Source organism: Sturnus vulgaris, chromosome 10 (assembly GCF_052056855.1).
Source record: "Sturnus vulgaris isolate bStuVul1 chromosome 10, bStuVul1.hap1, whole genome shotgun sequence".
NCBI lineage: Eukaryota > Metazoa > Chordata > Aves > Passeriformes > Sturnidae > Sturnus > Sturnus vulgaris.
Genome location: NC_142252.1, coordinates 21104997 through 21332258, shown reverse-complemented (window position 1 = coordinate 21332258; position 227262 = coordinate 21104997). Strand labels below are relative to the sequence as shown.

General features: G+C 46.6%; 2 protein-coding genes across 5 annotated transcripts; both read right to left on the bottom strand.

Annotated features, from left to right (window-relative positions):
- Positions 1–1840: 1840 nt before the first annotated feature.
- On the bottom strand, positions 1841–152295 carry TNIK (TRAF2 and NCK interacting kinase). 3 transcript variants are annotated; one of them, XM_014887073.2, is made up of 32 exons: positions 152074–152295; positions 125664–125729; positions 74736–74792; positions 70409–70534; positions 62105–62215; positions 59706–59796; positions 58246–58376; positions 54909–54963; positions 54099–54177; positions 49949–50124; positions 48291–48357; positions 47262–47466; positions 39137–39247; positions 38597–38683; positions 37128–37328; positions 32208–32372; positions 30332–30571; positions 27997–28103; positions 25551–25714; positions 24324–24421; positions 19568–19752; positions 16314–16440; positions 14321–14485; positions 11309–11423; positions 10770–10940; positions 10103–10246; positions 8528–8662; positions 8188–8288; positions 6789–6938; positions 5702–5861; positions 4958–5097; positions 1841–3387 (listed from the first exon to the last, which is right to left on the bottom strand). In XM_014887073.2, exons 1-32 carry the CDS (start codon positions 152128–152130, stop codon positions 3304–3306), a joined length of 4071 nt encoding a protein of 1356 aa, XP_014742559.1. In that variant the 5' UTR covers positions 152131–152295; the 3' UTR covers positions 1841–3303. The 3 variants fall into 3 exon arrangements, with proteins under 3 accessions (XP_014742559.1, XP_088027159.1, XP_088027158.1); XM_088171033.1 differs by lacking the exon at positions 30332–30571; XM_088171032.1 differs by lacking the exon at positions 38597–38683.
- An 18959-nt stretch (positions 152296–171254) lies between these two features.
- PLD1 (phospholipase D1) lies at positions 171255–226861 on the bottom strand. Of its 2 annotated transcripts, XM_014887069.2 has the most exons (27): positions 226736–226861; positions 209504–209689; positions 209041–209168; positions 208598–208743; positions 207672–207780; positions 206187–206252; positions 200488–200546; positions 199891–199983; positions 197320–197472; positions 196481–196630; positions 195600–195683; positions 194278–194359; positions 192148–192258; positions 190740–190946; positions 189664–189880; positions 188636–188749; positions 186514–186642; positions 186099–186217; positions 185812–185925; positions 180208–180318; positions 179443–179531; positions 176908–177021; positions 175757–175806; positions 174866–175000; positions 172916–173069; positions 172182–172296; positions 171255–171629 (listed from the first exon to the last, which is right to left on the bottom strand). In XM_014887069.2, the coding sequence occupies exons 2-27, from the start codon at positions 209655–209657 to the stop codon at positions 171405–171407; spliced, it is 3228 nt and encodes a 1075-aa protein (XP_014742555.2). In that variant the 5' UTR covers positions 209658–209689; positions 226736–226861; the 3' UTR covers positions 171255–171404. The 2 variants fall into 2 exon arrangements, with proteins under 2 accessions (XP_014742555.2, XP_088027160.1); XM_088171034.1 differs by lacking the exon at positions 188636–188749.
- Between the last annotated feature and the right edge of the window lie 401 nt (positions 226862–227262).

Sequence of the window (227262 nt, the reverse complement as noted above, 5' to 3'; positions counted from 1 at the left end):
AGGACACGGATGCTGCAGGGCAGCAGCGGCTGTGACAGGAGTCCTGTGCCAGGAAATGTGTCCTTAATACTGAGACATCTCTGCTGATCTCCTCAGAGCCGTGCCCAGGTGGGTGGCTTAGCCCAGACACAGAGGCAGGGTATGATGTGGAGCTCCACCCCACACCTTTGGGAACACGCAGGTTCAGTCTCTGCTGGCCTACACAATGCTCATGCTGGCCCCAATTACAGAGCATCAAACTGTTGCATAAGCAGGAAAAGACCTTAAGTGGGCTCACATCGAGACAATGAACTGCAGCTCAACTTCAACCATTTTCAGCAGCCAGTTCAGCTCTGGGGTTGGGGCCAGGGTCACCTCGAGCATCCCCATTCTGTCCCAAAATATGTAGTATCAACCCCCAAACCATCTCAAAACAAGAAAAAGGCCATTTGATAATTCTGCAACAGGTTTGAAAAGATTCAATTCCCACAAGTAGCTGCTACAGCCTTACCTCTGAGCATCCTTCACCTGGCAGTGGTACCCAGCATCTCCCCAGGGTGGTGGAGCTAACCAAGGCCCTTGCATGGCCTCCTGCCAGCTCCCAGGGCTTTTCTTCATTTACCATGACATCCCTGAAGTTATACAGTATTTTATAGCAACTCTGTAAATAATTGAATCTGCAACAGGCTCAAGCAACCCCTGCATGCACAGATACTACTGCTATTTCCTCTTGCATCACTGCACAGCTGAAAAAATTTCCTTTCCTGGGCAAAAAGTCCCAGAAGCAGGGTTTTAAAATGAGCTGCTGGTTTTATTTCTTTAAACACTACTAATAAGGAGTTGAGAGCATTAACCAACCATAAGCACATTTTACTTACAGCAGAAGACAAATAAATCAAAACTAGTAACATTTGGAGGGAAAATGTCTTTATAATAATCATGGGTTGATTTTGTAGAAGAGGAGTTTTCAGGTGGTGATGGTCCATCACGACATCCCTTGGCCACTGCTCACTGCTGGCAGCATCACAAGGAGTGTCCCACCTCCCTGCACTCATCCTGTTCCAAAACCACCTTCCCAAGAGTCTGAAGACAAAGAGCATGTGACTGGGAGCCTTGAAAATCCCATTTACCTCCATGTCCTCCAATACCCCAGGTTTTATTTACCCAAACATAAAAGGCATGGCTTAATGGTGAAGTTTTGTGTTTTATTGTGGTTGGCACTAGAAAAGCATTTGCTCTGTGTTATCTCCATACACACATGCCATAGACAAGACTATGGTAATACTGGCTTCTGTGATTTTTGTTTCAAATGATTCTGAGATTAAAAAAAATACATTTATAAACCACCTGAGTCATTTAAACTCAATGATTGCCTGCTATTTCATCACTGTATGCAAAACTCCATAACAAAAATCATCCAAAGCTGTGCATTTGTCACTTGAAGTAGAACAAAAAACACCCCAAAACAGTTATCAGTTTGCAACACAATAAAAGCTCTGGGCTTTATTTGATTTTTATTTTAACCACAATGAAAATACAAAGAGCTGGTGGCAATCAGTGTTTGCGATGGGATTTGAATACCAGTATTGTGATCCTGTGGCCATCACTGCACTCTCCAGGCTGCACCATCCCAACAGGAGGGTGCCTGGTGCTGGAAGAAGGCACCACAAAGCACATCCCACCTGTTTTTTTCCCTGAACTCCACAATCCTGGGAGTCCCACCGCTGGCAATCCCTGCGGTACCAAACCCTGACACTCTGCCCACAGAATGCTTCAGGTGAGGGTGGCCCAGCCCATCCCATCCCCACCACCTTGCATCACCTCTTACCCTTGATAAAGATTCAAGTTTGACCAAGTCCTGTTGATTTAATCATTTTTTAATAAAGCCATCATTACTGAGTACACCAAGATTGCCAGTTAAGCTCTCTATATGTCGCTGGAGGTAACAGCGCTGTGATAGACAGCGGAACAGAAAAAAAAAAATAAAAACAAAACCAAACCAAAAAACAAACCCCAACCAAAACGAGGTAGGTTAAAACCAGCAACACAGACCTTGTTATGCGACACCCCAACACCACAGGCGGCCATGCTTGCAGCTACTGAGAAAGAAAACCCCAGATACGCACCGAAAACGGAAATCAACTGAGCAGAGTTTATAAGGACACGATTCAACCTGAACTAAACACACACACACGGTTCGGCACAGATGTTGTCTTTCACTGTATGTTGGGTAATTCCTAGGGAGTGGAGGGGGTGGAAAACGAGTAGATTCAGACCCTTGGCCGAAGAAACCACACATATATATAATTTTTTAAGCTCTTTACAAGCCCAATCCAGCAACATGGGGGACAGGCAGCTTGTTTCGTGGTCCCCATCCCTGTGCCGGCTGCTCCTGCACGCAGCAGTGCCCGGCTCTGGACTCAGGGGGGAATGAGCACCCACAGCTTCAGCAGCAGGGTCGGGTGCCCACAGCATCCCGGAAGCCTCTGCAGTCACAAATCCCCCTCGGGGGAGAGCACAGGGCTCCTCTGACCGCTCTGCCCTCCTCTCCTCCTCCGATCCCCTGTCCCAGTGCCCGTGGCCAAGCCCCGGGGCAGGCGGGCACCTCCGGAGCAACAAGAAATGGCACCTCTGTCCCTATCAAGACACACCATTATGTGAAGATCCATATAGAAATATGGATTGACAGACTTGACAAAAATGGTAGCTGATTTTTATTAGTCTAAGGCTAGTAGTTTAGCCATTTAAAATCCATTTCCCAAAAGAGGGGAAAAAAACCTATTATTTTTTCTCTTCTTTAAAAATCCGTTAAGCCGTTGCTGCCAAAAGCAACATGTAAATGTTGGTGAAGGCAAAAGATTTCTAAAATTACCCAGCTATATGGTTATGGCCTTCATCACAAAGATAAAAGGTACATTTATTGTGCTGTCTCTCACCAGATTTAATTGGTAACTTTACAACATACTATATATTTGATGCTAGCAGGCAGACAGAATTAAAAACAGACTTTTTGACACTGTTTCTTTCCCCGTTCTTACAAAGTAGGGGACAAAGAAAAAGTAAAACTAAAAAATAAAATAAAATAAAATAAAGGAAAAACTCATAACCCACTATAACACAGCGTAATCAGGAGACCTCGGGGGGTCCAAGCGTGAAAGTCCATCCCTGGCTGCAGTCCCTGCCCCGGGGCTGGCGGCGCCGGGGGAGCGTGGGGAGGGGGTTCCTCAGCGCCCTCCCCACCTGCCTCTACAGTGTTAGTCCACGTGTTTAATGTCCTTTAAATTAGAAATAATGCCATGGTGGTGGGTGCCAAGTGCTCCTCTGTTACCAGTTCATCATGGAGTTTCTGTTGAGGGTCATGAAAAACACTTGGCTGCTTCCTCCGGATCTCACCGATGCAAAAAATACCTGTTTGGAAGGAAAGAACACTTATTAATGCTCAGGGGATGGAGCCTACCCATGCCAGACTGGGATTAAATTGAGCCACTCATTAGTAAATGCAGTAATTAAACCTCCTTCTCCCTCACCACCAACAAGAATTTGGAATGCCTTAAAAATACCAGGTTTATCACATTTTACTGCCACAGCATCATTTATTATGAAGTACTAACAAAAAACTGCTGTCAGTGGTTTGGCTCTTGCTAAACATTCACCATTTGGGTCAATATCTGCCTCAGTCTGAAATGGCTTCTTTTGGAAATGTTAGTCTTGGTATTTCAGCTATTCCTGAAAGTAAAGCCCAGAAAAACGACTTCCCTTCAACATGCCCAAAGTGCAGAAACATATCAGGATTCTGTATGAAGAACAGGGGTTTTGGTGTTTCTGGCAGGATCTACCAGCATTTGATTCCAAGGGGAGTCTTAAAAAATAATTAAGTTATAATTTCCAAATATCGAAGGGAACAATCTGAAGCCTCTGTCCCTAATAAAACCAAAAATTACTCAACCTTACCAGTTAAACAAGTACTCCAGAAAGAGAAACATCTGAGTTTACTATTTCAAACCCATCAGTGATCAGTTGGTCCCAGTATTTTAGAAAGATCAAGGTGGGCTTTTTTCCAGCTTTGTTAGAATTAGATTACACTTAAATTAAACTTAAATTCAACTTCTTGGGCAGCTTCTCATAACGTACTCAACTGCAAAGTTAGGATACATTTTCCTGCAGAGCTTCAGCCTACCTCCATGCCCCAGGAAGGGCAGCACTTGGCTAATGAGCAGCTGTTCACTAAAGTGATCATGGCCTCAAAGCTCATTTATGCACATTTTTAAATCCTGCTCTGGGGACACAGCAACTGGTTTCTTCACTGGTTTTCTGATCGTGTCCACCATGAAAAATCTCCCTGCTGCTTGGTCCTGACTTATCTTAGTGAAACCTTGTGAGAGGAGGGAACACCACCAACAGAAAGATCTTGGCATTCAATCATCTCTTCCATGCAAAAATGCCTTTTCCTCCAGCATTTCTCCTCATTTCTTGCCCCTCTTGCAACACCTGTGGCAGGGATCATCTACATGATGGCCATGCAGCTCTGGTGATGCTCCAGAGCAGTATTTATCACTGCTGTCCACAGAAATGGATGAGGCTCTAAGAGGAAAATAATTTAAGATGCATCAAAATGCATCTAAAGATGCCTCTAAAGATGCATCAAAATGTTTCTTAATCAGAGCTCAAATCAGGGTCACCTTCACACCCTTGCCAATACTCAGCTTTTAGAGTTCAATTGGCAGCCTCAATTTAATGTTCAGATGAAAGAACTGGGAGAAAGTCAAGCCAAGTCAACGCAGATCTCAGCTAGATGTAGAAGAGATCTTGCAGGCTGAGGTCTCCATCCACTGGAGAAAATTAACTGGGAATAGACTTTTGGGCACTGCTTATTAAACAGGACCTTCAGATTAATTATTAACCTCAAGACAAACCAGATATAAGCTCTAAAAGCACCTTCTAGCTCGCAGCACAGATACAAGCTTTGAAGTGGACTTACCTTATCATTTCTTTCACATAGAAACTTTAACCTTTGAGCTCGCTTGTGCATAAATACTCCATCCAAATGTCCTGTCTCCACTGACCGGATCTCAATAGCTTTCTCTCCCCAGCCCATTATTTGATTGGAATGAATGTAGGCTGTCAAAAGGAAGTGTTTGGGAGGTGTTACAACTTGTGTTGAGCTAAATATTATGCAACAGGCAGAAAAGCTTTCATCAGCTGTTACTCAAAGCCTAAGCAGATCAATGGCAGAGCTCTGATGGCCAGGCGTGTGCCTGCAGGGACAGCAGCCTTCTCAGAGCACTTTTCATCCAGAAATTACTGAGAAATTTAAACAGAAGCAGCCTCACTTCTTCCAGTTTCGGAACATGAGGAGCTGGGCAGTGTTTTGCCTCCATGGATTGTGGAGCTCAGTAACAGCAGAGCCAGAGCACCTGAAGGGCTCCCAGCTCCACACCCAGCCCCCCTCCACTCAACACAGTATCCAACCAGTGCAACAGCTGGCATTTTCTCACATTTATATACTCAAAACGTTCAAATCTTAAAGAAATTACTTGCTTTTATTATGGAGGACTAAACTGCAGAAATTTAGCAATTGTATCTCACAGCTGGCTGAGGGAAATCCCCTTTGATAAAAGAGGGAAATCCCCTTCATCCCAAATGACTCCATCTCAGCATTCTTGACTCCTCATCTTAGTTTTGGTTTGTCTTTTCAGCAGGTGAAGAGGAAGGGCTGACCTACCCACGGAAGTAGGCATTTCTCCCCACTGGAGCACCACGTCTTTAGTTATCCGTCCGTAGGTGTTCACATAGACACCTTCATCCTCATAGCACACCAGCATCTCCATCCCATCCGTCTTGGGCAGGATGACAATGGCGTGAGGAGTAATATTGCCCTGAATCTGCAGGTGAAACAGACCCTGAGAGTCAGAATTACACTGAATGGAGAAAGGGGAAGGGGGAAGGGATCAGAGCACTGCAGGGGAAAAAGCCCAAACCAACTAGAGAACAAAGCCCTCCCTCCATTCCCCACACAGGCACTGGCTTTCAGAGATAAGCCTGAAGGGGAATAAACTGTCATGTTTACCCTACCATCAAAGCTGTTTGAGACAGCAAGGATAAATAGGTTCAGCAATTACAGACAGATCACAACATACACACCCCCAAGACTGATGGCTGACACTTGGCTGGAACACAAATAAGTGACTGAGCCAATGAATCCATCACTAGTTCAAATCAAGGTAAATAAACTCAGAATTTTACAGGCAGCCCTTGGGAGGAAATATCCTATTTTTCAGAAATCATCCTCTAGCTCCAAGGGCACCTGCATTGACTTTCCACCCATGTCTGCCCTTCCATAGCTAAGACAACACAAAACTATCCTGAACTGCCCCAATATTTCTCCTTCTGCTCTTGGTAGTTCTCACAGAGGAGACTGCTGCTTGGATCAGATTCAGCAATTGCTGCATTTGTTCAGTGACACTGCTTCTCCTAGACCAGTTTATTGTGGGCCAACAATATAGATGGAGTTTAAATGGCTCAACATGAAAATCCTACAGAGAGCTCCATTACTGCTCCATGCAGTGTACAGGCAGATTCTCCTTTTTGTGGGACATGGCAACCTTCAACTTTACTGCTCCTGCACCAGGACAGAAACAGCCTGTACAGATGAACATGAAGATTGTGAAGCTCTGAGTGCTCTTTAGGTGAGCACAGCACTGGGGAATGTCACACCCATCACTGGTCCCCACTTCTGAGCCCCTGGGAGCCTGTCCAAACCTCCGTGGTGACCTGTGTTCCTCAGGCAGCAGCACTGCCCATCTACTCACGTGAGATGGAATATAGATATCATAGGAGTTCCCAGAATCTACATCAATCACATGGAAACCAGTGTGGGATCCAAAGATAACCTTCAGCCTCTGACCCTCTTCTACAGTGAGATCCACGAGCAACGGCTTGTGCTGGAGATCTGCAAAAGACTTTTATAATCCCTTCCATGAGCATCACAGAAAACCAACAAATTCCCATTACAGCAGCCTGATACGGTTTTGAAATCACATTTGTTTGACTGTGTTTCCTACTAATTATGTGGCTATTTATACTCTTGCCTCTCTGTTCCTCTGTCAGATGTCTCAGAGGGTATTCAGCCATCCCAGCAGATAAGTGCCCACCCTTGCCAAGCCCAGATCTGTCTCACAGGAGCCTGAGGCCAACACAAGGATTTGGTCTCTAAAGGAAGGAGACAGCTCAATTTTACATGAGTGTGTGTTCAGTTTCTCTCAGCAGAGATCCATGACCACCCACCTCCTCTCCTGGCAGGGATCACTGCTCTGGTTTGGGAAGCTGAAATGAGTCAGTTTAGCAAAGACCTACTTTTCCCTGCTCCATCTAACCTGCTGCATCAAGGCTGGGACCAACCCCCAGCTGTATCCAGATCAAGCACCATAGCTCAGCAGAAGAGTGAAACACCTGTGGGAAGCTGGATCCCAGACCATTTTGATGCTGCTGAGCTCTCCATGTCACTGAGCCCATTTTTCTGGCTTTTATTCAGGAAAAGCAAATGTGACCTAATACTGCTTAAGTCCATTTGTGTTGGAAAGATGTAAAATGAGATTACTCAGCATGAACATCTCCACAAGGCATTGCCCCTTGTGACTCTTCTCTGCACAGAGCTTGGGATGAAAAGTGCTCTGAAGGACTAAGCACAAAGTACCCACTGGTAGGTTGGAGAGAAGGAAGGTCTCACTGAGGAAACCAAAGCAGGTGAAAAGGGGGGAAAAAAGAGAGAAAAAGAGTGGGTCACTCTCTCAAACTTCTGTCTTGAAACAGAATCCACATTGCAGAAGAGGAGAGGATCTTGCAAATGAAAATAGAAAATCATGCCAGCTTGTTTTTGTACTGTATGTTAAAAATTAGTCAGAGGGAAAAAAACGCACAAAAACCCCACAAAAAACACCCACCAAAATTCCCAACTCAATTCTACTCATATGCCTTTGATCAGCTTTCTGTAAATTCCTCAAGTAAAGCCTGCTAGCATAAACTAATAATAACACTTCATTGTTGGCCGTAAGCAGAACATATCCAATCTCTTCAGCCAGCAAGGTTCCCATCTCCCATGCCTGCCAGGCATCCTGAGGAGCTCAGCTATATAAGCAAGATACTTTTCCGCTCTGCAGAGTACAGAAATCTCATGTATTTACAATTACAGAGTGTAAAAGACAAACATACCTTAAATGCCATAAACTTGTGATATGGTTTAGGAGCCCAAGCGTAGATCTCTACAGCGTTCTTTAAGGCAATCACCAAGAACTTGATTCTTTCATATTTCACTAAAATAAAAACAAACCAAATTTTAAACACATTCACTCTCTTCCCAACAAATCTCCAGGAACAGCTTCTCAGGCCATCCCTGAGATTTTCATTACATAAGAGTCCACCTAAAGCATAAAGATGAATTCCAAATTTACTTGTGGCTATGGTCTACCCATACTTTTAATATCAAATTGTCAAGTCAGACCTAAGACTAGAGAACAAAACCACATCTCTTCAGACATTTATTTCCACTCACCAACTTTGTAGTGGATGCATCCCTCCAGGTCCCCAACTGTGATCCAACCCTGCTTCTTCTCCACCTCAGGGTCATTGTGTAAAATCCTGTTTCTCAGCCAGGACAGGTAGTACACACGCAGCTTGTTCTTCTTTCCTGTTGGCAAAGGAAATGTCCCTGTCAGAGCAGAGCACGTTTGCATGGATCATCTTGAGGTTTCAGTGTTTATTTTCAATCACAAGATGATAGAATTTAAGTCCATTTCATAATAAAAGTAATAGAAATAGTAATTGAAAATAGTAATTTAGTTGTTATGTTGGGTTTTTCCTTGGGAAGAAATATATGGAAAGCCCAGACCTCTGTCTTGCAGACTGCAGGCAGGCACTAGAACAGCCAGGCTTTTGCTTCCCACAGACTGGAAATACTCCTTTTCCTATAAATCAGTATTCCCAGAGGGACAGTGGAGCTCAGTGGGGCTGTGATCCCAACCCTCTTACAGCCCAAAGCTTATCCAACCACTCAACTACCTGGTTTCTTTCTTTCCCTCTCCTTCATACAACATTAATTCCACCCTGGAGATGAGACAGGAGCTCCTGTGTGACAGGCACTGCTGTTTGCCAGCAAGCTTGGTGCTGGGCTCTGCAGTGCTGAGGGGCTGCCAAATTTCTGCAAGCCTGCCTGCTCTTGGACGGCTGTGACATGGCTGCAAAATCCCTGTGGCTGCAGAGCCCCCATTAGAGGGATAAGGCACAGCTCACACTGAGGCTGGTGAGACAGGACCCAAATGACAGACCCTGTCTGCTCACAGCTTTCCACAAGTGTCCAGGACTCATTCTCAGCATCATCTTGGGGTTTGGTGCTATTCCCATTCCAGCTGTAGTAAACCCCTACAGCTGTATCCCAAAACCACAGGGGAGCTGCAGACCAGGTAAATGATGGAGCAGTGAGTTTGGAGCTCTGGCTGAATGGGGGGAGCAGGAATTTTCAAGCAATTTCCTAATGAGCACTTCTCTTGCTGCCCTCTGTGAGCTTTGTTGGACAGCTACCAGCAGGACAAGGCTCTGCCCTGGCTCTGTCACTGTGTGCTCCTTGGGGCTACTCTGCAGGAGGATGCTGGATGCTCTCCTCAGAGACTGGACTATAGAGGTTTTGCATTTTTTCTGCCAGAAATCACCCCATGAGCCTGATATGAACACTCTGGAGCTCCCAGCTAAACAGAGGGACAGTGAAAAGCCTGTGGCCCTCACAATTCTTGGGACAGCATTGTGGTCTGAATTGGAAATCTGGAATCTGGATCATGGCTCCCTCAGCCAGAGCCAAACAGAGGCAAAAGCAGAGCTCTCTGTCCCCTCAAGCTGTGACCATCTCCCTTACTGGGCCAGCTGCCTGTATCCTGCACCTCCCCTTCCCTGCTGAAGGAGATTGGAAATGAAGTGCAGTCAGCAGGGGAAGGGAGCAAACTCTCTTGAAAGCAGATTTAACTAATTCAATTCCAGAATAAACCACCTCCATCTCCCCAGGGAGCTTCCCTCTGACACCAGTGAGCAGGTTTTGTCTGAGCAGGTGAATGAGGGGGTGAAAGCACGAGAGCAGCACCTGATATTGTCACGAGGACGTTGAGGCCCTCCAGGACATCCATCTGCTGGAACCGCCGCCTGTTGATGAGGTTGTACACCTTGCCCTGCCCACTGCGATCCAGCAGCATCAGCCCGTTCTCCGTGCCCACCAGGAGATTCACACCTGAGAGGAGAGGAGAGGAGAGGAGAGGAGAGGAGAGGAGAGGAGAGGAGAGGAGAGGAGAGGAGAGGAGAGGAGAGGAGAGGAGAGGAGAGGAGAGGAGAGGAGAGGAGAGGAGAGGAGAGGAGAGGAGAGGAGAGGAGAGGAGAGGAGAGGAGAGGAGAGGAGAGGAGAGGAGAGGAGAGGAGAGGAGAGGAGAGGAGAGGAGAGGAGAGGAGAGGAGAGGAGAGGAGAGGAGAGGAGAGGAGAGGAGAGGAGAGGAGAGGAGAGGAGAGGAGAGGAGGAGCCATGGGTGCCAGGAGCCACAGCTGCTCTCAAGGACAACACCCCAAGCTCATCTCTGCTGCCACCAGCAGTGTGACTGACCCAGCTAAGGCTGGGACCTTCCCATGGACAGGAAGGGTCACTCCACAGCACGGGGGGACATGACCCTTGGGGGATGGAGAAGGGGCCAAGCAGAGGCAGGGGCTGGGTGCTGCAGTGACACATTGCCACCCCACACCCAGGGGCTGTGCCCAGGCCTTACCCCAGAGAGCAGCACAGAGGATCTCGGAGTTGAAACGCTTCTTGTACTTGCGGATCTCGGGGGTGTCGCTGTGGGGCCGGATGTTGGTGGGGTTCACGTTCACCACCGAGATCTTGCGTGCCTCGTTCAGCTTGGCCTGCTCCTGCCTGAGCAGCTCGCTGGTGAACAGGGCTGGCAAGGGAACACAAGAGGACAGGGAGGGGATATGGGTTAAATGTTCTGTCATCTCTTTTTTGGGACAGAATGACAATACTTGTTTTATTTCTCGATGGGGGAGTCATCACTGTGTTACAAGACATTTGTTTGCCCAAGCAGACAGGAGGGTGGATGTCTGCTGCTCCCTGTTTCCTTCCACATCCTCCTGGTGGCATTTTGCTGGGAGAGGAGAAGAAGCTGGATGGCACTGGAGAGGGCAAGGATACAGACACCAGCTCTGTTTGGGGTGAGTGAAACGTGAGAGGTTCACTGGGGTTATTCAGGCTCCCTGACCTGCTTTCCACAAGGCCCTCCCATCTCAAACTGGCCACATTGGCTCTTACGATTAGTAGATGACTCTTCATCCTCATCTTCATCTTCATCGGTAGGTGAGGTCTGATACACTCTGGTGTCCACAAAGGGGGTGAAAGAGGCTTTGGTGCTACTTCCCATACCATACTAGAAAATGAACAGCAAAGAGAGAGCTCAGCACACAGAAATAACTAATTTTGTGTATCTGTGTACATCTTAGACTTTCTGATTAGCAGGTAGTGCTTGCCTCTGTGGTGCCCTTTTTGAGACCTCTATGAACATCTGCTCCTCCTCCCCATAACTAATAAGAAACAAACATTAAATTGGATTTCTGAGTTTTGTGAGCAACAGAAAATGGGAGGAGCAGGGCCTGGCTCTGCTCTCTCACAGGCAGAAGCACAGCCATGAGGACAGTCAGCAGAGAAGCTGCAGGGCCAGAGGCAGAAGCCAACACAGATAAAATCCAACAGAAAATCACAGAATCATTTGGACTGGAGCAGACCTTTATCACCAGTCTACCTGTTTACTTGTCTGCATGTCATACACATGCCTTAAACCTTCTCTGGGATGTCAGGCAGGCAAGGGTTTGCTTTTCCCACTTTCCCACTGCAGCTAAGGTTGGCAGGATGGTGCTGGGAGTCCCTGTGAAGCCATGGCCTGGGGCAGCTGGCACAGTTTTAAGTTGTGCCCAGCATTTCATGCGGGTCTGCAGACAGGGGCATTTCTAAGTTAACAAAACTTAACCCGAGGGTATCACAGGAAATGTCAGAGCCAATACTTTGCTGGGGGAACCTGGGAATGAACAAACTGCAGTGTCACACTGCTTTCTTTTTAAAACCATTGCTTTAAGGCAGAAAATAAGGCTAAGACCTCCTTCCAAGCAAAATGAAATCTTTTGCTTTGGAGTCAAAGTGATGTGAATTCCCCCCTTCTTTGAGCAGCTTATCCTTTCTACTCCAGCATTTACCCAGGACACAGTTTAAGGATGAGCTCAGTTTAGAGCTGCAACAGCAGCAAAACCCAGCTCACTCTGCAGCACCACTAGAGCTCACATTTTTCTTCTCTTGGACATTGTCCTTCTTCTGAAATAAATCTTCCTCAGCTTTCACCCGGTTACCAAGCCCAGGCTGCTCCCTGTCCCCACTGCCACTGTCACACAGTGTCACACTGTGTGACAGCTGCCATGGGGACAAGTCCCCCATGCCTGGGGAGAGGTGCCTTGGGGAACACCACCACCCTGGCACATCCCTACTGAAACCAGGCTGGGCCTGTGCCTGTCCTCTAGTGGGCCATAAAAGGATTCAGGGACACAAAAAAACAGGTGTAGGAGCAGCTTCGTGGCTCATGACTTTTCCAAGAATTTTGGGGCTGGCATCTATGGGCAAGCCAGCATCCATGCCAAAATCAGGCTGTGCATCCTGCTTCCCTCCCAGCCCTATTCCCTGACAGCCTGGCTGTTTCCATAGGAACAGGATGAATTTCTAAACAGAACATGGTAACTGAGACCCATGGAAGGAGTTAACAGCCTGCAGCAGGGAAGCCTGCAGGCACAGATACCTCTACTTTGTGCTTGTCTCTTATCCAAGAAATACACAGATTTTTTCCCTGTGCTAGATGTCTTTCCCATAAAACAACAGCAATTTAAGGAAAAGAAGATTTCAGTATTTGCAGGAATTTCCAGCTGAGACCACGGTGCTTTCCAGCAAATGAATTATAAAGAAACGCCTCATCTCAATGCACTGGGCATTTTTCCTTGCTCACATTAGTTATTCTCCTCAGAAGCTGACTTTTTAATAGCTTCCCAGTCTCATATTTAAATATTAAGACTTCATCTTCCCGCAGGTCCTGTTCACCAGCCTATAAACCTGTGTGGTGGCTTACAAAGAGCATCAAGCTGCAGGCTGAGGTCGTGCTTGCATGAGTCACCTGGAAGCCCATGAACAAAATTCCCAAGTTTCCACTCACATCCATTCCCCTCTCAGTCACCTCTAAAAATACAATTTTAGAAATGGAGAAGATCTTTCTGGTTGATATTCTATAAATGAATACATTTAAACCCAATCCCAGGCTGCATTTCAGCAGCCCCAGGATGACTGTGGAAGGTGTTACTTTCAGGATTGACTCTCTCATTGCTGCTTTTAATGCCAATGAGGAAACAGATAAAAACTTGAGGTCAAATCAGGCACCATCTGTTCTTACGTTTTATCAATGCCCAATTCCAAGGAATTTTTATTTTTATACAGCTAGTAAAAGTACACCATAAAGTGAGAACATAAATTCTATGAAAGAACACAGGATGGCAACTTTTGATGTGCAACCCACCAAATGAAATAAAAATAATAAATACAATAGCTTGATTAGCACCAAATGGATTGATTTCTCATGGGAAAAATGAACTGTGTTTGGCTCTCACAGCTAGGGATGGTAAGCTGGACACATCAATTCCCTTGGTTTATTTGTCACATCTCGTACCAAGACTATTTACACTTTATACAATTTTAATATTCAATCATGTGCCTATAAAACATCTACAAGAGAGAAACATTTTACCATGACAGGAAACACATGACTTTAAAAGTGTGCAGGTTTCTTCTACTCTGAAGAACTATCTGGAATTTTGCTGGCTTTGGTTTTTGGTAATCTTTCCAGTCATGATAATTATCAGAGGTTGCACAGATGGAAGCTGGGCCCAGTTGAAGCTAATGGCATCACTGGCTCTCATCACTTCCTTTTATATCCCAGTGTCAAAAAAAAATGGGGCTTTCTCATCAGTTGGCAGCACTTGTATCACACTACCAGAACTCCAGCTGGTGGGCTTGAAAGACCTAATAAATCCTTCTCCCATCAGCCACAGGCCCCCATGGCAGTAACCCGTCTGATTCCCTCATATTTCCACTACACTCACCCACGAGGACCAGAAACGGAGAGTGGGAAGAGCCAAGAAAGCCAGGGAGGAAAGCAGGAGAGCCCCGTCAGGGGGCAGAGATGTTAATACTTGATTTAAAAGCGATGCAAAGGAGAAAGAGGAGCCCCCCACCACCTACTTCAGGCACCGAGTCCATGTCCTGTGCATGCGTGGAGACTCGCCCCAGGGCCTCGGTCGGCGTGCCCGCCGGCGAGTGGCTTTGCTGCACCAGGTCAGGCAGATTGATGTGACCTGCAAAGCCATTGCTGGCTGCGTGGCCAGAACGCTTTTTTTCACCAGAGGTCTGCAGAGACACAAGGCATGAGGAAGAAAGAGAAGGGGGTGGGGAGGGAAGAGAAAAAGAAGAGAAAAAAAAAACCCCAACAAAACGGAGTCGTCGGCAGTCCCCCGGTTCCCAGAGCAAGCGCGGGAGAAGGACCCTCTCTGTTCCATCCCCATGCAATCTGGCAAGCAGCAAACCAACCCCCCCGCCAGGAGAATTAAAGACAGGGTTAATGACAAAGTCAATACAGAGTTATTAGCCACAAAACAGCAAGAGAAGCCTGACAACTGTTGTTTGGGGACGAGGAATGCAGGGCAGATTCTGCGCTTGCCCCATGGGTGCAAACCCCATGGCCAGCTCTCCTCTCACACATCCACTGGTGACAGAATCTGAGCCCTCAGACAGCGTTAGCCTGGACAGCTTTGCACAGCTATGGCAAAGAGCAGCCTGACTGCAAGTGCCAGCACAGCCCTGTCCCATGTTTCTGTGACCCAAACCAGCAGTGAACAGCAGCAGCAGCGGCGGAGGAGTGGCAGAACCACCAGCAGCTCGCCCTGCACACGAAGCTCCTTGGGTTTCCAAAGGGCTCCCCTTCCTTTCCATCCCCTCCCTGTGCAAGGCAGGTACTGGGAAGTTTCTCCCTTCCTCATTTATTTTGCCGTTTTGATGAATCTCACCTACTTGGAGCACATCAGTGAGATTGTTACAGAGATTTACCCATTTACGGAGATTTGTGGAAACTTTCACTGGGCTCACCACGCCCCTGACTAATTCTGATGACATTTATCTCTGGACTGCTCATGACCATCACCTTTGACCACACCTTGCCATCCCTCCGAAGAGTGAGAAGTTCTTTGCCCAAAGCCCACTGAGTGAGCTATCCTCTGATGGCTATGGTGGTGGTGGGGAAAAACAGTTAGCACCCGGCACAAGGCTACAGCTTGGATTTCTTATCATGCTTTCTCCTCCCAGTGGGGTTTTCCAGCTGCTTGTCTTGCCTGCAACTTTTAAACCGTTCTGCATCCCAATTCTCATACGGCCCTGCTGGCACAGCACAGGTTTTACTGTTGTGATGCTGAAAACAAGCTCATTTCAGGAACAGCTGCCTGTTACACAGGGCCTACTTCTCCTCTCCCATCCACGTCCTTGATGTGCTGGTGGGAGAGTGACTCCCCTGCTCCCTAACCACCAGGGCCTCCTGCCCTCTCACCAGGAGTCCATCTGCCCATCTGCCCTTCCACCAGCATCCCCAGAAAGTCCCAGCAACTGGGAAGTCAAGAAACACCGAGGGAGATCTTCCACAGCTACTGAAAGTGCCTCCTCTGCCTCACTCCTGCAGAACCATCCATCAGCACTGCTCCCACCACAGCCCTACTTCTACAGCACTGGAGCTGGGGATGAGGGCTCACATCCATCTGGGATGCCCAGTGCCTCGCACAGCAGGCTCTGAGCAGGACCAGCCTCTGCTAAAAGCCCCCATATGCTCTGCAAACACTGCACAGCTCTAACAAGGTGGCAAAGGCTGGGAATTTCCAAGTGAATTAACAAAGTGCTTTAAGTTGAAGATAATTCCTGCTGCCTGGAGCAATGGTGGGGTTACAGCAGAGCCATTTACAGGAGCCTCCTCCCCGCCGTGTCCTGGCACTGTCATTCACTGCTGTTTGTAGTTCTGAGAAACATTTGCACTTGTCACATTTGCTCCGAGTGTAAATTGCATTAACGAGAGCGCTAACGAGCACAATTTACTCCCTCATTTTGTGTTCCGGACACACAGCACTGTTAGTTTTTGTGCTTACATGGGCAAAACCTCCTGAAGATGCTCCATGGAAGTGTTTGTTTTACAACTTACCTCCCTCACCATTAAAGTCCCTTCCCTTGAAATATTGCTAAACGTATCTGCGTGGGAAGTCTCTAGCCCGTGGCTTGTCACCATTCCCAGGTTGTAGGGCTCGTTGCTTCCAGGGATTCCCGTTGGTCTGGGGACAGAGTGGAAAAGCATTAACGGTGAATATTTCCTTTGTTAAACTACATGAAAAATCCTCTATTATTTCAATAAGGGTAAGGCTCTGTATCTCACAGGAAGTGAAGTTATAAAAATATATTCACTTAGATTTATGGGGAAATTATAGATGATGCCAGAACTACAGGGCCAGGATCAGGTTGATAAACTACAGATACTGAAGAGAGAGACCATTCTCTTTTTTATCCCAAGGTGTCCTCAGAGGAGCACTGATGAACAGGTAACAAGGAGTGGCACTCCTGCTCTACTTCATGTAAATTTTTCTACCTAAAAAAAGCTGCAGAAAACCAACATTTACTCCTTTTAATTCCCATCTCAACCCCAGAAAAGGAAACACCAGAGCATCTGATGGCAAATAAAAAGGGAGGGGATGGGGTCTGGAGAAGGTGTGGGCAGCAGGACAAGTTGTGTCCTGTAGCTTTCTGCTGTTTTCTAGGTGAAAATGTAGCCCTAACCTGTGGTTTCAGTTTCACCTTGAAATTTCCACGTTCCTATTTGAAGAAGGGAGCTAGAATTTATTAAATTTTAGGACTGCCTGAGATTGGATGTCACAGCTGCTGAGCAGCCCTCATTGCTTCACTATTACATTCCTGGCAGCCTGGCTGTTTAAATATAACTCGAACAAATCCACAAGCAAACGGCAAGCACCCCTGGATGATCAGACCTGTTACTTTGCATTTAAAAGCCTCACGGACCAACTGCTTCCATCAGTGTGAGGCAATACAACCTTTAACTCCTGTGAACACCAACAAGCCCCGAGGCTTGTGAGGGAGCCTGGTCAGTGAAAAGCCAAAACAACCCAGATTAATCATGGGGTTACTGGTCCAAGGTGAGAGCTGAGCCCTGGGGACCCCGAGGTGAGACTGGCTGCTTGCCTGCATCAAACCTACGACTGGACACGCATCACAAAGGCACTGCAGACAACAACCCACCTCCAGCACCTTTCATGTCAGGAACTCACACCTCCCTACCATTAGCATTTCACTAAAGGATGACAAAATAGCACAGTTATTCTAGTTTTAAAATAAGAAAACAGGGCCAGAGGAGGTTATGTTAATTTTGAGACTGCATAGCCAGTGAATGAATGGCTGAGGTAGCCCTGAGGTCCCAGATTTCATCAGTGCACAGTTTCCATGTCATCCTGCAAGAATTCCCTGGCCATGGGCAAGAGCTGGCTTGAACAGCTCAAGGAGAGGGAGGTGCAGGGAGTCATCCATCTTCAGAAGGAGAAATGGTGTCTCCAGAGGTGGATGGAATAAACAATCCCTCCTATCCACCGGGACACAAAGCAATGGATAGCTTTATCCTGCAGCAGAAGAGATCTGGATAGAGCTGGAATGAAGAGCAGCCAAGTGCTCAGGGAGGATACCCAGGGAAGTTTAAACATGAGTTACACAAAGATCATTCAGAAGATGCAGCAGAAGATGAGATTATCTCTCGGCTCCACTTTCCAATGACAAACACTGAACACAGGAAAATAAATCTCTAAGAAAAACACCGAAGTACATTGAGTTAAGATCCCTTTTGTGAAATAAGGGTGTAACTCACAGGATCTGCTTTCTTTTTCCCCAGACATGGGGCAGTGCAGCTCTGCCTGCAGACACCCCTGCACCTCCACCCTCTGTCTGTAGGACATGACAGAGACAGGAGATTTTGGGACATGTGACATTGGGCTGGCAGGGGCTGGGGGCATCCAGCTCACTGCTGTGCCTGTCATCCCACACACACGGCTGCAAGGCATACAGTGAGACATTTATCCACTGGGAAGTGCTGTGTTAAACCCAAGGTGTCTGAAGAAGGATGTCAGCACAGATTAACCACTCCTGATTAAACTCCTCTTCCGGAGCAGCTTGAGGCCCCTTCTGGCACGCCTGACTGCCCACCCGACTGCTGCACATTCAGAGCCATCCCTCTGCTCCTTACTTGCTCCAACCAACTCAAGAGCTCTGATTTTAATTCTTCTGCTGGGAGGAAGCTCCAGCCCAGGAGCTTGGCACTCTGAATAACATGGACCCAAGGACACATGGTTTCCCTGCCACTTAGAGGGCTTCTTTGCTGCTCCATGCCCCACCACCATGAATCAGAGAATCAAAGAATTGTTTAGGTTGGAAAAGACCTCTAAATTCCTTGAGTCCAACCATTCACCCAGCACCATCATGTTCACTGCTAAACCATGTTCCTGAAGCCAGGTATGCCTGGATCAACTATAACTCATTTAGCAGGAAAAATGGAAATGAACTGATTAAAATGCCAATAATCCCCTGAAACCTTCCTACAGCTCCTCTGCGAATTCAAAGGGGCAGGATTCAGGTCCTGCTGCCAGGCAGAGACCTCCAGAAATGCCCCTGCAAAGCACTGGGTGGGAAGCCTGAGCAGAGATGCTCTAGGAACTCTCTCTGAATGGCAACAGCTCTCTGTGAGTGTTGAAGCTGTGCTGCTCTGATCTGGAGAGACTCAAAAGCACAGGTGTCCCATAGGACACAACAGTCAGCTGATCTCTTCAGTTCACCATTTTAACCCACCAACACTGACTGAGCCAAGGGCAGAAATCCAAGACAAAGATTCAGGATTATTATAAGCCTGGCTCTACCAGTTGGCACTGGGCAGACAACCAAGTACTGACACTTTAACACGGCTTAATTTGGGGTAACACCAGGCTCAAGAGCAGGCAGAGTTTTAACACATCCATCCCATGGGCAGGACCCATGGTGTGGATAAGGTCAGCTGTGCCCAATTCTGGCCAAAAACCTGCCTGGCTCATCAGCAGGAACAGCTCCATCAGCTTTGAGCCAACATTCACTGAATATGCAGTGGAAATAGCTCAATTTTTCCCATTAATTATCTCTAGTTTGGAACTGGAAAAACACTCATGTGAGTACATCATCCCGCAACCATGACATTGTTCCCAGTGCCAGCCACCAAACAGGGACACTTTGGCCACGTCCTTTATCACAGCTACTGCTCCTCCAGGCCAGCACATGCCAGGGTTTCTCCTCCAGGCCAGGACACGTTGGGGTTTCACCTCCAGAAGGACACACACCGGCGTTTCATGGCTTGCCCCCCCAAAAGAAAGCGTTCCTCACATGAGCCGTGGGATGTCACTGACAGGCACGGTCCCATCATGTGTCTCGTTCTCCCCATCCTCCTCCTCCTCCTCGCTGCTCTCCGACTCCTCGCTGGAGGAGGAATAGTCCGTCACCTTCTTCAGGGGGCGATTGGTTTCCTCGATGCGCAGCTCCCTCAGCTCTTTGGCTAAAGCCGTCAGATCCTACAGGGGATGGGGGCAAGGAAACAAGGAAGCGATGGCTGTTACATTCAGAGCAAAGGGAATGTCACACACATCTCTCCAAAAGCCAATGCTAACAGCACGAGCAACAAGAAATAGCTTTACAGAGTCGTTACAAACATGAGACAAACGTAAGACAATGTTTGTAGCATGTAGCATTTATTAAACAAAACAAAACTGATTTACGCTCACTGAAAAGTCAATAGCCAACCTCTTCTTTTTCTCTTTGGAACGTGTATGTGCATATATATACACACACTTATATGTATATACACGACAAAATTATATTTGTTGGAAAAGGTGAAGTTCAGTCACCATCATAGTAAACTGGAAAACAACATCACTTCAAAGATTGGCTCGGAGAATTTCTCCTGCAGGGTTTTCTCTTCTTTCAAACTTCTCAAAGAGACCCCGTAATGGTATTTATTCTGTAATAAATGCATTTGGGAAGGAAGCAATGACAGCATCTCCCATGGAGTGGTGCAATCCCCACGTCAAGAGCTGCTTCCATGGTGAGTCTCCGCTGTCGGGCGGCTGCCGAGAGGCGGTGAGGAGCACGAGGAGAAGCGCCCAGCTCAGCCAGACTTTGGAGCTCTGAGTCAGCCACATGATCAAAAAATAATAATAATTAAAAAAAAAAAAATCCCTCAGCGGGACCCATTAAGCACTTTATGTGAAATGTGGCAGCCTACAAGCTAAGGGGAAAATAAAACAAAATAAAAAAAAAGACTTGAAACAAGAAAAAAAGATAGGAGCAGTCCGAAAGCCTAGTCATAATTTTTCAGTTTACCATGACTTTGATGAGGTCTCAGACCCGACAGTCATATAAAATAGACACTGCTATTTCAAAACAAGGAACATGGCAGGCACCGTGTAGAAAAGAGACTTTTTGTTATCTTACATGCTTTTATAGCAATGCAGGGGGAAGCAGTAGGGCAGAAAAGCATGAGAGCTCGAATTAGAATGGGTTAGAGAACTCTGTTGCACAAGACATGCACATGACGAACAAAGCATCGCAATTGTCAGTCTTACCATTTCTCCCTATATTAGTGACCGAGGTAGGCATCAGTGCATTCGGTCAGAGATAAAGGATCAGGGAGAAAGAAACTCATTGAAAAAGACTAAATTCCACAACTGTCTTATGGCCATACTCTCATTCACTGCATTTCCAGTTTACCGTTCCAGCAGGGCGACTACGGCAATATTAATTATGGTTGCAAAAGGAGCTCTTAAAATCTATCCTGTCAACACGTGAAGAAAAGGATGGAAAAGCTCTATGGCTGAGATGCAAACCCAGTTTATTTTTTAATGGTGAGGTAGGAATGTTTTGTAAGCAATCTGTGCTTGGGTTGCTGATGACCCACACTTCCCGGTGGGCTCCCACCGGTGACAGCTGCACATTCTGCTCCCAGCTCTGCCCTGCCCGGGCTCTGACACAGAGACTCCCCTGGATATTGGAGAGCTTTGCATCAGACCCATAAGTATAACCATAGCAAAAAAAGGCCTTGCTTTTTAAAAAAACCCAGAATTGTTCAATCCCTGTTTTACAGCAGGTACCTCTGATGGGTTTTATATGGGTTGTTCATCCTGGAGAAGGCTCCAAGGGACACCTCAGAGCATCTTCCAGTACCTAAAGAGGCTCCACTAGAGTTGGACAGGGACTGTGGACAAGGGTATGGGGTGACAGGACAAGGGGGAATGGCTTCAAACTGACAGAGAGTAGGTTTATATTAGATATTTGGAAAAAATTCTTTATTCAGACTGTGGTGAGGCCCTGGCACAGGTGGCCCAGGGAAGCTGTAGCTGCCCTGTCTCTGGAAATATTCATTCCATCCAGCCAGGATGGATGGGGTTTAGAGCAACCTGGGATAGTGGAAGGTGTCTCTGCTTATGGACCGGGTGGGAGCAAGATGTAAGGTCCCTTCCAACCCAAACCATTCTCTGTAGCTCTGTATCCCTCCAAATGGTCTCTGTACCTTTAAAGAAAGGCTCTTTATCATGATTAAAGAGAGACTGTGGTATTTCAAGAGTTCCTTTTCAATGCCAACATGTTTGGGATTGAAATAGAGTCAAATCTGCAGTCACGACAACTAATTATTTTAATTAGTGCTGTAGCAGCTTCTCTGATACAACTGCTTCTTTTCTTAAATAAGAACCAGTGACAATTTCAGCAGCTTAACAATGCTTTCCATTTAGAGTATCAAACATGCTCTTTATTGAGCACTTGCCTTTGAATTGAATTAGAGCTTCTCACTTTAAAAGAGCTTTTAGGACTGTGTAAGAGCCTCTTAAAACTGCAGCTGGACTTCTGCAGTGCAGGACTAGCACTGAACTCCTCCCTGTCACAGCACTGGACTGTAAAAATGACTTATTTTTTGCACCTTCAACTTCTAATGTGCTTCAAGGCACCCTATCAGCCTTTTCTGGCCATCACTAGAAAATAGTCAAGTATTTTAAAAATCAGCTTAATTACTTTTTACTAACTAATTTGCAAGTTATAAGAGCAATAATACTCCCAGACAATATCATCAGATAACTCATATTTCCTAGTTAAAGCTTTGCCTCGGGATGGTTAATTCTTTGATGCTATCGTTTTCTGTAAGTAATGAGCACTTTGTGGGATGAAACATCTTCACCAAGTTGCTCCTGGACCAAAAACAATCTGACAACTACAGAGAAAGTGCTCTGTTCCACACATGTTCCAAGTGTTATTACTGAGGGTGACATAATACATAAGTTAGTGGTGTCAGTGCCCTTTAATTACTTTTAATTACAAAGCCTTCCTTAGATTTAATATTTGCTGGAATCAAGTAAGATTGGTTTCTGAAATCACATTGCTCCTTGAGCTTGAATTTAGCACACACGCTGCCTCTATTTAGACACTGATTTATGTGCTTTTTTCTTAACAAAGCAGCTCATTAAACAAAATGTATTGCTCATATTTTATCCAAGAGAACAAGTTAACTAACCAGCACAGCTTCCTTCTTTCATATCTTCTATTTTTAGATGAAAGAGGCTGCAGAAGAGGCTGCTTTCCACTACAGCCCTGCAGTTACCAGTATCAGCAATGTGCACAGCAATGCACGTGTGAGGCAAGTTAAATGTTAAATCAGGAATGATGGGTCTTTTCCCTTGAATGTTTAAACATCCACCACTGCCAAATGCACATTTAAAATATTATCATAAGTGAAAAAGGTGTACTTCAGAACTCTCATTTTTTAAGAGGATGAATGAGAACCAGCGCTGCCATCAACACCCAAGATGGCTCTGCTGACTCTGGCTTTGCAGTGGATGCTGCTCCATGAGAATGAACAACCCACTGTGGTTTCCACTGCTTGGTTTTTCAAGTGCCTTCTTTTGAATTAGGCTTAGAACACATTTCAACCAGCACTTGGTGGCCCCGCTGAAATCAGCAGGTGGCCAAGGGCTGTGGCTGAGAGCAGAATGTGGTGAGGGGTCCAGCTGCCCCACTTCTTCCACCGAAATGAGAAACGTCCGCTCTCGCTCCTCCTCTTTCCAGTACATTGAACAAGCAGCACCACCTGCTCCCCCACATGAACGCTGGAATGCCTCTGCCCTGGCCTCCATGCAAGTGGTGTGGCCAGCAGGTTTTGGGCTGAGCAGAGCACACCAGCAGTGCTGTCCCCTCCCCGCGGGCGGACTCCCGAACGCCACCAGTTCGCTCTCCCGTCCGACCCGAGATCGCATCGCCACCTTTATCAACGCCAGCACCAAGAAAACCCAGCTTGGAATTAAGCACTAACTAGTCAACCTTGCACAGGCATGACCCACTGAGAAAAGATATCACTAACCTCATCTATAGCTTTCTTATAGCTCTGTGGGTAAAGGAAGAATAATCAGCATCAGAGGAAACAGATCGGGACAGGAAAAAGCCAGAGGAAGGGCAAGCAGGTTAGAAATAAAATTAGAATTGTTAGCTCAACGCTGTGGAGTGTAGAGAAAAAAAACATCATCAACAAAACATTAGTACACATTAAAATAGAGAAGCAGTGGAAATTCATATTTTTAGGCTGACTCTGCAGTTTTAAGATACAAATGTCACCAGCATTAAACCAGGAGGAAACACTTCGGATGAGATTTTGCTCAGAATAATAGTAGGGGAGTGTACAGAGATCACTACCAGGTGGGGTTTTAAGCTGGGAAGGCTGTTGGGGGCTGGTTGGTTGCCCAGCCTTCATGAGCAGAGCATCCCTCGGCGGGTGCTGCGGGGGACATGCAGCACGGAACACAACAATGTGCCATCGGCCACCGCCGCGCCCAAGCTAGCAAAGCCCTTAAGCGTCTGCTTCACCTGGAAACACAGGCTTAAGTGCTTTCCCCTAGGCTTGGGCTCCTGGTAAAAACTCATGCACTCTCTTAAGCATTCAAATCTCCCAGGGGCTCTGGCTGTACTGCTGCTTTCCAGTCTCTCTGCTGGAGCAGCAGCAGTACTAGCCTCGTTTTTGGGGTCCCCACGGTTGTGCCACCGCACCGAAGGGAAACGTGGCCAAGCCAGCTGGCAGCATTCCCATGGGAAGGAATTGAGGACTCACAGCGGGTCGGCTCGGTCGTGTCACGTCCCTGTTGTCCTCCTGCTTGACCTTGGCAGGCTCATGGGATAGCACAGGGGACCCTTCAGGCTTGGCATTCCCTGGGTGAAAGGCAGGTGGAGAGAGTGGGAATTAAAATGCTGCCAAAAGCCACCACTGCATCATGTCAATTGGGGCAGGTGGGAACAGGGGCTTCATCATCACTTTGCTTCTGCTGTCTCGAAAAACCCTCCTGCTCCTTTCTGCTTCTCCACCAACAGAGCAAGAGAAACCATAATCCTGCCCAGCCTCCACCAACAGCCCTCTCACAGAGCTACTGCTCCTTTTCTACTAAAGAAACAAATTTACTTTGCAGAAGAGCAGGGCATGTGATAAATGAAAAGCACTGCAGCATCTGACATTGCTAGGACAATATTTGTCACAGGATTCCTCATTAATAAAAACAAAACCAAACCCAAAATGACAATGGGTTACAAACTCTTTTTATTGACTACCTAGAGGACTGAAGATTTCAACAACAGACACCATCATCTTATGGCCAAGTCATAAAATATTCAACGCATGGAGTCAGCATTTGTCTTAATGCTCTTCAGCCCTGGGGACTGGAAGTGTGGGGCTGTGCCAGAATGCAGATTTGGGGTGTATGGGCTGTGGTAACTCCACTACTCCATTGCCATTAAACAGGAGAATGGAATATCTTTAAGAGGGTTTCTAGGATGAGAGGAAACAATTTGGCTACAAACATAAATATGTCAGCATGGCTGCCTGGTGAAAGCATGTGAGAGAAAGCTTCTTAGAGGTTACATCACTCCTTTGGTCCCATCTTGGGCATAAAGATAAGCCCCCCCAAAAATTATACATCAATTAAAAGTGAAACACACTCCCAAACAAACCATGTCAGAAGAGGTGCAACTGGTGGATGAAGACAAGAAGCACACTGGTTGTTTTTTTTTTTTGTTTACCCTAAAGCATAACCCCCATCTCCTTTTGTACAGGCTACTTGGCAGAGTGATGCTGTGGGCATCCTACATCAGCCTCCAGGGAAATGGGGCTGTTGGCAACTCTTTTTGCAAGGAGGCCAGCAAGTCACAAAGGCACATCAGAAATGATGGATCATTGGATTTTTAAATTTTTTTTAAAAACAAGCGTGAGATCACAGACCTCTTGCCCTTCCTGCCTGTCAGGAAGCCTCACAATGTGCCTGGTGCTGAGGGATGTTTCCAAGCTCACCTCTGACTCTGTTGCGCTCGCTGGAGCCAGCCTGGGAGCCAGGCTGGGATCCACCCTGGGAGCTGGGCTGGGAGCTGGGAGTGCTGGAGCTGGAGGAGCTGCCACTGCTGGTCCTCTGCAAGGGGCTCTCCACGATGGTCTCTGTCCTCCTCAGGTCTGGGTTGCTGCAGGAGGATGAAACAGAGAGGCACCATCAGCCAGAGTCACACCCACCCCCAGGGCTCCAGACCCTTCCCACACTGACAGGGGTGGCTGCAGAGGCCAAGAGAATCCTCCTCAGCTGGAGGAGACAGGGCTGAGGTCACCAATTTTGGGTGCACTATGACCACGACAAAAAAAAAAAAATGCCCAGAGAAGCTTTCTGCTCTTATTTTTACAAAATCTGGCAACCATTAAAAGATTCTTTGCTCTCGATCCCATCTATAGATTTGCAAAGCTGGAGTTACCTAACTAGCCACCAAAATTCTTCATAAAAGCAGGAATTTGTGATGTATTGTTAGACAAAGACTTCAGCAAAGCAAGGATCTCGAGTTTGCAACAAGGCTGCAGATCACTTGTATCACTTAATTCACAGCTCCCAATTTTCATGGCTTCACTTCAAACTTGCATCAGATATCCACTTTTCCTCCTTGATTTCTCTCACCCTTGTGAACACAGATAAATCTAGAATAAAAAGTGCCCTTGATACACAAGGAGTGACTAATATCTTTCTGGGTATCAGATGCCTTTAGGAAATTAATTCTTACTTGGCATTGAAATGACATCAGAGGAGATGTTCATACAGAGTTAGGCAATTTGGTTTTATACAATGTTTCTGGAAGTGATCTTATTCAAAGGCCTCCTTAAAATATATAGTAAATATTCCCTCATTTGTCACAACATGGTGACAAATAAAAGAAGGGATATTTCTGTAATATCTACATTTATGCATGGGGAGAATGAAGAGCCAATAGGAGAAACGGAGAAAAGGGGAAAACATTGCATTACTGTGAGAGAAATGAAGTATGAAATAATTTCAATGAACACTTAAGTTTAATGGATATGTGGTAGCATCCTAATAATTTCCAATTTTCATCAAACTGAAGGCCACCAGCTCACGCTGTATGGCTGATGTCCTTAGCTAAATTAACTAATGAAGTATATTTGAAAACTTTGGCAACTGATGTATTTACCTGCACTGACCAGGACTGGGACAGTGAGGGTGCAGGAAACACTGGGCAACCTTGAACTTGAATCCCAGATTCCCATTATCCTTTTTACTTTCAATACCATCGCTTATAAAGACTACACAGTCCAATATCCCTCTGCATTTTAAACTGTCCTTCAAGCAGCAGCTAATTAAAAGAACAACATTTTCAAGAATTCAGAATGTTTCAGCCTTTGGCAAAGAAGAGCAACAAACCATGATATGCTTTTTCCCTAATTAAAAAAAAAAAAAAAAAAAAAGAACAACAAAAAATACTCTTCCTCCTACTGCTGCCCCTGCCAGCGACTCCGGGCTGCTGCCTGGGAGTTTGCTGAAGCACAGAGGGGGCACTGAGCTGGAACGGGAGGCGTGTGCTCAAAATGGTGACAGCACACACGATCAACATCCCCACGTTCACTTTTTGACCTCATCCTCTGAGGACAAGGCAGGAAGAAGGAACCAAGGAGCTTCCTCACGCAAAGCTAATTGGAACTTGCATTTCTCCTGGGATCTGCCAGGAGGTCTCGTTCTTAGTCAAGCTCTCGCATGACTAAGCTGTGTTTTTTTCCATCCAGCTCTGAGCAGAGCCTGTCAGCTCCCCTGCTCGTTTTAAACATGCCCAGGGATAGCTGTGACACGGCAGAGATGGCACCACCGAGGTGGCACAGCACCTTCCTCAGGGGCTCACTGCTGTGCCACAGAGCTGGATCTGGCTAAGCTAAAGGCCCAGTCCTAGGAAGCTGAAAGGAATTTAATCCTTGATCTACATCTAGAGAAGATCTCAGCAAGTCCTATGAGTGTCTGTCCTGCAGCACATTCCTCAGTCATTATCTGTGAAAAAACTGCCCTGATGCATAAGAAATGTATGGAATGTACCACTGAGACCTCCCCTCTGGCTTAGGGGGATCCACTGATATGGAAGAGGTGAGAACCAGGACTTAATTCCACTAAGGGGAGCACCCAAGCTCCTGTTTGATTCCACAGCAGCAGATGAAGCATCCACCTCCAAACCCTACAATGCCCAGGAATGCATTCAACCAAGAGAGCAAAGCCTCCAGGGATTCCAGTGCTGGCAGCCTTGTCAGTACAAATCACTAATGGATGCAAAAATTCATCCCAGAGACAAGAGAAGCCTTGCAAATGCCGTGGTGTTCAGTCAGCTACAGCAGGGCTGGACCCCAGCCCATGTCTGGGCTCCCAGCCGGGCAGTGCAGCAGGGGCAGCCGGGGTCACTCCTGCCCATCCCCTCCCTGCCCTTACCTTGCCCGAATGGGCTGGGAGCCCAGCCGGGGCCCCAGGGCACTGCCATTGCCTGGGGAGTTCTTCCTTGCCAGGGCAGGGGATATGGAAGTGGTTCGTTGAGGCACCTGGAAAAGAATGGAGACATGTGCAGTCACCCAGTCTGGGCCACTGCTCACCTGAGCCATCACGAGATCACCTTCCAGCACTGCCTTAAGGCTGATTTCCCACTGAGAGAAAGGCAGTATTTAGGGCAATTATAAAATACAAGGCTCTCAGCTTTTAGGAGTGTGAGGCAGCAGCAAGCTGCAGAGGTGCCCTCAAGGATGCTCCTGGCACAGGAGCCCCCAGAGCAGCCTGGCTACCACCAATCAGGGCACTTACTTCTAGAAGAAATGTATGCACATATACACACACAAATATATATAATTTAAATCTAATAAAACCCATAAAAATATTTTTTAAGGTAAAATTCAGACTGAAGTGCATTTCAACAGCCACAACAGAGGTTTTCTACCTAGCTCAGATATGACACATGCCAGCAGACAGAAGGTGTTGACTGGTGGACAAACAAGAGGGTTGACAGGGGGAAGATCCAGACTGACCCACCTAACACTGGGATTAAACACTGTGACCTCCATTGAGCTTCAGATGCTGCTGCCAAAACCTTGCTGCTGGCAGAACAGCTCAGCATGAACACCCAAAGGCAACCACAGCCTACGGGGCAGTGACAGGTATGCCTGGAACTCTGCCCCATCCCGTGGGAGCTCAGGCATCACTGCATGGCCACAGGTGCAGCGGCCTCATCCCCCAGCACCTCAGGTGGTGTGGAGAGAAAAGACAATACTCACCATTCAATACCTTGCACCAGGTAACAGAGAGGCCAAGGGCTTGTCAGGATTAGCAAGAAAAAGGATTAAGCTTGGCTTTTTTAAAGAATAAACACACGATTGCATTAGGAAAGATAAGAAAAGATTTAGAGAGCTGGCGATGCTTTAGACAGCAGTATCACCAGCTGCAGCTTGTCTCAGTACAAAGCAGTCTCCCCTCCAGGTAGGGTACTCTGCAGTCAGGACGTGGGGAGTTTTCCACCTTCCTCTGAAGCATCCAGCCACAAGCACTGGCAGAAACAAGACCCTGGACCACAGAGACAGCCGGTCCTACCTCTCAGGGCAGTCCTTTCCATCAAACCCACCTCGGGCAGTCCAGTGTGAAGTCAGGCTCCTCATGGGTGGTACTGCCAACACAACAGCCCTAAGTGTGATCTGGTGGCGATCCCTTCCAGAGTCCATGTTCCCTCCAAGGCCAAGGGGGAAAATACTGCATAGTGCTGGAGAACAGCCCGTCTCCCAGTAGCCATGGTCTCACCATGCAGGGCATCACCGTGGCTGAGTGTCCTTCTCAAAGGACTAGTGGCAAAAGCCAAAATTAAACTGCAGGGCTTTTTCTTAATTAGGTTAAAACCAGGCAGCCACCCTCCTGCATTATGGAGGAGCCAAGCACACAGACAGTTCCAGGAGCTGTTGGCTTGCTGCTCCCTTCAGCAGAGCACTGATGTCTCCTCTTGCTTGGTGACAGCAGAAATAGGAGCATTATTAACACCCATGACACCACCACAGATCCCTTGCACAGGGAGGCTTACCTGGTAACTGCGACTTTGCTCTTAAAAAGGCAAGTCACCCACTTTGTAAATACATAGAAAAATTGCCTCTTAATCAGGGACAAATACTGCCTCCCTGTCACTAATCAATTTATAATCATTTCTCCTCTGCAAAAATCCTCCAGGCTGAGCACTGATTCACTGTAAGGGGAACTTTAATGGCTAAGTTATAATTCTTCCAAAGTGAAGGTGTATAAACAACACAATCGAAATACTGGTCCAGAAGAATCCTAATTAAAGAGGTACTGCCAGACACTGCCAAAATGTCAATGAATGTATAAAGCTGCTGGAGCCTTTGCAAGTCTTCCATCAAATATTGATCGCAACTCGAGGCACGGTACTGGACTAAAAAGGACCCGTCTTATTGAGTATGACAAATTTTATGTTCCTATAATTCTATTTAAGCAGAAGGTTGTTTTTTATCCAAGGGAAAGAAGAGATTAATTTGTTTTGGCCTCTGTCTGAGCTCGAGAACTTTCTTTGCTGGAGGGCAGTGCTGTTTTGCAGCTGTTTTGCAGCCAAGAGCAGCTCCCAGCATGTCCTGCAAACGCTGTCTGAGGAAATGCAGCCCCTGGGCAGGTCAGCACCCGCTGCAGAGCCTCGGGGTGGGCTCGGTCCTGCCCACTCTGCTTTGCCAGAGGGACTCAGCTCTGGGATTGCCTCTGACGTGCTGAAAGCGAGGAGCGATTGTGTTACCTTTGGTGGAATGTCTTCCTCCTGCCGTAACCAAGAACTTCGGTCAAACTTTTCAATGCGAGGGGGCAGAGGAGGGTTTTCTGAGGTGGGGTCCGAGTTCTGCCTTGGCATCTCAGTGCGGTGAGAGGTCACCGTCAGAGCCTCCTGAAACCCAGCCAGTCCCTTTGCAGGCTGTTCATGCAGTGACTGAGACCCAGACAAGGAGCTTCCTTGGGATTTCACAGTGACCAGATGTGGAATCTAAGCACCAAGTCAAAACAGAACTATCAGTCAAAATGGAGAGTTAAAAAAAAAAAAGGAATTAAAAAAAAATTTAAATTTGATTAAAAAAAAATTTTGATTAGCACTTTGGATGCACTGTAAAGCCCCCTTGGTCTGAGATCAGCACTGCCTTGGTTTCAGGAACTTCTGACTTACATCACTTCAATGCAAGATCTGTTTAAAATCACACTCCCGCACACACCATGCCCGCCCCAGGCTCTGCTGCTGCTGGCCCAAAGTCCAGCTCCTACACCTGGACCTCTGTGGTTGTACTAATGAGGTTTGGCATGGATTTTCCATGTTAAAAATGGAAAAAGCAAAAAGAAGGAAACGATAATAAATAATAATTGATTAAAAAATCATCAGGAATTCTGAGGCATAGATGGCTTAAAAAATATCTTGAGGCATGAGCTTCTATAGGTCTTGGTGGCTCCCATGGATTAGCCCTACAGGTTACAAGTTTAAGGAATACTGACATCTGCTCTGGGAAATCTAAGAAAATCACAAGGTTACAGTTTGTGAAATCAGAGCTTCTTCCCAGGACTCTGTGAAGCTGCACTCCTTTGATACAACAGGGTTGTGACTTTTATTTGAAATTTCTACGTCCATGTCTCTGTATGTGTCCACGTCTCATGGGTACATGTGTATGCCCACACACACTGACACGGGGCTCTGGGCTTCGACTGACTCTTTCATGAGAATTTTATTGCCAAACAAAAGTCTTTGTAGCTGCTGATGGTATAAAAAGCCGAGAAGGTCACTGAAAATTTTTTGGTCAGTCAGAGGGATGATGGTGAAGTGGGGTTTTGCCCACTTTCCCAATGCATACAGAAAAAGTATGCTTCAGGGCTTTCCTGCACATTTTTGTTTAAAGCTGACTTTGTATTGGAGGTGCCACACGTGGCTGGTACTTAGTTGGCACATATTCCACAGAAAGCCCAGCTGAACTTGGAGCAAAGGCTTTGTACTTCCCTCTGAAATCCCTGCTGGAGTCTGTGGGTCTGTGGGAGCAATTCCAGGGGCTGGACCAGAGCCAGCACTGATATTCCTACAGCTTTTGGTGGCAGAGTACTTGCAGACCTCATGGCTGGGAGAAACTTCTAAAATAATGATGCCCCTCCTCTGTGACAGTCATGGTGATCTATGCCCTCTCCAGATGTATTTGTGACTGATGCCAACTCAATGGAAAACCAAAACAAAACCTTGAATCAAAGCAGCAAAGAAAGCAAAACCTCTTTCTGATGATCCTCAGCATCAAAGCATCCCGGGTCTTTTGTACCAGGCACTGTGGTTTTAGTCCTTTGCATAAACCAGATCCAAAGAGGATGAGAGCAACAGCTGCACTGGACCAGAGCAGCAGTTCCTCCTGGTCCTCCAGCTTGTTTCTAGCAGTAACCAGTACGTGATGCTTCAAAGGAAGGTATAAACCAGCGTGATGTTGCTAACACATGGAGGTGACAAGAGGAATACACTCATGCATGTAGATGCTGCTCTTACTCATGAATATGCTTAAGGCTGAGAAATCAGGGAGCCAGATGCTATTTCCCTTCCATCCACTCTTCCTTGTTTCCTTACCAGCACCCCCAGGGTCCTGGCAGCGGGGGGGCACCGTTACCTGCGGGTCCACGGGTCGGAGCAGGGGTGGGGTCCGGGCTGGCTGCACGCCACTGATGCTGAAGGACTCGGACCGAGGAGGCAGGTTGGGGTCAGAAATCCTGTTGGCCACCTTATGGGGCATGGCTGGCGAGCTCTGGCGATTGAGCCGGGAGCGCTCCTCCACCTGCGGGACAGGGGAGAGGGGTCAACGCCCCAAAGAACCCATTTCCAATGGAAATACAAGGCATGCATAAACATACAGAAAGATCTTTTCTCTTTAGGTATGTCATATCTATTGTTTGATCAAGGTGGTGATCAGTCACACAGCTTGGACTTGATGATCTTGGAGGTCTTTCCCAACCGAAGTGGGATTCTGTGATCATGGAATCCAAATTATCCATCAAACTGTGCAATAAATATATTTTAAAGGCATGAAAAGGACTGCTTGAATTTATACTAATATATAATATTATATAATCTGTACATTAATTTATATTATATAGTATTATATAATATTTATATTAATTTCTGAATATTAAATGGAAAAATAAAGAAATTAAAAAGAAAAAATAAAGAAAAGGCCGCACATCAGAGAGATGTTCCTAGAAAATGACTCCTGAGAAATTCTTGTTTCTTCTCAAATGGATCTTTAAGCAAGGGGACCATTTTCCTTCACTATTATAAACACCACAATGAGTAGTTTTGTTTGATCTGAATAAAAGAATAAACATGGCAGCCAGAAAACTGTTTGCTTTGATCTGAATTTATTGAGTCTAGCATCTTGTCATGTATGGGAGGGGAAAAACCTCTTTTACTGAGGGAGAACATCAACCCAAAGCCCACTGCTTTCAGCTACCCTTGATGGGAACAGTGGTTTCAGCTCACCCAGCCGTGCCATCCTGCAGTTAAGCTGTGCATTGGTATTCAGGCAGCATATGCTATGCAGAATTTTTGATACCTCGAGATCTGATGAGTATTTTATTTATGTATCATTAAAGTGTTAAATACCCCTAGCATGTCTCAATGCCACTGTGGATTTTGCCACATTAAAAGGCAATCTTTACAACGGGTTTGCTTGGAAAGAAGCATAGCTCTTTTTAAAGTAAATACTCATGAAACAAAAGAACCATTATATGAATAAAAATTAATCCTTTTCAGAGACTGAGCATGAGACAGAGTAAAATCTAAGTAAGAAATTTTTGTTACTGAAGGACTGCTTCCTTTTTAAGTTCATGAGGGGCCACCTAGGCTACTGCTGTGTCCTAAAAGGTCACCACAACTTCCCCAGGCACTGCCCATCAGCGAGCAGAGGCCGTTCAGAGCTCTGCTCAGCAGAGGAAAGAAACACAGAAAAGGAACACAGGGATGAGAAGGGGAACAGGGTGGCAAGGAGAGCTGCCTCTGAAAAGGGAGCAGCAGCAGGAGTGCTGGGTCACAGGCTGCTCCAGTCCATCTCCTCGTCAGCCAAGCCCTGGCAGTGACAGCGACAGGCGGAGACGGAGCCGCCGCCGAGCGCTCCAGCTGCTCCCCGGCAGAGTGCCAGGCCCTAATGTGCAGCTGATTGTGGAGGATGTCCAAGCTGCTGTGGAGGAGAAGGCAGCAGAGGGATCAAATGGAGATGTCTGGGTACTGGGAAGAAGGTGCTTGATTTCCCACTGCCAGTATGTCCTCACTTGCACCTTGTGGCACCAGCACAGCAAAAGATGCTCTTGGGACTCTCCAGCTGTGCTTGGTGGGGCCCTACTGATTCCACTGTTAAGCAAAAAGGGGGAAAAAGCAGCAAAACGTTCCAGGAGTTCATCATTGGTCAAGTACAGACCACTTCTAATTGAACTCTAGATTCCCCAAAACAGGAAACATCCTTAGCAGTGTCTATGCAGTCCCAGTAGAAGACTGCTAATGTTTTAATCCATCACTTCAAAGTGAGAGCAGGATAAAAGCCAGGGGGGCTGAAGGAGGAGCTGATGTGGGTGCTGACTGCTGCAGAGAACAGAACAGCTTGTGATGCACAGCTGAACCCTGAGCTCTCTCAGGGAAGCTCTGAACAGTGGGAAAGCACCACAGGGGCCAGCCACCATGTGGAAGATGTCTGATTAAACCTGTCCCCTCCTATCTGGACAGTCATGTGTGGTATATTCCTGCCCAAACTCATCCTTCAGCTGACCAAGCTTTCCCTGGCTAGCTGCAACACCATGTTTAGCAATTACTGATCCATAACGGCAAAGTCAGTAACAAAGGGAGCTGCTAATTACAGGACCAGAGCTCAGAGTGCTAATGCCACATCCCTGGCTGGATCACCAGAGCGTCCCAACATGATCTCCAAAAAGGCCCAAACAGTCCATAATTATAAGAGATGTGCCTGGATAAACAGGGCAGGTCTGGGACAGCAGCCAAGCTACATCCCAAGTTAACTTCCAGTGGATAACCCTGGATAACAAGAAGATGAGTAGAAGGGGCAGCAGAAGGGAATGTGCATCCATGCGTCTTGGCAGGACTATCTGCTCAGACTGTTTCGTTCAGCATCAAGAGAAATCCTTGAGTGTGCTCTGGGGAAGCTGTGAGAGATGCAGCACAGGCTGGTTCCTCACCCAGAACTTTGCCATCACCAACAGGCCAGTCCCTTAACCAGGGGACGCAGGGACACAACCACAAGGTGAGTGGCCACAGCCTCACCTCCATGCTTTATCCCATTTCTGCAGGATCTTGGGGTCACTCTGTGAAAACGAGTGAGGTGGAAAAATGTGTGCATAAAGGAGAGGTATGAAAGATGGGCACAGCATGAGGAGGGCTCAGCTGTGACGACTGAGCTCCCAGCAGAGAAGATTTCAGACCAAAAAAGCATAAAAACAAGGGCAGTATGGGATATAATGCAAAATCCTCAGGAAATATCCAAATAAGCTTTACACACCCTCCAGAAACTGTAGGCTGAGCACCAGACTTGTCTTTTCATTGTTCCCACAGGAAAACAAAGTCTCAATATTTCTGTTAAATTAGCATGCATGGGTTGGGTATGGAAATTGCTAAACTATAGCAAGAACCATGGTAGGCTCATTAAGTATCAGCACAAATCTATCTGTGGAGCCAGCAAAGGTGGGCCTTCAATATATGCAGCAAAGTACCTGAATTGTGTTAAAAGTAGGGCTAAACAGAAGATAAAACAGGATGGAGGCAAGAGGAGTCATTCTGGGAGATTCCCAAGGGTGCTTTGCTGAGGCAGTACATCAAACTACTGCTCCCAATAGCAGAAAGATGCCACAGCTTGGAGCATTTAATTAGAAACTAGATAAAGTGACACAGGTAAGGAAAAAATGGTTTGGAGAGCTAATTGGTGGAAGCTGGAGAAGTTCCCCAACAACAGGAAACCTCATCTTCCCTATGATTTTGGCAAAGGGTAAGAGGCCATGTTCTGCTGCTCTTATTAACATCGTGCAGTTTCCAATGTCCTGCTTCCAGCAACAGCATCAAAAAGATGCCAGCCCCATGAAATAGAAGAAATGGGCCTTTGTGTTTGAAAGGGAAAGCTAAATACAGCACTTTTCTCCTTCACCCCAGATAAAAAAATTATTCCTTTTTACACGTCTTTGCTAAAGTTTTGCAGACAGTGCCAGAAGTACTTTAGCAATGTTCTAGAGGGTTTACTTAAAACCAGGCAATGAAAGACATAGTTTATTCCTTTTTCCCTGCCCACTACCTACTCTCAGCACTCCAGCAGATGGACAAGAGCGACCCAGTTCTGCCCAAAGCTGCACAGGCACCACCCAGGTGGAAGTCTCTCCCATCAGAGGCAGCTCAGCACATCTGGAACCTCATCTGCAATCCCACTTAGCAAGCCTCTTCTTTCACTGGAAGGGCTGGAGAATGATGATGTAACTCCATGAAAAACCTATCATATGGTGCACTGCCACCAAAAGAGACTGAAGACTAAACTGGAAGGTAACAAAAGAAAAATCCAAGCGAGTGTGTAAAGAGGTGAAAAGAATTTTAGACACAAATATCTATCTCTGTGATGGTTCAGAAAGGCCAAGAACAGTGATATCACTGGCCTTTTCTTAGCAACAGGTAGCTGAACCCCTTGAGCATTCAACGCTTGCAGGTATTGTGGATGCAGCTGAGGACTATCAAGAGAGAAGACCAGCTACATGCTGGATGCACATCATGTCTGCCAGGACTAAAAGATGCCAAGCAGTGCTCCTCCTTAGCAGGAAGGATAGGGAAGTTATTAAAAGATCTTTCTGCTCAGGAGTAGGGTTACAAAAGTAAACAAAAAAGAACTTCAGAAAAATGAATAGCAAGAGCAGGCACCAGTCTTACTGGAGCCACCCCAAAGAGACGAAGGAGAAAGAGTTTGCACACGATCCTGAATCTGCACTGCAGACAATGCATGTCTTAATTTTTTCAAGACTATTCAGAATAGCAATAATTAATATTCAAGATCTCATAACTATTACAATCCCCTCTTTTTGCCTGAAAGAAAAAATCAGGGAAGAGCAACCCCAAGGGATACAGCCCTGAACGTGAGGGGAAAAGCTGTCCAATCTGACTATGCAGAATTAGGGCTCAGCAAAGAACCTCACAGTCATCCCCCTCTGTATCCACCCCTAACTCCTGCAGACTTGTGGACACGCCAGGAAGGAGAATGAGGAGATGATCTTCAAGGTCCATTCCAGCCCCTTAACATCCTATGCTTGTAAATCCACAAGCCACAAGACAGGCTGAATCCGCCCCAGGAGGGATCCATTCTCCTCCTCACATGCCCTCATGGAAAAACCTCCCCGTTTGTACAAACACACAGACACACTGCACTGAGCTGGGAGTGTTCTCAGCACAGCTGATGGCATCTCCTGGATCCCCACCCCGTGGAGCACAACCTGCTGTATGTATTTCAGACCCAGCCCTGCGGATGCAGACGAGCACCATCATCCTCCCTGCTCTCCCTTACCTCCTTGGCCCATGCTGGCTTCTCACTGGCATTTATCCCTTCTTTGTAATGGTAGAGGGGTTTCTTCTCTGCTGGCCTCTGGTCCTGCCGCTGCTGCTGCTGTTGCTGCTGCAGGGACACCAGGTAGTCCCTCTCCTGCTGGAGCTGCCTCTGCAGCCTCTCCGCCTGCCGCTGCTCCTCCAGCTGCTTGCGCTTGTACTCCTACCCAGGAGAAAACACAGTGACAAGGTGCCCAGCCAGCCTGCAACCTGCAGATTTATCTGTTTGGGTCAACAATGGGGCCTGAGCATCTGAAAGGTTGTTTCCTGGCAGAGCTCAGTGATTTGAAGGACTTTGGGGACTGAGCTGTAAAGCATTCCCAAGAAAAGACAGCAGAGCCAACAAATTCAGAGTTGTGACTCTGCCAGTGAGGCTTTGCAGCCATTGAACAACCCTGTTTGGTAGGAATGGTAGATGTGAGTGCTGCCTTGTCTGCAAGACAACCCTGCAAGACCCACTGAGGGCTGATGTTTGCTTAGGAGTTACCACTGACTTTGCCCAGGTTTTTCTGGAGAGAGAAACAGATGATCTATTCAACAAGATACCAAATATCACCTGGTCAAGATGGTGTCTTGGTCTAGTGGAAGGTGTCCCTGCCCATGGCAGGGAGTTGGAAAGAGATGGTCTTTAAGGTCCCTTCCAACCCAAACTATTTCATGATTTTATGGTCAGACAAAACCCAACTGAAGCCAACTCCTCTGTAGGACCAATTAATTGATTCTGAGAAGAGCCAGACTGCAAAGCCAACTGTGTGATCTTTCTGATTCCCTACAGCTCTGTGAGTTATAAGGAGTAAATAATTTTGAGAAGTCCTTTTAAAAGAAAACGGCTTGTGTGAGGGCTTTTGTTTTTTCTAAATAAAAAAGCAAGACAAAAAAAATAACCCCGTAGATTTAAAGAAAATGCAGTAAGAGTAACAGCTACCAGCAGTAAAAAGGATAATTCACAACCAAATTAAATAAAAAGGAGGACATCTAGAATGCAAACAGCACACAAGGGAATAGACAGTGTTCCTGCGAGGAAATTGAAACAAAAGCCTTCACTCAGAATATGAAGAACAGCATGGCAGGGTGGGTTTGATGGATGCAGGCACACAACAGCTCGAACACACCCCAACATGCTGCAAACAGCCTCCAAAACTTCACAGCAGCCACCAGGGCTGCTGCTCTGAGGAGGGCACACACACGCCAACGCGGCGGAGGGGACACAATGAGAGCCGTGCACCACGAGGGGACCCAGCCCCGAGCAGAACGGGGGATCCAGGCATGCTGCAGCCACGGAGTGGGACGGGAAGCTCCAGGCAGGGTGGTGACAGCAGTGTCCCCCACGTCTGGGCATGTCAGGAGGCACTGGGGGGCACGGGTGACGCGGGCGCATGCGGACGCGACACGGGCACAAAGCGGCAAGCGTGGCCGTGGCCTCCCATTTACCAGAAGTAGCGCTTGCTCCTGCAACAACTGCTGCTGCAGGATCTCTAACTGTCTCTGCTCCTCCTCTAACTGTCGCCTGATGTACTCCTGGAGGCATGGGCAGCAAGGATCAAAGGAAAAAGAGAGAGAAGGTAAAAGAGCCAGTATTTCCAGAGAGGAAGGAGAATGAGGTGGGCACCCATATCCGCCCTGCCCAAGTGATCTGATCCATCACCTGGGCACCCTCCATCCCTGCCCAAAGCGTCCACCACTCTACAAGAATGGAAACCACTGGGAAATGGCAAACGTTACCCAAGAATAACAAAAAATCTGACCCCAAGAACAAGCGGGCGTGGAAAACCTGCATCAAGTGCCTTCACATCTTGCGGGGCCAGCAAGTGGATCCACAGAGAAATAAACAGCAGTGAAAGCGACACACGCAGTGCTAACAATTAAGCAATTTGCTCTCAAGTGGTAAAAAATGAGTGTTTACAAGAAAATCTCTGATTAGAGGCAGAGGAATCCGTGCTGAAGGCAATGGCCCCACTCCCATGCCGTTACCTGCTCGTGCTCTGCGCGCCGCCGCTCCTCCTCCCGCCGCATCTGCTCCTCGTAGTGCCGGCGCTGCTCCCTCTCCTGCTGCTTCCGCAGCTCCTTCTCTCGCCTCTGTTGCTGTGGGGGGCAGGAGGCACAAGTCAGCATCCCCATCCCTCTCCCCGGGAGCTCCAAGTCTTTTTTCTCATAATTTTTGGGGTGCCCCCTTGCTCACAGACACAGAATGCTTCCACCCATCCAAGGAGATGCCTTGCCAGCAGGCTGGTCCATTTGGGTGCTGGAGGGATTCCTTGATCCCACTCCGTCCTCACACACTCTGATGGCTGGCACTAGCTGTGGACAACCCACAGCATCCTCCTAGCCAGAACCAGATCATTTCTTCTCTCACCTGTGGATGAAGCCATGGGAGCAGAGCATGGTCCCCACACTCCAGCATGGCCAACCAGGGGGTTAATCAGGCCTTGGACACCTGGGAGCCACACGAGACCATTGCCTACAGGTAACACATCTCAGCCCCAAACCCACCTATGAGGACGAGGGAGAGAGTCAGGGGACTTACTGCCTACTGAGAGGAAAATGCATCTCTCTTTATGTTTGCTGAGACCAGAAACCAACAAGGAAGACTCAAAATCCAAAGGTTTTTCCTTTTTGAAGAACCGAACGAGCAGGATGGGACTTCCCTTACTATTCTCAGGTCATGCCTGCCCCACTTCTTCCTGAGTGTATCCCTGCCTGCTCCATTCTGTCGCACCTTTGCTGACAGCAATCTGGAGAGTTTTGGGGTGATAACAACCTACAGCCTGCTGTGAGTCATCCTGGGCACACCTGCAGCCCCCACTCGCCTGCTTTTAACCCCGCCTAACTCCTCCAGCTGCCCAAACCATGCTGGCAGCAGGGGCTGGCAGCAAAGTGCTGCAGTGCTGCACAGGCTGCTCGGCAGGGCAGCCCCTCACTGCAGCACCACATGCAGCATCGGCAGAGGGCACTCAAATGCCGGCATTGGCTACTGGAGCTGCCTGCCCTGACTCCATCATCTCCATCATCTCCTGGGTGCAGCCACACGCCAACGGCAAGGCACTCGCTGAAGCAGAAACCTGGTCCTTTTTTCTCCTTTTTTCCTGTCTTTTTTTTCTCTCTGCCACACAGTGGCTGAGCAGACTGCAGTAGGAACGCTGTCACTGGAGAAACTGGCAATGCCATGCATTCACTAAATCCTGGGGAGAGCTGGAGCAAGCAGCTGAAGCTGAGCATTCCAGAGACCAAGATGCCTCCATGTGAAACTGCTGCTCTGCAGGAACCTGCACTGTATAGACGGATTTAAAATCTGTATCTATCTGTAAATACCTATATAGATACTGTATTTCCCTCCATATTCTATATATTTGTGTCTCTGTGGAGATATACATCTAGGGATATCTTTAGGGATAGACATCCATGAAGATAAATCTATCTACAGATATTGTAACAAACATTTAAAGACCCCAACATTTCCACCAGGAACCACTGCCTGTCCTGCTGCTGCCTCCTCACCTACAGGTAATATCCACATGGACGCCAATGATCTCCTTGAGCTGCAGCACAGCTTTAGTGCCACCCATAGCCATATTTATCAGAGCTGCTCCACTCCCCTCAGGGGAGGAAAAACTGCATCCAACCTGAAACGACCTGCCAGCTGCAGACACTGGTGTGTCCCAGGCGAGGCACAGTCACTGGCACTGCCCACGTACTCAGGGGATGCATGTGCTGCTCTGTGTGCACGCCTGTCCTCACTGGCAACAGGGGAATGTGGGCCTGGGTGAAGCTTTTGGAACCCTGCAGAAGGAATTGCACAGGGCTCACCACCAGGACACGGTCACTCTGCAGCACCCTGCTGATATACAGGATTTCTTGGCTTTGCCAGTGCTCCCTGACCTCCCTAGGTGATGGTCACTGCTCCCATGACCTTTGAAGTACAGATCTTCAGACTAATGTGTTGAATAAATGTTACCCTGAGCTTCCAGTCACAGTTGTGTCACACTGGTTTTGGGGTGGGTTTTAATGGCTGGCTTTTTAAGTTAAACCATCACGCTGCTGAATAAAACACATAATGCTTGTGTAGGCTGGGCTTGGCTGGCAGGAGGCAAGGCCCTGAATACCACAGCTATTTCTTAAATAAAAATCACTCAAATGGTCTTCATTGCCAATCTAGCAGGCAAACAAATCCAAATCCTTCCAAAGAAGGACTCAAAGCGATTTTCTCAAGGAGGGAGTAGCACACCATCCTTCCCAGGTACCATATGCCCCAGTGAGCTTGCCTCACTTCTGGCCCTTTTCCTTCAAGGCAGCATCTCACCACTAGCTTTCTAAAAGCCTATTTAACTCCTGGAATGAGAATTGAGGCCCACAGGTACCACTTTTCTTCAAAGCCAGGCCTGATGCTCTTTTGGATTCCTTAAAGGCCCCTGCATCTTGCTGCAGCCAGGCTCTTGGGGCTGAGGCTCTAAGCAGGATCCAACACACACATTTATAGAGGCCAGGAGTGTAGCACTTCCCTCCAGCTCCACAGCACTCTTGTCAGGTCACATTATAAGCATGTCATTTGTCACGGTAGCATTACCAGCACCTTCAGCTGAACAATGCAGACCAGCAGGGCAGGGCTGAATCAGCTGCCTTCCCTGTATGGCAAACATCTGGAGAGGACGTGGCACTGCAGTGGGCAAAGCCTCCAGCAACGCCCCAGTCTCCCCAGCACTAGGATGATGGGGACCATTTTTGAATGAGAGATTTGGATCACGGAGATGCAGCTAAAAACAAGCACATGTAGAAATAGCAAAAACAAAAGAGAAGGAAATATTCAAAGATCTCTCTTTCCTTGCCTCCTTTTCTCCCTGTTTTCTGCCCTCCCTCTCCCACTGCAAGAGCACACTTCCCACATCTCTCCGAGCCTGAAACTACTGTGTGTATTTACACTATCCAGATCCATTATTCATGCAAGGCAAGAGCACCAATTAATTAGGACTGGATTTATATAACTCTGCAGGTAAAGCTATATGTAGCCGCTTGTAAGCCAGAACGGGATCTTATTTGCGCTGCACCAGATATGACAGGTTTTAAATATTGATGAGAGAAGACACACGAAGGCCAAAACCTCTGGTGGTAAGGCCCTTGGAGGCCTGGCATGAAACAAGGACTTCAAAGAGCAAAGCTCACTTTGCTAGAACAGACACAGCCTGGGCTACGAGCAATGAGAGAGCTGCAGCCACCCCTCGAACCCCATGAGCTTGGAGAGGCACTGACACTTGCAAGAAGCAGCTCCTGGAAACCCTGGCTTGCTGCTCTCAAACACCAGCATGAGCCAGGAAAGAAGTGGAAGGGGAATTCCAAGGGACAAATGAAAACAAATATTCTAGGTGGTTGCGTTGTTGTGACAGGCTCATTTATCTGAGCCACCAGGGAAAGAGTGACTATGGCTGGAACATCATCTTTCCTGACACACCAAGCACTGGAGCATGGAGAGGTGTTTCCCACTGTAGAGAAACTGGGTCAGAACTTCCCACCATGGCAAACAGGGATCTGATTTGCTCTGATCCACTGCAGAGCTTTTACTGGGGACCACCATGAAGGGATGCCCTGTGCAGGAAAAATCTCATGCTTCACGAACTATGAGCCCTACATGCTTCCTTACCAAATTAAAATGAGAGAGACATGAGGTTTAGCTCATACCTGTACTACAGGAGCTGCTGTAACACAGCTCTCCTTGGAAATGGGTGCAGGAATCCTTCTGGAAACACTGCAGTGTCCCCATGTACCACACAACTGTGAGGGGGCTGTCATCTTAATGACAAGGCTCTTACAAGCTACAGGACACCTGCATACACAGAGGAAAATAACAAACCACCATTTTGGATAACCTAAATTTACCTACAATTAATTACTGAAAATTTTTTGGCATTGCTTTATAAGAACTTTTAGTCGATGATCTTTTGCTGGTTAACATTTATAGGAGCTTCAGCAATTTTTAATTCCTTGAACATCCAGCTCTGTAAATGCACTAACTGAAACCTCAAATGGAAACAGCAAGATGCTTAGATTTATTTGCCTTGTACATACCCTGTAATGATCTGACCTTCATTTTATACCTAGAAAGAAGAAAATCCACAGTCTGGAAGAAAAATGAGGTTATGTAAAGCCCTCTCTGATTCTATCTGCCCACTGCTGCCAAGGGGTCTGCAGAAAGACTTGTCTTACAGGATCTCTAAGACTCCTGACCCCAGGATGTGTCATTCCCTACAGCTCAGCTGGAGTTTTGGTGGTTAAAGCAGTGCATCAAGGCTCATTTTGTGCCAGCAACAAATGGAAGGCTGATTAGGGAACTATATATATCTAATATATGTATATATAGGGAAAAATTAAAATATATTCAAGCCTATTCACCCTTTTGCATGACACAAACATTTTCTGCAGTGCTGTTGGATCTATTGATATTTAATTCTCTAATCTGAGGGTTAGTTCTGGTGCACATTTTGAATTCATGAGACCAACTTTCTGCACGAGGGAAAACAAAGCTGCAACTCTGCTCCCATGAAAGTACCGGTTTCAAAGCTAGCTTGGGCATTTTTACTTCCACTGCAATTAAAGACAGCTGCAAATCTAAATCTCTTTGGCTGCCTGAAAGAAGATTCAGCCTCAGAAGAGGAAATTGGTCAGCTCTTGAAAAAGGAGCCCCAAGTGTCCAACAGATGCAAGGAGACACGCAAAGGATGGCAGCAAGGTCTTGGGGGCACCAAGAAGTGCATACAGAGACTACCAGAAGACTTCCTCACTTGATTTTTTCTATATGCATTTGATGTTATTGTTAGAGCAGCATCAGGGGATGGTGGATTTCCCCAAAAAAGCCCTAACGTGGGAGGTACTTTGTGAGAGGTTCAGAAATCCCCATTTAGGAAGATCAAGGTGGCAGAAAAAATGAGATTCCTTCATTTTGAGCTCTGCTAGATGAGACATGAGAAAGGATAGGAGTTTTACCCCTGCTAGTATTTAAAGATAGCATTGGAAAACCACCTAACAAACCACCTGAAGGTCTGCACTGACAGAAAAATGGGCCAGTTATCCCACAGAAGCCTTTCTTCAGCTCTTTTGCTGTGCATCTCCAGCACAAATTAAGTCCAGGCATTTCTGAGTTTGGCATCCTTCTACATCAATCCTTTTGGACCTGCACTTGGGCCCAAATGCCAACTCACTCCCTCAGCCTGGACACCTCCATGGCATCTTATGGAGGGAGCTCTTTCTGTAAACACTGTAATATGTTTGGCAGCTTGAACAGGCTGACTTAAGAGACCCAAAAGCCACCAGCTCCAAGGGTTTATTTGTCCCGGCTGCTCTACTGCGTTTTAAAGGTCAAATTTATTTTGAAAACACAGTAATCTGAGTCTTCCACTGGTCTGTCTCTTCCCTCAGAGATCTGCTGGTACCAGTGCTGGCTGCTGGAGGCACACCCCATCTTAGTCAGACCATAAAGTAGCATGGAAGAAATGCTGTTCCCATTAACCAAAATAAATCCCTGGCCAAGAGTCATCAATGCAAGTTAGTGCAAAGGCTAGGGTAGGAAAAAGCAGAGGCCCAACAGCAGCAGCCTGGCTGCTGCTGGAGCCTTTGGGTGCTGCTGGGATGGGTACAAGTGCTGGAGCAGCACTCCACATCCATGGAGCGTGCTGGGAGCCTCAGCACAGCCACACCAAACTCAGCACAGCTGTGACAGCTGCTGTTGGCTACCTCTGTGCACCCATCAGATGTTTCCTGCCCCAAAATATCTGGGAAGGGCAAAGACCAAACCATATCCCTGCAGCAGCAGCAGCAAAACTTTCTTTGCTAAACTCTACATTTACAGATTTTCTGGTTTTGCAGATTCAGGGCACCTTGCAGCTGGCAAAGCCACAGCCAGCCATGCTGGGGAGCATCTGTCCTCACCACTGCCATAACCCATCACGTTTGCAGCAGAAGGTTGCAAACCTCTTTCAAGGACTCCAGCTTTAATCCTCACCATAGCAACTCAGCTGTTTCTTACTCGCCAGGCAAACAGTGTCTAAGACAGAACAGAGCTCATTTTACTCCGTGCCTGGATGCAGGTGAAGCTAAACCTGGCCAGATGGACCCGAGGAAATGGGCACTTGAGAAGATGCTGGGGCTACCACAGCTGCCAGCTGGTGCCAGCATCTGCCTGGATGAGCCAGTGGGACTGATCACATCAAGGGGGCAGAGTGTGCTCTTCAACTACAGCCCCCCTGCCTTTCCCCCACTCCTCTGACATGGCAGGAGCTTGCAAATACCTCTTGGCCATCTTTGCTCCAGCACATCTCCCTTTCAACTGAGGTCCAAAAGCTCTAAGGCAGCTGGGAAGAAGGCAGTGGGTGAAGAGCCCAGCAAGGCTGTTCAAAGCCACTAGAAAAGGCATTGGGTTTAAATCCTGGCTATGATGGCATTAACTTTTAATGACTTGGGGACACAACAGAAGTGAACTGGGAGAGCCCAGGGGACTGAGCACAGCCTGGCCCAGCAAGGCAGCAACTCTGTAGCTCAGGGCAGAGCTCTCCAGCTTAGCAGAGGGATTAGTCCTTCATTCAAAACCTGCCTGGGAAGCAGCAAAGAGAGAACAATTTTCTTCTGTGTGAAGAGAACATATTAATACAGCAGCAAGCATTGTATTCATTACAGGATTGCAGCTAATCTGGTGTCTGCTTTTGTTCTGCTCCTGTACTGCTTGCAGCAAGCAGGCTGGGACAAAGACAGAACCAGGCTTCCTTACAACAGTCCTCACAAACATCCACTGGGCCAGGGGATTTTGAGGTGCATCTATGTGCAAACCTTGTCCTCTCCCAAAGCAGCTTGCTAGCCTCGGGATGGGTGCAGGGTTCTAGCAAAGCCCGACCTACAAAGTATTGAACACTTTGTGCTCTGAACCACGACAGACCTACATATTTATCAGACTGAAAAAATGCTTTGCCTGGGATTTGCTTGTGTTGATTTTTGCCCTGGAGGGGCTCAGAGGACCACCTCGAAGAGAGGCCATACTATCACCATCATCACCATCAGCTGCCTGAAATTCCTTCCTGTCTGTGCCCCTGGCCTGAGGCATTACCCCGTACAGAGAGACTGGTGACCAGACTAACAGACCTTTTGCTTGTGCAAATTAAGGGGGTGGATGCTCTAATGGTCCATTTACCACAAATCCTTTTATCAGATATATTTGTGACCTCTTCAAAAAGCTAATTTAATGACTCTCAATGTATGAACCCTTCAATCAGTCACTTAGACTGAGTTCAGAGCACGGCAATGGGTGTCTTCTTGCAAAATCCTATCAAAAAACCGCAAGAGATGGGGAAAAGCCCCTTTCTTTTTTTGGTGAACTTCTTCAATACAAGAACCAGGAGCTAAAGCAAAAGCCAGCACTTCCACCATAGCACATGGCCAGGCTGAGCAGCTCAGGGACACTCAAAGTCACACGGTCAAATCCTGCAGCTGGATTTTAAATGGGGTGGATAATTTTATGACCGATTGCATTTGTGGCTGGTATGTTAAGACAAGGGTAATGAAATCTTATCCTTTGGGGCACATATGGATCATTGCACAAGTCAGGCAGGCATCTGCCCCTCCCCTGCAAGAGAAATTGTAATTGGCAGGGACTGTAAGGACTGAAGTTGAAATTAGGGATTAAATGGGACACAAATGGCACATGGATCCGGGGACAGGGCAAATGGAGCTTTTCAGCTTCTCAACTGTAACAGTCCACAGGAACAAATAACAATAATGAACTTGACAGATGCTGGATTGCTCACCTCGACTGAACACAGCTGACACCCCAATCATGGGCTAACTCTGCTCAGTAGTTCCAGGGATCCCTTTAGGTTGGATACTCCAAGGGTTTATTTATACGAAACCAGTTCCATTACCTTCACAAAAGTTGGCAACACTTGCTATGGTGAGGAGAGTGGCTGGAGGATGAGCAGAGGGGCTTGACCAGTGTAACAAAATGTTTGGGTTTACTGCCTAGAGAGGTCAGCACGTGACCTTAAACCAGGTTGAGAGCACTCCCTTGGGACCTATCACCAGAAATACTGCTGCTCCACCCAAAACCTGCTCAGCCTTGGCCAGTTACCTCCTCCAGCCTCCTCCTCTGCTCCTTCTGCTCCTCGATGCGCTTCTGCCTCTCGGCCAACAACTGCCGCTTGTGCTCCTCGTTCTCGCGCTGCTGCTGCTCCAGCTGCTGCCGGCGCAGCGCCTCCGAGCGCTCCTTGTTGGCCAGCTGCAGCCGCAGGAAATCCCGCCTCAGCGTCGACTCCCCGGGCAGGTTCAGGATGGAGCTGCACACACAGGAGAACCATCAGAGAAGATCCCCTCCCTGCAGCCTTGAGCCTCCTGTGTGATTTTGCAGCGTGGCCCCTCTCCCCTCCATCCCAACAGCACCTGAACGCTCGACAGAGTTTGGGCAGGGCAGCAGCAGATGGAGGGATGGGGGCTTGCAAGTGCCAGGGCAGGGTGACAGAGCTCATGGCTCACCGGTCATTTAGTCACTGTAAATGGAATGATTTCCTTTACATTAAGTTTCTAACCAAAGCCTCTTGTGCTGCAGTGGCTGGCACACACTATATTTAGCTGTGCACAAAGCACATTTAGAGTGAATCACTGCCAGCTATTAAAATACTACATTATCTCAGTGAAATAATGGAATAACCTGGTAATAATTACAACGGCTCTGAAAAATGTCACCAAAGAAAGTTCCAGCCCCACGGTGCTTGCAGCAGCACCTGGGAGGTTTCATGGTGAAAAATTACACGGAAACAGGGAGTTACACCTGGATGTAAAGAACCACATTTTAGAGTTTTTTAATTTCACCTCACGTTTTTCCACATCTCAATATCCACATTCCCACGACAGCACCATGCCATGCTGCAGATCCCACAGGCAATAGGATTTACTTCCCCAGCTTTTGGTTAAGGTGATCCAGAGCATCAGTTTATACCCACGCACCACCCGGCAACTAGAACTTCCTCTGTTCTGCCAGGGAATAGGACTAAGTGCTCAGACTGCCCTTTTTCCATTTCCAGTTCATATGAGCCCATAATCCAAGCTGATTTTATACAGAGCTAAAGGGATGTAAGGGCACAAATGAAATGCTGATTCTTACCTCGGCTCCCCAGAGTCATTTTCCTCCTCCTCCTCCTCACTTCCACTGTACTCATACTCTGTCTCATCTAGGAACAGAATTGCTCATCAGTGCCCTTTGCTAGGTTCATTTGTTTTTCCAGTGGCTGAAAACCCCAGAGCTCTGAAGGCAGAACAGCCAATTCTCTTTACCTTGCATGACCAAGAATAAGCAGCATTACTGCTCTGCATTTTGTGGTTTTATGGGAGCCACAAGGCCAGGGAAGCATCGGCACAGTGAGCAACAGCCCTGACAACCACAGCCCCTTGATGTAAAAATGGGGGCGTCCTTGAAATAAGAATTTACCCCCATATGCCAGTGAGTGATCCCCTTTTCAGTATGGTTCTGCAACAGAAGTTGCACCACCAGCAACTGGAGCCACAGCCACAGGAAGGTGGGATTTAACCAAGTCTCTGCAGGCACCAGCTCCTCTTTCCCTAAACATATGCTCTTCCTATGCAAATCCATGTAATTTCCAGGCAATGAAGATATCTACATAAAAGCTCACTGCAATGTTGTGTTACAGACTGCAGTTTCTGTTGGGATATCATCTTTATCGGATGAAGGGAATTATAGTCAAAGAAAGGCTCGCATTTATCCAATTACTCTCCATCTCTAGGGTCCAACCTTCATTTGCCAGACTAAACACATTTAATACTTCACTGGGATCCCATTTTATTGTTTTGATTGTAGTGAAATCTATTACAAGGGGCTGGAAGGTACGCATGAAAAATTAATTCCGCTACCAATAAGAAGAGAAATAGCAACGTATTAATTTGCTGGATTCTACAAATGAGCTTTCAAATTAAAATTCAGTTCACAAGCAGCTGAATACTTTAACAAGTTTCTTCTGCTATCTGATCTTTCTTGCAGAGGACTTTGATAGGGCCTGGAGAGTTCACTGAAAACATTCAGTTTAATAGGTTATTCCTAGTCAGTGGAATTGCTTTGGGGCAAGGGTCTTATCTGGATGTTCGTTTGCACAGCTCTGCTCATCGCTGGTGCTGCAGGGATGTCACGTAGATCAACACACTTGGCATGAAATACGTGAGCTGGGGAAAATTCAGCTTAGCAGCTTCACCCTCCCACACGCCAGCACGGATCTATGCAAACGTAAATTTTATACACACACTTTAATGAATCAAAGCTTAGATGTTCCATGTGGAAATTACCACCTGGACTAAAAAAAGGCATCATTTTTCATTAGGGAAAAAAATACATTTAAAAACACTGATTAACTCTAATGACAGTCACCTGTCTGCTTTGCATGAACACCCATTGTTTAGCTACAGGTATTTATTTTAATTTCAATGACTGAGAGGAGTCAAACCAAACAAAATAATCTGTTCCCAAAATCACCCAAAGGTGGTTCAATTCACCTATTGAATTTAACAAGACTGCAAACAAACTCAGCCATCTGAGTGAGGGGAACTGGTACTGAGACCATGGGCAACCCAGTCCTCTCTGTATTCCCTCTTTTACCCACAAGTTTCACCTGCATGGATGTACACTAGAGATCCCCAAGCACGTGGCAGGGGTCATGGGTTGCCCAGACAGGGCTATCTGAGCACATGGCAGAGGCCAAGGATTGCTCAGAGTGCTGCTTCCTCTCCACTAACCCTCCTCTCTTCTCCACTGACCTTTCTCTCCTCTCTTCTTTTTAGTCCTGTCGATGTGGTCCTTGAGCTGGATGCGGACCTGCCTTTCGTTGGGCTGGTCTCGGATGAAGGGATGCTTCATCAGCTGCTCTGTGGTTGGTCTCTGGCTGTGATTCTTCACTAGGCAGCTCTCAATGAAGGACTGAAACTTTTTAGACCTGGTCAAAAACAGGGAAGGAAGGTATAAAAGTAACAGGTAAATATATCGACTCTCATGTTAGAAAGTGAAAAGGACTTGTTGGTATTTGAGAAGATTTTTCTCAGTTGTCGCTCATTATCCCAGAAAGCTGGGAACCATCAGTATGACCAGAGAATCACCAAAGCAAGATGTCACCAATAGCAACCAAGAAAAAGCGAGGGAGTGTTCCTGCTCCCTTCCCTCTGAACCTGTGAAACTGCAGGTAGAAACGAGATACAACACACACAGATATAAACACAATGCCTGAGTGGATGGCTTCTCATCTTTTATAGCCCCCTGGGCAAGTTTCAAGAGATGAATCTTTGTGTGAGTGGGACAAGCCAGGTTAATTTTTGTTTTTATTGAAGTCCCAACATTGCAGGGCTTGGTAGAGCTCAGGCAGCCTTTGGGTGATGCTGCTGCCTGCAGCCCTTCCCTGCTCTCTCAGCAGCATCACAACCCACCAGGTCCAGGGGGCCACCAAGCCCCAGACCCCCTGATCCAAGAGACTGGGACATGTTCTTTTGATAGAGATGGGAACAGAGCCCTGCTCTCCTCACAGCCTCTCTGCTCACAAATTTACATTCAGTCTCAGCTAAAACAGTTTCAGCCAAATCTTTAATAAACAAATTTGTCTTAGTCTCAAGTGCTGCATATCCAAAGTTTTCCTGGAACTAATTTCACCACATTATAAACTCAAGAGAACGGGGATTTACAAGAAAGGAAGATGTTGACAGGCTACTGTAGTCTATGTTGCTTTAGCAAATAAGAAAACGAATATAAATTAATGTCAGAAGCCAACAGATACTACAGAATTGCATTAGAAGTAAAACAATAAGCTTTCAGGGATTTTACTTTTAAGCTGTCAGACTAAAAGTGATTTATCTTTTAAGTGCTAATCCATACAAATTGAGATGCAAAAATAAAATATGCTACTGGATCCAATTAAATCTTCCTTCCAGCTTTGCTAATGAGCAAATCTGCCTTCCCCACCTTGCCTTGAGAAATGTAGTGTTTCAGTATACCCAGAAGGGACAATCAGTGAGATGCTCAAAAAAAATACACTTCTAAAATATGATTCTCCCTTGTTAGTGTGAGGCTGGAGAGACTCCAGTCCTGGATGTGTGTTCCAGAGCATGTGCAAAAACAGTACAGGTGAAGTAGTTGAAAAGTTATCCTCCTGGAAGTGATGGGATGGAGATCCCAGTGCCCTGTGATGCCCTAGGACACCTTTGCTGCCTGAGCAGCTATGGACAGGGATTTCCCGTCCATTTTCCAGCTCAGGCTGCTGCATTTCCCAAAATCGTCCTCTCTCGAACAAGCCAGCCTGTCCAGTGGCACAGTTCAGCCCTCACTGGAGCCGAAGCCCAGGGCTTTCTCCCTGGCTCTGATCCAGGAGGACTCCACCACACATTTCATCCCCTCCCCAGCCCAGGTCAGCCCACCTTCCTGAAACACACATTCCTCCAGCTCCTGGGGTTTGCAAAGCTTAAATCAATGTTTGCAAAGCCTTTGCAGCTGCTTGGATGAAAAGTGGTATCACAGTGCAAATATCACCTCATTAACAAAGAGGTTTCAGGTCTTTTACAACGCAGGGCTAGAGAAGGTTTATGGGAACAAAATCACTAAAGTTCGAGTTCATTTTGACTGCAAACAGGAGAAAAGGAAATAAAGCTTCATTGCTGGCTGGCTTTAATTGGGAAAGAAAATGATATACCAAAGACTTGAATTTCATAGGAACACAGCAATGTTAAAAAAGCTACTTTGAGGATTTAGCAAGTAACAAAATTGTTTTCCTCTGCAATTTTTAATTGAGGCCAGGTTCCCATGCCAGCGTCCTCTCTTGGCTTTCCTGACTTACCCTCAAAAGGGCTGGAGTCTCTTCACTGCTTTTACATGTAAGGAAAAAGATGGTCTGCCTATGTAGTGTACTTTTATTTATGTGTTGCTGTGCACAAAGGCAAGGACAAACTCAAGTCGAACCTTTCTCCATTTTGCTTTGCTCTTGTGGCCTGTGGCTGTGAAAACCAGCCCATTGACTGCCAGGGAGCCACCCTGAAAGCCTGCTCAAACATCTCCACTCTTCCTGGGATGTGCTTGCAGAATTCCAGGACTCATCCTGGCAAGGCCCAAAAAACCTCCAGATGAGAAATGAGCCAAGGCAGCAAATCTGCCCAACGCCACATTGAAAATGCTGTAAAAATTTGCTTTCAGGGAGTTGGTGGAGCTTCATCTGGATCCTTTGGAGCTTTCCACTGCAATGACAGCTTGGAAGATGAAGAGAGATCTGAGCTACCTGAGATACACATGTCCCAACTCTGATGGACACCAGGGATGCCTGCTTGCTCATGGAAGGGTAGCAGAGGCCAGGTGAGCACCAAGCTGCCTCTTGAAGCTGGAGTTTTATTACACTATGGCTTCCCAGGAGACCCTTCATCAAAGCACCCAGGATGCCACCCCTGGCACAGGCAGAGCACAGCCCTGGGCAGACCCCACAGGATGTGCAAACCTAGGATAGCTGCCAGATGTGTGTGGGAAGGTGGTGCCCAGGAACACCCCATCTTGTACCAAGCACATCCTGCAATCCCAAGGCAGGGACTAAAATACAAATTCCATCCCAGCTCCATTTTTACCTTAAGGACATAGGGAAACATCCTGCTCAAAATCTGCTTTCATCAGCTCCCCTCTGCCTGGAGGCTGAGGGAGTCTTTGCTGAATAAACAGCACTTCTGTATGAAAAATAAATTCTCAAGTCTCACAATCCTTTTTGTGCTGTAGGAGTGAGGATAACAAAGGAGCAGACTGGTGATCTGGCAGAAAACAAGCACCTACACTATTTTCTCAGCTGACTAATGGTATCCTCAAAAGGTCATGCAAAGAGAGCAAGAATATCTGACACCCTCTGCAGAGCCAGCTGGGAATGGTCCCTCTCCTCCTGATTTGGTACTGGAGCAGCTGATGATCAGGTTGACAAAACTGAGATGCTTCCTGCCAAAGCCTGGGTGAGTTTTTAGGCTGGTCCTAAAAGCCCAACACCAAGCATCCAAAGCAGAGGACTCCAAGTCCCTCTCGCTCCTCTGTCAGCAATAAAATAGCACCTACTGTTGCCCCAAGTGTCATCAGTACATGCCATGGGCTCTTCTCCTTTTTACTGGTGTGTAATCAATAAGATATTAAGCAAAATTTAGAGGATTAAGGCAAAGCTTCCCTCTGTGAGCTCAGCCCATCTGGGAACAAGGGGCAGTGCTGTCTCTCTAACATGTGGCAGATCTTTCCTGACCAAACAACTGCTGAACCCGGGGCAGGAAAACAGCACAAACCAAAGACAAGTGTTTTTAAGGACTCCACTTCCATCAATACAGAACATACAGTAACAAAACAACATGTGGCTGGGCTTCGGGAATATTTTTCCTGTGGGTTTTTATTGGCATGCCTCACGTTCTTTCCTTTTTTTTTTTTTTTTCTTCCTCCCCCAAAACAGTGATGTATCTTTTCCTGCAAAATTTCAAAATAAAGCTCAAACTAAGTACAAATCTCTGCATTCTTGGGCCTTCAAGATAAACCATCCTCTTTTTTTTTTTGGCCTGGATACATGTTTCCACTTGAGAACGGAACCTGACTGGAATGAAATGGGAGCCAAGCAAAGTGTCATCAGACTTCAGGCTGTACAAACTGCCCTGGAAAAGCCAGCTCTGCACTGTGAAATGGCAGGGCGAGTGTGTTTCTCTCTGTGCATACCAAGGAATGCCTCCATCCCACAATGGATCCTTCAGAACAAATTTCCTCTCCATAGGAGACCAAAACCCAACCCTGTACTCACCAGGTACCACTCAAACCTGCCAACCCCCAAAACTACATAAATATCAACACCATGTCCCCAGCATGTTCAGCTGCAGAAAAAGGTTTGTCCAGAAACATTTTTACAGTCTTTAAAGATTGAGAAGAGAAACTCACCACTTCTTTGATTTCAACCTCGGGGCTGGGTTGCGGGGGATGAGGAAGAGGGCTCTCATGGGATGCATGTCACACAGAGCTGCAATTTGTAAGAACAGGCATTAAATACAGCACAGACATCCAGCTGGGAGATTTGAGTTTCCTCTGAGGCTGCCAGACCCTCATGGTAGGATGACTGCAGTAACAACCCCCCATAGACAACCCCCAGCCTGGGGCTCAGGTGTGGGCTGGTGTCCCCATCCAAGAGCTGTGAGTGTCCCCAGCACCAGCAGGGTCACCCCAGGGGCTGGCTGGGGACATCTCTGCTCCTGCAGCTCCAGGTCATCAGCACCAGCCAGGTGATCAATGGGCTAGAGCACGGGACAGCCATGCCATGTGGCATGATGCTCTGCTTTATTTACTTCCATCTTCCAGCAAGGACAGTCCCAGGATCATGCTGAAAACCGTGGCAGTGTGACTTGTGCAGGTGCACCCAGGTGAACACAGCATGTCACTACCAGTGTCACACCAGCTCTGAGGTGTTTTACCTGCTTCCAATCCTCCACCCCATCTTCATCATCATTTATTTGAGGAAACCATGTCCCAGAGCTCAGTGATGTATCAGGTGTCACACAGGTCTGCCTTTGCTCACTGCCCACCCTGTCCCCTGGGCCACACTGCCCTGGCAGCTTTGTCCCCATGGGTGCTGCAAGCTCCACCTCAGCAAGCCCAGGGAAAACCTCGGGGTGGTGTTTGAGCTCTGGCTGGTGCTCAGCAAACCCCAGCACGTTCCAACCCAAGGATAATGAAGAGAGCCATGACTCTACTCACGGGGAGCACCTTCGGCCATCTCGATGGCTGTTATCCCCAGAGACCACAGGTCACTCTGTGAAAGAAAGCAGAGGGACACTGCCAGTGGAAGGAGAAATGAACACATTTATTTACCCAGTTCCCAAGCCTTGCTCAGCCCTGAGTCTCCTGAAGGATCAGAGAAGAGACCCTATTTGGGAAACTTTGATTTCATACCTGTAACACCCTTCCTTCCAGCTACTCCCTTGCCAACAGGAACACCAAATCCCCAGCTCCTGCCAGAGAGCAGCAGTGAGCTGCCCTCCAGTGCCTCCTCACCACCCCACCATCACTAACGAGGTGTGGCTGCACCCCCAGCCCTGGTTACAAGCCCCAGGGGATGGACTGGCTCTCCTGGCAGTGCAGGAGGCAGAGGCTGTACGTGCCCAGTGAGAGAAAATGAGTACAACCCCTCTGCTGGACTGGGAACATGACCCAGACCAATGCTGGTGCTTTCACCTAAGGCTGGAAGGGATGGACTCTGCCTTCCACTCTTCCTCTTGTACATCCAGCTCTCCCTTGCCCTGCTTTGTGCCATGTCCCTGCAGTCCCACTTCACTTTTCTCCTCTCCAGTTCAAGAACTGCTCTTTCTAAACTGCCTCAAGCCTCTAAACCTACCATTTAGTGAGTAAATCCCAGAAAGGTTATTTTTCCCAGTACAGAGTCCCAAAAGCCCAGCCAGAGCTAGAGAGAGCCTCTAGGAACCACAAGCACTTTTTTCACATACACCCTCCAGGAAAGGCAACTTGGATTTCCAACTTCAATGCACTTCTCTTCATTTTTAGCTCAAGTTCTCCCTCAACAAATGTCGTCCTTGCTATACATCTTTGTACCTGCTTAAAAATTCTCTCTCAAATCTTATTTTCAGGCCTTTCACAGCACAGTCTTATCCATTCTTTGTTTCTGGTCAGCTGGGATTTCTGCTGCATACTTAATTATCACAGTCTTTCCACATGATTCAGCACACATGACCCCTTCCTTCTGGGTTGCCACTGAACTCCTTCCAAATTCCTAATGTGTCTTTCCATATTGAGGTGCCCAGTATTATATGAAGGATGCCAAGTGATCTTAAAGCTGGAGGAATACATAAAGGGATTATCACCTCTCTAAGTCTCCCAGAGAAAGCAGCAACCTCAGCGGGAAGCACACATTTTATAATGATCTGGAGTTCAGGAATTTTTTTGAGTGGTTTTTATTTTTAAGACTGAAAAGCCTTTCAGTCCATCCAGCAAAGGGATGCTGTGCTAATGTATTTGCATTGCCTTGACTTGGGAAGGGAAGCAGCCTCCCTGCTCCCCCTCCTTTTGATTCTAAGCTTATTGACAAGATATCTCTGAAGAAAAAAGGAAGACTGGCTGGGAAAAAAAAAAAACAACCTCAACAGCAGGGGGTTTCTATTTGTTCTTTTTTAAAGTGGTTTATTTGTGTGAGGAGGTATTTACTGCCTCCTTCCATAGATTACACAGGCATCTCTTTCTGGCTAAGAAAACAGTGAGATCAGAGGCTTTTTGTCCAACAGATTAAGCATGTGAGGATTCTTTTCTCACTCTATAAATCTTATTTTTTGTATTCAGTATTTTAAGCCAGTCAGCTAAACCTGAGAGCATCTGATTTGCATCCCTTTTAAAAGAAATAATTATCATTTACATCCTCCCCACCCTACTTCAAAGCAAGAGCATCAGGTGCAAGGCTGTGATCCGGGGTATGGACTAATGTCCAGTGGCTCCCACATCACCAGGAGCTCTGAAAGCACCCTGCATGGAGCATGTCAGCAGCAATCAGCCCCCTGCTCCACAGCCCCAGCCACGGGAAAATGGCCAGAGCCAACTTCAGAGAGGCTCACTGCGAGCATCTGATCCTCGGGGACAATAGAGGGATTCTGGTCCTGGAGCTTGTGCATCAGTCCACAGCATATCAAGTGCCCCAGTTATTCTGGCAAGAGGAAAATCCTCGGGGATTTCAGAGGGTAGAAAGTAGCCTATGAAGAGATCAGTCCTTTTTAAAAAAAAAAAAATAAGAAAAAGCTGTGATTAATGACAGGCAGCTGGAGAAGTGGTGAGAGCAGCCAGTGCAGGGTGCAGCCTTGTCATGAAGCATTGCCCTCAGCAGAGCTGAGGAAATGCCTGTTGTAATTGGTTAATCAAAGAGTAATAAGCAATTGGAGATTAAACTATTTCTACATGTCCCTATCATTAACAATTTCCGTAACCCAGAGTCTGAACTCAGACTGAAGAGCTGCTCTCCGGAAAATCATCAGTTCAAAAAGTTGACTGATGCACTTAAATGGCTGCAACAGCAAAGCATCATTTGGCTTCTTTAAAATCATTCATTTATCAAAAATTTCTCTGAACAATCAGTAATTGCAGCTGAAATTATACCACAATGGTGGGTTGTGGCTCTCTTACACTGGAGTGTTCTACTTTTAGAAAGCAGCTCATACCAGAGGGTCTCAAAGTCCTTTTTAAACATCACCTTGCGAAGTGACCTCTCAGCATGCACATGAACAGAAGAACAGCAAGCTTCACATATGCTTGAACTTCCCCCCCAGAGTTCATGTGTCAATGCCCTGCCCTCCTCTCTGGACACACTCAGTGGACCTTAGGAGGTTTGGAGCCAGAAATTCAAGTTCTGGACACTTCAAAAAAAACAAGGGACAAAAAACCAAGGAATATTTCTATGTGTCCAGAAACTTGTAGTAAAGCAGAAACAGGATAAACTACATTAAGCTCTCCCTGCTTTGAACATCAGACCTCACTATAGTTTGAATGGGCAGGTGGGATTCCTAACCTTCCTGTGGATCTGCTGCATGGCACAGGGCTCTGTGCCACATTATAACTCAGCAGCGACATTGTGCTGCCACCGATCCAAAAATAAACTTCAAACAGGCTGGAGAGACATGTGAAAAGTAGGTCAGCCCCCTAAACGTCTGATTGTGTGGCAGCCTTCACATCTCCCTGTGAATATCAGCCTGCAGGCCAGAGGATGTGATTTCACCCTTTCTGAACCTGACCTGACTCCTCTCCAGAGTAAATAGAGCAAATACAGCTTGTTTGACTGGAGTATTTAAATACACAGCACCAAAAAGCAGGGTAGCAGGTAGGAAGCCTGAGTCTGACACTTTTCTCCACAAGGGGAAAGACTCCTCACAGTAAATTTGGATACGTGAACAGCACAACAAACATTCAGGTTGGACGTGAAACTGGCATCCCAAAATCCCACAGCCAGAAAGCAGGAGGAGCCTGTGCTGCCTGCCACTGTGTTTTCCAGTGCTGCAAGGATATACTGAATTCCTGAGTAGGAAGATGCTCGTTTTGGTACCTTGAAGTCGTAAGTGGCATCGGGATTTTCGTCGCAGGCGATGACCTCGGGGGCCATCCAGTAAGGCGTCCCAATGAAGGTGTTTCTCCTGCCCACCGTCCTGTCCAGCTGGGCACTGACACCAAAATCCACTGGAGCAGAGAGACAATGGGGTTAGGTCAGAGACAAACCTGAGCAACGCTCTGCTGCTCTATGTAAAACGTTGTGTTCACTCAGAAGAACTCTGCACAGCCAGGAAGGGAAGACGTGGCTGAAGATTCCTGTTTGATCTCTGCTGGCATCCACAGAGGTCAGTCAAGGACAAACCTGATCATCTGATGTCCAGGTTTTGTACGAAACCCTGTGCCTTTTCCTCCTTGCCAGGAGGCAATGAAAAGAAATCACAGCTCCTCATACTAATGAGAAACAGGGTTAGCAACATGAATAAGCAGCAGCCTTTGTTCTATGCTTGCTCATTTGAATTAAAGCCTGCCAAATACTGGTGGAAGCCTCATTTTTCTACCTAAATTCTTGCTGCAAATGGCAGAAATGCAAAAGACTTAAGGAACTAAGGGCCAAGGACAAAGGCCCATGGGAAATGTCAAGCAGAGAGCTGCAAAATGAAGCAAAAAATGATGAAATCAAACCAATGAGAGAATACTCTATGGTCCACTAGCTGCACTTTGCACAACACAATGGCTGGAGATTTGCCCTGGAGAATTTCCCCTTGGAGAGGAGTCTTCACCAGCATAAAGCCCAATCAGCTGGTGGTGCCATCTGTTAAGCCAGGGTTTTATTCTGCTGCAGGGGGAGAGAGAAGGCATGGGAAAACCAGACTTGCACCACACGTCACCAATGTAAAGGATCTTCCATCACCAGCATAAATTATTTGTGCAAAGACACCTTTAATAACATCAATACTGGACAAGTGAGGATGTGAGCACATCATCTGCACTCATCTGCTGCCTTCATATGATCTCCACACAAATGCCTGCTCATCTCCAAGGTGACTAACAGAGTGCACACAATTCAGAGTAGTTCTTGAGAATTAAACCCATCAGGTTATCTTGGAAAAGGAGTCTGGATTATGTCATGCTAAACTGAAAATGGATTATCCTCCAGGACAGTACTATGCAGCTGTGGGAGAACAGCCCCTGACAACATCTGGTGATGAACACAGGGCCATTTTCAATCCAGGGCATGAAAAATTGGTGTTGGTTGCTTAACCTGTACCAGAGCTGTGGCAGAGGAAACACCACTGCAAGTGCACCTCTGCAAGCAGAACCTGGCCATCAAGCCCTGGCAGTCTGAGGCACAGCACCTGGTCAACACCCAAGGTCACGTATCAAAGTCAACATAATAAAACCCACAGAGGAGCTCTTGGTACCCATCCTCTTTCTTCAGGTCATGAACAAGGCAGTTTTGCTGCTTCTCCCCAGCCAGCCCACCTGCAGCTTCCAGGAGCTCTAACCCACTCTTACCTAGTTTCACTTCTGCATTTTCTGTCAGCAATACATTCTGTCCCTTGATGTCTCGATGAATTACTTTGTGCTGGTGTAGATGACTCAAGCCCTGGAGAATTCAGAGAAAGGTTAGAGGAACCCAAGTTCAAAGCATGTTATTTTCTGACATTCCTCCTCATCCAATTATGCTCCAGAAATGAAAGGTTCACAGTTGGAGTTAAGCACTTGAGAATGCTTTTGTTTATCACATGCTGCAAACACTGTCCCATGTCCCATGCTGGGAGGACATGCCTGGCATGGAGCCTGTCTATTCTGTGGGGTTTTAAACCAAATCTTTCACATTCCAGCAGGAACCTGTATTAACCCAAATTCTTCCATCACTCCAGACATGATTTCTCCCATGTGCTCCCTTGCCTCAGGGAACCATTTCTGTGGCAGAAATAACAGAATGGGTTTGTCTCCTTTCTCCATTTCCATCATCCAGAAACTGAAGAAAACAATTCTCTTGTTATATAGGTCCAATAAACTGGATTTCAGTACACTGAGAAGCTTGTATTAAAAAAGCTACCATGCAAATACAAATGTTGTAACTTTCACATATCCCTAATAGAGATATAACTCAAGTAAAAAGCCTATCTCAAAGGCTAAAGGTAAACTAGCTTTGCTGTTGTGCTGGTTTATTAGCTCATTAATTTCTTTTTGCAACCCACATTTTTATTTCATTCATTTATTATTTCAGTTTCAAAGTAACATCCACCCAGATTGCCAGCTTAGGAAAAATATGGATTACTTCAAAAACTAATTTTGTATTAGGTTTGTACTTCACATTAAACATTCATATTCGAGGAAGAAAAGGATTTCTGCTCTCGCTTTTGGTAGTTATTAGTCATTTTACGCTCGTTACCTTGGGAAAATTGTGGAACAGATTATATCTGTATAGGAGTCCTTTTTTTAGCCATGTTACACTTGTTATAGGCACCTTTGAGCACTGGAGGCAAAGCGAAAATTCCATGGGATTTTAATAAATCCTTTAATAATGTGGGATTGAGCCTCGTGTTAGAATTCCAACTGTCCATCACTGTCTGAACCAAGCCTGGGCCACGTTCTGCAGTGTGAAGCTGGGAGCCTTTCCTCACCCCAAACCCCACAGAAGTCACCCACCACCACCCCAAGGTGTGGCCAAAATGCAATCGGTGACACCTGATGGTGGCCCTGGGACATGAGTCAGAGGCTGGGTTGTGACTCACTGCCAGGGACTATTTTAAGGAGCAGGCTCATGGAGCTCATACACTTAAAATAAGCCCATGTAACTGTGGCCTCCTGGCACTGAAAGCAGTGTCCATACAAAAGCTGATGAGTTACAGTGCCAGCATCTTCTACATGTCACTCTGGTGTGGACAGTGGCATTCAGGGACAGCACAGAAATGCTTTGTTACCTCTGGACACCCTTGGCAGCCTCAGTGTCAGGCACATCCATTTGGAGAGATCATTTTGCCTCATTTTCTTTCATAGAATCAAAGAATTGTTTAGGTTGGAAAAAACCTTTAAGACCACTGAGTCCAACCATAATCCTGACAACTGGCCACCACAAAACCATGTCCCTAAGTGGTACAGCCACATCTCTTTTAAATCTCCCCAGGGATGGGGATCCATCCTTCCCTGGACAGCCTGTTCCAGTGCTTAACAACTCCTTTGATCAAGAATTTTTTCCTAAATCTCTCCTAGTGCAACCTGAGGCCCTTTCTTCTCATCCTATCACGTGAATGGCTCTTGTACAGGTTTCCTTCACATGCCAAATATTCCTGTTTTCTCTTGAACAAATCTTCGGTTCACAGAGCAATAGATTTTAACATAAGACAATCATTACAACCTCATCCTCTGACCTCAGCAACACAAAATGCAGGAAAGTCTTTGTTGAAGCTGCCATCTCCCAGTACATGAAATTCTGGCATGGCCCATTTTAAGACATTTCAGTCCAACATTTATATCGTGAGTGTAAAAGCTACAGCATCCTCATTAAAATCAAACATGTGGATTTAATAAAACATAGGATGCCATTTAATCATGAAGATTCTTCTTTCCTCAGACTTTATTAGTCCCCACCTTTCTGTTACCTAAAACGTAATTCTAACGTAAATAAATCTTTGCCCTTTTAATACTAATAGCAGATAGTATTTTTGTTGAAGGAAAAAAAGGGTTAAAATTCAGGCATCTAACAGAGCTAAAGGGCATTAAGCAGGGTTTATTTATTATGCATCATACAGGCACATGAATCATTCACGCCTGCCGGCACCGCAGAGGCTCCAGCCCATGGCAGCACAGCATCCACGAAATCTGCGGAGCCAAAGGCTTCCCGTGTCCCCTGAGCACTCAGCTGCCACACTGCCAACAACGTTCAGCTCCCCCTGGACACATACCCGCAGAATCTCTCTGCAGATGTAGGCAATCCACTCCTCCTTCAAGGTGTTCCCCTTCGTGTTCTTGATGAGGTCAGTGACGGAGCCCGCGCCGCAGAACTCCATCACCAGCTGCCAAAGGGAACAGGAATGTAATTAATGACATAAATGTTGTGCAGTGACACCACCAGCAGCATCCCAACGCTGGCACTGCTTCTGTGGGGACCCCATGGTGCTGCACAGAGCCATTGGAACATCACCCTGAACCTATCAGCTTGTAATCCATTTGAGGTTTGTTATAAAAGGAAACAATAAAAGGCTGGAAGGCTTGAAAGAGGCTTGTGGCCCTCCAGAGGATTGCAAACAAGAAACAGGAATCAATCCAGTGCTGAAATCCAGTGGAGGAGATAAGAATCTCAAACCCTACCCCTACACGCCCTACTTTATACTTCTAATCAATGTTTAGTATCAACAGCAATAAAACAGAACTCTGCCTCTTGCATGCAAGTTTTTCAAATTTGAAAATACAAAGGCACAGAGGCAGATATTCCAAAGATTCCTATGATTTAGGAACCAGGTGTACTTTTCAATTTTTATTTTTTATTTAACCAGAAAAACTTTTGTTTCTGGTCGTGTTTTTGAGCAGGAAACCTCCCTTGAGGAACAGGTTGCCACGCAGTGTCAGGCTCCCCACGAGGGATCTGCAGTCCTACTGCTCAGGCTGGTTCCAACATGACTGGCCACCACCACTTGTATACCACTTCCAAAGTTTCAGAATATCAAATATAGAAGAGTAATGATCTAACCCAGCCCAAACTTAATCTTGTCATTGAACAACTGTGAAATAAACATTACAAAAATAGCATGGGATGTGAGTCTGCCTCCCAGGGATTTCGCAGATCCCAGCGTGCTCCAGAAAACGAGCACAGCCCGTGTATGCAACAAGGCCAGTGCAAGTGCTTCCTCTAAGATGTGAAACCATGTTTTCCAGTCAGATCTGCCTCCTCCTTGAAGATATTCCCTTGCCAGTGGTTCCTTGCCAGATTCTTCGATGTGCATGTTTCAAGTTTCTTATCGCATGAGGCTTACATGGCATTTAACGTTCTCCAAGCAAGTGACATCACTATTAAAAGCACAGGCCAAGAAGAGAATTAAAATGGCAGAAAGGTTACTCCTGACCAAATTGCACAAATGCAGTGATTTAAGACTATCATAAATTATAATGATCATAAAATCCAGACACAGGACTGCCATAAACCTTCAGGCTAAATAAAATATTTGAGCAGACTTTACTTTACTTGGCTTTGACCATGCTGCTATCTTTAGTTTTGATGTTAAGTTTCTCTTTTCTTCCTGAACTGGTGCTGAAAAATTCTTGGAATATCCCTGTTAAGTCATGAAAGTGGCTTCAAGGAATGGAAGAAATGTCAGAAATGGATGGGTCACTGGCCAAAATCTGCTCTATGCAAAGGCAAGGAACACACCTATAGCTCTTTCACCCCAGCAGCAGCCAAGCCATCCAGCTGGGTCACTGACATGGCCTAACTCCTGGTTACTCATTGCTCAGTGAATGGGGAATAATGGAACAACTGGTTTCAAAGTTGCTCTTCCTCTCTTTCTTCCCTTTGGACCATTGACATGTGGGGAGTATCAGTGTCTGCATGTGTGTCTGATTAACATTTGAGATACCACAGCAGCAAATTTGGAAAGCAAAATCTTGGGTAGCTGAGCCAGTGACAAACACCTTGCAATCCAAAATGCTTCCCTCTCCAGTCTTCTTCCATGGAAACTCTTCCACAGGCTCTCACCAGGGTTTGGAGCAAGAGGAAGAGGAAGGGCTGGCTATGCTGTGCATGACAAACACGATGCTTAAAAGAAAATGGAAGAAATCCCACTGAAAGTACAGAGTGCATCCATTATTTTGCCAGATTATCTTAATGGAGCTGGCAGTTCCCTTGGTCCTCTACCCTGCCCTTAATTTCCACAGAGCAAAGATTAACTTCACACCAGGAGGGGAATAATATAGCCACCTGCTGATGCATCCCAAACCTGTAACTGTGAAACCTCCTGGAGATTAAATTAACAGAGAGAAAGAAAGGAAGTCACAGAAGGGGTGTTTCCAACTTGGTTTTTTAAGAGGTGCATAGTCCCACAACATCCATAGGAAAATATCCAACATTGGCAGATCTCTGCCAGCATCAAGAGGCTCCAGATCCAAGGGGGCTGAGCACCAGAAACAGCCTGAAAGCTCTTCCATGAATTCTCCAAGAAAACCAGCAGCAGAAAGGTGACAGGGCTGCCTGAGGATCCTTGTCCCTGATGGAAAGCTGATGGACACCTCATATGAACAGCCCCATTCCCATGTTTGGGTGGCTGCTGCGTGCAGCGCTGGGATCCCCTCTTGTTTTCATGGCTTCTTATGTTCCTCAGGTGGAAGGATGCCACAGAATTCCCAATGACAGCTCACACAGTGCAGTCTTCAAGGAGAGGAGCCACAGAAGATGGCAGGCTAAGGAGACACCCAACAGGCCAGGTCAGACCTGACCAACAGCACTGATGTCCTGCTGGGTGATGGAGATCATCCAAGAACAATAAATGCACACTGGAGGGGACACAGGAACATGACCAGGCTATCTCAGAGGAGCTAAGGGCTTTTTCAGCCATGCAGAGAATGGATGGTTATGGTCTCTCTGGGTGTTCTGTCAACAGCAAGGACAGGTGAGAGGGAGAAGAACAATGCAGGTACTGCCATAATATCAATTAATGAACACTATGGGTATGTTCAGGCTGGAAACCAACAGTCTTCCAGGAGAAAAATTAAAATGAGCAGAAGTTCTTGCTGATTTTAGGGCAGAACTTAATACACTCAGAAAAGGCTTCAGAGGGCACTTGGATACTAAAATACTTTCTCACCAGTGTCATACCTCTGGGTGAGTGCTTTGCCCTCACACACTTGCATCATTACCAATTTTCTTAAGGGATGAAGTCATGATGGAGTAAGACAATAAACTGGAAATGCATATTGAATTTTTATTAGCCATAATTAAAATTATCATCAAGATGGGCTAAAGGTAAGATCATCTCCTGAAATTTAATTTGCAAGGACATTTATTGAGGAAGTATTTTTAAATACAGTTCATTTAGCATTTACTTAGCTCTTCATACCAGAGTGACAGCAAACTTCATAAGCAAGGCAAATTCAGAAGCTGCAGCTGTAAATCTCTCTGTCCTGCTGTCTCATGAATTTTTTTTTAAAGAGCCTTTTCAGTTTTCAAATCAACCACTACTCTCCTCAGTTTGGGAATGGCAAGACCTCTGTTCCTCTGATCACTGCTGTGTATTACCTGGAAGAGCTCAAATCCAAGCAGCTCCAGAACACCAACCCCAATCCATTTTACAGTGAACTGCTCCAGCTTTTCCAGAGGAACCAACAAATTATATCCTTTACTACATAAGACAAATTCTTCTGTGTTCCTATGCCTCAGCCCAGGAACAATTTGACTTCTTTTAAGTTACAGAAAACACGCACACAACTCTCAGGCTAAATGCTGCTGGAAATCAATCCTTCTGCTGTGTGTGGAAACAGAACCTGGGTGCAACATGGTCCCATATGCCCAGGCCACTCAAATTTCTCATCCCACCCCACAGCCTGGCTCTCATGCAAAAGAGTCCCTCATCACTCACATTGTGGCACTTGGAAGCAGTGATGGAGCATTAAAAATATAGAGACCTTCCCTTGGTGCATCAGCAGAAAAGCTGATGCCCATTTCAGAAACAGAAATACCAATCAAATTGGTATTCCAATATTCAGCAGCAGGGTAAGGCCAGGTTTTCATTGCTCCTGTTGGTGCTGGGGTGGGAGCAGGCTGACACTGCAGCCACACACCCAGAGAGGAGCACAGGACCCAGCACTGCTCTGCTCTCTCCTCTCCAACAGCAGCATCCAACTGCTCTCACACGAGTTCCTCAATAAATTACTTGCCTGCATCTCCCTGGATGTCAAGCCCAGCCAAGCAATCCATGCCCCTTGAGGAGACAGCAGGCAGCTGATGCCACGGGTGCTGAGCAGGCTGATGGCTTTGGGTTAGGGATGGCAGCAAAAGGAACTGGCTCATAGTCCTGCAGTGTTTACAGCACTGACATTGCTTTGAAGCAGTGAGAGTTAAATAGTGCTGGATTACTCTGCCAGACAGCAGCAGAAAGCTGCACTGGTAACCCTGAGCTCTTGGTCAGGGGCCAGAGGAGCAGTCCTGATCCCCTCACACTCCCCCAGGACTGCAGAGCTTGGAGGGACAAAAGAGAGATACAGCTCAACCGAAAACTTACCCCTCTCAAATGTTTCATGATCTAATTTCTGTAATGCAAAGAATCAACAACTGCCCAAAAATCTTTTTTTCAGGATATATAAGCAGATTAAGAGCAATCCTGCTCAGAGCTGCACAGGTCTATCCCAGTGCTTTGACAGCTCACGCTCCATTTTCAATGGAGTCTTGCTGCCCCTGTTTTTCGTCTCCAGATCCCTGGTGAGCTTCTGTTCACATCACCCTAAAGCAATTCATTGGGTCCCTAGCGCTCAACAGAGTGAAAAAACACATTGCAAGTACTCAGTCACAGCTCTGAGCATTGCACAGCTGCAGCAGTGCCACCCTGACCGAGGGGCTGTTCCCAAAACACCCTCATTCCTTCTTCCCCCCCACACTGCCCCAGATTATCTGCTGCAGAGGACACCCCAGAGGCCACCCCACCACGTGGGTATCTGGCAACCTGCCCATGAGCAATTTGTCCCCCTTGGTGACAGATGTGGCTGCGGGCAGGGTTGCCATGGCAATCCATCAACCGAAGCCAGCGCTGCTGGCCCTGGGGACCCTGTGGGCTCTGCCCTGCCCTGGGCGGGCTCTGGGCTGCTGCCAGCCTTTGCTCAGCCCCCACACTCTGTACATGTGGCTGCTCTGTCCACGGCCTCAGTGCACAGAGGACAGCAAGGGCAGATGACAAGTGCCCAGCTGAGTAGCACCTCCATGACCCTGCACACAGGCACAGTGTATGGGGAGCACAGTGACAGCAGTGCTCAGGGCAGGGTCAGCTTCAGGATGGGGTCAACTCCCCCACCCAGCTCAGACTTCTTAATGAATGCCTCATCTCCCAGCATTTAAAAAAACACCCACCCCCAAATATCTCAAAACAACCTCTCTGGGTTATGCACAGCCTGGTATCCCATAGATTTGAGAAGAGCAAGGTGAATTTAATGAGTTGAGCTCTGAGAAGCAGCAGTTAACTGATTATCTGGATCCTCACATCCCTTGGGAATTTCCACAGTTTTTGCAGCCCACCTTCACCCTGTCCCCTTGCACCAGAGCAGGACCCCCTCCCCTCAGCTACAGAGAGGCACAAGACCCACAGCACCCCAGAATGCAACACATTATCCAACATGAGGATAAACCTACCTCATATTTTTAAATCTCTTTTTAAATGTCCCATAAAGATTGTCCCTATGACTTTTGCTTCCTTTTTTTTTTTTGTGGCTAACATAGCAGATTTGTGATGCATCTGCTAAACACCCTCCACACAGCTCCCTAATTTCTGAAAACAGGGTTGTTCAGTGAACTTGAGCTCATCTTTCAGGGCAAGTGGCTGCTGTGGAATGGAGCAGCAGCACGGACAATACTTCATGTCGGAAGCCTGCCACGTTTCTGAGAGATCTTAATCTCCACTGAAAGAGTTCCCTATTTTTTATTTCCGTATCAGCCTCCCGAGTGTCGATAAAAAGAATTACTTGGGCATTATCAGAAACGGTTTTATTTCAACAAAGAGCCAATGAAAAATAAACAAGCCTTTATCTGTGAGGCAAGACTGATAGAGTTCACACAAGTCCTAATTCAATCAGATCCTGAAACAACAGCTATTTAACACAGTGGCACCAGCACACCTCTCCTCCAGGGCTCGGGAGCTTTCCCAGGATTACCTCCACCAGTCCCAACACTGGACAAAAAAACCCTCACACCCCCAGTGTAAGAAAAGAAGCTTTTACAAAAATTTTTTTCACTAACCAATGAGAAAGGCCCCAAACTGAGAGGAGAGGCAGCAGTCTGGTAGAGAATTCAGATTATCTAGTCTGCCTTTCCCAGGGGGAAGAACAAGCAGCACAGCTGGACGATGATCACCTTCTCCCCTTGCATGACTGGGTGACCCACCATGGAAAACCCAGGCTTGTTCTCTTGACTCGGGGTATGTGAAGGTGACACAACACTTACAACCTCCCCTGCTGTGTCATGGTGATGGGGATTGATAGAAGAATCACAGAATATCCTGAGTAGGAAGGGATCCCATAAGCACCATTGAATCCAACTCCTGGTCCTGAACAGGAAAACCTCAAGAATTCTACTCTGTGCCTGAGAACTTTGTCCAAATGTTTCCTGAATTCTGTCAGGCTTGGTGCTGTGACCACTTCTCTGTGGAGCCTCTTCCAGTGCCCATCCTTCCTCTGGATGTACAACCCTTTGCTAATATCCTTAAACCTCCCCTGACACAGCTCCACACCACCACTCTTCAAGCCATGCCTCTTAATCCAAGGAGTTCTCGAGTGACCTTTTCTTTCTGGAAGTTTGGACTGTTCTTTTATTAACACTTGTGTATGCCAAGAGCCTTTTGTACTGGAGCTGGAGGAAAGAAAGAAAACCAAACCCTCTTGCCTGTCAGAGCATACACACCCCAGACCCAACCTGTGTAAAGGCACTGAGCACAGGCCAGCACCAGGGAGGGCTCCTCTCAATACTGGGGGTCTTGGCACACAGTTGGTGTGTTTTTTTTCCCCACTCCTGCAGCACAAGGAGGAACATTGTGGGTTGTTTTAATATTTCACTTAAAAGAAAAAAAATTATAAACCAGCCAAAGCCAAATGGAATTCCATGGGATGAAAGAGTGTTTTTCAGCCTGACAGCTTTTGCCTTGCTGAATGCCAGGCCAGCTGCAAAGAACACAGTTTTTAAGGATTCCCATCAAAAATAACCTGGACACCCAGGCTAGGAATGGCCCTGAATTCCAAGCTCCCATGTCTTTCCAATAATTCAGTGTATCAGAAAGTCTTGGGGAACAAGCTGGCACAGAAGTCTATCAACTGTAGTTTTCTCCTGGGAGGAACATCCTCTGAATCCCTCCACCTCCCACTGGATGCTCTGGCATGTGGATGCAGGGGCAAAGAGCTGAAGTTACTGAATGTTTTGCTAAAATAAAGCCTGTGTTGTACAGAAACTAGAGGGAAGAGCGTGCTGCTGCTCTTCAGCATCTCCACGGTCTCCCAGGTGAACCATGGATATTTGTCACTCCCGAAAAATTAGGCTGCAGCAACCTTGCTCAGGCACAGAAAAGCTTTGGAAACCGCACATGGGTAAGGTAGAATTGACTGGATCTACAAAACTGTGAGGAAATAAAGACTTTTTCGACCACAGGACAACATCCAGGTTGCTGTAATGACGGTAACTCCAATGGAGCCTCCTCTCCAACAGACTCCTAAGGAAAGCAGTGTCCTACACTGCTGCTCTGATGGCCATAGGCACTGCAGGCTGCTGCTCCAGAAACTCCAACCAGTACAGCCAAGCTCAGAACACAGCACAAAAACTGTAATTAATTTTACAGCAACGACCGTAGCCCTGACCCGCAGTGTCACTGCCCTGCCCGGCCCCCCAAGCACCAGCTGCTGCCAAAGGGAGTGGGTTCTGATGCTCTGTCTCTCTCCAGGGATAAAAGGGATTTAAACTCCATCCTCCCTGCTCTGGGAATGCTGAATTAATAACCAAGAAGGCCCTGACAAGGGAAGCAGCAGGAGGAGGCAGCCGAGGATTTATGGAGACACGAAGCAGCTCGGTGCCCTTCAGCAGTGTCAGGCGCCTCCACCAAAGTGGCTGAGCAGCCACAGATCTCCCTGACCTCCTCTCACTGCCCCCTCCTCTCTGTCTGCCTGCACAGGCTCCATGAAATGTGAAGCATGACAGGCACCATCACGAGCTGGCTGGAATCAACCTCAGCTCCTTCTTCCCAGACATGTTCCCAGCTCCCTCCAACCGCCTGAAGATGGAATGATTTTCAATTGACTATTGTAATAAAGATATTGCTAATGACACTTCAGAATAAAAATGGGTTTACCATCAGACTGCAAAGATTTTATGGGAAAATGGAGATGTGTTTTGCAGTGCAGCAAGAGCCTGATCAAAGCCAGGACTTTGAAAAAGATGGATGCAAAGTAAGGGGTTTTCTGAAAGCTGAGGGCAATTCAGAGTAAAAAAATCTCTGTCAAATCTCAGTTATTTTAAAGAAAAGAAAGCAACTTACCCAGAGCTGATCATCCATTCCTGGTGGGTTCTTTTTAATAAAAGCACCATAATATGTAGCAATATTTCGGTGATGAGAATACTTCTTCAGCATGTTAATTTCTTGTTTGATCTCTTCCTCTTCATCCTGGGTTGAGGTGAATAGAAAAGAAAGACAAAACCAGAGGCATTAGGAGACCACACTTCATAGGGTCTGAGCTATCTTTGTATGTGGGTGAACTTCCAAGCACCCCATTCCTGACTGACCTCTCAGGTTTTTTGCACCATTTTTTACAGCCACTTCACAGCAGATCATGGGAGCCTGAGAACTGCACTGGAGACTCATGTTGTTCCGAGGCTCAAACATACCTGTGTTACCCCAGTGATGCATTAGCACACTCTCATAGTCACACCAGAGGCCCAAGAAGGTGTTTTTCTACAAACTACTGCATGACCGAAGTGTTCCTGTGCTCCCAGCCCTCTGGCACATCACTCCTGCCCATGCTGGAAGCAGCACAAGGCCTCTGGAGACACCAGGAGCTGCTGGTGGTGGGGTGGCACCACATGGGGAGCAGGCAGGCGCTGCCTGTCAGCAAACTCCATCAGAGTAACTCAGTCCTGGTGACAAGCACCATTCCCATGGGCTGTCCCAGCCCCTCTCTGTCCCATCTGCAAAGTGGCATTAGCTGAAGCAGCAGAGGCAGAAGAGCCACACCAATACCACTTTCGATGTCCCCTCTCTTTGTTGTCACACCCATCACACGTGCCCTGGTTTTATTTTAAGCTGATCGAATTCCAGCCTGCTGTATTTCCACAGGCAGCACTTAGCACCTTGATGTCAATGAGCTTTTATAAAGCACCAGAAGGGCTGTTTGTTCTTTATTCTCCTTATGTCCCTCATCTGCCTCTCTTGACCTCAGTTTTACAAATGGGCAAAGGACAAGACACCCACAGAGCAGCAGAGCTGCAGGATTGAGGAGCAGTGCCCCCTGACCAGGTGTCCCATTAACACGGACAGAAACACATCTTTCTTTCCAAAATACCATTCAGGGAAGAACAGCAAAGGAGGAACAAGTACAAGAAATATCTGGATGGAGTTGGCATAAACGACCTCCAGTTTTATTTTTAGCAAGAACATGGAGGGTATAAGCACCAAGAAGGAGGAGGAACAGGCTCAAGCATTACAAAGAAAACCAGGGGACTATTCTGGAAGAACCTTTATGACCTCTCTTCAAGCAGTCAACACAACTTTGCTTGTTTTCATTTATCCAGGAAATCAGGGCATATAACACGAAGTTTATCAGGCCACAGAGGTGATTTTATTAATTGAAGCCCTTTGCAACAACAACTAAAAAGCAGTTGGATGCTCAACAGTGCTGGAAGCAAGGAGCAGCACTCAGCACAAAATCCCTCCAGCTGTCTGAGTACCCCGTCAGCTTTTCAGTCATCCTTCAATGCATGCCTGGCTCTCTAGGAAAAAATGGAGGCAAGCCAGAGGGACACTTGGCCTAAAGTTTTATTCTGTCTAGACTTCAAGCTGAAGAACTCCAAATGGGTGGAAAACCCTCCAAAGCATCAGATCTGTGGATGGCATCTGAGGATGTGTCTGCACGGCCAGGCTGGGGGCTGCAGCCCAAACTCCTGCTCCAAGCAGGACTACTGAGAGTGATCATCCCCAGCAAATCCAGAGAGATACAAAAGAAAATTGAATCATCACAGCAAGCTGCTGCAACTACTCCAATCCCAAACCCAACAAAGCCACAGGACAGGCTTTGCTGCCTCACTTTGCCTCCATCAACTGATTCTGTTACATCCATCATTGGATGTAGGTCATGCAGCACACAGCAGGACCAGCCCCTGGAAAACAAATCTGAACTCTTAATTCAGAGAGAGTAGCTGCCCAAACTGATGAAGTGCTGCAATTTGAGGGCCTCTATTCTGCAATCTTCCCTAACAGATAATTAGTAAGAGCAGAGATGAGTTAAACAAAGCATCGTTGTCAGGAGCCTGTCAGGATTTAGTGCAAAGCACATGGTCAGGATGAAACACTGTCTGGGAGTTCACTGAACACAGAATCATCATGGTTTGGGGGCTGGAAGAAACCTTAAAGATCACCCAGTTCCACCCTCCCACCATGGGCAGGGACACCTTCCACTCCATCCAACCTGGCCTTTACATGCCAAAAGCTGCAAATGGCTATAGCTGGGACGACCCCACTAATTCTGTTCTCTGCTGACTTCTGAAAGACACACAGTCATCAGGGGTATCTTGGAAAAACAGGTGGGATGGAAGGTCAGGATCAAATGAAGCAGCAGCAGCAGCTCTGAAACTGTGTGTGAGGAAGAGGTGAAGGACAGAGTTTGGGTTTTCAGCAGCAGCATTTGCACTGAGCCTGGAGCAGGAGCCAAGCATGGCTGTAGGCACAATGCAGGGACCAGCTTCAGAAACTCCTCCAGAAGCAATTCCCAGGACCATTCCTGCTCTAGAAGTGCCTTCAGCACCAAGAGCTATGAAGCACAGACAGCCCTTACCAGAGCACAGGTTAGCACTGCCTGCCTACACTGTGGTCACTGCCCATCCTGCCCTGAACGAGCCTAAAAACAGCCTAAGGGGAAAACAATTCAATATCTGAAAGTCACATCCCATGACAAATATCTGATTTATTTACATCTTGTACATTCAGACATGAGGCCCAGCTTTACAAGGTAAAGTCTTAGATCAGGTACATGTACTTAAAGATATGTATGAAATTGTTATTGGGCAGTATCAGATTTCAGGAACTTTTATCCAATATCTTTCCTTGGAAGTGATGGTATTTTAAAAGCATTGAATTAAGTGTGGATTCAAATTTAAGCCTGTGTTTGGCCTCAGAGTAATATTTTGATTTCTCAGCTAAAATTCTTTCTAACATCAGACTTCATCCCATGGGAATTTCACTGCTATTTATGCCATGGGTTTATACTTGGTGGGTCTGCCTATTCCCTTAGAGCCTGCTTCCCACGGGAACGAGATAAATGGCACTTGTAGATACTACAAGTAAACAGGAACAAATCTCATTCACATTTACAGACTTATTCCACACACCATTTCACCTGTTAGCACCAAAAATAACCTGGATGAAGGTCCCATGGCTATTAATACCACACCACAGCATCTAAGGTATTTCAAAACAGATTCCCAAGGCCAGCTGACTGCTTTCACAGAGAGTCATTTCTGCATGTGCTGAACTCCTGAAAGCTATTAAAACAGTAGCTTAAAAATTAAGGTGGGTAAATTGTGATTGAGTCCTAGTTTTGAAATGTGTTATTCCCATGAGAAAAAAAAAGACAAAACACAACAAAACACATTCTTATTCCCTAGCCTGGCATTGTTTCCAGTGCAGGAACTTTGGGAGGAATAGTACTGCACTTGGAAAAAAATACTCAAGAAAAAGCATCTTCATGGCATGCTCCTATATGCATCTACGTTTTTAGATCATAGCAAGTAATTTTTTCTTTTGTGGCAACTGGGAAATGTTGAAACCATCCCTTCCACTCAATTTTGTTATTCATTTAATGATTTGTAAATTCTTGGTTCTCAGTCTGACAAAAGTTTCAAAAGAGCCACCTTTGAGACGAGGGTGGTGTGATTTTTTTTTCTTTATCAGTAGGATGCAAAGGAATTATTCAACTTGTCTCGTGAAGTTATTCATGACAATAATTGCAACATACTTTTGGTGAACAAAAGCTCTTCAGTGAAAATCATGGATGCAGAGAAACAGAAGTAAGTTATGAATACGACTCTGTTGCTACTTTTAACAAGGTCATGTGCAGTAGGACAAGAGGGAATGGCTTCAGACTGACAGGGGGCAGGGTTAAATGGGATATTGGGAAGAAATTCTTCTCTGTGAGGGTCGTGAGGCCCCGGCACAGACTGCCCAGAGAAGCTGTGGCTGCCCCATCCCTGAAGTGTCCAAGACCAGGCTGGATGAGGCCTGGAGCCTGGGACAGTGGAAGATATCCCATGGCAGGGATTGGAACTAGATGATCTTGAAGGCCTCTTCCAACTCAAATCATTCTATCATTTTCTTCATAATTTATTAGGGCACTTAAAAGAGCCACGGCTGGAACTGGATGCTGTTTTGTTTCAGCATGAAAGTACTTAATCTCCAAAACTCTTCCAGATTTATTTTCTTCGCACATATTTATTAAAACTAAAACCTCTTAATGGCACATATCACAAAATTAAGACAAAGGCAGTTTACTTCCCAGGAGCATCAGTCTTCCACCCATCCCCACACATTATCACACCCCATCCCCTTTCCCCTATTATCTGGAATTTAAGAATGCAGGATAAGGAGGATACATTACCCCGGTGACGTCCATAACCTTAATAGCAGCAAGCTGGCCTGTTTTAACATGACGACCCTGCAAAAGAAAAGGGAGAAATTTATTTGGTTTTGCTCACTGACACTGTTTTCCTCGCAGTGAACAATATCCTTAAACAATCTCCTCGCCCTGGCAGCATCCACACATTATTTGTTGCTTTTTCAAGAGCATCTTCACAGCAGCCATGATGAGAAAGCAATTCCCTCCCCTTCCTCCTGCCATTACAATTAATTAGTACAGGGCCTTCAGTGCTGTATTTTCCTGGCAAACAAGTGCTGGCAATACCCTTTAATGCTCAGCCATGCACAAAAAACCAGCTCGGGGCCTCTCCTGAGCACGGAGCATGACTCGGCTGGAAATGGGCTGCTGGAGCTGAGATGATGGGAATGTGCTGGCTGGGATACCCACACTGCCTTCAGTCCACCTGGGTCCCATCCCAGCTCCCACGGACCCCTGGCCTGCAGGAAACCATATTCACTCTGACCAGTAATTTATTTCTTTTCAGAAAGACTTGGCTAGCAGGCTAGAGAGGTTTTTAAGATTTTCAGCAACTGAAAAAATCAGCAAATCACTGCAATGAACTGTTTGTTGCACAGTGCTTGACTACATTAATCCTAATGGGAAAATGCCTGGGAGAGATGGTGAAAATATAAAAGAGCTCCAACTATTTATGATGTCTCAAAACGAACACAACTGCTATCAAGCAAGGCAATTCCCAGTCTTTCCTCCTTTCCCGAGAAATGGATCACCCAACATCATATCCAAATTGCTCATATCAAATCATTCCCACCCCCAACTGGAGGACGTGCTCTGCTTCCAAACCAGGCAGCCTGAGGAAAAGATGTTTATCCTTCAGGAAAGGCAGCAAATGCTGATCCTAACAGGAGAGTTGGGAGGCAAAGGGAAGCATCCCCATCTCCCAGTTTACATCCCTATTTACTATGGGAGCTGCTCCATCATGTGAGATATGGTGTGGAAGATACAGAGGGAATGGCAGCTCTTGCCCTGCAGCACTGATAATTAACACACCACGGAGAGAACCAGGAGCAGAGGAGAAGAGGGGTCAAGCTGCAGCATGGCACAAACAGGGAAAAACAGATGCTTTTCCTAAATTGCAGGCTCCCCCTGCCCCCACAGCAGCGTGCATGGTGATGAGCTGGGGTTTGTGTCAGGTCTCCCAGCTCTCCTGCAGACTGGAGATGGTCTTTCACACTATCTCAGCTCAAGAACCCGAAATTACCAGACATGGGAACCTCTCCCTGGTCCCTCAGGTTTCCAGGCACGGTGCTGGGAAGCAAACCCACGCGCCGGCTGTGGAGCAAGGCAGCATCATCCTCTCCAAATTTATGATTTCACCAGGAAGCCAATTCACCCACCAGGGCTCCTCGCTCATTTATTAACACAATTTATATGTCCTGAGCAGCCCCATGTTCTAACAGAGGAAAAAGAGCTTTATTTCAAAGTATGTGCAACATAAAAAGTAATAAAACCAGGCGCAGCCCAGCACCCCGAGGCTGAAGCATCCCCTGGATGCAGCCATCAGAAAGGAGGGGCATGTCACTAGACACCATCTATTTAGACAGCATGATCTGCAGAAACAAATCCTCCTCTTCCTAAATTTGTCCTTGATGGCTTGCCCAGGGAGTCCCCACTACTGACACTTTAATTAAAGCCCACAGAGCACCAGCAGTGTAAACATTTGGACCATGGTACACCCCATCTCCTGTGAGCTGGAGGAGGAGGAGGGAGAAGCAAGCTGGGGCATATCAAATCATGGATTTAGGAGCTATACCTATGTGATGCATCAGCACTTCATTTTGTATTTTAAGGAAATGCCCCAGCTTTGCAGTGGTGAAGTGCTCCTGCTTCCCTCAGTACCAGCCAAGGGAAAGAGATCCCTGTGTACCCACAGCATCCTTCTCCCAGGAATCTGCTGCCTCCTTGCACACCTCCCAAATATTTACAGACAATGGTAAGAACTTAATACTGTGTAAGCGTTTACCAAAACAAAATAAACCACTTGGAAACATATGTTAATGTAAGCCATGAGGGGCACTTAGTCACGCAAAAATCAGGCGGAGTAGAACCAGTAAGTGCTCACCCTGGGATATTGTAACAAAGGTTTGCTTTTTCCGTACTTTGTTCATGACTATGGATTGTAGAGGTTCAACCTGGCAGATGAAGCCATCCGGGGAAAACAGGCATCTCCTCACCAATCAACCATCCTTTTTAATTCAACCTACTGCTCAGCACTGAGACTTGCTGTGAAACCTTCATAAATAGTTTAGAGAACCCAGCTGATTTTTACCCTACTGCAGATGTTCTTGAATTTGCAATAAAGATATAGACAGGCTGGAGGAAGACACTGAGAACTGGAAGTGAGAGATGCAACAGAGGAATTAAATCAACATCCAATCTGTACCCATTAAAAGGTACCATGGCAGCAATAACCCCCCCTCACAGCATCAGCCACCTGTGGCACCTTGGCCACACAGATTCCAGTGCTGTGCCCAAAGCCTGGAAGCAAGACCAGAAGCACCCCTGCACCTGAAGTCCCTCCAAAGTATCCAGTTGGATCAGGAAGTGGAACCACCTCTGCCAAAGCCAAAGCAAGCTGAAATTGGGAATTAATTAATGTCAAGTGTTAAATTGTCCAGTGTTAATCTGTGCTGCTGTAAGAAAGCTACAAAAGAGGACTGGGTTATCAAAATAAGAAAAGCATCAAAACTTGTTGTTTTTTTCCTTTAAACCACTACCACAGCAGTGCCCTCCACTCAAAAAACCACATAAAGACTGGGCACTACTCCTGCTCCCCTGCTTAACTCTGCCTCCTTGACACCAAAGATGTGGCTCAAAATGGGCAAAAAGTGTTGTGGTTCAACAGAAAATCTCCACTTCTTCAAAATTCCTCAATTTTGGTGCCCCATGGGCATGCTGGAGAGCGTGCAGCTGCCTGAAGGCAAAGCCTTCAGGAGGATGGGACCTTTCCTGGGTAAAAGAGTCACTTCTGAGCCTTCAGACACAGCACTAGCAACATTCTTGGTGACAGGAGCAAAGGTAGCTGGCAGGGAACTGCCATCATTGAGCCACTCTTGCTCCCTGTGCCCTCCTCACCTCCTGCCTGCCTGCACACACCTGTCTGCTGGTAGAAAAGCAGCTGATGCTCCTTAGCAATCTGTAGCATTTTGTTTTCCCACCCTCTTTGTCTCCTATTCTTCAGGATTTTTCCGCCTGGTGGTGGTTGGTGGGCGGTGAGCTGCTCCCAGATGCTCGTACAGAAGAGCAAGAGGTGCACAAGAACCAGGATGACTCCCTGAGCCAACCTTCCACCACATCCCACCATCCCACCACCACCCCTGTCCTGCTGCAGGGCTCCAATTCCTGCATGGCACCACCTTTGCTCTGCATGTAACCGTGGGTCTTCCCAATGTTCCCTCCCCACTCACGTGGGACACTGACTGACCCTCCAGAAATCCCAGCAGAGGAAGGGAAGAGCTCTCCAGGAGGATTTTGGTTAGCCCATGTTCACAGTCAGCACTGCAAGGTTTGCAGGAGCACTGCCAGCACCACCTGGGGTACAGCTCCCAGAGGCCACAAACATCCTCCAACATCTCCCTGCTCTTTTCCAAGGCAGGTTCTGCCTCTGGCTCTTCATGTCCATGAATTCAGCACTGTTACAGACGCTGATGGGCTACAATGACATAAAACATACAGGAGTAAAACTGAGCAGCTAAAGCATTTCCCCCTCTCCAGATTCGCTGTCAAAGTTCACTTGGGTACAAACCCACATTTCAGCCTCAGGATTATTCAAGCATGATCTTCAAAGCTGTCACAATTTTTAATTAAACATCCATCTGAGCATAAATTCATGCTCCTAATTACTCTCAAAATGTTATATCAACTATCACTAACTTGATAATGTCAAGTATTAAGACTAATTTCTACAAATGAAGCAAGCACCACGAGTTTCTTCTTCAAAGCTTGTGGTCCTCACACTCCATAAAGTGTAATGGACCAGCACACAATGAGAACATTGGTAAATGCTTTTAAACATCAATTGATGCATTCAGGCATTATGTTTACTAAATAAATAAACCCTGGCCTCAATATCAGCCTTTGTAGACAACAACTGCATATCCTGGCCCCAAATTCCAGTCCACATTTTAAGAACAGGAAGAGGATGATTGATTGTTTCTTTTTAAAATTTTCCTTGCACAAGCATGGATTTCACCTCTAAGCAAAAACTGCAATTTCTGTACCCAGAAATGTATTCCATCTTATTTACTTAACTTGTGCTGTCGGCTTTTATTCGTCCAACAAAATAAATGACCCACCACCTGCTGCAGCCAGTGGGACACAACCAGAATTGTCACTTTGTTGGGAAATGCAGAGCTCCCATTTCCTTCTGCCAGGCAGAGCAACATCTCTTACACTTCCCAGCCTGGACAGGCAGCCTCCGATGCCCCATGCATATAAAATCCATCCCCACTGCAGCCACTTAATGGAGTAACCATGCTGTGTGTCTGATACAGCAAAACACTTATAACCCAACCATCCTGCACTGCCCTTACTCATGCTGCATGTAAATATCAAAATGAGTGGGATTAGGGTGCACTGCTGAAATTTCAACATGCACAGCCCTGCTGGGACCAGACCACAACACCAGCCCTCATCACTGAGGAACACTGTGTCTCATACAGAAATCTCAGTGAACTGAGACAAACAACAAAAAAAGTCTCATAAAAGTCCAAATATTACCACTTTGGCAGCAGAGAAGCCTCCCAAATAAATTTCTTCCATTACATTTCTGGTGCCGTTAAAATCCTGAGCCTGGTGCCAGCAGCCCAACAACCACTCTTTCTACTGTCCAACCCCTGCCTCCAAATCCAGCACATCCTCAGCATCACCACATCCTGCATATTCTTCCTACAACAGGCACAGGACACTGGAGGTTTTACCAGGTTAGAAGTCACCAGTTCACTTATCTGTGTTCACATATAATTTTTGGTAAGTGCTACAAAGAACTCTTTGCCCAGCCCTCCTTCTGCACATGCACCATTCAACTGGTGAGTCTCCTCTCCCCCAGATTCTGTTTCAGCATCCAAGACCTTCTGCAGTGAAGATCTGGGATGGGCCAGAACTTCTCACAGCTCCATGGTCTAGGTCCTGCCAGTTCCTTGTTTTCCTGCAGTTCAAGGCAATCCAGGGACTCAGTCCAAGATTTTTAGCATGAAGGCACTTCAGCACTAATGCACTGAAAACTGCATCCAATTTTTCCTGGGAAAAGGAGCTTTGCCTTCCAACAGGAGCTGTGAATCTGAACTGCTGTACATTAGACCATTTTATAGCACCTGGCATGATTTGTTCTCAGCTTTTACAGAGTACAGGCACATTTATGTACTTGGTTTCCCATTGAAAGCAATCTTGAGGGTTCCACAATCCCCTCTCCAGCTAGTTTGAGGGGCTCAAATACTTACTGATGTAAAAAATAGGCTAATTCTAGTGTGAAAATTCAGCAATCTCCAAAACGAGCTGGCTAAAAATGATGTACACAAGCTTTGCACTTGGTTTACAGATCTCTTCAAACGCATCTGAAATAAATCCATGTATCTGAGAAGGTAGTTAAAACACTGGAGGCCAGCATAAGAAAAATTGAGTCATGTACCAGGATGGGGAGAATGTTTATTTTAACAAAGAGTAACATATCTCTTTGATTAAAACAGAGCCATCAAGGGCCAAACCTTATTGTTGCTGCCTGCACATAACTTTAGTAACTGGGAGGGGGATTTCAATCCAGTGGAGCCTCAGAACACCCCTGCAGCCTGGGGACCAGTCCCTGGGGACCAGTCCTCACCCTGCCCAGGGATTCAGCCCCATCTCTGCTTTACTCCAGCAGGGGCTGACCACAACGGCAGTGTTCTTCCTTCCCTCCACACCCTTCCATCTCTCCATCATTTCCTAGGATCACAAACAGATTTGCAGAGCTTCAGAGTGATCCCACTGCCTCAAGGCACCAAAGGAACATGACTGATTGTTGCAGTTCCTTTCCACTTGGGGCAAACTCCACTTAAACCAGCCCCTGTTGCCCAACACTTCAACACTCTGTAAACGTGGCACACCTGAAACTCCAAGGCTTTGACACCAGAAATGGAAAACCTATGACAAAAAAGCTGCATGCAGTGTTTGACATGTCAGTTGGTGGCGAGCTGAGGCTCCAGAGTCACTCCTCTGCTCTCCTGAAGAGCACTGGTTGCTCACTTTAGCACAAATCTTCACCTCTGCCCAACCTGCTACCTTCCTTTGGGCTGTTTCTGAAGAGCAGAAGATCTTTCACTGGGAGGGACAAATATAAATTTCACTCACAGCCAATCCACCTGTCATCTTTACCAAGGTTTTAAAGAGTAAAATCTTGAAAAACATTCAAAAACTCGAAGAGAAACTAAACAAAGTGGATTTTTTTTTCTTTTTGTGGTGCTCAGCTGGGTATTTTTATTAATACTTCAGTTTGAACTGAACAACCAGAGCTTCCCCTTGGGAAAGCCTAAATCTGCTCCCAGCACAGGGAGCCTCTGGTTGCATAGGGCCAAGCTAATTCTCTGTGCTGACCCAACAGAGCTGACCTTTGGACTGAAGTGTTTTCCAGTCCTCTGTATCAATCCAAGCTCTGATCAGGGCCCTGCAGCTCAGAGAGCTGCAATTCCATTATTGTAGCTCCACAATAGCTCTGACGTTAAGAAAAGAAGGCAGGATTATTAGATTACCAAACTAAATTGTTAAATTAGCATATTATTCATCTCCAGAAATAACATGCATTACAGCCTATAGGTGAGCAAGACTACAGTTTTGTATTCCCTATAAAAGGGAAACACATCTCTTATGCCAGTGCTTGTACTTATTCCATCCTCTATCCCTCTTGAAGTTCAAATGAGGCTGGACACTCCCACCTCCAACTCAGGAAGAACCAGGTTTCCCTCTTCCATGGATAAAACCATTGTCTTAAGTAGTCCAAACTCAGCATCAGAAAGCCAAATCTTTCCAGAAGCTTCTGCAGATGGTTTCTCTAGATATGGCCTGTCCCACTTCTAATTTGCATCCAGGGAAGAACACTGGTTAGAAAGCCTGTCCCCACTCTCTGTGGCACCATTCAGCACCAGCACACTGGGCAAGTCAGGCTGTGCATCTCCTCCATGGTCACACCAAGGACTGTGACAGATTTTGCCCACAAGTGTTTGAAGATGCAGCTTTTGAAGGTCTGCTCTTCATGGTCACAGCAAACCTTGCAGCAGAGCAGATTTCAAGGTGTTTCTGCATTTGTCAGGGCTTTCCCAGAGCCCAGAATAAACGTTGCTCTGGGAAAGGGAGGTCAAAGCCTCGACAAGAGCAGATCTAGGCTGGAAGAGGAGTGGGCTGAGCACCACGGCAGGGAGCAGAGAGAGATGGAGATCATCAACACACAGAGTATACACCAAAAGTGGGGTTTAGGAGCAGCCTATGGAAGCCTGAGGCACCAAAGGACTAAGGAGAGATGTTCCTGACAAAGAGTAATGTATGTATTAAAAAAACCCAGAAGGACAAGCAATGTCTCAGGAAAATATTCACTGAGTTGGTCCCAAGCTGAAGGCAGCAGGATTCAAGAGTATCTGTGGGATGAAGGAAAGGGATGCCACTATTAACCATTGAACCCCATGCAGACCTCCCAGGCCCTCTGTGAGCTTTGCCCCCTTCCCCAGCATTCTCAGATCCACCATGGGGCAATTCCACGGGTCTCTGCCAAGGGGAGTAGCCCATCACCTGCAGCCCACCAGGCAAGGAGGGCAGCAGCCAGGCCTTGGGGTGCTCCTTCCCCTCCCACACAGCCTGTCCCCCCTTTGCCCCAGCTCCTCTGCAAGTGCACATTTTCACAGCTAAAAGGAGGCAGCACAGCCTGTTCCCAACAACAGCAGTTCATGACAGCCATGTTATTAGCACCCTTTAACACCCCCACTGTGCTTCTGTTTCATGTCGCTGCCTATTCAACACTGCACTATTCATAACTAAAATTAAATCTGCCTTTAGGGGACCCACAAGGCACCCTTTCACACAGGGCACATCCTGATAGCAGCACTAGGTTGTTCCTCCCAGTGGGAAGCACTGAGCCGTGCAGGGACTGCACTGCCTGGAGCACCCAGGACTCTCAAGGGAGATGCCTGGCTCTCAGTCTGGCCCAAGAAAGAGCCAGCCTCCTCCAGTGGGCCAGGCTATCCCACAGCTGGCCCCTTACTCCCAGAGCACTGCTGCCTGACATGTGACAGGGTGCCACCACAGACCTGGCCAGGTCTGGACTGCAGCAGGGAGCTGGCACACCTGCAGAATGCCTCGTGGATCCCAATTTCCACATGCTTTTGCTGTCTGCAAGCCACAGCCAATCATTTCTGTGTTGTCCCAGGGCATCTTGGCTTTACTGTGGCCAGAACTACTTCAGCTTCAACATTCAAACCCAACTCCAGGATGAGCCCAAGCAGCTTCAGGCAGCAGTTCCCATCACAGGTGAAGCAGGCTCTGTGCAGGACACAGGAAAAGGCTTCCCAGGGCACCAGGGATGTAATGTAATGACTGGGGCTGCTCATGACTGCAGACCAAAAGCTCAGGATGAGAACAAGCTGCTGTGTCCCAAGCTCAGGGGCACCAGCACAGTCTCTGCAACACTGTGTGCTTTGGCAGCTGCTCCTATTTCTTCTGTACTTGTAAGAAAAACAATTCCCTTCAAAAGAGATTGTTCCTAACCTGCTCCCTCCTGCAGGGCATACAGGGTTTAATGCCTGTAATCGTGCAAATGCCTGCTGCTGCCTCCCATGACAATCCATCCCCGAACACTGAGGGACACAGGTACCCCTCAGCCTCCTCAGGTTTTTGGTATCCCATTTATTTGTGCCACATATTAAACAGCTGTTTTTCAACATCTGAAGTGTCACCTGCTCTTTAAGCCATTCCCCAAATCAGTAACTCCCTTGCAAACTGAGTTTTAAAAACAGCCCCCCCCCCGGAAAAACACTACACACAGTGATGGAAATGGAGTTTCTGGAAACACCTCTGCAGTGCCATCTGCTTGACTTCGACTCTAGTTTCATAGTAGCAAGATCCAATTTTGGAGGTGGCATGTGAAGTGCAAGGTGATTTTTCAACCAACAACAGCAAGGGAGAACCACCTTCTGTGAACCTGAGTGCTTGGCATCCTCTCTGGCAGCAGAGATGGACAGCACTGGTGGCAGGAGACAGCAACAGGGGACACAGAGGCATCTGTTATCTAAAGTGGGTTGAGGGTTTTGTGCTTTTTTTTTGTCTCTGTGTAAAGAAAACTGAGTAAGAAGGAAAGCCCAGTGGTGTTTTCCCAGCCATTTAATTCAGGAAATTTAAGTCTGTGGCTGTCAATGGCCTTTCACGAAGGGATTCCATTGCATTTCATTGACTTGCCAATGGCACAAACCAACCGTGTCCATGTTCCCATGGATCACCCCAGCTGACTGAGCAGCCCAGCCTGCTCTCCCAGCCATGTTTTCCCTGTTCCCTGTGTTTCTCATGTAAGTGCAGGGCAGTACTCTTTTATCTCAGCTCACAGCACAGTACAGCTGCCCAGGCTGCCCCACCTGCCCCCATTTCTCTGCAGACACGATGGCCCAGGAAGAGATCCCACCATGGATCTCTCTGGACACCTCAGCAGAGGGTATCAAACGGGGCTCTCACCTCTGTCATCCCCACCTGCTCTATGACTCTCTGCTTGTAGGAAGGAGCCTGAACACAAACCCACCAGGTCAATTGTGCACCAATCCTAACACCCCAAAATCCATCAGAAATCTGGGGACTTCTGAGGTCCAGTCTCAATGCTGGTAATGGCTGAACATTCCCATCATGAGCCAGGATTTACATCCAGTCACCTTGAACCACTTTCTAAGAAAGCCATCCTTACAACCCTTCCACTGCCTCACTCTTTGAGCTTTTCCAGTCCTGCAAACACTTGGATCAGCACAGATCTAACCCCCTTGATTCCTGCCCGCGTGGCAAGGCTGACTGGTACCTGAGCCAATTCATATATTCAGGCTTCACCCATTCATCAATCTCAAGCTGACTTCAAGTCCCTGTCTCAGGGTAGTAGAAGTAACAAGAACAAGCTGATAAAGGTACTTACATTTTATGGGGCTTAGGAGAAAATGCCACAGCTGCCAGAAAGTCTCACATATATCTCTTGGGTGACTGAGGTCATAGTGTTAGGAAAATGAGTGTAAGAATGACATAAATAACCCCAGATCTTTTGCTGTAGAGGGCTGAGGTGCTCCCCTAATCCCAATGACTTTGTAACTCAAGATACTGCAGACCCTGTGTTGCACATTTCTCCATCTATGTCAGCTCAAATATCAATTTTAGAACTCACATCCTCAAAGGCAGATGGACATCACACTGCCTTTCATCCAGAGCCGCCTCCAGGGTTTTTGTCTGCCCTGAGCAGCCTTGACAACTTATTGTCCATCCCATCCTACCGAGTCACTTACTGTCAGGAGTCAATAAACGTTTTGCAGTGCCTGTGTTCTACTGATTTACTCCAGCCGTGCCTAGAGCAATCCTCTGTGATATACATACTAATGTGGTGCACAGGGAGGCATCAAAGCTTTCATGCTGTCCGATGTTTCAAGTCAGGTATTGAGTAGCAAAATTGTAGAACTGCTTATTGGAAAAGGGAGGCTGACGAATGACATCCTTGTATTTGCTCTGCGTCTGTGACATGTGCACTGGCTGCTTTGTCTGGGATAAAGATGGGATTTTTGACTCTGCTGCAGAACAGCCCCTCTGTGGCTCACCCTCTAAGCCAGCCTTGCGGGGTGGGATCAACAGCGTCGATCAGCAGATTAAACTACACTGCTTCTACAGCTTCTCCATTTCCAAATCTCCTCCCTCAAGCAGGAATTTCCTACCCTTACACCGGCAAGGAAAAGCTTTGCTATGAAGCAGTAAGGCAGTCAGGTCACTGCCTTTCCCTGCAAAACAGACCTGATGCCACCACTGGAGCACCCTTGCATGGCAAAGGACACCCAGGGCTCCTCACTGCTCCGAAACAGAGAAACTGGGGTGCAAGGGCTCCTCTGGGAAAGGAGTGAGCCCTAAAAGACCCCACAAACCAGAAGACTCTCCCGAGCCCCGCACACAACTCCCCATCCAGCCTTGCCACAAGGCAGAACAGCAAAGAGAGGCTTTAGCCAGGGATTTGAAAGCAGGGAGAAGAAGAGGAGGAGGACTTGGGATTAGCAGGGTTAGTACCAGGGACTGCATAGGAACAGTACAGGCTTAGGAATGAGTGGGAGGAAGCCAGAAAGGACCGAGTGTCCCTGCCACCTTCAGCACTTGGGGACATGAGGGACGAGCCCAGCACTGGCACAGCATGTCACTACTTGGCAATTCTGGGCCTGCAGCCACTGCCTGATGTGGTTATCAATGCAGGAGGGCTCTCCAGCCATTAAGGCCCCTACTTAGAGAGCAATAACATGTACAGACACAAATCGATGTTGTACAGTTTGAAGGAACCGACTGAAGGCTATGGATTTTACTCACTGTTATTTGCAAAGTGAAACAAAGCAGACAAAAAAGCTCTCAAAGCAGCCCAAAAAGCTGCCTGCAGGAACGTGGGCAGCTCACGAAGGCTGCCTGCAGCTTTGCAGTGAGAACACATATGGGCAGGGGGTGATGGCCTTTTATTCCACTGGATAAAGATCTTAGTGGAAATCTGAAAAGCTCAGTGTGAGACCTCATCCACAGCTAATCCACACGGACTGTGCCATGCTGCAGGCACGCCAGGAAGGAACCAAGGCCAGGCACTGCACTGAGTCACGCCACAAACCTGCAATTTCAGCTGTACTAAAAGAAAGAAATTGGTAAGATACAGCTTTAGAAGCATCACTCTGGACCAGCTGCATCCTGCTCCTACCTAAAGGCAGCTCAGGCCACCCAGAAATCCCATTCCCTACAGCCAGGACAACATGCCACTCCTCTGGCCACCACAGGCTTTTAACCCTTTCCCAGTAGGATCAGTGTTTGCTAAGCACTGAAAGTCACCAATAGTTGCAGGCAGATTCACATTAAAAAGGTCTTTCATATTCATATTTCCCCTCAGCAAGAGCTGGCTGTCAGACAAAATGCTGGTTTGCTTATGCTGCTTGATATTCAGGGACTGCTCATCTGTAACAGTGTGGGCAAGGGTGATTTGTAGAAGCCACCAACATGCAAGAGCAGGGAAGGACCTCCCTGCACTTTTCCAGGGGAAAAAACCCCAACCTGTCGGTTTTCCCAATCCTTCAAACACCCACAGTCAGGGGGAATTTTGCTATACACTTAACAGGGTGTATAAATCTCCTTTACATTGAGCCTTGATTGAGTTAATGCTGATTTTAAAGTGCACTGTGGAGTCTTAAACTCCAAGTAAGGATAGAAAGCACAGCCAGTGATGTGTGGTGTGAGACAATTTCCTGGGATGCAAGGCCAAGGCCAAGTCAAGCAGCTGGATGCTATTCCTGGATCCCCAAGTGCTCTGGACCTTGGGTGAGACTCTGGGCTCTTTGCTGCCCAGTGCTATCCCCCAGTAAAATGGGCAAAATAATACTACAGTTATCCCAGAAAGATGATGCAGTAGGTGATACCATATTGTAAAAAGCCTCCAAAGCCTTGCCTAAGTGTAGAGACATGTTAGACAATATCAGTTGTTCCTCACACAGCCATACTCTGCATTCCCACCTTCAAATAACAGCGGTCTATAAATTCTTAATTATTTTTTTCTAGAGTAAAGGGCTTTTGTTTTCCCAGAAGACTTAGCAAGAAAAAAAAAAGTCAACAAAATTTCTTTACATTTTTTATTCAAATGCTTCTACATAGCATTTCCACAAGACTGCTTAAGAAGTGCACTAGAAATTGTAATTAAAAGCTGATCTGCTTCACGAGATGACTCAGGCTTCTGCAGCTTCAACCTTGGCCTCAGCCAGCTCTGCCAGTGCAGCACTGACTGTTTCCAATCAGCACACAGTGAGCTGCCAGCATTTATGAGAGAACAGAGGAAGGTTTCCTTAAATGTGAAGAGTAAAAAGAAACATTCAGTTACTATCACCCATTTCTGACCAGCATCAGAGGAGAAACGAGCAGCCTTGTGAGAGCAAAAGATCAACCCCTTCTGAAAAGCCCATAAAAACAACACAAAGCCCATGGACAGATGTGTTTTTCTGTACAAATACCACCATAATGTAACCTGCCCCTTTGCCTTTGGAGCAGAAAACTGACTTGTCACATCGCCTGATACTTCTCATCCCTCCCACAGCTGTAGCTCAGCAGGACACACTGGCTTGCAGAAATATCACCCTGGGATTTAGTTTCTAATATTTCCAAGGACATCATATTTCCCAGAGGGAGCTACAAGATGTGCTTGGCTCTTCTTTTGTTGTCGTTGTTGTTTCAGTAATCATAGAATCGTTTAGGTTGGAAAAGACCTTTAAGATCAACGAGTCCAACTGTAAACCTTACACTGCCAAGTCCAGCACTAAACCACATCCCTGAGCACCACATCTACTCATCTTTGAAATCCCTCCAGAGGTGGTGACTCAACTGCTTCCTTAGGCAGCTTGTTCCAGTGCCTGACAACTCTTTCTGTGAAGAAATTTTTCCTAATAGCCAATCTAAACTTCCCCTGGTGCAACTTGAAGCCGTTTCCTCTTGTCCCAACGACGCAGGTGACGAGCTGGGATGAGGCAGAGATGTCTTAGTGCTCCTCACATTCTGCAAGAGGTGAACCTGGGGGACTCCTCGGTGGGAGAAGGCAGCTGGGAGACTCCCAGAGGAGAATGAAATGCCAAGGCTGCATTTGCTCAGACAGGAACAGCACTGTGAGAAGCAGAGGACGTTTACAGCAAAGGTACCAAGAGGCCATGAACTTAAAACCTTTGGATGTGTCTCTGCTTTGGGTTATTCTTCTCCTGGGTGCATGTTTACCACCTGTGTCCTCTCCAGAGATGAAAGATATTCCTCACCTCACAAAAGCACACACAGATTCCTTTGAACAGAAAAGCTCCTCAGGAGAAGAGCTTATTTTGTATCACAAAGGGAAGTCCTGGCTGAACAGGAAGACACATTACTAACATGGAAAGGGCAGCACAGGGAAATGGGTGGAAGATTTCTGTAACAAGTACTGCAGAGCTGCACCCACAGCCAGACCCACTCGAGCATCAGATTTGAGAGAGAAAACCTGTGTTCAGGGTGTGGTAGAGAACATCCCTGCTCCCCTGAAGCCTGTCTGCCATTTGGTCAGTCACACAAAAATGGAACATTAGACAGTGGGACAACAAATGTGACAATGCCCAACTTACTTCCATTCAGAACATCACCCTCTAGAAGCAAGACACCAGGAGCAAGACTTCCCAATCAAGTGTTCCCTGATGGAAATCAGGGTAATGGCCAACAGAGAGCATGTGGGATGCAGGGAGCAGTCACCCAGCTGAGCACTGAGTATTTACACATCTCCCTCAGACCCCAAGCTCTCGGGTCAGTAAAGATTAGATGAACACCACTGCAACACTTTGGGCCACTTTGTGTGGCTGATGTAGCAGTTCCCTCCCCTACAGATGTTTACAGTGCCAGCATCACTGTCCTTAAACAAAACACATTCAAAGTCCCTCCAGCAGAGATGTAAGTGCTCCTCAGCACTTGGCTTGGGACCCACCCATCAGTGTGGCTTTTAAACCTCCCTCTCCCCTTCCCACTATTTGGGGATTTAGAAGTTCCATGAGCTAGCTCTCATAAATGAAACAAGAAGTGTGGAGAGAAATCTTTTTACCGGGAAAAATCACACCTGGACAGACATTCCCCCTAACTCATACCCTCCTTTCCAGCACCCTGCTCCTGCCTTTCACTTGAGCAGGTTTGCTGACCCCAGCATAACAGCTCTAGATGTTTCCTCCAACCAAGCTCATTTTAGAAAGCCTACAAGGCCACTAAAATCCATCCTGGCTATTTAACTGCAAGTGAATAATTGTGATTAATGCTCACAGTGGTGATGTGATTGAGAAGTCACTGGCAGCAGCACCAGGACGGCACAGGAGGTGACTGCAGAAGCCACAACTCATCCTTGCTGCCTACAAGCCATGAGCCTCCAGTGCTTCAAACAAAGAAGGAAGATGAGTAATTTCAGACAAAAGAATGAGCCATCACCAAAACTTCTGACACAAATATTTCAACTGGATTAGGTACCTGTGCTACAAATCTCTGTCTTTTTTCTATTCTTTTTTAAGCTTTTAACATTTTGTTTCCTTCCTCCAGATTTCCAAATTCCTACCCGTCTCTGAAAGAGCTGAGCTGAAGTATTCCCTGCAGGCTGCTGTTCCCATTACTTTCCAGATCAAGAAGAACCAGAGAATTCAATAAATCTTGTTTCTTTTCACGCACAAGCACCCTTATAAATTTCTGTTGCAGTACCTTTCCCTGTCTTCTCAGGCTGTCAAAACATTTATGTGCCGGACCAGGAAGAAATGGAACCCAGCAAACAAAACCTACCCTGAAGATGAATGTAAATGTGGAGGGGAAAAACTGCCTTGGTGTAGATGTAAAGCCATGCAAGGAGATCAGTCACCACTAGGTGATCAGAATGATGGCCAAGCCAAGCTGTCCCCTGACAGCAAGTTGGGTTTTGTGGTCATGGAGGATAGTTGTTATGAGTGAGGGATTTCAGCAGCCCATGCAGCCTGCGTAAAGCTCCTCACACCTGCTCAGGATATGCCATCTGTAGCAGCCTATTAATGTGCTCTGAAACCATGGTCACTTCCCTCCTGAAAGGGCTTATGCTGATGAAAAATAAAAGTAATTCTCTGTCTTAAATGCGGATGGGAGAAGAGTCTTTTTAAAGTGCTCATAAAAACTGCCTGAACTATCAGTAATGCACAATGTTGTGATCTAGCATGAAGGTGTCCCATTTCTGTGAAAACATAAGGCAGAAAGAAGAAGTGAAAAACACCCTAAGTGACAACAGAAAAACAGATATTGGTTTTCCCCTGAAATTCCTGGACAGCTTGAAATCCCTTTGAGGTAATCTCAAATAATTTCCTCTTTCTGAAAGCTCATTAAACAGGTCAAAAAATATACCTATCTTTCCAAAACAAGCATTCTGTTTCCCTGAATGTTTTTACACAAATTAGATTGCCCAGCACTTGCTCTTCTGCTCTGAGCTCAGAGCCACTTGAAATACAAACACTTAGGGAAAATCTCCCAACATACAGCAAAGCTGGTCCTGGATGACAAGAGGCTGCCAATATGGTCAATTGCTATTGAACAACTCAGTGGATGAAGCAGATTTCCAGGAGATGGGTGGTACATGGCAGTTCCCTGGCTCATGTGGCACCTGGGAATGCTCTGCTGTGCTGGGGTAAGTCCCAGGAGCGAAGGGGTGGGAGGTGCCAACACCTCTCACGCTGAACTGCTGTGGTTCCAAGGAAGGAAAACAGAAGTGAAACAAAGCCTAGTGGAGCAGGTGGCAGGAAGAGCAGTCATTTCTCTTTTTCTCCCCCAAACCCATTATTTACAGTAAAGTATAAACCCAAGTGTTCCTAAAAATACAAGTTCAGGTTTTCTGTGGCATCATCTGACCGCAGCTTATCTCCAACTTTCCAAGTCCTGTGAGCCCTACTGCCTTCTCACTGCCTTCTTCCTCTTACCCCTTTATTTTCAGTCTTCCCATTTTCCTCTGTTTTTCTTATCCTGCTTTTTCCTGCTTCATTTCCACTACAGTCCTGGTAAGGATGGCAAGGCATCCAACTGACACCATGTATCCCCTTGGTACCTGGCATCTATCTGAAAAGGAAGTTGGAGGACTTGGTAAAAAGCCACTGACCCCACAGTTTCATCTCGAGAAGGGTGCAGGGACAGGGCTGATGGGAGAGTTTCTCCTTCCCCCACCCATTCTTCTCTGACTGTGGCACCTGGACACAACATAAATTAGAGCTAAAAGCACCTAAAAGCCTGGAAAATGAAACAGGCTAATTCAGAAAAGCACAAGTACATCTAATTTAGTTACTGGGAAATGAATAAATGGTAATTTCAAGGCTGCAAAATCATTCCATCCTGCAAAAGAATATAAATACTTTTAAGATAGGGCAAAAAAGGTGGAAAGGTGGGATAAGAACATTATTTATGCACTTACTTTTTCTAAGACCTAGCTGTGCTGTCATACCAGTATTTAGCATTTCCCCCCTCTCATCATATAGGCAAATGTAAAGATTCACATTTCTCAGGTAACTCACTTTTTAACTGCAGCCTTAAGGTTGTGTTTCTGCAAATGTATGTTTTGTTTATTTTTTAAAAAAGGTTAATTGAGCATTGCTGCCATGTAATTATTCACAAATGGCTTTCTGCCATACAAGGCCTCGATTTTCACATATTTTCTACACTACTAAACCTGACATAAACATTTCACACTAAAGAAGGACTTCCAGCAAGGATTCCCATCATTCCATGATTTTCATAACATACAGAGGAAGATATCCCAGCATCTTTCCACCTTCTCACTTGTTTCCTCAACCTTGTCACAGGACAGAGGTCCCACGGTCATGTCTCCCTTGACTGGGAAGCTCTTGCAGCACTCCTGAAATGCACCCCAGGATCCTGCAGAGCTCCTGTGTGGAAAGAGCCAGCCTGGAGGGTCTCCTGCTCAGGGGGTGTCATGTCACCCCTTCTCAGGCAGGAATGAGGGCAGTGAGCCTTCCAGGGACTATTCCACTCTGTTTATTCCTACTGATGTCTGCACTGTGGCACTCCTGGCTTTGCTTTCAGACAGGCTCAACAATCTCCCACCCATCCCAAAAGCAGTAAGACTTACCCCAGCACTCAGGCACGCTGTTTTCTAGGCACAGTCTGGTTTTCTGGATACAGACCACATTTGGAAATAGCTGTTGCTTTCACAAAAACCCCTCAGTGTTCACTTGCAAGCCCATTTTTCCCTCACACACGGTGCTACCATGGCACAAGTGCACAACTCACCGTGGCATTCCACACCTGCCAAACCACACTTGAACATGCTGACCACACACATTCCTTACCTTCCAGAGCAAAACCCTCTGAGCTTAGCTTGGACTAAAACCATACCATCCCTCCTCCATTTCATCCCAGCTTCCTCAGGAGCCAGCCAGGATTCGACTCACGTGGGTGCATGCATGCGTGCACTTGGAGCTTTAACACTATTAGCTAACTTCAAAGACATCAAAGATAATTATTTTCTACCAACTTCATGGCAGTAGGCAGTTGGGTGGCAAAGGATGCTGGACACAGCCTTTCAGGAGGTTTATCTCCAACAGCTTTTAATCCTGCTGGCCCCTTTCTCCAGTCAATTATAGCAGCCTCAGTGTTGCCAAAAAAGTAATGGGAGTGAGAGACTATAGGTATAAGCAGACATAATAGAATCCTAATTTAATTAGGGAAGTACTCAATCAACCAAGAGACATAAATACAAAGGAAACCAGGTTTATTAGTTCTGCTTGCAGAAATGCCCATTTCATTCCTGATTACTGGGGGAGGGATAAAACAGATCAGTAATCTTAACAGCACAGTCCTGGTTTGCTCTTTCAGAAAAAGTTAATTACAAAACCAACCAAAACTCAAGAGCTTCTAGAAGCATGGCACTCATGATGGGCAAGTAACTGAGCTCATTATAGGGGGAGCCAGGTTCTGGCTTAACTTTGGCCACAGAACACAAACTACAACTGGACCAGCCTTATGGGAAGAAGTTTTCAACCCCAGTTCCCACGTTGGATTTCAATCAGTGCTTCCCAGCAATTCTGGTATCTCACTTTCCCTGGTGTAAGAGGAAAGTCAGGATCACTGGGTGTCACAATGAGGCTTTGAGAAGGAAAAGGTGAAGGCACCGACTCCCTAGGGCAGCACTGAGCCCATTAAAGGTAAAAAACTCCATCCTTTGCTACCCCATCCTCATTTGGGGCCAGCAGATTCAGAGCCAGTGGGTGTATATAACATTTGTGCTTCAATGCCTCAGCATTTAATAGTGTAAAGTGGCTAACAAGGGGCTGAGGAACTATTTGGAGATTAACTAACTGATTTCACATTATTAACGAGCAGGTTATAATTTTAGGATTAGAAATCTCCATTTTGGATGTCAATACCTTGCATGAGAAAGGGGCCAGAAGCAGTGGCATAATGATGCTCTAACCCATCTACAAGGAACCAAGATGGCAAGCAAGGAACGAGTAATCCATGCCAAGAAACACCAAAAAATATAATAAATCCACTGTCAACACCACATTCTGTGCTCTCCTGTAACAGCAGGTGGGCTAACATATACCTCTGTGCAGACATCCACTGGGACTATCCAGCTACAGCCACAGGATTTCAGCACCGACCCAGCAATGGGGCAGAGTTCACACCACCATCAGATGGATCCAAGAGGAATCCTCCACCACACAACCATCCCCACCTCTCCCTACAGCCTCCAGTTACTGCTGGCAGCACTGACAGGTACCAAAAAAAATAATAATTAAATGCCAGACAAAGAAAAATATATGAGAATATATATGGGAAGCCATGTGGTGAGACTGTCTGAATATCCCTTTCTGGCACTAATTTAGTAAGACCGAGACCACACAACCACACTGCTCTTCTTCCATCCCTGCCTCAGTTTAAATGAGGTATTTAAACAGCACCAGAGGACTGTGACCTTTCTGACATCCCAAGAAGTCCCAGCTTCACTATGGCAAAGTCCCCAGTGCTGGGCATGGGTGTATCTCCATCAGCTCAGCCTTTTGTAGGCCTCCAATAAAAAAACAGCAAAGCTGTAGGGGAGCAGTGGCTCACTTTTAACACTTACCATACATATATATATTTTTTTTTTTCATCCATGTATACAGATATCCACTCATATATACGTATCTATTTACAATATATGCAAAGTGCTGAATCAGAAATCATGGTTTCCTATTGTTGATGTTGGCTCATCAGTAACCCCCAGAGGAGTCAGGGATGAAGCTGGATAAAGCCATGACTACTGAAGAAGAAAAACAGTCCCTGTGCTGCCTGCTGTATCCAAGGCACTGTCTGAAGGTACATTAAACACAATATTTATCTTACCAAGCACTTGTGGTTTTATGTTTTGAGATTTTTCAACTTCCAGTTAGAAGGAATTTTGCAGGCTCATAAAAAGAAAAAAACCTCACTGTACGGTGAATATAATTTACCAATTAATTTTTCATTTGATTTGGTTTGTTTTTCCCCTTTCCTTCCTTTTTTCATCCAGTTTTTCCTTTCTCCTCACTCTTCCAGTTTACACTACTTAAAATTTACAAAGTTTGAAACAAATAAAGCCAGACTGAAAATACACAGTCAATCTTCAATGTTGCAGAGGTTAAAAATAGGCTTTAAACCAGCTAATGTCAGCATCAGCATGAAAGAAAGGACACCCTGACAGCTCTAATTATTACATTCTCTTGTTTTGCACTTCTGAAGAGCAGCAATTAAATCTCTGCTTGGGCTTATAAGGAAAAAGTAAAGTGCTCTGCACCTGCAAAACGGATTCTGTTCCACGGGAGGATTTCAGCTCCCCAAAGCACATTATCCAGGGCAGCCTGCAGAACAAAACCCATCCTCCCCTTTCCAGCCACCGAGGATTTTGCTGCTGGTTCACAGGGAAGAACACTAATAATGGCAACCCTTCCTCTGCTGCCTTTGCTGGATAGATTTATTTAAGAAAAAGCTCACCATTTCTGGACAAAACCGCTGCAGACTCTGGATGTGCAATGCCTGAAACTGCCATATGGTGATAAGAGTAGTTTTATTCATAATCATTTTTATTGCAGTAGCCTCAGGGGACTTGAACTAGGTCACTTTCCCATCAAGGCTCACTACAAGCCGTTAAATAAGTGGTGCACACAAGGCCCTTTAAGCATCTTGTAGAAACGAGCCATTCTGTTCATTAAAAAAAGGAAAAGAGAAACAAGCACTGCAGTTTATGAAAACTATTTTTTGCCACTGATAAATATAAATTTTTCTATGCTCAGTAATGTCAGTGTTTGCAGCTGTTCCCTCAGCAGCATGGGGGGTCTTTTGCTTATTCCAACTACCTGTCTTAGGGACAACTCTCTGGTCCCAGGGATCTCTACCCTTGTTAAATCTGGCTGGGATGAGCTGGGAGGCTGGAAATCTCCCTGACTTGGACACAGAGGAGACTCACTGATAACCATGCCAGCAGCAGCAGCTTCATTTCTTTGGGAAATTCAGCTAAAAAGCGTATCATTGCTTTCATGCTCAATTCCAGGCTGTCACCTACTAAAGATAGTTTAAAACCCCGCAAAACACTGTAACAAAAGAGAAGAAACCTCACAAAAAAAAACCCAAGAAGCTATGTGAAAACAAAGTCAAGTGTCTCCATAGAAAACAAACTTTTAATCTGCAGAAAAAAGTATTTTTTTTTCCTTAATGCAAACCAGTTTAGAGCAAGAGCGTCTGGGTATCCCCTGTCCGTGACGAAGGGAGGACTTGGTATGCACCAAAGGAAGGGCAGGCACCAGCTGGGACGCCAGGAGAAGAAAGGCACAGTGTTTCCATAAAGCCCGTGGAAAAAAAAAATATAGCTGGGAACATTTTTCTGGCAGAAAACATTCACTTATGGAAGCAAAGCACTGATAGCCAAGGAGAAAGCTGAGCTCGCTGAGCCAGCTCTCCCGCTCCCAGGGACACCTGCAAGTTGTCTTCTGTGGGAGCAGCCAGATAGGGACATAAATAAGGCTGCCTGGGCTATGTCCCCAAACCCAAGTGATCCCTAATGCCTTCCCATCGATCTCAGTGGGTTTCACATCAGCCATTGACCCAAGGATCCTGGATCTCCTCATGGAAGCAGACAAATCCCATCCATTCTGCATGGAGATGGACCAGCCTTTCCCACTCTACCTGAATCACTGGGCCAGGATGCCAATTTAGATCCTGCCTAACATGGTCAACAGTCTGCTGAAAATATTTTCATCATCTTTTCCCAGGCTGAGGAAAGGACTGAGCATGCCTCAGGGCTCAAGCAGCTCCTCCAGGCTGGCTAAAAACTGCTGTTCTAATAAAAGACATTACCTCTCACTACAAACCTGGGGTTCTTCTGTCCCTGGTTCAGTGAAGCTACAGCCAACATTACCTCTAAATGCTTTGCTGACTAGGTACATAAAAAGGCTTTAATAAAATAGATACCTCTACTCCATATAATTTAAATTTACTCCTAATTTTACAGATCTTGAAAACTTTTAATGCAGTTTATCAGTCTGAGGAAAAAATGAGTTATCCCTGTTAAACTCATTGTGCAAAATAAAAATGCCATATCCCTCCTTGACTCAGCCCTTGATTGCTGACCTTATATTGGAGGAAAGCAATGTGATAACATCCTTGCAAGGTACTTCATCACAGTAATAATGTCACCCAAGATAACACAAGGGTGTGCTTCTGCTGTTTGTCTTTACCCTATAAGTCACGAGTTTATCTGCTGGTTGCAAGGGCCAAGAATAAGGGAGCGTATTTGAAGGTGCACGTCATGCAGAGCCCTGCTCAGGGGAAGCCTTGCATTCCTCCTGTCACACAAACTGCTCTGCAGTTGCTGCTGGGCTGTGGCACATGGTGGGACAGGGGCAAACACCCACAGTCTGCGTGTCCTCCAGGAGCTCGCACTGCCCAGCAAGACCTGGGACCGCTTCAGAGCATCACATGCCCTTGGAAAGCTGAAGAGGATCACTTACAAACTCATGAAGCAACTCAAGAGTTTAACTCATGACACTGGGGAAGCACAGGTGAAAAAAAAGCCTAACCCTATTAATGTTAGAGCCAGCAGCTCTGCCTGTCATTACACCAGGACTCTGGCATTTTCCACTGCTTCCAGAAGGCTGTGTGCCTGACAGCATGTCATGAGCACCAGTGCAAACAGAGCTGCCATGATTTGTCCCACAAATTACCTCAGTCTTTCTTAGCACTAGTATTAAAAATCTAGTACTTAAATTTTTCTGGGTGCAAAACACCTGCTTTATTTTTAAAGCCTGATGTTTATCCTGACAGATTTCCTCCAACAGTCGTGTAATAGATTTCATACCTTATGGAGGTGTTACAAAAGTCTTACTGACTCTAAGCAATACCACTTATCAATTCCAGGTAGACTGCTCTTCTGTCGACACAGGGATAGAAGTTAAAGTGAGTCCTGAAAGGTGTTCTTTTTTTGGCAGGTCTTATGAGCCAGCTCAGCACATTCCCATCTCCTGCTTCGTCTAAAAATAATGAACCTTTCGAAGTGAGCAGTGGGGATGATGTGTGCTGTGCTCAGGCATGCAGAGTGCCCGGCCAGCCCTGCTGCTCCCACCTCCAGCCCTGCCTGGGAAACACCAGTGCCTTGAACCAGGAATGGTGTCCAGCCAGTGCTGCCAGAAAAAGGTCATGGTGCTCAGTGATGTTCCCTTGGCTTCCTGGTGATTAGCCAGTGTCCACAGGCAAACAGAACGTGCACCACATCCTGGTATTGATGGTGCAGAAACCAGACATTAATCTGGCCTGTTGGTGGGAATGTCACCTGGTCACCCACTTCACATGTGGGGACAGTCAGAAAGCAGCAGAGCTAAACCAAGACTTGCTCAGCTCAGCCAGTTCCTCACACCTGCTGACTCCACAGACAAAAACAGCATCCTTTTTTGAATATGCAAGGGTATGGGTTGGAAATGACCTCCATCTGGCCCAAGCCCATGGCAGGACCACCACAGATCATGACCATCTGGTGCTGACCCACAGGAGGGAGCAGGGCCACAGCACAGAAATGCTGGTGGATGTTCCATCAGCCACCATGGTGACCCTCCACCACCTCCTCCAGGTCGACAGCATGCCTCAGTAACTAGCTGTAAATTCAGACTTTCAACAAAGCCAAGAGCTATCAAATTTTAATGCTCTATTAATGGCACAGCTCTATCTGAATTCCAGGAGGCATTCTACAGCTAGTAAACCTAATCTTCTACCCACGACTTTTCAATTTGCTGCTGTGATATAGGTGCATTCTGCTCCTCTGAACAGCAAGAATGAGATTGCTCTCTCCTTCTGTGTGATATAAGAGCACCCGTCCCACTTACAGTCCCTTCTGCCCATCTATTTCTGCAAAGACACCACTGAACACACTCTGGGATTCTCCTATAAAAGGGTGTGAGAGCACAGTGGTTGGTGAGAGCAATTTTTTCATTATAGTCGTTTGCTCCCTGACTCCTAAGCCATTTAGGGTAGATGCACAACGTTCACAAGAGAACATGGTCTCAATTTTACAGGAGATTCTTATTTGAACTTTAATCCCAGGACTGATGCCATTTATTCACAAGGCATCAAGAAGAAAATAGATATTAAGTGCTTAAGAAGAACAAGAGCAGACTACAGAGAGAGCTTTGCTCCTTGCACAGGAAATGGGTACCAGCAATATGCAAGATCCACCACCAGGCCCTTCTGTGATGGTCACTTGTCTACCAGAGAGGTCCCTCGCTCATCTCTTCACATCACTGCTGCCTTTTTGTGCTCAGAGACCCCATCTCTGGCTGTTCTCACAGCAGGCAGGAAAAGCAGAGCTGACTGGGTAAAATGCTGTTTATTTAGGTGGCACAATGGAACCCTCACGCTACGCTGAGCTCAGCTGACCTGACACATCAAAGCCTCTGACTGCTCTCCTAGCACCGACAGCCACTTGCAGAAGCACCAGGACCTACAACCTCACTAACAACTCCACAGTCACAGATGAGAAGTGAAAAGAAACCTCAAAAAGTGATGCTTACCAAAGAGGAGGTTTCTGGCACAACAAGGAACTAAACTGCTGTGATGGTGGTCCCTGAGGTGACCATCATGGACTAAAAGGGACCATCATGGACTGTGCCAGTAAAAGCAGAAGAGCAGGGTATGTAACAGCCAAGGCTTTTTAGGTGACACATTATCTGGCCATGGCAACTCACCCACAGGTCGGGGTCAGAGTATGGTACCCACCAGGCTTTGCTGCTCACAGGAAAAAAGGGACCACAAGTCTCCTGCTCCTCCTACAGCAAGCTCATCCCACTCCTTCCAGAAAGTAACATACCTTTGGACATTTGGGAGATGAAGGAGCAACAGAATTCAGTCATTCCTCCCAAGAGAGGGAATATGTTTTAAGGAAACAGCCAAAAAAGCAAAGGGGGATGAGGGGGGGAAAAGTAACTGTCTCATAGAGTTTAGTCTTTAATTAAAAGGGTTGAGAAGAATGTTCCAAACACCACATGGGTATAATTTAGAGAGCAATTTGTAAGATGAGTTTTCATCTTCAGCGTGGGCATTCACGTATTGACAACAAATAAAATTTTTGTATTATTTCCATGAACAGCAGCCTTTATAAAAGTTCCAGCTTTTTCATGGTGGCACAGCCGAGGTTCATACCAAACTGCTGTACAAAAGTTGTTCTGTGAAGATCAAAACTAGGTCCCAGGTATTTGGTAAAAAAACCCCAGCACCTTTCAAAGCCACTCTGAAAAAGGATTCTCATCTTCTTACAGTAAGAAGCCTATGATGCAGACAGGTATGGATTGAGCAGGATCTATCCTGGGGACACACATATGCCACAAACTGGAGGGCACAGGAGACCTCTGACCCCACCTTGTTCCACTTCTTTTAAAACCAGCAGGAAGTTTTTCTATCCTTACCAGTATATTTTAAAGGGTGCTTCTTGGATCACCTCCAGCTACATTCATCTCTCAGCTGCTCATCCTCTCCCATGCTCTCCCTGTGGGGCCACAGCATTACTGAGAGTCACTGATGTTGTAGTAAGTGCAGCATCTGTACCAGATCACAGTGTTTTATCACAGTAACCCACCTTTTCCTTTATGGGACCGTTCACTGAAGAGCACAAGGCTGCTCCTGTAACAAAGCGTATTCCCAAACAACAAACTACCACGCTTCCGTTTTTTTTTAAAACTTGCTCCCATGGTGAGGAACATGCCATAAATTCATGGAATCAAGAGCAGCCTCTGGTGCCTCACAGGAACAGAACCCTCGCCAGCCCCAACCCTTCCACGCACTGCCAAAAACGGATTCAGGACTGAATCTTCTCCATGAGGGATGTGATCTCCCCCAGTGCTACAGGGATGCAGAGCCAGTGCCAGCACTCAGAGTGGTCACAGCCCCATGAAGGCTGTGAAGCTCCTCCTCAGACACAGGCACATCTGCCTGCAGAGATCCATGCCTGTGGAGCACTCCTGCATCAGAGGAGCCGGGAATCCCCATGACCCCTCTCTTAACCCACAGACTACACCAAGCCCCCCCAGAGCTTCACCAGGCTGACAAGCCCATTCAGCCATTCCTAGGGAGTCAGAAGGACTGGCTATAAAATGTGGTTTTGGCATCAGTTACCAAGAACTTAACAAAGTGAGCAATGTCCCTGTTGGGCTGATGGTACAGAAAGGTCGACAGCCCTGATCATACCAAAACCACGCCACACAGCAGAAACATTCAGCTCTTCAATCCTAGTCCTGTGCTTTGACCACATGCATCTGATCCTTTTCAGGCTCTAGCCCACTGGGCATTATCTGACTAATCCTGCAGCAAGGAAACCCAAAAAAGTTCCTCTTTCCACAAAGTTTCTCATCACCACAGCTCAATGACTTACACAGCAAAGAAAAGTCACAAGGAGTCACTGTTGAAAGCCCTTTCAGGGAGATGCCAAATTAATTACCAAAGCACCACAGAGTTCAAAGTCATTCCAAATGTATCAACATGGCGAGAGATGAGTCATCTCAGGAAATGCCAGGAGCTCCTCTGTCACCAGCCACAAGGCAAGGCCAATTTTTACTCCTGACAGGAAGAAAAATTCTGCATAATCTGAAATGGATCACATCAGTCACTGGACAGGAGGTAGCAGAACAAAAGAAGGCCCGCAAAATCTGTCTGTGTCACTGAAAAAGAAGTGGAGATGTTTTTCAATGTGCTGCTGTGCAGGAGAAGCATTCCTACTTCCTTCCTCATCACTGCTTCAGAGAGTGCACAAAGAATGCTCCTCCAAGAGTAAATTATTTAGGCAGTCATCTCAGCAAGTTATTTCTGCTCATTTCCAAGGAACAATACGGCTCAGCCTGGGATTTAAACCAGCAGCAATGAAGTGGTGCCCAGCTGACTCCAACTCCAGACAACAAGCAGAGGATGGACAGAGAACACCATGAAACCACCACTAATAGAGGATGATACAGCACACACTTAACGCGGCTTAAACACAACCACAGGGCCCGCAGCTCTCCACAAAAAACTGCTCCATCTTCACATCCTGTGAAGGAATGAAGGAACAGACTTTCCTCCTAGAAGACAGCTGGGTTTTCCACTTTTTACGTGAATTGCTCTAATCTTGTTGTGACAGTGCAGAGCAACCCGAGGATGCTGCGAGTTAAACGCCGTCATTTGTCTGTAAGTTTTACGAGGGAACAGGGCTGCCAAATCAGACCACTGCAAAGTGAGGATGTGACAGCTGTAACTAGGGCAATTTCAGTCGGGGAAAGATATAAATAAATGAAGAAATGGGGAAAAAAAAGGAAATAACAGAGAAACAACACATTACAGGAGGGAAGGGGAAAAAAGAAATGCAGCTACCAAAGACAAAAGTTGGCTATTTGTCTTTTTAATGCTCTCTTCAAATCATTCCTTGCGTGCCTGATGCACAATGGCTTAAGAAAAGATTGGGAGAGGCAAGAGATGAGAGAAAATGGAGAGTAAAAGCACAGCACCTGCTTACCTAACTGCAGTCTTTTTAAAAGACCCCCAGCTAGGACTTGGCCAAAGCCCCCAGCAAACTGATGGAGGCACACACATAGCTCCCAATGTTTATGGAGGTGGTTTCAAGGCTCAGGCATGTGAACCCTGCATGGCAAAAGTCTGTGCTGCAACGTGACAGCTAAAGCAGGCAACAACCTGACACCCTGATCCTGATTCGCTCTGAATTCTAAAGGAATCAAAGAGGCTCTGTAATGAGACTCCTGGAAAATCAGATCTACCTGAGCATTCTCCAAAACAGAGGCCAAGTCTCTGCTGCGACCCAACTCCTGCAGGATTATAAAACATTAGGCCATGAAAAAAGAAATAAACTTTAAAAATCTCAAAATTCTTGGTAAATTTAGATATACGGGCATTTAATAAGATTGCAACTCTTTTTAAGAAATATCTTCTCAAGAAACAGTCTGAGAACTAAAAACAGCTCATCTAGCTCCAGCCCTTTAAATTTTTATCTTCCTCAGCACAAAAAAAAATGGAATCCACCTTTAAAGCCAGAGAGCCCTCAGTGGCTATGGATGGCCCGGAAGCAGAGCCAAAGCCTGGTGGCCAACAAGCTAGTGCTGAGGAGTGTATTTTAAAAACGAGCACTTTGCAAGGTATTAGCAACATTTCCCTTTTCATACTGACCTCATCACAATCATTTTTCCATTTATGCCCAAGACTAGCTCATCACAACACTTTCTATCAGGAACTCCATGATCCTGCTGGGCCCATGATATCTGGAGTGAAGATCTCCTGTAAGCAGTCATGACAAGGTGCAGCAGAACCTCCTTCCAGGGACAGCTTGGGCAGCAGATGCTGAGCCAGAGACTCCACGTCTGCCTTCCAGCAGTGTCCCCATCAGCCTAACAGGGATGTATTTAGAAAACAATTCCCCTCACCTGGGGGGTACCAGGAATGGAATTGGTACCATTGCCATACCAATACCCATTGCAGGGCAGCCAGTGCCCATCAGATGGAAGGGGAACAGCAGCTGGATGTGACCTTGAGGTGTCCCTGATTGCTGCACCCACAGGCAGGTTCCTGTTCCAGGCAGCAGCTCAGCCCCTGACCCGCCCGCGCTTCCCGTGACCCAGTTCCACGCTGGGAAACTGGATTATGGCTCTCATTGATCCACTCCGTTTTCTGTTTCGATTTTGCTGGTGGAGCAGTGAAAGAGGTCATTTCTCTCTGCCATGTCCACTGAGGCAGCTTCCTACCTTCCAAAGGGCAGAGCTTATCTCCTTGGAGCTCATTGCTAGCAAGCAAGAGCCAGACAGTAAAAATATCTTGGAACTGTTAAAAACAGAAAGTGTGACAAACAAGACGTGCTCCTGGATACAGAGCACCTTCCCAATTTGTACTCACAAGGCTTAAATAAAGGCTGCCAGCACGTACTACAGACAGTATTTTATATTATCTTTACAGTGTAGTCCACAGCATCCATCACCAAGATGCTGATGATGTGCTGGAGGACAGACTTTTATTGTCAGTAGGAGATACACATCGCAGCTGAAGATTCTGTAATTACTGTTTCTTAACAGAAAATGGAAGATTTATTGTTCACATAATAGTCAATGAAGGTCTTTTCTGGAGTAGAATAGTGGCTTACTTACAGGCCTTCATCTATGTCTCACATTGTATTATACAAGATTAAATAGTTTAATTTTTTCAAGCTGGGATTTTAGGTAATGTGTGGATTGTCTAGCAGTAATTATAAGGACAGAGGCTACTTGTATTATCTGCTGTGCCCTCCCCAGTCAGCTGGAACAGGGCTACCAGTGGGGACTTTCTCTTCCTACCCAGACAGATTCTGGCTGTATTTCTCTAAGTTATGAAACCACAGGTAGAGAAGATTTATATTCTGTCACTGCATAAAGGTCTTCAGCTGAGATCAAAGCAGTTAGCTGTAATTGAAGAGAAAAGGTTGCAAAACAAATCCTAATTTATCAGTAGGGATTTTTCACCTCCTTAAAGTATGTGCCATCTAGAATAGGCAACACAGACAGGAAGGCAGGAAAAAATCATCCATCATTACAGAAGCTGCCCTCATTCTCTGTTTTGCCATTAGCCACTACATACATTCTAAACACAAGACAAAATCTCCATGCTCTGTATTATGTGTCTCCCTGAAAAAAATGCCTTTTAAATGAACGCTGTATGGGCAGTCAGGGATCCCACCACTGCAGTGTTTCTGCCTTCTCTCCATCCTCTTTCTCCCAGCTTATTGTTAAAGCCAAGACCAGATTGTTTAATTCCAGCAGAAATTTCAGGAGAAATCCCAATTCCAGACTGAAGCAGAAAATGGCAGACAAAGACCACAAGACCAAACGACTCCAAACTGAAAACAGATGACGATTAATGGGAAATAAAGAGCATCATTTATGAGCGTGAGTAATTAATCATGAGCAGGGATTGATGGACAAGCAGTGGAACCACTGATGCTTGAAGGATTTACACCAAAATTAAAAGTTTGATCTGAATAAGCTGCCCAAGATGCAGCCGAGCCACATTACATGAATTAACAGGTGAAGCCCAGCATCTGCCAGATGGTAAGGTAGGTCCAACCACCCTGAAATCCAGGGTTTCTCACAGGGGTAGAGGCTGGAAGCAGAGGACTGACCCCTCCCTGTGCTAAGCCACACAGTGCCATCCTGCTGCCCAGCCCAACCCCAAGGAGAAGATTCCAGTGTAACCCCTCTGCCTGCAGACTGGCTCCATGTCACCACTTCAACCCTTCTCAGAAGCTTTAAGACTAATTTAGGTGTTACACAAACTTCTGGGACCAGGCTGAATTCCCACTTGTGAACGTACTATGGGAGTCTGGTCATCAAATAAGCAGTTCTTGAGTGCAGGAGAATAAAAGAATAAATAAGTGGGAAAGAGAGAGTCCAGCCATCATATAATCAACCACCAGAAACATGCAAGGTAAAAGGGAGGGAATAAGGACCAGTACTCTCCCCTTTTACCTCAGCCTAGCATTAAAAAGACAAGATTCATTCCATACTATAAGCCTCTATGAATGAAAAACTGGCAGAGTCAATAAAATGTGAAGTAAGCCTAATTCATTTTTACTATATGACCTACTTTCAGCCAGTTTTGATTCACATGAGCAGCTAGAGCTTCAAGGTGGTGATTCGGCAAGGTCTGTTCATTAAATTCATTCTTTTCTTTATGGCTTTCAGCTTCAAGGGATAAGAAAACACATTTCTGTCACAGGCATTCGCCAAAAAGGTTCCCCCAGCACAAATGCAGCAGCAGCCAGGGAAAAAATGGATATGAATGTAAATGCTGCTTCAGAATTGAAAGATAATGGGAATGAAGAAAAACTTAATTGCTGGAGGTGATGCCTCCTCCCTGTGCTGGGTCCCCTTTGAAGCCCCATAGGGCGGGCAGGGATGTTCTGGGGGTACCAGGGTGATGGTCCCTGCTCCCCAAGCATCTCCTTGCTGCAGCCGTGACTCAGCTGCCCCCCTGCCACCATGCATTCCTCTGTCCCTATGAAGGAACAGTGACTGTTCCCTCTGACAGACCAGGGTGTGACCCCAAGGTGCAGGGCTGGGACCCCTGTGCCACCACCCTGACAGCAGCAAACCCCTTGGGGCTTCCCCAGAGCACTCCCTCTCTTACACACTGGTGTAAGAGCCCTAACAGCTTTTTTCCCCTCTCTGTCTCCTTAGGGAAAAAAAAAAAATTAATTTGAAATAATCTGCTGGCTCCTACTTCTTCATCACACTCAACTAGTCTTGGAGCTGTAAGTGAGACTTGATTTAAGATAAAATGCTGCAGAAAGTAATTTTACATTTTGATTGGAGCATCTTCTCCCCCCTGATTCTAAAAGAGTTGTTCATATGCTCGGGCTGAGCATGTAAATAAACACATTAGGAGAAATATGGATGAGATTGAGCGTTGATTGATTTATCCTTAAATAACCACAGAGGTGATCTCCTCTCCTCACTGCAACACCAAGCAAACTGGGTGCCTGCCTCCCCTCTACACAGCCCAGAATTTTCAACCTAACCAAGAGAAGTCATTTGCTTTGTAAGCAGATACCTCATTCTGTTCAAAACAATAAGTGTTTTTATATCTCCCTGGCTAACCCTGACGTCAGGGTGGCTATTCCAGAATAGCACCTGTATCACCTGCCCAGCCTGGGGCAGCCATGGATCTCGGGGGTAAGGAAGGATGGATGAACATACAGATCCTCCCACTGCAGTTTGCACTGCCTGCTCAGTCCAGCCTGAAATACCTCCATCATTACAGAAAATTAACAAGAAACAGTGTTTTGATAAAGGCTAAGAATGCTGCACCAGGACAACACAGCTCTGCAGGCGAGGCTGGAGTGAGCCACCCCTTGCCAAAGTCACGGCAGCAGAGATCAGTTACAGACCCTTCAGAACAATCTGCCAAAATAACAGTAATTAGAAAATAAAGAGTTCGTTTCTGTGCTCCTCTCGGGCTGCTGGCTGACAGCTTTGCTCCAGCTGGAATGGAGGGCACTGTCACCTCAGCAGCCACTGCCACGAGCTGCTCCCACAAAGGGCACTCCACGCTCCTCCAGGAGCAGCCACACTTCACCTCGGGCCAGGGAAGGAACAGGCATGTGCCTAAGAAAGAGGAGCCTTGGAAGACCTCTCATTAAATGTCTCCATGTGGAGCGAGCAGAGCTAGCTGGAACAGCAGCAGCTCATGCTGCACAGACTTGTTAAAAACAAAGCAAAACTCCAGAACGGGAACCAAAGCTTAAAAATACGGCACATTCCCCAGACAGGTACTGTGTTATACACACATTTTACAGGGAAGAGGAAAAAAAAATAAGGAAAAAGGGATGTTATTTTTTTCCTAGAAGGAAACCATCATTTGAATATTTTGGCTCAGAAGAATTTCCTTCTGTCATCAGCAAAGTAAAGGATCTGTGAGAAAATACCCTTACTGCAAAAAGGGGGAAAACAATTTCTGGCTTGAGGCTAAAAAATGAAGCAATGAAGCTCTAAAGCTCAACTGAATAAAATGCCACGAGAGCTTTTAGGCGGAGCTGAGCCTGACCTTAAGCCTGGCCTGGCTAACTGTAGTCTTCTCATGAGATTAAATAAAAATAAAAAAATCATGCTCTGTGCCTTGGTGTTCTGATGGACACACCCTCCTGGCATCAGCCCTGGCTTGCCACCAGTCAATACATTTGAGACTTACTTCTGTTCACCTTGAAGCAAAACATGCAGCTATACAAATGAGTTTTTCCATATTTTCAATGCAAATGGGGGATTATTCAAAAATAAGTTGATCTCAGCCTCCTAGGAGACACGGAAAGGTCATAGAGCAGGCTGCAGAATATTTTCCCAGCCTTCCTCAAAAATACTTAAACTTACATGATTTCTCTATTTTAAGGCCATCTCTGAGGCTTCTTCCTTAAAGTTCCAAAAAATAATCAATTAAAACAAAACGGGTCTACAAAAAGAGGACACCTAAGGACAAGCAAGTCTGGACAGGAAAATTTTGGTACTTCTATGAACTCTGGCAGCAAAGACATGGGCAGATGGAAGCAGCAGTGAGGGAGCTCAGCTCAGCAGAGCATGTGCCCAGCAGGAGGGTACCCAGCAGTGCCACCCAGCACCGGGCACCTCGCTCTGGACACACAATTCCCATTCCTCGATCTCACTGGAGCAAAGGGCAGAGGCACGGGCTGGCCTGGGCAGCATCCATGGTGGGAGACAGCAGGCTGGAAAGGACTGTGGCTGTGGGAAGCAGGGCAGCCCCGTGGCTGGGAGCTGCCAAGGCTGTCAGCAGAGATGCTGCAGGATTGCGCTCGCTTGGCTCGGCACGGGAGCGGAGCTGCCTGTGAGTCACAGCTCTGCACCACTCGGCCCAGCTTCCCTCCCCTCCCAACTGGCTTGAGTATTAGATGTATTATTATTATTCCTCTCTCCTTTCTTTGGTTTGGTTTTTTTTTTTTTTTTTGCCTCACTGGCTGTTTCACCGCTCACCAAAATATCTTCTGCTCAAGGGAGGGAGCTGTGTAAGGCAAAAGTCGGGGCTGAAGGGAGCCTGCCAGCCCCAGCCCCAGCCAGCCCCCATGGCCACTGTGGAGAAGCATCTGGAATGTAGACTTTTATTTTCCACTCATTCAAAACTTCTTGTAGGACGTTTGCTAGTTCACATAACGCTGCAATAACAAAACAGGTTTTCAGTGTTTCGCTCACAATACTAACCTGGGCTCTAAAAGCCTCTAATTTTTCCATGAGCTCCCAGTTAATGGGATGTCTACAACCTTTCCAGTGGGTCCTTTGTTTAAGACTCAAGTAATCTCTGGCACAGCCTGAAAACATACCTCTTTCACCTTAAAAAGTAAAGATCTATAGTAAGTAATAGTAAATTGAGTTAACAGATCAGGAAGACTAAGCAGCAGTCCTGCTGATATCTATGGGAATGTGCCTACCCAGAAGTTGATGGGAACAGACCCACGAAGCTGCTTCTCCAAGTACCAGAGCTCAGTACAGATGAGTCTATTGGGCTATGAGTCCATTTCTCAGGATGATTATTTAATGAAGATGGGGATGTGCTCCAGCTGGAACACGATGCACCAAGTGATTGCTAACATGGCTGTTGGTGTTGGTTGGATGCACAAATGCATCAGGGTTTGAAAATGTAATAGGAGTGTATATCATCCATGTTCAGGGTTTGCATGGGATCCACCAAATCCCAGATTATGGGAAGAGCCCACAGGTGGTACCAAAGGTAAGAGTCCATCCTGAACACACCACAGAAAGAGGTATTTGAAGCTGTTTGAGGAGATGCCACTCATCTTTGACCAGACAAGGGATGCAGCCTGGGCAGACACACACAAACACTTTAGGTCCTACCCCCAGCTGGAAGGCAGCACCTAAAGTCAGCTGGGTAATTCAGTCTTGTTTCCCCATCTTGGCTGCTGGCAGAGGGGCTGATGAGTTACTTTCAGGAAAAGTGGTTTGCCCCATTCCAACAGCTCGTACAGACCACAGACACAAAGATGCAACCAGCAGAGCAGAGTGAGGCCAGGCTCTGCAGAAAGGGGTGTGCTGCTCTGACTGAGCAGCTAGTTTCCATGGCTAAGTTTTCATTCAGAAGCCAAAGCTGCCCATACATAAAGCGAACTAAATCAGTTTAAACAGCAAGCCCTGTAGCACTCCAGTCACCTTCCTCTGCAGAAAAACGCTGCTTTTCACAGATGCCTTCTGCTTGTTGAGACTAAGGTGTGTCTGCATCCTCCATAAGAGACCATGATTGGTGCCAGGCCCCGGGAATGCACAGATTGTGTGTGACGCCACCAAAAACTATCCTGGGTCCAGGTAATCTGTGTCCACAGCTGCCCTCTCACTCAGCTCCCTTTCATCCATTCTTCAAAGTCTCCCCTGATGCTTCTAAAAGTGATCTTGTTCCTACACCGAGCCAGTCAAATTTGCCGTCATCAATCCTGCACTCACACAGGTTTTCTGCTCTGCTGCTGAAGACAGACCAGCTTCTCTGCAGGATCCCAAGGCCTGCAGGGACCACAGCCAAATCTACAGCTACCAAAAGGATCTCTTTCCTTTGCACTCTTTGCACCACAAGGGCTCCTTAGAGGATGAAGCAACTGCAAAGCTCATTTCCCAGCTAAAAGCCTTCTCTGCATTGAAGATGTGCTGAGACTTGTCTGTTTTTTTCAGCAGCAGCTTTCCCTCAATACTGACCCCAAAGCCAGTTTCTGAGGACCTTTGAGGACTCAAGGTCAGTCAGACCTTGGGAGAAGCAGAGGGTGTCTGCTATAGGATGGTTTGTGCATACACAGAGAACATATTTCAGGTGAATGGAGTTACCTGGATCCTTCAGTAACTGATTAGGGCTTACCCAAATATACCCCACAATACTCACACCTCATCCTCTTCGCTACATCTAGTATTTCCTGCTTCAGTTGCACCTCTACTTTTCTCCCTGGGTGAATCAATCTCTTTTCTTTCTCAGCATTCTCTGCACTTCCATTTCTTTTGCTCAACTCAGTAGTAGATCTTGTGGTAGCCTCTAATGGTGGGCATCAATAAAACAAACCAGCCTTGCGAGTCTTTTGTTTTCCAGTCAGACATATATCTGCTTTCTCCCCCTCAGTATTATTTTTCTCTAAGCACCATCTCAGGAGGGACTCCTGCATCACTGCTGCCAGGCTGACATCATTTAGATGGATGTGATGGGGCCAGTCACCCCCAAGAGCTGCCACACTCCTCCATCATTTGGAGGTGCTCATCTATTACAACCACTTCCCTTCACATTTTCCTCCACCACTCTAACAAATTATCACCATCCCTACCACATGCACTATATTTGCTACACATTTCTAGGTACCTCTGCTCCAAACAGTTTTATTAGAAGCCTTTGTACCCATTAAGGCCTGAAAGGATAAGTGCCAGTGGCCTTTTGTAGGTTAACCCACAAGAGATCAAGAGAGTGCAAGGCATTCTGTCTATTCAAATTACTCATTTTACAGTATAATAGTATGAATATTAATATTGTCCATTGAAAAAGTGTGTTAATTAGGAGGCTGGCAGTTTTTTGGACCACTGCCACACAAAATAAGCACTCAGGGGTACATGACTATTCAAGCCCAGGTCCCAAACTGCCATTTACAACAGTGGCACATTCAGTTCAAGAGCCAAATCATCAAAATAATTAACAAGGGAACAGCCTACAGAGGGTTAATGTTATTTATTTTTCCTCTACTAATTTCAGTTATTCCCCTTCCTAGTAAAACAGTATTTAACCAAACCACAAATAATTTGCATAGCACACACGTGCTGACTGCTGGGAGGTTTTTAGGCAAACAGAACAAATACCTCATTAATAACTAAATGCCAAGAAATGCAGAAAGAATTTTGTACCAGACTACGAAAACCAAAGTATTTTATTCTTCTGAGGCTTGCCTTGGATTAAACACTATGCTCCTTTGATAAGCCTGGTTTGGATACATGAGAAAATGGAGAAGGCAAGGTCCACAAGTACAAGAAGGACACAAATTTTGGAGGTTGTTGTAGTTCAGATACAACTTTTTTATGCAGGTAAAGTTTTCACAAACTCTCCTCAGGGAGAGACCTGGTCACTAGTACATTAACAGCACATAGATGATCTTTAACAGATATCTTTCCCCTTTCCAGTTTCTGTTTCTATTTTTATCCTACAGCATGGATGTGCAATCTTCACTGTAGTCTGCTGATCTCAAGGCTAATCTTCGCTTTCTGCCAGCAAAATGAAAGGTCAGCTACAGACCAGACACCAGGAAGACCTCCCAGATGCATGGGTATTTATATTTATGGAGGACCTGATAATCTGGATGTCAGTGAGCATCTTGCCACAGAGGAAGCAAGCAGGACTGCAGACCAGCAGCCCTGGGCACCACTGATCACCAGGAAACCAACAATGTTCTCCCAAATGCTTGAGACTTGCAAACACACTCTTTTTTCCACAATGGAATAAACCCCAAACATTTTTTAAGTTTTTGCAAAAGCAAGATTTACACCAAGAGGTCCAATTTGAATGAAAAACCGATAGGTTTTGGTTGGTTGTGGTGTTTTCCCAAGGTGCAGGAGAAGCACATTTGATCTCTTGGATCTTTCTCCTTCTGCTTCAGGGAAGGTATTTTCCTTTGGGATCACTTTAAATTTCCCACCTCTGAAGCCACTGCCATACCATCGTTATTAAAGGCCAAAGTCCTTCTGTTCCTCAAAGAGGTTACAGCCAAAACCTACCTTCACAAACTAGGGCTTCTCAGCATTGTGGGACTGACAAAACATAGGGCCATCCTCTTCAACACCTAAAATAAGCTAACTTTACCTCATACCCATCGGTCAAGAGATCCAGTTTCTCCTGCAGGACCTTCAGCAAAGCTTCTCAGCCCCATTTCTGAAAGCAGGGACTTGAAAACATCTGCCAAGACACAATGACTTCAATTTTAGAAGCTCTTGGTGCCCTGACCAGCAGTGTAAGTCAACAAAAGGATGAGGTCTACCAGGGAAGCTGCAGGTCAGGTCTCCTTTTGCCTCAGTGTAAACGAAGGCATCTAAAATTAAAGCAGACTCCTTCAAGTGAGGATGACCAGGGCTTCTGGTTTTTGCATTCCCAGCTTGACATATGGGCCTGCAGATGAGATTTTGCATGTGCACGTACACACACAAGCTTGGGGGAGAGAAAGGTTCAAACAAAAGAATTTCAGGCTCTTAAAGACCATCAGTTGGAAGCAGCTGCAGAAACCTTTGATAATTCCACGGGTTACTGAGCACTTTCCTGCTTAAATCTCTCCCTGGCCAGAGCTATTGCTTGTCACCCACCAAAAGATAATCCTCTTTTTTCTGATTTCATCTCTATCTTCTCTCTTCCCCCCTCTCCATATGAGTGCAAAGCACCTTTAATCTTAATTTCAGATGTACTTTTCATGATGCTGCAGATGTGTTATCTGCCACTGACAGTATTTGCCACGTATTTTTCCTTAAAGGACACTGCTTGACCTTGTAACAGCTTCCATGCCTCCAGCTTTAGAGGCTGAGCCTTTCTATTTGAAAGGATCACAAGTAATCACTTTTCTGTATCCATTATTAGCAGTGAACCAACTACCCAGAGAGCTTCTGCTTTGTTGGTTTTTTTCCCCCTCCAAATGCAGCATTTTTCCTGGGCAGAGACATATTATGGCAATTCAGACACTGACAACTGTGTAAATCACACCCAGGCAAAAGTTATTGATGACCTCATTCCAGTAAAGCATGAGATGATCAGGCTGCCCCACGGTATTTTGATCATCTGAGAACCCTGAAATTGAAAGTCACAGGCTCCATTTTGCTTGGAAACCTAACAAAAGGCATTAACTGTGACAAAAGGCACTTAGAACATCTCTTAAATTATCTCATTTCACACCAGCAGTAACAAATACTCATTTTCCTTTATTAACATACTCTCCTTGCCCATAACCTCTCTCATTTTTCTAGTTTTGAATTAAAACGCTTTCAAGTTATTGATCCCTTCTGCTGGAATTCTCTTCTCCTGTTTTTATTATTTCTTGTACACAGCCTAATTTGAGCAGTATGAACAGTGCATCCAACACAACCACCTCTAGCAGACCTGTCTCCCAGGAGTAGATGTGATTAATCTCTCCTGTGCAAGACAAGTCACGTTCCACAGCCCCAGCTCCTGCACGCTGCTGGTGTGCTCAGAATGGCACTCTCACATCTGTTATTAAATTATGTAATTACCTTATTTCTTCTCAAGTGCCTTCCCAAATAGGTTGTAGACAGTCACCAGTGAGGGAAGAAGAAAACCCAAATACTGGGAGTGTCTGCTGGAGCTCTCAGGAGCATTTACTCTTGCCTATCACTGGACTTCTCCCCATGCCAACTCAGCTGTGGGCTCCCCAAACCCAAGGAACATTCCCCAGCACTGGAATAGTGCTGAAGGCAGGAATTAGCACAGGCAAAGGCACACACTGCTGTGGATCTGCCAGGAGCTGCATCCCCTCCCGAGGGATGCAGGATGCCCTTACAGCTGGCTGGGGCTTCTGGCATCCTCACTGGCAGGCACATCCCACTGCCAGGGGCTCAGCCAGCTGAAGGTGGGGCTCACACACTGTCCTCACTGTGTTTAAATCCACTGGTGACATGCAGAGGCCTCACTAAACATAACCCCAGGCATCATATCACAGGTTTAGGGCTTTTTCTAGAAGAAAGACAGCACATTTGGAGGAAGAAGAGTCATCTTAGACATATGGCATAGCTCAAAATTGTGCTCTCTGTGAGCCCTTTGGCTAATCCCCTGCTAGGTGCCCTGTGCAGCTGCTGGCACCACTCTGCAGCCCTGTATCTGCTGTGGAACAGCATGGGAAAAGCACCAAACATCTTTGGCCATAACAAGTTTCAGCTACTATGGACAGATGCAAGTAAAAAAGATCCAAACCAAATCCCCAAGATTGCCACAAGGGAGAAAAAGGCTGGAAGATGGAGGTGGTGCTGTAGTGAATAACATGAGTGAGCAAATGTGTTGTGCTTTCTCTGCACAAAGATAATGCCAATGATTCACAGAGCTCAAGCCAGCCCAGTCCAAAAAAACATGGATGGCCTGAGAACCAGCCTCTCCCTGACCTGACAAGCAGAAAGCTGTCACCTGGCTCTCCTGGGGCTGCACAATCCAGCAGGCCAGCACAGCAGCACATGTGCAAATCCATTTGCTGTCCAAGGAGTTACAAGGCAGCCAGCATGAAGGAACAACATATCCCCCACCCATCCATGATGGCTTTCAAAGGCTGAACAGTGACAGACCTTGAATCCAGCTGCTCCTGTGGAGGCTGAACTCCATGGACAGCATCACTGCTGGGGGACAGCCATGTCCTGGACCACTGCCCAGCTGAGTGACCCCCCTGTGATGCCCACCATCCCTCCAGACCCCAAACTGGAGTGGATGCTAAAGGCAGAGCACCTCCAAACCACATCATGACTATTCCAACAGATGCTGGCTTTTGTCAGTTAAAAAAACCATTAAAAATACTGGAGGAGTTCTTTCAGCAGGTGTTCAAGGGCCCAGCTCACCGCTGGGCTGCTGCAGGATTTTCAGCTGATGCTGAGTGTTTTCTGTGTGACCAGGCCTCACCCACTGAATGCTGTCCTTCAATGCCATGGATCAAGACTTTTCTGCATTTTGGGCAGTTTCATGACTACATTTTTGGATTCTGCAGAAACACTGTTTGCTGTAATCTGACATTGTGTTTCAGAAGCCTGCTTCCCCAACAAAAGATTTCCATCTTCTTTGGCAAACTACCCCTTGTGTTAGCCCTACTGGCATTCACATACACAATTCACAATTCATCTGGAACAGGCTATTTACAGAAATTCTGCTGAACTGGCTGTCTTTCTATTAGTTATGTAGAAAAGAAAAGGTTTGGCCTTGATCCTGGACCTGCTGAATTGAAGTGTTAAAGGGAAAATCTCTGAAACCCAGGAACGCAAAGGCATTTCGACTGATGCTGCCCACCTCAACTACAGCCATAATTGCTCTAAGAAAACAAGAGACTAATGGCAAGTCCAGTGGAATCTGCAATTTTTCCTAAGCCCTGATCGCTGCTTATATTGAATTTCTACCTCTGGAAAACAAAGATGCATTTCCAGCCTTTTGTGCTGTCTGTGAGAGCTTCAAACTCTGAGGAAGTTTTTATGTCCCAGGTGGGGATGGGGAAGGTTGGCTGGAGATTTGTGGATGTTCAGTGAAGGTACTGAATAAGGCATCTTATCCTCAAATGATGGTTTTGCTCAGGCAGAAATTCCAACACCAAGGAAAGTATTGGCACAAATACTTATAAATTGCAAGATATGCTGGAGTGAAAACCTCCTATCTTTTCAAAAGGGGATGTAAAGCAAAAAGAAGGTTAAGCTGGAAGGATGAAATGGCTCCCTGTCTACATCTCACTCTGCTGGCCCCAGAGACCAAGGCAGAAGAGATGGTGATCTTTTCCAGCACATCTACTTACCTCTGCTTGTTTCTTTTGCCATTGAGCCTGACATGTTCAACCTCAGCAACAGCTGCCATAAGTTTGGGGCTTTTTAAATGCAAACCAATGCTGCCACACAGAACACTGACCTGAATTAAAGATCCCTGTAAATATGAGAAACTGGAGCAAAGCAGCATCCCTTCCACTCCAGGGTGCTCCTCCTGCTGATGCTGCTGTGACTCTTGGTGAAACCCCCAACCACACAAATGAAGTAGGAGGCTCCTACAGCCCCACACTAAATCAGAGATTCACACCAAGAGAAAGCCCTCCAGCCCCAACCCAGCACTTCAATTTCTCATCCTCTTGCAGACCTGTGGGCCACTTCTGAGTCTCCTGGATGCATCCCATCACAATCTCTCTCCTGGGAAAACCAAGATGACACCTTGGTGGAAAAGGGAGCATTTATCAACATTTCTTTAAGAGCACTGCCCTGCTCCAGTGGAGAACAAAAAAAGCCCTGGGAAGTCTGAGAATACCAGCAATCACTGGGACATTAGTGCACAGTTCTGGAGCCCAGTGGAGGCAGATGACTGTGTAAGCACACGGGCTGGGAAGCTTCACACCCAAGGGCAAGCACTGGGCACAGGGAGAGGTGGCTGTGGCACCTGGCAGGACTCTCCAGGCTGCATCACCACAGCTCATGCTAACAAAGGCTCAGGTTCCTCCACATCCCTCTCCAGCTAACTGCAGCACTGTCTGCAGCCCAAACTGACCTCCTTCCCAGCCACCTACGCACAAGCTGAGATGGGCTAGAGACAAGAGCATGTGAGGATGGAGCTGGGCTTCTAGCCACACACTTCCTTGTGCACATTCCAACACAAGAATTTAAGACACCTAAAGACACACAAAAAAATCTGAAGACTTAAACAAAACAACACAAAAAAATTTACACCAATCTGCCATTCTTATGCAAGAAGAGGAAAAAATCCCACAACATTTGGAAGCAGGCTGTGTTTGCTTGGCACTTTCCATCTTTAGGTAATTAGTGTAAAGGGCTTCCCAGGTAAACCTAAAAATAAATGGCAGATTTTAAGAGAGACACCATTCTCTCTTCAGTGAGCCTTCAAAGCATAACCAGGAGAAGCTGCAGAGCTGCAGCCGGCTCCCTGCAGGCATCACTTGCCTCCAAGTCCTCAGGGTCAGCCACAAGTCAAACTGCATCAAAATTTGGAGTGACATAAAAAAAATGACAAGCAAGAAACGTTTCTGAAGACAAACATCACAGCTTTCACAAATGCTTCAAATCCACAGCCTGGACCAACGTTTACAGCTTGCTGCTCTTTCCATCCCCTTCTTTAAGCTTTCCAAAAAGCGCCTTCCTAGCTGAGAGTGGCACCTTCAGAGCTGGGAGGAACAAACACCTCCCAGCTCCAAAACCTACTTTTTCAGTGCTTCTCTCGGTTGTTTTCCTCAGCTGACCTAGCAGCAGCTGCTGTACTTGCTCCTCTGGGAATCAGCCTCACTCCCAGAATTTTGTTTCCAAAATGCTGGTGCAGGGGCATCCAGCTTCCCCATCTCATATATCCATTTCCAATGCTGGCACCACCCAGCAGCTCCCAGCTCCTGCCCCCCCGGACCACCCCAGTGTTGCTGTTTCTGATTGTATCGGGAAAAGGGTAAGGACAGGAATGGAAAGATGGGAAAGGAGAAGAGAGGAGTCATTCAGCAAAGGTCGCTGGAGAAGTCCACAGCAGTGAGGACCCTGGCCCCCAGCTCTCTGTGCACTGCACCAGGTTCCAATTCACTAGAAGAGCCTATTACTTCTTAAATATAATATCCAAGTTTACAACTGCAAGAACAGCAGGTATCAGCTTCTGCTGAGAGCATGAAGCTCCTCACCTGTGCCCTGCAGCCCAGGGTCCCCATCAGAGGGACATAACCTAAGAGCAAATGCTTATTGTAACTCACACGAGCCTTAAAGCGCCCACACCTCACCCACCAGCCACAACCACACCCTTGTAAAATACTGCTGGTAGCATATTACAGTCAGCAGAGCAACGGGAGCTTCAGCAGACAAGAAGCCACCCCTCCCAAAACAGAGAGTGATGCTTTCACATGCAATAACCCCAATTCTGAAAGCTGGCTCTTTTCTAAACACCTCCTGCACACTACACCCCCACCTCTCACTTTCAGTGTCCTCACAAAAGATCTGACAAAAGACAAGTCTGACTTCCCAGTCCAGCCATTCCTCAGGGACAGGAGAAGGTGGCACTGGACATGGCACTTGCTCCTATTACCTGCAAAGCAGCTGCTTGCAGAGAGCACCTTCTAATGCCCACAAGTCAAGGAGGGGGCTCTCCCTCTGTCCCTGTCCATGCCTGGCACCCACACAAACAGCACTGCAAGACCCACCACCACATCCCCCATGCTTTGCAGCACTACTGACTTTACTCGGCATCTTCAAAAGCAGGTTTTTTAACCCTAAGACATTGCAGATATTTTTTGTCCTGCAAAACTGTGCAGTATTTACAGAATCAGAGCAATCCAGCAATGCAAGGGAGACTGGACAAATGTCACTCCACAGATGCATCAATCTGCTCCTGACCTTCACCCTGCCCTTGCTCTTCACAAACTCAGCAGGGAGGGAAAGGGAACAGAGATTTAAAGGGAGGCAATACAGAAACATTTTTAATCACCTGTTATATCCTGCATTCTCTAGGACTGAAAAAGCACCTTTCCCTTACATTATTCAGAAAGCAGCAAAGCTAATGTGACATATTGGTGCGTAGGTGTGTGGGGGCTGGTTTCTTGAGGGGGGAGGGAGGGCTGAGGGCTCGCTCTGTGTTTCAGAGAAATGAAGCAGCACAAGATGTACCAGTTGCTCTGGTAACAAAGCTTTTGCTTTTTTTTTTTTTTTTTTTTTTTTTTTTTTTTTTTTTTTTTTTTTTTTGTAAGAATGAAGCATCATTTTAAGCTTTTTTCAGTTCAGACTTCCTTGCCTGAACGGCAAAAACAAATCTGTGTTCCAGAAACACACACTCCATTTGAGTCAGCATGGAAAGGACCTTCTCCTCCAGAGCTACTACAACATCGTGGGGAAGATGATAAAATTGAGGTTGCCCGTTTTCCTTCTGATAAACCTACAGGAGTTATCGCACAGCAGTACTCCTGCCCAGCCCCTTCCTGCAACCCAGAAAGAGCTGATAAAAGCCCAGCACCACCTGCGAGGTGGTGCCAGTGGAAGCCAGCCCTGGTGAGCATCCCCACGGCAGCACCACCATCCTCTGCCAGCACATGGAGCCATCCCAGCAGATACAATGGCTTAATATTTAATACTGTGCTTGTAATACAGAAGGATTATAAAGCAGCTTGTAAGTCTTGTAAATTCCATTCACCCTCAGACAGAACATCCCCGACCTTGAAGGTGATGAGCAGCCAGTGCTGCTGACAAGGGTCAGTGTCTGGATGTGAGTGGTCCAGCCAACATCAAAACCATCCCAGTGGAAGGAAGAGCCTGGGACAGGGCAGGGTGGGCAGACACAAAGGGCTCCCCTGCCTCAGTCCCCTGGAGCAGGCTCTCAGAGCAGCACCAAACCATGGGGAAAGCCAGGAAGCTTCCCAAACCAGAGGGACCAACCCCTCAGGTGAAGTGACCATCAGAGCACGAGGAGGGATGGCTACACCCATTCACACACTCAGCCTGCCCTGCCTTGCAGCAAAAGCAACCTCTGAAGAGCCTGAAAACATAAAAAAACCCCAAAGCTGAGGATACAACACCAGAACCACTAATGCGGCTCAAGTCACACCCAACCTCACAACATCACAGTTCGTCTTATAAACATGAAGGTGGGAAAAGAGAAATGCTCACAGCGCACCTTCAAATGCAACAGCTGTCTGGGGTTAGAGCTGCTTGTTTAGACTGCAAGATGACGGGGCTCTGAATTCCTTCAGCAGCCTGAGAATGGGGACACCAGGTACCCTTGGGGGGCTCAGGACCAGCACCCAGCACTGCAGGGCAGGTGTTGGGACAAGGGTGGCTGGCAGCGTGACCTGCTCTGCAGGCACCAGTGTGCACACGTTCAGTCTGCCCTCTCAAGCAAGGCACAGCAGTCAGTCTGCAGCTATAAAAGCTGTGTGTGTAAACTACAGTTAATTCTTTACAGCAACAATCCCCAGGAAATATTAATTGTGTGCAGCATGGTAGCTTCTTCCACACGGATAAAGCAACAGCGATTAATTATCAAGCTATTGACCATCAGCCTTTCAGAATGAGAGACAATAAACCAACTGATGATTAAAAACAATTACTGTCATTCCTGACTCAGGCTAATTATCTGAACTCCGTATAATGACCCAGGAACCTGTAGAGTTTCTGTTCTCACTAGGGCTGATGCAAGGGCCCAGCACTCGATCAGCAGCAGCCAGACTGAGACAGATGTCAAGCAAGTTAAACACGGTACAGACTCCACTCTATTTTCCTCATATCTACCCTCAAAAATAAGTTAAAGAAAAAAGGAGTCTTCTAAAATCGTTCTTTAGGATATTTACTTGCTACACCAGTCTGCACTGGTGGAATGCCTGGGGATGCCAGGAGGAAGGATGCCACTGTGCATGGAGTGCACCAACAGCACCCAGGACACGCACTCTCCCTCCTCCTCTGGCATCTACAAACTTCAAGACAACATTTATCAAACGCAGGCTTGTGCCTTGGACATTCCCACAGGTCTGTCTCAGGAACCAAACTGTCCCAGCAGTCCTGCTGCTCCCAGCTCTCCAGCAACAGGTGACCTTAGATTTCAAATATTTTATTTACTTTCTAATACCCACACACCTTAACATCTCCATCCACTAGGTCAAACCTGGGCATTTGCCTCCAGGTGAGTCAGCCCTGACTTCTGGCAAATACCAGCTGGGCAATAAGTAAGTCCTGACTAAAGACCCTGGAATGCACTTCTTCATCCTTTTCCCACGTGTATTGCACGCCCGACAGACAGACACAAATAGTACAACAAAAAGCAATTGCAAAAAACCACACTCTCTTCCAACAGCTGCCTCACTTGGGCTGGCAGAGGACATGGGCAGCCTGTGGGCAGCCAGGAACCTGTAGAGGTGCTCCACCTGCCCTGGGGTGGCTCCAAGGAATAATTCCCCTGCCCTGCCCCATCCCATCACGTGGTGATGGTAAAGGAGCTCCTTGGAGGGTCACAGCTGACACGGGCAGCACGTGGATCCCACACGCTCTAAATTAGAGCACAGACTATTGCTGCGTAATAGCTTGGTGATTATACTGCATTTACCAGATAATTAAGCAATCAATAGTTATTGTGCAGTTACAGAGGTGCCCACATACCCTATCTTGTACCCTGTAAAATAAAACCTCTCTGAATCTGTAAATGGAAAGCCACATCCCAAGGGCACAAGGCAAAGCAGTGCTTGGCATTAATGACCACTGTCCTCCTGGCACAGTTGGGAAGGAGCATGTGAATATGTAATCACAACATCATTTACTTCAATGTTGTAAAATAAACAAGAAGAGAGGTACAAAGGTTACCATTTGATCTATTTCCTGATTTTTTTTTTCTCCCTACTGGGAAGGCTTGCATCAAAATCCTTCTTGGCTGACACCATCCATGGGCCACTGTGTGAATGGCCATGGTAAGCCCATAAAAACTGGGGGATTGCTCTGGTTTTCCACTTACTCAGTGCACAGTAAGTATCCCACTGCATGTGTCCCAAAGCTTTGCACCCATCTATTGGACAGGTATTTCTGAGTAGCCCAGTGTCCTTTTTACTTTGAGCCCATATATTTATTGGTGCTGGACACACTGGTTGTGGCCCTAATCTATCCAGGCAATCTAAGCACACACAGTATTTTAAGGTGTATTTGTTTGCTCTCATGCAGAGTAGAAATAAACAGCAATAATAATGTTCTGGGACATAAAAGCAGCATTTCCTCACAATTTAGATAATGCTCTGAAGGGTCTTAGTGAGTTTTGTGTTTAGAATTGCTTTCAGCCATCAGCTAAAAACCAGTGAGGCAAAGGTTTAATTCCCCAAGTCCAAATTCCTGATAGTCATTTCCTTAAACACCTATAACAAAAATAAAATCCAAGGACACAAAAATTCATGACTGCAACAATGTCTGGCACAGAAGCCAGCAAATTCTCAGTCTTTCATCAAAACCAGTTTACTGTCTGTAACATTAGATGCAGGATTATTAGAAAATAAAGAAAAGCTTCCGATTCAATTAGAGAGATAAATCATCACCACTGCGGTCCCTCATTAAAATAAAAATCGAGCTATTCACAAGAGATTGTTAAGCAGCAAACAAGGAATTTTTCCAAAGCAAAGAGCTTGTGGTTGGGGTTAGAGAAGTGACAGCAGAGCAGGTCACTGCCGAGAGCTCCTGCAGCACCCAGGTGTCACTGGGGTATGACCAGAGCTGTGAAAACCAAAGGGATATTTTAACCTGCTGTCCTGAGCAAAGGCAGACCTTTGCTTGAAAATACAGAGGTCAAACCAAACCAGTCGCCTTTGCCTCGAGCACAAGGCTCAGAGAACAAGGCTCTGACTCACAGAAGCACTGTGAACCACCTGAAAGGGATCTTCAAACCATGACCCAGAAAGCAGGATCAAAGCAGCAGCAGCTGCATTCCAATGCACACGCTCTGGCAGTGGGTGCCCTCCTCCTGTGAGCTCTCAAGGTGCACCGGGCTTGGCCAACATGACTCTCCTCCTACGAGCAAGGAGAAGGCATGTGCTGGGGCTGGGGCTCCCCAGCCTCTCCAGTGCAGCAGATGCTGAGGCTGGCTCCATGAATCTCTGCTCTGAGGGCTGCTGTTACTGTGGTACTCCCAGACACTTCTCAGGCTTCTCAACCTGCTGGGCTGTGTGATCTTTCAGGTGTCAGAACAACATAAGCATGCCCTTTATCCCATGGGATCAATGGCAAGTTTGTACCTTGCACATTTTGTCCCCAGGTTCTGGGCAGGCCAGCTGGTTATCACCAAGTGTGTAGTCTCCAGCACAAAGGTGGCCATGCAGCAGTGCTAGACACAGCTGCTATATCAGATTTTCTAGAGGAAACATCAAGGCTGCAGCACACAGACACAAACATTATCCCCTGCCTGGAATAAACATCTCACTTCTGCCTCTTTCCAACAGCAAAGTTGCTCTTCTTGCTTCAGAGAGGGACCAGCCATGAGAAAGGAGGGTGATGCTCACCAGGTTACTGCTCCTGGCTGAGAACACAGGGGCTGGACCTGCAGAGCTCAGGCTGGCAGCCAGCACCAGAATCCAAAAACACACAGCCTCTAGGAGGGCAGCAATGGTGCACCTCAGGTAACACAGCACAGAGGGGTAGGTCACCACCCCTGCAGGATTTAACAGATGTGTAGATGTAGCACTTAGGGACATGGTGTAGTGGTGGGCTTGGCAATGCTGGGTTTTTGTCTGGACTCAATATGAAAGACCTTTTCCAAACTAAATGATTCTGTGAACAGTCCAGCCCTGCCTGAGAGGGGTTTGGAAATGGCAGTGGAACAACCATCTAATTACAGAGGACACTGCTCCTAGGTATGGATCACTTCTACGGGCTGATTTAGAATGGAGCCAGAAGGTCTGTGTGTCTTGAAAGTTGATCCATTTGTTTTGCTGCAAGAGATAAATACAGCGGTGGTATCTGGAGAAAAAAAAATGCAGAGATCTTATTTCCACGCTGGGTTTTAGGGTGGGACGCCATAAACAGTTATGTATGTTTTATATCAAAGTCTCCTTTTGTTTATAGAGCGTGTGCTACTCCAGGACTTCAGTTTAAGAGAGCTGTGAAGTCAGGCTTAGCCTGAGCTCATACCTCAATACTTACTAATTTGGTTTGGACAGCAACGTTTTCCCCTCCACCCCCGTCACCATCCCGTCTGGCACCGGCACCACGTGAATCACACCGAGGACAATCCAGTTACTCCAGCAAGTTAAAAACAGTTAGGAGGAGGATTTTCCCCTTGTACAGCATGGGAAAAAGGAACACAGAAACCTTCAGCCTACACTTGGGACATTTCTGGGTGGTTTTTTCCCCTCTGAGGTAACACACAGAAAGAATAGATGCCAGCAAGAGGAAACCTGATCAGCTGAGCCACACAACCAGCAGCACCAGCTTATTTCCCTTTTTTGCTCTCCACAAAAACACGACACTTTGAAAAGGCCGTTACAGGCACATAGTTTCCACGGATTGTTAGAAATATGAACCAGTTAAAATTAGGTCACCTTCCACCGTTATTTTAGCAGCTGAGAAGAAAAACAGTTCAGAAGGGAGCTCCCGCGGCAGGGAGCACATGGTGGGAAAACAATGAATACCAGAGGGGAAGGCTCTCTGGAATATAACCTTGATAAGAACAGCTTTGGGATGGGGCGGTTTTTCCTTTGTTTTTGTTACTTTTTTAAAAAATAAAATCTGTTTCACTTCAAAAATTCACACATTTAAAACTCCACAAGTTCCAGTTCATCATCCAGTTCACTTCGATCCCTTGATCCTTCTACTGACAGGATTGGTCTACAGCAGCAGGAGGATGGGGAAATTGTGGCTCTTTAAACATCATTTTCTTCAGAAGGGGCAGCTCTCTGTCTTTTAGAGCATGACAAGCAAGAGCCTTGTCTCCCAAACCACAGAGTAGGAGCACATGAGTATATTCTTTTCTATAGTCAAAATGAAACATGGGCATGACGGGTAAACAGGATCTCTGTGTGCCCACACACACACGAGTACACGTGTACACAGCACTTGTGCCCACACATACAGGAGTTTCTTGGAGAATGAGGCCCAGGGAAGGTACTGACTCCCAGCAGAACCAAAAAGTTGGCAAATTCCTCAAGCCATTCCATGACAAGAAACATCTCCCCACCACATATAAACACAGATAACCCCAGACTTAGAAATAATTCAATCCCACCCCAAATGCACAAGAATAGTCCATAAAAAGACCCCACCAAGACAACAAAATCTGGAAATCCCCCAAGCTGTGTTTGGAACAGGTGATATAATATAGCAGAAGTGAGCATTTTAAATATTCTTGTAAAGAAGTTCATGCTTTTAAAGGCCTGCTCTCCACAGTCCCTTCACTATTCTCATCCAGATTGCTGCTTCTAGATGTTAGAAAATTTTAAAGCAATCCTACTGACTGTAACAGGAACTTCAATAAAAACATTTTAATACTGTTTTTAATCCTGTAGCAGGTTCCTGCCAGTGGAAAGTACGGCAGCCAGCCTGTGTGCAAGCAGAGCACTAGACTGTAGCAAACTCATTTGGCAGCCTATTGCAGCCATAAACTCAGCTCTCAGAAAAGATCGAGATTTAGCTATTAAAGCACAGATTTCTCACTCCCTCTTCATCATCTAATCAATAAAAAGCAACTAGGGGGAAAGGGGGGAAAAAAAAAGCAATTCATTTTCTTGTGACAGTTTCAGAACTAATGTGGATTGCTTATTATAAGAGCTCTGTGTGCTACACAGTACTTGCACACAAGACCAAAAGGTCAGAGTTCAGCAAGGCTTCTTGTCAGCTTTGAAATAGTCAAAGCCCAGTCAAGGTGATGTGCTGGGATGCTCCATGTTCAACACACAGCCAAGGCAAACAGGATCACTTCAGCTGGAACTCTTACCTTATAGACCTGCCCGTAGGTGCCATTGCCAACGAGCTCTACCAATTCAAAGATTCCTGCAGGATCCTAGGAGAAAAGAAAAAGAATTTTAAATCAGCAGTATTTATAGCCTTCTGAAAAAATTAACGTCTGATGAAGATCAGCATTTCTCTGACAAGGGTTTTGAGTGGTTTAAGGTTTTCAGGCAGGGATGGGAATTACAGGGAAAATGAGCAGAAGTGTGGCACTATTCAGGTGACAGTCCTGTGGGGGCAGCCCCAGCACTCTGGGCAGCACAGACCTGCCCAGTGCTGCCCACCTCCAGCACCTGGGCTGGGAGATGCCAGGCAGGTGCCTGTGAGTGAGCATCCATCCATTTGACTGTCATCTGCTTAATGTATGAACACTCAACACATGCCTTAAATGCAACAGCAAACATTTGCTATTAAAAGTTAGATTTTCTTATGCATCAGCTTTGGAATAAAACAAGCTAACTGGCAGGATGCCATTCTGGGGCTCAAAGCAGGGGTTTCAAGGTCTGTTCCTGAGGTCAGCAGCATTAGTGTTACTAGGTCTAAAGGCCTTTTTGTTTTGATGCATCCTGGCTGTTGACATCCCAGTTGAGATGAGCAGATCCAAGGCAATGCTATATGAGAACGTGATACCTTGTAAGGGTGACATCAAAGCAAAAAACCCTGTGCCCAGATCCTCCTGCACTTGGCATGTGCCCAGCACATGTGCACCTACTAGCACAGTCCAGAGACGATATGAGCAGTGAGGTACCAGGGAGGCTGGGGAAAGAAAGGAAGAATAACCAGCACTGCTATTTTCTCCTCTCAATGGGTTTTCCCCTTCCTTTAAGAAGCTTTATTTGTACTCTCCTGCCCCTCTTCCTTTTCCTGTACTCATCACTCCAATATTGGAGAGCACAATCCCCCTGGAAGCTGGTGGATGTGGAGGCATCCTGACATCCTGGGGCTTTGTGTGCCCCTGTGATCACCCACATCACCACCCATCCTCATCCTCCCTGCTGGGTTTTGAGTCACTTGAGCTACTGGATGACTTGGCATCACATGAGCCTAGGGACACCAGCTGTGACCCGAGGAGATGCAGACAGGTCAGTTACCAGCTCCAACAGGCCAAGGAAGATCAGCCAGCAGCACTCCTCAGGAGAGAAGAGATAGACACTCACCCCGTTATGGACACAGAGGTTTCATTCATTACAAAGCTGCATGGACTTCTGGGTCCAAAAGTCAAACACTGGATCTCTTTGAAAGCTGAGAAGCAAGGTTCATCCAGTAACAGTGCCACAAAAGTAAATTAATCTGGGTCCTGACATGGCTGGGGCAGCTTTCCACCCACACAGGAACATGTGCTGCCATGGAGTGGCCACGGTTCAGCACAGCTCTGTGACAGGGTGACAACAACTTCTCTGATCATTCAGAAATGCAACATCCTCCTCCTGCCTGTTCCTCCATCACATACAAGCAGCTTCCTCAAGGCCCAAGAAGCCCTGGGGTACTCCAGGGTGGGAGCCCCACTCAGCCTTCAGTGGGACAATCTGCAGCAAAGGGCAGGGAAGCTGTGCTGGAGGAGGCTCGGAGACCACCGAGGACACATCTGCCCTGGTGCAAACACACCTCCAGCCAGACACTTGGGCCAGGCACAGGTGAAGCTGCAGCACAACAGGTTTCCAGCATGCAGCATCTCAGCTGGGTGTGGACAGCCTGTGAGTTCTGCTGCCTTGGTACCAAGCAGGGAAATGCCAGGAATGGATGGGAAAGGGAACTGACACCGGCTTTCCATACTGGGTGAGGAGGCGGGGGAAGGGGAGACATGGCAGCAGCTGCTGTTTGTTTTCTGAGTTTCTTTCCTAAGGGTTGTTCTCTGCAGTGCTGAAACAACTTTGAAAGAGGCTTTTCCAGTGCTACAAGTATATCTATTTTTGAATATTCACTAGGAGATTAAGGCAGAAGAAAGCTGTGCCTAGGGCATATGCTTAGGAAGTTTGGAGCAACATCCAGGGATGCAGCTGGCCATTTCTGATAAAAAGAACTCCTTTTTGCAGTATGCTTTCCAAACTCTTTCTACAAATCCTCAAACTAAAGAGCATCCCATCCCACCATCCCAAGCTCATTTGCTCTAACATGTGAAAATGTCACATTTGTGGCTCCAACAGGTTTACCTGAATCCATCCATCACTTGTTTAGTGATGCCAGTCCCACACCTGCCTCTGCTTTCGCTGTGCCCAGGGCAGCTTTGTGCCAGCCAGAGGCAGCTCTGTGCCAGGAGGGCTTTCCCCCATTGCTCCCATCACCCACACCTTCCTCTCCAGCTCCCACCAGCCAGGCAGTTTCTCTGCTGCAATGTCCCATCTCCATCCTGTTTTCTCCCTGCATTTTTCCAGAAGCATTACCAAGGTAACTGGGCATCTCTCAGCACAGCCAGGAGTGACACTGCTCCCCTGACTGCTCCACCTCAGCACAGCCAAAACGATGGGAGCACCAGCACTGTCACGGAGCACAGGGGGCTGGGCTGGATCTCTCCTCCCAGATGCTGCCCTCCTCAGCCTGCCCTCCTCCCATGCAGCAGGCAGTCAAAGGGAAAAGCTTCTCCCCAAGAGCCACTATTAGAACCCAGGAATAATATGCTATTAATAGCCTTTCCAGAAAACATGCAGCAAAGGATGGTATGGGCAAGGAAAAAAAACCTCGCTTCCCACTGGCCTCTCCTGGACCGATTCATACACAGAAAAGAGATTTGCATCTTAATGGCTGCTGGGGAATAGGCTGTCCCTGGTACCAGGGGCACATCCTGCACATCCCACAAAGCCCCTGCTGAGATGCTTCAGGAGGGTACCAGAGAGCAGCGACAGCAGCTCGGGCAGGCTGGAGTGGGCAGCGAGGGAGAAAAATAGAGAGGCACACAGCATGGGTGATGTTAGCCAGGGAAAAAAGAAATCCACCCTGCAGAGCCCCAACCAGGACCAATCCAGGCGAAGCAGGGAATAATCTCAGACCAAATATAGCCTGTGCTGCAGATCAGGGCTCGCAGCAGAGCAGGGCTGCACTTGGCTGGGGGTGGCTGCAAAGCTCATCCCACACAGCTGCTTTCAGCAGGCACACACCTCCTCCTGCTGATGCCCTCTCCTCCATCCAGGAGGGACACACAGGTGATAAGGCTGCTGCAGCCTGCTCTTCCCACACCCCAGAATGCCTTCAAAAAAACTACTGTACCTCGTGTAACTCAAAACATCTGCATTGAATAACAAGTCCACAAATAAAAGGAAAAAATGAGGTGAGCTGTTAGTTTAGGCAAAGAAGGTGGATTGTTTAAAACGGGGGGAGAGACATTTAAGACAAATAATTTTCATTTCTACATTAGCTTCACTCTAACTAGAAAAGGATTTGTACAGCTGTAGTAGCCAAGATCCCTTCAACTAAGGTAGGGTCCTTCCCTCCTCCCTGCTACTGCTACTCAGAACTCGTGCCAGAAGGCACAGGAGAAAACTTGGGCTCTCTATATAGCAACAAAACACTCAATTGCATTTTTCAGCTGCCCATGGGATGGGAAATGTTTCACAGAGTATCACCTGCAGCAAAGGCTGTGCAGGGCTCCTCCAGGCAGAGATGGGCTGGGATCTGATCTCTCTTGTGCCAGGATATGATCATGCTGCCACAGATAAAGCCAGGACAGGCTCAAATTCAAGTGGGAAATCGTTATGTTTCTACTAATCTCTCAAGAAAATCAGTGGTACTAAAGTTTCAGTGGCTAAAACCAGTCCAAGACATGGAAAAATGCAGAAGTATCATCCTTTCCAGCAATATGATGGGTAAGGAAAAAAAAGTCCACTTTATTTCAATAAACAGTGTATTTGAAACTGGTGCATTATCAGAAAAGGGACTTCTGTGTGTGGATGATAAAGCAGGATATATTCAAATTTCAGTAACAAAACAGGCCTCCCTTTTGAAGGCTTATCAGCGTGGAGCACACAGTGGGGCATACAGGTTCCTGGTTAAAACTGCTCCCTCCCTTCTGCCTAACCCAGGTCCCACAGAACTAAAGCTGAAAGATGTCCTTGACCCCACCATGATGTCTCAAGTCCAAGGCACAAAAGAGCCAACGCTTTGCTTGAGGAGACTATTCAGAGAGCAATATCCACACCCAGGGCTAAGTCACCTAAGGGCCAAGGGCTGCAGGCGTGTATCAGTGTTGGCTATGGTGAATGCTGAGTGAGAACACAAGTTAGCCATCTTTAAATACCTCCATGCAGGTGTCCATAAACACAAGAAATATTTATACACAGCCTGTACACCAAATTTGCTAGTTTTCCTTGAAGGAGGCTCATTTTTCTCCCTTCTAGCCCATACAAAAGGAATGTAACAGGAAGGGTTACATGAGGAGACAGTGGAAAGATGCTCAGGAGAGGGGAACCCAGGGGCACACCAATTAAACCACGATTGCTGTGGATGCACAGGAGGGGAAATCAGAGATTGGAGCCTCCGTAATCACTGTGCACTTAGTCTCCCAATTCTAGCAGCTAATGACAACTTCCAGCCAAAAATCATGGAGCTACCCAGTCATTAAGCAAATGTTACAACCCTAGAGAAGGAAAAAGCAGCGTGTAACCAGAGGCAGCACAGTTACGGGTCAGTAACAGAGGAGTGTCCCCAGGCACGAATCAGAAGAGTTTTTTAATCTCCACCAATATATAAAGCCTGTGCAACTAATGCTCCCAAGCATCAGGATATTACAAGCCTCTGCCTTACATCTCCATAATAAAACAGCCTCAACAGGAGATCCCACAAAAACCAAAGCAGGCTTACAAAGCCATTTACTCATCACCCTCAACACAAGACCCAAGGAGCTCAGTCTGTGTGCAGGTGCCTCTGCCTAGACAAGTCCTGGCAGTCACAAGGAGACATTTTGGTCCTGGGAAGCACCAGAGGGTCATTCTTCCCAAAAAGCTGGCTCTTGTAAACTAATGGCAATGCCATGGCACCCAAACAGCCCAGCTGGCATCACACAGCTTGGCATGGCAGCACTGTCAACCCAAGCAGTTGTCTTGAAGTGTCAACTGCCTGGAAAAAGTTGAGTCTTCCAATCCTGCCAAGCTCCAACCAGAAGTGAAAGATCTTTGATTCAGTGTGTGAGAAAGGTTTTGCAAGGAATGCAGGAGAGACAGAAAAGCCTTTCAGCAATAGAGTTCAATAGGCAAAACTGTCATCAGGGTAACATTTCTAATTATGGAAAGCATCACTGCAAGAAATTACTACAAGGATGAAGCCTTTAGCTCTCACACTATACACCTGCCCAGATTTCACTTCCCAAGGCCAAATGCCCAGGCTGGGCATACTCTGTGAAGCCACCTCTCATGTCAGCAAGATGCTCTAGAAGCTCTGTGAACAGCCATAAATCTCCCAGGCATCAGGACCCGAGTAACCTCAAGCTCTACAAAGTCCTCTGCTGTTCCTTCTGAAGGTGCTACCATTCACTCATTTGGCAACACTTTCTGCACTGGCCTCTACAGCAGGAATTGAAGCACTTGTGCAGTTTGACAAAACAAGGTCTGGATCACCTTGGGGAAGTTACCCCAAATGACACGCAGTTCAGAGAAAAGTAGAGGGGTTTGAAGAGCACTTGAAAACACAGCTGCTTTTTAGTAATCAGCTGGCTGTCTCCATCTCCAAGCCACTTCTAGTTAACAGCCCTGTGAGTAATATGAAGATGGACTGCACAAGCCAGGAGAGGATTGTTAATATAGCTGCAGACAGCAGCAAACAAAGCAGCAAGGCAGAGGCCAAGGCAACAAAATACTGACTGAGTCACTGGGAACTTTCTAAAAAAGAGGTTGGGGACATGACTTTTCCAAGTTTCAATCGCACAGACGTAGTCCTAAGCCTGCCCATTTATTAAAGGAGTGCAAAAAACCTCAAAAGGCTGCACAGGTATTTTTGAGATAAATGCCAAGCAATGAAGCAGAACCATGCTGGACTACTGGATGTTACTCAGCCCTCATAGGGATTGCTTAAGCTATCCCTGCTAGCTTTGGTACCTTCCCCTCCTTCGCCCACCCATCCAGAGACTCACAAAACAAGCTATCATCAATGCCATCTACCACTGCACCTCCTGCCTACTCAAGCAATACAAGCTGCTCTACTTGGAAGAGTAATAATGAACTCCCCAAGGGCTTTGTTTTCATTTTGAAGAAGCAGCTTGTCCTCCCTCACCCCCAAACACCCAGCTCTGTAACTTAAAAGAAGATGTTAGTCAAGAAACAATATTACTACGCAGCGTAAGAAAAACTGTTCTCAGGGCTAAGTTATTAACAGAAGAAGAAATTCTCACCTGGACAGCTGAGAAGCCTGTTTACAAATCTATTTAAACCACTCCTCTGCAGCACCTCACCAGGAGATGCTCTTCCAGGCCCTACTGAGAGCCACATCTATGCTGTGTCCATTCCCTCTTCCTAAACCATAAATCCACTCTCTCAGGTCTCCAACATTCTCCTCCCCAGCTTCTCACTGCAATAAAGTTCCAGCCACCATGTGAGTGTCTCTTTCCTTTCCAGAATGTTAAGATCTGCCAACAGTTGGCAGCAGCAAAATTAAATAAGAACTAATCACCACATTGGGCTTTTCAGTCAATAAAACTGTATTACTTCTTCAACTATTACCTGTTTAATTTAGGATGTAAGTGTGGATTTGTAGCCCCCAGCCAGCTAAGGGAAGAAATATACAAAATCCCCTATGCACATACACAGTTCATTCCCACTCGGTTCTGCAGAGGCCAAGCCACTGAAGCTACAATAAACTGAGTATTCCAGATTTCCTGCTCACAGACTCAAACTTGCACACACAAAATTAGAGTTCTTCTGACCTAGTTTCTCCTTTCTAGCATGTCAAAAGAAAAAGCAGCCATTCTGTACCATCTCCACAAATATGATATGTGGGAGCTCCAAGCCTGTAATGAACACACATTCTGACCTGGAAAAAAATGGGTTTTTTCCAAACAAAATGATGCAGTTGTAGCACTGCAAATGGTGGGTGCCACAGACCAAGATGCACTAGTGATACCAGGAGAGGACAACAATGACATATCTAACCTTCCTCCAGCGTTGCATGTCAGAGCAGTCCAGGCCAAGGAAAAGCCACCCACAAGCTACACATCTACATTAATCAAAACAAGAAGGCTCCAAGCCTCCTTCCCACTCCTTTGAAAGCATGGCTACAACATGGTGGCTCCATCTCTCCTGATGTCATTCAAGCAAAGGGCAGTGAGTTTTGACTTGAGGCTAATGAAAATGAACACGTGGCCTCCCTGAGTCTCAGCACGGTAAGAAAATGCTGAGATATTCAAAACCTTCAAGACAACACAATTGTACTTATTCTTGTTATTTCTAAATGGGAAACCATTTAAACTTGATTTCCCTCCAAAGCAACCATTCCTCTCACCCTTTCAAAGCTCTGTAGCACATTCCACAGATCACCAGGACAGACTCCATGAACTGTTTGCAGAGCTATGACAAGCCCACCTTCCAGGTCACAGCAGAGCTGTTCATCTAGAAGAGCCAGAAGCCAATCAGACCACAAGCATCAGCAAAAGCACGACTGCTAAGTGAACCCCAAGGTTTTCAATGCCTTGCTAGATGAATGCAGCCTCAGCGCCTTCAACCCCTTCAACATATGCCTAACTCAAGCACACAACTTCAACAGGGCAATATATAAAATTGCCTTGGCTGAGCTCAGTGTGTCTAAAGAGCTCCAGTGCCAACTATAAATCACATCTATAGCCCTCAGAAGATCTAAAGTCACTACCAGTATTGTACCACATTTCTTCAGATGCAGACATCAATTAGAGCATAGCAGCTGGATGCTCGCCTCGCTGGAAGTCATTTGTGTCGTTTCAGACCAGTAAGATATTATTCCTAAATGTTTAGAACTCATCCCTCTGAGAAACAGAGTTTCAACCTTGGCCAGCAAATGTTTGCATCAAGCTGAAATCGTTACCTACCACTAAATGCTGTCAAAGGTTTATGGGGTCTTGGAGGAGCTGGTTTAATTACTTACCAAGGCAGCTGTTTTGGGAACTACAGCCTCTTAATATCCCACTCCTGGAGAAGCACTGTGTAAAGCACGGCTGCTGCCAAGCTCATGCCAAGAGAAGGGAGCACCCTCTCACAGGCAGGCAAACATTCAGCCTCCAACAGCAGGTCACACTTGTGGCTTTGTCTGTGTGTCTGCAGAGGTGACAGAAGCCAATCTCCACCTGCCTGAGGCACTGCTGGGCACTCCAGATTCTGCAGCCCTCACAGGAGGCTGCTGGGGTCACGATCTGGGATCACCTTTGTCAAGAAAGGACAGCCTTGCTTCCTTCCTTGCAGTGAGAGTTGTGGCCAGATGGATGGCTTGAAACAGGAGAATGTCTCAGTGCCAGATGCATTTTGCAGCAAGAAAAGAAAAGCAACCTTAAAACCTTTTGCTTTTTTAAACTAGGATGGTTTTGTACCTCTTACGTCTATTTTCAGTTATGGTTGTGGGCTGAGCTGACCAGAAAACTTGTCAGGGGTGAAAGGGTTGCAGCATCAACAACCCACAGACTACGGCTTTCAACAGCAGAGATCTGTGCAACAACCAACACGCAGCCAGGCATGTAGGCATGCGTTCCAGAAATCCCCAAATCCCAGATTAAAGCAGGTGCCATCACTTTTCAATATTTTCTTGTCCCTATACACACATCTGGAGAACCACCACCTCCCTGCTGCATTCACTCGAGAGTTTCTCACACCAGCCCAGTTTTCACACATCATCTGGAGATGGAGTTATCTGCTGGTTTTGTGCTTTCCAGAGTTTACCCACAGCCTGTCACTTGTCATCAGCTCCTCACACTCAGCTCTACAAGGGCTGGTTAGCAAGAAAGGCAGATAACTCTCCTGTGGCAGTAGTTTCATGAAAGGACAATATGGGGAACAAATCACTTAGAATTATTGAGCAGAACTCTGCAGGATAGACTGTAGAAAAAATCCAAACCCCACAACTATACCAACAAGCTGCCAAAACCTTGTACTATAAACTCATTTTTACATTGAATTGTCTTGACAAATCAGCAAAATTATTTAAAAGAATATCTAATATATGTTAATTTGCATGTTTCAATTTAGAAATACAAGTCTCACCCAAGAGCTAACAAGTTGTGGGGAAGAGGAAAGGAAGGCTTCTCACCTTTTTTCCTGCATTTCACAGGCTGTCTCCAGTAATGACAGACTCAGCAGGAAGTCTAAAAGGTTGGTTATGACAGACACTCAAACTGGGTGGAAAACAAGGTCCCACAGCAAAAAGCAAGCTCCTGCCTGATCCATGCCAAAAAAACAGCCTAAAATCAGGGTTGATCCACAGCTGTTGAAGTGATTTTCAAGAATTTTTTTTGCCAGGGTGTGAAGTATTTCCCATAACAAGCCTTCTGTATTTCTTGGTGGCTTCCTACACTGTGAAACACTCTCAGAAATTCAGGGAGATGCTTTATATTTCAAACCCCAATGCCCTGAATTACTAAACTTGGCAGGGCACACATTATTTAATTTAGTTCATTTGATACTGCATTACAACAGCACATTCAATGAGACAAAGTGGAGGGACCTTTCTCCCAGACACCCCAGGAAGATGTGCAGGTTTTGCTTTGCAAATCATCTCAATGTCCTGTAGATCCAACCACCACATTTTGCTTTACAGGATCAATTGTGCTCCCTGCCAAATTAGAGCCCTGTGGCACCTCCCTGCCTTGGGAGCTCTATGTTAACTCTGGTCCCTGGAACCAGCTGTGACATTATCTGGCTTTTTGCAGAGCTCCACAATTTTTTATTAGTTCACACAAGCGGGCTGGAAGTGTTAATATAAACACACTCACAGCAGCTAGGCAAGCCCTGTAAGAACACAGGGACCAGCCTGCTGAAGACCAGTACAAGATGGGAAAACAGAGCAAGTGGGGTAGACTGTAATAATTTGAATTTCAACTGAAAAATCAGACCAAACCCTCCTGGAGGCACAAGGTGCCAGCATCCACCAGCCACTTATCTCAGCCCTGCCTACAGCCCTTCCCCATAGTCAGGAATGGGGTCAGCTCTTCAGGCCCACCTCCCCCAACCCAAGAGAGACACTGCACATCCCCACGAGGATTTGGCCAACGGTCATAAAATGTGAGATTAATCATGAGTGTTTAAGTATCTGAAAAGATGATGAGAAACATTAGTAACTGCTTCTAAATTAATTGCCATTATTATTATTTGATTTGCTAAAGTCTCTGGGGCTAGATTTTATTTTAGAAAACTATGAACATATCAGATTAATCAACTTAAAATAAATGGTCGTGATTTATTTATTTCTGCTGTATCTACTCCTCCTTAAGCCTGGCAACTCACTACATTCTTTCCATCCTGTGAAAGAAAAAGAACAGGGGCTTTGCTTTATTATTATTTTAAAGGAACCTCTATGAATCTTAGCAGTTCTGTGAGTTTAAATCATGGCAAAACTATGTTGTGAAGGAGGACAAGTGCAAGGCTGGAGCTGGTTTCCACACTCTGCAGGCACCAGCTTTGCACTGGGAGCCCATCAGCAGAGTCACACCACACAGTCCAAGCAAATCAGATCTATTCCCCAATAATTTAGGCGTCCAAAGATGAAAGACACCCTACTAGATTTCAACAAGGGCTACCCCAGTGTGAGGCACACTTCTTGCAGAAAAGTCCTGCTAGCAAGGAAGAAGTTTAATCTCCTCTAGCCAGATTTCGCTGTTTCTGAATCCTCTGGAAGTTGGGTCAGCATCCTTTTCCCCTCCTAATCCCCTGCCTTTAGCTTTAGCAATGCAGCAGTGCCTCTGCCAGCAAACTAAAAAGAAAAGCCCTCACATATATTATGCTGAAGAATATTAATCTTGTGTTCCACAGAATATTAAGTGGATTACATCTACAGCCTCCAAGGAGAAAAACGTTGATTTCCATGTATCTTGTGCTATTATTCACCCCTATTACTTTTTCCTACCAGCCTAATGTTAGTCATGACAATTTCCCATTAATTAGTGCAGAGCTCAACTGGCTCGACAGGGCAAGCAATGACAGCAAAGCCAGCTTTGGGTTTTCTTGGATGACTTCCTGTTAGGATCACCCTTGAACACCAACATCTCTTTGTAAAGGTAACAGAATAGAAAAGAAAATTGCTGGCAGCATTTGAGATGTGTCCTTACATGAGGCACAGCAAACATGGAGGGATGGATGTTTCTGGGCTCTAGGGAATTGTGGTGGGGGAAGAGCTCAACAACAGCTTGAGGTGCCTGTTCTTATAGCCAGAAAGGAGCCCAGGCTGAAGGGCAACATCACCAGGCTTGGGTGCTCCCCACCCATGGGGAGCACCCATCCCAAACACCCTTCTCAGCATGGCAAGTCCAGCTCTCTGCTCCCTCTAGAACCATTCAAACCACTGCAAAGTGCCACCAGCTGACTTTGTAGAGTTTTACACTTTCTTTGCAGAGGTGTTAATGACTCTAAAAAAGCACGAGACTGGGATTAGCAGCTTTAATACCATTTAAATGCTTACGATTAGGAGAAACAAGAGAGCCTGCAAGGGCCAGACTCTCAGAGGGAGAGGAGTGTAAATTACTCAGTGAGGAGTAAGCAAGATCAAAGCCACTCCAAAAAGATGCAACCCACTAACAGTGACATCAGCCCGAGCTTTACTGAATATTTCACAAGCAGGCTGACGACTTTAAAAGCCAAACGGGATATTCTGATGATGCTGCACAAAGTAAGGAAGGAAAGGAAATCTCAGGACATATGTTTTGTTCTAGACATAATAATGACCAAGAACTCAGCTTTGGCTTGATGCATGGACACATTCACACTTTCTATTGACATCTTGTTGGTCTGTGCAGGGAAGAGAAACAACTTCTCAGCTGCAAAGCTGCAATTCCCAGGCTCTATCCTCTTTTTTATAGTTCCTGGAGTAATTTCAATTCTACACAATAAACAGCAGAACAGATAAGAAAAGCCTTATCAGATGAAGTATCTTACAGCTTCCCACATGGGCAAGACAGAGAGCTAATGGCTACAGAAACAGATAAGGATGCTCATAACCAGAAATCAAATCCACGTGTTTCAACAACAACAAACAGCCACAGAAAGCAAAATAAACAGTACAACAAATTCTGCCAGGCCACCCTAAATCCTCAGAAAGCATCACTTCATCCCTCCTTGCAGACCCACTGGTCCATCACCATCTCTCCTGGTCAGAAGGGAGGGGAGATGCCGAAGTTTTATTGTAATCCCAATGCAGCATGTGCTCAGCTGAGTTCTGGTCCACCTTGCAGCCCCAGGCTACAGTAAGGAAGACAAACTACTACAACACCAAGATGCTTTTGCAATCCTTTCGTTCTCAGTGTTGAAAAGGAATATTCATTATGCAGGGAAATCAACTCAACTATGCTTTCCCAGACAGCAAGTAATGTAAAGCCAGGATGGACTTTTTGTTCAGGGTAACACCAAGTACTATGCAACTACAATCCCTTTAGCATCCATCCCAAGGTCCAAACCATCATCCAGTGCCCTGTCTCATCCCTGCCAGAGACCCAGATTGTTCACAAATATCCAAACACACGGTAAGCTGTTGGCAGTACAGTTGCACCCTGGGTTCCCCACATCACTTAGTCTAAACCAGAGATACAGAATGTGATCCTCATCACTGAGCCACTCCAACAGCTCTAACCTGTTGGGTATTATCTCTTCATCTGATTCACCTTCTGAAAATTGACGCCTGCAAGTTATTTCCCTTCCCTCATGTCCCAAACATCACTCTGCGTTGGCAAGTATACAAGAAAAGCATTTATCCAAAGGAATTTGCTCATCAAGACTTGCAGACACTAAAACCACAGGTTATCTAATCTTAGGAGAGCATAGTTTAATGGCTACAACACAGGATGAGAGGCCAAAGGGTCTGACTTCTACTCTGAGCTCTGCCGGGGCAGCATGGCTTATAAGTGAATCTAAAAAAAGATGTTTGACCACTTGTTACCTTGATCTCCCCTGCTGTGAGACTCTCCTAAGCATTCCTTTCCTCACAGGGGATCTTATCTATAAAGTCCTCATTAGCATGTGAAAAGAGTTATGGATCTCCGGATGTGTACACAAGGAAAAGTCTCAAGGAGTGGAGAAGCAGCATTGGCCAGGGAGCCTGGAGACACATCCTCTTCAGTGTGCTCAGCACACTCCACATCTGTGATTAGAGAAACATTTGAACCCTTTCCCCATACAGGGAAGGGAAAAAAACAGTAATTTCCTTTTTTCTTGAGAAAGCTCGGAGGAAAGATTAAATTCTGCATCTCTGAAGTCAAGGAAATCATTCAAGATTCTCCCAACAATATCAAGAGACCCCACCACCTCTGGAGAGTCACCTGCAAAACCACCTCACAGGCAACCCCCACAGAACAGGATAACCCTCCCTGTCCCACCCTTTCTCTGGATGCCGCTGAGTGGCAGAACTGGATTGAGCAGGAGGAAAAAATCCTGACCTGGCACAGGTGAAACCAGAGCTGCGCTGGCAGGGTCTCACAGCATGGCTCCTGCTGGGGGCCAGAAAGGGCTTCTTCTGGTGTTAAACTCTCACTTGGAAAACAACTGAGTATCAACAAGCAAGCTATAGTATTACAGCTCTTTTGGGAAGGAAATTGAGTTATCCCCTTGGACCTGCTCGTGTCTTTCCCAGCTGCCTTAGTTAACCTTGAAGGCAGATCACACCAACCACACCAGTGCCAGAAACAGCCAAGCACCAGCTGGACCTGCTTCAGAGAGCAAGACCTCTGCCCCTAAGATTGGTCCACAAACCTCCTGCTTTCTCCCAAGAGGCAAAACACAGTGCACTGAAGGACAGAAGGTATGTCCACTCTGGTCGAGCCATAAGGAACTGAAACGTCTCAGAGGAGCAGCTGGCTAAAGAACTTGAAGAAAAACAAAAAAGGCTCAGCTCTTTTTAAGAGGAAAATGTCTCATTGTTCCATAATTAATGGAAAGCAGAAGAGGTTTTATGGACTCATTGAGAAACGAGGGTGAGCATTAGAAAGCACTTTTCAGTATTTCATGATCACAAGGTGAGCTGCTTGCATAATACTGACAAAGAACATGAATGCTGATATCACAAGGCAGTTATGAAACTTGGGCTTTAAATACTGAATAACAATAACTCAGTAATTAACTTTCATAAGTAATTTTTTTCTTTTTTTTTTTTTTTTTTTTCTTAACTGCAAAGTAGATGCTTCAACCTTCAACTGAGGTATGACTGTCCTCTCAGGCAAGGTTTACACACTATGAATGTCCTCTGCTCCCACCACTTCACAGCACCAGGGACCCATCCCAGCCCAGAGCCTCACTGTCAGTCACATCCTTTCTTCAGGCCTCCCACTCCTTTCAGGAGAGGCTTTAAGATCGCAGCAAGGGACATGCTGTGAACCTGTGAGGAGCAGGAGGATGAGGGAATAAACCTGAGTGACTGCATTCTGCCAGATAACTGCTAAACCCCCAGCGAGCTCTTCAGTCCTCCTCATGATGTTTTTTGACATTCTTGGGAATTACTCCAGTGTGACCAGGACACACAGTCTCCCGAACAAGACACACAATGTAGAGCAGCAAAATGTCATGAAAATCAAGGGCAAATGAACACAGAAGACAGCCCCTCCCCCTAGCACCACTTCTATTTTTAGGCTGCCATATTAGCTTGGAGCAGTTTTACTCGTTTCTGATAATGAGCAGAGTTTCTGCATCTTCTCTCATCTGTGCAGGCACTTTGCTTTACACCAGCAGCACAGAAGAGGTCACGTCAACAGGAGAAAACAAACCCATGATTAACTGTGAAAGAGCCTTGAGAAACCAACCTCAGCTTTGAACTTCTGCCCTTTCTCACTAGACAACCACACTGCTCCGTTTTTGGGGGGTATGGTCTGCTCACCTGCAAGGGGTGCCTCCAGTTCAATCACACGATAAACCTTTGTGTATTCAAGAGGCAGATGAGAGCTCCTGTGAGCTCCCACAGCAGCAGGAGCTTTATGCTAAAGCAAGAACTTGATAAAGAATCCTGTCATCATTATCAAACGAGCAAGATTCAAGATCTGGGTCCCACTGTGCTGGCAGCTTCTCTTCAGGAAGTAACATTCCTCCACCCCTCAGAGAAAACTATTCCTAAGGTACTACACACAATTTTCTGCAATGCAACCAACTTGTACATTCAGCGTCCTTTGGTTGCCTTAGACTACCCTAGAACTTCCAAGGTAAAGTTCTCTTCCTTCAGGTCCTTTCCTTCTCATCCCCCCATGCCTCTAACCTTTCTCCTCAGCCCTTCATCACCACCCTCCTGTCTCCTGTCACCCACACTGGTGCTGTTTAAGGCGGCAAGATCCTGCATGGACACCAGTCCTGTCTGGACTGCCAACAGGCAAAGTCCAGAGGGCGAGATACACCTTGGAACAGGTGGCAGAAGAGGGATGGTAGAGGTAAGACAGCTTCTCACCTAGAAAAATGAAAGCATGGCACAAGCAGCTCAGGGATGTTGTATCACTCAGGGAAGAAGGCACGCAAAGCCTCTGGTTTTTCTTCTGAATTTTCAGTAATCTACTTGCAGTCTTCTATTTGCCCTTTGGATTATGATCTTTCAGGAAGACCTTTTTCCATGCTTCTCTACAATTATGAGATCTAGGGAAAAATACTCCCCTTTCAAGTTAACTTCTGGTGTCAGCACTTCACAGAATTTCCTGACTACAGACAAAATCACGAGGCTTTTGTCAATTGAGAAACCCCTTTCTGACCATAGGAGCTGGTCACTTCTTGGCAAGTTCCTGTCCCCGGTCATAAGCACCTTCACACCAGACTCTCACTTTCTTCTGTGGATTGTGAAATCTCATTTATTGAGGAAAAACTCTAGTTCAGTAAGAGGAAGCATTTAATACAGCTAGTAGATGATTAACAAGTGAGTGCTCAAGTCAATTGCTGCAGGAGCACCTAAGAGAGTTCCTAAGGCCATAAAAAACTTCTCACACGTCAGAGGGGAGGAGTTCATGAGGAAGCTGTGCCTGGCCAAGCCCTCACCTCATGGGACCACAGGCTGCAGCTCTTCACCTTTCTCCCCCAGGCTCCTGGCTGCAGGTCTCCAGCCCAGGGCTCCACATCAGTGGAGCAACATCACCCCAGCAACCTTCCCACTGAGTATTTTATTCCTACCTTCACATTCCCCCATCAGCCAGGATACCTCCAAGACCTCCCTCCCCATGCTCTGTAGAGGTTTCATGAATGCACAGCTGAGCACCCATTCACCCACCTTCCTCCCTCCCACCCTCTGTCCCACAGCAAGCACTTGACCTCTGGCCAGCTGAGCCATCTGGCAGGAAGGAAAGTTATCAGGGTCCCCACCCTCGGGCAACAGCATGTACAGCAGGCAGCACTGGGGAGGAGAGCTACACAGTGTTTTGTGGCTCTTTTAAACCAAGGCCAAAGAAGCAGCAGCATTTCTGCTCAGGACCTTTGCCTTTTCATGCCAGAGTCACCCAGAACCAAATAAAGGTGCTTCAGTGCTCTTAAGTATCAGTTACTTCTAGGCAATAATATCCTGAACACCCTTCCCCATCCTGGTTTTTACAGAGCACAGTGAAGAAGTTACAGGGATTTGGTGCTTACTTCTTAACAGGCCATCATTAACAAGTGACTCATATTATATTGCAGTGTGAGTCATCTTGGCAGAGGTCACAAGCGTAAGTGACAACTAGTCTTCAATTATTTCCTTCAAGCTGAATTAAAGGTGTATTGTTATGCTAATTTTACATCTGCTACATCCTATCTTTCCTTCCACTGTCTCCAGAGCAACCTGGGATTTCAGCTCATGGTCCAAACTACCTCTGAAAGAGCTCTTTCACCAGGGTGTAATTATAGGTTGTCAAAAAACAGAGATGCCAATGGAAAGTCTTCTGGATGGGCTTTCAGTTATGGCAACTAATAGGTAAAGCAGCTCTCCCATCCATCCATCCATCCATCCATCCATCCATCCATCCATCCATCCATCCTCGCACTGCTGCTCCACAAGGACAACGAGCTGCTGTCCCTGCCATCTTCCTGCTCTGTTCATGCTTTACTGTAGTAAATGCTCAGGGACCTAAGGCTTGCCCAGAGCTCAAACACAACCACCTTCAGGCTGCCACATCACACATCTGGCTCCAAGAGCACAGGCAAAGCTCAACAAGAAAAATCACCTGAAACTATGCCAAGAATCATATGAATATTGAAAAAATTACTACATGGCTAGTGTAAAAAGGGGTATTTTCAGCCATTTTTCGTTTTCTAGCCAGGCATCTCCATGTTTCAGCCTCTCCTCTTCAGAATGTGTCCATCACAGGTCCTCAACCAGGGGACCAGGTGCACACAGCACCCCTGCCAGGGCAGGGCACAGTCACTGAAGGACACTTGGCTCAGAGAATAGTTTTGCCCATTAGAAAACACAGCCATTACGAGCCTGGTCACCAGTGGAGCATTCTGTTTACATTTACAGCAGTCAAACACAGTCAAACACAGTCACACTGGCTGTGAGGATCACTTTGGAGAGCATTTGTAAACTGCTCTCACTACTGGAATCCCATTTAGCTATTATAGCCTCTTCAGCCATACTAACACACCAATCCCCACAGAATAGCAATGGGAACAGCAGAGTCATCACACTATTTACTGAAGCTAATCAATACATAAAGGCTGAAGATTTATTGCACTGAAGACAGCCTGTCTGCACGGCCAGAAAATGCATTTAAAGTCCTTTTCATTTTGTTTCTTGGCCTCTGGTTCTTCTCCAAAAACATTTGCCTTGTACACCTATCTTTCTTTCCTCCCCAAATGGTGGCACCTGCAGACACACGAGAGAAGCCTCTTCCCCAAACACCTACCATGAGTATTCAGTGGAGCATGAAACACAAACCCCACAAGTTTAAGGGCACTACACCTTCCTTTCCAGCCACGTTTCATGGCTGTTTTGGCATCTCCCATCGGAGTGAGCAGGCTGGAAAATTCTGGCCTGTTTTGAAGAAGGTCTATGTGCCAGGTACAGGGACACAAACTGTGCCACTTATAGCCACACTCTGCTGTCCTGTTCCACTCAAGAGGGAACAGTTAGAGTCACGCTTATTTTTATTTACATTTGTATACACTGTTTTAATACACATAAATAAAATACCTTTGTAAGTGCCTTTCAAAGCCCACAGTGTATCTGACCTGCTGTGTTTGGGGGGTGACCACCCACAGTGCTGAGACACCACCAGAGTTTCACAACTGTGGAGGTGCACTGAGCTGCACCATCAGAGCTTGTTCTCTGGTTTCATCTTGGCTCATGTCTTGGGGACCAGTAGGCAACAGCCTGAGGCTTAGTGCTCCTGAAGTATGGATGTTAATTCAAACAATCAACATCTGGCAAGGAGACACATTTGTTTTGGTCACTGTATCAGCTAAATGGCCCCAGTGTAATAGAAGTATAGAATGGTTTGGATTGGAAGGGACCTTTCAGGTCATCCCCCACCATGGGCAGAGATGCCACCCACTGGATCAGGTTGTTCCAAGCCCCATCCAACATGGCCTTGAACACTTCCATGCAAGGATCATTTACCATTTCTCTGGGCAACCTGTTCCAGTGCCTCACTGCTCTCTAAATACTGCTAAGGAAGTCTGCAGTGAGGTAGGGAGGAGATCTGCGTCTTCACTTTTGCCAGTTTATCTCAAAATCACACTAAGCTTTTATGCTTTTGTATGAAAGAAAGAGGAAGAGACAAACATATTCTGATGTACAGGGAGATTTCTATTGTTGCCTGGACATCAAACAGCACCCAATTAGTCCTGCAAGGATCTGACCCAAAAATTATGAAAATAAATGCCTCTGAAGCTTTGATCTCTTGTATTTCTATAGCATGCTACAGCAGTTATTAGACACATTTTATTAGGCTCAAGCTGTGCGATCTTTCCCTCAGCAAAGGCTCCACCACCTCCAATGCATCCTAAAGTCACCATCCAGCAGATTAAGGGCATGATCCCAAACAGCCACTTCTGTCATGCACTAAGCACATGACTCAGCTGGCAGTATGCTTTTTCCTGCTGAGTTTCAAAATTAGGAGAAAAGAGAATTTTTAAAAGGAAGGGGAGAGGAGACTGTCAGCCACATTAATTTTTTACTTTTCTTGTTAGCTTATAAAGGAATATGCATGTGAGGCAATACCTCTGGCTTTTAAAGAGCACTGCTTTTAGAACAATTTACTGTTCTGAAAGCAACACTTTCTGCACCCTGAAATGCCACTGCTGGAGGGAACAAGCAAAACCTGTAACAAAAGGTTTTGTGCACTCTGAAGCTGAAAACCACACGTGCACTCACGCAAGCAGAAACACCCACCCTTGCTGCAGCAGGAGTGCTCAGAACCGAGAGGATGTTGAACTTGCATTGCTCAGGCTTTGCTCAGAGGAGCAGCTCACTGCTCACAGCTGCACAAACCAGGCACGGATTGTGCCTGCCAGAAGGTAGAGCTGTTTTCACCTGAGTGCATCCATAGGAAGGATGGGACCGTGTCACCCGCCCAGGTGACACCTCACTGACTGGCAGTGGACGGTGCCTGCATGAATATCTGCCACCATCAATATCTGGCTCCTGTGGCAGAGCAGAGCTGGTTACACACAGCACAGCAAAGGGAACACCTTCTGGTGAGGGTAACTCAGCTTCTGATGTGGGGCAGGTCATGTTGCTGGCTCCACTCAGATGGAAACGGGAGCTGGGATCCAACCTGGCCATTCCAGCGCTGCCCGCCTGATTGCCATCATTCATTACCAACACACAACCTTGAACTTCTGGCAAGCACTGCACCAAATTAACATGGAAAAGTGACATTCTGGATGAAAGGAAGGGTTTTCTGGCCATTACAAAATAAAAATCAGGCATGCAGAGAGATAGAATTGAGTGCCAACTAAACTTCTTATGAGTGTTTTCCAACCTTGGTGGCTTTTCTCCTTTCACTAATGAGCCATTGCAGGAGCTCCCCAGGGCTGGGAGCTGATGTGCTGGGCATCCTCATCCCACAGCAGGAAGGGGATACTCAGCCCCTCACAGGGCTCATCTAGACACAACCATGAAGGAGGAATGCAGTGAGAGGGGGAGTATCCATTTTCCAAGGACCATGGTCCTTAGCCAGCACTCCTTTAGAAATCATAAACTATTTACACAGAAAACATTAAATCTCACTTATGTAAATTGTTTTCCTGAGCCCAGAGGAGACTGACCATCAGTTTCAATGTGCAGCCACAGTTGAAAGTGACAAAACAGGACAGGAGACGGGGGCTGGGGAGAAGAAATTAAAGCTACTGGCTAAGTGGGAAACACGTCTCACCCACTTAGGCTTGTGGGTTTTAATCTGCACACTGTTTTAATGGCTGTGTGAAAGGTAACAAAAAAGGCACCTGAGCATCAGGAAATGGAAACCTCATGTGATGGAGGCTCTACACCTGCAGAGCAGTCATGGCCAAAAAGGCCACCAGCAGGGAGAAGGGATCAGCCAAAGTCCTGGGAGAGTGAATGCGGGTTTCATTCCACAAGGCTCCCACTTCTGTAACTGGCAGCAAGAGAAAACAACATTTGTGCTCCCCTGGCAGCCCAGGGCAAGCAGTTGCCTTCAGGCGGCAGGTCCTAAACCCTCAACACCATCTTCCACACCCCAAGGCACAAGAGCTTTTGCCAATTCTGTTTTTCCACACCGTGCACCCTTCTGCCTGCTGGTAGTTTTTTACCTAGGACAATCCAGCAGGATTCTACCCCTTTATATATGAGGCATGAAGAAATGAGACAGGGATCAATACCCCGTCCTTGGTCTACAGGTCAGAGTCACAGAACTCCCACTGATGTCTATAATTACCCTTGCAAAGGGTAAGGGTGCATTAAGAAGAGTCAGGCAAGGGTTTGCAGGGAGCAGCTCAGAGCCCGAGCCCAGGAGGTGATCGCAGCTTTCGCTTGACCTGGCGTCACATGAATGATGATTTCCAAGGACACCTCTTCCATAGCTGGGTGATTTATCCATGGAGATTTACATACAGATCAAATGGAAACTGTTGCCTCCCATACAGACTGTACCACTACATCTACAAGCCTTGCAGATAAAAACTACCTTCAGGTAGCAAGGTTAAAAACCTCCTCTAACTCCTCCTTGTCACATGGATTAAAAACAGACACTTGATTTTAAATATGCACACCAATCAAATGCTCTTTGTTGCTTCAAAGCTCGATTCAACAAAGCGCTTGTGCTCAAACTTCAGCCTGTTCAAGCATATGCTTTGCCATAAATTCACTCCAAATTATTAATTTTTATGGCTGCCCAGCAAAGGAACACTAGTGAGAACAGAGAACTCTTCAAAAACAACATATAGTGCTGTGTTGTGAAAGAACTGCAAAGATGAGGAAGAGTAACCAGTGCTGAAGAGTAACTGCAGGAAGAGCAGCAGCTGGGCTGCACATCTCCAAAAGGCAGAGAAAAGAACACAGTCAACCCCAGAGAATGATTTGACAGAAGACAGATCCTTTTCCATTGTAACTTTTTATGAGCACATACAAGAATATACATAGGTGCATAAAGGATACGTTTGCACCAATGGCTCAAGGAATGGAGTTGGACATTGACATCCCTTTGGGATGATTTAAATTAAAGTTTTAGATTAGATGTTAGGAATAAATTAATTCTCTCAGAGAGAAGCAATACACTGCAACATAAAACCCAGAGAAGCTGTGGATGCCTCATCCCTGGAATTGTTCAAGGCCTGGTTGGACAGGGCTCAGAGCAACCTGGTCTAAGGGAAGGTGTTCCTGCCCATGGCAGGGGTTTTGGAACTAGATAAGCTTTGAGGTCCCTTCAAAACCAAACAATTCTATGATTCTGTGATTCAGAGACCAGTATTCTGCTGCAAAGTTTTATGGTTTAGAATTCAAAAAGCTCCAAAATAGACAAAGTACATGGATGCTGTCATGGTTTGTAACTTACACATGCACTGAAAGACTCTGGAAGAGCACAGATTAAGCCCCTGATGGAATACTCTTGAGAGTGTCTTTCCTCAGGAACTGTGAATATATGTATTTATTTGTTGAACATCTGCCCCAATTTTTGCATGGCAGCATTATCATGTAAAATACAGCAAAATAAGCTTCTCATATCTTTTTTTTTAATCTCTAGAAGTCATCTCCAGTCAAGTTTGTTCCTCTTTCTATTTAGGCAGGTAACCTTTACAAAAGCTGCCCAAATTCCATTGATTTACAGAGTTTTTTTTTAAAAGGTGCTGGAAGAAGAGACCTAAAATAATGCTGCCAGAGTGGTGGCTTGCAGTGCTTATCCCCCATTAGAGCTTCTCCTAAATCTTTAATGATGCTGAAATATGCCATAAACTGACAAAGTTCTAGAAACAGGACAATGCCAGCATGTTTGAGTTTTGTGGGTTTTTAACATGTCAGCTTTTATCTTCATTGACAGTGATCAACTAATGCAAACAAAGGGCCACTGAAACTTCACTTCTATACAAAGCAAGCTAAAGGAAGAGTAGTGACATTTTTGGGTTTCATCCAATTCTTCCCAGCAACAGCTAATACTCACCAGCTCCTTAAATTCTGTGCTGTCTCCTCTCCAAGCCTGAGCATTAAAGGACAGGCTTTTCCAAAACAACAAACGATTTTAGGATACAGTTTCCAGAGAGTGCACGGTCAGCACTTCACTAAAGTAAATAACAAAAGCTTGGGGTTTGCTAATGAGTTCAAAACAAAAGCAACGTCCAGGTACATGAAGAAAACAATTGCTTCTTTCCCTAAAAGGCTCTTTTTAAACTGCCTGCCTTGCAGGAAACCCTCAGCCAAGCTGTACATCCCAGGTGAGACTGGTGCCCTATGCCCAGGGCGAGCTCCTGCCCAGGAGACAAGGAGTAGCTGTGAGCAGAAGGGGATTGCTGGCCCCAAGCCAGACCCAACCCAGGGGTTATCAGCTCCCTGGGAAAGGTTTTCCTCCCTGGGATCTTTTATAACCTCCCACACACCTTGCAAAGCAACTCAGATGAATCCAGCTGTGGCAGCTACTGCAGAATAGCCTGCTGCCACTGCTGGTACATCAGCCAGAGGCCCAGCCCTGCAGATGGATGCAGCAGAGGAAAAGCTATTGACCTGAATATTTGAGAAGGATCAAGGCCACTGCCTTTAGCAAGAAATGACAGGCTCTTGCATTCACTGAGACAAAAAAAGCAGGGGAAAAAAACCACCAAACCGAGCCCCATCTTTCTGTTCTCTCCTGTTGGGATCAGCTGTGCATTTACCACCAGAGACCATAGCCCACTGCATCCCTCCTCACTCTCATTCTCATTTTATTGCATAAATGTGCTCCTCCAACATGCCTGTCAACAGCCTGTGCGAATCCCCGTGTTAATCATTATTCTGCTAATAACACTGGCAGGTCATCCGGCTATTAAACATGCTGAGTGGACTAGCAGAAATATCTCTTTGCCCATACAAAAGAACATTATAATGTAGTTTATCTTATCCCCTTGTCTGTACAATATGCAGCGCTACCTGTTCGATGCCCTCATTGTTTTAAATTACAGTTCTCTGCAACATCAACGATCCTCATTACCAGCACCACCACGGGAAGATCACTGGTTTAAGAATTCTTCCTACCCTGGCGTGCTCAGCCCTGTGCACCCACAGGGGCACTCCTGGGTACCAGGGCAATGAGCACGGTGCCCAGAGGAGGATACAAACATGTCACAGAGAAGGCAGGAGCCAGCCCCAAGTGCACTTACTTCATGCACCAGGCCGTGCATTTTAATTAGAGTTCAGTGCTTTGTTCCTGGCCCAGCCTCCAGCACATCAAGCAGATGCACTGCTGTGGTGGAGCCCAACTGCATGGCCAAAATAAACTCTACAGTGTGGCAAAAACAGGAGCTCCTGCCACCTCCTATGTCACCTTCCAGCCCAGATCTACAAATCCCACCCCATAAGCCTGTGGGCAGTGGCAAACTGAACTGAATGATGGCGTGCAAGGCTCTGCTTGCACTCAGCCTTCAGCAGCACACTGCCATCCTGCCAATCCACCTGCCTTCCCTGGGACAGGAGGAGAGAAGCCAAAGCAAAGGACTGGGCAACCTGGCACTTAAAGGTCCACCTTTGTAACACACATTTGCCTGTGGTTCATAAGCCCCAGCCTCCTGGAACATTTCAGTGACTCAAACTCGGAGATAAGCGTCCTGAGCACTTCCTTTCCCCACTGTTGGGAACAAATCATCCCCTTCGCCAGATTTTTGAGTCACTACCTGCTCCGAGCATTTCAGAGTCACCCCTCACCCCTTTAAACACACAAACAGCACCAGAGCAACATCTCCTCCACCCAGACTCATCTATAAACCCGCAGCAATGTGACACTTCTTTTCTAACATATAAAAATTTTGCAAGGCTTGGGGAATTACTCCTCCCTGCCATGTTTTGTGCTCAGGCAGCAAATTTACTATTGATTTCTGATTCAGACCCCCATGGAATGATTCACGCTCCGTGCCCTATCTGCTGAATTTACGACCTCTAACAATTATGCTAAGTGCTGGAGGAGCTTAGTTTAGAAGAAGATCTATTCCTTGGCAAATTAAGCTCCTATTCTTGTCTCGCTTGCAATCCACCACATCTCTCATCATTTACAGGAAAGCGCCACAGCACTGACAGGGGGCAGAGGTCCGAGTGGCAGCAGCCCCGTGCTGGCAGAGTGGCCACTGCTGGCCAGGGGAGCAGGGTTTTTGCTGTCCCACCCCGCTGTGGGTCGGGGTTTCAGGTCCCCTTGTCTCCGGTTACCCTGAAATGCCAGCACTGCTCTGCTCACCGACCAGGCGCTGCCGCTGGCTCTCAGGGGGAGGGAGGGAATATACATTTCCTCCTAAAGCGAAAACAAAACCCTGGCTGTATCTGGTGTGCGTTGCTATTAAAAAGCCACAAACAGAAAAAAAAAACCAACAGCCTAAGCACGTGTGGATATGGTTTTAAAAAGAAATGGTACCCTAGTTCAAATACACTTCCCAACACAGATGTTAAAAAAAAAAACTAAAATTAAAAAAAAAAATCAGAGGGCGGGGAAAAAAGAAGGAGAGGGCCCCCTCCCTCCCAAATTATACTGTTCTCCTGGATTAACTCCACCGGCTTCAGCAATCTTTTTTCCAAGGTACCTTCCACCTAAGAGGGGAAACCAGCTCCAGGTCTGTTTTTAAGGCAGATGGTTCCCCTATTCCAATCTCATCTACACTGTGTATTGCTGAGCAATCATTTACACTATTAATCAACCAGAAACTCACCAGAAAGAAAGTAGGGCAAGTGAATAAAGATAGACTTCTCTTTTTTTTTTCCTTGCACTGAAGCAAGTAACATTTCTAAAAATACACTTGTTCAAGTCTTCAGCGGATTCTGCTTGATTTTATTTATTTGTGTATGCAGCGGGTTGCAAAGAGCAGCCTGGCTGCTGCCTCCCGCATAAATGCTGCTTCTCTCAATGACTCCCCATGCTCGTTCCCAACGAGCCGTTCTTACGGCCAGAAAGACGGAGAAACGGGGGAAAAGAAGAAAGTTACAAGAGAAATTGACCAGGGGGGACATCAGGCCACAGCCCACGCCGAGGCTGACACGTCTGACGAGCCTGACATTTCAAGGGTACATGCTGGGCTTCATTTTCCAGGGGGGTGAGGAGGAGGCAGCGCGCAGGGACACACCGGGAGAGGGATGGAGAGAGGCTGCGGGGCCGGGAAAAGAGGGGAAAGCGGGATCTGGGGCCGCAGCCCCGCACCCCTGCGTGTCCGCCTGCCCACGCGTGCTGTCCGGGGCCAGACCGGAGCGCGGGGGGGGTCCGGGTGGGAGCGGGGCCGCGGGGACCCGCCCGGCCGCACGCACCCGCGTCCGCGCTGCGCGCACACGGACACGGACACGCACACACCTGCGGGGGCACGGCCGTGCCCGCAGCCCCACACACATACACATACACACATGTATATATATACGCACACATACACACACACATACACACACATGTGCGGATGCACACACGTGTGGGTGCGCGCACACGCGGCGGCGGGCACGCACATGCACGCGCACACGGTTATCTACCCGCATTTACATACGTGCAGGCGCACATCACACACACACACACACATACACACTCACACATACATACACCGAGCGCCGCGGACCCCCCCAACCCCATCTCCCCGCCACCGGGGATGGATGGACGGATGGATGGATAGATGGATGGATGGATGCGTGCATAGGTGGATGGGTGGATGAATGGATGGATGGATGGATGGGGGGGTGCCGCTCCCGCATGCCTCCCCGCGATCCCCGGCCCTGCGCCTCACCCGCAGCGCCGAGAGGTCTATCTCGTCCAGGCTCCGCGCCGGGGAGTCGCTCGCCATATTTCCGCCGCCGGCCAGGCGGCCCCGCCGCCACCGAGCGGGCAGTGGCGGCCGCCGCGGCGCTGGCGCTATTTAACGCCTCTCCTCATGCGGGGCGCCGGGAAGAAGAAGCCGCCGCCGCCGCCCCTGCCCTTCCGCCCGCAGCGCGGCTGCCTAGGGGCGGCCAGGCAGGCAGGGCTCGCCGCGGGCTGCGCCGGGATGGCGGCGGCGGCGGCGCATCGCCGCGCCCGCCCCGCACCGCGCCCGCACGGCCCCGCGCCGCCCCTGTCTGTCACCGCGGGGGCGGCGCCCGACCCGCCGCCAGGGGGCGGCGCCGCGCGAGGGCGGGCAGAGCCCCCTCAGGGGCGGGCGGGGGCTGCGCCGGGACCCGGGACCCGCCGCGGGGGCGAGGGACGGCACGGGCACGCAGCCCCCGGTGGCGGTGCAGGGTCGGAAGGGGCGAGCGCTGCGAGCCGCGGGGGTGCGTGCCCAGTGGCGCACAAAAGGGCTCGTTCAGCGCGCAGAGCCCCCCGACGCAGAGCGGGCATCCAGGCTGATGCCGGGCAGGGGTCCAGGCCGCCTGGGTTCCCCCACCCCAGGATCCCGGCAGTGGTGCCTGTCAGGTCCGGTGGGGAAAGCTGCTCGGTTTCAGGTGCTGGACCCAAATTCTGCCAGGCAGGAGGGTGGGAAGCGCCAAGGCCAGGGGAGCAGCAATCCGCCTGCTTTGTGTTTGTTCCTCGGGATGCTCGGTGAGATTTGGCCCTTCTGCAGCTGGATCCAGATGTTACACCTGGATTTGCTGACCTGTTGTCGACCTGTTCGCTCGGCACTCGGGAGCCATCCCAGGCGTCCCAACTCCCATGCTGATCCTAAGTAGGAATAAGAGATTGATGCTATGTTTGGAATTGGCCAAACCGTCTCCCAAGCCAGCAATAGCTAGGTAGAGTCAGCTTTTAGTTTTCCTTATTTCCCTTTTTCGGATGTGGTTCCTGCCAAACCAGGTGCCGTATATAAATATATATGTATAAAAAAATCTGTTGCCTTTGAGAGAACCGTATGGAAGCTGTACTTACAACATCAACTTGTGTCAGGAGCTTACAATATGCAGATCTGGGAAGCGGAAACCCTACACATGAGTCAACTGGCAGGCGGATGGGATTTTCTTACACTTTCTGATTGGAGATGTGCTCCAAAGAGTAATAATAAATGGCATTACAAACAGTCGTGCAGTTGTGGGGAGGCTGTGTGCTGCTGCTGCTGCGGGCGGTGCAGCCTCACCAGGCAGGACTGCGGGACACCGACTGACCAAAGGCCAGAAGGAATTGCTGAAACCTCCCCAGAACCAGCAGGACTGGTGCTGGGAAGCCCGCACTGGGGGACAGCATCCTTGCCTTATCGCTTACTAATCCTGATTGCAGGCGTTTCAGCTTGCAGGGCTGCGAGGGCGCAGCAGAATGTGATTTCTTTTGGTAATGAAGTGCCCAAGTGGCAGGTAGCGGAAGTCGCACGGGGCTGCACATCACCCGCAGTGACGGCAGCCTGCCTGGATTTAACCCCTTTTCCCAAGCTACAAATCATCACTCCTTAATACCATGCCCAGTCGATAGCCCTCACTCACATATAAAGAGGTAAATTTCATCAAAATGCTAAACTCAACAAACTCCCCAATCTTTTGCAGTGTTTTTCTAGACCAGATGCTGTCTTGTGTCTGTTCCAGCCCAGGGATTGCAATGTTGCGCTTGTAGTTGGGGAGCTGGAAGCAAAACTGCCTGGAAACTGGTAACAAACCAATGCGAGACTTCCTCCTGCTGTCATTGTTCTCAGGGAGAGAAGGGAGGAACAAACAGGATGAGAGGATGCTGGCTTGCTCTAATGTGCTTTCCATCCAAGAACACACAGGATTATTTGTGAAAAACATAAGGATTAATATATGCATATATATATATATATATGTATGTCTAATCCTGCAAATAGACAGATTGTCCTGATCCTCAGCACAAGTGCCAAGTCCCAAGCTAAGCTGTGATTTAATTATGATCTATCCACTGCCTATAGAGATGGGAAAAATGTAGAGGACCCTCCTGTTATCACTGAAATAAGAAATGCATAAAGCGATAGAGGGAAGTGACAGGAAAATCCCAGAGAGGGCTGCTGTCTCCAGGCTGCTCAGAGAAAAATCGGAGCTTTGGAGGGGAGATGTGCACCCAGTGACCTCCAGAGATGCCAGGGCTGCTACGTGGGCTGTACTGGTGCCCAGCCAGGCTGCAGGAAAAGCTTAAACTGAGCAGTCATTTTTTTAGGAAGCTTTTTCCATTAAAAAAATTAAGTTTCCAATATGTTACTCTTTTAGTTATGTATTTACCAACCTATCTGTGTCTCTCTGGACACTGTTTTTTTCTGCCAGGAGCATCAAAACAAACCTTGCAGTAACAGTCGCCGTGACTCAAAGCACTCAGTTGAACCGGCTCAAAATATTTTGCCGTGAGTCATTTCAGCACGAAATTGAGTTTCAATCTGGCAGGTCCCCCCTGGGCATGGCAGCCGGACCCTGCTGTGTCACACCAGCTCCAGCCAGCACTGGCACAGCTATGGGTGAGATGCAGCAGGGCAGGGCACCACCAAGTCTAAAGGAATTGAGTTACCATATCCCATCCTTCATTAAGCAATAACCATGGGAGAAGCACACAGCCCTCCCAGCTCAGTCCCCACATCCCTCAACAGCTCCGTTTCCATGTCTGCTGCTACAGACTCTGGGATCATTCTGTGACAGGTCATTGTTTTTCCTATTTCATTTCCATTTGGAAAGCAAGGAAATGGGGAAATGCCATATTTCCTACAGGCCTTAGTGAGCAATGAGCACCTTAATGACCCAAAGCTCTGCTGTCAGCAGTGGGGGACCCTGAGATCACTATTTTTGATTTACTCATTGAAGGGCATCAGCCCCCACATAAACTATCCAGGGCACTTGACCTCTGCCTAAAACTAAATTTAATTATCTAACAGTGCCATCACTGTTAATTACATTGTGAGGGGGCGTATGTGGAATGAGTAAATCTAAGTGACACATAAGCCCTTGCCCAATTAGCAACAGCTTCAGGTGCTTTGGGCTTTGGATCATTCTTCAAAAGATAATCAAGAGCAGGAACGAAGCAAACAAGGAAGCACATTTGGGCCCCAACATATGATTTATTCCACAACAATTCTGTGACCACGTGGCCCCAATTTTTCTGGTGTCCTAAGTCCAGGCTGGTTTACCCTATTGTTAGCTCATGTAAGGGAGTACTTAAAGGACTCTGCCTGAACTGAACAGGGAATGCTAAAAAATTTATACCCCGTAAAATGCATGATAATTGAGGTTTAGGCTAACATGCAGCTGTGTTAAAACAGACTCAGAAATGACTGGCTACATGTGTCCTAACCTACATCTATTGATCTTAAATGCACTTTAACTGATTCATTATCACTTACTGATTGCTCGTCCTCCTGCTGATGTGGGTTCCTCTCCGGGGAGAGAAGTGTTTTTCCATTTCATCCTTGGAGCAGAGCAGGACTACGTGAATGAACCCTGCTGCCAGGATTTTTCCTACAGCTGTATACAAAAGAAAAATCCCCTGTAAATAGTTCATCACTCCCTTACTTAAGCATTGTGTAAGTAAAAACCTTTGTAACCACTGCAATGGGAGAGTAAATGGAAAATCAGCAAGGGCTCTTTGGAAAACCCTTCCTCTACAGATTCATACCAGGGAACAAACAGAGTGGTGCACTCAAGCAGCAAATTCTTGGGGCATCACGGGGAAAGAGACAGGGGATGGTTCACTTCCAGGAGGTTAACTCACCCACAGCACCTCTCCGAGCTGCTGTTCTTCCCCAAAATATTCAACACTGAGGACCAGCACGGGGTTTTCTTTATGCCCTATTTTTTGCCATTGGATTTTTCTTCTCTCGAGGGCTGCCACTGTGGGCCAAAGCCACCAAGGACACACCAGCCTAGAAGCCAACCCCAGCCTGGTGCTAAACGCATCAGGAGTGCTTGCTGTGCCCTTGTCTGGTTTATGTAGCTCAGACTCACTCTGTGCCTGGCCTGAGCTAAAGGAGGCTTCTCCAGGGTGGCAAGCGCACACACCCTTTGAAGCACCTCTGTATTATTTACCAGAATGGTAAAATTTAAATGTAAAATTTCAGGTTTTACATAAAGCAGAGCTGTATGTAATAATGTGTGTGCCTCCCCAGTAGATGCAGCATGCACTGATGTCTCTCCCCTCAGCCTGGCTGTTAGCATCAGGGGTCTAACATCTTTTTGGCAATATGTTTTTATGTTGCTGTTTGGGAACGCTCCACACTAGTGATGCAGGACTTAGTTTTGTCAATTAACCTCTTTCTTTTGTGCCTCCTCTACAAAGAAAAGAAAATATTAAAGGGCAACCCTGCTCTTCAGGAGGGTGTCAGGTCTTTTATAGTCATTTAAAATGTGCCAATTGTGACTGGTTAGAAACCAATCAAAACCTCATTTTTGCACTGCTTGCAGAAAACCTAACGTGGCCTTGCCCCTAGCAAACCACATCCCCACAGTCCCTCTGAGGAATACTAATCTCTCCTTTCTTTGCCGGGGTCTCAGGGATGATATTAGTATATGTAAGATCCAGAATGCATGAGCAGCCAGAATAGGGACATTCCCCAGAACCCACCTGCCACAGCAGGGAAGTCCTTTGGGAGCCCCTGCCCATAAATACTGGATTTACAGCCCCATCCACGGGGTGGAACAGCTGCTCCATTTGTCAAGTGCCTTTTATCAAAATTATTTATCATCCCAATATGTTTTTTATGCGGATCAGTCTGGAGCTGAGCTACCCTAAGCCAACCAGTATTTATTTTCTCTCTTTCCCTTTTCTCTCCTGGGTTGCCTTGCATCCCAAAGACAGCCCCAGGTCTGGGAAACACCTGACCCGAAGCCACCCCCATCTGGCATGAAGCACAGATCAGTAGAACAAGAGAAACTGGCTTCTATCTTTTGTCAAATGCAAATGACTGAGAGTTAATTAAGACACATTTCAGGAACAGTGAGGTTTTCTGTTTTTTTTTTTAAATTATAATCTATCCTGAGGTGTGGGTAGGGTTTAACATCTCTCCTCGGGAAAGGGGTTACAAAACTGGAACTGCAGTTGGCAGAGGTGCTGACAATAAAGGTCTGACAGGGCTTTGGTGGCAGCCAAGCATACAGGGTTCTCCAAGACCTGTGAGACTGGAGGCAATACAGGTCTAAAACCTCCTTGGCATATTTATTTTTCCAGATTTCCCTTTTTTTTTAATGATCAGTGTCTTCACCATGGCTTGTGAGATTTGTTCTACAAAGAAGATAGGACCACAAACACATGATGATTCTGCCTTGTTGAGAGTGAGTTGAATACTTGCCATTTTCCCCTGCAAAAGGCATAAGTCTTTTACACACACACACACACACACACACACATCCACAAAAAGAAAGAAAAAGAAAAAGAAAAGAAAGAAAGAAAGAAAATAAAGAAAAGAAAGAAAGAAAGAAAGAAAGAAAGAAAGAAAGAGAAAATAAAAAGGTTAAACTACAGAACAGAACAGACTTTGCAAGTGTTTTCAGGCTTCCCACTCATCATCAATGCCCAAAGCAGAAGCGAGTCAAAAAACAACTGGAGGTACTTAAAGCAACTCAAAGAAATCGTCTGAGTAGCGCTTAAAGTGTGAGGGTTTGAGTAGGAAGATGGGGTTTGAGCCAACTGCTGTTGCCTTTCTGGGGAGGCTTTGCTCAGAGGTATTTACTTCCTCATGCCTTCATGGAGATGTGGCACTCTATGAAAGCACTCCTCCTGGAATTAGATGAAAATGGTTAAAAAAAAAAAAAAGAAGAAGGAGGAGGGGGATGTTCTAGGTCCTGTCATAACAAGGAAAAGCTTAAAAAAGCTCACAAAAATATTCACCAAAGGTAAGACATGCTGTACGCTTAGGAAGCGGATGGAGAATATCAAGGCATGGGCTTTCTGACTTGCTGAAAGAAAAAATCATTACCACAGCACCCAAAAATACCACCTCACCATCTCAGAGAGGAGGCACTTGAGTCTGGATTTATATATGGAAGGCCTTCTGCTGCAGGGATGTGGATGGAGGCTGGCTTTGAGCCCAGGAGGTCCTGTAGAGTTTATATATACTGATTTATACATCTTTACCTACGAGAGGCAAACCCAGGAAAAAGGGACAAGGGTCCTCCTAGCTGTGCAACATTCCACTGGTCAGTAGAAATCTGGGAATGAAGGAGCATCCAAGATGGGAAAAGCACGTTCACACTTGGTTCAGCACAGGATATATCGATCAAAATAAAACGGGTACATTTAAACAAGCTGATGACTTTAGTGTTAACATGTGATTTCTGAACAACTACCAAAACACCAGGCAGGAAATTGTGTGGTTTTGAAAATATCTGTTGAAGGCGTTCTGCAGGTTCAGTGGAGTGACTCCATCTTCAGTTAAGAAAGCAGAAAAGAGTGGGCTGATCCTCAGAGCAGGGGGAAATCCTGCCCACATCTGAGCCTGCAGTCTGGGCTCTCGTGAGTAGGTTACTACAAGGGAACCATCAGCTGGGAATAGACAGGACACTCAGGAGAACCTTGATAAGAAAATTACATCAACCCCAAACGACAAAGAATAACTGAGACCCGGTTCTTCTGTGCACCAGTTCTGAGTGGGAGGGATAAGCTGGAAAATTTCCTTTCAAATTCTGTCCCCTACAGGCTCAAAGCAGCCAGAGTATTAAAGAGACTTTTAAAAGTGTCGTTATATATTTAATTAAATCAGAAATTCGTGTTTCTCAGTTTGTGGCTCCTAGCACATGCAGCACTGCAATCTGCACAGAGGTTGCCAAGACTGTTGCCACCCCCAAGAGTTACAAGACTCTCAAAAGCACACGGAGGTGACTGGGAAGAGGCACACTGAAGATGACAGCAATTGAAGACTGACTTCTTTGTCCATCACTGCTGTCCGAGGCTGTCACAGAGGTGCTCCAGCCATGTCCAGTGCAGGGCTCTGGAAAGCTGAGACATCTACAAATACCAAAGTCATTGTTTGTACACACACTGCTGTGTTACTGGTGCTTTGTTACTGGTGTTTTTCTAACCCAGACTTTGCCCAGGAGTCAGCTGAACGGCTTAGGGCAGTGGCAAAGGCAGGAAGTGTTTTTGTGCCCTTGGATACTGGAAGAGCTCCAACCTGTCCTGACGGTAGGAATCCTCCTCCCTGGTGCCTGTCAAGGGGGATGTAAAAATGAGACAGTGGTTCAGCCCACTTTCAAGTCCTACTTGACCAAAGCTGATTGTGGTGAGTCGTGTCCTGTTGGTCCCCTTCCACCACATGCTTGGACAGAGGGGACAAAGCCATTCTGTGCTACATCACCTCACCAAAATGCACAGAGGGGAGGTACTGACAGCCCCACAGGGAACCTCTCTGCAAAATTTCTCTGAATTATTTAGTTGCTATAGAAGGTTTCAGTGCTTTACACAACATCTTAAGAAGCAAGTTAGCCATATCCTGACAGAAAATCCACCATCCTCCGCACAGGCAGGTGGTGGCTTTAGCCCTTTGTGAGCTCTCAGAAGCACCAGATGACATGCACAGCAAAGTCTGAGTTTTGCATTTGCTGTAGCTGACACATGCTGTTCGCTGAAAGAGAATTAGCCTTTTCCTCTGCAAAACTGAGCATTAAGAGCTAGTCCAGCTGCTAGTAAATGGCAATTAGGCTGCTAAAAGCCCAGGTTGCTTGTGAAAAATAGGACTTGAGCTCCTGAAACACACAGGCCTTCTTTCAGCCTGGTTTTTCATTACTTTTCAATCTCTAACTTGATCTAGTGTTAGAGCTGAGATGCAGCTGGCCTGGGATTACCCATTAAAATAATGAAAAACCTGTAAGACAACTGTAAGACAACAATTTCTTCCAGGCATGCAAAACAGTTGTGTTCGCCCTTACAGAATTGCCTGTGTTTTGTTTCAGGTCCTGGCTTTGTAGATAAAAGAATGTGAGAACATAACGAGCACATCAGCCTTATACTGAGTTCAGATTAAGCACGGCAAAACCACCAGCACAGCAGTTTAGTCAGAAAGAAAGAAACATATGGGGTCAAAGTGACATTATCTCACATGGCACTGAAGGGAAATGTCCCTTCAGATTATCACAAGATGCTGGGCACTTGCTAAACACACTCGGCTGGGTGGATGTGCCACATCGGAAAAACTAGAAAAAATTCTGTGTGCCAGTAAATCCTCTGCTAAATTCTCTTTGCAGAGGTTGATATAAACAAAAGTTATGATGAACAAAAGGGGAGTACACAAGCCTGCTTGGCAAGCGTGGGTCTTCCAAATGGCATATCTGAAGTGCTACTCTGGAGACATTTCGCTTAATTTTTCTCCCAGCTCTCACAACATTCAGCACATTTGTAGGTCTTGGAACCACGTGTCCATATATGACTTTCAGCTCCTATTTTAAAATAAACAACTGGAAGTTGTAGCCTTAGGAAAGCAATAGAGTATGATCCCTGATAGGTTAAAGAAACTGAAGTTAAGTTCAGGTGAATTGAGGGTGGAGGTGATGGGATTAGTGAGGTCCCAGGTCAAAGAGATCATCCATCCAGCGTGAGGAGGGCTCTCCAACCCCCCACTTCCACTCCAGCCTTGCTGTAGTCTTGCCAGAAATAAAATATTGGAAATGTGGGTGACAGCTTAGATTACACATTGCTAGAAACAGCCAGGATAATCTGCCTCCAGCTCCCTAAAAGGAAATCTTTAGCTAACAAACATGCTCCAGCCTTTTGAGCTGGCAGATAACAATGGAACAGTGAATAAAACATAGCTGGATACCAGGGAGGTGTTTCACCAGGCTAGAGGAAACAGGGCAGGAGAGCTGCTCCTGCAGTCGTTTGGCTAGGAAGAGAAAGAGGAAAGTGCAGGGTCAGGTTTTTGGGTGTTGCCATGTGCCACACTGCAGCCCTGGCACTGTGGCTCTGCCAGTGCCCTGCTGTCAGGACAGCCAGCACAGCTTCGTGGGCTTTGTGCTCCTCATCAGGGGCTTCATCATGGCCATCTGTCATTTCCATGTCCCTCCTGTGACACTACAGCACATGGCTCTGCTGGACAGATCCAACGGTGGGTCAAAGAAAAGCATCAGCTTCCTTGTTTATAGAAAAACTCTGCATGGGACATCCCTGCCCTTCTCGAGGGCAAACCATCTCCATGATTTCCAGGTAGCTCTGTCCCATCTAAGGCTGTGAGATTTCCAAAATGAACTGCTGAGGTTTTAGATTCCTTGGCATCCCAGGATCCTCAGAAAGTGCCCCATGGTGCTGCTGCTGCAGCCATCACCACCAGTACCACAGGACAAGCAATACTGTGTCTCTTCTGACGGTAGAAACCTTGTGGACATGGATTTTGCTCCTGCTGAGAAAGTCTCTGTTTGGAACAGCATGTCTCAGCTCATGGAGACTTCTCCTGCTGAGACATTTAGAATAAATTCTGCACAAACCTTTCTGGTATGGTAAAAATAATAATAATGAAGTGGCAAGCCCCAGAAAGCGTACACACAGTGGAAACCAAATTTGGAATGATTTAGGTGTTTCAGGCTTTTTTGGGGGCAATAAGCAGCTAGTGCAGCTCACCACATGCTCGCAGAACCCAAGAGCTCGAAGTCAGCTTGAATGAATGATTCATTATTCTGCACACGCTCCAGCTCCTCCATCACTCCAGCCTGTACCCAGCTGGATCTCAGGAGAAATTCCTAGAGTGTGTAATTGTGTATAATGTGATCATCCTGCAGCAGGAAATAGGTTTGTAAGCATTCTTAGCCAGTACAATCGATGTCGTACAGATATGGTCTGCAAGGAAACCAAGTGGAGATACATATTGCAGCGAGCCACTGGAGAGCCAACGCAGCCTTCTGGGAAGGACATGTTAGGCAGGGAATGTATTTAATCCCCAACAGTCACGGTACACGTAGTACTTCATTTAAAAATGTCTCAGCGTGACCGTGCTCGGAGGGAGGGGGGAGATGCTGACCTGCGAGCCCCCAGCAGCAAGGCCAGATGTGGGGGAACATCCTTGGAGAGAGGCAGGACCAGGCTGGAGGAGGGAGCCCGGCGGGGTTTTGTGCTTTAGCTGCATCCTCGTCCTGCAGCTCGGCTGTGGCCGTGGGGACCGGCAGGAACCCGGCACAGCGGGGTGGGGGATCCCAGGAAAGGGCACCCCCTCCTCGGGGACCGGCACAGCGGGATGGGGGCTCCCAGCACAGGGCACCCCCTCCCCAGGGATCGCAGGATGAGCCCGCAGCACCCTCTAGAGGAACGCGGCCACCCAGCCCTCGGCTTCGGGGAGGGTTTGGATCCTCTGGAAAGCGTCTCTCCAGCAAGGCTTTTTTCCTTAGGTGGGTTTAATCCATCGCTGTGCACCAGCGCACTGCTGAGCCCGAGCAGCGCCAGGCTTCCAGGCTGTCCTGCCTGGTGCTGGAGGGGATGGAGATGCTGCAGGAGAGGGTGAGATGGACCAGAGGCTCCCCAGCAAACCGGGAAGCAGCACCATGGGGAAATCCTCCAAGGTCACACCTTGCAGGGCTCCAGGTGTGTCCCCAGCTGTAGTCGGCATTGTCTTGGTTTTGGCAGGTTTAACCCAAACTGGAAGTGCAGGTGTGGAGATGAACATGTCACTCACAGCATGTGGTCCCTGTAAGATGCAGTCAGCTTAGCCCAGGACTCTGAGCTGTAGGCACAGCCTCCCCCAGCCATGGGCTCTGCATCCCCACACACACCTGGACAGAACAGCTGTCAGGCCAAGAAGAGTCAGGTGGATTGTACCTAAAAGTGACTTATCCGTGAAAATTGTGGATTAGGTGGATTGTTACTTTAAAGTGACCTTGAGGCTGCTGTAATGTGGCCCCAACACAGCCTAAATTCCTACATGTGATTAAATGCCCAGGTTGCATCTGCATAACTCTTTCCAGCCAGGATGTGCTGGCCAACACACAGTCCTACAAGATACATGGGGATTATCTGGGTTTCACTGTGCACGAGGCAGGAGACACCCGTGGAAAAACATCTTGTAAGTGTTGTGCTGCTCTGTGGCTACAGCTGTGGCTTGTGGCTACAGCTGTCTTTGTTTCTGGAGTTTCCCTGTTCCATATCTCATACTGGTCAAAATGGAGCTTTTCTGTATAGAGGAAAATATTAACTCTATTTTAAATTACTTCTATATACAATACCTACTTCATATTTCTGCAGTTATAGTGCTTTTATATTTTATTTCATGAATCATTTACCAAGAGGAAGCATGTCTGAAATGTGAAAACCTAAAATGTAAAAAAAACCCAAAAAACCGACAAACACAACCCAAAGTCTCAAACCTATTTTTCAAGTTGAATTTAAAAATGCTGGGCAAGCAGCCTGAGTCCTCTCCTGAAGGACCCATTTTTTGTTTCTGTCTTGGATGTACAAAGTGCAGGTTCCAGCCTGTGAGTCTGCTGGGCTTGGCTGGGCCCTTTAGTGTGCATTTGTCTGATAAAGAATGGAATAAGGAAGATAACCCAGTGAAGAGAGTAGAAACACTTTTCTGCTTGTTTAGTGAAGGGAACAAGGATGAATCAGATGAATGCCAAAGGCAGGACACCAGCAGCAGGATAGAAGCACAAAATGGGATAGAGGCATGAAGCATGGAGCACAGGATGGGATAGAGGCATTCTCTGCTATAGGGCTGAGAGAATTGGGATTGTTCAGCCTGGATAGGAGGAGGCTTTGGAGCCACCTAATTATGGCCTTTCAGTACCTGAAGGGAGCCTGCAAGAGAGATGGAGAGAAACTTTTAAAAAGAGCCTAGAGTGACAAGACAAGGGGGAATAACTTCTAACTGAAAGAGAGTAGTTTTAGATTGGATATTAGAGAAAAATTCTTCCCTCTGTGGCTGCCTCTGGATCCCTGGAAGTGCCCAAGGCCAGGCTGGATGGGCTTGGAGCGACCTGGGATAGTGGAAAGTGTCCCTGCCTAGGGTGGAACAAAATGAGTTTTAAGGTCTGTTCTGACCTGAACCACTCCATAATTCTACTGCTGGTACTTCCCTGGGTGAGAGCCCAGCCTCCCTGTCCCCTCTCCCAGGTGGCCTCAGCTCTCCCATTCCAGGATATATCCTGGAGAGCAGGGTCTGTCTGGAGATACTGGAGCATCCTTGTGATGTGTCTGCTTTAAGCTGTGCTTGGCCCTGGATTCTCCAGCTGGAGAGGTGGGTCCAGCTCTTCCCAGAACTCCCCTTGAGCCCACACCACCTTCAGTGGCCCTCAGCTTCCCAATGGGTGACCTCCAGCTCACCTGCCCCAGCAGGGCTCCAGTTGAACACCCAGCCCTTGGCTCAGGGCATGTTTCCCAGTCAGGATATTCCATACAGACAGGCCACCTGCTGGGCACTGAGCAGCTGCCACTGGGCATCAGAATCTCCAGGGGACAGACACCTGTGAAGCCTCATTAACACTATCTCCCCGTGCCCCTTTCCTTTGTCCTCAAATGGGAACTCACAGAATATTTAATTATTGAGATCAGGCTGAATATGGAGAGATTACTCATCACAGATTCTGGGGATAAACAGATTCCTTTGCAGAATAATTTCTTTTTTAACAACTCCCCCTCCCCTTTTCTCCAAATTAATTTCCATCCCAGCCATGAGCCTCTGTAGAAAATCTTGCCATAATCATTTTGAGCTAAATATTCTGTCTAATCAATCAAAGCACTGGAACCAATTTTGAAGCTGTCACTTTTAATTTTTCCAATAAGAAAAAAATCGAGCATTTCACTCACAGTGCTGTTGTGATTCAAGCTCTTCAAACCTTCGCTCCACTGCACCAGCGCTTCAGAGCCGTACTTGAAAATGTGAAGAGCTGACACAATTGCAGAGAAACTAAAATAAATTGATTTTTAGCAGTGAGAAGAAACCTGTTTCTTCATGTACCCTTAGACCTGGCTCACAAAACCTATTCTTTTTTTCTTTCTTTCCTCCTCAGAACAAAAATAACTACAGCATATTAGTGATTTCATGCATGCAAAGGGCTGGCATTCATTAAAGTTGATGTGTTATTGAGAGCTCGGTGCATAAATGCCAACGAAGGGCCAGAGAGCAGATGTGCTGGCTGCTGGAGTGGACGAGAGGATTCCTCCTGCCCCTGGCATGGGATTCCTGTGGACACATCCACGATGGAGGAGCTGACCTGCGGGAGGAAAAACGGCTGGAGAAATCCATCCTGGGAAGAACAGGTTGTTAAACACTCTGGCAAGGGCACTTTGTGTTCAGGGTAGGCGTGGGCTGCATTTCTGCTCAGTGAGGAGCCATCAAATTGAGGCTTTGCAAGTCCTCCAGCGGGCAAACAGGAACATTCTGGTCGGGGAAACGTCCGGGGGAGTTTTGCCATCCCGTTCCTGCCTCCCCACACAGTCAGTGCCTGCCATAGCCATAAGCTGGCATTCACTTCTGCTTTTAGGGATGGATGTGAATGAAGTCAGGCTCTGTAGGAGCACTGCAGGAGAGGGAAAAGCAGCAACAGTGCCCTCGAGTTGGGCCCCTACTTGAATCCAAAACAGAACCTGCCGGCTACTAAGGAAAAACAAATTCTATCCCACCCAAAACCAGGAAAACCATGTAGAAAAGGGAAAGGATCCTTCCTACAAATCCATACCCGAACTCCCTAGGTTCAGGACCACTTCCAGTTTCACATTAATTTCACACCAAAAGTCTCAACTGTGATCCCATGGCTTTCCTGCTGCTCACAGGGAAACCAAGCAATGCTGGCAGGACACAGCTGCCCCGTGTGACCCCACAGCCACCCTGCTGCCATCCAGCACCCTTGGGCTCAGCACCATGCACCCAGCAGTGACTGTCAGGCCCCACATCGCTCCTGCTTGCCACTGTCTCCTCTTCAGGAGCCTCTAAGTGGGATTCAGGGGGCACAAAATCAGCAGGGGGATGCTGAAGTGGCAGCAGAAGCCAACAGTGTCACTCAGCAGCTGCCTGATGTCTCTTACCAACCCCCTGCCTCACCCTCTGGCTCTGTTGTCTTATTTTATTTTTATTGTGTCTGTCGAGGACACAGATTGGGTTTGGAAGTTCTGAAGATACAGAGAGCCCTCTGGCATCTGAGGAAGGAGATGAAACCTAAGAAATGGAGAAGTTAATATGTTTTCAGTTTGCAAGAGAGCTTGGAAATGCCACTGATGCTTTATTAATCTCTTCTGCCCCTGGAGGACAAAAGGCAGCTGCTTCTTCCTCTCTCTCGCTGCTGAATTTCCTTTAAGTTAGAAGAGATAGGGGCAAGTTAATTCTATTTTGGAGACAGAGTGTTTTTGTCTATGCCTTTCATAATGCTTTTGGATTATTAAAACTCCTTTAAACACGACTTTTTAATCTATTTAAGAAGTCCAATTTTCTATCTATGCTGTTTCACCCCAGCAATTTCTCTCTCCCAGGGAAACCCAAATGACTCAAGTCTAGCCATTTTTATTGCTGTTCTGGGCCTTTCCCCATCACGTCTTGGCTGCTGATACAGAGCAAGGACAGAACTCATCCCAAGGCAGGATGAAGCCCCCAAAACAAGGAGAAATGACACAGAGGCCAAACGTTCTGACATGATGATAGGTTGTATTTTCAGTCCATTAATACACATTCATTTACCAGATACAAACAGAGTGGAAAGGAAAGCTATCGTTAGCAGGAACAAGGATACAAAACTCAATTCCAGCAGCCTTCACAGAAGGGATATTCAGTGTCACAGCAGCACTGTCGGAAGGGAGGGACACACGGAGACCTGTGCTCACACCCCAAGTGGAAGCTCTCCTTTTGTGGATTAGTTTAGCTAGAGACATCATTTTCTAACAAAAAACAACATTCTCCAAACTGTGACTTTTTGACACTTTTTCTCATTTCCCTAGGGTCAGAACTAGGGAAAGTTGGAATTATTTACACAGAGGAGATTTTATGAAAAGACATTGGAAGGTTAAAAATAGAATAATCACAAATACTGGAAAATACAACAAGAAAGCAGGCAGGGAAAGGAAAATATGAAAAAAACAGTGACACCCCAAGATGATAATTGCATTCAGTGGTCGATATATGGTTAGTGGGGTGGCTCCACTTTGATACACAGATTCACATGCTGGTCTTGACTCACTGCCATGAAGTTACACTCATGTTTAAAGCAGGATTCTGCAGAGCTCCTGGTTTCAGCAGGATGTCAGCAGTGCAGCAGCCATTGCTTGTTTGAAACCATTTGCAGAATGAATGCCACGAGCTGTGACAGTGTGTTCACATCTCATGGGGTGCCCAAGGGGTGCCACAACCTCTGCTCATATCCTGGTCTGGAGCCCTCTGGTTTTCTTCCCCTTGGCCACCACAGCACTGCAAGGCTCTGCTGCTGCTGAGAGGGGTCAGCTTAGCCCAGCATGGATTTGGGGCTCCACATGCAGCAGGAGAGGGAAATGGCATTATCCTACAGCACTCTCCTACTTGTATGGGAGTGTCCCCACAGCTCTGTGCAGATTCAAAGCTGACTGTCCTTGCTACAAATGCTCAAGGCTCTTACATTGAAATAACAACAGCAAAGCACATCTGCGCTTGATTGTACAGGGATGCTCCTTTGGAAGGAATAAAGATATTGGAAATTATTCATGGAGGAGTCCCACCTAGGCAACACCTGCACTGAGGTTCTCCCAGGGACAGCACCAGGATTACAAAATCATGTGAAACTTGATCAAAAGAAAGGAAAATAGAACATTTGGGGTTTAATGTAGCAAGGCTCATACCAAGTCAGGGGACAAACTGAGACCAAGAGATCAGAAACTGAGCCGAGCATTTTGCCTCTTCCATGGAGCACTGGAGTGGTTCTCCTATAAATAGTTTTTTAGTACAGTTCTTGCAGATGATGACATTTTATCTCTCATTTTTAAAATCATGCATTGACTTTACAGTGAAACATTTATTCAGTCCAACATCGATATAACAAAACACGTATTTTAAAATATCAGACTATTAAAATTTAAGGAAAGGAGCGTGACTTCTCATGGTGAAACTTGTTAAGGAATAATTTAAAGGGAAAATAAGTGTTCTACTGAGGTTGAATTACAAAATAAAGTCTGAGCCTGGGAGAAGTTCTAATTTCCTACAGTTCTAAAAAACAAATGCCACAAGAAACAGTTGATGTTTCTGGGGTTGCTAGTGCTTGAATCCACATCACCTGTTCCAGCTCTGGGTATCGTGGGTGACCCTCTCCAGTCTGAAGCCCACGCTGGTATGACAGACTAAGAAGTAGTGATTGTTCAGGTGCAGAAATCAATTCTCTCAAGGTGTTCAACTTCACAGGCTTCTTAATATAAGAAACAAACCTGTAGCTGACAGGACCCCCGGAGCCAGCTCCAAACAGCCCAGCCCAGGGTGTGAATGAGCAGGGCCTTCACTGGGAGTGGCTCCAGCCCTGCTGGCTCTTTGGGGCAAGCAGTGCTCCCTTCCTTAGGAAACCTGGTGGTCCATAAGCCCCTGGAGATGCTGGGATCTCCTCTCTGTGCCAAGGCTGCCTGCACACCCTGCTTGCATTTGAATGTTTGAATGTTTCTAAATTCCTGGTATCAGGGATTTAGCACCAACACAGGGAAGGGATGGTCAGTGCAGTGCCTCTGTTCCCACAGAGGGGAGCCTCCTCCCTGATAGAGAGCCAACACCAGGCCTGTCTGCTACCTCAATAATGAAAGACTTTCTTAATTAGCACCTTTTCATACCAAATCAGTCAATTACATCTCCCTCCATGGCTCTGCTGTGCCACTGGACACCAGCAGCTATCACACAGTGGGCTGAGCATTGCAGAATCTGAGTGGTTTTTCCCCAGAACAGCCTGGCAGAGGGGGAGTAACACCCCTGGAGTTAGGAAGCCCCAACAATTAGCTACCTGCCATTTTAAAATACAATGTAAGGATAATTTAACCATTATAAAAACCTTTGCTAATATGAGGATGAGGAGAATAAGAGCACTTAGAAGGTGACAGGAGTGTTACACTTCAAGGTTCAGTGTATAGTGAACACTTTCTGACTCTGAACATGGATTTGTGTGACTGACAAGGATTCTCTGGCAGGCTGTAATTGTTTAAAGTCAGCAGCTTCAGTCAAACTAGAACAGCTAAAAACATCAGGAGAGAAAAGCTCTGAACCTGCACTGATATGAAATCACAGGACACCTTTGATCTTTCTCGATTGGAAATGGTCAGGGCACACATTGCTTTGGCTCTGTGGGGGGTGACCCCGGGTCAGTTTCTTTTAAGGGAAAAAACATCAAGGCAACATATTTATGTGCTTACAGCATGCCAGGTAAAACCATCAACCCCCCGGATTCAATCACATAAAATGCTGCACATGCACTTCCCAAAGGTGAACCAGACCACAGATGCCAGAAAGGAGTGTAAAAGGCAACTGCATCTACAAAACACAAGTGTAAAACAGTGGAAGCTGTAGGAATGGGCTGAGATTCAGAAGAACATCTGGGTTTGTTCCCTATTTGGGTGATGCAGCAGGTACAGAATAAGCTGGTGCCTATTTACAGGTCTGAACACAGAAGGCAATCAGCTAAAATGTCATGCCAGCTACCTTTCGGGGATAGCCAAGCAACCAGTGGAATTCTTTTCCAGTTAAAAAACCGTTGGAAGAGCCAGAAAAGAAAAAATAAACTCTTCTGTGAGCTAAATTAAATACCAGTTCACTAGGCCTTTTGACCAAGGAGTGTTGGGCACAGGTATAACCCTGGGAAGGGATGCCAGGATGCAGGGGCCAGCAGAGCCTCTCACTTCCAGATCCAATTCTCCTTAAGTGTTTTCTAATGCTCCATTTTCCCAGTGCCTGACACAGCACTGCAGACTGTCAGGAGCACCTCAGCTGGAGCTGGACATGAAACTGGGAGGCACGGCCTCATTGCAGGATGGAGCATGGGTAAGACCCAGGCTGGTGCCCACCACACAAGGTCCTAACCAAGGAACTGTAGTGTTTTTCCCAGGATGCTGGATTGAGCTGCTGCTTCTCTGTACAGGGAGGTGCAAAAGAGCTTTGGAAACCTTCTTACAGTAATGGAAAACAGGAATGTGCAATGCTGAGTTTTACATCTGCTTGGGAAGACACGTCCTGCATGACTGAACTCAAGGTTGTAGGTTATTCAGTAACAAAGCAGAGACAAGGCTTTGTCACCTGCTCCCTTCCATTCACCCCATCTACAAATCCACACATCAGCTCAGTCTGAGCGTGGTGTCAGCTTAATGGCCTTTCCCTTCTTTTAAAGAGGGGGAAAGGGATGGAAATGAAAGTCCACCCATATGCTGCAAGATAAACAAGCAGAGTGCAGAGCTTCGTTCAGATCATGCTGGCTTTCGAGTCTCAGTCCTGTTACACGCGGTGCCTTGGTTTGCTCTGGCTCTGGACACCTCAGGCTTCAGTGGCAACCTTGATTCTCTCCTGAGGAAAACAGTCACACTCAGTGGGACCAAGCTGATGTGCTGTGTCTGCAAAGGCCAGCAAACTCCAGTGATTTCCAGCACCTCCAGCTCCACTGAGACTGCCCTCTGCCAAGCCTGAGGGCTGCTGATTGCTCCAGCTGCAATAGGAAGAGGATTTTTTCCCCTCAAAGGGATGAAGAGACCGAAATGCTGATTCTGATAGAGGATTGTTATTCTGTTTCCCTCTAAGATGTGAAACACCCACACTCGGAAAGCAGCAGGACAGCCTAAGGCAGCAGCAAATGGCACTTCCCAACAGCGGCAGGGCTGCACAACGTGCTCTGATGGTGTGGAAGGGGTGAGATGGGGAACTCCAGCGAGCCAAGCTGCAGATACCCAAAGCCTGAGAAGCAGCACACGCAGCCCACGACTCCTGTGCAGCCACAGCACGATCACAGTACGAGTTATGCAACCACAGGACACAGCTGGCAGTGGTGACAACATCAACTGGGAGTCAGTTCCTCTCCTAGGAAGTAGCCTGCATCCTTTAGATGCTCAGAGCATGCCTGAAGAAGTAACTCCTCCAGAGGTTACACTTCTCATCTGCCATCATTTCCAAGTTTTTCTGCTCCTCTTGTCTGCTAGTGTTGATTTGCTTCAAGATCCTCTACCGAAATCCTTCAGAAGGGCTCATTAGCTTGGTGGAGAAGTTTTTTGTCTCTTTTCACTCTCCAAAATCCCGTATTTTTCATTAACTTCTCTCCTGAGAACTAGACTTTAAAAGGTAAAGCAGCCTGCATCTTCTTAAGTCCAAACCTCCATGGGTACCATGGACTCCTTTGTTCCAACAGAGGGAAGCAAGTACTCTTCCTCCAGAAAACGAAAGGGGAATTGTACTAAAAACCCACGAATCTTTTTTAATTCTTCTGCTGCTTTTGTAGGATCATCATTTGCTAATTTGGGCTTGTTGATGAAATCACGCAGTTGGGTTAAATTATTCACCTGGTCACTGGGAAGGCATCGAAACACCTGATCAAAATAGAAAAGTCACCTGTCAGTGTAGGGGAAATGCAGCAATGCAGACCTCCTGAGAAAGACCAAAGCATCCAGTGCAAATTCCCCAGGATGGGAGTGACTGAATTAACAGCTCAGAGAACAGGGAGGGAAAAGGTATGTGCCTGTCCTCAATGAGGCTGGGGCAGGCAGAGGAGTAGCTCAGGGCTTTTTCTGACCACTGCAAAAGCTCATTAAAAGACAGAAGTAAAATCTGCTTCTACTCCAGTTACACCACGGGTAATTACAAGCAGTAACTACACCACGGCCATTCACTGGAGCTACAGCTGATGCAAACACAAGGAGAAATCTGATCTGCTGCCTTCATGGGCACTGTCACACTGAGAATGCTCCAGCTTCTTGTTCACAGCTCTTGCATCTGGCACTACTCATTCCTTCAAAACATCTCTGAAGGTCCAACCCCAGGAACTGAACCTGTTCTCTTTGCCCTCCCTGTGCTGCTTCTCCCATTGGCATCTGCTGCCTCTGTGTGGGATGGAGGGAGGGGGAAGTTGCTGTGCTCCTCACCTTGTCAAAGATGGTGGCATTGCGAGCTGCTGTGGCAATCCACACCTCCTTGAAGAATTTGTCACAGACGGGATCCTGGTGTTCTGGATTGAGGTCAGAGCCGCCAAGGACAACCCTGAGAAGACAAGGGATGGATGCTCACAACTGGGCATTCCCCTCTTGATAAATGCCAGGAGACAAGAAGTTTCCTTGGGACTTGCCAAGCCCTGTGTGCTCCCAGCACCCTCCCACTCCCTGTGATAATCTGTCAGCTCTAACGCTGCTTGATTTTCTCCTTTTCTTCTGTGCAGTAACTGTCCAGATGGGAAATAGGGTGGCGGGGGAAAAAAAAGGGAAAAGAAAAAGGCCTTAAAGTAAAAATGGCCGTGTTGTGGGCCAGATGGCTGCTTCCAGCAAAAAAGCTTCCTTTATAAAGTGACACTGCCACCCAAGATTGAGAAAGTGTGCAAACAGGATCTGGAGGGGAAATACCACTTGTTTATGAGCTCTGCTAGCAAAATCCTGAAGCAAAAAAAAAAATTTAAAAACAAACTACCAAGCTGTGGACAGAGCAGTGTGAGGAAGACCAGTGAAAGAAAAAAACAGCAAAACCCTGGGCTAAGACCAGGCCATGCAGAGCTAAACCTGGGCAGGAAGCAGCAGCCCGGATTGTGGGGGCAGGTCAAGCCTGAGCAAGCCCTGCCTGTATCCCTGCTGAGCTCCCACATCCCCTCCCAGCCGTGCCCAGAGCCCACCTGAAGCAGCGCAGGCGGAGGGACAGGGCGAACCTCCCGGCGCTGTACTCCTGGCCGTCCATGACCGAGGGCACGGTGTCACTGTCCTGCACGATGATGGCCATCTCGCTGTCCCTCTTGCCCAGCATGCTGCGGTCGTTGATGTTGGCAGAGCCTGGGCAGGGCAGGACAAGGCACAGGCAATGTCTCACTGCTGCTCCAGGTGATCCTGCACACCCTCCATCACCACCCGCCACCCCTCGGCTCCATGGCAACCATCCACGGCTTCCACAGGTAAAACCCCAACCTGATGAGTAAAGATTTTAGCTTTTATATTTTTCAGATCCTGTACTGCATTAGTGTATAACTCTGAACTCCATATAGAGTGCTAGAGAGCTCTCCTCACATTTTGGTCAGATCCTTCTAAGCCTGAGAACCAAGGACACCCTCTGCCTCAGGCCCTGAGAAGTATAAACAAAACTGAATAAGGGTGGGGAGCAAGTTGGAAGTATATGACTTAATTACGTGAAGCTATAATTGGGAGAATTAGCCCAATATGCAAATAGACCAAACTTTAATCTGTCTGAGAAACTCGTGACCATTGTCCATTTTAGGTGTAGCCCCTTGGGGAGGCTTTGTCTGCCCTTAATATACCTGGTCAGAGAAACCTTCCACTAGAACAGGTTGCTGTTCCATTCAGGGAGGTTTTCTTGAGACCAGCTGAGGCTTTGTCTCCCCAAACAGGTTTCTCTGTCCTATACACTATTTGCTTGCAGTTGTTGGTCCAAGGGAACAGCAAGATGTAGGGAAGGATAGGCATAATGAAGCAATTAACCCACAGAAATGACCAAAACAATAAAAAAATCTCAAGACACAGCTGTGAGAGACCCCCAGGCTGCAGTTAGCCATTGAGCCTTCCCAGGAACTGGATTAACTCCAGGGGAGCCAACACCTCCAGAGGAAAATCCAGCTAAGTGCCTCTCTCTGTCCTTTCACCCCCTCCTCCTGCCCAGGAGCTCCATGAGCACTTCATTTCCATGCACTGTCTCTTATGTGGAAAAGGGATGACTTCCCATTTCCTTACCAGGCAGCACAGATGTGCAGGCTGTATAAAAATCTACCCTTAAGCTTATAGGTACAGAAAATAAAAACTAAGAGCTGCCTCAGGCCCCCAGACCATCCCAGCTGGAACAACACAGCCCCTGCTGTGATATCAAACCACCTCAGAGCCCCTCTGTGCACTGGATCTGACCCCTGAGGAGGTGACAGAGGAGCAAACCTCACCATAGGTCATCTGAGACCACTGCTTTGAAGGGAGGGAGGATTTGAAGTCTTGTAAAATCTGGTATTAAGGTAGTCATTGGCAAAGCCTTTATTGCTGATATAACAGCTCAAAAAGGGCTTCTTTAAAGAAACAGGCTGAAATTCTGCTGCAGTGTAGAGCTCTACGCCTGAAGTCTCTTGTCTTTGCTTCATTTTCTCATAATAAATACGGTAAGAGAAGAGGATGAAATGATATCTCTTACTCCCTATAGCATATTGTCCCATTCTTAGGAAATGGAGCTGATACATGACACATGTTGTCCAAACCTTCCAAATTTTACAGCACATTCTGTTCTTTCAGGAACAGATGACAAGTCTCACAAGTCTTCCTGCTAGAGCAGAGTTTGATACAAGACAGATGGACAATATTCCCTGCACTGGGATTCTCTTCACGGTTACACACAGATTTAAAAGATTTCAGAAAAACAAATTAAATGACAGCCCTCTGAATCCTTTTTTCCTTCTTGATGAATTTATGAGTTTGGTTTTTGGGTTTGTTTTTTTTTAAACAGCAAAATATTTCTCAGGAAATAAATGACAACATAGAAAAGCCCATGGCACTGCAGGCTGCACTGTGCATGGGGATGGGAAGGGATTGATCCAGGTCCAACCCAGTGCCCCAAACCCCTCCTGAGAGCTCCTGCTCACCGATTATAACTGTGTTGTCATCAGCAATGAGCAGTTTGCTGTGCACATAGATGAGCTCCGTGACCAGCTTTCCTTCCAGCTCTGCATATGTTCGGAGGCCACAGAATGATATGTAGTTTATCCACTTATCTCCAACTGAAAATTAAAAGACAAGAAAACTGATGGGATGAGGGAGGTGGAAGAGAAAAAAAAGACCTTGTTTACATGAAGACATCTATGAAGAACAGTTAACTTCTGGGCACAGCACAATAGGTGGACAATGACACTGTTTTTCTGCAGATCCTGCAGAAAGGAGGCTGGAAGCAGGTGTTTTGTCCATGGTCAGTATGGCAAATGTGCCCTAATGCACTTGTGTGCAGTTCAGATTTACATCAGGACCTAGAACAAATGAGGCATTATGCACAGTCCTAGCGTTTATGATATGTGGGTTTTCACAGTGCTCTGATTCCCAGCAGAGCAAATTCCAGCAGGATTCCTCATGGCAAGGAAACAGCCTCCTGCTTAGGCAGGTTCTTCCTCTCCAAATCTGACAACTGCCAACAACAAACCCTGTGTGGGATCCAGGGGGAGGCTGAGGGCTCATAGCTCCCAGAAGTGTGACCTTGCTCAGGACGTTTTCCAAATAACACAATCCTGAGCAGCTGCAACTGTGCTGTGCTCCTCCCTGGGGTGTTCCCCTCCTCTGGATCAGGGCTGCAGCCAGGTCTGAAATCTGACAAGTGGCCATGGCCTGTGTGACCCAAAAGAGCTCACCATGGGAGGATGGCCAAGGAGGAGGTCACTCATAGCCCCACGATCCCATAGCATGTGCTGCATTACGTGTTGTAGATGCATCCATCAAACAGCAGCATCCAAAATAAACAACATGGAGGAGAGGAATAAAGTTCTTACCCTCTGCCTTCAGCTGGCCCAGGATGGAGTTCTCCCCTCGGCACATGGTCCTGGAAAGAAGGTAGGCAGCCATCAGCACCCCTGCAGCTCCAGACAGCAGAACGTGCTGGAGCAGAACCAGGTGGGGTAAATCACAGACTCAGATGCCTCTCCAACAGGAGAAACAGAGTGCTTCCAAAGCACTTTTTTCCCCCCCATATGACTGTTACTACATCAAGGACTGCTCATGTTCCAAAAGGGGTTTATACCAAGCCACACAGGAGCTGGGGAGCACTTCTGCCTTCTAGAGCACGTGGCAATGATTGTAAATGTGTGACAAGCAGGACTGCTACCCCTGTGCCAGGCCTGGATGTGAAATCACGTTAAGAAAAATGTCAGCACGTGCAGAACACCAGGTCAGGGAGTTTGTGTGATTATGGCTGGGCTGGAAAAGTCAGAGCTGAAATTCCACTGAGACCCAACCAACCCATGGGCAATTTCCTTTGGCTGCCCTTGCAAAAGGAAGCTCAGGCAGAAGGGTCAGGAGGACATGCTACTTTCCACCTGCTTGTGTCCCCTGCTCCACTCGTCCTTCTGGAGGTGCAGCAGGACCCCTGCAGGCCAGCAGACAAGAGAGATTTCAGTCTGAGGGTTGCAGCAGTCTCTGCACACTGACTGTGCCCTGGCCATACCATAACATAGCAGTTTTCCAGTAAAACCATCTTGGGCCATTTTGCCTTCTACATTTTCCAGCACAAGGAATTTCCCTGATGCAGCTCAGTCCTTCCTATGTGACCTGCTGGACTGCAAGTGCCCCCTCAAAGCATCCATCCTGGAGCAGAGGAATCAGACTGGGAAAGATTCCATTGCCTGCATGGGCTCAATGGCAGAGCCAGGCCAAGTACCAACCAAAAAGGCAGATTTGGAGACAAATCTTGGTCAGCAAGTTTGATTTAATCAGCCAAGTGGAAAACAAATCACAGAATGGTTTGGGTTGGTTGAGCCTTAAAGCTCATCTAGCTCCATCCCCCTGCCATGGGTAGGGACACCTTTCCCAAGACCAGGCTGCCCAAAGCTCTGTCCACGCTGGTGACACTGATGGCAGGTGGGGCTTGGGGACCCCCTGCAGCAGTGGGGGTGTGCAGGGCTCTCTGGCAGCCCCCCTGTGGTACCTGTAGTTGAAGTGCATGATGGCCTGCAGTGCATTCCCCCCGCCCGTCGAGATGTCGCCTTCGAAGCCCGGCAGCAGCGGGATCACCACGTACACCCGGAAACGCTTGTTCTCACTGAAAAACAACAGAGTTCGGGGGAACATCAGCCTGGCAATGTCACATCAGCCTGGAAAAGTCACAGCTTTCCACAAGGTGAAGTCCCCTCGGTTTCACTTCCCCTGAGATGACCGACTTGGTTCCCATCTGATGCTGCCACACAAATTGTAAGGGAGCAAAGTGTGAAGTGCATTTCCAGTTTCAGGAAATCATCACCTGCCATCATACTTCTGTGAGTGCTCCTTCAGGAAGAGAGGGAATAATTTACTCTCAGCAAACAGCAAAAGAAGCTAAAGGAAAAGAGACATTTTTACTGAAATTCAGGGGCAGGCTAAGGACTTTTCAGATGGTCTCTGCCACTACAAATGTTTGTTTGAGCACCCCAATACTGATCACACGGATACTGGTGCAGACTGGTGTGGACAGCTGCCTGGCAGAGCACAGCAAAGCCTACAGAGCTATCACAGGCAGAAACCCAAAACTTAACCCAACATTCCCACTGCCTCCTGGTTTTCAGAAGTCAGAAACACCACAAGGGTGGAAAAAATTCAGAGTATAAGAAAAACATTGCTCACTGGGGGAAGGCAACTATGTCCTTGATACATCACAGCACCCAAAAATCTCAGTTCCAGAGCTCTCCAAACTCATCTATACCCTGATCGTGATCCCATTCAGAACAAAAGCTACTATTGTAGCACTGCTCGGGGCTTTTCTCAAAGCTCCCTTTGGGTTTCCTCTGCTGACAAATGCCAGGTGCATCTGCTCTGAAAGCACTTTCGAGGTGCCCCTGGGTGCTGGGAATTCCCTGCTCTGTGCCCTGGAGGAGAAGGACGAGGATAATGCTCCATGGAAGGATGCTGCCACTAGATGGCAAACACAGTTTAATCAGCACAAAACCATTTCAGAAGCATTCTGAGGATGAGCCAGTCTGCAGTTTTTGCCAGAAGTACTCTTTCCTCGGGCAAGCCGTGCCCGTGAATTTAGGGGTGTGGGAATTGGGCAGCACTGGGGTCCTATCTGAGCTGGGAGGAAAACAGTGCGGACCTGTCTTTCATTTCAATTTTTGTTTCATTTCCTTCCAGCTGTGCTGGACACTGCAGGCTCTGGTTCAGCAGAAGAGCTCACAAACAGTTAATGAAGCCTTACCCAGACACAAGAGACTGTGAAACCAAGTCTGTTTGTATCATGAGAAAGGTCTACTAACAAAAGCATTCCCCAAAAAGCAGCTTGTTTGTGTAAGGACAGTGTTTACCAAACTGCTTAGAGAGCCACCCATGAAAACAAGAGGAAACCAAGAAAAGAACATTATTAGTAACATCAGTAGAAAATATTTAGTCTAGAAGAGTGAGAAGTATACAAGATCACTACAGACCTTAATTTATAATTAAACGCTGTTTTCCTGGGGCAGTTTGGAAAATTAGTATTACGATACAAACCATTTAGGTCTCAGTTTACTTTTAATCTAAGGTAATGCAGAATTTGAACCTTATATTCAGTTAGGAATTGCCAATATTAAGCCAGCACAATACTGGCATACAACAGGAATAAAGCAGAAGTGAGCATCATATCTGGAAATGGGTCACTAAGAATCTGTGTGACCCCCTTTTGTAAGAAGAGTTTTGGGATCTGGACAGAATGCCACCCCTTACATAAACTTTATATAACAGGAAAACCTTAACAGATTACCTGGAGAATTTGCTGCTGCCTCAGTTTAGAAAAGTTTAGAAAGTTTCCTGTATATCAGCCCAGCAGGAGCAGGGTACAGTTTTATACTATGAAATGTATGTCTCAAAGAGACTCCAGGGGAGCAACCTTAAGCAAGGCTGCCCAGGATCAAAGTGAAGACAAGCCACTACCTGTGGCATTGATGTCAACACAGGGTTAGGTGTGCTGGAGGAGTGTCTAAAATACGGTTGGATTCAATCCACTCAGGAACAAAAAACAGTCCCCTTGCAAAGACTGGAGGTGGTGAACACTCTCCAGCATATACCAGAAAAAGTTATTCAAACAATAGCAGAACCCTGCAGTCAAATCCTGAAAATGTGTTTGCTTCCCCAGTTGGAAGCCGCTCCCCTCTAGATGATTTAAATAAACCACAAATCCCAGTTCACCCTTCCCACCCATGAAATTGCCTGACCACCCACCTCAAGGCAAGTTGGCAATGGAGCAAAGGTGTCACTGAACCAGAGCACAAAGGATTTGCCTTTAAACAAGTTCCATAGTTAAAAATATATTTACATTGGGGTAAGTCCAGAAAATCACTTTCTGGATGCAAAGAAACCACTCGGGAGTCTCACTGCTGCAAATGCAGATGCTCGATCCCATTGGTTCTGTGTTGGCACAGCTACTGTCCAGCTGTGTCCACTGAGGGCTTATTTTCTGCACCATACAGTGGAAATGCACCTGAAGACTTCCAGTGCCTCATTAAGAACAGGTTACCTGTGAGCTTTAAGAATCCTCTGAGCAATCGCATCACCGATCTTGTTCCAGACAACTTTATCATCAGCACAGCTAATAAAAAACTGGTTCTGCAGGAAAAGCAAGCAAAGCTACTGTCAGACACTGCCAGCAACCAACCCAAAGTATTTGTATGCTTTATTTCAGACCAAGAGCAACTAAAGATAGCTGGGTTTGTGTGCCAGTGGAGTAGAGGCTTTTTAAAATTATGATTAAATGATATGTGTGTCTGTGCTTGCTTAGGGAATGAATTAGTCCTTATTAATCACACTCATTAGAAAGTTCATGTCAAGAGCAACCTAACAAGAGGCTAAAAAAAAAAAAAAAAAAAGAGAGGAGGAAAAGCATCTCCATTCAGCCAGCACTGAGTGTCACTCTGACACAAGAGATTGCTGCAGCTGAAGGCTGTGTGGATGAAGAGCTGCTCTGTGAGTGGGAGATTTGGGCATGCACAGGGGACACTACAAAGCCACAGAGGGGACAGGGAGACTATTGCATAGGCCATGAAAGCTGCTGGCAATTTTGCAAAGAGCCTTGTAAAGGAGAGGTCTACTTTTTTCCACCTCGTGGGCAGATGGCTGTCAGGGTACACAGCCATCAGCCTGACCAGAAGACCACTGAAGGTAATGGATCTGTCTAAATGCATAAAAACTTATGACCAAACCTCAATAAGTTATTACCCTCCTGATGGCTACCAGCCACGCCCAGAGCATCAGGACCCTCCTGCCTTCCCTCCCTGCCACTCACCTCTATGTAGATGTAGTGCTTGCTGTTCTCTATCACGCTGATGTAGGCTTTGTGGATGGACTCCTCGTGGTATTTAATGCCAGCAGACCAGTCAGCAGCAGAGCGGATCACCTGGAACACAGGAGAGAGACACCTTCAGCTCTGTCCATCCAGGACAGCACCATGGCACCCCAATTATCCAAGGCTCCTCCCTGGCACAGCCAGGCTTTCACTAAATAAGGTGGGAAGTGCAACATTTGTGCTGCATTTGTAGTTGTGAGAAAGGACATTCAGAAACAGTATTAATGCTTAGCCATGTTTTGATTAAAAACATAAGAGCCCTGTCCCATTGCTGTACTACTGCCCTGTCACCTGAGCAGCTCCAGATGCTTGTTTTTGCTTATGTTCTTGTGATAAACTGTTTTTAAAAAACTCTAAATTCCCAAGCTTTAGGGATGCACATCCCCATCAGAGATCTCCTGCCCAGCACTTTAAAGCTGGTCTCCAGCTAGGACAGGGTGTTTTTCCCCCAAGGAGGCTGTACAGAATCATACAGTCAGTCTGATAACTCAGGCTGTGCCTTTGTCCTCAGCACTTCAGGTAATTTCTTTATTCTGCCAAATTCTTGCACAAGCCATCCCATTTGTGATGATACTACTTAGTTTTTATTGGAAATCCACTTCTAAAGTAGATTCCTGCAACATGGCCAGGGCTAGTCCTGCCACTCTGTCCTGCAGTTTTGTGCAAGAGAGCCAAAACCAACATGAGAAACAATCTTTGTGCTCTGGGCCAGGCTGAGCAAGCCCCACAGCAGTCAGCAGCCCGTCCCCACCAGCCAAAGATGCTGTGGCACCTCCTGCTCCTGCACTTTGAGTCAAGAGGCAGCCACACTACGCCCCAAGTGATGCTTTCCAAGATGGAAATGTAGTTTTTAATTAAGTATTGGCCAAGTACGTGCTTGGGAGAATAGTTACTCATTATTAGCCTCTCTCTTTAAACACTGTCAAGACAAAAACATTGAAGCAATAGCCTTAAAATATCTCAATATAACCATTATACTGGAACTCAGAGCCAGTTCCACACAGCACAAGACTCAGGGAGTGGGGATCTGTGAAAAGTGTGTGTCAGTTGCAGCAAAATCCTGATCTCTTGGGATCAATCAAACCAATCCTCTTGTCTCCAGATCATCTCTGGAGGTGGCACTCAGGACCACTGCTGTTAAACAGATGACTCCTGAGCTAATTCCTTTACCTGGACAGGAGCTTTCTTCCATATCTTTTTTTTCCAGTAAAAAACCGGCCCTGCAACTCTCATATTTAGCTGCTCTCTAGGCAAACAGGAGGGTGCACTCTGAAGTCTCCCTCACCTGAGTGTTGGGGTCACAAATGTTGGAGTGAAGGAGCTAGCCTGAATAAAAGGGCTGTCACAGCCTTTAGCAGTGCCAAACAGCTGCCCTTTGTCTGCATAAGCCTCTGCAAGGCCATGCTGATCATTCCCAAAGGTTTTTAATCACTCATTTGGTTTACAAAGCTAAGGCTGAGTGTTCCCACTCATCCCAAGCTGGGCTCTTCTGAAACAACACTGAGCACCACGGCAGACTGAGATCTTGAACAAAATTCCACCACTGGCATTAATAAGCTGTTACTGGCATTAATAAGAACAGAAAAAACAGTTTTCCTGGGTAGAAAGCAGGCTAATTATTCCATACACAGCCTGGACTGGAGTTCACAGCACTTACACTCTCAACAGCACAGCAATCTGGAACTGCATTTCAGAAAAGTGGCAGATTGTAGCTTTCTAGTGCACAAAATTTGATATTCAACTTTTCTTTTTTTTTTTCCCCCTAGTTAACACAACAGGACCATCCCTTTTCAGCACCATGACTTCCCAGTGCATCATCCGCCTGCCCTTCCCAACATTCCTCCTCACCCCTCCACATAACTGGCACCCCAGCTCACCCCACACCCCAGGCTGCCCCTATTACAGTGCCATCATCCTTCTGCCTCACCCCAGAATAATGTGTCATGGCCAATTCCAAAATGCTGGCCCAGCACCACCCAAAAAGCTCCCATCAGGTACAACCTCAAATCCCGCTGCAAAGGGAAGAAGATGTGTCAGAAAACATTGGATGGGACAGAAGAATGAGTACAAGGTGTTTCATCTTGGACTTCCTCAAAATAAAGTTGTTTTTAACAGATCTGCAGCCACAAGGACAGGACAATGCCACCAAGGCAGCATTCCATGGTGACAAAGCTGTGGCACTCTCAGACACACACACCCACACACCTGGAAGTTTGCTACAAAGCCCTTCCCTTATCACTGATGTTCCGTCTCACACTTCTGGACACCTCTCTTTCCTGTCAAGGTATTTAAAGGCAGCTGGTTCTAACCCAACCTATTTCCTGGGGAGAAAAGGCCACATGCTGCCCAGCAGAGCACGTCCCATCCAGAGCTGGAGTATCCATGCTCCTGCCTCTCCCTTCCCCTCCCTTGAGCCTCTCAATAGCTTGTCATCCCTTTAACTTCTCTAACTGATACAAGGGTAATAAATGTGATGTTTGCTGAGGGCTAGTGCATAAACCCTGAACAATGCCAGACTTCAAAGAGGTGAGGGCGTCAGCTGCTGCCAGAGCATTAAACTTTCATTGCATTTCCATTAGGAATGGGATGTTGCCTCACCACTCATGTCTTTCGCAATGCTGGCTTTGGCAGATAACTGCAAACTCTGGAGTGGAAATAGGGAGATGAAATAGTGGAAAAAAATCTGGCACTGCCTTTGGCAGATCTCTATTTGACTCCTGCAAGAATCAAAATGCTCTTGCAATAAGTCATGTTGCTTATTGCAAGCAAAGCCCCGAAGTTCAAATGAAAGAGGACGGGAGACCATGCCTGACTCCTTTTTCTCTTCCCAGCCTGTACCTCCACAGTGTTTCCCACATACACTGCATTCATCCTCCCTGCCCAGGGGAAAGCCCTTGTCAGTGCTTTATCCTCAGAAATGCTTTCCTACTCCTCTCCTCTCACAGAGGAGAGCAAAACCAGATGGTACAACGAGGCTGGAATCTGTTGCTGACAGGTCAATGGTTTGGGCTTGCAGCAATGTTGCAATCCCCAAGGATCCTTTGTGTTTTCTCTTCCTCTGATCTGCCCACAGTTGAAGACAGATTTGCAAACAAGGTCAGAGACAAGAAATCCAACAGCCAGGCTTTCCTCAATCACCCCACAGCCAAGGACAGTCCTGGGATGCTGGATTTTACCTTGGGGCAGTAACTTCTGCCTATAAAATCCCTACACAGTACTAAAAAGGAGATTACAAGGGATTGGCTGCTGGCCAGCCAAAGGGTTCAATACTACAAAGAGCAAGAATGTTGCCTCTAGTTTTTCTGGATAAAAAGTCGGTAAAAGATTTTAGGATATCTGCTTATTTCTGTTCAGAACTGTACCACTCAGAGGAGATGTGAGTACCTGAGCCCTCTGCTCCAAAATGAATAAACTGGACAAGCAAGAGGCTGACATTTCTGTCCCTGCAGAAAAGGAGAAGTCACACAGGAATGCCCTGATGCACAAACTGGGAGCTTCAGAAAAAGGCAAGCAGGAGGGGAAGTTCAGATCCAGGCTGCAGGTGTCCTCCCCTGTCTCCATTTCCAACAGCAGCCAAATCTGAAACCTCCATCAGGAGGAGAGACTGAGTCACTTGAGGATTTGCAGTGTGACTTCAGGGATGCTCAGGTCACTTGTGTCACGGTGGGACCAAGGGAAACCAGGCAACTGTGGGTATTAGGGAGGAGACAGTCAAAAATTTACTATGCACATGCAAATCCCTGCCTTGGAGCTTGAGGAGGTCACCCAGAAATCATAACCAGCTGAAGCAGCCTGAGGACCTGCACCCAGGCAGAGTGCCCCACCCTGGACACCTCACTGCTTCCACCAGGCTTGGCACTGCAAATACTCTCCCTCACCAGTTATCCCTCATACTGGGAAGGCAGATACATTTCAGGACAACGCATTTGCAGCCTAATATGTAGTTTTATTTATCTGTCTACATGCACGGCTATTTTGGCAGATGTATAAATGTGAAATGAGCAAGGTAGTTTCAAATGAATAATTTACAAGACAAACCTGCTCTCTTTTTGCTGTTTATGACATCACTGAGAGCAGCCCCTCATTTCCTGATGTATCAGTTATTTGTAATGCCTCAGCAATGTGGTGGCCAGGCTGGTTTTCCAACTGCTCACCCAGCACTCAGCACCGGCGTCTGTGGATTCTGCAGTCACCGTTTGAGCTCCATCCTCCTCTCCCGTGGCCTGATGCCCTGAGCCAGCAGCTCTTCAGCTGGACTGAAGAGAAGCTGGATCTGGGTTGTTCTCAGTTTAATTTCTCCTTTGGGAACTGTTTCCAGTTCTGTAATCAGTAGAGTTTAACTTTTTGCTACAGTAAACCCCGTGATTCAGAAGTTGTAGCTTATCTTGCAGTTAAAGCATGCTCAGGGGACACAAGCCCCATTACTTCCATAAGAACAAGATTTCCCAAAAAGCTGGTGTCAGACACAGACAGGGAGGCATTAACAGCCACAGGGAACAGGATGATGCCTAAAGGGGACTACTTCCCAGCAAGCTGGGAGCCTTGCTTTGGAGGCTGATGTAAAACACCCCAGACCCCTGACACAAGATCCCCGTGCTGCCCATCCCTCACACCACACAGAGAGGAGCAGACAATGCACTGGAAACCCACAAAACCAGAAAAAAGCATCTTATTTCACTAAGCTTCCCCAAGCAGTGCTGTCATCTGGGCAGACCACTCCTTACAAAGAGCATAGTCATGCATTTTTCCTGGTTTTGGTCTAACTGCTCTTACTTCATACATCTTTCATCCACAGAGACACACAATGGCTTTGCTGCTTCAGCATAACTATTTTGACTTTGTACTCTTCAACAAGTTCATATTTCTGCTGGGTAACAGCAGTATTCAAGTATGTGCACTTGATAGAGCAAACTGGGCTTTTAAACAGAGGTATCTTGGCAATTCTGACTGTGAGACTGATTGTCACAAATCAGACTGTGGGCTGACTGTGTGGAACTGCATAGAACCCCCAAGGGTGCAGGGCTGCATAATAAAGTGCAGATGAAGTACAAGGCAGAAAGCAAAACGCCACAAGACTCCACTTAATGCTGGGCTCTTACTGACCACCACCCGTCTGAGCGAGGCGTCAGGGCCTGGCAGGCTGCTCTAAGATCTGAGATAAATTCTCAGTGGGTAACCTCAACCCATCAGGCCTTCTCAAATCATAAAGCCCAAATGTTAGGTGTTAGAAGAAGAGCAACAGAAAACAAACCATTAAACCACAACAGTATGCAAAGTCACAGTGTTCCCACCATTTGAGTACTGCATATACTTTAGTCCCCTTACCTCTAAGGTGAGGATATAAATTAATGCCTCTCTACTAAAAGAGTTACATTATTCTATTGCAATTCTGATCTGATCACCTAATCCGTGAGTTGAATTAGATAAGAGTTTTGCATCTTCTTATTCAAGTTCTGCAGAGGGTCTGTTGGCATTCAAACTTCCTGGGAGGATGCAGAACAAGCCCTTTGAGGAGTATGGGAGCAGGAGACCATCAACACCCACCTGGACTGTGGCAGGAACAGCCTCAGGCACCTGATACTTCAATTCATGAGCAGTTTGCTGAGATTTTGGCAACAGGAATGGGTAGGACAGGGACCGGTATTTGGGTTTCATAATCTGCACGGGGGGGAAAAAAAAAAACAGATAAAGAAAAAATGCTTGAAACAGATAAAGAAAAAATGCTTGCAACCTATCAGAACAAGGAAATAAGCCAGATGCCTAGAGAGGGCAGGGGGATGAGGCAAGGCTGTGCTTAGCTCCATGCCCCCAGCAGTGACACCCACACCCACCTTGGTGAAGTTCCAGCGCTGGATGAAGTGCCGGGCAACGTCGCGCGCGGCTCTGCCGTGCACCACAGAGGAGATGTCGTGCCAGGGCATCCTCGGCGTGGTGTACCTGTCAATGAAGTCTGGGACACAGGGGAGTATGGTTCAACTTCCTCAGATAAGGGACAGGAATGTAGAAAAGCTTCCCCCTCCTCACACTGAGATTTCTGGGACATGGCACCAAGCAGCCCCGAGGCAGGTGACTTGGACTGCAACAGCATAATTGGCTCTAAAACCCCTCAAAGGGAGTTTTGCTGCTTTTTCCTAGCAACCAAACTAAACCAGCTTTGTTACCTCTGGCTTGGAGGCAGGAAAAATACGATCTGAGATTGAAAAAGTGCAGAAGAAAGTTTGGGAGAATGCAAAGACTCCCACTCACCAGCAAAAGGTTTGTCGAGTTGAACCCAGTCTTTAAAAACAAAGTTGCAATAGTCTTTTCCGTGCCAGAACCTGGTTTCTCCAAGCAGCTCTCCAACACCTGTCTTCAGGCTACGGATGGATCCTTTATCTGCTCCAGGCAAACAAAACAAAAACATGCTCCAAAGTCAGGGCCATCCATTGCACACAGCAGTGAGAGACTCACAGCCATGGAACAGCACTGGTGGGACATGCCAGTCCCAAGCAGCTGAAGCTGGTTTCTCCCCAGTCCTCCCCTTACTTTCAAGGGATATGTTAGTAATTTTTCTTCCTTATTTTAGTATTTTTTATACAATCAGAAGAGGCTCTATATAAGAGTCTGCTATAGAAATGAAAAACAGATGCTGAATTTATCTTGGACTACATCACCCTATAACCATTTGCCTTTCCCCTGTTCAATAACAACAAAATATTCCCATATGGCAGTCCACATTATGTATATCATCTGCTTCATGTATTTTACATTAATAGTGAACTAATTCCATTTTCTCTGCTAGAGAGTTTATTATTTGGCCTCACTAGCAGGGTCTATCTCCTCTAATAGAAGTACTATTTATTATCTAGAATGAAATGTTCATGTATGTTCCCTCACGAAGTATTGTGGGTTTTCTTAATATTATTTTGTTTTTTCCAAATAGCAGTGTCATTTTTGATACAATTTTACATGTTGAACGAATGGATCCTGAATTCCAAATTCGTGTTGATTAAAAATGGTCTAAAATATTGTATGCGGGGATATTCCCTCCTAACAGGATCCCTTTTCCAGAACACATTTTTGGACAGTGAACTCTTTTTCCTCACTCTTAGAAAAATCCAAAAATGTTAGCCTAGACCATGAACAGTTAACTGTTGTTATTTCCTGACCCTGAGAGCAGCCTTCATCTGTGACACCAAATACTAACACAGTAATTATACAGCAATACCACGAGCAGAAACCTCCTACTAACCCAACCACGCCACCAGGTAACCATAAAACCCTTTAGCACACAGAAAAACCAACTTTGAAAAGTCAACAAAACACACACTGGCAACAGCACAAGACCAGGGGACACAAAGCAAGCCCTGCCAGCATCGCTGTGACCCCTCCGAGCCGAGCCAAGCCATGCCATGCCAAAAATGCCATGCAGCAGCTTTGCACCACAGCTGCCTTGAGAAGCTCCAGCTTCTAGTGAGAGTCCAGGTGGAGCTGGGGAATCACTGACTCGACACGCTGGGTGGGAATGGGCATGTGTGGGACACAGGCCAGCACACGCTCCCTGTGCTCTGATGACTGCACAGTGACTCATGAGTGAGCACGAAGGCACAGGGGAGCCTGCACGTTGTCTCCACAAAGACATGGAAATGCTTTGTTGCCTGCCATACTCTGTAAGTAATATTTTATAATTGGCAATTAATGCCTTAGAGGAAGATGTTTGCAAGAGGATGATGCTGAAGAACTGCTCCTCACTCCATTACTGAACACAAAGGAATCTTGGAAAGGTACCAACACTGGGACAGGCCCTTCCAACACCAGTCCAGAGGTAGGAACAGCTCAGTGCTCACAACCACCCAACTCCTGTCTCAAATGAGTATGCTTTCCTTGGTTTTAATTAGAAGCAAAAGAGGGGACCCAAGTCTTTGTCCAAACACAGGACCGGCAGCAGCCCCTCTGCTGCTTCCTCTCTCTGTTGCATGTCTTCCTGCATCAGGCTCACTTTAAAAATATCCAGTACAGAACTTCCCAGTTCCAGTAACAGCTTTTTCCTTTACAGAATGAGAGCTGCTGAAATCATCATATACCAGAATCAGAACTATTTCTGCAACTGTTCCCTGCTGTCATTATTGCAAATTTTTTGTTTGCTCATTTGCTTCATTTTGATTTGTTGTTTTGGGGTTTTTAATTCTTATTTATGTTGCAGTATTTGTAGTTTCTGGAGAAGGCTGTTCTACCAGGATGCCCACAGAGGAGGGATAAGGATGCTGGGAAAACAACAAGCAGTGAAGGCTGATCCTGGCACCCAACCTCACTCTCACCATAGCTATAATGCAAAAACAACAGCAGTTAAAGCCTGAAGGGGTCCACAGCACTGCCTTCCTTCACTTACCCTCCCGAGGCTCAGCGAGCCCCTGTTTGGATTCACTGTGGTGATGGAACATTTTCAGATGGGGCCTTAAACTCTGGATTATATTCGGTTGGCTCCTAGTGGGGCTAGAGTAACCTGCAGAAAGTCAAGATGCTCTACTCATGGCAAAAACACGTCCACCTCTGCCACCCTAGTGCCTGCTCCTGTCTGAAGACACCTGGCAGACAGGAACTCAAACCAGACATCAGTTTGCTGTAAAAAGTGACTGCCAGGCAAAGGACCAAATTCAGGACCCAGCTGGTTTTAACTGAAACAGATGCAATGAAGTACAGAGCCATGGCTGTGTCCTGAGCTGACTGCTCCCCATAAGGAGGCAGAGGCAAGAGAAAGATCTGCAGGTAGGGGATGAAAATTCCAGTAAATTCCCTCATCTCCAGGAGCCGAGGACTTCCAGGAAGAATTTCATTCTGGAACAATTGCCAAGCTGATCCTTGTAATTTTTGGCACTAAAGTTATCTTTAATGTTGGGAATTAAAAGATGCATTTAAATATTCAACTGTTGAACAGACTTTCCTCTCTAGTAAGTGGGTAAATTTAGAATATTTCCATTTAAGTGAACTTATTTAAAACCTAGCTTTTAACACTAGTCTACAAGACAGGATAATCTCATTCAGAAATTATTTGCTTGTTATAATAAATCCAAGTTGAAAAATGAAAGATTCAATTCTCTCTTACAGGAACGAACACTTTCCAACAATACAAACATTAAGAATCGCATACACTGTATCACATGATCTGATGGCTCATGGAAATTCTAATTAGCTAAATAAAAAAATCTACATTAAACCTTTCTTCTCCATTTTGCAGTGACACAAATTTACATGTTGATTACACACAGCTATTATTCTGATAGTTAGGTAACTTGTCAACTTTCCTTCCAAAAAACACAAAGAACACATTGCCCTAGAAATCATGTGAACGTGCACATACACCTACCCATCCACCTCCACACATCCTTTATATACATTATTTAGCTGAGCATCACTTACTTGACTCACTGTCGATGCTGCTGACGCTGTCAGCATGGTGCATGCCGTGCTTGTGCAGGTGCTTGTAAATGCTGAACCTCGAAAACTTTTTGGGTTTCCCTATTCCTTTCATTTTTGATGTGTCTGGGGCATCATCAGCATTTCTCTCAATCAAGTGGCTCTCTGGGACCAGAGTTTGAGGCTGAAGCGGGACATGTTCAGTCGACTCTGCTGCAGACTTAAAAGACACAAGACATGGCTGCAGGTCAGGTATGAAGAAGTTTCCCTTTACAGATTCTTGTGCAGATCAGTGCTCAGAAACAACCATGAGCCAAATTTTGCTCTGTGACAGACACATTTTGGTGGGAACTGTGGCATGTAGTCCATCCCCACTGCTTTCTGGGCAGAGTCTGTGCTGAGAAAGCACTCGCCAGGAAAGCCTAGTAATATTAGCAGCACTTGGATCCATAAATTTACTCTGGATTATTACTCCCCTTGAAATTCTCATCAACCTAGACCTCTCAAATTATTGGAGACATGTGGCTGCATACAGACCCAGATTAGCAAAAAGCTCAGCAAACAAAGCAGCTGCAGAGGGCACAAACAACAAACATTACAGAGCACTGTGCAAGTGCTTACTCTGCATTTCTAAGTTTTGTTAAGAAAAGAGAGGTTGCCCAGAGAAGTGTGGACGCCCCAGCCCTGGAAGTGCTCAAGGCCAGATGGGACAGGACATGGAGCAACCCAGTCTAGTGGAAGTGGAGGGTGTTCCTGCCCATGATGGAGGTACAAATTACATGACCTTCCAACCCAAACCATTCTAAGATTCTATGATTTTAAGAACGCAGACTTCAAATTGTGGCTGCTGTTCCAAGCTCCAGGAGAAACCCATCTCTCTTATCTCTGTGCCCTAGCAGGGGCTTATCAGCACCTAGCTCTAAAGAGTCGTTTGATGTTTAGATCATTCCTCTCACCACTTATTTGTCATTAAAGCTCCAAAACCCAACCCTAAGCTCAGGAGAGGACACAGCCTGTTCGGCCCTGCCCCAGCCCTGCTGTGGCTGACCGTGGCCAGCAGCTGGAGCCAGCCCACTTACTGCCAGGTTGGCGGTGGACACCGACTTGGCGGCGGAGGCGCGCTTGACGCTGCCCACGTCGGTCAGGCGGTGCTCGTCGTCGTCCCAGCGCCCGTAGGCCAGGTCAATGCCACCCACAAAGGCCACGGACTGGTCAACGATCACCAGCTTCTCGTGGTGGGCCCACAGGTACACGGAGGAAGACACGTGGTCTGGGTGCCTCATCACCTGTGAGGAAAGCAGCACTTGAGCGCAGCATCGTTGTCAAATTTTAAATCTTTCCAGACAGAGAGCTGTTCTGGCTTTTTTTGGGGTGATGGGGAAATGATGGAGTTGTTACTGGAAGCTACTCAATTTCCCCATAGCTGGTGTCTCCCATATGGCAGGCATTTCCCCAGGATGCAGGAATCCCAGGCAGCAATGGTTACTGATATTGGGATAGGTCGCCCTTACAACAGTTTCACAAGAGGACCACAGTCAAAGAAACTGCTTCAGCTGAGCTGTAATAGCTGAGCTTTCAAACACAGAGCCTGCTCTGAGAGAAAACAACATATTGGTGATCTGAGTCACTTCTTTGGTTGTTGCCACCACACAAGTGAAATGAGATGTCGGGTGGTTTTTTCCCCCCACTTAAAATCAAGTTGTTTGGCATTTGTTTAGAATTTCTTTTTGACAAGTGTCTACAGAACCCTAATTTCTAAGCTCAGAGTTTTATTTATGATGTTAGAGCCACTAGACCAGCTTCCTGGAGAAAAAGCTACCAAGTTTCACTTGGCTACTCCCAAAACCTGTGACACAGCTTGTGTGTATTGTCCATTTTTTCTACAAAGATGATGAATGAATACTTCCCTTCACTGTGACAACTGATCAAGTGAAAATAAATCAATTATTCTAGCATAACAAGTATCTTACTGCTAATTAAGGTGTATGTGTCTCTAAGAGACTGAATCTAGCTTTATCTACTGGTTTGTTTGCCACAACTGATCTTCTGCTTGGTGCCAGAACAGCAGTGTAACAACACAGGACAGTGGAATGCTGTTCTTCTGTGGTGAGAACATTAACACCCAGTGTTGACTCTCATTATTTACATTTGAGCAGAAGTGCTGAAATGAGACAACACACTCAAGTTTTAATTTTCCATTTGATGTAACCCCATTAACTTGTCACATGAAATACATGTCTCATGAATTAAGGTAAATAGTTGCTTTGGCAAATCTAAACTAAGTAATTTTATGTTCCATTAGAACCTAAAGAAATGAAGTTGCCAGATGTGGCAGTCACTATATGGGTATGTCTTGTCAGACTATTCCCACTGCAGTGGTGGGAAACATTCCTGAACTTGCAGTTCCCACCCAAGTACACCGGGGTCAGCACAAGCCATCAAGAATAATTGAATGCAAACACCCTCCACACAGCCCTGTGCAATTACCTTGATGTTTGGATGGAGGTGCATGAGTGTCCGCTTGCTGTATTCACTGTTGATCCCCAGGGCAAGCTCCACCTCTTTGTACAGCATAACAAAAATTCTCACTCCTTGTTGCTGTCAGAAATAAAAAAAGAACGCATGGAATGCAGGCACATCAGTGGATACAGTCTGTTTCCAAAGGGAGGAAAAGCTAAGAGGCAGTAAATGTGTTGTGTCTGCTGATGGAAATGCTGACTGAGGTTACTTGCTCTTGGCTATGCTCTTCCAGATCCTCCCTGAGGACCCCATAGACTGGCAGGACCAGCCTGCTTGGGAAAGCTCTCAGCTTTCTGAGAAGGGCTCAGTACCTGGGTTTGTGTGGGTTTTGTTGTTTTTGATGAGCCATGCCGAGGCCCATCCACAAGTCATTCCTACAGCAGCTCCTTTTACACACCCTTTGAGGTAGATTTTGCAAGCATGATTCACTCCAATCATGTTCATCCACTAAAGTTCAGTGTTCTGCTGCTTCATGTTACCCTAAGGGCTGCCCAGGGTTAAATGTCCCTGCAGGATGACACAGTGAGGACACATTGACATCCCCTTCCTGAAGGGGTGTCACCAACTCAACACCATCAAGGAGGTTCATTCTGCTGGTAGAGATCAACAAGCTCCTGGAATACACTGAGCAGTGCTAAAAACATGGTGCTTTTTGTGACTAGCATCGTATCCATGGCAGGGTTTCTAAGAACTTGTTAAAGCATTTTGAAATGTGCCAAGTGCCTCCCAAACCTTGGCAAATACTGGTCATAAACTGGGACACCTCCACTTCCCATAAATCAGCATGGATTAGAAGCTTGCACTAGAGTTTGCCAGCTTAAACTTGGAATCTAAACTTTTTTTTTAAAATTCCTATTCCCATGAAGCTGCTACCAAGAGCTAGGGCAATCTCCAAATTGTGGATCTCCACTGCACCCAAGGGAGTCCAAGGCAACACTGCACACAATAGAAAAGACAACCTCACCCCTACACCATGACATCAGCTTGCTGACTGCCCTGTTGAGTCAAAGAAACACCACAAGTGACAGAGCAAGCATTTCCAGGGGCTGATCTCACTCACCTATCACAACGTTTTTATGGCCATAAGAAAATCCATGTCAAAGTGATAAAAAGAAGCCAAATTCCTCCTTTGAGTGAGTGATGCCTTGTGGCCGGTTTATTTTTGCCAGAAAATAAGAGTCATTCCAAATCAACAGCAGTCAGACACAAAGCTCTCATGTTTTATCTAGGTATGTGGAGGGGTGAGGACTGTGATGACAACTGGCTTCAAAGGGGAGAGAGCCAAAGACTATTTCAGCATGTCACAGAATCACAGAATGGTTTTGGTTGGAAGGGAACTAAAAGGACAACTTGTTCCACTCCCAGCCATGAGCAGGGACACCTTCCACTAGACCAGGTTGCTCAAAGTACCATCCAACCTGGCCTTGAACAATTCCAGGGATCAGGCAGCCACAGATTCTCAGGTAACCTGTGCCAGGGCCTCACCACCCTCACAGGGAAGAATTTCTTCCTAATATCTAATCTAAACCTGCCACCTTTTAGTTTAAGTCTGTATCCATGTGGACTTCTGCCCTTCAACTACAGCAAGAGTTCGAGAAGTTTCCCAGCCATGGGAATAAGCCTTGTGACTCGCTGCTGATATGGGCAAGCTCTTTTCAGCACTGGTGTTATCACAGGGTATGTAAACAGCTGGAGCACAGCCCACACTCATAAACACACCACAAAGTGCTCAGCCTTCCCTGTACCTCTAAATTACATAAATCACATGGAGAGCATGGACAGCAGCAGGTCTTTGACCTGCCAGGAACTGGAGCAGTTGTAAAACAAGGCTTTGACCTACCAGGAACTGAGGCAAGTTGTAAAGCAAGGCTGAAGTGACCCAAACCTGGGGCAATCAAGAGGATCTACCCTTCTGCCTCTGAGCTCTTCCAAACCCAAACAAGGGGAACAAATCAAAACATGTGTTTTTCCAAGGCCATCTGGAAAAGGGCTTTAGCTCTCATCTCTACCAAAGTGAATGGTGGAAGTGCTCCAGCCCCAGTATGACCCCCTGGCTGGGTGGGTGCAGAGGAAGGGTAACAGCTGGAGCTCACTCACTGCTTTCCTCTTGAGAATGCAGTCCAGCCGCCAGCGATTCCCTTCCACCACCGGTCGCTTCATGAAGATTTCTGGGCTCAGCCTAAAGAAAACAAAGGTATATAAAAAACACAGCAGATGTAGCCTGCAAACAAAGCAAGCACCTGCCTAAATAACCAACTTGGGAAGCAAAGGAATTGAAGTTTAAATAAAGTGGATGTGAAAGCTCATGTCCCAGAGTGATGCATTCTCCAATATCCTGCTCTTTGTTCTTTAATAACTGAGCATTACAGAGGGCAGAGGACGTGTCCAAGCACATTCATCTTCATATTCAACAACCCACGAGACCAAGCTGAACAGTGATGTATAAATAGGGAAATTTGGACTGTATCTCTGAAAGACAGATGCAACAAAAGAAAACCCTGAGGTAGAACTGAAAGAAATATGCAGACATAAAAAATAAAGAAGAGTGGGATTTCAGTTCTCCAGGTACCTGAGCTATCTGAACAAAACAAATTTGTGCTGAATTTTCCTTGCTGCCTAAAGACAAAGCAATAGGATCTCTCAACAGGATATTTTATTGCTTTAAAGATTACAAGAAACAGTTAAGCAACCTCCATCTAACTCCTGCATAGCAAGGTGACAGAATTAATTCCTTTATTTTTGTACCAAGCATGGCAACTTGGGCTTGGATAAAGCATATTGCTACATCCTATTTTTATCTTGATATATCAAGACCTAGGTAAATTTTGGAATTCCATGATACTTTAACAATTGTCTGAATAAAACACTAAGTAAGAGACAATGGGTCTGAAACGGGATGCTTTTGAACTGCCACCTGATGTTGCATAAGGCGAATCCATGAGCATAGAGCAGACCAAAGGCACACACCCACAAGATGCTCTCACCACTGGCATGAGGCTTTCCAAGGCAGTGAAGAGGAGCTGAAAGGGGATCCCATGCAGAATCCCACGGCAAGAGCACTGCTGAGCATCCCTGCTCCCTGATACACTGAAAGACACCCATGCCCCTCAGTTTTGCAGCTAATTACACTCCTGAGGAGCCCCTCAAGCCACCACATTTGCAGTTCAGGTGGTGCCTCCGTGCAGTTTGAGGCATTTCCGTGGAGGGAGACAACCAAGCTGTTGATCTGAAGCGTGTGCTTTTGCTGCCAGCCCTCCTGAAAAGGCCTTTGAATACAACACAAGGAGAGGTTTGGGTGTGCTGCCAAACCATCTGGCTGCAGGGCTAGCTGCCATACTGTAGGGCTCCAAACAGTGCTGCATTGTCAGGAGTGTCCCCGGAGAGAGAGCTGGGCAACACCCAAACATGTCAGTACGAACCACCAATCTGTGATGAAAATTTCTTCCTTAGCAGCTTCCATGGCATTTGCAACGTCTTCAAAGTACCACTTGGCATTGACATACCTGCAAAAGCAAACAGAGAGCAGAGTTATGCCTCCTCCCCTTCATTAAGCAAAGTACACAGCTGAAAACGATGGGGTTCCGTGTTAATGACATTTATGTTCTCTTCTCAAAAACAAACACAATCCTAATTTCCAGAATCAGGAGAACACGCAGGGAGAATTCAATGCTGCTACCAGTAGCTTGATGAAACAGCACATTAAGGCAATATTAGGTGACTCTTGGCACTTCTGCCAACTTCACACAATATTCCTGGGTTCTGTTTGACATGCAAGCCAGGTTTGTCTCTCAGGAAAGGATGATGGAATGGTGTTTCCTTTGATTTATGGAAAGTACTCAGGCAGAGGTTGTTGCAAGGCAGACGTTGCAGGGAAAGCACTGGTCTGCTTCCAGCTAGAATCCAGTTTTTGAGGCACTTCTGGGAATGGATTAGTGCAGTCAGGTTACACTGGGGACAGAAGGATTTCTCAGGGACTGCTGTGTGCATAAAGCCCAGCCACCCTCCAACTATACCCAGGTCTGCATTTGTTGATTCCTTTTTCTTTTCTTCATCCTTACAATGACAAACACCCAACACATTTGAATTTAAACGAAACTCGACGTTGCAAAACACAACGAGCTGTGACACAGAGCTCCAGCCACCAGCACTGCTACTCCATCCCTTGTGAAGAAAGCCTCATTTTTTTTAAAATTTTTTTTGCAACTCCTTTAATTACCACCAGTCTCCACAGCTAGCAAAGGCTACCAGCTGTGTCCATCAGAGCTGGGGTGCTGAGGGAAGACAGGTAACAGGTGCTCACCACTTGGCCAGGGTGTTCTCCTGCACGGCCGCGTAGGAGCCGAAGCGATGCTCCGTCAGAAAGTCCTTGCCGTGCTTCCGGATGAACTCGTCTATGCCCTGCCTCCACCACTGGGCATGTCTGTAGCTGTTACACTTCAGAATCAGCGACCTGGAAGAGCACAGGGCAGGAGGCTGAAGCCATTTCCATTTAATTGGGCTGCTCATCGCTGCCTGTCCGTGTTGGTAAATGTATCTGTACCAGTCATATTTTATTTACACAAGAAACAGGGACTTTGCTGTTTTGTTTGCAAAAGAATGCTCAGCACCGAGCTGCTCTGAGTGACTAACAGCATTGCACTGCCAAGCACAAAAAAACCCACCCATGTTTAAATTATTAGCACCGGTTTAACTTGGAGTTGGAGCCAGCTAATGTTGTATTTTTAAGAGATGAATTTATACTGTGCACTAACATAAAAACATTAAATATCTCTTTATCCCCCACTAGCATGTCTTTTGAGTAATACTCCATTGGGAGGCAGAAGAAAACATCCCTGCTTGCAGCATAAAGAGAACAGAGTGCCTAAAAAATTACCTAAGCAATTACTGCCACACCAGACTGTGCAACTCAGCATGCACCATGCCCCAGGACCCAGCAATAACCACAGGGATGGACAAACAGGCTCCAAACGCCTCATTAAGACATGGGAAATAATCAGCATTAGGGCCAAATCCCCAGCAGGTCTGAGCACACCAGCAACAGCCACCCAGGCTTGTTAACCCCTCCTGCAGAGCAGCATCGATTCCTCCTTAAAAAAGCCAAAGCAAACTAAAAGGGGATAAACAAAGTTGTTTTCTTACCTGGAGAGATTGTCAATCTGCAGCCCGTATTTAGTTTCTGTCTCTTTCTGGCCTATTTTGATGTTGAATTCCTTATCGACCAGCAGGACAAAGGAAATGGCCCCTGAATCAGGTTTCATGTACATCAGGAACGAGTCCTTCACCACCAGCCACCTGTACAGACACAGCAATCATGTCACCTGGATTTCACACCCATGCCAGGTCTCAAAACATGAGCCACAAAAAGAGCTCATAAAATGGAAAAGTGCTTCTTCAAAAAACGTGCAAATCATTTATCAGGGAAATCTACTAAATGGTAAAAATTATTTTCAGGAGCTAGGCCAGTGGGTGGTTTTCTTGAGCAGGAAAGTGTCTATTTTATGAACTTGGGTAATGAGTTTTAATTGAATATAGAACTTTTAGAGTATTAAATAACTCTTTTTTTTACAGGAATTTTTAAAGATACAGGTTCCCTTGTTTAGCAAAACCCATGAGAACCTTCCTGGTCATAAACCTCTGAGCACGAGGCAAGGTGCAACAACGATTCCTCCATCCCTGATTTTTATTCAGCTTGTATGCTATATGGGAGTTATTTGACATTTCTAACATTAATTCTGATGCTAGGATCACTTTCACTTCTATCAAAATATATGAACAAGTCATTTTGGAAAGCTTTTATTGCCAAGCAACAGGCACCCTGTTAGAAACACATGAGGAGGGATGACCAGCAGGTTTTACATAAATACTGTAGCCTGAAGGCAACTCTGGGGAAAAAACCACATTTTTTACTGTGAATGGCATTTCTAATTTTTTCTCCCCCTGCAGCGTAGCTGGGGTAACCAGCAGCCTCTGTCCCACACAGGTCTCCATCACCAGACCTTTGCCTCATTCTTCTGCACACCCAGAAACACACAAAGCAGCACAAAACACAGCAAAAATCTGTTCATTCTTGTATCTTTAGTAACAGCCTCAGCTCCTCCCCCTAATTTTTTATTAGATCACATAATTTCTTTTCTTGCTTCCAGGGCCCTGAAAGAGTTACCTGGCATCACCTCTAACTTGGTGCCAAAATACCCCCCCCTCTATGTGGCCCACAATTTCACTCTTAAACATCCCACAGGGTATATTTTCAAATATTCTCCCTTCTGTTTTTCGCAGGCAGCTCTACATGCCTGAGGAGTCCTGCCTGTGCCCATTCACAGCTTTACCCCACTATCCTCCTCCAAGTCCCAAAATCCTTCCCCTAAATAATCCTCTCTGGGAAATGCTACTGTTATTTGCTTATTTATTGATGCATAAACTATCAGTCCCCGTGGGCCAAGATGGGAATGTAGTGTCTCACTTGTGATATTCTGCACACAATCCCACTCAAACACTTCTCCTACAACCTTTCTAGGCTCTAAAGAAAAATGGAGATCCATCAGAGCTGGATGTGCTACTGTCCCCACTACAGCCTGAGCTCTGGACAACATATGAAAAGGTTAACTGAGGAGTATCAAGAGGAAAAGGAATTTTTTCCCATAAAAAAGGAAAAGAATTTGTGATGGTTTAATGATTTGACCTGAAAGAAGGTCACATCTTCATCTCCTTGTGCCCTCATTATAAAAATCTTCTGTAAACCTAAATTAAAAAATGTTGGAAAGATTGTGCAGAAAAAGAACCTTTTCTTCACAATACTGCAGAAAGGTTTTGTTAGAAATCAAAACTATTAAAGAGAAAACGAATGACAGCCCACAGATGATCATAAAATCCAAAGGTGCATAATGCTTGGGGAAGCTCCATCGACTAAGAAATTGTTGCTGCAAGGCAGATATGGCTATTTAGATTTTCAAATGGAAAGATTTGCCTGGGAAGGGCATGCTCCAGGAAATACACCCTGCATTTTTTGGAGGCTGCCTGGTAACACAGGTACTCCCCCACAGCACACATCTCCCAGCCCCTGGCAACACTGAGACCTAACACAGAGGGTAAAGGGATGGGAACAGCAAATGATGTCTGTCTGCAGCAGGAAGGGACATGGGAACACGATAAAACATTGAGATTCAATACCTGCAGTAATAAGCAAGAGGAAATGTATTTAATGCCAAGGTTAATTGCACCAAACAACTCCTTAGTGCTGCAGGTCACGTCTGATTTTATCCTGCCCTGAAGCAGTGCAAAGAGTGTTTCAATTAATTGATTTTCATTTTGTAAATTGAGGAAGGGAAGCTCAGAAAGCCAGGCTGAAATCTGCCTGGGGCAGGTCACCAGCCACATTCCCTTCTGAAGGCACAGAGCCACATGTGCTCCTGCAGCAGGGAAAGCTGGGCACAGTCTGGGAGGTCACTGCCATTTCTGTCAGCTCTAGGAAATCCTAGATTTTCCCTGGAGTAACACATCCCTTCTGGGAACTCCAAAGGATCAAAAAAAACCCACCACACAGAAGGGTGAAGCAGGGAATAGCCCACAGGCTCTTCCAACCTGGAAATCTGTGGCTTTTGTAAAGGAAGGAAGATTCTCTCTCACAGATTTTTTTGGGAGAAAAAGACAAAGGGGGATTTTGGTGTGCCCAGGGAGCATGTGGCATCCCCCCCCGTGGCAGCCCAGCAGTACCTTTTGGACCAGCGGTAGCACATCCTCCCCTGGCCACAGCAGTTCAGGCCAGGAATGCGGTGGCCCCCGGAGCGCTTCATGATGAACCCTTCTCTGCAAGGACAGGAACAGGGTCAGGGTGGGGAATGAGCCTCACCCGGAGGTGCAGGAGGGATTTGGAAGGGGTGCTTGCTGAACACCCAGCCCTTGTGCCTAGGGCTGGCTCCTGTCACCTCCAACTGTGCTCAAGCAGCCTTTGTGCTGTACCCTGAAAGCTGGATGAAGGGCAAAAATAACCCCCACAGAAGAAAATAATAGAGTTTTAAGAAGCACAGGGTCCCAGTTTACAGCACAGGAAGCAGAAAATTAAGTGGCTCAACAGCGAGGGAATGGAGGAAACCCCGTAAGCGCTGTCGCACAAAGCAGCCCACTCTCAAAACCATTTCTCCAAATTGTAGCATTTCTGTCTGAAGAGTAGTAATTTTTTATATCTAGATGGCAAAATATTCCCCAGCCAGTTAGTGCTGAGAAAGGAAAGCTATTAATTTTAACAGTATTTATGTATAAAGCCACGCTCCTAGTGAATCATAGCTCACAAAGACACAGCTCACAACTCACATGCCCTTCGGTCCCAGGTCATGGATGAATGACAGCTGGCTCACTCCAACAAACTCCATCTGGGAAAGAAGAAGAGATTCCTCCATATTTATAACCCTGAAATCCCCACTTTTTTTGCTTCATCAAAGTGACTTGCCATAAAGACCTACAGAATATCCTGAGCAGATGTTACCCTCCATCACTTAAGCATCTTCAAGAAGACCAAGGAAAGTATTTTGGTTAAGTTTTCTGTTAATTTATTTTAGATGTACTTTGGAGAACACACTTCAGGACAATTAAACTCAAATTTATTACAGGGACTCATTCCCTGGTATTCTCCCTCCTGGATCTTTGGCTGAAATAAGGACTCAAGTTTGACACTGTTTAGGAGTCTGTGTGATCTTGGTTGGCTGACTGAATCCTCTCCTCCCTCCAGGGACTCTCAAGAAAGTCTGGAAAGGAAATGAGGACATATGCCCAGAGCTGGAGCACCCTTTAAGACCCCCACCCCATGGAGATACCACAGGAGGGTTCAGCCCCACAAGCCATGAGCATTCTCCAAGGCCACTGCAGCAGGTCAGTGCTGGACACACATCACTGCCCATCTGGTTCCAGGAACCGAAAATCCACAGGAAAACCACAGTGGGGCAGGAGGAGAGCAAGTTCAAATCCCAAAGTCAAGGAACCTGCCTCCTCATGGCTCCTCCTGCTTCAGCAGGGATCGCAGGGAACATAACAGCGAGCAAAGCTGGTGACAAAGCTCTGCACGATTACGTTCACCTCTAAAAATAGGACACTGGGCAACTTCCACCAAGCAGGCTTTTCTTGGCACAGCAGGACATTCCTGGCAGTCTGATGGATATTAGCCCTGGGCCCCTTTAGCAGGGAGAAACATTCTCCCAGGGCGTCCTGTGCAGGACAGGGCTGGGGCAGGCACAGCCCTGAGAAGGAGTCGCCTTGCATGGCAGAACCTTGTCTGCACCCAGGCACTGCTAATTTATTGTCACGTCAAATTGTCCAAGTGCAGAAAGGTGCTCAGGGCAGGGTGAGGGCAAGTGTCACTGTCCCTTTGGACAGGCAGAAAGCCAGAGGGAACCTCTAACACACATTTTGCAATGAACCCTGCTGGAGCTACAGTCCAGGGCTCAGCCCATGCTCCTGATCATGGCTGGGACAGGAAGCAGCCTCGGTACCAGCTTCAGGATATGCCCACCCATACACACAGCAACTCCAAGGAAAGGCTTTCTCTTCTCAAGGAAAGGACCACTGTCATCTCTCTTTGGCAAACCAGCCTCAGGGCCCTCATCAGCAAAACCCAATTTTGCACAGGAATTACATGGGTGGACCCCTAAGACTCAAAGACATTTTCAGACATTGAATATAACAAATGTATCAGTAAATTTGGGGTTGAAGTCTATCTTGCCGTTATGATGAGGTTAAGCACAAGCTCCCTTCCCAATACCATCGTTTTTTCCCCAGAAAACAGCAGTAGGACCAAAGATCCTTCAATCTCCTTATGCTCAGCTGCTCCTGGGACCTTCCCAAACGTCTCATATCAGCCAAGGCCATGGAGAAAAACAAAAGACACTACTGCTTTCCTCTGCATATCTCAAGGACATAAAGTAACCTCTACTCAGCTGAGGAAATTTTAATGCTTTGATTTTAGGGTGCTTTCAGCCTGTTTTCAAGAAGTGATTAGTACAAGTCATCCCATGCTATTTTACCAACCATCTGACTGTCTCTGCTCTACCTAAGTTTTCTGGAAAAGCACCAGGTGTGATCAATGAATGTTTCAGCTGTTTCTGCAGCAGCATTCAAAACAGGGTAGGAAGCACCTGAAAAAACCCAGTGTACCCTACAAGCGCTTATCAGAAGTCACAAGCAAATTCTCAGGCCAGTTCTTTGTCTGGATCCCATTTTAACAACTTCATGGCATTTCCTATCAGACAAATCAGAAACCCAGACATCTCTCACAGTGGGCACACACACAAAAAAGCAAATAAATGTCAAAACCCTTTGAAAATGCTGGCTGGAACCAGAAAGCTGGCAGGAATTTGAGGAGCACTGCATGCAGAGAAATAATTGTCCTCAAAGAAGCAAAAATGAAAACCCAGAGGAAGAATTACTTGCAGAAACAGAACTACCACTACATGAAAGAGAAAGAAAGATTGTCTGGCAGCACAGCAACCTCCTCTTCAGCCAAGCAGTCTCTGGAACAGCAGTGACAGGAGCCCATCCAACACATTGATCAAGCGTTGGTTTGTAAAAAAAAAAAAAACAACCTTAAATAAATTCCTGCAGTGAGAAGGAAAATTCCTCAGCATAGTGCAAAGCATCTGATGGAATGATTTACTGTTACAATTAGCTATTTTTACTGTCACAGTGCCTCATCTGAGGTGCTCATCATGCACAGAGAGGCAAGCAGGGCAGCCAGGAGCTCTCATCTCTGTCACATCAGAATTCCTGCACTGCCCAGCTGCCTCCCTGGGATCTGGCATCCCACTCTGGTTTCACAGCGACCCACAGCAGGATGCTTTTGGTATGAGATATGGGCCTGGAGAATGCAGCTTCAATGACATTGTTGTGGCAATAAAAAAAATAAATAAATAAAATAAATAAAAAGGTGGATGGGAGTAGGGCTGCAGTAGGACAGGCTATGGAAGCTGCAAGGTGTTCCAACCATCCTGTCCTGCCAGCAATGTGGAGCATGATTTATGTAAGCAAAATTTCATATAGCACCTGCATTTCAGAAAGGATTCAGTTTCTCTATGCTGTATTTTTTTCATTTTGACTCTTGTTCTTTATTTAGTGGGTTCAGAAATGCATCAAAAACTGATTAGCAGTGGTCACTGGCAACAACATGGAATTGCACACTCTTTAGAATGATATTGTTCAGCATAATTTCTATACAAAAAAAATTGCTTATACAAAATACACATTAAAACCCCCTTGAATATGCTGCCTTTCAAGTGCAATAGCTAGGAATACTGATGGGTTGGGTGAGGACCTCCACAAAGTTCTGCAGATTCAAGGGCTGTATCAGAAGCAAACCAGGGGCCACCCTCACTTCTCAGCTGCTCTAAATTGTGCTGCTTTCACTTAAGATGAGATTTTTACTCTCTCTAAAGTTCATGCAAAACATTACACATACATACACTCCAATCAAATCTTACTTTTCATTTTCCTTGTGCATCTTTTAAGTATGGGAACTTGTACAAAAATAATGCAAAGGTCCAATTAATAAAATTTTTATACAGAATCCAATTAAGCCTCAACATTTTGAGGCTATATTCCTCCAATTTCCAATTTTCAGGAAAAAAAAGTGTGAACAGTTAACACACCGATTTTCCCACAACATTCATTTTAAGAGTAACTGTCTTAAAGCACTTCAGCCTGAAAGTACTATAAAAAGGTTTTGGAAAGAAGACATGAGATTTAAACACATAAATCAAATAAATTTTTAAAAACTATTAAATATAAAAAGCTAGATGATGTACAACCTCTACAATGCTATGTAGTCACTGTGGACTTGATCCTTAACCCAACCACAGACTTCAGGTCTGCAAAACCACAAGCTTGACTTGCAGGTTCAACTGTCTCAGTGCATGGCATATCCTCCAGACAGTGTACAAAGCAGTTTGCTCTCACTGGAAAAAATAAATTAACCACAAATGCAAAATAAAAGATGCAAAAAAGCAAATTCATTAAATTGTGCAGCTCAGATAAAAAAAATGTCTCCTCAGAGATGCTACTGACCCAAGCAGGCTCTTCACAATGACCAAGGGTTTACACTCCAGGCAGGTCTCAGCTTGCCTTTGCAACTCCACGCCTGATTTAACAGTTCCTGATTTTAAAAAAGTCCTCAGTGCATGGACTTGATGAGAGCAACATAACGGAGTCCAAATGTGCTCCAAGATTAAGACAGTTACAGCATTTGTCAGCATCCAGGCAAAAGACTTCTCAACCACAGGAAGAGCAAAGCCCTCATTTTGTTCTCAGGAAGACAAATACAGTTCCAGGGAAAGTGCCAGAAATCTTCACTTTAGTCTGAGAATGGTGGGGGTTGTTTGGGCGTTGCTTTAAAGGAAGCACTTCCTTCCCTGTGCTTTCTTCCAGCATTGCCTGTAGGACCCGTGCCACCACCACGGGCAGCAAAGTCCTCCCTGAACATTTCCCTGCGGCCAAATCCAGTGAAAGCCAACAATAAACTGAGAATTTATGTGCAAAAGGGACATCTGGCTCCGGGGGCTGGGGACAGAAGGGCGATTCAGCCCAGAAGGGAGCACCCCACAGCTGCCTGGGAAGGCAGGGCTGCCCATCTCCTCTCCCGGCCCCCACTGGGCAGCCTGGCTCAAACCACAGCCTGGCCAAAGCATCACCCACGTTCTCAGAGGAGCAGAAATGTTCCAAAATATTTGAAAAAGGCAACGCCTGCCTAAAAGTGACAAGATGGATCCACACTGTAAAATAACTCTCCCCCGCTCTGCATATGCTACTGATCAAAATTGCCAAGTTATCCTGATCTTGCTTCTAGAACAAAAGATGACTCTTTTCCACATGCACACTAACACAGCTCTTCACTGCATTGGAATTAAGCTCCACAGGCTGTCCCCTAAAGAAGCACTCCAAGGAATGCAGCTTTCTCAGCCTCAGCCTGAAGATTTGCTATTCAGAGTGCAATGGCCAACCCCAATGGGCACTTTGTCCCACGGAACAGGCAGTGCTCAACACTGAGCTCTACAATACAGCACACACAGTTTTTAAATTTTTATACAAAACATCCAACTATGAACTGCCCAACACCTCTACACAACGGAAATCCTCCAAAAGAGAATATCTTAACAATACCAAAAGTGGAAGAGAAGTGGCTGATATAGAAACCCGAAGTTCACTATTTTTGGCTTGTTTAAAAACCAGGTGTTCCCAGTTATCACTGTGTGCTCAGAAATGTCACTAAACCCAGCAGCTACTCAGTGCGTGCATCAGATTTTGCTGGTAATACAAAAGATGAAGTAACACAGTCATTATGCAGCCAAAAAAAAGGGGGAAATAAATTATCATCCCCAAGAGATGTCACAGCTGTGGCTGACAGGTGAGGATTTCTGAAGAAACATTCCAGGATGAATTTAACAAGAAATATTTTTTGCTTAAAATAGGTCTGAAGCTGGATTTGACATCTCTCCTCATTTCACACAGTGTTGACTTGGGGAAATAAGCCAATTACCATTTCCCTTTGGAACTGACAAAATACTCATTCACCTCTCTGGGTATCCCACACACACAAACTCAACGTCACTAATGTCCAGGGAAACTGCACAGAAGAGAAACCTGAGACAAATCTGCACCCAGAACCACACACAAAGCCCAGACTGAATGGTTTGAATTCCAATTTTTTAAGTATTTAAAACCTTAACTTATCATCTTAAATAGTCTGCAGAATTAAACAGACTCTCACTACATCATACATGTACAACAAGCTGTCTGGACTGAACTAGCTTGAGGAGGTTATCACTGTGTTTGTTATACTAACAACCTCTAATCTGAGTCATTCCTTTGGTTTTAATCATATTACATCTGTGTTGGAGAAATCAGCTAAGCCAAAATGCTCACAAAACAGCTGTAAAATGTTTCTTGCAGAAGCTGCACGTCTTCTTCCAATGAATTCAGCATTTGTAAAATGAATATTCTTTAGACAATTAAGCAAACTGATTTCTACTTACTGTTCCATGGTAGTTCCTGTACATTGGCATTTTCAGAATATTTGTCAAATAGTCCTCCAGCTGTTTCTACAATTAAAATGTGGAAAATTTAGATAAGATGCGGAGATTTTTCTTGAAAATTCCTTTAATCCAACTGTCTGGCATTAGGAAGCAATCAAAAAATCAGATCCACTTTTGTTTGAGTGGATAAATAAATCCATTATTATGTACTCACAGGATATCATAACTCAGCACCATAAATAGTTTGGTCATAGGTTGTTTACTGTTCATAGTTCTAGTGTTTGCACTTTCCACCAGCAGACCTGCTCCGTGGCAGGGTCACTTTAGAGGTCAACTTTTGTGACTGAGTTAAAGTTTCAGAACAATTTTAAGTACCAAATCAGTCCCCATTGTTTCTGACCCACAGGAATCAGCTTTGTGAGAAAACAGGTTCAGAGGCAACTGAAAGAGCCTGTTTAACCAAAACAAAAGATTCATGTGGTGAGGGACACAGGGACCTTGCTGTCCTGTCCCAAGGACACAGAGAGAGCAGTGGTTGGGCCTGTCCTCCCCAGCAAGGAGGGAAGAAGAGAGGATACCATTATGGGAGAAGTAATCTCTTACCATCCTCATAGTAAAAGGGAAAAGAAAAGATTAAACTGTCTGGGCATGGGAAACCAGGCAGAGTCCTACAGGACACAAAGCAAACTGAAAGGAAACGAGCTAAAAAAATAAAATGCATCTATAAAACAGTTTTCTTCCTCTTTTAAACCCACATCTCTCCCCTCAAACTTCCCACACATCAGAGAAGCTGTGAACAGTGGGGCTTCTGCATGGCTCAGCCACAAGACACAATCCTTTAATCCTTTGGGCCTTGAAGTTTCCAATGGCACAAAGCCCAGGGAGGGAGGGAGGGAGCAGCAGAAAGAGAACGATAAGCACAGCCTGAACAAACATGGAGTTTTTAACTTGCGAGCAGCAAAGCTGCAATGAAGAGGTAGGAAGACATCCACCCTCTCCATGGAAGGGCCCATCTGTCAACATCTGATGAAGTTACACAGAATACGTGTGCTTGGGCTAAAATTACCCACTTCAGCATCGATAGTCTGTCATCTCCTCTTTCAGAGGGGGAAGGCACTGAAACCTCTCAGATTTTGATGGCCACAGGGCTGCCTTCATCATGCAACTCGACTCTGCAAACTACCCTGTCTATCTTTAAATCAGAGCAGGTGGGAAGAGGGGAACCACCACTCCCAGCATCACGGTGTTCCTCAACAGCAGAGGAAAGCTTTACCCACATGAACCCCAGGAGCAGCATCCTCATCATGGCACAGCAGAGAATTTGGCATTAAAGCTGGACTCGTCAAAGCCAAACTTTGTCAAGCAAAATATCGATAATGATAGCAAAACAAGGGTTTTGATAGTATGTGGCTTTGCAAGCAACCTGCCAGGCTTCCCTGCACCTCAGGGCATCCCTCTGGCCCCCAGACTGAGGTGGGCACTTACCCTCCTGCTGGAGAAGTGCTCCTCCCGCACCGTGCTCTCCGCGGTGTGCGGCAGACTCGGCATCTGCCTCGGCTCTCCCCTTTTGATGGATTGTCTTCTCACCGTGTGACTGCAAGGAAAAACACACCCCAACATCAAGTCTCAGTGCTGCAAGTGTCTGTATGCCTCAATACATAACCCATCTTCTGCAATGCCTTTATTTTTCCTATGCAAGATCTTAAAAACTGACGGGCAGGCAGGATAGCTAAAAAAATAAACCAGAAAAGAAGATAGTGTGGATTCATTTAAGAAGCCAGTGTGGTCCAACTGGCTCACAAACAAAAATGCAACACAAAAACATCAGAGTTTGATTTTTTACAGTAAGCAAAGGGAGCCTACACCCTGTTTTTAGAGCATTCCATTCCTCCAACTCTTAACCCCTTATAATTTTATCTTTCCTATCAAATCTCAGTGTTTGTCTATATCAAGAGGCTCTCACTGACCTACACTATTCTCTTCCCACTTCTTTTCTCCTTCCCCTTATATCTCCAGCCATCCCAAGCACCAAGACCAGCCTGGCCAGGAACCTCCATACCTCCCACATCCTGCCCATGCTGTCAGAAAGCCACAAGGCTCCAGCAATTTCCATTAGCATTATCATAACCCTTCCCCAACTTCAAGGCAAATCCAGCTCAAAAGCTGATGACCCAGGAGACATTGTTTTCTTCGTCAGCAGAGAGATGTTTGCATCACTTAGATTATGGCTGCTAAACACGTAGATTAAGTATTTTTATTACAGTTGGTAAATATTCATGGAGAGTGAATTCTTCTTCTCTCTACTCCTTACAGCAAAGTAAATGGGACCAATGAAGCCAAATAGATACAATATTAAAAGTTAAAAGACCCCCATCTCCCAAAGCCCAGTGTTCACAGGGTTGCACACTCACCTCCTGGTGGGGATAGGGATGCGCACGAAGGCTTTGTACCTCAGCAGCTCCCTGTGAAATTCCTGGAAGTGCTTGAACTTCCTCTTCACGTGCCAGACGAACTCTCCATGGGTCAGCTCGATGGTGTAAACATTGGGGCTTGGTACCTGCAGGGCAGAGCATCACCACATGGGATGCAAGTTTTGAAATAAGCCATTTTCCCTCAGCTGCTCATCTAAAGAGCCTTTATTCAATTTTACTTAAGGATTATTGTGTCTCACGATTTCTTGTTCTGCTTTATTAGATTTTATAAATAGACAGATAACCTTCTCTCTTAAGCGTTTTCTGAGACACAGGCATTGCTTCTTCCTCAGCCCACAAACAAGCAAGCACAAAATTAAGGCACAAACAGCATTTTAAATACAATTCTACAGGAATCAAAAGAAATCTCTGCAAGTTCTGACCTTCTTAGTGGAAGTGAAGCGTTCAACTTCCAACACACGCACTCGGACAGGACATCCCGTGAGGTACGTCTGTGTGCCCGGCTCTTTGAACCCATGGGTGTGGTAGATGGCAGAGAAGGGAATGCACACTGCAAGGACCACAAACCCCACAAAACTGTTAGCTCAACAGCCTTGTAACAATCCACAAGGGCGTGAAAGGCAGCAGACGGCAATGCTTTAACACGGGAGCATTTATACAGCAGCATTAATTGTAGCAAAGGAGAGCAATTTTTATTAAAGAGAGCTCAAAGACAAGGTTACACAGAAGGGACTTGACTTGAGAAGCTCAAGTATTAAGAGCCTCATGGTTCTAAATCAGGGTCAATGCTGGGCTTGGCAAAACCCCTAAGGCTGTAGCCTACCTGCCAACAGATTGTTAAACCCAGGCAGGACATGGGATGAGAATGCACGGGTGCCAACTCACCGGTGCCTTTGGGGTCAGTGAGCACCTCTGCATCCACCTCCTCCCCCTCCACATGGAGCTCCCTGGTGTCCAGGCTCTCGATGATGTTGCTCATGTCTGCAGCGAGTTTCTTCAGCGTGGATGTGGCTGCATGGCTTTCTGCTTTCAGAGACATCTCAGGGGCCTGCACTCAGGAGCTGCGGGGCACTGGGGAGAGACAAGGCAGGGCTGTCACCACCGTCTCTGAAACACACAGCTGAAGAAAACCACTGGCAATGCATGGACACATCTTCCTTCCACCCCTTTACCCACATTCATCCCAACTGTCCCCATCCTACACACCCAATGCCAAATGTTCAGTCCTAAAGTTACAAACCATATCACTGCCTGGCCAAATCCCAGACTTAATTCACCTGGGGCTGCATTTCCCAGGTCAGTCTGCATGGAGAAAAAGCTCACTCAGAAAATCAGCAGGCATTTTTCCTGCATGCTCTTCCTTTGAGTGAAGTAGTGATAGAAACTCCTAGCATTATTAAGATTTCCTCTATTTCTATGCTTACACAACTGCCTGTGGTGTCTGCATACCTCGTGCTCTCCCACAGCTCCATCCTCTCAGCAGGCTCAAAAGTTACAGCTCTAAGGGTTCCTCTCCAGGGTCAGGAGCATCCTGATCCCCACAGAAAGCCTGGAATCAACAAGGTGGATCCTACCTCTTCTGTGCTCACCCCTCCAACAAACCAGCTGGCTGCAGGGGACCAGCCCACTGTCCCTTTGTGATGGGGACACAGCCAGGGAAAAGGCTGCTGCCTGCTCAGAGCACTCAGGCAGTGGCACTTAGAGGGCACTGGTGACTATGGCACTCCCCACCTTTATTCCCACCCATCCATTCCAGGAGCCTGAGTCATGAGAAAAATGGGGAAGGAAGAAGAAAAAAAAAAAAAGAGGAAGCAAAAGTAAATCAATATATGAAGCATGGCCACTGACACTAGCACATGCCTTCCCTGCTTGTGAGTATTTGCAAACCCTCTTCCTCCTCCTCTTCCTTCTCCAGGCTCTGCATCTCACCATGGAGCTGGCTGCTGGTCTTTGCACATAGCCAGGCTCCAGCTCCTGGGCATCTCCCTGAGGATGATAAAAAGTCCCTTCAATCTTCGTCCTGCCCTGCAAGAAATGTCACAGCTCAACAGCTACGCTGAAAAAATATGGATGGGACAAACTGGCAACGTTTTACAGAAGCCAACACAAGGATGCCCATTTATACTTGTGGAAGCTCTTACATTGTGTTAAAGAATGATTTTTCCAAAAAAGTGTGACATTTCTGATGTTAAGTTCTGCAATGAACACTGTGCAATTATTCTTGAGTGAACTCCACAACAAGAGCTGGGTATGCCGTAACTTGGAAATAATTTAACATTTTAATAAATCATGTGTTTAGCTGCTTTTGAAAGAGCATTCTTTATTATTGTTTCCTCTTGAAACAAGTCCATTATTTCATCACTACATATATGCTAGAAGCAGCTGCCTTCAGGAAAAAAAAAAATCCATTTGCACACAGACTTGAATCAAGAAAAACCGGGTCAATCTCTTCTCTTATACCAAAATAAATGTAGATGTATTGGGAGTGAGAGCTCCAAGGGCCTGGGTGGCTCTGTCACCTTCCACCAGTGGCAGGGAAAGCTACCAGAGCACAGAAGGCTTTAGGACCAGACCAGGAGATCACTGGACCCCCAGATCACTTCAAGAGATCTGCAAGAATAACTCAAACATAAAGATACATGTGGGTACCTCCTTTCCCAGTGATACACTGAACTTTGGGGCAATGTCCTGATTTCAGCTGGGACAGAGTAAATTTTATTATTAACTGGTACAGTGTTGTGTTTTAGATTCAGGACCAGAGGAATGTTGATAACACACTGATGTTTGAGTTGCTGTTAAGTTCTGCTTCCCCTAATTCAAGGACTTCCCAGTTTCCAATGCTCTCACAATGAGGAGGTGCACAAAAAGCTGTGGGGCAGCATGTCCAGGACAGCTGACCCAAACTGGCCAAAGGGCCTTTCCACTCCACAGGACAGCACCCCCAGGATATCAGCTGGGGAAATTGGCTGGGAGGTGCCAACTGCTGCTGGGAGCTGGGCACTGATCAGGGGGTGGTGAGCAATTACTGTATTACGCATCATTTATTTCCATCAGTGTTATTCCCCCTACATTACAATTACTAGTATATTTTATTTTGTTTCAACTATCAAACTGTTCTCACCCCACTGATGTTACCCTACCCAGCCTGTGCAGCCTCTCTGCAGCAGGAATTTGGCACTGGCACTGCCCCACATGTCCCTCATCACCACTTCATGGAAAGCCAGTTCTCCCTCTTGGAAGCTTTACACTTTTCCCATTCTAACAACAAACTGCAGGGGACTTCAATTATTCAGAGAGCATAAGGTACATTTTCATTTATTTGGCGTGAAGTCATTCCACCTGATACAGACTGGCTTTGGATCTTTGATTTTCTCCCTGGAAAACAGGCATCCATAAACAGCACTCCCAAGGGAGGCGATGCTACCACACTTTCCCAAATAACCCAGGGGATGGCAGGAGGGAGACCAGAGCCTCATTCTGCTCCGATACATACATTAAAATCCTATTTCCCACTTGGCACTTCATGCAAATAAATTTTTTATGTATTTCTAGCTTCAAATAAAGCAGCATCTTGCTTTGCATTTCTGTCTGCATTCACATTTAGAAACAAAACAGAATTTGTTTTTTTTTCTCCATCAGAAGATGCTTTTGCTTCAGGGAAACTTAATGCCCTTTCCAAAAGAAGTTTTCCATGGTCAAAGAGAGCACAAGCCCAAACACACTCTGGACATGCCATGCCAGCAATGACACTTAAAGGAAACCAGCAGACAAATACCACATCAGCAGGGCTGGAGGAAGAACAACAGAGAGGAGCTAACAGGGAGAGAGAATGCTCATCTTCCCTCCTCCTCCTCCTTTCCTCCCCACTGTGCCAGGTACAGCTGGGTTCTTTGTCAGATTAATTGACACAGTTGGTTAATGGATAAACAATTAACCAGTGTATGCAATTATTATTTGCAAGGGACCGCAGCAGGGCTCCATAACTCAGGATTTTTTTTTTTTTAAAGCTAAAGCTGTTTTCACAGTTGGCACAGACAAATCCTGGTATAAAGCAGGATCCAAACTCAAATAGGACCTGAGTCAGACCCAGTAGCAAGATTCCCCTCGTTGACATTAGAGCCAAATTTTGGGGTTGAGAGGGAAAATGTGACTTGCCTGTGGCCCTGTCAGCAGCCCCACGAAGCTGGGCTGTGGCCACGCTCCCTGCCACAGCTGGCTGCTGCAGAGCCAGAGGACACAGGGCAAACCCAGTCCTGGGCAGGGAGGATGGCACTGGGGTCAGCTGGACAGACAGGACATACCACATCCCTCTCTAAGCTTTGCCAAGTTGCTTTATAGGGCTCTGCTCCATAAGAGCTATTTAACCTCAGGGGCGGAGTTTCCATGTGGACACTCTCTGCATTCCCATGGACAAGCTGAGGAATTCCTGGGTTAATCTGCAACAGGCTGGGTGCAAATAAGCTCCACGCATGGATATCCAGGATTTTACCACAAACCAGGCAGGCTACCAAGAAGGCTCTGTCTGTTCAATGCCACTCATTGCTCACATTGCTGACGGACTAGAGAAGAGAATTAAAAAACCTCTGATACTGAACTCAAGTGAGAGCAGCAAAGTGCAGAAGACTGTAAATAATAGGTTGAAACTTCTGAAAAATGAGTTCTGCATTTTAGTATTCAGCTGTTGCTATTCAAGATAGAAAATAAGCACCAGAGTTTTTAAAGGAAAATAAACGCAAACAGCCAAAAGGGAAAAGCCAGGGTCTGACTAAGTCAAGAACCGGCAACCTGAACAAAGGCAAAACCTGTGCCAAAACGCACAAACAGCATTACTGCCTGTGAGCCCGGAAGGAAGAGATGGTGCAGAACACAGGAAGACTCAGACCTAAAGCATTTGACCTGTGAGAATAGTGTCATTACCGAGAGAAGGCAGAGAAACGTGACAGCAGACTGCAACCCTGCAGAAAGATGCTGTGTGCAGGGTGGACAAGGGGGAAGTGCTCTGAATTAGAATCACAGAAAGGTTTAGATTGGAAAGGACCTTAAAGATCACCCAGTTCTAACCCCTGGCCATGGACAGGGACATCTTCCATCGTCCCAGGTTGCTCCAAGCCCTGTCCAACCTATCCTTGAACATTTGCAGATATGGGGCATCCACAAGTTCTCTGGACAACCAATGCCTGACCACCCTCAAAGGCAAGAATTTGTTCCTAATATCTAATCTAAATTTACTCTGTTTCAGTTTAACTGCTGGTTTAAAGCAGAGACTAGGGAGAAAGCCCTACCTAAGGGCAATGGCATAGCACTGCCTGAGGAGGGGTTTGAGAGCCCCAGGGCTTGGAGGAGGCAGGGAACAGTTGCACCCCAGCACCCATACCCCAAACCTGCTGCCAAGGGCATCCAGGAGCTGGTGTTTGAACAGAGGGAAGGTGCTGCCCCAGCTTTATCCGGCTCAAAGTTTGCCTGGGCAAAAGCAGCAAGAAGGAAAACACAATGAAAAGACTCAGCAGTAAAGGAAAACATAGGAAAGAATGAACTGACAGGGAAAAAAAGGAGATGATTAAAAACTGAAAGAGATAAAAACACACACTACAAACCCCATAAAGACTGCTGACACTGCCTTTGTCCAATCCAGTTCTCAATTTAATTACTTCCTCTTGAAGTACCACTTAAGCTCTCTGCCTCCTGTCCCAGGCTGCCCCCATAGCACAAGAGCCCCAAACCTCATGAACTTGTAAAATATATACACTGGAAATAGTGATTGCACCAAGGATCAGCCAAGATTTCAACTGCAGGGACAATGACTAATAAAACAGAAATTAACTATATTAATCCCTAAGCCCTTGTGAACATATTGCAAACCTGTAGCTCCATCCTTCAACTTTACAAACCCATTATCTACTTGTTATTTGCCATTTTGGTTACGCTTTAACCCTAAATTATTACTACAGGGATCATATGACCATCTCAGCCTTCACTAAAGAAATTTTTTTTTCTACTTGTTGCACAGGACAACAAAAGCACAGCTTTAAAGGCATGGAAACTGGAAGGCAGAAAAGACATTTTTTTGTAAATATTCATGAACAGTTCTGTGTTTTGAAGACACTGACGTCCTGATGTGAAAATGTATGCGGCTGGTAATAGCACAGACTATCTAAAACTTGGTCAGCCTAAGTTTATTCTGTATCGTGGCAGATCTGAAACACAGCTCCTTAATGAGGTTCCAATGCTGAAAAGCACCACACAAAACTATGAAATCCAGAAAAACTTCATTTGGAAAAAGAGGGGAGCAGAGAAGAGAAAATACATCCAGGAAAAACAGACATTTCCTTCTAATGCCTCCCAGGGTTTGATGTTCTGTATCAACTCTTATCCCTATGGTGAGAAACACTATAATCCCTGAAAATTATCTCATTCCTGTTCTCATGACATCTCCCCCAGTACAGTGACCTTTTGGCAAGGGCTGTGACAAGTGACCTCTGTTCCCATACTCGGTTTTCTCCTGCAGGCAGCAGCGCCCATGGTGGGACACAAAACCCTCCCAGGCTGCCTAGAGTAGAGCAGACAGGCTTAGGCCAAAACGGGGCAGTGAGATGCGATTATTAAACAGAAAACAAACAAACAAACAACCAAAACAAAGCCCAAACAATCTGAGCCATGAATCCTCTTTCTCGCCTCCTGCTGCTGCCAGGAGCCTGGGTGCAATAGAGGCACCAAGAGCCCAAATGAAATGCCTAAGAATTCCCCTGCACAATGCCCTCAACAGCTTTTTGCTCTGTCTAGTGGTGATGAATCTTTTGCATGTAAATATTTCCCAATTCATCCCATTTTAAACTTAAAACCTTAAATCCAAACCTAGCTTTGGACCACTCTGTCATGGAGAAATATTCTAATCTGATAAGAGCCATTTCTAAGGAGTTATTTCCCTCCTCCAGGAGGGCTTGTCAGCACCCCAGATTTATGCCCTGGCATACCTTCCTTCCACAGCCCTAGGCAGGGGTCAGTCCTCCACCACAGTTAGGAAGTGGCCCCTGTGCTCAGGATCCCTGCCAGCATCTGCAAAGAGCATCCTACTTTTCCAGCCCAGGACAAATTCCCATACTCACACAAAGCAAAACAGAAACACACTGGTTTTATCTTTCCATCAATATTTAATCAAAAATCCAGGGCTCTTGTATGTTACCTGTAGCATGTTACATTTCCTAACTATGAAACTAAAAGACAAAAGGGTTGAAAAATGCTCAGCAATGCCTCAACCCTGTTCTTCAGTTCAGTACATGGAAAACGCTCAGCCAGAGGAGCCAGCAACAGCAGATGCAGACGCCTCCTGAAAATCTGCCCTTCTGGATGCTCACACTGCAGGGGCAGTGCAAAAGGATGAGGGTTTATTTTTTAAAACACACAAAGCAGCCCTTGAATAAGAACCAAAGCATTGCTCCTACCCTGGAAAGATCTGGAGCTGGAGAACTGAAATAAAAAGCCAGATCAACAATAGACACGTTGAAACATCATCCTGACTTAATTTGCTTATCTTTAGTCCAATCCTCATAAAACCAAAATATTTTAAAATACTGTTTCCAAAACAATTTTTCCAATAAAGTGTTCACATTTAATAGCAATACCTCTAAAAGCAGAAACCAATTAATGCTTCCTGCAGCACAGTTCCCTGGCTCTGCATTATTGATTTCCACAGTCCTTGCCATATGAGGCTTATTGCCAAACCACCAGTTTGCCCGCAGGAACAGCAAAGTCACAGGAATCCACATGGCCTGTTGGCAACAGGGCACGAGATACTTCAAGGCTGGGATGGCCTGGAAATAACAGGTTCAACTTTGGAAGTCCCTGCTGCACTATCCACACTGGGCAGAGCCCCTTCTGCCCCTGCACAGGGCTCTGCAGCATCCATCCCACAGCACTTGTGCTAGAGAAAAGGACACAGAAAAGCAGGCAGGTCAAGGGAAAGGATGAGGTAAGACACTGGTGACTAACCCACAGCTTCAGCCAGAAAGCCCCTCCGAGATTTGTCCCCACACCCAGGCCCAGCCTAAGCATCAGGCACCTCCCAAGGACTCGTTTCATTTGCTTTACAGAACAGTCCAAACATCCTCGGATGGGCAGCGGCTGCTGATCTCATGCTGATGTACTGCTTGCTCTGGCTCCCAGGCCCCCTGCCCAGCAGCACCATTCCTGCTCCCTGGGCTGCCACAGGAAGCACAGCCTCCCCGGGAAGCTGATCATTAGGTATTTATTGGTAATTAAGGCTGGCCCTACACATGCTAATTCATCACCTTGTTTTGGATTCCTCAGGCATGGACAAGAAGTGTTTAAGCACAGCACTCGCACCTCGGGCTGCGCATCCCTCAGGGATCACCAGCAGCCCTCCACTCCCTGATGTGGTCCATGGCACAAACGCTGCAGCCCTAAACCCAGGAGCACTACACATAACATCTCTGAAAAACAGGACAGGGGATGCCCAGAGCCTCTGGAGCCTGGTTACTCACCCCTACAGACCCACTAGCACTGTAGTTGCAGGCAGGCAAAGAGAACCAGTCACAGCACTTTGGGGATTGGCTTCATCTCAACGTTCCCAAATAACACAGCCAAGATGCAACAGAGTGGTCAATAGAGTCCTGGGCTGATGGAAAAGAGAGGATTGGAAAAGTGCCTGCAGCAAAGAGCAAACAGCAGGAAGGCCAAAGCATGCAGCACTTCTGGGTGCTGACAGACACACAGAGTTTGGCACAAGACAGAGCTCACAAAAGCTTTATTTAAAATCCTAAAAGCAAGGAGCTAGCCAAAGTAATAGTGTAATACACAGAACTCTTAGAGTGACCATCTCCATGAGGATCAGGGATAACAGGGACCACCACAGTGCTCACAGGATGATACAGATGGCTGCAGCTCTTATCTATAGGCGAACACATCACACAAACACAGCACATATTTTAGTGGCCTAAATGCATAGGTATCTACAGCACTGATGTCCTGTACATCACTCAACACTGTTCTGGTATCTCCCAGTGCCACGTCTGCTCCAGCAATTGCCACCTGCCAAGCCACATTTCCGCAGGGAATTCCGGCGGCTCGGAGACAAGCGGGCATGCTGGCAGGCAGCCCAACACCTCCATCCCTCCCTCCCACAGTGGGGTTAGGTGGCAGCTGATAAATGCAAACACAGACCTTCACATATCTCCTACCAGCCAAGGTATTTCCAGGGAAAGCACTGCAGCCTGCTCTCGGGAGGGATTCAGCAACTGCAACAGGATCCCAGCCCAGCACTGGCTGCCCTGCATGGGCACTGGCTCCTGGCAGCAGCTCCAGATCGATCAACGAGCACAGGTATGTGTCAGGAAGTCAATGTCCCCGTTCCTGCTGCCACCCTGCTGCCGATTGAACTGTTCCCATTAAGTGCAAACATGACTTTTCTTCCTCCTCCTCTTTTTTTTTCTACGTGAAAGCACAGAAGGTGATTTTGTTGACCCTTTATGTGACATGCTCAAAGAGAAATTCCTGTGGGTATCACAGCACCAAGGAGCAGCAGATTGGGGCTGTCTATTTTTACTAATAGTTTAACAAAATGTTTAACACTTCAGTAAAATGCTGTATCTAGTGTCTTGACTTTTGAGAGTTTGTTTGCCCTAATGGAACTTTTCAAATAATTTCCATTTAAAAGAAACCAAACAGTTGGCAGGGGCAGAGGGCCATAATGGAGGAGTAAAGTGATTCTTCCACTAAACAGTACTACCGCTTGTGTAATCCCCACTATAGTGCAGAACTCAAATGTTCCCATGTGAGCAGCAGCCAAGTCCAACTCCCTCCCCTGCCTGGGGAGTGCAAGGCACAGCTCATCTCTCAGGGTGGCTTCGCCACAACACCACCAGCTTCAAGGACAACCACGGCAGCGTGACCACCACCACAGTTTTACCGATGCTTTTGTCCCTCTTAGAGGCAGCTCCAAGTGCAGGGTGCAGGGCTGGGACCCACCTGCAGGGCCAGGCCTGCACAGGTGTTTGCACGGTGCTGTCCCACGCTGATCCTTCCTGGCAGTGTGAACCAACCCTGTGACTGCTCACACTGAACATTAATTAACCTGTGCCAAGCTCGTGCTGACTCTGCACCCACTGTACCAGGGCTGTACTTTGGTAACCAAAGCACGGGATGACCTCTGGTTAATGGGTGTGAGAGGAACTGTGGCACCAGGCTGTTCCAGCAAGGGGATGTCCCAGTTCCTCTCTCTGCTCCTCAGCCAAAATCCTACTGCTTCCCTATCATGAACAGGACCCTGCACCACCCTGAGAGCACTGTCAACTGCTGTCCCTTCCCAGGGCACGGACAGGCTGAAGCCACAAGTGCAAAGCCCCATGATGTGGTGCAGCCACTCTCATCACCCCCAAATGCTCCTATACTCCTGCCTGCAAGCCTGGATTCAGCACCTTTCCAAACTGAAGAGCCAAAGCGATTTTTAATGTTTTATTTAGCAATGCTTTTAAACGCGTTTGATGCATTCTGGCTGATAAGCTCCACAAGAATTTGATGTCTCTGTCCTCATCTGACTTTAGTTATTTTCCAGTCTACTCCTAAAGCTGCAGTGCTCAGTGGCAGCAGCTCCCACGATCGAGCAGGGACCTACCTAGCACTACAAGCCTGTTGTACAATCAGGCTTCATTCCCAAAAAAAATCAGCAACAGCAGGTGTCAGAGGCGACAACAGGAGGGTGCATGTCTGCTCCTGATCCACCTTTCCAAAAACAGCTGCTTTTCCTCAGCACAGTCAGCACCAACACGGGCAGACACCAGCTCCCAGCCTCCCTTTCACACCCAGAAATCTCCAACCAGTTCCCAGCTTCATCTGTGGATTTCGGAAAAGACTAAGGTCTTGCAAGAACTGCACTTTCCTTCTCTGTGGCCAGCTAAAAAAATATTTGGGAACGTCTCATTTACAAGAACAATACAGTTGGCTTGGGGAAGTCTCAGGGGTAATTGTAAGAGAAGTCATTATGTCAAGCTCAGAAGGCAGAGGTGATGCTGTCCCCAAGACTTCACAGAGGACTCCAGGTGATTTTACAAAACAGCCTGTCCCGTGGACACCCTACATGGTAACATAATATCACCTAAGACACAGGGTACTCAAGTTAGTGAAAAGCTAATTTTTCCATACCTTGAAGTGTTTGATTCGTTATCAGAATTAAGGATGAGTAAGTAATTACAGTAATTAGGTTCTGATTTCTCAAATAATTCCGGAATGATGGCTGAGGTTTCAGCCTGAGATCAAATTCAGGCAAATTCAATAAGAAATTGTCTGTTATGAAGCAGTAACATGCAGAATCAGAATAGCTCCCTTATGTTTCTTTCTTAAATACAACTAAACACCTGCAAATTTATGCAAAATAGCTCATTTACACACATTGACAATACTGACAGCTTGCTTAGAACAAAATAGATGCCATGGAAAAATTTTTTTTAATCACTTTCCTAGAGGGGAAAAACAATGCCTGTATCAAGCCTGCACAGGAGCCTACTGATGGCAGGCAGGGAAAGATGATGCTCATCTCAGAGCTCAAATCAAGCCTCAGCTACCTTCTCCCTCCTCTCCCTCACCCACATCTCCAGACCTCCAGCACCTTACAGGCAACACAGGTGTCTGGCCAAAGCAAACCCTCTGCAGTTCATTCTCCTTTTGTCAACACTTCTTTACAGTATTTTTCCCACAATTTTCTAGAAGAAAACAGAGCGTTAATATTATGACTTATAAGCTTAATCCTCCAGACCTCAGCACACAGTGAGGCAAAAATTAAAGACTATTTTTCTTTCAACTGCCATGACCTTCTGGAGCAGCACTGCCCAGGAAAGTGTTTGCAGAGAGTTTTCTAAACGTACAAAGAAAAATGTTTGGCAGGAAGAAACACAATAGTTTTGGGAGATAAGTAAAAATGGCTAAACAGTCTCAGACAGCAGCTCCCATCTTGCCAGCTCTTTCTCCGGGTGAACAAAATGGCCCACTTGCCATAACTGCTGCCAAAACTCTGCAGGATCAGGTCTAACCACAGAGATTTCAAAGCCACCATGAGTCATCTACTATTCTTTCTTGGTAAGACTTAACGCTGGGTGGGACATAGACACAGAAAAAAAAAATCAATTTGCAGGAAACCTCAGTCATGGAAAAATATACTTCAGAATATCTCACGGGGACTACATAAATAGCAAAAGAGAAATGAGAAAACAAAGTACTTCTTTCTGAAAAGACTATGATGCCCTGCCTGCTCTCCAAATTGTTTCAGCAGCCCTTCAGCTGTGACAGACAGCTGAGCTCCCTAGAAAACCCCAGCAGCCACGAGAGCTTCCCCACGGCACCCAAGAGAACCACAAGTAAGGCAGATTTGTGCTCTTCATGTGAAGTCAACTTCATCTTACCTGAACTGAAAGAGAAAATACAAGTACCAGCCATCCAGTGGTTTCACCTCTTGTGCGTCACCTTCAAAGCTGGTTGGGAGTAAGAACACTTACTTTTTAAATAAAGAAAAGCCCCAACAGCAGGGTTGGCTTTAGCCAGGTAGTGGGGTGCAGTTATGAGGTCCTGCCATGGCCACACCACCTCAGGCTACTGAAAGTGTTGGAAAGGTGCAATTAATTACTCTTGCTGGTTTATCTTCCCCCTCGCCCGAGGGCTTCCTGGAGGCTTCAAGCAGGAGTCAGCCCAGCTGATGGTGAGAGAAGCCTGTGCTGCAAGGTTCATCTGACCCAGTGCAATGCAGTGAGCACTGTGCTCACCAGTGGGTGTTTTCTGGGTGGGACAGAGACAAACAGGAAGAAGAAGAAATTAGTATTTCTAATTTAAAAAATCCTGCCAGAAGTCAGGCTGGTATAACGGGAGAAGTTTCTAGGAAGTGGTTCAGTGATGAGTCAATGCCAGTGGCAAGGAAGAGCCCCAGGACACAGCATCGGCAGATCCTGGAGGAAAAAGAGAAGCAAGCTCTTGCACGGCCAGACAACCAGAAACTGCAACTGGCTCTGAATCAGCCACTTGCACAGGCTGGGACAGAGACTGTCAGAGCACTGCTCTGTGGGACATTGTCTGCCTGGCACTGCCTTTTGTCTCTGTGCTCTGGAACACTTGTCCCGGAGAAAAGAGGACCCTCTGTGCCAGGACCATCTTTCTCAGCCCTGGGGAAGAAGATGTTAAAGTGCCCCCAACTCACTGGGATCTTGCTGCCAGTGTTTATCAGCAGGCTTATCTTACTTCTCCCAGAAAAGAGCCCTCATGTGAAGGCTGCACACAAGGGCTCACTGCACTGGCAGAAAGAAAAACGTAAGACAGGAACCAGGCCCACTCACAGCCTGACCTGAAAAATGCAATCCAGGAAATGCAGTTTAATTCTTTCTTCACCAGCAGGTGTAAGCCAGGAAAATTGATCTCAACACCATGAATATTCTGAATACTTGCTGCTGTCACTATAGTGTACACAGGACTCCTCCACTCAGAGAGAGAAACGTCTCCTTCTGTCACAAAAACCTGCCAGTAGTGATGAGGATTCTCATCCTCAGCCCTGCAACTCCTCTCCCAGAGGTTTCCATAGGTGGACAGTGGAGGGGTGCTCTTTCTCTTCTGCAAAATATGCACCCCACCACTAGTCACCTTTTTAATTACAGCCTTTCTCCCTAAATAGCGAGTTCCTTAGGACAGAAGATAATTTATTTTATCTGTTCCTCCTCTGCCATGGAAAACGGGATAGAGAAGAAAGGAACAATGTTATTACTCGAAGGAAACTAATGCAAACTGGCTACTTTGCTGTCAAATCCTACTGGAGGTGTAGCACCATTTTAATTGATGGAGCTCAGTGTGGTCCACTCTGCATCCTCAGGGAGCAAAAGAGAAGATTTAAGGGCAAACAAATCACAGAAAACCAAAGAGCACAAAGGTACTAACACCACACGCAGCCAACACCGGCTTTAGTGCGGGCTTGGCACAGATGGGCACACCCTGTGTGCCAGGGTTCACTCTGTGCCAGCTCCACTCTCTGGCACTTTTTACTGGCATCTAAGCAAGCACGGTAGCCCACTAAGACTATCTCAGGTCATTACCTCAATATTAAAGTCCCACAACCCTGGGCCTTTGGCAATAAACCCTGGTCAGGCTGCCACCCTTGCTGAGCTGACACCATGCTCGCTGCAGGAGGGGCAGCAAATCCTCTGCCACTTGCTCCATCCCCCTTCCCTGACCCTTTTCCAGCAAGATTTCCCTGACCTGCATCTATTTAGACACAATTGTTTTTAAATAAGTATTTATTCTCCGAGACAAAACTGGCCTCCCTTCTGGGGTGTGTGGTTTCCTCTCTGCCTGGTGCCATCCCAGCTCCTTTGGGTCCCAGCTCTCCAGTGTGGGAGCAGCAGCCACCAGACGGCTTCTCCCTCTCTCCCCACACCAGCAGATGGGTGCCTGGGGGCTGGAGCTGTCTGACAGACACGAGCCCCACTCCCACTTTGTTATGTAAACCCCCAGGTTTTGGTGTTTATCTGCTTGAAGGATCCAGAAATCACTAAATGCCACCCCAGCGCGTGGGCACGGGGAGCGAGGGAAGCGCGAAGTGCTCGGGGCACTGGCACACGATGCCCCCGGCAATACCTCCCACTGCTACTGCGTGGAAACAGAGAAAACTCCGAATTCCAAAGATAGAAATACATATCAATATAAAATTCATGTCTTCAAATCCACATTTCACTCCTGTTTGTCCCCCCCTGCATAGGAGCCAGGATAAGGGTGTGTCCCATTGCAAGGACCGTGACTGCCCTGTGCCACCCTGGACACTTCGTGTTAAGCAGGTGAGGGAGCAACGTGGCAAATATTTTGTAAATAAAACCTGGGAAATGGAGCTTTTTCCATCAGTCCCTCCACAAATTTCTGCCTTCCAGGGCGTCTGCACATGCAGAGCTGGGATGTACATGTACCAGATAATCTCAAGTCCACAGAAGTGAGGGACAGGGCAGGTGCACATGGCTAAATATCTGTTAAAAACTTATTTATATATATAAAACAAACAAAAAATTGAATTGACGCTATATATCTATCTCTATTCTGAATCTCAGCAGAGCTGAGGTCTGGCCCTGCATAGGTGGGTGCAAAGAAGCCAGGCTGCACACAAGCTGCACGCACATCCCACCTCTCAGAGGGCAGAAAAAGCATAGCAAGCAGCACCTAAATATGGACTGAAAAATTCCTTATTTTGGTAAAAAGAACCTAAAAAAGGCTGACCAAGGTTTTGTGAAGGGAAAGAAAAAAAGACACAGCCACAACTCCTGTCAGGCAAATGATTACGACGAAATCTCAGTCCTTGCAGGAGATTCCAGGGTACAGGGCATGTGAGAGCAAGTTAAAAACACATCATCAAATAATTGCCAGTCAGACAATAGGAGGAAAAGGCATGTAAAGGTTTGCTCTCGCCCTCCTCCTTCCTCACCCTTAGCTAAGACCAGGTGCTTACTGACATCAGACACTTCAGAAGGAAATCAAAGTGCTTCTTCAGCTCTGTTATACACAGATATTAGAACCACTGGCCAATGCTAATTCTCACTAAATATTTATTATTATTTTAAATTACTTGCTGCAAAATGGCTGAAAAATAACATGAAATTAAGGAACCACCTGTTTGCAGCAAAGGCATCAGAAAGGTGCTGCTCCTCATGGAGCACAATGGCTTCCTTCACAACTCCAGCAATTTCAGACACTGAGTTTCTCCTCTGATGTATTCACTGGGTACAGACAGAGAGAAGATAAAACTAGAAGCCTCTAGGAACATTAGTAACTGATATCTTCCTTATTATGTCATTTCAAGGGAATAACACTTCTGGTAATGCCAGCATTTAAGTGCATTCCCCTGAAATTTCTGTCCCTGAAGGTTTCATAATCTGCTTTAAATCCATTTTCAGAGTAAAACCCAAGTTCAGCTGGCTGACATTTCACTTAATCATGCAAGAGATTTCTCAAATCACTGCTGAAGATAAGACCTGCTCCCTTAAAACATCTTTCCTCCACCACAGATACACCTGCAGTCTAAAGAGCACTTCCTAAATTACAGGAGTAACAATGTAAAAATTACACAACCCTTTACACTTTGTTATTATTTAGCGTAATAAAAATCTCTACGAGAGGCATGAGATTGCAGCGCACTATGTGAAAGATTAATTTCACCAGCAACCATCACCTACCTAGCAGTTATAATTTCACTTACACACATGTGAAACAGCATCTTCAGCAGTTTAAAGAAGCTGCAATTCTGATAACAGCACACTCTCAGCTGAGAGAGATCAGGACACACCTGTCAACAACAGCATTTTTTGTGGCAGGAGTTCAAGCCTCTCAAAATAAGAGCAGCATCATGGCCTCCAGGAAAGTGAATTTATTAAGTCTTTTCCAGTAAGACCAGAGCCTCAACACTAATTTTCAATAGTCCTGAAAAGGATGATGTTATATATTAAAATAAAACTAAAAACATAAATGAGTATTTAATGAAACTCTCCAATCCTTTCCACTTAGGAAAGTTTTGGCCAAACCAAATTCAACTGCCGTATCTCTCAATAAACTTTCCTTCAATCGGCTGAAGCACAGTCTACAGCAATGTCTGTAAACTTTAACAGGTCTTTTCAGAGGGATCTGACCTTAGCCCTGTCCCACGGGGAGCCCTGACCAAGCCTGGGGCTGGCCTCCTCTCTAGAGGGGAGGGCAGATCCAGGCTCAGTATCCCAGCCAGCAAATCCTGGACCAAGATGGGCAATGGGGACACCATGGGAGGTCACCCATGTGCTGCACCTCCATGCCCAGGGGAGGCCAGACACGCTTTCCCACGGCAAAAAAATCTGATTTTACAGGCTTAGTGCTACCTCATGGCAGAAAGACAGGAGGAAGGGCCTCTTTCAGCCACAGGTAAGGGCAGGGCAGGTGCATAGGGAGGACTGGCTGCTGCCATCCCACGTCAGTGCTCTGCAGCAATCCTCTGAGCCTGGATCAGGGATCCGAGCATCCCTGGGGAGTGTTCAGCATCACAGGGTAACTGACCCTGAGAAAAAGGCTCTCCAGCAGCAAAGGAAGGGTAGCTCACAGACTCATAACTCAGAGCTTTCCAACTTCTGGCTAAGCTGGGCAGGATTTGGCCCTGAGACCCAAGTCACAAGGCTAACACTCCTGTGAGCATAGTGAGGTGGTTGGAAATTAAGTTCCCTGGTTACCTGCGAGCCTCTGGCATGAGCTCACGTTTATCAAACGGTAGAGACGGCACAGGAGGGAAAACATGAATTCTTGAGTGATTATTAAGACACTCGAAAGAGAGCTCCCACCCTTCGAGCTACAAACACAGGCAGCTCGAAACACAACGCAAACAGGGAGCTTTTGTCCCAGCAGCCATGGGCACACCGACCTCCGTGACATCCACACTTAACATCTTCCACCAGCGTCAAAGCAGCAGAGCTTCAAACACTCAGTCCCACTGCGTGTCCCCAAACAGCCTCACCGCAGAGGCTTGGTGCAGATGTACTGAGAGGGATGTGGGGCTCACACAGACCTGGGCACACAATGGGCATTGTCCATGGAGCCAATGGAGCTGCACTGACCCGAACCACGGTCAGCGAGGACCGGACGCACCTTGGGGCGGAAGATTTCTTAGAGAGCATCATGCCAAGCAAAGGAAACCAGCAACGCAAGAAAAGGTTTTCATTGCAAGAAACCCACCCGGCAGCTCGGCAGAACGGGTTGTGTCAGCACGTTTACTAACTCTCAGGGTTTTCCCATAACCCAAAAAACGGCGGGTACGGAAGGGACGTGGCAGGGTCACGGCTTCGCCAGGGACACTGAAGTTCACCACATCGCCGAGTTTCCCAACCCAGCCGCCCGCGCTCACCGCAGGGCAGGACCGCGCCGACCCAAACCCACCCATTTCACAGCACGGAAAACGCGCAAACCATCCCGCGTGTGTCCGACAGGCGACAAACACCTCCCCGCGGCAAACTCTGCCCCAGCAAAGAGCCCGGGCACGGTATTCACTCGGAAACAGACGCGCTGCGCTGAAGTCACCGCAGTGCCCCGGGCCGGGCGCCCACTCCGGGGCACCCCCGCGGCCGTACCGCCCGCACCCACCTCCGGCCCCCGCGGCCGCGGGTGCCCCATGGTGCCGTCAGAGCCAGCCGGGTCCCTCTCGCGGGTCAGCAGCGGCCAGAGGAGCAGCCCGAAGCCCAAGGAGCCTCCCTGTAGCCGGCCCCGCCCGCTGGGCTCCGGGCGCGCTGCCCAGGCCCGCCCCGTGCCCGCCCCGCTGAGGGCAGCGCGGCCGCTCCGGGCCGAGACTCAGCCAGGGGAGGGACTGAGGGACGGGCACCCCCCGCCCCGCCCGGGGTGGGCGTGAGGAGCCGAGGGAAGCGCAGAGTGAGCTGAAAGGGACGAACTCTTGTCATTTCAGCCCAACTTTGCGGCGGGTGGGGTGGGTTTGGGGCTCCTGCGCGCTCCGAGCGCCGCTTCCACGGGGAGCGCGGTTCTGCCCTTCGTACTCCGGGAGGGAGAAGCCAAGGTTCCCCAGCGGCACCGAGAAACTGCGTTTGGCCAGGGAAACAGATTGAAAAAGCCCGTGCAAATTAATTATTAATTGCACATGAGATGCTTTTTTTTTTTTT

Excerpts from the sequence above, each read along its gene's own strand:
- PLD1 (XM_014887069.2), bottom strand. The coding sequence starts at position 209,657 with ATGTCTCTGAAAGCAGAAAGCCATGCAGCCACATCCACGCTGAAGAAA. Across the intron at positions 197,473-199,890 it reads TGCTACCGCTGGTCCAAAAG|GTGGCTGGTGGTGAAGGACT; the intron begins GTACTGCTGGGC and ends GTGTCTGTACAG. Across the intron at positions 172,297-172,915 it reads CTCCGCCTGCGCTGCTTCAG|GGTTGTCCTTGGCGGCTCTG; the intron begins GTGGGCTCTGGG and ends TTGTCTTCTCAG.
- TNIK (XM_014887073.2), bottom strand. The coding sequence starts at position 152,130 with ATGGCGAGCGACTCCCCGGCGCGGAGCCTGGACGAGATAGACCTCTCG. Across the intron at positions 54,964-58,245 it reads ATGCCACTTACGACTTCAAG|AGTGACCTGTGGTCTCTGGG; the intron begins GTACCAAAACGA and ends TTTCTTTCACAG. Across the intron at positions 37,329-38,596 it reads AGGAGCAAGCGCTACTTCTG|GAGTACAAGCGCAAGCAGCT; the intron begins GTAAATGGGAGG and ends TCTCCTGGGTAG.